Below are 288,358 nucleotides of genomic sequence, written 5' to 3'. Positions count from 1 at the left end.
GATTTTACAAGGTGCATATGCATCATACTCTCCTCAGAAAAGCTGTGTGGCACATTAGTGGTGTGACATGGAAAACTTTTAATTCCAGGAAGGCTAAACTCAAAGGCCTATGGGGGCCACATTGGTAATGTAAATAATAGAGACAGATATATATATAAATCTTGGGACAAGCCTTTGATTCCACAGGTTAATTCTCTCTCTCCAGTTTTCTTAAAATGAACAATGCTCTTGGTCTTTTTGTCCCCCATTTTTGACTGACTAAGTGGATGCAAGAAATGTTTCAATTTTTCTTTTCAGAAAAGCAATAGCAATAACAGTAAAATAGAAACTAATATTCTGTGTCAGTGGAGGGGGGAGGTTATACAATAGAGAGCGGTAAGAACTGTGGTGAACGGGTTGAGGAAACTATCAGGTCCAGCCACTTGTTTCCTTGAGGGAGTGTAAAAATGTAGGCCCCAGGAGGTCAAACTTCATTTTTCAAGATAAGCCCAGGAACTGCATTTATATATGAAATCTTCCAATTTTTAGATGTTGGAAACTATTTTAAAAATTAAACATTATATGGAAAAAATTGTATTCCTTGAACCACCAATTTTTATTCTCTGTTGTAAACTAATATTAATTGAAGGAATATGATATCTAAAACCAGATAAGCTAAAATCAAGACTAAAGATGTATTTGATTAGTATTTCACAATTATCTTTAGATTAAAAAGTTAATTAAGCAATCAGAAGTAGAAAAAGAAGGAATGAAATTAAGAAAAGAAAGACAAAGAAGCTGACATTACATACTTCTTCCAGACAATAGATGAGAAGAGTTTATTGCTTGAGTTATCATGGAGGTTAATGAAAACATTTACCAAAAATTCAGAACTATGAAGGGTAAATATATTATTCAATGAGAAAAATGGGGACACTATGGTTGACCTCCAAGAGCCTTCCTAAAATAAGAATGGCTCTCAGTTTTTACATGCCATGAGTGGTGTAAATATTACTTTCTTTTGTTGTACAAGGATTCCTTTTATAAGCTCTTGTATAATGACCACAGTCTCCTTTTTGTCAAGGAGTGATGATCCACATTTCATAGATCAGGAAATCAAGAACATAAACGATGTTACAGAAAAAGGACTAGAAATAAGTAACCTTTTATTCATGCAAATCTCAGTTATAAGTTCACATAGTGAAGCCAGAAATGTCAACCGGATGTCTAGATTACAGAAAGTCAGCACTAGTCTTTGCTGAGATTTGAATACTATTTTTTAAAATCCTATTAATACAAAAGACTCAGGACACCTTTTACCTTAATTTATAAAGTTTTATCTGCTAATACATGAACAGTGTTTACAAGAGAAAAGAAACCTATTTTTCATTCGACTCTGAAAAAAAATTCACTAGTTCGAAAATCTCATTGTCAAAATTACACAGCAAGCATAGAAAAACATAATTTCCTACTGCAGGATTTTTCTTGGAATTAAATATTTTAATTTTAATGCAATCACCAATATGAGATTGAATGACAATATATTTGCTTGTGGGTAATATAAATTCAGACCACACCAACTGAGAACAAAATTAGATTGCCTTCATTCTTATTTAAGGGCTGTCTGACAAAAACATAGTCTCACTCTGAATACTCTCTATTAAATTCTCAAAATAAATATGACTGAATACAAAGCATCTTTGTTCTCCCATTGAGACAGTACATTTTCATGCACTGGAAACAGAAATGATTTGGCAGAAGGCAAGAGGGCAGGGTGTTACCTTATTTTTTTTTCACTTTTAACATCTTTATTGGAGTATAATTGCTTTACAATGGTGTGTTAGTTTCTGCTTTATAACAAAGTGAATCAGCTATATGTATACATATATCCCCATATCCCCTCCTGCTTGAGCCTCCCTCCCGCCCTCCCTATCCCAACCCTCTAGGTCTTCAAAAACCATCGAGCTGATTTCCCTGTGTTATGAAGCTGCTTTCCACTGGCTATCCATTTTACATTTGGTAGTGTATATATGTCCATGCCACTCTCTCACTTCGTCCCAGATTACCCTTCCCCCTCCCCATGTCCTCAAGTCCATTCGCTATGTCTGCGTCTCTATTCTTGTCCTGCCCCTAGGTTCCTCAGACCATTTATTTTAGATTCCATACACACGTGTTAGCATACAGTATTTGTTTCTGTCTTACTTCACTCTATATGACAGACTCTAGGTCCATCCATCTCAGAAGAAATAACTCAATTTGACTTCTTCTTATGGCAGAGTAATATTCCAATGTATATATGTGCCAAAACTTCTTTATCCATTCATCTGTCGATGGACACTTAGGTTACTTCCACGTTCTGGATATTGTAAATAGTGCTGCGAGGAACATTGTGGTACATGACTCTTTTTGAATTATGGTTTACTCAGGGTATATGCCCAATACTGGGATTGATGGGTCATATGGTAATTCTATTTTTAGTTTTTTTTGTTTGTTTGTTTGGTTTTTTTTGCGGTACACAGGCCTCTCACTGTTGTGGCCTCTCCCATTGCAGAGTACAGGCTCCGGACGCGCAGGCTCAGCGGCCGTGGCTCACGGGCCCAGCCGCTCTGTGGCATGTGGGATCTTCCCGGACTGGGGCACGAACCCGCATCCCCTGCATCGGCAGGCGGACTCTCAACCACTGCGCCGCCAGGGAAGCCCTATTTTTAGTTTTTTAAGGAACCTCCATACTGTTATCCATAGGGGCTGAATCATTTCCCACCAACAGTGTGGGAGGGTTCCCTTTTCTCCACACCCTCTCCAGCATTTGTTGTTTCTAGAGTTTTTGATAATGGCCATTATGACCAGTGCGAGGTGATACCTCATTGTGGTTTTGATTTGCATTTCTCTAATGATTAGTGATGTTCAGCATCCTTTCATGTGTTTGTTGGTAATCTGTATATCTTCTTTGGAGAAATGTCGATTTAGGTCTTCTGCCCATTTTTGGATAGGGTTGTTTGCTTTTCTTATATTGAGCTGCATGAGCTGCTTGTATATTGTGGAGATTAATCCTTTGTCAGTTGCTTCGTTTTGCAAATATTTTCTCCCATTCTGAGGTTTGTTTTTTCATCTTGTTTATGATTTTCTTTGCTGTGAAAAAGCTTTTAAGTTTCATTAGGTCCTATTTGTTTATTTTTGGTTTTATTTCCATTTCTCTAGGAGATGGGTCAAAAATGATCTTGCTGTGAGGTATGTCATAGAGTGTTCTTCCTATGTTTTCCTCTAAGAGTTTTATAGTGTTTGGCCTTACATTTAGGTATTTAATCCATTTTGAGTTTATTGGTGTGTATGGTGTTAGGGAGTATTCCAATTTCATTCTTTTACAGGTAGCTGTCCAGTTTTCCTAGCACCACTTATTGAAGAGACTGCTTTTTCTCCATTGTATACTCTTGCCTCCTTTACCAAAGATAAGGTGACCATATGTGCATCGGTTTATCTCTGGGCTTTCTATCCTGTTCCATTAATCTATATTTCTGTTTTTGTGCCAGTACCATACTGCCTTGATTACTGTAGCTTTGTAGTATAGTCTGAAGTCAGGGAGCTTGATCCTCCAGCTCCATTTTGCTTCTCAAGAATGCTTTGGCTCTTTGGGGTCTTTTGTGTTTCCATACAAATTGTGAAAATTTTTCTTCTAGTTCTGTGAAAATGCCGTTGGTAGTTTGATAGGGATCGCTTTAAATCTATAGATTGTTTTGTGTAGTATAGTCATTTTCACAATGTTGATTCTTCCAATCCAAGAACATGGTATATCTCTCCATCTGTATGTATCATCTTTAATTTCTTTCGTCAGTGTCTTATACTTTTCTGCATACAGATCTTTTTTCTCCCTAGGTAGGTTTATTCCTAGGTATTTTATTCTTTTTGTTGCAATGGTAAATGGGAGTGTTTCCTTAACTTCTGTTTCTGAACTTTCGTTGTTAGTGTATAGGAATGCAAGAGATTTCTGTGCATTAATTTTGTATCCTGCTACTTTACCAAATTCATTGATTAGTTCTAGTAGTTTTCTGGTAGCATCTTTAGGACTCTCTATGTATAGTATCATGTCATCTGCAAACAGTGACAGTTTTACTCCTTCTTTTATGATTTGGATTCCTTTTATTTCTTTTTCTTCTCTGATTGCTGTGGCTAAAACTTCCAAAACTATGTTGAATAATAGTGGTGAGAGTGCGCAACCTGGTCTTGTTCTGGATCTTAGTGGAAATGGTTTCAATTTTTCACCATTGAGAACGATGTTGGCTGTGGGTTTGTCATATATGGACTTTATTATGTTGAGGTAAGTTCCCTCTATGCCAACTTTCTGGAGAGTTTTTATCATAAATGAGCATTGAATTTTGTCAAGAACTTTTTCTGCATCTATTGAGATGATCATATGGTTTTTATCCTTCAATTTGCTAATATAGTGTATTATGTTGATTGATTTGTGTATATTGAAGAATCCTTGCATTCCTGGGATAAAACCCACTTGATCATGGTGTATGATCCTTTTAATGTGCTATTGGATTCTGTTTGCCAGTATTTTGTTGAGGATTTTTGCATCTATATTCATCAGTGATATTGGCCTGTAGTTTACTTTTTGGGGGACATCTTTGGTTTTGGTATCATGGAGATGGTGGCTTCATAGAATGTATTTGGGAATGTTCCTCCCTCTGTTGTATTTTGGAAGAGTTTGAGAATGATAGCTGTTAGGTCTTCTCAAAATGTTTGATGGAATTCACCTGTGAAGCCATGTGGTCCTGGGCTTTTGTTTGTTGGAAGATTTTTAATCACAGTTTCCATTTCAGTGTTTGTGATTGGTCTGTTCATATTTTCTATTTCTTCCTGGTTCAGTCTTGGAAGATTGTACTGTTCTAAGAATTTTTCCATTTCTTCCAGGTTGTCTGTTTTATTGGCATATAGTTGCTTATAGTTATCTCTCATGATCCTTTGTATTTCTGCAGTGTCAGTTGTTACTTCTCCTTTTCATTTTGAATTCTGTTCGTTTGAGTCATCTCTCTTTTTTTCTTGATGAGTCTGCTAATGGTTTATCAATTTTATCTTCTCAAAGAACCAGGTTTTAGTTTTATTGATCTTTGCTATTGTTTCCTTCTTTTTTTCATTTATTTCTAATCTGATCTTTATGATTTCTTTCCTTCTGTGAACTTTGGGGGTTATTTTTGTTGTTGTTCTTTTGTCTCTGATTGCTTTAGGTGTAACGTTAAGTTTTTTATTTAAGATGTTTCTTGAGGTAGGATTGTATTGCTATAATCTTCCCTCTTAGAACTGCTTTTTCTGCATCCCATCGGTTGTGGGTCATAGCGTTTTCATTGCCATTTGTCTCTAGGTATTTTTTGATTTTCTCTTTGATATCTTCAGTGATGTCTTGGTTATTTAGTAATGTATTGGTTAGGCTTCATGTGTTTGTATTTTTACAGTGTTTTTACTGTAATTGATATCTAGTCTAATAACATTGTGTTCAGAAAAGATACGTGATAGGATTTCAATTTTCTTAAATTTACTGAGGCTTGATTTGTGACCCAAGATATGATCTATCCTGGAGAATGTTCCATGTGCACTTGAGAAGAAAGTGTGTTCTGTTGTTTTTGGATGAAATGTCCTATAAATATCAATTAAGTACATCTGGTCTAATGTGTCATTTAAAGCTTGTGTTTCCTTATATATTTCCATTTTGGATGATCTGTCCATTGGTGAAAGTGAGGTCTTAAAGTCCCCTACTATGATTGTGTTACTGTCAATTTCCCCTTTTATGGCTGTTAGCATTTGCCTTATGTATTTAGGTGCTCCTATGTTGGTTGCATAAATATTTACAGTTGTTATATCTTCTTCTTGGATGACCTGTTGATCATTATTTAGTATTCTTCTTTGTCTCTTGTCTTTATTTTAAAGTCTATTTTGTCTGATATGAGAATTGTTACTCCAGCTTTCTTTTGATTTCCATTTGCCTGGAATATCTTTTTCCATCCCCTCACTTTCTGTGTGTATGTGTCCCTATGTCTTAAGTGAGTCTCTTGTAGACAGCATACATATGGTTTTGTTTTTGTATCCATTCAGTGAGCCTGTGTCTTTTGGCTGGAGCATTTAATCCATTTACATTTAAGGTAGTTATCGATATGTATGTTCCTATTACCACTTTTTAATTGTTTTGGGTTTGTTATCGTAGGTCTTTTCCTTCCCTTGTGTTTCCTGCCTAAAGAAGTTCCTTTAGCATTTGCTGTAAAGTTGGTTTGGTGGTACTGAATTCTCTTAACTTTTGCTTGTCTGTAAAGTTTTTAATTTTTCTTTCGAATCTGAATGAGATCCTTGCTGGGTAGGGTAACCTTGGTTGTAGGCTTTTCCCTTTCATCACTTTAAATATGTCCTGCCACTCTCTTCTGGCTTGCAGAATTTCTGCTGAAACATCAGCTGTTAACCTTATGGGGGTTTCCTTGTATTTTATTTGTTTCTTTTCCCTGCTGCTTTTAATATTTTTTCTTTGTATTTAATTTTTGATAGTTTGATTAATATGTGTCTTGGTGTGTTTCTCTTTGGATTTATCCTGTATCAGGCTCTCTGTGCTTCCTGGACTTGATTGACTATTTCCTTTCCCATATTAAAGAAGTTTTCAACTATAATCTCTTCAAATATTTTCTCAGTCCCTTTCTTTTCATCTTCTTCTTCTGGGACCCCTATGATTCGAATGTTGGTGCATTTAATGTTGTCCCAGAAGTCTCTGACACTGTCCTCGATTATTTTCATTCTTTTTTCTTTATTCTGCTCTGCTGCAGTTATTTCCACTATTCTCTCTTCCAGGTCACTTATCTGTTCTTCTGCCTCAGTTATTCTGCTATTGATTCCTTCTAGAATATTTTTTAATTCATTTATTGTGTTGTTCATCTTTGTTTGTTTGCTCTTTAGTTCTTCTAGGTCCTTGTTAAACGTTTCTTGTGTTTTCTCCATTCTATTTCCGAGATTTTGGATCATCTTTACTATCATTACTCTGAATTCTTTTTCAGGTAGACTGCCTATTTCCTCTTCATTTGTTTGGTCTGGTGGGTTTTTACCTTGCTACTTCATCTGCTGTGCTTTTCTCTGTCTTCTCATTTTGTTTAACTTACTGTGTTGGGGGTCTCCTTTCGCAGGCTGCATGTTCATAGTTCCCGTTATTCTTGGTGTATGCCCCCAGTGGGTGAGGTTGGTTCAGTGGCTTGTGTGGGCTTCCTGATGGAGGGGACTGGTGCCTATGTTCTGGTGGTTAAGGATTGTTCTCTTCCTTCTGCTGGGCAGGACCATGTCCAGGGTTTTTTTGGGGGGTGTCCATGAACTTAGTTTGACTTTAGGCAGCCTGTCTGTTAATGGGTGTGGTTGTGTTCCTGTCTTGCTAGTTGCTTGGCATGGGCATCCAGCACTGGAGCTTACTGGCCATTGGGTGGTGCTGGGTCTTAGTGTTGAGATGGATATATATGGGAGAGCTGTCACTGATTGATATTACATGGGGCCGGCTGTTTTCTTGTGGCCCAGTATCCTAGACTCAGCCCTCCCACCTTGGAGGCTCAGGCCCAACACCAGCCAGAGCACCAAAACCCTGCCAGCTGCACGTCTTGGAAGAAAAGGAAGAAAAGAAAAAGAAAACTGAACAGATAGAACCCCAAACCAAATGGTAAAAGCAAAACTAAACAGACAAAATCACACAAAGAAACATACACACAAACACTCACAAAAAGAGAAAAAGGTAAAGAAATTAAAAATTTGAAAAATTAAAAATTTGAAAAATTAAAACAAAATTTTAAAAGTTAAAAAAATATTAATAAAAGAAGAGGACGATAGCAATGAGACCAATAAACAAATCCACCAGTGATAGCAAGCACTAAAAACTAAACTAAGATAAACTTAAAACTAAAAACAATTCAGACACAGAAAGCAAACCCCAAGTCTACATTTGCTCCCAAAGTCTGCTGCCTCAATTTTGGGAACATTCTTTGTCTATTCAGGTATTCCACAGATGCAGGGTTTATCAAGTTGACTGTGAGTATTTAATCCACTGCTCCTGAGGTTGCATGGAAAAATTTCCCTTTCTTTTCTTTGTTCGCACATCTCCTGGGGTTCAGCTTGGATTTTGGTTCCACCTCTGAGTGTAGGCCACGCTCAGGCATCTGTTCCCTGCCCAGACAGGAGGGGGTTAAAGCAGTGGCTCATTAGGTCTTTCTTGCTCACTCAGGCCGGGGAGAGGGAGGGGTATGGTAGTCATAATTGGAATACAGGGTGAGCCTGCAGCAGCAGAGGCCAACATGACATTGCAACAGCCTGAAGTGTGCCATGTTGTTTCCCGGGGAAGTTGTCCCTAGATCACAGGACCCTGGCAGTGGCGTGCTGTACAGGCTCCCAGGGGGGTGTGGGTAGTGACCTGCACTTGCACACAGGATTCTTGCTGGCAATGGTGGCAGCATTAGCAGTCCATGCCCATCTGGGATCCAAGCTGATAGCTGTGGCTCAGGCCCGTCTCTGGACCTCACTTAGTCAGTGCTTTGCCATCTGTGGGCACACAGAGCAGGAATCCCCTCTCCTTGTGTACCCGGAAACAATGGTCTCTTGCCTCTCTGGCAGGTCCAGACTTTTTCCTGGGCTCCCTCTGGGCTAGGTGTGGTGCACTAGCCCCTTTCAGGCAGTCTTCTCACAGCCAGCTGTAGTCCTCTCCCTGAGGTCTGACCTCCGAAGCCCGAGCCTCAGCTCCCAGCCCTCACCCGCCCCACTGGGTGAGCAGATCAGCATCTCAGGTTCATGAGTGCTGGTTGGCACCGATCCTCTGTGCGGGAATCTCTCCACTTTTCCCTCTGCAGCCCTGTTGCTGCGCTCTCCCCCATGGCTCTGAAGCTTCACTCCCGCACTCCCCATCCTCACCAGTGAAGGTGGTTCTAGTGTGTGGAAAACTTTCCTCCTTCACAGCTCCCTCCCAGAGGTGCAGGTCCCGTCCCTATTCTTTTGTCTCTGTTTTTTTTTTTTCCCCTACCCAGGTATATGGGGATTTTCTTGCCTTTTTGGACGTCTGAGTTCTTCTGCCAGCGTTCAGTAGGTGTTCTGTAGGAGTTCTTCCACATGTAGATGTATTTTTGATGTATTTGTGGGAAGGAAGGTGATCTCCACATCTTACTCCTCTTCCATCTTGAAGGTCTCCCCCCAGGGTGTTACTTCATAGTGAAGAGGTAAATGTCCACAATGAAAAGGCAATAGACTTTTTACTTGAAATATGAACTTATACATTGAGCACTAAACAGAGAATTCCAATTTGATTACCTTCTAGCACAGTAGTGCCCAAAGTTGCTCACTCTGCACTCAGAGGAGCAAAACTACATAGGGCTTTTATCTCTGTATAACTTGTGTGGCTGTCCTCATTGGCTCCCACTGCACCTGGCTTTGCTTAGTCCAGCACCCTCCATCTGTCCCCTTGAGACTATACAGTATCTCAGGGTGGCATTTCCCTCAATCCAACTATTCTCCCTCATGAGGTTTTGGTTATATGGGTGTTTGTAGGGTGGTGTTTGTAGGCCAGGGTCAGTGGTGGCTTACTTGAGCCTGTGGCACCAGGTTGCTGTCTGCACTGGTGACTGCTGAAGTGTGATAGATGTTGGCTGTGACCTTTTTCTTTGTCTCCACCCTTTGCATCAATGCAGTGTTTTCATAGATAGTTAATTACATCTTTATTACTACATGCACATATGTAATATTTTATCATATGTACATATGAATGGAAAGTAATAACAAAAGAAATAGATATTGCTTAGCAGCAAAAATCCTGCTGACAGAATTTTTATGAAGATCAGATGAACTATAGAAAGTATCTGGCACATACTAGGCCTTTAAGAAATGTTAGTCCCAGAGTCCTCCCTTCCATAAATGAGGAGATTCTGATGTAAAATAAATAGCATAACTATAATAAAGGGCATATGTATATTTATCCACAAGACATGAAATGTACACACATTTAAGGGCTGTGGTGCTATTTTGTTGTTTTTGTTGTTGTATATGTTTCCTGATGGAGTTTGGAAGAGGATAGAATATTTGTGCCATGTCTTTTTATTATTTAATGAGTTATCCTATCTGATTCTTTACTCTTCAGTTTAACACCAGAAACACACACACACTGACTCCACTCACGTAGAAAGGAATTGTAGTCATCTTTCTCCAAGTGAACCCGTCCTGTAGGTAGTTGGAAATGAGAATCCGGGGATCAGAGAGAAGAGTGGGATGGACAAAAGGACTCAAGCTAACAGTGCCCTACGTAGGTGTGCTGAATAAGTTAATTGTTGTGAAAGACTCAGTTTTGTGAATCATTACCAACAAGTGAAACTGTACATACACTTTCAGTTTCATATATATATGAAAAATTCATATATGTATGAAATTTTCAAGTATATTTAGGACTATTAATTGCACATCGTCTTTGTTTCTCTTTGCAAAAATTGATACATTTTCTTTGTAGTAAAGGTAACCTATTGAGATGATCTCCACCTGCTGGTCAGAACCAGAACGACATCTCTCAATATCTCTGGGAGGCGGCTAGGTAAAGATTCTGGGAGGGAGGGGTCTCTGGTCTGACCCACCAACCAGGGCTTGCTGGAAGCTTGAATGGCACAGACAGGCCTTACAGTATCAGATGCTGCCTGGTTCTCTTGAGCTCTGCACAGGATGTTCCACCCCTACCTCATGTAGAGAAAGCAGCCAGAGTGAGGGTCTCTGGGGGAATGTATATCTGTGTGTCCGTGGCTATTTTTGGTTATATCCTTTTAGTCACAATGCTTTATATATGTATTTACACATACACATAGGTGTATTATCAACAACAATTGGGATTATATTGTTCATACATCATGTAATCCTTTTTTTTTAATTCAACAATTAACTGTGAATTCCTTTTCAGACCAGGAGATTTATATGAAATGTTTCTGAGATTGGATTATAACAAGTCTTTTTCCTGTTTTCAAAAGTGTATCTCATTCATTTTACTCAATTATAAAACTAATGTATGTTTGTAATTGGTAGAAATCAAAAGATAAAGATATGTATATGTAGAAAATGAAATGATCCTGTATCTACCTCATTTCCCTCTGCTGAGATACCCTTTGTCAGTAGTGTGGAACACATTCTGCAGATGCTTTTCTCAAATATATATGTATACAATACATGCAGATGTACAAGATGTATGAGCAGATGTACACATATTTTTTGTGTGTGGGAATGGGATTACAGCAAACATTATCATGCAATTTACCTTTTTTTTAGCTAAGGATAAAATTACCAAAACTTTAATTTGTATATTTATTGTTGGTATCTTTCCATAAGCTTAATCACAATCCTATAGTTTTCATTTACTTATCTGTATCCTAGTTCAAGAGGGTTCCTGGCATATAAAGTGTTTTCTGAGGTGTATGTGGATAATTTCCTTTCCAATTTTTCATACATTTTTTTTTCTTTTTGCGGTACGCGGGCCTCTCACTGTTGTGGCTTCTCCTGCTGCGGAGCACAGGCTCCAGACGCGCAGGCTCAGCGGCCATGGCTCACGGGCCCAGCGGCTCCGCGGCATGTGGGATCTTCCCAGACCGGGGCACGAACCCGTATCCCCTGCATCGGCAGGCGGACTCTCAACCACTGCGCCACCAGGGAAGCCCTTTCATACATCTTTTAATCTTTCAATATCATTGATTTTTATAATGAAGAAATCAGTACAGTTCATTGTTAATGTTTTGAAGGAGTGTTTTGAAATGTTTTTATTGCTGAATTAAGGAATTAATCATGATTTTGTTTTACATAGTTTCATAACCTCCATTCAAAGTAGAATTTGCTCATTTTGCCAGATGATTATTTTTCCCATTGGAAAATAAAAGTAAAATTGGAGGTCAGTGCCATCTGGTGACCAAATCCAAAATTGCAGCTTGGCATCATTTTTTAGCAATAGGCCTACAAGAGAGACAGGGAAAGAGGACTTTTTCTTTCTTTCTTCTTTTTCTTTTAAATAAATTTATTTATTTTTGGCTGTGTTGGGTCTTCATTGCGCACGGGCTTTCTCTAGTTGCAGTAAGCAGGGGCTACTTTTAGTTGCGGTGCACGGGCTTCTCATTGCGGTGGTTTCTCTTCTTGTGGAGCACAGGCTCTAGACGTGTGGCCTTCAGTAGTTTTGGCACACAAGCTCAGTAGTTGTGCCACACGGGCTTAGTTGCTCCACGGCATGTAGAATCTTCCAGGACCAGCGCTCGAACTCGTGTCCCCTGCATTGGCAGGCGGGTTCCTAACCACTGCGCCACCAGGCAAGTCCCAGGTCTTTCTCTGTGAAAGCACACTGGAGGAAACTTTCTGGGATTTATATGGCAAAGGAAATGTTAAATGGTGATGCAGACAGAACCCATGGATATTAACTTCTTTGACAGGAAGTTTTCTTTGGCCCTTCTCTCAAATTAAAAAAGTGCATGTATGTGTGTAGTTATAAATCTGTGTAACTTTTTAACTTTACAATATATTTAACATATTTTAATGTCCTAAATATATATTTTTCAGCATCACTTTTTAAATTTTTTATTGGAGTATAATTGATTTACAATGTTGTGTTCGTTTCAGGTATACAGCAAAGTGAATCGGTTATACATATACATATATCCACTCTTTTTAAGATTCTTTTCCCATATAGGTCATTACAGAGTACTGAGTTCTCTGTGCTATAGAGTAGGTCATTATTAGCTATCTATTTTATATATAATAGTGTGTATATGCCAATCCCAATCTCCCAGTTTATCCCTCCACCACCCCCTTCCGCCTGGTAACCATAAGTTTGTTTTCTACAACTGTGCCTCTATTTCTGTTTTGTAAATAATTTCATTTGTACCATGTTTTTTATATTCCACATATAAGAAATATCATACGATATTTGTCTTTCCCTGTCTGACTTCACTTAGTATGACAATCTCTAGGTCTATCCACGTTGCTGCAAATGGCATTATTCCGTTCTTTTTTATGGCTGGGCAATATTCCACTGTATATATGTACATCTTCTTTATCCACTCCTCTGAGCATTACTTTTTTTTAATCTTTATTGAAGTATAATTGCTTTACAATGGTGTGTCAGTTACTGCTTTATAACAAAGTGAATCAGTAATACATATACATATGTTCCCATATCTCTTCCCTCTTGCATCTCCCTTCCTCCCACACGCTCTATCCCACCCTTCTAGGTGGTCACAAAGCACCGAGCTGATCTCCCTGTGCTATGCGGCTGTTTCCCACTAGCATTCTATTTTACGTTTTGTACTGTATATATGTCCATGCCACTCTCTCACTTTGTCCCAGCTTACCCTTCCCCCTTCCCATATCCTCAAGTCCATTCTCTAGTAGGTCTGTGTCTTTATTCCTGTCTTACCCCTAGATTCTTCATGACATTTTTTTCTTAGATTCCATATACATGTGTTAGCATATGGTATTTTTCTTTCTCTTTCTGACTTACTTCACTCTGTATGACAGACTCTAGGTCCATCCACCTCACTACAAACAACTCAATTTCATTTCTTTTTATGGCTAACATTCCATTGTATATATGTGCCACATCTTCTTTATCCATTCGCCTGATGATGGACACTTAGGTAGTTTCCATCTCCTGGCTATTGTAAATACAGCTGCAATGAACATTTTGGTACATGACACTTTTTGTATTATGGTTTTCTCAGGGCGTATGCCCAGTACTGGGATTGCTGGGTCATATGGTAGTTCTATTTGTAGTTTTTTAAGGAACCTCCAGACTGTTCTCCATAGTGGCTGTAACAATTCACATTCCCACCAGCAGTGCAAGAGTGTTCCCTTTTCTCCACACCCTCTCCAGCATTTATTATTTCTAGATTTTTTGATGATGGCGATTCTGACCGGTGTGAGATAATATCTCATTGTAGCTTTGATTTGCATTTCTCTAATGATTAATGATGTTGAGCATTCTTTCATGTGTTTGTTGGCAGTCTGTATATCTTCTTTGGAGAAATCTCTATTTACGTCTTCTGCCCATTTTTGGATTGGGTTGTTTGATTTTTTTTTGTAATTGAGCTGCATGAGCTGCTTGTAAATTTTGGAGATTAATCCTTTGTCAGTTGCTTCATTTGCAAATATTTTCTCCCTTTCTGCAGGTTGTCTTTTGGTCTTGTTTATGGTTTCCTTTGTTGTGCAAAAGCTTTGAAGTTTCATTAGGTCCCATTTGTTTATTTTTGTTTTTATTTCCATTTCTCTAGGAGGTGGGTCAAAAAGGATCTTGCTGTGATTTATGTCATAGAGTGTTCTGCCTATGTTTTCCTCTAAGAGTTTGATAGTGTTTGGCCTTATATTTAGGTCTTTAATCCATTTTGAGCTTATTTTTGTGTATGGTGTTAGGGAGTGTTCTAATCTCATACTTTTACATGTACCTGTCCAGTTTTCCCAGCACCACTTATTGAAGACGCTGTCCTTTCTGCACTGTATATTCCTGCCTCCTTTATCAAAGATAAGGTCACCATATGTGCATGGGTTTATCTCTGGGCTTTCTATCCTGTTCCATTGATCTATATTTCTGTTTTTGTGCCAGTACCATACTGTATTGATTACTGTAGCTTTGTAGTATAGTATGAAGACAGGGAGCCTGATTCCTCCAGCTCCGCTTTTCGTTCTCAAGATTGCTTTGGCTATTCGGGATCTTTTGGGTTTCCATACAAATTGTAAATTTTTTTGTTCTAGTTTTGTGAAAAATGCCAGTGGTTGTTTGATAGGGCTTGCATTGAATCTGTAGATTGCTTTGAGTAGTAGAGTCATTTTCACAATGTTGATTCTTCCAATCCAAGAACATGGTATATCTCTCCATCTATTTGTATCATCTTTAATTTCTTTCATCAGTGCCTTATCATTTTCTGCATACAGGTCTTTTGTCTCCTTAGGTAGGTTTATTCCTAGATATTTTATTCTTTTTGTTGCAGTGGTAAATGGGAGTGTTTTCTTGATTTCACTTTCAGATTTTTCATCATTGGTGTATAGGAATGCCAGAGATTTCTGTGCATTAATTTTGTATCCTGCTACTTTACCAAATTCATTGATTAGCTCTAGTAGATTTCTGGTAGCATCTTTAGGATTCTCTATGTATAGTATTATGACATCTGCAAACAGTGACAGCTTTACTTCTTCTTTTCCGATTTGGATTCATTTTATTTCCTTTTCTTCTCTGATTGCTGTGGCTAAAGCTTCCAAAACTAAGTTGAATAAGAGTGGTGAGAGTGGGCAACCTTGTCTTGTTCCTGATCTTAGTGGAAATGCTCTCAGTTTTTCACCATTGAGGACGATGTTGGCTGTGGGTTTGTCATATGGCCTTTATTATGTTGAGGAAAGTTCCCTCTATGCCTACTTTCTGGAGGGTTTTTATTATAAACGGGTGTTGAAGTTTGTCGAAAGATTTCTCTGCATCTATTGAGATGACCATATAGTTTTTCTCCATCAGTTTGTTAATATGGTGTATCACATTGAGTGATTTTCATATATTGAAGAATCCTTGCATTCCTGGAATAAACCCTACTTGATCATGGTGTTTGATTCTTTTAATATGGTCTTGGATTCTGTTTGCTAGTATTTTGTTGAGGATTTTTGCATCTATGTGTATCAGTGATATTGGCCTGAAGTTTTCTTTCTTTGTGACATCCTTGTCTGGTTGTGGTATCAGGGTGATGGTGGCCTCGTAGAATGAGTTTGGGAGTGTTCCTCCCTCTGCTATATTATGGAAGAGTTTGAGAAGGATAGGTGTTACGCTTCTCTAAATATTTGATAGAATTCGCCTGTGAAGCCATCTGGTCCTGCATTTTTATTTGTTGGAAGATTTTTAATCACAGTTTCAATTTCAGTGCTTGTGATTGGTCTGTTCATATTTTTTATTTCTTCCTGATTCAGTCTTGGCAGGTTATGCATTTCGAAGAATTTGTCTATTTCCTCCAGGTTGTCTATTTCATTGGCATAGAGTTGCTTGTAGTAATCTCTCATGATCTTTTGTATTTCTGCAGTGTCAGTTGTTACTTCTCCTTTTTCATTTCTAATTCTATTGATTTGAGTCTTCTCCCTTTTTTCTTCATGAGTCTGGCTAATGGTTTATGAATTTTGTTTATCTTCTCAAAGAACCAGCTTTTAGCTTTATTGATCTTTGCTATCATTTCCTTTATTTCTTTTTCATTTATTTCTGATCTGATCTTTATGATTTCTTTCCTTCTGCTAACTTCGGGTTTTTTTTGTTCTTCTTTCTCTAATTGCTTTAGGTGCAAGGTTAGGTTGTTTATTCGAGATGTTTCCTGTTTCTTAAGGTAGGATTATATTGCTGTAAACTTCCCTCTTAGAACTGATTTTGCTGCATCCAATAGGTTTTGGGTCGTCGTGTCTCCATTGTCATTTGTTTCCAGGTATTTTTTTATTTCCTCTTTGATTTCTTCAGTGATCACTTCGTTATTAAGTAGTGTATTGTTTAGCCTCCACGTGTTTGTATTTTTTACAGATCTTTTCCTGTAATTGATATCTCGTCTCATAGTGTTGTGGTCAGAAAAGATACTTGATACGATTTCAATTTTCTTAAATTTACCAAGGTTAGGTTTATGACCCAAGATATGATCTATCCTGGAGTATGTTCCATGAGCACTTGAGAAAAATGTGTATTCTGTTGTTTTTGGATGGCATGTCCTATAAATATCAATTAAGTCCATCTTGTTTAATGTATCATTTAAAGCTTGTGTTTCCTTATTTATTTCCATTTTGGATGATCTGTCCATTGGTGAAAGTGGGGTGTTAAAGTCCCCTACTATGAATGTGTTACTGTCAATTTCTCCTGTTATAGCTGTTAGTATTTGCCTTATGTATTGAGTTGCTCTTATGTTGGGTGCATAAATATTTACAATTGTTATATCTTCTTCTTGGATCAATTCCTTGATCATTATGTAGTGTCCTTCTTTGTCTCTTGTAATAGTCTTTATTTAAAGCCTATTTTGTCTGATATGAGAATTGCTACTCCAGCTTTCTTTTGGTTTCCATTTGCATGGAATATCTTTTTCCATCCCCTTACTTTCAGTCTTTATGTTTCTCTAGGTCTGAAGTGGGTCTCTTGTAGACAGCATATATATGGGTCTTGTTTTTGTATCCATTCAGCCAGTCTGTGTCTTTTGGTGGGAGCATTTAATCCATTTACATTGAAGGTTATTATCGACATGTATGTTCCTATTCCCATTTTCTTAAGTGTTTTGGGTTCGTTATTGTAGGTCTTTTCTTTCTGTTGTGTTTCTTGCCTAGAGAAGTTCCTTTAGCATTTGTTGTAAAGCTGGTTTTGTGGTGCTGAATTCTCTCAGCTTTTGCTTTCTGTAAACGTTTTAATTTCTCCATCAAATCTGAATGAGATCCTTGCTGGGTAGAATAATCTTGGTTGTATTATTTTCTCCTTCATCAGTTTAAATATGTCCTGCCAGTCCCTTCTGGCTTGCACAGTTTCTGCTGAAAGGTCAGCTGTTAACCTTATGGGGATTCCCTTGTGTGTTATTTTTCCCTTGCTGCTTTTAATGTTTTCTTTGTATTTAATTTTTGACAGTTTGATTAATATGTGTCTTGGTGTATTTCTCCTTGGATTTATCCTGTATGGGACTCTCTTTGCTTCCTGGACTTAATTAACTATTTCCTTGCCCATATTAGGGAATTTTTAAACTATAATCTCTTCAAATATTTTCTCAGTCCCTTTCTTTTTCTCTTCTTCTTCTGGAACCCCTATAATTCGAATGTTGGTGCATTTAATGGTGTCCCAGAAGTCTTGAGAGTGTCCTCAGTTCTTTTCATTATTTTTTCTTTATTCTGCTCTGCAGTAGCTATTTCCACTATTTTATCTTCCAGGTCACTTATCCGTTCTTCTGCCTCAGTTATTCTGCTATTGATCCCTTACAGAGTATTTTTAATTTCATTTATTGTGCTGTTCATCATTGTTTGTTTCATCTTTAGTTCTCCTAGGTCCTTGTTAAATGTTTATTGCATTTTGTTTATTGTATTTCCAAGATTTTGCATCATCTTTACTATCATTATTCTGAATTGTTTTTCAGGTAGACTGCCTATTTCCTCTTCATTTGTTAGGTCTGGTAGGTTTTTATCTTGCTCCTTCATCTTCTGTGTGTTCTTCTGTCTTCTCATTTTGCTTATCTTACTGTGTTTGGGGTCTCCTTTTTGCAGGCTGCAGGTTCGTAGTTCCCGTTGTTTTTGGTGTCTGTCCCAAGTGGCTAAAGTTGGTTCAGTGGGTTGTGTAGGCTTCCTGGTGGAGGGGACTAGTGCCTGTGTTCTGGTGGATGAGGCTGGATCTTGTCTTTCTGGTAGGCAGGTCCACGTCTGGTCGTGTGTTTTGGAGTGTTGCGGACTTATTATGATTTTAGGCAGCCTCTCTCCTAATGGGTGTTTTTGTGTTCCTGTCTTGCTTTTTGTTTGGCATAGGATGTCCAGCACTTTAGCTTGCTGGTCATGGAGTAAAGCTGGGTGCTGGTGTTGAGATGGAGATCTCTGGGAGATTTTCGCCATTTGATATTACGTGGAGCTGGGAGGTCTCTTGTGGACCAGGGTCCTGAAGTTGGCTCTCCCACCTCAGAGGCACAGCACTGACTCCTGGCTGCAGCACCAAGAGCCTTTCATCCACATGGCTCAGAATAAAAGGGAGAAAAAGTAGAAGGAAGGAAAGAAAGAAAGAAAGAAAGAAAGAAAGAAAGAAAGAAAGAAAGAAAGAAAGAAAGAAAGAAAGAAAGAAAGAAAGAAAGAGGATAAAAGAAAATAAAGTAAGATAAAATAAAATAAAGTTATTAAAATAAGAAATAATTATTAAGAAAAAAAAATTTTAAGTACAAAGAAAAAAACAACAAAAACGGACAATTAGAACCCTAGGACAAATGGTGAAAGCTAAGGTATACAGACAAAATCTCACACAGAAGCATACACATACACACTCACAAAAAGAGACAAAGGGGAAAAAATAATAAATCTTGCTCTCAAAGTCCACCTCCTCAATTTGGGATGATCTGTTGTCTATTCAGGTATTCCACAGATGCAGGGTACATCAAGTTGATTGTGGAGATTTAATCTGCTGCTCCTGAGGCTGCTGGGAGAGATTTCCCTTTCTCTTCTTTGTTCGCAGAGCTCCCGGGGCTCAGCTTTGGATTTGGCCCCATCTCTGCGTGTAGGTCGCCGGAGGGCGTCTGTTCTTCGCTGACAGGACGGAGTTAGAGGTGCAGCTGATTCAGGGGCTCTGGCTCACTCAGGCCCAGGGGAGGGAGGGGCATGATGCGGGGCAAGCCTGCGGCGGCAGAGGCCGGTGTGATGTTGCACCAGCCTGAGGCACGCCGTGCATTCTCCCGGGGAAGTTGTCCCTGGATCACCCTAGCTGTGGTGCACTGCACAGGCTCCCAGGAGGGGAGGTGGGGATAGTGACCTGTGCTCATACACAGGCTTCCTGGTGGCAGCAGCAGTAGCCTTAATGTCTCATGCCCGTCTCTGTGGTCTGCTGAGCATTACTTTTGTAAATAAAAACACAACCAGGTTTATCTCATGCTGTCATAGTTTTATCTTAGTTATTTTGCTTACTAAAAATTAGTGTACATGTTCCCCCCAGTCCCTGGAAAGACTGCCGAAATATACATCTATAAAAGGAATTATCTTGTATCTCCCCTCTTCAACCTCTATGTCCCACCTCAAGATAACCATTTGATATATTTCTTAATATTCTCCAGATATGTTTGTGTGAGATTGTTTATTTGAAAATAACATATGTACGTTCTTATGAAAATGTATGTTCTTCAAAATTTAGATCATGTTTTACATTATGTTCTGTATCTCATTGTTACATTTCTTTCATTTTTGGTGTGGTTGAGCAATTTTACTTATGTTTGATTGCCATTCATTTTTCTTCTTTGAATTACCTGTTGGTACGTGTGAACAAGACTCTTTCAACTAGTCATATTTCCTCATACACCAGGCATATTAATTATGTTTGTAAATGTGTTGTGTCCGGTATAGACACTCCCCCATAATACTGATCCTATATATGCCTACTTCCTCCTTGCACAGACACTTTATTGATATTCTCCTGAGAAGGATATTCTCTGCCATCCACTCTGGACTACTATTGAGCTGTAACTGGTCCCTTCTGCCTTCAGGGAGGTGACATATACTGGCACCCATCACTTACTTCTGGTATCCTGGCCACTGCTCTAGGGGCATTACATCTGTGCACATTGTAGCTTCTTTGCTGTGACCCTAGGCAGTTCTGTCCGGCTCTCTCAGCACAGGGTTGTAGCCATTTAAATATGGTAGCTCTTAAATTGAATTATGTATTTTAAAATAAGAAAGAGGAAGGAAAAATAGTCACTTCAGAATAGGGATAATTGGGCTTCCCTGGTGGCGCAGTGGTTCAGAATCTGCCTACCAATGCAGGGGACACGGGTTCGAGCCCTGGTCTGGGAGGATCCCGCATGCCGCGGAGCAACTAGCCCCGTGAGCCACAATTACTGAGCCTGCGCGTCTGGAGCCTGTGCTCCGCAATAAGAGAGGCCGCGATAGTGAGAGACCCGCGCACTGTGATGAGGAGTGGCCCCCACTTGCAGCAACTGGAGAGAGCCCTCGCAGAGAAATGAAGAGCCAACACAGCCATAAATAAATATATTAATTAATTAAATGTTAAAAAAGGCAAAATTTCTTTAAAAAAAAAAGAATAGGGATAATCATTATTTTATTGAAAAGATTGTTCCATCACCAGTATTTGAAAATAGCATTTTGGGTATTTTATTCATTTTGCCAAATTAATACATCAGGATATTAATACTCTAGTCCAAACTCCCACCCTAACCAGAAGATAGTCATTATTAATCATTTGATACATATTCTGTTGATTTTTCCAGTATATATCTTAATAAAATGTATAGATATTTATCCAAGTATAAAAGCATATTCTTTTACAAACTTGTGATCACTCTCTGCATATTATGTTGTTATTTACCTGTTTTACTTAGAATGAGAGCTCTTTTGGCATTTCATCAGTATAGGTTCGGGCATGTTTTCAAGTGTTTCATTGGGTATTTATATTGCTTTTAATGCACATTCTCTGTTGTAATCTTTGGCTCATTTCTCTGTTGGTTAAGAGATCAAAGATATTAACTCCATATCTGCAATACAGGTTGCAAATATTTTCTTCCACCCTTTTATATACATTGTACTTTTATGTGTTTTTATGTATATACAGTGTGTATATATAGCATATATACAGATATATACCACACAACACCACACACACACACACATATATATATATAATATATATCTTCAGACATAAAAGCAGTAAAGCTCATGTTAAAGAGAAACCCTTAACTATACACTTAGGCTTCCTCTGGACTGCCTGCCCACATAACAGAACAGTAAAACATTGGCACTTTGTGTAATTCCAGATTTTGAGTTTCTGAGCATTAATTTACAAAGTTCTTTCCCCTGGGGAAAGTTGCCTAACTTCAATAAGTCCTGTACCCTGATCTGAATTATGTCAACAATGAACAGCAACTTGAATAGCTGTAAGGATTAAATTAGATAAAGTATAAAGTACCTATTGATTAAAGTCCTTGTGTAAATGTCAGTAACCCTTTCTCAGGTCACCGTCCAGAGAGAGCAATGGCTCTGCTTTCACGTCAGCCTTGCTTAACTCTTCAGGGACCAGCTCAACCATCCTGGTAAAAGGTTTCATCCCATAATCAGTATCATGTTGAGTAAGTATCCATGGACACAATTCCAGGAGAGTTTGAAACAGTCAGTCCTTAAGCTTTGGAAGCCCATCCTTGAAAAGGGAAGCTAATGGATATATTGGGGGGAAGAGAGAGTACCCCGTTTCTACTCCTGACTCGATGCGTGACCCTGGAAGAGTACCATTCTCTGTGGACCTATCCTTGAACATTCATAAAATGGGAATAATGAATCCTTCCTCACAGAGCCCTGGTGTGACGAAAGGAGAAAACCTACAGAAATGTTTGGCACATTGTATGACTAGGACAAACAGTACTGCCCAACCTGCTCCTCCCTCCCATGAAAGAGACTACTTTTAAATAAACCAAAGAGCATATCTGTCATAGAGAGCACCTGGAAATGTAGCCAAGGAAGAGAAACTAGAGATATTTACCTGATGCATGAGCTTTTGGTGTCATTTCTGTGTTGTGGGATGAATTACGTGAGAAGTTTGAGAAAGAAAAGAAAATAATTTGCTTTTACTCCAGGTGATTTTCTGTCCTCTTCTTTTACCTTCTGGTTTGGTATTGGAGCAGCAGTTTCCAACTGAGCCTCAGATGAAGAGAGCGTATATGGGCACAAATCAATAAAAGGTCTGCTGGACAGAAGACTGGGTTCAGCAGGCCTGTGCCTATGCCAAAACACAGGACCTTGGGTGAGTCCCTTACCTTGTGTTGACCTCAGTTTTAACACAGAAGAATGATCACTACAGAAACTGTGGTTCAAGGCGTGGGTTTGACCCTAGGTGCCTTTAGTTGCAGAATGCATGATCTTTTGTAAGCAGTTTCCTTTCTCTGAGTCTCACTTTTTCTCTTAGGTGGGAATTGAGGTGGTATCTGCTCCTTAAGGTTATGGTGAAGATTAAATGAAGCACTACATTGAAAGCACTCAGAGCAATGAGCAGCACCTGCAGTGCTGAATACATGTTTGCAGTATTCATTGTAATTACCATTACTCCTACAGCCATCGAAAAGGAGAGTCCTGCAGGGGGAGAGTTGCATGGCCAGGAAAAGTAATTGTTCTGTGGTGCTGTTAATTTCATCACTGTTGGGAGAAAAACTGTAAAGGGACTTCCCTGGTGGTCCAGTGGTAAAGAATCTGCCTTAAAATGCAGGGGACATGGGTTCAATCCTTTGTCAGGGAACTAAGATCCCACATTCCCTGGGGCAACTAAGCCTGCGCGCCACAACTACTGAGCTTATGCACCTCAATGAGAGCGCCTGCGTGTTGCAAACTACAGAGCTCATGCCCCGTGAAACCCACGTACTAGAGAAGAGAAAACCCACACAGCACAACTAGAGAGAAGCCCACGCATCGCAAGGAAAAGATCCCACATGCCTCAACGAAGATCCCGCGTGCCGCATCTAAAACCCAACGCAGCCAAAAATAATAAATAAATAAGTAATAAATAAAATCTTAATAAAAAAAACTGTACAAAGCTTATGGCTCGAAAGCTCATGGCTCATGAGCAGGACCAGATATATACGTTATTTAATATGAAATGAGTGTGTCATTTCCAAGGGTGTGGATTAAGATGCGTGGCTCAAGAAATTGGATATGTACAACTATAAATGTTCAATAAAAATCAAAGTTAAAATGATGGATGCATGCCATTATACATTTTTGCAAACTCATAGAATGTACAACACCAAGAGTGAACCCTAAAGTAAACTATGGACTTCGGGTGATTATGATGTGTCAGTGTAGTTTCATTAACGGTAACAAATGTACAACTCTGGTGCGGGATGTTGATAATAGGGGAGGCTATGCATGTGTGGGAGCAGGGAAATCTCTGCATCTTCCCCTCAATTTTGCCATGAACCTGAAACTGCTCTAAAATAATAAAGTCTTTTTAAAAAATCAAAGTTAAATCGTTTCCCCATACCAAGTGATTTAATAGTAATTACAAAATCAACAAGACAGTAATAACATAAAAACTGTATATATAGCATCACAGTTCTATGAAATGTCAATGTAATGTATATACAATATATTTGCGTATATGCAAGCAAATTAAAAATAAGGGAACAGAACTCAGTAAAATGTTTCTTTTTTCCAGTGATGGTGGGTTTGCTGATTATTGATGTTTTCATCTCTGTAGTGAACTGTATTTCAGTCATTTGGTAAAATGAATGTCCATTACATTTACGATGAAAAAAACTTTCAGCCCCTAAAGATTTGTTACTTATCAAATATATCAAATTACAAAACTGTATAAAGAGCTATAAAAAGGACACACGTACCATACTATGAAGGTTATAAGCAATAAACCTGACAAATGCTTTGAGTCCCTCTCCTTATTGCACCATCCTTCCTTCCCCCTCAGATGTACATATATATATATGTATGTACATATATATATATATGTATTTCATACTGTAAGTGTCCTTATCTTCCATTTGATAACTTGATTTTTTTTTCCTTAGGCACCTGTTTATGTATGCTATTCTGCTCTTTACAATAAATAATTAAATTTAAAAGACTTAATTCCTCACTTTTAAGACCTTATTAGTTTACAAATTACATATTGACCTATGCTAAATTTTATACCGACCCATGCTAATGAATTCAGTACAGAAAACAAAAAACACTGCACTCAAGCAAACTACATATATATATATATATATATATATAACTTATATGAGAATTGCTACTCCAGCTTTCTTTTGGTTTCCATTTGCATGAAATACCGTTTTCCATCCCCTTACTTTCAGTCTGTATGTGTCTCTAGGTCTGAAGTGGGTCTCTTGTAGACAGCAAATATATGGGTCTTGTTTTTGTATCCATTCAGCCAATCTGTGTCTTTTGGTGGGAGCATTTAGTCCATTTACATTTAAGGTAATTATCAATATGTGTGTTCCCATTCCCATTTTCTTAATTGTTTTGGGTTTGTTATTGTAGGTCTTTTCCTTCTTTTGTGTTTCTTGCCTAGAGAAGTTCCTTTAGCAGTTGTTGTAGAGCTGGTTTGGTGGTGCTGAACTCTCTCAGCTTTTGCTTGTCTCTAAAGGTTTTAATTTCTCCATCAAATCTGAATGAGATCCTTGCTGGGTAGAGTAATCTTGGTTGCAGGTTTTTCTCCTTCAACACTTTCAATATGTCCTGCCAGTCCCTTCTGGCTTGCAGAGTTTCTGCTGAAAGATCAGCTGTTAACCTTATGGGGATTCCCTTGTGTGTTATTTGTTGTTTTTCCCTTGCTGCTTTTAATATGCTTTCTTTGTATTTAATTTTGGACAGTTTGATTAATATGTGTCTCTGGCATATTTCTCCTTGGATTTATCCTGTATGGGGCTCTCTGTGCTTCCTGGACTTGATTAACTATTTCCTTTCCCATATTAGGGAAGTTTTCAACTATAATCTCTTCAAATATTTTCTCAGTCCCTTTCTTTTTCTCTTCTTCTTCTGGAACCCCTATAATTCGAATGTTGGTGCGTTTAATGTTGTCCCAGAGGTCTCTGAGACTGTCCTCAGTTCTTTTCATTCTTTTCTCTTTATTCTGCTCTGCAGTAGTTATTTCCACTATTTTATCTTCCAGGTCACTTATCCGTTCTTCTGCCTCAGTTATTCTGCTATTGATCCCATCTAGAGTACTTTTAATTTCATTTATTGTGTTGTTCATCGTTGCTTGTTTCATCTTTAGTTCTTCTAGGTCCTTGTTAACTGATTCTTGCATTTTGTCCATTCTATTGTCCATTCTATCTCCAAGATTTCGGATCAACCTTACTATCATTATTCTGAATTCTTTTTCCGGTAGACTGCCTATTTCCTCTTCATTTGTTAGGTCTGGTGGGTTTTTATCTTGCTCCTTCATCTGCTGTGTGTTTTTCTGTCTTTTCATTTTGCTTATCTTACTGTGTTTGTGGTCTCCTTTTTTGCAGGCTGAAGGTTCGTAGTTCCTGTTGTTTTTTGTGTCTGTCCCCAGTGGCTAAGGTTGGTTCAGTGGGTTGTGTCAGCTTCCTGGTGGAGGGTACTAGTGCCTGTGTTCTGGTGGATGAGGCTGGATCTTGTCTTTCTGGTGGGCAGGTCCACGTCTGGTGGTGTGTTTTGGGGTGTCTGTAGACTTATTATGATTTTGGGCAGCCTCTCTGCTAATGGGTGGGGTTGTGTTCCTGTCTTGCTAGTTGTTTGGCATAGGATGTCCAGCACTGTAGCTTGCTGGTCGTTGAGTGAAGCTGGGTGCTGGCGTTGAGATGGAGATCTCTCGGAGATTTTTGCTGTTTGATATTATGTGCAGCTGGGAGGCCTCTTGTGGACCAGTGTCCTGAAGTTGGCTCTCCCACCTCAGAGGCACAGCACTGACTCCTGGCTGCAGCACCAAGAGCCTTTCATCCACAGGGCTCCTTAATTTGGGATGATTCGTTGACTATTCAGGTATTCCACAGATGCAGGGTATATCAAGTTGATTGTGGAGCTTTAATCCGCTGCTTCTGAGGCTGCTGGGAGAGATTTCCCTTTCTCTTCTTTGTTCTCACAGTTCCCAGGGGCTCAGCTTTGGATTTGGCCCCGCCTGTGCGTGTAGGTCGCCGGAGGGCGTCTGTTCTTTGCTCAGACAGGACGGGGTTAAAGGAGCCGCTGATTCGGAGGCTCTGGCTCACTCAGGCCGGGGGGTAGGGAGGGTCACGGAGTGTGGGGCGGGCCTGCAGCGGCAGAGGCCGGGGTGACGTTGCAGCCTGAGGCGCGCCGTGCGTTCTCCCGGGGGAGTTGTCCCTGGATCCCGGGACCCTGGCAGTGGCGGGCTGCACAGGCTCCCCGGAAGGGCGTGTGGCTAGTGACCTGTGTTCGCACACAGGCCTCCTGGTGGCGGCAGCAGCGGCCTTAGCGTCTCATGTCTGTCTCTGGGCTCCGCACTTTTAGCCGCGGCTCGCGCCCGTCCCTGGAGCTCTCTCAAGCAGCGTTCTTAATCCCCTCTCCTCGTGCACCAGGAAACAAAGAGGGACGTAAAAGTCTCTTGCCTCTTCGGCAGGTCCAGACTTTTCCCCGGACTCTCTCCCGGCTAGCCGCGGTGCACTAACGCCCTGCAGGCTGTGTTCACGCCGCCAACCTCAGTCGTCTCCCGGCGCTCCGACAAAAGCCGGAGCCTCAGCTCCCAGTCCCGCCCGCCCCGGCGGGCGAGCAGACAAGCCTCTCGGCTGGTGAGTTCCGGTCGGCCTGATCCTCTGCGCTGGAATCTGTCCGCTTTGCCCGCCGCACCCCTGTTGCTGTGCTCTCCTCCGCGGCTCCCAAGCTCCCCCACTCCGCCTCCCGAAGTCTCCACCCGCGAAGGGGCTTCCTAGTGTGTGGACACTTTTCCTCCTTCACAGCTCTCTCCCGCTGGTGCAGGACACGTCCCTATCCTTTTGTCTCTGTTTAGTTTTTTCTTTTGCCCTAACCAGGTACGTGGGGGGTTCCTTGCCTTTTGGGAGGTCTGAGGTCTTCTGCCAGCGTTCAGTAGGTGCTCCGTAGGAGTTGTTCCACGCGTAGATGTATTTCTGGTGTATCTGTGGGGAGGAAGGTGATCTCTGCGTCTTACTCTTCCGCCATCTTCCCGGAAGTCCTCGATAACTTGATTTTAACATACAGGTTTCAGATGTATACATGGCCTAAATCCTATATGTCCAGGGCATTCATTTTTACTATTATATAATATTTCACTGTAAGAATGAATCACAATGTATTTTTTTGGACCACTGTTGATGGACATTTTGTTCTTTCCTACAGTTTTACTCTCACAATCAGTGCTGAAATTAGCATTATTATAGATGAGGCTGTCTGCCCACATGCCAGATATTCTCTAGTTCCTTGCTACTCAAAGTATGACCCATGGAATAGCAGCTTCAGCACTCTGTGTTGTATTAGTCAGGGTTCTCCAGAGAAACAGAGCCAATAGCATGTGTGTGTGTGTCTGTGTGTGTATTTCCTTATCTTTCAGTTTTATTGAGACATGTGACATACAGCACTGTATAAATTTAAGGTGTACAGCATAATGATTCCACTTACATATATTGTGAAATGATCACCACAGTAAGTTTCTTTAGAATCCATCCTCTCCTACAGATATTAAAAACAGAAAAAAGGGTTGTTTTCCTTTTGATGAGAACTTTTAGAATCTACTCTCTTCGCAACTTCCCAATATACTATACAGCAGTTTTAAATATAGTCATCATGTTTTACGTGATATCCCCAGTATTTATTAATCTTATAACTGGAAGTTTGTACCTTTTGACCACCTTCATCCAATCTCCCCACCCTCAAACCTCATGCCTGGTAACCACAAATCTGGTCTCTTTTTCTATGAGTTTTCTTAGATTACACATGTAAATGAGATCATACTTATTTTTCTTTCTCTGTCTGACTTATTTCACTTAGTATAATGCCCTCAATGTCTATCCATGTTATAGCAAATGGCAGGGTTTCCTTCTTTTTTTTAAGGCTGAATAGTATTCGACTGTATATGTATATATACACATTTTCTTTTCTCATTCATCTGTTGATGGACACTTAGGTTGTTTCTACTACTTGCTATTGTAAATAATGCTGCAGTGAATATGGAGATGCAGATATCTCTTTGACATAGTGATTTTTGTTCCTATGGATATATTCCCAGAATTGGAATTACTAGGTCACATGGTAGTTTTATTTTTAATTTCTTGAGGAACCGCCATACTATTTTCCACAGTAGCTGTGTCAATTTACACCCCACTAACAGTGCACAAGTGTTCCCTTTTTTCCACATCCTCACCAGCATTTATTATCTCGTCTTTTTGATGATAGCCATTCTAACAGGCATGAGGTGATATCTCATTGAGGTTTTGATTTGCATTTCCCCAATGATTAGTGATGTTGAATACATTTTCACATACCTCTTGGCCATCTGTATGACCTCTTTGGAAAAATGTTTAATCAGGTCCTTTGCCCATTTTTTAATTGGATTGTTTCTGTTGTTGAGTTGTATGAGTTCTTTATATATTTTGGATATTAACCCCTTATTACATATATGATTTGCAAAAATTTCTCTCATTCCATAGGTTGCCTTTTCATTTTGTTGATAATTTCTTTTGCTGTGCAGAAGCTTTTTAGTTTGGTGTAGTCTGACTTGTTTATTTTTTATATTGTTGCTTGTTCTTTAGTTGTCATATCCAAAATATCATTCCCAAGACTCATGTCAAGGAGATTTTTTCCTAAGTTTTCTTCTAGGAATTTTGTGGTTTAGGTCTTACATTTAAGCCTTTAATGCATTTCAAGCTAATTTTTGTTAGTGGTGTAAGATAAGGACCTAGTTTTATTCTTTTACATGTGTATATCCAATCCAGCACCATTTATTGAAGAGACTATTTTTCATTGAGTATTCCTGGTTCCCCTGTCAAATATTAGTTAACCATACATGCTTGGTTTTATTTCTGGCCTCTGCATTTTTTTCCATTAGTCTTGTGTTTGTTTTTATGCCAGTACCATACAGTTTTGATTATTATAGCTTTATAGTATAGCTTAAAATCAGGAAGTGTGATACCCCTGCTTAATTCTTCTCTCTCAGGATTGTTTTGGTTATTCTGGTTCTTTTGTGGTTCCATATAAGTTTTAGGATTATTTTTTGTACTTCTGTAAAAAATGCCATTAGAAGTTTGATAGGTGCATTGAATCTACAGAAAGTTTCATGTAGTGTGGACATTTTAACAATATTAATTCTTCCACTCCATGAACATGAGAGACTTTTCCAATTATTTGTGTCTTCTTCGATTTCTTTCATCAATGTTTTGTAGTTTTCAGTGTAGGGATATATTTCACCTCCTTGATTAAATTTATTCCTAAGCACTTTATTGTTTTTGGTGTTAATGTAAATGGATTATTTTCTTTTTCAGATAATTTGTTGTTGTGTATAGAAATGCTAAAGATTTTTTTCACATCTTTATTGGAGTATAATTGCTTTACAATGTTGTGTTAGTTCCTGCTGTAAAACAAAGTGAATCAGCTATATGTATACATATATCCCCATATCCCCTCCCTCTTGAGCCTCCCTCCCACCCTCCCTATTCCACCCCTCTAGGTAGTCACAAAGCACCAAGTTGATCTCCCTGAGCTATGCAGCAACTTCCCACTAGCCATCCATTTCATATTTGGTAGTGTATATATGTCAATGCTACTCTCTCACTTTGTCCCAGCTTCCCCTTCCCTCCCTGTGTCCTCAAGTTCATTCTCTATGTCTGTGTCTTTATTCCTGCCCTGCCACTAAGTTCATCAGTACCATTATTTTAGATTCCATATATATGCATTAGCATATGGTATTCGTTTTTCTCTTTCTGACTTACTTCACTCTGTATGACAGACTCTAGGTCCATCCACCTCACTACAAATAACTCAGTTTCGCTCCTTTATATGGCTGAGTAATATTCCATTGTACATATGTGCCACATCTTCTTTATCCATTCATTTGTCGATGGACATTTAGGTGGCTTGCATGCCCTGGCTATTGTAATTACTGCTGCAATGAACACTGTGGTACATGACCCTTTTTGCATTATGGTTTTCTCAGGGTATATGACCAGTAGTGGGATTCCTGGGTCATATTGTGGTTCTATATTTCGTTTTTTAAGGAACCTCCATACTGTTCTCCATAGTGGCTGTATCATTTTACCTTCCCACCTACAGTGCAGGAGGGTTCCCTTTTCTCCACAACTTCTCCAGCATTTATTGTTTCTAGATTTTTTGATGATGGCCATTCTGACCGGTGTGAGGTGATACCTCATTGTTGGTTTGATTTGCATTAGAAATGCTAATGATTTTTGTATGTTAATTTTGTACCCTGTTACTTTACTAAATTCATTGATTAGATCGAACAGTTTTTTTGGCAGTCTTTAGGATTTTCTCTGTATAAAATCCTGTCATCTGCAAATAGAGACAATTTTACTTTTTCCATTCTAATTCTGATGCATTTTATTTCTTTTTAACACCTAATTTATCTGGCTAGGACTTCCAGTACTATGCTGAATAGGAGTGGTGAGAGTGGGCACCCTTGTATTATTCCTGACTTTTGAGAAAAAGCTCTCAGCCTTTCATCATTGAGTATGATGTTACCTGTGGTCTTGTCATATATGGCCTTTATTATGTTGAGGTAATTCCTTCTATACCTAATTTGTTAAGAATTTTTAATAATGAATGGATGTTGAATTTTGTCAAATGATTTTTCTGTGTCCATTGAGATTATCGTATGATTTTTTCTTTCATTCTATTAACGTGATGAATCACATTTATTGATTTGTATATATTGAATCATGCTTGTATCTCAGGGATAAATCACACTTGATCATGATGACTGATCCTTTATTTTTTTATTTTATTTATTTATTTTTTAAATAAATTTATTTATTTTGGGCTGCGTTGTGTCTTTGTTGTGGTGCGCGGGCTTCTCATTGTTGTGGCTTCTCTTGTTGTGGAGCACAGGCTCTAGGCACGCGGGCTTCCGTAGTTGTGGCTCATGGGCTTAGTTGCTCTGCGGCATGTGGGATCTTCCCAGACCAAGGCTCGAACATGTCCCCTGCATTGGCAGGCAGATTCTTAACCACTGTGCCACCAGGGAAGCCCCTGATCCTTTATTTTTATTTGAATGTTTCATTGACGTATAGTTGACTTACAATATTATATTACTTTCAGGTGTAAAACATATTCAATATTTTTATAGATTACACACCATACAAAATTATTATAAAATATTGACTATATTCTCTGTGCTGTACATTACATCCCTGTAACTTATTTATTTTATAATTGGTAGCTTGTACCTTTTAAACCCCTTCACCCACTTTGCCCTCCCCCCACCCCTCTCCCCTCTGGCAACCATCTGTTTGTTCTTCATATCTGTGAGTCTGCTTCTGTTTTATATTTATTCATTTCTTCTATTTTTTAAATTCCACATATAAGTGAAAACATACAGTATTTGTCTTTCTCCTTCTGACTTATTTCACTAGGCATAATACCCTCTACATTCATCCATGTTGTCACAGATGGCAATATTTCATTCTTTTTTATTGCTGAGTAATATTCTATAGTGTATACACACCCACACCCACCCACCCACCCACACACACACACACACACACACACACCACATTGTTTTTATCCATTCGTCTGTCGATGGGCACTTAGGTTGCTCTCATATCTTGGCTATTGTAAAATAATGCTGCTATGAACATTGAGGTGCATATATCTTTTTGAATTAGTGTGTTTTCATTTTCTTTGGATAAATGCCCAGTAGTGGAATTGCTGGATCATGTGGAAGTTCTATTTTTAATATTTTTAGGTACCTCCATACTTTTTCCCATAGTGGCTGCACTAATTTGCATCCCCACTAACAGTGAATGAGGGCTCTCTTTTCTCCACATCTTCACCAACAGGCACGTGAAAAGATGCTCAACATCACTAGTCATCAGGGAAATGCAAATCCAAACCACAATGAGATATGTCACAGAATAGTCAGAATGACTATTGTCAAAAAGACAAGAATGATCCTTTAAGTATGTTGCTGAATTCAGTTTGTTAGTGTTTTGTTGAGAGTTTTTGCATCTATATTCATCAGAGATATTGGCCTGTAGTTTTCTTTTTTTGTAGTGTCCTTTTCTGGTTTGGGTATCGGGTAATAATGCTGGCTTCATAAAATGGTTTCGGAATGTTCCCTCCTCTTCAATTGTTTGGAAGAGTTTGAGAAGGATTGGCATTAATTCTTTAAATGTTTGGTGAAATGTACCAGTGAAGCCATCTAGTCCTGGGCTTTTCTTCATTGGGAGATTTTTTTTTTTTTTTTTGCCGTATGCGGGCCTCACTGTTGTGGCCTCTCCCGTTGCGGAGCACAGGCTCCGGACCTGCAGGCTCAGCGGCCATGGCTCACGGGCCCAGCAGCTCCGCGGCACGTGGGATCCTCCCGGACCGGGGCACGAATCCACGTCCCCTGCATCGGCAGGCGGACTCTCAACCACTGCGCCACCAGGGAAGCCCTGGGAGATTTTTTTATTACTAATTCAATCTCCTTACTAGTAATTAGTCTGTTCAGATTTTCTATTTCTTCTTGATTCAATCTTGGTAGGTTGTTTCTAAGAATTTTCCCATTTCTTGTAGGTTGTTCAATTTGTTGGCATCTAGTTGTTCATTTTTTAAAAAGGAATTGGCTCATGCAACTGTGGAACCTGGCCAGTCCAAAATCTGCAGGGTAGGCTGGCAGGCTGGAGACGTAGGGAAGAGCTGCAGTTAGGAGTCTGAAGGCAGTTTGCTGGCAAAATTCCCTCTCCCTCTGGGGAGGTCAGTCATTTTTCTATTCAAGCCTTCAACCAATTGGATGAGACCCACCTATATTATAGAGAGTCATTTACTTTACTCAGAGTCTACTGATTTAAATATTAATCTCATCCCCAAAATGCCTTCACAGAAATATCCATAATAGTGTTTGACCAAATATCTGGGTACCACAGTCTAGACAATTTGACACATAAAATTAACCATCACACCTGGGATCCTGTTACAGCTGCAGAATTTCAGGCCCTGCCACAGACACTCACCATCCTCAACCCCTAGGAAGTGCGCCCTCCTACCAGTACTTCACCACCTTTCTTTGATGCATGTTAGGGTGCTAAGAACAGCTGAACACCAATTCTTCCTTCTTTATATTATTTTGGTGTGGGTGAGGTACAATGTCTAATCTTGCATGATATGGGTCTGAGGTTTCTTCCCTTCGATATGGCCACTGAGGGAATGAAGTGTTCACATCCAAACACTGGCTTTCTCCAGCACAGGGGTTACAGGGTGGTAGGATCATAAGGAGTAGTGCCTGGAGGGAAATCCTGTGATCATTCAGGGAATGATACCATTAAAACTTTATGATCAGGTAAATAGGATAAATGGAATACATATTTTGGAATATAAGCAGTAGTATGGCTGGGGGTGGGGGGTACAAGCAGGGATCCCAGGGGTAAGGGCATCAGTTCAGACAAAAGTTCTGGGACAAAGTGTTGGGGGTAGAAAGTACCACACAGGAGCCAGAGCAATTCTGAGGGAAGGCACACAAGTTAGTTGGAGATTAAAAAGAGAGACAGAGACAGAGAGAGAGTCAGGCTGCAGGGTTAGCATTTGCCTAGGATCATGAGAGCAAGGGAATTGAAAGCAAGGAATTGGCAGGAGAACAAGTGAATGGAAGACAAAGGCAGCATCTGAGCTGGCTAGGGAAGGAGGTGAAGGATGTGGAAGCCTGATGATGTAGAGAGAGGAAGTAGAGGGGCCATGTGATGAGTTCCATTTTCCCTGCCCACGAGGGAACTCAAACAGCTTGGAGAGCCTGAATTGAGCCAGACAATGCAATTGTTGGTTTACATCTGAGTCTACCTCTATTCTTCACAGTGCAGCTGAGAAGTATACACTGTGATCTCTGTTCAGTTCTTTAGGTGAGAATGCCAAGACTGTCTCTGATCGTTGAGGCACTACTGGAATAACATGGAATTATTCCTTATGTAATGGCAATCATCTCCTTAGTTCATATTTTTAAAGACATTCACAAGCCAATATATGGATCCTTCATGTAAATGACATAAAGAACTGAAAAGTGGCAAGTGATAGGAAATAACTTATTCAAGACCCAAAAATGGAGGCATCATTTGTAAACTGGTGGTACCTCACCTGTGTGTTCAATTATACGATTGTAACTTGAAATTTGGTACTGCTATTATTTTAATTTCAAAAATTATGCCCGCTTGTTGTCTAAAGTGCAAAAATTACAGAAGTACAGAAAATAAGTTGTGCAAGTGTCCCTTTCAACGCTTGCCTGCAATTCTCTACTGCTAATTGCATTTATGAGAAAGGTCACACAGACCTGACCATAATGTGAGATTCCATGTTATTGTTGTTTGTTTGGAAGTGAAATTAAATGGCTCAAGCACATGAGAAATGCATGGGCAGACAGGCTGACTCTCCCCTACTCTAAGGTACTGAAGTGAGATCCCTCCCACAGTGCACCTTCAGAAAGGGAGAGGGGGCAGTACAGTGGATGGATGAGAATCCTTATGGAAGCATGGTGAGAGGTGTGAAAAGGCCTGTTTCTCATTCACCTGTATGCAAATCTTGAAATTGTTCACGGTATGGTCTTTGGAAATGATTATGGACAAGAAGTAAAACATGTTCATCCTCATCTTCCTCCTTCCTTACAAAGCCCTCCACTAGCCAGTCGGCATCCCTTGCAAAGTCTCTGTTGTTCCGGGTCATATGCCTGTTTCTGAGAGTGTCTAGGTAGAGCATTTGACTGAGTCACTCTGCCTCCAAAAACCAATCCCTGGACGCATATCACGTCCCCTCTCATCAGAATTTATTGACAAACTACCTATGGAGTCAAGCCTGATATATCTGCTAGGGATTGCCAGGGTCAATGGGGGTCGGGCAGGAAGGCAACCAAGGCCTTTCAGGCCTGGACTCACTGGCTCATGATTGGGGCAGGGAATAGCAATGCAGAACACACAACATACAACATGCAACATCACTCTTTATTATGAAAACAAACAGCAATTGTGAGTGTGGAAAATACAGAAACAACTGACCCTTCAGTTGGCTATGTTACCTGGCCTACAAGGTAACTCTGCATTCTTTGTCGGCCAGGCCTCCAACCCTGTTCATGGGCATGGCCTGAGGCTGGAGAAAAGAGAAACAATGATGATATGGATGAAGACAAAGACGGCATCCAAGCACTCCTTTTAGGGGATTTCTTTGAAGGCCTCTTCTGGGATCTTGCACTTGGTCTGGAGAGAAGGAGTCGCGATGTCAGAAGAGCCAGTTCCCCAAGTTCCATTCTTAGGCCACCGGCCTCCACCTTCTTGGCCTCCCTGAAGGCCCAGAAACATTCATCTTTAACCCACTTGATTCCCAGACCTCACCTTGAGCATACTTAAGACCTGACCAGCTCTGGTGTAGTTCCATTCGTTGTCCTGAAGGTACCTGCAGTGGGAGAACAACAGGTGATCTCCATTAGTACCACAGTAGAGTCACGCTGACCATGCAATGACACCGCTAAATCTATGCCACTTTCTTGCTGGGACACATGTACCAGTATGAACACTATGTGTAATGACGAAGAAAGACCCAGTGAAAAGCAAACCATCTATCACTAGCATTCATGCCCACTAGAATTCAAAACACAAAAGTAGAGCTGTGCAAAAGAACAAGGGAACTTAATATACACTGATCAAGGAAGATGTTCAAGAAAATAACAAGTGAAAAATTTTTTTGCTTTTGTTTTTGTTTTGTTTTCCCTTCCCCCTCCCCGTGTCCTCAAGTCCATTCTATGTCTGCATCTTTATTCCTGTCCTACCCTTAGGTTCGTCAGAATCTTTCTTTTTCTTTTAGATTCCATACTAGTCTTTTTTTTTAACATCTTTATTGGAATATAATTGTTTACAATGGTGTGTTAGTTTCTGCTTTCTAACAAAGTGAATCAGTTATACCTATACATATATCCCCATATCTCTTCCCTCTTGCGTCTCCCTCCCTCCCACCCTCCCTATCCCACCCCTCTGGGTGGTCACAAAGCACCGAGCTGATTTCCCTGTGCTATGCGGCTGCTTCCCACTAGCTATCGATTTTACATTTGGTAGTGTATATATGTACATGCCACTCTCTCACTTTGTCACAGCTCACTCTTCCCCTTCCCCATATCCTCAAGTCCGTCCTCCAGTAAGTCTGTGTCTTTATTCCTGTCTTACCCCTAGGTTCTTCATGACCTTTTTTTTTTTTAGATTCCATATATATGTGTTAGCATACGGTATTTATTTTTCTCCTTCTGACTTACTTCACTCTGTATGACAGACTCTAGGTCCATCCACCTCACTACGAATAACTCAATTTTGTTTCTTTTTATGGCTGAGTAATATTACATTGTATATAAGTGCCACATCTTCTTTATCCATTCATCCGATGATGGGCACTTAGGTTGTTTCCATCTCTGGGCTATTGTAAATAGAGCTGCAATGAACATTGTGGTACATGACTCTTTTTGAATTATGGTTTTCTCAGGGTATATGCCCAGTACTGGGATTGCTGGGTCATATGGTAGTTCTATTTGTAGTTTTTTAAGGAACCTCCATACTGTTCTCCATAGTGACTGTATCAATTTACATTCCCACCAACAGTGCAAGAGGGTTCCCTTTTCTCCACACCCTCTCCAGCATTTATTGTCTGTAGATTTTTTGATGATAGCCGTTAAGTGAAACATTTTTAAGTACAAATTTCCAGCCATCTTTTTTTGAGATATAATGTACACACTATTTTAAAGAATACAAGTCAGTGCTTTTTAGGATATCCACAAGATTGCACAACTATCTAATTCCAAAATAGTTTTATCACCTTGAAAAGAAACTCCTTAACCATTAGTGATCACTCCCTATTCCTCCCCTTCCCCCAGAACCTGGCAACCACTAATCTGCTTTTGGTCCCTGTGGATTTGCCGATTCTGGACATTTCACACTATATTCAACTTTTGTGACTGGCTTTTCACTTAGCATAATGTTTTCAAGGTTGATCATGTTATGACATATATCAGAACTGTACATTTTTATGAGTGAATAATATTCTACTATATGGATGTACCAGATTTATTCATCCATGCGTCAGCTAAAGGACATTTGGGTTGTTTCCACTTTTCGGCTATTATCAATAATGCTGCTATGAACGTTCCTGAACAAGTTTTAGAGTGAACGTATGTTCTCATTTCTCCTGGTAGATACTTGGGAGTAGGATTACTGGGTCATTTGGTAAATCCGTGTTTAACATTTTGAGGAACTGCCAAATTTTTTTCCCAAAGTGAGTGCTCCACTGAACCTTGATACCTGTAATATATGAGAGTTCTAATTTCTCCACATCCTCACCTACGCTTATCTTTTGTTTCATTGATTAAAGCCATCTTAGCGTATGTGAAGTTGTTGTTCTGATTTGTATTTTCCTAATGATTAATGATGTTGAGCACGTTTTCATGTGCTTGTTGGTCACTTGTATACAATCTTTAGAGAAATATCTATTCAAATCCTTTCTCCATTTTTAAATGGGATATTTATCTTTTGATTGTTGAGTTGTGAAATCCTTCAATATTCTAGATAGTAGATCTTATCAGATACGAGATTTGCAAATATTTTCTCCCATTTTGTGGGTTGTATTTTCACTTTCTTGATAGTGTCCTTTAATGTACAGAAGTTTTTACTTTTTTTTTTTTTTGCGGTACGCGGGCCTCTCACTGTTGTGGCCTCTCCCGTTGCGGAGCACAGGCTCCGGACGTGCAGGCCCAGCAGCCATGGCTCATGGGCTCAGCCGTTCTGCAGCATGTGGGATCTTCCCAGACCGGGGCACAAACCTGTGTCCCCTGCATCGGCAGGTGGACTCTTAACCGCTGCGCCACCAGGGAAGCCCAGAAGTTTTTACTTTTGATGAAGAGCAATTTACTTGTTTCTTTGGTTGCTTGTGCTTTTGGTGTTATATACAAGAAACCGTTGCCTAATTCAAGGTCATGAAGATATACACCTCTGTTTTCATCTAAGTGTTTTTTTATATTTTATTGGAGTTAATTTACTTACAATGTTGTGTTAGTTTCAGTTATACAACAAAGTGAATCAGTTATATATAACTCCATTCTTTTTCAGATTCTTTTCCCATATAGGTTATTACAGAATATTGAGTAGAGTTCTTTGTGCTATACAGTAGGTCCTTATTAGTTATCTATTTTATATATAGTAGTGTGTATATGTTAATCCCAATCTCCTAATTTATCACTTCCCCCCCACATTTCCCCTTTGGTAACCATAAGGTTTCATTTCGAGAACTGTGAGTCTGTTTCTGATTTGTAAATAAGTTCATTGGTATTGTTTTTATTATATTCCACATATAAGTGATATATGATATTTGTCTTTCTCTGTCTTACTTCACTTACCCAATCAAAAAATGGGCAGAAGATCTAAACAGACATTTCTCCAAAGAAGACATACAGATGGCCAAAAAGCACATGAAAAGATGCTCAACATAACTAATTATTAGAGAAATGCAAATCAAAACTACAATGAGGTGTCACCACACACGGGTCAGAATGGCCATCATCAAAAAATCTACAAATAATAAATGCTGGAGAGGGTGTGGAGAAAAGGGAACCCTCCTACACTGTTGGTGGGAATGTAAATTGATACAGCCACTATGGAGAACAGTACGGAGGTTCCTTAAAAAAACTAAAAATGGAGGTACTGTATGATCCAGCAATCCCACTCCTGAGCATATATCCAGAGAAAACCATAATTCGAAAAGATACATGCAGCCCAATGTTCATTTTAGCACTATGTACAATAGCCAAGACATGGAAGCAACCTAAATGTCCATCAACAGAGGAATGGATAAAGAAAGTGTGGTACATATACACAATGGAATATTACTCAGCCATTAAAAAGAATGAAATAATGCCAGCTGCAGCAACATGGATGGACCTAGAGGTTATCATACTAAGTGAAAAAAGTCAGTAAGGGTTTTTACAGTTGTAGACTCTACATTAGGCCTTTGATCCATTTTGAGTCAATATTTGTATACGGTGTGTGATAGGGGTCAAAATTATTATTTTTTTGCATGTTAATACCCATGTGTCCCAGAACCACCTGTTTAAAAGACTATTTTTTTCTCCATTAATTATTTTGGCACCTATTGAAAATTAATTGGCTACAAGTGTCAGGGTTTCATTCTCGACTCTCAGTTCTATTGCATTCACCAATCAAAAGTCAGTGTCATACAGTCTTGATTATAGTACCTTTGTAGTAAGTTTTGAAATTGTGAAGATCAGGACTTGTGAGTTCTCAACTTTATTCCCTTTCAATATTGCTTTGACTACTCTGAGTCTATTGCATTTCCATGTGAATTGTAGAATCACCTTATCAATTTCTGGAAAGGAGCCAACAGTGACTTTGATAGATATGGTGTAGACTCTGTAGACCACTTTGAATAGTATTATCATCTTAACAATATTAAGTCTTCCAGTCTACAAACACAGAATGTCCTTCCATTTTTTTGAGGTTTTGTTTAAGTTATTCCAACAATGTTTTGAAGATTTTAAAGTATAAGTTTCTCACTTCTTTAGTTACATTTCTTTCTAAGTATTTATTCTTTTTGGTTCTACGATAAACCAAATTGTTTTCTTAATTTCAATTTAGGATTTTTCATTGTAAGTGCATAGAAATACAAATGATTTTTGTGTATTGATCTTATATCCTGAGATTCTGCTGAACTTGTTTATGTATTCTTACAGTATCTTAGCAAATTTCTTAGGATTTTCCATATAAAAGATCATGTCATCTGAGCATAATATTATTTTTAAAATGCTTCACATATATCATCATAAAATTAGGATACGTTTTTCATGAGCTTCCTTTTTTTCTGGAAGCAAAATACCCAAATACTTATTTTTCCAAATTGTCTGTGTGTTCCCTTTTTAATTCCCTCATTCTCCCAGCTCTCTCTTATCCTCATGCACACAAAATACTCACTTCTGAGACCACTGGAGGTTCATCCCAGACTGAGTGGAGAAAGCTTGTACCATTTGCTGCTGCTCCCAGTAGAAACTGGGCATGGAGCTTGTGGAGGGTGTGGGTACTGGGATGGAGAATGTGCTCTTGCTCTTTTTAGGGCTGACATCCCATACAAACAGCTCGTCATTCATGATGAAAAGACTGAAGGAAAAATGGTCACTCAGATAACTGGACAGGTGAACACCACCACACCCCTAACAACAATCTTGCTCCCACTGGCACTCAGCAACCAGATTCCTTCCACGTCCCTCCTGTGTCTGTCTCCCCGGTTCCTTGACTGGTACCTCTGCCCCTCCCCACAAAGCCCACCTTTGGAGAGACTGTCTTCCACCTTCACTCGATTTATAGGTTTATCCCCAACCCACGGGCAATTTTGTATTTACACTTTACCACACCCCAAGGGGTGGACAGTCTGATCCCCATTCTTGGAAGGAGACACTGAGTCACAGAGAGGTCATGCGACTTGACCAAGGTCACAGAGCGAGTGAGTGTTAGGTCAAGGAGATAACGCATAGGCCGATTCCAGAGCCCATGCTCTTCTTAACCACTAGGTTACACTGCTCTTGGGATCCCCCTGCTGGCTTTCCACAATACCGAGTAAACCTAAGATCTGCACCACCACATTCCCACGCCCCCGAGCCCAGGCTGGGATGGACATTCCCACCCACAACAGGGCTCTCACCTGGAATAGCTGGCAGGGGTAGTGGTGAAGGTCCGGGTGAAGGCACGCAAACAGCCCTGAGAACTTCCTTCCACTTCAACAGCAAACAAACAACAGTACCCCTTACAGCTGCACGTGCTGTACACGCTCACACAGCGGTCCCCAGTCAGGGTGTGACTGGACACTCATGCTGAGAGGGCAGTTGTTCACGGGGGCCAGGGTGTCGGGTATGGGGAGGGCAAGTATAGGAGCAGTCTGCACCCAGTGACAGGGCCCCTGACGACCACTGCCCAAGTTCACGGGGTGCATTTTTCACAGCCGCCCAAGAGGTGGATACTACTACCCCATTGTGCAAATGCGGAAACTGCGAGTTTAATTAATGGCCCAAGTTCTCAGAGTAAGTATTTGGGTTGAGAGCCACCAAACTCCACAGCCTGTGTCCCCAACACCCAGGGTGTGGAGGGCAGACAGGCACAGACAGAGCTCAGACTTGGGTGTTCTGTGGGAAGACTGAGGGTTGGAGAACACAGAGAGGAAGGGGAGGGAGGGGAGGGGAGGGGAGGGAATAGACAGGAGGGGAGGGGAGTGAGGGGGAGGGAAATGAAGGGATGGGAAGGGAAGGGAAGGGAGGGGAAGGGAAAAGAAGGGAAGGGAAGGGAAGGGAAGAGAAAGGGAGGGGAGGGGAAAGGAGGGGAAAGGCAGGTAAGGTAAGGGAAGGGCAAGGAAGGGAAGGGAAGGGGTCAGGGAAGAGAAGGGAAGGGAAGGGAAGGTGACAGAGGGGTCAGAGAAGCTGGGTGGTTAAGGGAATGAGCCTGGCCATGGGAAGGGAGCAGTGGGGAATCTGGGGAGGGGGTCTACACACACTCACCTTCCTTGAACAGCCCGTTGACAGAGAAGCAGAGCATCGTTCCCTGAAAGGGAAGAGTTGAGGTGCCCAGACACCACATCCACCTCCCATCCACCTGCGGCTTCCTGGGCCTGCCCGAGGGAGGAAGCAGGCACTCACCATCTGGAACCACGTGTCCACCAGAAGGAGCTGAAGTCATGTTGAGTCTTGGGCAACACACAGAGAGTGTGCAAAATGACACGTTTTGTGGGCTTCAGCAGCTGGACCCGCAGGTCTGTGAGGGGAGGGGAAGCGAGCGAAGGTCAGGGGCTGCCACGCCCTGGGCCCTATGATTGACCCCTTCACCGCCCTTTCCCACCCAGTCTTCCCATCACACACTCACAGGGGTCCTTCATATTCCTGCTTCTTCATATTCCTGCTGTCCTTGAAATACTCGCACAAGCTGCTTCTAGGAGACAAAGAGCAACAGTGGGTGGTGGGTGTTTGCAGGAGCTGGCCTGTGTCTGCTGGGGGGCCACACGGCCCAGGAGCACAGCCTGTGCTGTGATACTCACGGGGCTGGGTCCTCGGGGTGGAAGGGAATCGTCAGGGAGAAGCAGGCCTCCTCGTGATAAGCACCCGCGAGACCCTGTCTGTCTCCATAGTCATGGATCAAGTAGTACCTAAGGAGGAGCAATGAAGACAGCCTATCTCTGTGGTCTGGACCTCAAATGGACTTGAAAACTCCCCTGAGCAGACCTGTGCTTAGGTGGCCTCACCTGTCCTAGACCTGCCCCCCTTGCTCACCTTCCCAGAGATACTTACTGCTTCGGGAATTGCAGGACTAGGCTCTTCAGCTCATCAGATCCAAAGTAGCTTCCTTGGAATCAAATGGCACTTGAGACTATGCAGTAGATAAAGCCTCCCTGCAACACCCCAAATGTTGTTTGATCCTTTTCCTCACCTTGCAGGGCTTTACTATGTAGGGAGTGTCAACGTCAACGGTCACTGGTGACGGTAACTCCTGGCCATCCTGGAGAAGGGAAGAGGAAGTCAGGAGTGGAGACCAGGGGAGTGGCCCTGGATGATCTGGGAAAAGGATGGGCCCTGGAGGGTGAGGGTCAGAGGTCAGGTGTGAAAGGGACCTGGAAATTCCATGGGAAAGCTTACAGTGGATGTCTTCATCATGAGGTCCTGGAAGTCTCTAGTGTTATATTCAACTTGTGTGTGTGCGTGTGTGTATTTATGGGTATTTTTCCAGCAAGTATATCCATGTCATTTTCAGGAGTCCCTGTCCCCCAAAATGGTTAAGGTTCTAATGCCAATATGTGATCTAGGCAAGACCCAAAGGGCTTGAGGGCAGGTGCAGAGGCCACCGACATTCGTAAGAGACAATGATTTACGTAGGCACTTACCAGGCTTAACAACTTTGGGAAACATTCTCTGATGGCCCTGTCCAAAACCAAAAATAGAGAAGAGGTGGTTGATAGTTCAAGGTTGCAATGCTTCCTTTGAGTTAAAACAGTAATACCATAAACAGAGATCAGTGTGTTCTGGCCAATCCAGCAGCACCCTTTGCCCACCTCTGCTCCTGATTTTAAGGGTTTTCGGTCCACTTGCCTGTTGAGCACTGAGCATCTGTCATCTTACTGTCTGAAAGGCACTGTCTCCTCATCTCTCTCAGTACCTTCACTTTAATATTCCTCCCCTCCCTCCCTTCCTCTCCTTCGCCTTGGTAGCTCCCACCCAGACTACTCGGACTCCCTTCTCCAGTGCCACAGGGACCAGCATTTCAAACTCGTGCTGCAGGGCTTCCTTCTCCTCCCTCCCTTCCTCCAGGGCCCCACTGAATGCTGTGGGGAGAAGAGGGGATGGATTGGGAGCCCGGGGCTCTGCTACCTCACTGGGGGTCCAGCACTCTGGCAAGACCCCGACACCCCCCGGGATGGCCCAGGATGCTGGGACAGTGAGGTGAGTGAGGTGGGGCTCGGGGAGGGAGATGGAGGGGATGAAGACAGAAAGGGAGTGAAGGTAGGAAAGGAGAGATGAGAGAGACATAGGGGCACAGAGACAAGGGAGAGAGAGAAAACAAAGGGAAGGAAAAGAAGCTCTCCAGTGGTCGGGGTCAGGGAAGAAGAGAGAAGAAAGGGGAAAAGGCACACCTGTTGCAGCTCTTCACCTGCCCCAGAATCGCCCAGACACACCAGGTAGGAATGGAAAATATGCACATGTTGGGCTGGGGGCCCACTGGATGCTGGCTGAAACTATGTCACCTGTGTGAGCTCAGCCAGACTTGGGCACGGGAAACCGAGCAGCCATGGGGGCAGATCTTCCTCAGAAGGAGGAAAGGGTCAGGTCCCAGCTCAGTATGGGGTTGAGGATCCGTGGCCCCCTCTGATGATCACTGTCTTCTCTCCCGATGACCCCTGCAACTGTCTGAGTTGGTTCTTTATCTGAGGAATCATACCTGTCTCAGGCTGCCCAGGGCTCCTGTGAAGGACCAGGCGGGATGATGTGACGTGTGCAGGGAGGGATGGGAAGTGCCCCTCAGAGGCCTGTCCTTCTCTCTCATCTACCACCTCTGCCCTCTGCCTTCCACTCCTGCCTCAGGAAGCCCTCTGATCACTGGCAGGGGCCCACGTCTGGCCCCTTGACTCAAGGAGCCCTGCTTTCTCCCAAGGAGGGTCCAGCTCCTGGCATTGGGCCAGCAGAATGGATGTCATGACAGCAGCCACCCATGGCCTCAGCCCTCAGCATGGCGCAGGAAAGCCCCCATGTCAACCTGGGAGAGGAGGGGGGATCCCTTTGGAGGAAGGGGAAGAGGGCCCCTCTCAGAACGGGGGAGGCAAACCCCATCTCAGCACGAAGAAGGAAGGCTTCTCTCAGCAAGAGGCCCTGGACAGGAGGACCCGTCTCAGTCCAGGGCGCCAGCATCTGGATCAAGGCTGGTCGCTCCTGGTCCTGGTGAGGAGGAGAAGTCCTGCTTCCTGGGGCACACTCTTGGGAGGCCTTGCTGGAATATAGCTGGGCGCAGAGAGCTGGAAACAGACCCCAGAGCGCCTGCAGAGGTGAGCAGGTCAGGGGAAGGAAACTCCTCACCGGTGATAGGCACAGAGAGAGCAGAAGTTGGGGCCTGTGATCCTCCCAGAAGACCAGGGCTGCCACCTTTGGCAAAGGGGCACTGTCACAGATAGTCTAGGCACCCATGGGTGAAGGTCACCAAGAAGGGTGACAGGGTGTTCACACTGACCTTACATAGGTGGACTGGTCTGGGAAGGTGTCACACAATGGGCTCCCTTGCAGCCACAGCTCTTCAAGCTTCAGCCCTTGCATATTGCTCAACTCCCACATCGACGTCAGCTGAGAAATATGGCGCGGAAGTGGGAAAAGGAATCCCAGGGAAAGAGGGACATCTGGATCCCTGCACCCCCAGACCCCTCCCTCCCACACAGGTACCTTCATCTGCCTCCTGTCATCACTCTGATGGCCAATAACATGCCCGCCCCTACTCTCAACCCAACTTTGACCTGGCTCCCTCTTCTCACCTCATTTTTGGAGAGGTTCAGGATCTTGACCGTGGGGGCCATCTGTATAATGTCAGACAGGCCATTCAGCTGGTACAGTTTGTTGTTGCTCAAGTTCAAGGACAACAGCTTTGGGGCAAGAAGAGGTAGAGTGAAGGTTACTATCTAGGACCTTGGAGACAAATCTGCTCTCCTCCCCATCTCTTCCACCCCCTACCCTAATACCAGCACTGGGCCTACAGCCTCACCTTAGGGAAATTCTTTTCGATGACCTGCAGGGTGGCAGTCATGCAGCTTCTTCGATTCAGAAATATATCAATATCATAGCCCACCAAGTCTTCAGGAAGGAGAGGGGAGGGAATCAGATGGCTGAGTGGGGTGTGGGGCCAGCACCAGCCCCTCCCCACGTTACCATCCCTAAGTCTCCCTCCAGGAAGACCCCTGTGCCCTCGCACGCCCTAGAATTACTGCTGTCAGCCGTACCTGGGTCAAGGCGGAGACTCTGGAGGTCAAGAGCTTGCTGGGAGACATCAAATCGTTTGCTCAAGGTCAGCTGCAGAGAGAGAGATGGAGAGAGTCGCTCTGAGGCTGTGGTGGTGGCAGGGAAATCGGGGGCGAGCGGGATGGGGGACTGGAAGAAGGAGAGGTGGGTCTGAGCATTGGCACACAACATGCCTTGCATCTGCATTACCTTTAGCTGCTCCATTTCTTCTGGCTTCAACTTATACCGCACAGAGTAGGGAACAGCGGAGGGCCTGACAAAGACAGGTATCTACAGCAAGAAGAGGTGGGGTAAGCACCAGGAACTCTAGTTCCAAAGAAGAAAACCAGGGGCTTCCCTGGTGGCGCAGTGGTTGAGCGTCCGCCTGCCGATGCAGGGGACACGGGTTCGTGCCCCGATTCGGGAGGATCCCACGTGCCGCAGAGTGGCTGGGACCGTGAGCCGCGGCCGCTGCGCCTGGGCGTCTGGATCCTGTGCTCCGCGACGGGAGAGGCCACAATGGTGAGAGGCCCGCGTACCGCAAAACAAACAAACAAACAAACAAAAAAAACCCAGCCCCTGGCCTGTACTCCAACCTCAGGGTGAGGTACACGTAACGCCCTCAACACACACCTTTCCTCTCTCCTCGTCATGTATCTTGTAGCTGACATCCATCAATGCACAGGCAGTGCTAGCTTCCTGGACAAAGAATCGAGCCCCATTTTTCACAAAGTGGAACTACAGGGATTGAATACAACAGCAATAGAATCAGAAGCCAACAGACCCTGCTGAACCAGGTCTCTCTCTCCCCCTTCCCTGTGCCCACGCGTCTGGCTTCGGCATCCTCTCTTACGTCCACTGGAGTGAAGGGGACACTGCAATGGCTCTGGATTGACTTCATTAGCCATGTCTTGTCATACTTTATCCCACAAGGAATCTAAGGATGAAAAGAAGGCATGGGAGAGAGGACAGACAACAGGGAATTTAGGCTGGAGGATGAACCTTTTCCTGTTCTTTCCCGGCCTTCTACTGAGCTTGAAAGGGCTTGTAAAGAAGGGACCACTGGCATGATTTCTTATGGGTGTGCGTAATATGGATTTCCTAAGTACTCTTTCTCTCCAGTCAAACTCTCTTCCACATAATCAAGGTGTCAGAGATGATGTTCCTTTTATAAATTTGCAGGAGATCCTACCCAGCGCACACACTGCTTGCCCCTCAGACAAGGTCTCCAGAGGCTCGACCCTCTGTCTCCCACACTCAGCTTGCCAAACTGAGACCTCCAATGTGGAGTCGCTCCATATCCTTGGCAGTAGTTTCCATCTTTGCTTTGAGACAGGCTCCTCCATTCTCCTCACGGTCAGCCTGTTCCCTTTACATTGCTTCTCTGAACCTGCCCTTAGATGAACAAGACTGTTAACTCCTGGTAATAAAAAGGACAGATTACAAACTGTCCCCAGTGAAAGAACCAGCATCTCTACATGAGACCAACACAGCTCCCCCTACCTTTTCTCTCCTGCACATTCCATACATTTTTCAGGATACTCACTGTGACCCTGAACCAGCTCTCTGGGGTTCCATCTTGTGTGTTCTCCCCCATTTCTCTCTCCAGAGGTTTTCTGTTTCTCCACATAGTAGTATGCATGTGGCCTTCACTGTGCCATCTCACTCCTCTCTTGTTGCCTGGGATGGTACAGGGAGAGCTGCAGGGGGGATATGGAGAGAAGGCGGGTGAGTGGCCTTAAGTGCTAAGAAAGTCTTCTGTACACCCTCGTGCCTTTGACACCAGCACTACAATTAGGATTGCTCAACCATTATTTCACTTCTAGCATGCCTCAGATTTGCAGTGAGAGAAGAAAAACAAGTCCATGGAACGTGAGAGAGGTGCATAGTCCCAGGGGCTGCTGTGCACAAACCCTGCTGCCTGGCCACTTACTGTCTTACTTCGGGGTCCTCCTGGACATCCCTCTTCACCACGTTTCCATCATCCTCCTGGAGCTGTGAGGGCTGAGGCTCACATCTATCGTGTTCATAATGAGGGCTCCTCTCGCCAGAATTACCTGGGAAAGAACTCCAGCCTTTCTTTCTTCCTTGAGGTGGTCTACCACCATCACTGTATTCTGAAAAGAGGAACAAAAATACAAGTTTGCAGACACATCTGTGGTCCACTTACCACATTCCATGTCTTAGGCTAACAGCATGGTAGGGCAGGCAAAGTGCCAACCTGGCCTAAGGGACCAGTCCCACAAGCCTCAGAAAGGACACTCTTCTGCCTGTGCAGAGAGGACAGCCTTATCCAACAGATGGCACTATCAGGGGAAGAATCGAGGAGGAGCAGGATGAGGAAGAGGACGACAAAGAGGGAGGAGAAAGAGGAGGCAGGAGAGGACAACTGCACTGAAACTTTTAAAACAGTGGAGCAGGACTGATAAAGAACCGAGGTGTATGCATCCATGGGTTAGACTGGACACCAGTCATAGAGATACCAGGAAGGCCCCCGAATCTTGCCTTCTCTCAGGACTTTCCAGCAACCACACCAATACCTCTCTCATGCTTCCCAAGTCCAAGGAGCCGCCAAACCGATTCCACTAACAACCAGCAAGCTAGCTGGACTTCCTTTGCCAGTGCACTTGGAGCTTTAATGTCAGGCGGCACTGATGTAAAGGCCTCCTGAACTGCCTCCCTCCCTCCAGCCTTGCCCTGAACAATACTCTGTTTGAAAGAGCCAGAGTGAGCTCTCTATTGGACCAACCTGAAATGCCTTTCAGCTCAGCAGGCAACTCTTCCTAATTTCAGCACTTTTTTAACAAGGGTGTGAATGATAACCTGGAATGATGTGTCAACCAGCATTTGCAAGTGTTTAGGGATTCTTCTTTTTGCTTTCTATTACTGTTTTCTAATTTGATTCCATCATGGCCAGGAAACACACTCTGGGAGATTTCAAGTCTTCCTTTTTTATTTTTTTAAATAATTTTATTTCTTTATTTATGGCAGTGTTGGGTCTTCTTTGCTGCACACGGGCTTTCTCTACTTGAGGCGAGCGGGGGCTACTCTTCGTTGTGGTGCACGGGCTTCCCGTTTCGGCGGCTTCTCGTCGCGGAGCTTGGGCTCTAGGCACGCGGGCTCAGTAGTTGTGGCTCGAGGGCTCTAGAGCGCAGCTCAGTAGTTCAAGCGCACGGGCTTAACTGCTCTGCGGCATGTCGGATCTTCCTGACCGGGACTCAAACCTGCGTCCCCTGCACTGGAAGGCGGATTCTTAACCACTGCGCCACCAGGGAAGTCCCTCAATTCTTTTTGAATTTACTGACGCTTGTCTGATGGTCGAGGAGATGGTCTAACTTGGTGAATGTTACAGAGACCCTCGGGGAAAAAAACTGTATTCTGCTGTTGTTGCGCAGACTGTTCTATTTATGTCATGCAGATCTCATTAGTTTACTGTGTTAATCAGGTCTCCTATATCCTTGCTGATTTTCTCTCTAGCAATTCTGTCACTTGCTAAGGGGGAGGTGGGTGTGGAAAGCCCCCACTATAATTTTAGATCTGGCACTTTCTCCTTTCAGCTCCACCAGTTTTTCCTTCATGTACTTTGAGGCTCTGTTGTTTGGTGTGTACACATTTAGGATCTTTATGTCTCCCTGGTGTACTGATCCTTTCACCATTCTGTAAGGCCTCTCTTTGGCTCTTGTTCATTTTCTTTACTCTGACATCTACTGTACTGGATACTGAAGCTACAGGCATGCTTAGAAAGTGTCCTGGGTATACCTCACCTTGTATTCACTCCTAGCAGTTGTGTTGCTGTTCACCCCTCCACCCACAAATTCTCCCCTCCAGCATATCTAATTCACCATGTCAAAAGATTTGGAAGTTTTTCCGCACCTGCAGAAATAAGATCGTGTCAATTCTCTCTCCCATGGGTGGATTCACTAAGGGTATTTTATTTTTAACGCATTCCACTGAAACAGTGAACCAGCAGATAATCATACTAGTGGCTTGTGGGGAGGGAGGATTATGGTAATTACACTGTTAGAAACAAGCTTCCGTTGGGTTGTAATACTTAAGGTTCTCTAGGTTTGTGTGCTGTGCCTTTTGTACATTAACTATTCCATGTTGTCTCAGGGCACGCTTATGAGTAAAGATCCGCCCACTGCTGATCACTCCACGATGGAGTGATTATGACCAGGCCTCAGATGAACTCCTCTGGGGAGCCCTTGCTTTCCCTGTGTGGCCCGCTGTCAGGGCAGTCCTGCTACTCACAACCTTGGGACTTTCCCTGTGTGGCACTGGAAGTGAAAGGAAACACAGATAGGGCATTTGACCCACAAATGCTACTTGCTCAGTCCCCAAACCTCGGAGGGGGCCTGGCGTGCTCTCTTTCTCCCACACTCCACATCCAACTGGTCAGGAGATTCTCTCGGCCCCTCTCTCAAAGTATGTCCAGAAGCCAGCCACTTCTCACCACCTTCATTACCACCACCCTGGCCAAGATACCAACAGCTACCTCCTGGACTGTACTGCTGTCCAGCTGGCCCCTCTGCTTTCATCCTGGCTCCCTTACCTGTCTCTTTTCAACCCAGCAGCAGACAGCAAGTCAAATCATTTCACTCCTCTGTTCAACACCACATAACGATGGTTTGAAGCCCACCAACATGTTCAAAAGCCAGGAGTTCATAATGACACTCATCAACAATAACAACAACAAAGAGGAACCTTACTGGTGACCTTTGGAGAATGCCGGGCAACCAACTCGTTTTCAGGAAAATCCAGCAATGAAAGGGAAAAATTCACATTTTAAAGGGAGCAGTAAGGGCATGTGGTCTACGTACGGTGTATAGGAAGAGTCAGAGTCATTTGTAAGAACCCACTTTCCTTCCGAAGTAACGTTGCCGAGGGGAAAGCGTAAAAGGGAGCTATATAACAGCTACCGCAGTCTCCTGGCTGACCAACTACATCGGGTGCCTGAACAGGGCTAGAGACCTCCCTCATCAAGGTGATTCAGACACAAGCAATCTCAGACATCGACTTGTCAAGTATTTGATAGAATAATCCAGTGAAGCTCTGTCACTTACTGCGTATGTGATTTTAGGCGAGTATTTTACCTCTCTGAGCCTCAGTTCCATCGTGCGGTAGTGGTGTTTGCCATGTGTTTCCATTTGTCCCTGTTCCGGCGACCTGGAAGAGCTGTACTTCTTGACCTCCTTTGTTTGGGCAGGGCTGTGTATGTGACTGGTTCTGGCTAATGGGCTGTGAGTGACATGTGCTATTTCTGGGCCAGAACATATGCTTGTTGGATTGAGACCTTGCAGGGTCCTCTTCCCCTCAGGCACAGAGACTGACAACTTTCTAGATGATGGCTGCTCTGTCAGTTTGGGTCTCCAAGTCATTCCAGTAAGAATGGCTCAGACCCCCAAAGTCCACCATCCTGTGAGGGGTATGCACCCGCCATGGACATGTAGTCGAAGTGAGGAATAATCCCCTGAGATGCAGGGACTGTCTATTACCACAGCATAATCTAGCCTATCTTGATTCTTGTATCTTATCTGTAAATTAAAATAACATCCTCTCAGGATTTTTCTGAGGATTAAATGAGAAAACTGGTATGACAAGGTTGCCACAGTGCTTGACATATAACAGGAACGCAAAAAATGGCAGCTATAATGATTAAATAATTATAACAAACTAGTTTTGAAAAAGTGTGGAAAATTGGTATAAAATGAGAGCTATTTCATCCACTCATCCTTACGGGTAAGTTGTATCATATTTTCAAGAGTGGGGCATTTTCAACATCATCCTCAATGGTGAAAAACTGAAAGCATTTCCACTAAGATCAGGAACAAAACAAGGTTGCCCACTCTCACCACTCTTATTCAACATAGTTTTGGAAGTTTTAGCGACAGCAATCAGAGAAGAAAAGGAAATAAAAGGAATCCAAATCGGAAAAGAAGAAGTAAAGCTGTCACTGTTTGCAGATGACATGATCCTATACATAGAGAACCCTAAAGATGCTACCAGAAAACTACTAGAGCTAATCAATGAATTTGGTAAAGTGGCAGGATACAAAATTAATGCACAGAAATCTCTGGCATTCCTATATACTTATGATGAAAAATCTGAAAGTGAAATCAAGAAAACACTCCCATTTACCATTGCAACAAGAAGAATGAAATATCTAGGAATAAACCTACCTAAGGAGACAAAAGACCTGTATGCAGAAAATTATAAGACACTGATGAAAGAAATTAAAGATGATACAAATAGATGGAGAGATATACCATGTTCTTGGATTGGAAGAATCAACATTGTGAAAATGACTTTACTACCCAAAGCAATCTACAGATTCAATGCAATCCCTATCAAACTACCACTGGCATTTTTCACAGAACTAGAACAAAAAAGCAGAGCTGGAGGAATCAGGCTCCCTGACTTCAGACTATACTACAAAGCTAGAATAATCAAGACAGTATGGTACTGGCACAAAAACAGAAATATAGATCAATGGAACAGGATAGAAAGCCCAGAGATAAAGCCACGCACATATGGACACCTTATCTTTGATAAAGGTGGCAGGAATATACAGTGGAGAAAGGACAGCCTCTTCAATAAGTGGTTCTGGGAAAACTGGAGAGGTACATGTAAAAGTATGAGATTAGATCACTCCCTAACACCATACACAAAAATAAGCTAAAAATGGATTAAAGACTAAATGTAAGGCCAGAAACTATCAAACTCTTAGAGGAAAACATAGGCAGAATACTCTATGACATAAATCACAGCAAGATCCTTTCTGACCCACCTCTTAGAGAAATGGAAGTAAAAACAGAAATAAACAAATGGGACCTAATGAAACTTCAAAGCTTTTCCACAGCGAAGGAAACCATAAACAAGACCAAAAGACAACCCTCAGAAGGAAACAACCTAAGTACCCATCATAGGATGAATGGATAAAGAAGATGTGGCACATATATACAGTGGAATATTACTCAGCCGTAAAAAGAAACAAAACTGAGCTTTTTGTAATGAGGTGGATAGACCTAGAGTCTGTCATACATAGTGAAGTAAGTCAGAAATAAAAAGACAAACACCGTATGCTAACACATATATATGGAATTAAAAAAAATGTCATGAAGAACCTAGGGGTAAGACAGGAATAAAGACACAGACCTACTGGAGAACAGACTTGAGGATATGGGGACAGGGAAAGGTGAGCTGTGACGGGGCGAGAGAGAGTCATGGACATATATACACTAATAAACGTAAGGTAGATAGGTAGTGGGAAGCAGCCGCATGGCACAGGGATATCGGCTCAGTGCTTTGTGACTGCCTGGAGGGGTAGGATAGGGAGGGTGGGAGGGAGGGAGACGCAAGAGGGAAGAGATATGGGAACATATGTATATGTATAATTGATTCACTTTGTTATAAAGCAGAAACTAACACACCGTTGTAAAGCAATTATACCCCAATAAAGATGTTAAAAAAAAAAGAAAAAAGAAGAGTGGGACATTTTATTTTATTTTTAAGACTTCCTAATGACTAGCACTTATGCACTTATTTCTTGCCGTCATGATATCAGAAACATAAATTGAGGTTATATGTAAAGAATGAAAAAGTGGAAAGATTAAGCAAAAGAGAGAATGACTAATGACATAAGATAAAATGAGTTAGCAATAAGTAGTTTCTTAATGAGAAGAACAGATTTTAATTATTAGTAAGCATACATTCTTCTTAGTAAACAAAGGTACAAGGTATTAATGCGGCAGAAGAGACTTACTTTGAACAGGCTTTCCCAAAAGGTTTTCTGAGGAACACTAGTACTTCCAGTGGTCTGTGGAAAAATGTTCCTTTCCCATATAGCTTGAGGAAACTACCTGCTACAGACTGAATGTTTATGTACCAACCTAGTCTCCAAGGTAACAGTATTTGCAGGTAGAGTCTTTGGTAGGTGATTAGGTCACGAGGAAGATGCCGTCATGAATGGGATTAGTGCCTTTATAAAAGAGGACCCAGAGAGCTCCCTTGCCCTTTCTGCCATGTGAGGATACAGCGTGAAGACAGCCCTTTATGAACCAGGAAGCAGGCTCTCACCAGACACTGAACCTACTGGTGCCTTGATTTTGGATTTCACAGACTCCACAACCGTGAAGAATAAATTTTTGTAATTTGTAATCCACCTGGTCCATGGTGTTCTACTACAGCAGCCTGAACAAGCTAAGACACTACCCTATTCTTTGAGATTCAAGTGGCATATTATCTTAAAAATATGACAATATAGAAATCCTTTTTACCTTCATTTTTGTATGTCCCATATTTCTTCAATGGATAAAAACATTTTTGTTGTTGCTGTCTCCCAGACATAGTGTCTTGTAGAGCAAACCTGAAAGTGCTGAAATGAGAGGAAAGAAATGGCTATTATATAAGAAAAAATATATATATCACCCCTTTAACCATCTCTCAAGCAATATTTAAATCCCTCACAAATGTAAACACCATCTTTTACTTGCTGCCTTTTACTCATTAAGTACCATCTACGTGATTTTTATGAAATGTATCATCTATAATTTTACTTAATATGGTTTTCTTAAATAAATTCACTGTTTTTTTTCCCACACGAAGGAAAGGGGAGAGCTTTCAAGGAATGTAACAAGGAATGGTTAGAAAGTCAGGAGGAAAATCAGAAGCCAATAGTGTCTGGCTGGACTAATTTAAGCCGTTTAGAGAGTCCAAGCAGAAAAAGATTATGGCATCCCACCCCCCACACACTGAAAAGCTACTGATCGGCAAAGCAAATACAGAAAACAAATTCTGAACCTTAAGGTGCTGGCTACTTTCATACTTTTACTGAAAAAATATCAAATTAGAAAAAGTCTCTCTCCTTGCCTCTCTCTACAGAACAAATTAAGAGACAGAAATTCAGATCAGATTTGAAATCATCGATACGAACTGGCATCTAGGAGTTCTCTGGTGTTCCTAATAACATTATATAAGAAACATATGAAACATTATATTATCCTTTATATAGGATAATATAAAGCATGTGTAATATGCATAATCATATGCATAATGTGCACAGTCATATGCATAATAGGGGTACCAGAAGAAGAGGAGAGAGAAAAGGAGATAGAAAATGTATTTGAAGAAATTATGGCTGAAAACTTCCCAACCCTAAAGAAGAAAACTGATATCCAGGTACAGGAAGCACAGAGGGACCCACACAAGAAAAACCCAAATAGAGTGACACCAAGACGTAGCATAATTAAAATGGCCAAAGTGAAAGATATAGAGAACTACAAAGTCAACTGGGAAACAAGGTTTAAAATGGCAGTAAGTACATACTTATCAATAATTACTTTAAATATCAGTGGACTAAATGCTCCCATCAAAAGACAGAGTGGCTGAATGGATAAAAAAAAAAACAAACCAAGAACCTACAATATGCTGCCTATAAGAGACTCACTTCAGGGCACAAGACACAGACAGATTGAAAGTGAGCAGATGGAAGGCTCTTTCATGCAACTGGAAACAACAAGAAAGCGGGGTTAGCAATACACATATCTGACAAAATAGACTTAAAACAAAGTCCATAAAGACAAAGAAGGACATTATATAATGATAAAGGGATCAATAAAGAAGAGGATATTACACTAGTTGGCATATATACAGCCAATATAGGAGCGCCTAAATATATAAAACAAATAGTTACAAACATAAAGGGAGAAATTAACAGGAATACTATGATACTAGGAGACTTTAGCACCTCACCCACATCAATGGACACATCTTCCAGACAGAAAATCAACACAGCAACAGAGGCCCTAAATGACACAGTAGACCACTTGGACTTAATTTATATCTACAGGACACTACCTCACCCGCATAAACAGAATACACATTCTTTTCAAGCGTTCAAGGAATGATCTCTAGGAGAGGCCACATACTAGGTCAAAAAACAAACCTCAACACATTTAAGAGGATAGAAATGACTTCAAGCATCATTTATCACCAAAATGACATGAAACTAGAAATCAACCACAGAAAGAAAAATGGGAAAAGAATGAATACATGGAGACTGAACAACATGCTACCAGAAAACCAGTGGGTCAATGATGAAATCAAAAAAGAAATCAGGAAATACCTCAAGACAAGTGACAGTGAAAACACAACCTTCCAAAATCTGTGATGCAGCAAAAGCAGTTCTCAGAGGGAAGTACATAGCGATTCAGGCCTTCCTCAAGGAACAAGAAAAATCTCAAATAAACAGAAAGAGAAAAAGAATTAGAAAAAGAAGAATCAAAAAATTCCCAAAGTCAGTTCTTTGGGAAAGATCAGAGGGAAAGAAATAAAACAGAGATAAAAATAGAAAAGATCAATAAAACCAAGGGCTAGATTTTTGAAAAGACAAACAAAATCGACAAACTTCTAGCCAGACTCACCAAGAGAAAAAAGAGATCATACACCGTGATCCAGTTGGATTCATTCCAGTTGCTCTGATAGCCTTATGGAAGTTCCCTTGTATGTTATTTGTTGCTTTTCCCTTGCTGCTTTTAATATTCTCTCTTTATCTTTAATTTTTGCCATTTTAACTACAGTGTGTCTTGGTGTGGTCTCCTTTGGCTTGACCCTGTTTGGGACTCTCTGTGCTTACTAAACCTGGATATCTCTGTCCTTTCCCAGGTTAGGGATGTTTTCAGCTATCATGTCTTCAAATATGTTCTCTGCCCCTTTCTCTTTCTCTTCTCCTTCTTAGACCCCTGTAATACAAATGTTAGTACACTTGCTGTTGTCCCAGAGGTCTCTTAAACTGTCCTATTTCTTTTTCTCTTTTTTTCTTTTTTCTATTCTGCTTCCGTTATATCTACTACTCAGTCTTCCAGCTTGCTCGTCCATTCCTCTGCATCATTTCATTTACTGTTGATTCCGTATAGTGTATTTTTCATTTCCATTATTGTATTCTTCTCTGTGTGGTTCTTCTTCATATTTTCTAAATCTTTGTTAAAAATTTCTCACTCTGTTCATCCAGTCTTCTCCTGAGTTCTTTGAACATCTTTATGATCATTACCCTGAACTCTTTATCAGGTAGATCGCCTATCTCCACTTCACTTTGTTCTTCTTCTGGGGTTTTATCATGTTCCTTTGTTTGGAATAGATTCCTCTGTTGCCTCATTTTGTCCAATTTGCTGTTTTATTTCTCTGTATCTGGTAGGTTGGCTCCATTTCCCAACCGTAGAGCAGTGGCTTTTTGTAGGAGACGTCCTGTGTGACCCAGCCGAGCTCTCCCCTCTGGTCACCAGAGCTATATGCTCTAAGGGTGCCCCCTGTTAGGGCTGCATGTGTCCTTCTGCTGTGACCAGCACACTACTGTGGGTGGTGTGGTAGGTGTGGCTGGCCCCTGGTCCAGCGGGTTGCCAGGCCCTGCCTTGTACAGAGGCTGGTGGCCACTGGCGAGTGAGGCTGGGTCATGAGGCTGCTGGCTGCAGTGCCCCAGGAAGTCCCGGGATTAGCGCTGGCCCACTGGTGGGTGGTGCTAAGCTCTGCAGTGGGTGGTGGTGGGGCTAGAGGTCCTGTATCTAGTGTCAGCCTGCTGGTGGGCAGGGCCAGTTCCACATGGCTGGCTGCCGGGTTTGGGGGTGTCCAAAAGCTGGTGTTGGCCCACTGTTGAGTGGGGCTGGATCCCAGGGCAGCTGGCTGAGGGGTCCAAGGTGTCTTGGAACTGGTGTTGGCCTGCTGGTGGGTGGGGCTGTGGCCCAGCGAGTCCTGGAGCTAGTGCTGGCTCGCTGGTGGGCAGAGCCAGGTTCCTGGGTCTCTGGCTGCAGGGCCTTGGAGTCCTGAAGCTAGTGTCGATTTGCTGGTGTGTGGGTCCAGTTCCTGACATGGCTGGGTATGGGGTCTGGGGTGTCCCAAAGCTGGCGTCATCCCACTGGTGAGTGGGGCCAGATCCAGGAGCAGCTGGTTGAGGGGCCCAATGTGTCCCAGAGCTGATGCCAGCCTGTTGGTGTATGGGCTGAGTCCTGGTATGCCAGGCGGCAGGGCTGTGGTGGTTCTTGGGCTAGTGTTCCCAGAGGAATATTCCTTTTTGCATATTTACAAATATGTACATTAACAGAAGATGTTCTTTAATTTTATTACATTTTCATGAGACTGAATTTCTTCTAAAAGCTTGAAGCTTTTAAAGATATTCCATATTGAATTTTAATGGTGCTCTTTAAAGAAAATTGTTGCTGATCATAAATGTTGACAATTTTCTTGCTTCTCATCTTTCATGTCTTTATGAACTCTGTGTTGTATGTGTACAGAATGGTAATACTTGATGAAATTGTAACTGTAAAGAATCCATTGTGTCAAACTATCCTGACACAATAATATCAAAGTACGATAGTAAAGAAAAAGCTTTGCCAAAAATTTGAGAAAGAAAAAGAGATTTAAGTACGCTACCATGGATGCCTTTGTGGTCCTTCCTAAACTTACTGCAGGGGTGAGAGCTCTAGTGCTTTGTAACTACCCATTCACTGATTCAATGTAGGTATTTCCTGAATAGAAGTATTTGTTACCTGGAAAGGCATAGTAGTTGAAAACCATTTGAGCTTGAGTACTGTGGGTATTATGCTCATATTGATAATTGTGCTTTCAAATGGTGCCGGAAGGTGGTATTTTTGTTTACCTATGCAATATACATTCCTCATCTTCCTAAGTGGTCTCAAATTTTCATTAGTGCATTTCCTCCCTCGTACAGTCACATGTTGGGGGGAATTTGCCTGCTAGTTCCAAGGGTGAGACCAGAGTTACTCTAGATCTCACGCAATAATCCTGTGTCCCTAGCCACAGTCATTGGTTCAAGATTGGGCCTGAGTCTTTATATCTTTGAGCCACTGGATCAACGAACCTAAAGTCTCCTCTACCTCTGGGCTCTCAGTTATATAAGCAAGTATCTTTCCTTATCGTATACACAAAAGTGGATTTTACTTTCTGTTACTTGTAGCTTTGTTACTTACTGCTATATATGTTTTTGAAGATATGTTATCGGGTGAATGTAAGTTCAGAATTTGTAATCTTCTCAATACATTTTCTTTTATGGTTTGATAGTAGCCTTCTTGGTTGCAATTGCTTGATGTCTATTTTGCCTGATAGTGATACAAATTAACCACATTTCTTTCAGTTTTACTGATCATTGGTATTTTTTACCATCACTTTATTTTCATCCTTTCTGACAGTCTACTCTACCTGCTTCATGACCTACTGAAACACGTTCATAATGCCTGTATTAGACTGTTCAGACTGCCACAACAAAAATACCACAGACTAAGTGGCTTAACAACAGAAATTTGTTTCTCACAGTGCTGGAGGCTGGAAGTACAAGATCAAGGTGTGAGCAGGGGTGATTTCTTCTAAGGCCACTCTCCTTGGCTTGAAGATGGCCATCTTCTTGCTGCTTTTTCACATGGTTGTCCCTCTTTGTATACACACTTCTGCTGTCTCTCTGTGTGTCCTAAACTCCTCTTCTTATAAGCACACCAGTCAGATGGGATTAACGTATCCCCTAACAGCCTTAAATTCACTTAATCACCTTTTAAAGGCCCTATCTCCAAATCCAGTCACATTCTGAGGCACTGGTAGTTAGGGCTTCAGGATATGAATTTTGGGAGAACACAGTTCAGTCAATAACAAAACCTAATGTTAAGATGACGTTATCATAGAAAACAAGAGAGCAGAGGCAGGAGCAATGATGCGGAGCAGGCAGGAGGATGGTATGTTAGGCTTTCATTTTCCTATAGCTTCTCCAGTTCCTAAAATTCTCGAATGGCCAATGAATCCCAGGCATTTGACTGAGAAATTTCCATTGCTACTACCTCAGCCTGGACCTAAAGGATGGGAACTAGTATTCCACACTAGTTAACAGCTCACAGCTTAAAATCTAACCCTTTCCTATTATCAATAGATCTGCTATTTTCTTCCAAGACACTTGACCCTTCTTAACCTCAGCTTCTTAATTAGATACAGAGACAAAATAATTAGTCATACAACTCCAACTGTGAGAATTAAATGAAATTAAGATCTACTTCGCATAATCAGGGCTGATTGCTGGGTGGAAGGTTTGGAAAGCTGTTTCCTCAGCCATTTATGCACAGAATGTTCAGGCTCATTCTATTCTAACAGCTCTATGTTCTAGGTCATGCCACAGCATTGTCTATGAGACATGCAGAAGGGGAAGAGTTGCGTCTGTGCACTGGGGTTAGACCTTTTGGGGGCCCAATTATCTCATCAAATACCTCCCTTACTATTTAGCAACCAGAGCCACTTGCAGTTCTCTATTTCGACTCCTAATCTTCAGGAAGACAGAGACATTGTCTGAATTTTTTCATGGCCCTATCTTCCCTTCTTAGCACTAAGCTTGACATGCACTAGGTGCATGAATGAATGAGTAAGTGGATGAATGATAGTTATATGCCACACATATATCTTTCTTCTCTGACAGTTCGTAGCCCCTGGCAGGCCAGAGCCTTAGCCTTATAGCTAAGTCCAGTGGTTAAGCCTCGGTGCTCTCACTGCAAGGGGCCCAGGTTCGATCCCCGGTTGGGCAACTAAGATCCGGCAAGCCATGCAGCACAGCCAAAAAAAAAAAAAAAAAAAAAAAAAGATGGATGCATTATGTTGAACATAAATTATAGCTCAGTGAAGTTGGCTTTTAATATGTCTTTGTATCCCTTCCAGAATCTGGAGTCTTTGTATCCCCTCCAGAATCTGGAGTCATGCTCATATGTGGAATCAACCTGTATTTTCAGATTGAACTGTACAGTTGGGTTTTTCGTGTGTTTGCTTGCATGCTTGATTTTTGTTTTGTTTTGGGGTTTTTTTTTTTTGCCACAGCCAAGAATGTTCTTAGGATCTCCTGACTTATACATCCAACCACATGCTCCCCACCCAGATTATTCGTAGGCTCCACAAACGACATGGTCAAAACAGAACTGTCAGTTTCCTGGCATTGCACCGAAGCTGGTCCTCCATTCATTTCCCCATCGAAGAAAACCGCCCTAACCCAGCTGCAAAAACCCACATTCCAAGAGACACACTTAATTCCTCTCTATCCCTTACCACAAACGTGGACTTCATCAACAAGTTCAGTACTTCCAAGATACATCTCATCTCAAACCCCATCTCACCCCTTCCATTGCTACGACTGTAGTCTACGAGACTGTAACCTCTCACTGTCATGTGTGTAGTAGCCTCCTAATCTTGTCTCTTGATCTTACAGTTGCTCTATTTCAGTCTGTCCTCCAAGGAACATTTAGAATGAGCTTTAATAAAGCAGATTTTGATAATAATTTCCCTTCCTTTCAGAAAGCACCCAATGGCTCCATCATAATAAGAACAAAACCCAGAGTCCTTCCCATGGCCCACAGGACCTTCTGTTATTGGGCCCCTCCTACCATTCTCACCTCATTTTCTAACACTGTCCTCCCAATACACACTGGCATACAAGCTGTTCCCTAAAACTGCCAAGCTTGCCCATATCTTAGGGCCTTTCGTCTTGCTCTTCCCTCTGCCTCGAGGGCTCAGCTCCTATATCTTCCCACTGCTGACTGTGTACTTCTTGTTATTTGAATATTAAATCTAAGTTACGTCTTCAGAAAATCCTTCCTTGCCTTCCCCACCCTAGTCATTCTCTGTCACATTTTCCCATATTATTTTCTTAATGGCTCTCAAATCTTGAGTGTATCAACCCCTGTAGAATGTGAGCTCCATGAGAACCATGACCCTGTCTGTCAGGTGCTCTGATTTATCTCCAGTGCCTATCACAGTGCCTCACATATCACTGGTAACCAATAAATATTTGTTGAATGAATGACTGAGTGAGTGAATGACGTAGATTTAGCATGCTAAGTTGTGAGGACTCAGGCATAGTCTGGGACATGGGATTTGGGAGGATGGGAGAGTGAGCTCAGGTGTCTCTGAAGCAGCAGTTTTGTTTGAATCCATGAAAACTGTGGTTGGAAAACTGGGTAGAAAGGACATGATAATTGAGGTGGTGCTTCTAGCTGCCTTGGGTGTGAAAGTGTACCATATGTTCTATACCTATTCTCCTTCTTTCATAATAAAAGAATCCCAAATTTATTTGGGACAGTAATGTTTCCAGTAAAAGACCACATTTATAGCCTCCTTTGCAGCCAAGAATGGTCACATGACCGACTTCCACCTAATGAGGTGATGGCAGAAGTGTTGTATAGTAGTTCCAGGAAGGTGGCTAAAAGGGAGATGAATTTCTCAGACCATGGTGTTTCTCATACCATCTGTTGTGGACCGAACTGTGTCCTACCCAAATTCATCCGTTGAAACTTTAACCCCCAGTACCTCAGAATGTGACTGTGTTTGAAGATAGGGCCTTTAAAGAGGTGATTAAATTAAAATGAGGCCGTTAGGGTAGACACTAATCCAATATGATTGGTTTCCTTATAAGAGGAGTTTAGGACACGTAAAGAGATACCAGGGTGTGTGTGCACAGAGGGACAACCATGTGAAGAAGGAGTAAGAAGGAGGCCATTTGCAAGCCAAGGCGAGAGGCCTCAGAAGAAACCAAACCTGTGGACACCTGGATCTTGGACTTCCAACCTTTAAAACTGTGAGAAATAAATTTCTTTTGCTTAAGCTACTCAGCCTGTGGTGTCTTGTTATGGCAGCCATAGCAACCTAGTACACCATCAGATAAGGTTTTCAATTTTGACAGCTCATTAGAATCAACTGGGGTGAACCTTAAAGATACTGATGACTGGGCTTATCCCTAGAGGCTCTGATTCAGTTGGTTGAATCTGAGCATTCGAGGGGATCCTAATGGATATCCAGAGTTGAAAACCACACGTCTAGGAGAATAGTTTTTTGCACTCCATTGAGCAGGCTGAGAGTGATGAATCTAGCATCATTTAGAAGGCATCCCCCCGTATCTCCCTCCTTCCACTGTTTTTCCTCTACCCCATATCCCCCGTCTTTTTCTGCCCTATCCAGATCTCCACAGATGGACCCAGAGATGCCCCCACCTCTTAATCCTGTTCCATATCCAAGTTCAGTCCTAATTTGAGGAACATTTAATAGCTTCAGCCCCACTTCTGCCCTCCCTGTCAAGAAAAGTGAGTCTCGAGGGGCCTCACATTCTCTTACTCTGCCTGTTAGCCAGAGCCAGGGCAGCTCTCTAGAGGTAACTTCTTGCCTCTTAATCCAATTATAAAATGGATGAAAGACATGAACAGAGGGCAAACAGGCTTAGGAAAAGCTATTCAACATCTTTAGCCATCATGCAAATGCAAATTAAAAGCACAATGAAATGTTAAACCCACCTATCAGAATGGCTGAAAAAAACAGTGACAAAACCAAATGCAGGCAACACTGGATAAACTGAGTCACTCACACATTGCCAAAGGCAATGCAAAATGGTACAGGCCGTCTGGAAAACAATATGGCAGGTTTTTCAAAACGAAACATGCGATTACCAAATGATACAGCAGTTGCACTCTGGGCAATTTACCCAGAGAAATGAAAATTCATGTTTACACAAAAACCTTTACATGAAGTTCATCACAGTTTTACTCACAATAGTTAAAAAGTGGAAATAGCCCAGATGTCTTTCAGCGGGGGAATGGGTAAGCAAACTGTGGTACATTCACACCGTGGAATCCTATTCAGCAATAAAAAGGAACAGACGATAGACACACTTTACAACTTGGATGGATCTCAGGAGAATTATGCTGAGTGAAAGGAATCCATTCCTAAAGGTAGTGTACTATATGATTCCATTTCTATGACATTTAGGAAATTATAATAGTGTTTGACAGAGTTTAGGGATGTGCGATCAGGAAGAAGGTGGGTGTGGCTATAAAGGCTAACATGAGGGAAACGTGTGGTGATGAAACAGTTTTTGATCTTGTTTGTGGTGATAGTTAGAACACCTACACTGCTGGTAAAAGTGCATGGAATTATATATATAAGTATTATGCACAAGTGTTCTAACACACAAAAGAGTGCATGTAAAATGGCGAAATTGTGGTAAGCTCAGTGGATTGTACCAATGTCCATTTCTTAGTTTCGATACTGTACTAAAGTAATACAAGGTGTTATCACTAGGAGAAGGTGAGTGATGGGTATACATGACCTCTGTACACATTTTTTTGCAACTTCTGGTAAATCGATAATTATTTCAAAATAAAAAAGTTAAAAAAACAACACAGGAGTTGTGGGGAAAATCGTCTTAGGTACAGAACCTAAGAACCTAATAAAAATGTTAACACAGTTTTAGACCTGTTAAATGATTAAGAAATCCATAATTATTGGAGTAAATATGGTACTTTACTTGCTAAATACCTTATGTTTGCTTATAGAAGTGAACATCAGAACGGTCACAACTTGTGAGTACTGAAGTGGTGGAGAGAAGGTTATCAGGAGGCAAAGCTTGGATTTTAGGGTTGTCCAGGAATGGAGTCCTTACTCTATAATTTTCAAGCACTGTGTAGGTCGGATATAAATGCTAGAGACTGCCAGGGATGATGTGGGAGAGGGGACTTTTTGGTCCTGGCCCCACTAACTCATGGTTGGGTCAGGGGAAGAGCAATCCAAGACACACAACATACAATGTGCAATGTTACTCTTTAATATAAAGATAAACAAGGATCATGTGTGGGAAAAATATAAAACAACGGGCAGGCCTACACGGTAAACTTTGGCTTCCTGATTAGCTGGACTGCAAGCTTAGTCATGGATATGGCTTCAGTTAAGAGAAGAGAGGTGACAAATATGATGAGGATGAAAATGACATCTAAAGGCTCATTTGCAGAGTTTTGTTCTCAAGATCCCAGGTCAGTGGATGAGGGTCACATGTGGAATTTTGCCCTTGGACTGAAGAAAGTAAAGAGAAAGAATTGGGATGTCAGCAGAGCCAGCAGCCGTGAGTGTCAACCCCCGGGCACCTGACTTCTGTCCACCTTCACCTTCCTGAAACCCTAGACGTCTATTTCTTCTTATCTCTGAATTCTCAGAATTCACTTTTTGATGAGTAAAGAAATTTTTAGTTCTGGTATAGTCTAGTCATTGTACTGAAAGCACCTCTAGTGGGGGAGGATAGATGACCTCCCTTAGGACCAAACTGGAGACACTTGACCACACAACTTCACTGCTACATCTATGCTACAAGAGCAAGCCTTCAAGTTTACCAACATGTATGTACCAGAATGAGCAGATGCCACTGCATGTAATGCTGAAAAAGAGGCGAAAAGCTAAATGCCTATCAATAATAGCTTATGGCTTCCTGGAATTCAATTGTTTAATATATTGATCTTAGAAAGAATAATGTAGCTTCACATATACTGAGAAGAAACTATGCTGGCACTAATAATAAAAGAAGTTTCAAGACAGTATATAAGATAGGATACCTGTATTTTATAATACATGGAAATGTATTAATATGAAATTAGGGTATTTCTCACAAGTAAACGTTTGTAAGGAAAAATAGATTTAAAATAATTACCTGAAAATTCCCATTAATCACTCCTCTACTCCTCCCAGCTCCCTCCTATCCCCATGCAACCCCAGCACTCACTTCTGAGACCACTAGCGGTTCATCTCAGATGGGGTGGAGGATGCCTGCATGATGTCCTGCTGCTGCTGGGAGAGGGGTGCATGGAGCTGGAGGTGGGTGTAGGCAGTGGGATGGAGAACACACTCTGGGTCTCGCTGGGGTCGGCATCCCTCACATACAGCTCGTCATTCACGATGCACAGACTGAAGGAAAAATGGGGCCTCAGACAAGTGGTGGATGGACACCCACACCCCCAATACTGACTCTGCTCCCACTGGCACTCAGCAACCAGATTCCTTCCACGTCCCTCCTGTGTCTGTCTTCCAGGTTCCTTAACTGGTACCTCTGCCCCTCCCCACAGAGCCCACCTTTGGAGAGACTGTCTACCACCTTCACTTGATTTATAGGTTCATCCCCAAACCAGGGGCAATTTCGCATTTACCCTTTACCATAGTGCAAGGGGTGGACAGTCTGATCCCCATTCTCAGAAGAAGACACTGAGTCACACAGAGGTCATGGGAATTGACCAAGGTCACACAGCGAGTGAGTGTTGGGTCAAGGAGTGAACGCATAGGCCGATTCCAGGCCCATACTCTTCCTAACCACTAGGCTACACTGCTCCTGGGATCCCCCTGCTGGCTTTCCACAATACTGAGTAAACCTAAGGTCTTTGCCACCACATTCCCTCGCCCCTGAGCCCAGGTGGGGATGGGCATTCCCTCCCACAACAGGGCTTTCACCTGCAGTCGCGGGCAGGGGTAGCGATGAAGGTCTGGGTGAAGGAACGCACACAGCGCTGAGAACTTCCTTCCACTTCAACAGCAAACAAACCACAGTACCCCTTACAGCTGCACTTGCTGTACACGCTCACACGGCGGTCCCCAGTCAGGGTGTGACTGGACACTCATGCTGAGAGGGCAGTTGTTCACAGGGGCCAGGGTGTCGGGAATGGGGAGGGCAACTATAGGAGCAGTCTGCACCCAGTGACAGGGTCCCTGACGACCACTGCCCAAGTTCACGGGATGCATTTTTCACAGCCGCCCAAGAGGTGGATACTACTACCCCATTGTGCAAATGAGGAAACTGAGAGGTTCAGTAACGGCCCAAGTTCTCAGAGTAAGGATCTGGGATGAGAGCCACCAAAATCCACAGCCTGTGTCCCCAACGCCCAGGGTGTGCAGGGCAGACAGGCATGGACACAGCTCAGACCTGGATTGTCTGTGGGAAGCCTGAGGGCAGGAGAACACATTGGGGAAGGGGAGGGGAGAGGAGGGGAGGGGAGGTGGGGGAGGGCAGGTGGGGAGGGGAGGGGTGGAATGCAGGGAAGGGAAGGGAAGGGAAGGGAAAGGAAGGGAAGGGGTCAGGGAAGCTAGGTGGTTCTGGGAGTGAGCCTGGCCAGGGGGAGGCAGCAGTGGGCCATCTGCGCTGGGGGTCTACACACACTCACCTGCCTTGAACACTCCGCAGACGGAGAAGCAGAGCATCGATTCCTGAAAGGGAAGAGCCCAGGCGCCCAGTCACCACCTCCACCTCCCACCCACCTGCGGCTTCCTGGGCCCACGCGAGGGAGGAAGCAGGCGCTCACCGTCTGGAACCACGTGTCCACCACGAAGGAGCTGAAGGCATGCTGAGTCTTGGGCAACACACAGAGGGTGTGCACAATGACACGTTTTGTGTGCTTCAGCAGCTGGACTCGCAGGTCTGTGAGGGGAGGGGAAGCGAGCGAAGGTCAGGGGCTGCCACGCCCTGGGCCCTATGATTGACCCCTTCACCGCCCTTTCCCACCCAGTCTTCCCATCACACACTCACAGGGGTCCTTGAGCTTCTTCATATTCCTGCTGTCCTTGAAATACTTGCACAAGCTGCTTCTAGGAGACAAAGAGCAACAGTGGGTGGTGGGTGTTTGCAGGAGCTGGCCTGTGCCTGCTGGGGGGCCACACGGCCCGGGAGCAGAGGCTGTACTGTCATACTCACGGGGCTGGGTCCTTGGGGTGGAAGGGAATCATCAGGGAGAAGCAGGACTCCTCGTGATAAGCACCCGCGAGACCCTGTCTGTCTCCATAGTCATGGATCAAGTAGTACCTAAGGAGGAGCAATGAAGACAGTCTATCTCTGTGGTCTGGACCTCAAATGAGACTTGAAAACTCCCCTGAGCAGACCTGTGCTCAGGTGGCCTCACCTGTCCTAGACCTGCCCCCCTTGCTCAGCTTCCCAGAGATACTTACTGCTTTCAGGAATTGCAGGACTAGGCTCTTCAGCTCATCAGATCCAAAGTAGCTTCCCTGGAATCAAATGGCACTTGAGACTATGCAGTAGATAAAGCCTCCCTGCAACACCCCAAATGTTGTTTGATCCTCTTCCTGACCTTGCAGAGCTTTACTATGTAGGGAGTGTCAATATCAACGGTCACTGGTGACGGTAACTCCTGGCCATCCTGGAGAAGGGAAGAGAAAGTCAGGAGTGGAGACCAGGGGAGTGGCTCTGGATGATCCGGGAAAAGGATGGGCCCTGGAGGGTGAGGGTCAGAGGTCAGGTGTGAAAGGGACCTGGAAATTCCATGCGAAAGCTTACAGTGGATGTCTTCATCATGAGGTCCTGGAAGTCTCTAGTGTTATATTCAACTTGTGTGTGTGCGTGTGTGTATTTATGGGTATTTTTCCAGCAAGTATATCCATGTCATTTTCAGGAGTCCATGTCCCCCAAAATGGTTAAGGTTCTGATGCTAATATTTGATCTAGGCAAGACCCAAAGGGCTTGAGGGCAGGTGCAGAGGCCACCAACATTCATAAGAGACAATGATTTACGTAGGCACTTACCAGGCGTAACAACTTGGGGAAACATTCTCTGATGGCCTGTCCAAAACCAAAAATAGAGAAGAGGTGGTTGATAGTTCAAGGTTGCAATGCTTCCTTTGAGTTAAAACAGTAATACCATAAACAGAGATCAGTGTGTTCTGGCCAATCCAGCAGCACCCTTTGCCCACCTCTGCTCCTGATTTTAGGGGTTTTCACTCCACTTGCCTGTTGAGCACTGAGCATCTGTCATCTTACTGTCTGAAAGGCACTGTCTCCTCATCTCTCTCAGTACCTTCACTTTAATATTCCTCCCCTCCCTCCCTTCCTCTCCTTCGCCTGGGTAGCTCCCACCCAGACTACTCGGACTCCCTTCTCCAGTGCCACAGGGACCAGCATTTCAAACCCATGCTGCAGGGCTTCCTTCTCCTCCCTCCCTTCCTCCAGGGCCCCACTGAAGGCTGTGGGGAGAAGAGGGAATGGAGTGGGAGCCCGGGGCTCTGCTACCTCACTGGGGGTCCAGCACTCTGGCAAGACCCCGACACCCCCCAGGGATGGCCCAGGATGCTGGGCCAGCGAGGTGAGTGAGGTGGGGCTCAGGGAGGGAGATGGAGGGGATGAAGACAGAAAGGGAGTGAAGGTAGGAAGGGAGAGATGAGAGAGACATAGGGGCACAGAGACAGGGGAGAGAGAGAGACAACAAAGGGAAGGGAAAGAAGCTCTCCCATGGTCGGGGTCAGGGAAGAAGAGAGAAGAAAGGGGAAACGGCACACTTGTTGCGGCTCTTCACCTGCCCCAGAATCGCCCAGACACACCAGGTAGGAATGGAAAATATGCACATGTTGGGCTGGGGGCCCACTGGATGCTGGCTGAAACTATGTCACCTGTGTGAGCTCAGCCAGACTTGGGCATGGGAAACCGAGCAGCCATGGGGGCAGATCTTCCTCAGAAGGAGGAAAGGGTCAGGTCCCAGCTCAGTATGGGGTTGAGGATCCGTGGCCCCCTCTGATGATCACCGTCTTCTCTCCCGATGACCCCTGCAACTGTCTGAGTTGGTTCTTTATCTGAGGAATCATACCTGTCTCAGGCTGCCCAGGGCTCCTGTGAAGGACCAGGCGGGATGATGTGACGTGTGCAGGGAGGGATGGGAAGTGCCCCTCAGAGGCCTGTCCTTCTCTCTCCTCTACCACCTCTGCCCTCTGCCTTCCACCCCTGCCTCAGGAAGCCCTCTGATCACTGGCGTGAGCCCACGTCTGGCCCCTTGACTCAGGGAGCCCTGCTTTTTCCCAAGGAGGGTCCAGCTCCTGGCACTGGGCCAGCAGAATGGATGTCATGACAGCAGCCACCCATGGCCTCAGCCCTCAGCATGGCGCAGGAAAGCCCCCATGTCAACCTGGGAGAGGAGGGGGGATCCATTTGGAGGAAGGGGAAGAGGGCCCCTCTCAGAACGGAGGAGGCAAACCCCATCTCAGCACGAAGAAGGAAGGCTTCTCTCAGCAAGAAGCCCTGGACAGGAGGACCCTTCTCAGTCCAGGGCGCCAGCATCTGGATCAAGGCTGGTCGCTCCTGGTCCTGGTGAGGAGGAGAAGCCCTGCTTCTTGGGGCACACTCTTGGGAGGTCTTGCTGGAATATAGCTGGGCGCAGAGAGCTGGAAACAGACCCCAGAGCGCCTGCAGAGGTGAGCAGGTCAGGGGAAGGAAACTCCTCACCGGTGATAGGCACAGAGAGAGCAGAAGGTGGGGCCTGTGATCCTCCCAGAAGACCAGGGCTGCCACCTTTGGCAAAGGGGCACTGTCACAGATAGTCTAGGCACCCATGGGTGAAGGTCACCAAGAAGGGTGACAGGGTGTTCACACTGACCTTACATAGGTGGACTGGTCTGGGAAGGTGTCACACAATGGGTTCCCTTGCAGCCACAGCTCTTCAAGCTTCAGCCCTTGCATCTTGCTCAACTCCCACATCGACGTCAGCTGAGAAATATGGCGCGGAAGTGGGAAAAGGAATCCCAGGGAAAGAGGGACATCTGGATCCCTGCACCCCCAGACCCCTCCCTCCCACACAGGTACCTTCACCTGCCTCCTGTCATCACTCTGATGGCCACTAATATGCACCCCCCCCACTCTCAACCCAACTTTGACCTGGCTCCCTCTTCTCACCTCATTTTTGGAGAGGTTCAGGATCTTGACCGTGGGGGCCTTCTGTATAATGTCAGGCCATTCAGCTGGTACAGTTTGTTGTTGCTCAAGTTCAAGGACAACAGCTTTGGGGCAAGAAGAGGTAGAGTGAAGGTTACTATCTAGGACCTTGGAGACAAATCTGCCCTCCTCCCCATCTCTTCCACCCCCTACCCTAATACCAGCACTGGGCCTACAGCCTCACCTTAGGGAAATTCTTTTCGATGACCTGCAGGGTGGCAGTCATGCAGCTTCTTCGATTCAGAAATATATCAATATCATAGCCCAACAAGTCTTCAGGAAGGAGAGGGGAGGGAATCAGATGGCTGAGTGGGGTGTGGGGCCAGCACCTGCCCCTCCCCACGTTACCATCCCTAAGTTTCCCTCCAGGAAGACCCCTCTGCCCTCACCCGCCCTTGAATTACTGCTGTCAGCCATACCTCGGTCAAGGCGGAGCCTCTGGAGGTCAAGAGTTTGCTGGGAGACATCAAATCGTTTGCTCAAGGTCAGCTGCGGAGAGAGAGATGGAGAGAGCCGCTCTGAGGCTGTGGTGGTGGCAGGGAAATTGGGGGCGAGGGGGACGGGGGTCTGGAGGAAGGAGAGGTGGGTCTGAGCATTGGCACACAACATGCCTTGCATCTGCATTACCTTTAGCTGCTCCATTTCTTCTGGCTTCAACTTATACCACACAGTGTAGGGAATAGCAGAGTGGCTGACAAAGACAGGTATCTGCAGGAAGAGGTGGGGTAAGCACCAGGAACTCTAGTTCCAAAGAAGAAAACCAGCCCCTGGCCTGTACTCCTTCCTCAGGAAGAGGTACACGTAACGCCCTCGACACACAGCTTTCGGCTCTCCTCGTCACGAATCTTGTAGCTGACATCCATCAATGCAGAGGCAGTGCTAGCTTCCTGGACAAAGAATCGAGCCCCATTTTTCACAAAGTGGAACTACAGGGATTGAATGCAACAGCAATAGTTTCAGAAGCCAGCAGACCCTGCTGAACCAGGTCTCTCTCTCCCCCTTCCCTGTGCCCAAGCGTCTGGCTTCGGCATCCTGTCTTACGTTCACTGGAGTGAAGGGGACACTGCAATGTCTCTGGATTGAGTTCATTAGCCATGTCCTGTCATACTTTATCCCATAAGGAATCTAAGGATGAAAAGAAGCGATGGGAGAGAGGACAGACAACAGGAAATTTAAGCTGGAGGACGAACCTTTTCCTGTTCTTTTCTGGCCTTCTACTGAGCTTGCAAGGGCTTGTAAAGAAGGGAACATATGTATATGTATAACCGATTCAGTTTGTTATAAAGCAGAAACTAACACACCATTGTCAAGCAATTGTACCCCAATAAAGATGTTTAAAAAAATGAGAAAAAGAAAATTTTTTTTTAAAAAAAGAAGGGACTACTGACATGATTTCTTATGGGTGTACGTCATATGGATTTCCTAAGTACTCTTTCTGTCCAGTCAAACTCTCTTCCACATAATCAAGGTGTCAGTGATGATCTTCCTTTTATAAATTTCCAACGCCCAGGGTGTGCAGAGCAGAGAGGCATGGATACAGCTAAGACCTGGATTGTCTGTGGGAAGCCTGAGGGCAGGAGAACACAGTGCGGAAGGGGAGAGGAGGGGAGGGGAGGGGAGTGGGAAGGGGAGGGGAGTGGGGGGATGGGAGGGAAGGGCAGGGAAGGAAGGGGAGGGGAAGGGAAATGAAGAGAAGGGGAAGGAATGGAAAGGAAATGCAAGGGAAGGGAAGGGGTCAGGGAAGCTGGGTGGTTCTAGGAGTGAGCCTGGCCAGGGGGATACAGCAGTGGGGCATCTGGGGTGTGGGTCTATACACACTCACCTGCCTTGAACACCCCGCTGACAGAGAAGCAGAACATCGTTTCCTGAAAGGGAAGAGCCCAGGCGCCCAGTCACCACCTCCACCTCCTACCCACCTGTGGTTCCTGGGCCCACCCGAGGGAGGAAGCAGGCGCTCACCGTCTGGAACCACATATCCACCACGAAGGACCTGAAGTCATGCTGAGTCTTGGGCAACACACAGAGAATGTGCACAATGACACATTTTGTGTGCTTCAGCAGCTGGACCCGCAGGTCTGAGGGGAGGGGAAGCGAGCGAAGGTCAGGGGCTGCCACGCCCTGGGCCCTATGATTGACTCCTTCACTGCCCTTTCCAACCCAGTCTTCTCATCACCCACTCACAAGTGTCCTTGAGCTTCTTCATATTCCTGCTATCCTTGAAGTACTCACACAAGCTGCTTGTAGGAGACAAAGAGCAACAGTGGGTGGTGGGTGTTTGCAAGAGCTGACCTGTGTCTGCTGGGGAGCCACATGGCCTGGGAGCAGAGCCTGTGTTGTGATACTCATGGGGCTGTGTCCTTGGGGTGGAAGGGAATCGTCAGGGAGAAGTAGGCCCTGTGGTGATAAGCACCGAGGAGACCATATCGGTCTCCAGAGTCACAGATCAAGTAATACCTGTGGGAGAGCAATGAGGACAGGCTGTCTGTATGATCTGAGCCCCAAATATGACATGAAAGTCTCTGTGAGCAGACCTGTGCTTGGGTGGCCTGGCCCAGTCTCAGCCCTCTCTATTCCTCATGGTGGCAAGGGTACTTACTGCTGCAGGAAGTAAAGGATCATACTCTTCAGTGTCTCAGATCCTTTATAGCTTTCCTGGAATCAAAAGGCATTTGAGAGTAAGCAGTGGATAAAGCCTCCCCACAACACCCCAAATGTTGTTTGATCCTCTCCCTCACATTTCAGGGCTTTATTACGTAGGGGGTGTCAACATCATTGATAACTGGTGACAGTAACTCTTGGCCATCCTGGAGAAAGGAAGAAGAAGTCAAGAGTAGAGACCAAGGGAGTGGCCCTGGATGATCCGGGAAAAGGATGGGCCCAGGCGGGTGAGGGTCAGAGGTCAGGTGTGAAAGGGCCCTGGAAATTCCGTGGGAAAGCTTACAGTGGATGTCTTCATCATGAGGTCCTGAAAGTCTCTAGTGTTATATTCAACTTGTGTGTGTGCGTGTGTGTATTTATGGGTATTTTTCCAGCAAGTATATCCACGTCATTTTCAGGAGTCCATGTCCCCCAAAATGGTTAAGGTTCTGATGCTAATATGTGATCTAGGCAAGACCCAAAGGGCTTGAAGGCAGGTGCAGAGGCCACCGACATTCATAAGAGACAATGATTTACGTAGGCACTTACCAGGCGTAACAACTTCGGGAAACATTCTCTGATGGCCTGTCCAAAACCAAAAATAGAGAAGAGGTGGTTGATAGTTCAAGGTTGCAATGCTTCCTTTGAGTTAAAACAGTAATACCATAAACAGAGATCAGTGTGTTCTGGCCAATCCAGCAGCACCCTTTGCCCACCTCTGCTCCTGATTTTAGGGGTTTTCACTCCACTTGCCTGTTGAGCACTGAGCATCTGTCATCTTACTGTCTGAAAGGCACTGTCTCCTCATCTCTCTCAGTACCTTCACTTTAATATTCCTTCCCTCCCTCCCTTCCTCTCCTTCGCCTGGGTAGCTCCCACCCAGGCTACTCGGACTCCCTTCTCCAGTGCCACAGGGACCAGCATTTCAAACCCATGCTGCAGGGCTTCCTTCCCCTCCCTTCCTTCCTCCAGGGCCCCACTGAAGGCTGTGGAGAGAAGAGGGAATGGAGTGGGAGCCCAGGGCTCTGCTACCTCACTGGGGGTCCAGCACTCTGCCAAGACCTGGACCAAGACCTGGACTCCCCCCATGGATGGCCCAGGATGCTGGGGCAGGGAGGTGAGTGAGGCGGGGCTCAGGGAGGGTGATGGAGGGGGATGAAAACAGAAAGGGAGTGAAGGTAGGAGGGGAGAGATGAGAGAGACATAAGAGCCTAGAGACAAGGGAGAGAGAGAAAACAAAGGGAAGGGAAAGAAGTTCTACTGTGGTGGGGGTCTGGAAAAAGAGAAAAGAAAGGGGAAATGGCACCCCTGCTGCAACCCTTTCCATCACCTGCCCTGGAATGGCCCAGGCATCCCAGGCAGGAATGGAAAATATGCACATGTTGGGTTGGGGGCCCATTGGATGCTGGTTGAAACTTTTTCAACTTTATGACACAGAGAGGAGAGCATAGGGACTGTGGTCCTCCCATAGGACCAGGTCAGCTGCTCCCTGCAAACAGGCACTGTCATGTGTAGCTCAGGATCCTGCGGGCAACTGAGAATACATCTGACCTTATGTTGGTTGACTTATCAGGGAAGGTGGTGCATGGGGGGCTTCTGTCTACACACATCCTTTCTGGCTCCAGCCGGTGGCCCTTGTCCATCTCCCCTGCAGACTTCACCTGTAATTATTGGGAGGAAGCACATGGACCAGAGAAACAAAGCCAGGATGGCCGTGCACCCCTAGTCCCTTCCTTTCCTTACAAATCCATTTCCCTTCCTCTGTCACCACCCTATTAGCTTTCCCACCTTCCCTTCAAAGATGGAACTGGGTACCACACCTCACCTCAGTGTTGGAGAGGTTCAAGTTCTTGGTGTTGGAAGCATTCGGCATAGTGTTGGATAGGCCGTGCAGCTGGTAGGGTTTCTTGCTGCTCAGGTCCAAGGACAAAAGCTATGATGAGGAAAGAGAGTGAGGATGCCAGCAGGGGATACTTGAGACCAATCTGCCTCTTCTACCTAAACTCTCCCACCATCTCCACCAGCCCCAGCATTGGGCCTAAGTCCTCATCTTGGGCGTATTCCCTGGATGGATCTGCAGGGAGGTGGCCATGCCATTTCTAGGGTTTCCCGCCATTCCAATATCACAGGTCATCAAGTCTCCAGGAAGCCAGGAGGAGGGAAACAGAAGCTGAGAGCCTCCTGGCTGGTTCCGCTCTAGCACCAGCACCTCCTCAAGTTACTATCCCTGAGCATCCTTCCCAGACAGACCCCTCTGCCCTCACCTGCCCTACAATTACTGCTGTAGCCATACCAGGGTCAAAGTGGAGCCTCTGGATATCAAGAGATTGCTGGGGAGGATCATATTGTCTGTTCACAGTCAGCTGCAGAGTTAGGGATGGGGCTCAGTGGCTCTGAGTCTGAGGTGGTGATTGGGGGCAATAGGTGGCAATCCCAAAAGAAAGGGGGAAAGATTTAACAGGATATGTTTAATTGGAGCCCTGGAGGCAAAGAACATGAACAGTGGAGAAGCAATATTTGAAGAAATCATGATTGAGAAATTTCCAAAAGGGTCAAAACACATCAAGTTTGTAAAACTTTATTAATTAGAGAAAAAGTATACTTTAAGGAAAACCATTACTAGAGAAAAAAGGATCAATTCATCAAGAATATATTAATTAAATCCTAAATTTCTATATACCTCTTGATAGAGCCAAAATATGCAATCTGAAAATTGAGGGACTTCCCTGGTGGCACAGTGGTTAAGAATCCACCTGCCGGGGCTTCCCTGGTGGCGCAGTGGTTGAGAGTCCGCCTGCTGGTGCAGGGGACACGGGTTCGTGCCCCGGTCCGGGAGGATCCCATGTGCTGCGGAGCAGCTGGGCCCGTGAGCCATGGCCGCTGAGCCTGCGCGTCTGGAGCCTGTGCTCCGCAACGGGAGAGGCCACAACAGTGAGAGGCCCACATACCGAAAAAAAAAAAAAAAGAATCCGCCTGCCAATGCAGGGGACACAAGTTCAAGCCCTGGTCCAGGAAAATCCCACATGCCACAGAGCAACTAAGCCCGTGCACCACAACTACTGAGCCTGCGCTCTAAAGCCCATGAGCCACAACTACTGAGCCCACACGCCACAACTACTAAAGCCTGTGTGCCCTAGAGCCTATGTGCCACAACTACTGAAGCCCACGTGCTCTAGGGCCTGTGTGCTGCAACTACTGAAGCCTGCGTGCCTAGAACCCATGCTCTGCAACAAGAGAAGCCACCACAATGAGAAGCCCGCATACTACAACAAAGAGTAGCCCCCGCTCACCGCAAGTAGAGAAAGCCAATGCACAGCAACAAAGACCCAACGCAGCCTAAATAAATAATAAAAGAAAATTGATAAAAGCAATGGAGAAATAGACAAATCCACAGTCATGTGAGACATTTTAACATAACTCACTGAGTGACAGATAAAACAGGCAGACGAAAATTTGGTTAGATGTAGAAAATTAAACATGAGTAACAAAATTTACTTAATTGAAATAGAACACTGTACATAACAATTAACTACACAAAACTTTCCAGAATAGATTATATGCTGGGCCATAAAGCAAGCCTGGAGACACCTCTATGGGGATAATATATTATACCCTGAACGGTTGGTGTGAAAATTCAAGGGTAACCATGGGTTCCCTGACCCTCTCCCACCTTTAGTATAAATCCAAAGAATATTAGCTTATACTAACCCCACCCCCAATTAGGGGACCGTCTCCACTCTCCAAGCCCTAGGTCACATGACTCAGGCCTTTTCCCTAACCAGGGGGAAAATTTCACCTCAGCCATGGCCATTTCCATAGGAGGGGAGGTTTTCCATGTGCAGTCAGGATGGGTGTGTCAGAGCCTACTTGGCCCATTTCCTCAAGAGAGTGGAAACTAGTCAGCCTGGGCCCTCTCCACCCCTTCTCTAAAGGGGGGTCAGATTGTTGGGGGTCCTGTGGGTTTGGGTTACGGAGGGAACTCAGAACCCCTCCAGCCCTATGGAGATCTGAGGACAAGGTCTCATGTTGACCAACTCACCCATCCGGTGGCCTGAAGGCAGTGATCTGTCACCACCGTCCTCACAGGCTGCTCGTGAAGAGAATCTGTGGGTCTGGTGCTGGAGGTTTGGAGAATATCAAAGAGGGCTGCCAAGGAAGGAGACAGCAGGCCCCAAACTCTGTCTCAGGGCCACAGAAGATGGAGTCCTAACCGGAAGTCCCTTCCCCAAGGGCATAGAGGAGGAGAGCCCTGGGAGTCAGAGGAGACTTAACTTCCTGTAATTACTGCCGCTTAAGTTTGCTACCAGCCTAACACCCAGGAAATCATTTCCAACTGAGGCACACTTGCAGAGGACACCAACTGCAGTTAAGAAGCCAAGGTCCCAAGTACTTGTAGCTATAAATCCAGGGAACTCCAAAGGCATGTAAGCCTGCTGCATTACATTTTCTTCCTTCATGTATTCCTCATGAGAGGACCCTGAATCACCAGGCCCTTGTCCTCTCTGTGGTTGCTGATGCTTACTGAGTTTCAGGAGCTTGTATGAGGTCATTCAGATGCTACAGGGGACAAAAGAGACTGGAACTGAGTTCCATGGATGGGGATGACCCTGCCCTGCATAGCTTTAATAAATTCTTGTTGCAATATATGGAGTTTTCTTAAGGTAGGGTAAAGTAATAGAAAGAACAGAAAATAGCCACATGTCAGGAAATAACTCCAGCACATCCCAGAGAGGTCAAACAAAACAGACCTAAGGGCTTCCCTGGTGGCGCAGTGGTTGAGAGTCCGCTTGCCGATGCAGGGGACACGGGATTCGTGCCCCGGTCCGGGGGGATCCCATGTGCCGGGGGGTGGCTGGGCCCGTGAGCCATGGCCGCTGGGCCTGCGCGTCCGGAGCCTGTGCTCTGAGGCGGGAGAGGCCACAACAGAAAGAGGCCCGCGTACCGCAAAAACCCCAAAAAAACAGACCTAAAATATATAAAGGAAATTGCAAACAGAGTTTGGTGGACCACCGGAATGAGAGTAGGAAGGAAAACGTCATGCCCTTTCCTTAAAAAAAAAAAAAAAAAGTATTCAGTGTAGATAGATGCCCCCTGGTGGTCAGAGCTATAATTGTAGCTCTGAAAGTCTCAGAACAGGAGGCTTTGAAAGGTGAGGGAATGAAGTGGAGACTTGGGCTTCAGTGCAATTTTCAATTCAGTGGAATTTTCAACCCCCCCTGGCAGTAATCTCTTTCTGAGCTCCACGCCTTCAGAAAGGAAGCCTAGCCCCCGAATGAGCTAAGGAGAAATCTTCATATGAGACTGTGTGAAACTTTGGGGTGAAGGAAGTGTAAGACAGAAACACACACACATACACAGATAAACTGTCATGTCAAGAGTTGTGATCTTTTTTTTTAATGAAACAGTACAGTGTGAAAAATTTTCTAAAACAATAAATATATGTAAAATTATTGTCAGTGGTTATTAGTTATTACATTTCTCTTAATAAAATTTCCTAATTACAAAATATTAAGCAGCTAAAAGTATATTTAGATATCAAATTATATATATTCCATCTATATATAGATGGAATATATATAATTATATATATTCCATCTATAAGAAGATAGACCTACAGATACCCATTGTAAATACATTAGTAAATATTTTCCAGATGTATTTTTCTGTGTATACAGATGTGTTTATCTACCTTTAAGTATTTATAAATATTTTATATATTTGTATTTTTTTCAGTTTTGCAACTACTTGAATACATTTCTGTACAGTCTATTTTTTAATTATAACTCTCCGTATCTGTATTTCATCAGTTAATGTGATTTGGTGTCTCTCCAGATGTTTATTGGAAATGCATTTTACTTTTCAGGTGATTTTTTTGTTGTTGTTGGTCTATTATGTCCTTCTCTCTACTGATTAGCAAATTCCTTTATAGTCACGTATTAGCACAATATCTATCATATTGATAGCAAATATATTTAATCAATGAATATAATTTATAAAATTCATGAGGATAGCTTATTGCATGTACCCATATTTCTGCTCTATCTCTTCTTCTTTATTCCTTCCTGATTCTCCAAGAGTCCTTCTTTCATTATTTCTTTTCTGGTTGAAGAACGTTCCTGTCAACTCACAATCCTACACCCAGGGAAAATATCCTTTAGGAATGAAGGAGATAAATCAAGACATTCTCCAATAAAGGGAAATAATTTGTCACCATCAGATATACTCTAAAAGAATGGCTAAAGAAGTTCCTTAAACAGAAAACAAATGATAAAAGGAGCATTTGAACATCAGGAAGGAAGACAGAGAACAGCAAGCAAATGTGTAAGTAAACACAGTAGGCATTTTTTCTTCTCTTGAGTTTTCTGAATTATGTTTGATGATTGAAGCAAGAATTATAATACTGTATCATATAATTCTAAATGTATGTAGATGAAGTAACTAAGGCAATTATACTATAAATGGGTTAGGATAAAGGGACATACAGGGAGATGGAATTTCTGTACTTCATTTGAACTAGTAAAATGGTGACTCCAGTAGACCGTGGTAAGTTATATATATATAATGTGCTACAAAAAGCAACCATACACAAAAAAGCTATACAAAGACATACACTCAAAAACTCTAAATAGGAGAGACGGGGAAGATGGCGGAAGAGTAAGACGCGGAGATAACCTTCCTCCCCACAGATACACCAGAAATACATCTACATGTGGAACAACTACAGAACACCTACTGAACACTGGCAGAAGACCTCAGACCTCCCAAAAGGCAAGAAACTTCCCACGTACCTGGGTAGGGCAAAAGAAAAAAAGAATAAACAGAGACAAAAGAATAGGGATGGGACCTGCACCAGTGGGAGGGAGCTGTGAAGGAGGAAAGGTTTCCACACACTAGGAAACCCCTTCGCGGGCGGAGACTGCAGGTGGCGGAGGTGGGCAGCTTCGGAGCCACGGAGCAGAGCGCAGCAACAAGGGTGCGGAGGGCAAAGCAGAGAGATTCCCGCACAGAGGATCGGGGCCGACTGGCACTCACCAGCCCGAGAGGCTTGTCTGCTCACCCGCTGAGGCGGGTGGGGCTGGGAGCTGAGGCTCGCAGGGAGAGGACTGGGGTTGGCAGTGTGAACACAGCCTGCAGGGGGTTAGTGCACCATGGCTAGCCGGGAGGGAGTCCGGGGAAAAGTCTGGACCTGCCGAAGAGGCAAGAGACTTTTTCTTCCCTCTTTGTTTCCTGGTGCGCGAGGAGACGGGATTAAGAGCACTGCTTAAAGGAGCTCCAGAGACGGGCACGAGCTGCGGCTAACAGCGCGGACCCCAGAGACGGGAATGAGACGCTAAGGCTGCTGCTGCCGCCACCAAGAAGCCTGTGTGAGAGCACAGGTCACTCTCCACACCTCCCTTCCATAAGCCTGTGCAGCCTGCCACTGCCAGGGTCCTGGGATCCAGGGACAATTTCACCGGGAGAACGCACGGCACGCCTCAGGCTGGTGCATCATCGCCCTGGCCTCTACCGCCGCAGGCTCATCTCGCATTCACACCCCTCCCTCCGCCCGGCCTGAGTGAGCCAGAACCCCCGAAGCAGCAGCGCCTTTAACCCCGGCCTGTCTGAGCGAAGAACAGACGCCCTCCAGCGACCTACACGCAGAGGCGGGGCCAAATCCAAAGCTGAGACCCGGGAGCTGAGTGAACAAAGAAGAGAAAGGGACATCTCTCCCAGCAGCCTCAGAAGCAGCGGATTCAAGCTCCACAATCAACTTGATATACCCTGCATCTGTGGAATACATGAATAGACAACGAATCATCCCAAATACAGGAGGTGGACTTTGGGAGCAAGATTATTTTTTCCCCTTTTCCTCTTTTTGTGAGTGTGTAAGTGTATGCTTCTGTGTGAAATTTTGTCTGTATAGCTTTGCTTTCACCATTTGTCCTAGGATTCTGTCCGTCCTTTATTTTTCTTTTTCTTTTTTAAAAAAAATTTTTCTTAATAATTAATTTAATAACTTTATTTTATTTTAACTTACTATATTTTATTTTATTTGATCCTCTTTCTTTCCTTCTTTCTTTCTTTCTTTCTTTCTTTCTTTCTTTCTTTCTTTCTTTCTTTCTTTCTTTCTTTCTTTCTTTCTTTCTTTCTTTCTTTCTTTCTTTCTTCTTTTTCTCCCTTTAATTCTGAGCCGTGTGGATGAAAGGCTCTTGGTGCTGCAGCCAGGAGTCAGTGCTGTGCCTCTGAGGTGGGAAAGCCAACTTTAGGAAACTGGTCCACAAGGAACCTCCCAGCTCCACATATCAAATGGCGAAAATCTCCCAGAGATCTCCATCTTAACAACAGCACCCAGCTTCACTCAACGTCCAGCAAGCTACACTGCTGGACACCATATGCCAAACAACTAGCAAGACAGGAACACAACATCACCCATTAGCAGAGAGGCTGCCTAAAATCATAATAAGTCCACAGACACCCCAAAACACACCACCAGACGTGGAACTGCCCACCAGAAATACAAGACCCAGCCTCATCCACCAGAACACAGGCAGTAGTCCCCTCCATTAGGAACCCTACACAACCCACTGAACCAACTTTAGCAACTGGGGACAGACACCAAAAACAACGGGAACTAAGAACCTGCAGCCTGCAAAAAGGAGACCCCAAACACAGCAAGATAAGCAAATGAGAAGAGAGAAAAACATACAGCAGATGAAGGAGCAAGATAAAAACCCACCAGACCTAACAAATAAAGAGGAAATAGGCAGTCTACCTGAAAAAGAATTCAGAATAATGATAGTAAAGATGATCCAAAATCTTGGAAATAGAATAGAGAAAATACAAGAAATATTTAACAAAGACATAGGAGAACTAAAGATGAAACAAGCAATGATGAACACAGTAAATGAAATGAAAAATACTCTAGATGGGATCAATAGCAGAAAAACTGAGGCAGAAGCACAGATAAGTGACCTGGAGGATAAAATAGTGGAAATAACTACTGCAGAACAGAATAAAGAAAAAAGAATGAAAAGAGCTGAGGGCAGTCTCAGAGACCTCTTGGACAATATAAAATGCACAAACATTCAAATTATAGGGATTCCAGAAGAAGAGAAAAAGAAAGGGAATGAGAAAATATTTGAAGAGATTATAGTTGAAAACTTCCCTAATATGGGAAAGGAAATAGTTAATCAAGTCCAGGAAGCACAGAGAGTCCAATACAGGATAAATCCAAGGAGAAATACGCCAAGACACATATTAATCAAACTGTCAAAAATTAAATATAAAGAAAACATATTAAAAGCAGCAAGGGAAAAACAACAAATAACACACAAGGGAATCCCCATAAGGTTAACAGATGAACTTTCAGCAGAAACGCTGCAAGCCAGAAGGGACTGGCAGGACATATTTAAAGTGATGAAGGAGAGAAAACTACAACCAAGATTACTCTACCCAGCAAGGATCTCATTCAGATTTGATGGAGAAATTAAAACCTTTACAGAAAGCAAAAGCTGAGAGAATTCAGCACCACCAAACCAGCTTTACAACAAATGCTAAAGGAACTTCTCTAGGCAAGAAACACAACAGAAGGAAAAGACCTACAATAACGAACCCAAAACAATTAAGAAAATGGGAATAGGAACGTACATATAGATAATTACCTTAAATGTAAATGGACAAAATGCTCCCACCAAAGGACACAGACTGGCTGAATGGATAAAAAACAAGACTCAATATATGCTGTCGAGAAGAGACACACTTCAGACCCAGAGACACATACAGACTGAGAGTAAGGGGATGGAAACAGATATTCCATGCAAATGGAAACCAAAAGAAAGCTGGAGTAGCAATTCTCATATCAGACAAAATAGACTTTAAAACAAAGACTATTACAAGAGACAAAGAAGGACACTACATTATGATCAAGGGATCAATCCAAGAAGAAGATATAACAATTGTAAATATTTATGCACCCAACATAGGAGCACCTCAATACATAAGGCAAATACTAACAGCCATAACAGGAGAAATCGACAGTAATACATTCATAGTAGGGGACTTTAACACCCCACTTTCACCAATGGACAGATCATCCAAAATGAAAATAAATAAGGAAACACAAGCTTTTAATGATACATTAAACAAGATGGACTTAATTGATACTTATAGGATACTCCATCCAAAAACAATAGAATACACATTTTTCTCAAGTGCTCATGGAACATTCTCCATGATAGATCATATCTTGGGTCACAAATCAAGCCTTGGTAAATTTAAGAAAATTGATATCATATCAAGTATCTTTTCCGACCACAACGCTATGAGACTAGATATCAATTACAGGAAAAGATCTTTAAAAATACAAACACATGGAGGCTAAACAATACATTACTTAATAACGAAGTGATCACTGAAGAAATCAAAGAGGAAATAAAAAAATACCTAGAAACAAATGACAATGGAGACACGATGACCCAAAACCTATGGGATGCAGCAAAAGCAGTTCTAAGAGGGAAGTCTATAGCAATACATTCCTACCTTAAGAAACAGGAAACATCTCAAATAAACAACCTAACCTTGCACCTAAAGCAATTAGAGAAAGAAAAACAGAAAAAGCCCAAAGTTAGGAGAAAGGAAGAAATCATAAAGATCAGATCAGAAATAAATGAAAAAGTAATGAAGGAAATGATAGCAAAGATCAATAAAACTAGAAGCTGGTTCTTTGAGAAGATAAACAAAATTGATGAACCATTAGCCACACTCATCAAGAAAAAAAGGGACAAGACTCAAATCAATAGAATTAGAAATGAAAAAGGAGAAGTAACAACTGACACTGCAGAAATACAAAAGATCATGAGCGATTACTAAAAGCAACTCTATGCCAATAAAATGGACAACCCGGAAGAAATGGACAAATTCTTAGAAATGCACAACCTGCCAAGACTGAATCAGGAAGAAATAAAAAATATGAACAGACCAATCACAAGCACTGAAATTGAAACTGTGATTAAAAATCTTCCAACAAACAAAAGCCCAGGACCAGATGGCTTCACAGGCGAATTCTATCAAACATTTAGAGAAGAGCTAACACCTATCCTTCTCAAACTCTTCCAAAATATAGCAGAGGGAGGAACACTCCCAAACCTCATTCTACGAGGCCACCATCAGCCTGATACCAAAACCAGACAAGAATGTCACAAAGAAAGAAAACTTCAGGCCAATATCAGTTATGAACATAGATGCAAAAATCCTCAACAAAATACTACCAAACAGAATCCAACAGCATGTTAAAAGGATCATACACCATGATCAAGTGGGGTTTATTCCAGGAATGCAAGGATGCTTCAATATACGCAAATCAATCAATGTGATACTCCATATTAACCAACTGAAGGAGAAAAACCATATGGCCATCTCAATAGATGCAGAGAAAGCTTTCGACAAAATTCAACACCCATTTATGATAACCCTCCAGAAAGTAGGCATAGACGGAACTTTCCTCAGCATAATAAAGACCATATATGACAAACCCACAGCCAGCATCGTCTTCAATGGTGAAAAAGAAAGCATTTCCACTAAGATCAGGAACAAGACAAGGTTGCCCACTCTCACCACTCTTATTCAACATAGTTTTGGAAGTTTTAGCCACAGCAATCAGAGAAGTAAAGGAAATAAAAGGAATCCAAATCAGAAAAGAAGAAGTAAAGCTGTCACTGTTTTCAGATGACATGATACTCTACATAGAGAATCCTAAAGATGCTACCAGAAAACTGCGAGAGCTAATCAATGAATTTGGTGAGGTAGCAGGATACAAAATTAATGCACAGAAATCTCTGGCATTCCTATACACTAATGATGAAAAATCTGAAAGTGAAATCAAGAAAACACTCCCATTTACCATTGCAGCAAGAAGAATAAAATATCTAGGAATAAACCTACCTAAGGAGACAAAAGACCTGTATGCAGAAAATTATAAGACACTGATGAAAGAAATTAAAGATGATACAAAGAGATGGAGAGATATACCATGTTCTTGGATTGGAAGAATCAACATTGTGAAAATGACTCTACTACCCAAAGCAATCTACAGATTCAATGCAATCCGTATCAAACTACCACTGGCATTTTTCACAGAGCTAGAACCAAAATTTTCACAATTTGTATGGAATCACAAAAGACCCTGAAAAGCCAAAGCAATCTTGAGAACGAAAAACGGGGCTGGAGGAATCAGGCTCCCTGATTTCACACTATACTACAGAGCTACAGTAATCAAGACAGTATGGTACTGGCACAAAAACAGAAATAGAGATCAATGAAGCAGGATAGAGAGCCCGGAGATAAACCCACGCACATATGGTCACCTTATCTTAGATAAAGGAGGCAGGAATATACAGTGGAGAAAGGACAGCCTCTTCAATAAGTGGTGCTGGGAAAACTGGACAGGTACATGTAAAAGTATGAGATTAGAATCGTCCCTAACACCATACACAAAAATAAGCTCAAATGGATTAAAGACCTAAATGTAAGGCCAGAAAGTATCAAACTCTTAGAGGAAAACATAGGCAGAATACTCTATGACATAAATCACAGTAAGATCCTTTTTGACCCACCTCCTCAAGAAATGGAAATAAAAACAAAAATAAACAAATGGGACCTAATGAAACTGCAAAGCTTGTGCTCAGCAAAGGAAACCATAAACAAGACCAAAAGACAACCCTCAGAATGGGAGAAAATAATTTGTAAATGAAGCAACTGACAAAGGATTAATCTCCAAAATTTATAAGCACCTCATGCAGCTCAATAACAAAAAAACAAACAACCCAATCCAAAAATGGGCAGGGGACCTAAATAGACATTTCTCCAAAGAAGATATACAGACTGCCAACAAACACATGAAAGAATGCTCAACATCATTAATCATTAGAGAAATGCAAATCAAAAGTAGAATGAGATATCATCTCACACTGGTCAGAATGGCCATCATCAAAACATCTAGAAACAATAAATGCTGGAGAGGGTGTGGAGAAAAGGGAACACTCTTGCACTGCTGGTGGGAATGTGAATTGGTACAGCCACTATGGAGAACAGTATGGAGGTTCCTTAGAAAACTACAAATAGAACTACCATATGACCCAGCAATCCCACTACTGGGCATATACCCTGAGAAAACCATGTTCATTGCAGCTCTATTTACAATAGCCCGGAGATGGAAACAACCTAAGTGCCCGTCATCGGATGAATGGATAAAGAAGATGTGGCACATATATACAATGGAATATTACTCAGCCATAAAAAGAAACGAAATTGAGCTATTTGTAATGAGGTGGATAGACCTAGAGTCTGTCATACAGAGTGAAGTAAGTCAGAAAGAAAAAGACAAATACCGTATGCTAACACATATATATGGAATTTAAGAAAAAAAATGTCATGAAGAACCTAGGTGTAAAGCAGGAATAAAGACGCAGACCTCCTAGAGAACGGACTTGAGGTTATGGGGAGGGGGAAGGGTGAGCTGTGACAGGGCGAGAGAGAGTCATGGACATATACACACTAACAAACGTAGTAAGGTAGATAGCTAGTGGGAAGCAGCCGCATGGCACAGGGATATTGGCTCAGTGCTTTGTGACAGCCTGGAGGGGTGGGATAGGGAGGGTGGGAGGGAGGGAGACGCAAGAGGGAAGACATATGGGAACATATGTTTATGTATGACTGATTCACTTTATTATAAAGCAGAAACTAACACACCATTGTAAAGCAATTATACCCCAATAAAGATGTTAAAAAAAAAAAGAGTCATGTACCAAAATGTTAATTGCAGCTCTATCTACAATAGCCCGGAGATGGAAACAACCTAAGTGTCCATCATCAGATGAATGGATAAAGAAGATGTGGCACATATATACAGTGGAATATTACACAGCCATAAAAGGAAACGAAATTGGGTTATTTGTAGTGAGGTGGATGGACCTAGAGTCTGTCATACAGAGTGAAGTAAGTCAGAAAGAGAGAGACAAATACCGTATGCTAACACATATATATGGAATATAGGGAAAAAAATGCCATGAAGAACCTAGGGGTAAGACGGGAATAAGACACAGACCTACTAGAGAATGGAGTTGAGGATATGGGGAGGGGGAACGGTAAGCTGTGACAAAGTGAGAGACTGTCGTAGACATATATATACTACCGAACGTAAAATAGATAGCTAGTGGGAAGCAGCCACATAGCACAGGGAAATCAGCTCGGTTTTTTGTGACCGCCTGGATGGGTGCGATAGGGAGGGTGGGAGGGAGGGAGACGCAAGAGGGAGGAGATATGGGAACATATGCATATGTATAACTGATTCACTTTGTTATAGAGCAGAAACTAAAACACTGTTTTAAAGCAATTATACTCCAATAGAGATGTAAAAAAAAAAAGCTCTAAATAAAAATTAAAGTTTTAAAAATTGTTCAAGCAACCTATATAAATTTAGGAAAAATAAAACTAATAATCAAAAACCAGAGAGAGCAAACAGAAAACAAATAATAAAGTGGCTGACTTAAAATGTAACATATCGATAATTACATTAAATGTAATCTGAAGTAAATGTGAATGGTCTAAATACACCAATTGAAACACCAAGATTGGCATAGTGGATTGAAAAACATGATCCAACTATATGCTTCTTTTAAGAAGTTAACTTCAAATATAATAACAAATGCAGGTTGAAAGTAAGTGATGGAAAAAGATACATCATATGAACACTAATCAAAGGAAAGCAGAAGTGGCTAAATTAACATCAGATAAAGTTGACTTCAGAGGGGAGAAAATTCTGAGACATAAAGGGATATTGCATTATTATAAGAGGCTAAATCTACCAAAAGACATAGCCATCCTAAATGTGTGCACACCAAACAACAGATAGACAAAATATTTGAAGTGAAAGCTGATAGAACTGAAAGGAGAAATAGACAATTAAAGTTGGAGACCTCAACAACCCTCTCTTGAGAATTGATAGAATAATGAGACAGAAAATTGGGGAGGATATAGAAGAACTCAACAACACTAACAACCAACAGGGTCTAATTGAAGTTTATAGAACACTTCACCTAACAATAGCAGAATACACATTCTTTTCAGGTGCCTATGGAATATTTAACAAGATATATCATAAATCAAACCTCAACAAATTTCAAGAAATTCAAATTATACAGAATGTGTTCGCTGGCCATAATGGAATCAAACTATAAATAAATGATAGAAAAAAATAACAGTATAGTCTCCAAACACTTGAAAACTACAAAACACACTTCTAAATAACCAGTGGGTCAAAGTTGAAGTCTCAGGGGCAATTTTAAAATTTTTAGCTGAATGAAAATGAAAACTCAACATATCAAAATTTGTGGGCCTCAGCTAAAGCAGCACCAAGAAGGAATTTATAGTACTAAATGCATAAGTTAGAAAAAACAAAAATGTCTCAAATTAATAGTCCAAGCTCTTACTTCAAGAATCTAGAAAAAAGAATAGCAAAATAAACCAAAATCAGAATAAGGAAGAAAATAATAAAGAGCAGAAATTAAAGAAATTGAAGTGAGAATAATAAAGTGAATGAAACAAACACCTGATTCTTTGAAAAGATGAAATTGACAAACCTCCAGCAAGACTGTTAAAGAAAAAAAAAGAAAAGACACAAGTTACCAGAATCATGGATAAAAGAAGATGTTACCATAGACCGTACAGCCTTTAAAAAAAAAAAGAGAGATAATCAGAGAATAACTACAAGCAACTCTACACACATCAGTTGACTACTTAGACAACATTGACCAATTTTTGGAGAAATACAATCTACAACTCAACCAATGTGAAATAGATAATTTAAATAGCCATCTAACTATTGAGGCAATTTAACTTGTAATTTAACAACTCTCCCAAAAGATCCAGGCCCACATGATACCACTGAAAAATTCAAAGTTTAAAGAAAAATTAACATCAATTCTACAAATCTCTATCCAGAAAATAAAAGAGGAGGGAATACTTCCCAATTCATTGTGTGAAGCAAGTGACAATATTAACCTAATACCAAAACCAGACAAAGGAAAGAGAGAAAGAGAGAAAGGAAGGAAGGAAGGAAGGAAGGAGGGAAGGAAGGAAAGGAAGGGAGGGAGGTCCATATGTAAAACATCTCACACCATAGATCTTCAGAAATGAGCAAGGAGCAGTATATTTGTGGGAGTGGGCTAACGGAAGGGTTGAGAAAATGGTGATGAGGCTACTTTTTCCTTTAATTGATTCATTTATCAGGCAATTATGAAAGTATCACTGTATATTCTGTAAAAGTTTAAATAACAGACAAGCATAAATCATGAAATGTGAAAATGTCTGTAGGTGAATCTTTAATATAGATACTAAATAAATCTCTTAAACTTTTAATAGGTTGTGGAAAGCTATAACCCAAAGTAGTGTTTAGACTATATTAATTGGCTCTCTTTCAACTGAAATTTTAAAAATACAGTAGCTGATGCCAGTGGCATTAGGAGAACATCTGGATTGCCTGATATACACAGGAGCTTTTAAAAGCTCTTATTTCCTCACATATCTGTTTGTCCCAACTTCATCCTTCCCGGGCTTTTCAGTCTGTCTATTCCTTGTCCTGACTGTTGTTCTTTTTTCCAGGCTGCTGCAGTCAGTACTTTTACCTTTGAATGTTATATTATTTTGCTAGGACTTTCATAACAAAATACCACAGACTGGGTGGCTTAAAAAACAGGAATTATTTTTTTCACAGTTCTGGAAGCTAGAAGTCTAAGATCAAGGTGTTGGCAGGCTTGATTTCTCCTGAGGCCTCTCTTCTTGGCTTGCAGATGGCTGTCTCCTCATTCTGTCCTCACATGATCTTTACTCTGTGTGCACATATCTTTGGTGTCTCTTTGTGTGTCCAAATTTTGTCTTCTCATAATGACGCCAGTCAGATTGGTTTAGGGCCCATCCTAAATGCCACATTTTAACTTACTCACCTCTTTAAAGACCCTATTTCCAAATACAGTCACATTCCGAAGTAGGGGTTGTTAAGACTTTGAACATATGAATTTTGAGGTGACACAATTCAGTTCATAGCACTCCACCCTCTAGATACCCAAATTTCATGTCCTTCTCACATGCAAATTACATTTACCCCTATCTCAACAGACTAAAAGTCTTAATCCATCTCAGTTTCAACTCTAAGTCCCACATCTCATCTAAATATCATCTAAATCAAGTGTAGGGGAGACTCGAGAGATGATTGATCTTGAAGCAAAATTCCTTTCCAGCTGTGAAACTGTGAAACCAGATTAAGTAATCTGCTTCCAAAATATAATAGTGAGATAGGCATAGGATAGACAGTCCCATTCCAAAAAGAAGAAATTTGAAAGAGGAAAGGGGTCATGGGTCATAAGCGAGTCTGAAACCTAGGCAGAAAATTCCATTAGATTTTAAGGGTCAAGAATAATCCTCTTTGGCTCAATGCTCTGTCCTCCAGGCTCATAGGGTTGGAAGCTCTACTTTCTGGGCCCACTGGGGTAACAGCGCCACTCCTGAGGCTCCAGGTCTGGCTTGCTGAAACCAAGGAGACAGCCCCATCTTTGGGGTCATTTCTACCTTTTCTTGAAGGATAACACATGTTCACAGTTGAATGTATCTGTTGGCCTGTCCTGTAGAATCCCAGAGGTCCAACAGTCTTCCTTCACTTTGTCCCATCTCTGTCTTCTTCAGTCGAAGCTGGCAGTGTTTCTGCTGGTATAATCCCATCTCTGTTCCAGGCTTCTGCTGAGATGGCTGATTAGACCATGAGTCATACCCATAATCTCTTTATGGAGTGACTGTCTAATCACATACTTGGTGTTCTCTCCAGAGCATGCTTTCTCATTTTTTGCAATATGGATAGACTGAGAATTCCTCAAATATTTAAGTTCTGATGCCTTTTTGCTTAATTTCTTCTTCAATTTTTCTCTCTCTCACACATTTTGCTATAAGCAGCAAAGAGAAACTGGGCAATGCCATCAATGTTTTGCTTAAAACCTCCTCTGCTAAATATCTAAATTTGTCACTTACAATTTCTACTTTCCACAAAACACTAGAACACAATTTGGCCAAGTTCTTTGCCACTTTGTAACAAGAATCACCTTTCCTTCAGTTTCCTATAACATGTTCCTTTTTTCTTTCTAAGTTCTCATCAGAATCTCCTTTAATGTCCACTTTTCTACCAACAGTCTCTTCATGGCAAACTAGACTTTTTCTGACATACACTTCAAAACTCTTCCAGCCTCTATCCATTCTCAGATACAAAGCCACTTCCACATTTTCAGGCATTTGTTAAAGCAGTACCTCTCTTCTCAGTACCAAAATCCATATTAGTGTTCTCCAGAGAAACAGAACCAACAGGATGTTTATTTATTTTAAGGAACTGAGTCACACAATTGTGGAGGTTTGGCAAGTAAAAATATGGAAGGAATTCCCTGGCAGTCCAATGGTTAGGACTCTGAGCTTCCACTACAGGGGCCACGGGTTTGATCCCTGGTCAGGGAACTAAGATCCCACAAGCCAAGCAGCACGGCCAAAAAAAAAAAAAAAAAAATCAAAGGAAGAGGTCAGTCAGTTCTTCAACTGATTGGATGAGGCCCACCCACATTATGGAGGGTTATGTGCCTTACTCAAAGTTCACTGATTTCAATGTCAAATTCATCCAAATGATGGAAGAAATTTTCACATATTGAGGTATGGGGAAGTCATTCTAGCTTATACATGGTGTAACTTAAACTTTATGCTAACCAGAACAGCCTGTTTTGTGGCCTATTAAACATACATTGTAGGGACTTCCCTGATGGTCCAGTGGTTAAGAGTTCACCTTCCCATGCAGGGGGTACAGCTTCGATCTCTGGTCAGGGAGCTAAGATCCCACATGCCTCATGGTCAAAAAAACAAAAACATAAAACAGAAGCAATATTGTAACAAATTCAATATAGTCTTTTAAATAAAATGGTCCATGGACTTCCCTGGTGGTGCAGTGGTTAAGAATCCTCCTGCCAATGCAGAGGACACGGGTTCGATCCCTGGTCCAGGAAGATCCCACATGCCACGGAGCAACTAAGCCCATGCACCACAACTACTGAGCCTGCGCTCTAGCGGCCGCGAGCCACAACTACTGAGCCTGAGTGCCTGAACTACTGAAGCCCGTGCACCTAGAGCCTGTGCTCCGCAACAAGAGAAGCCACCGCAATGAGAAGCCCGTGCACCACAACAAAGACCCTGCTCACTACAACTAGAGAAAGCCCATGAGCAGCAACAAAGACCCAATGCAGCCAAAAAAAAAAAAAAGTTCACATCAAAAAATCTTTAAAAAAATACATTGTACATCTGCTTTAACCATTAAAGAACAGGGTGTTTTGTCCAGAAGTAAAGAATGCCCATTTGGAAGATAGAGATAAATGCTTCCTTTTCTGGGACATCAATGTTAGTATTCCTTCAGTGATAAGGCTCCTTTCCCAGACACCAATGCCATACTGACTTACTGTGTATGTGCTCATCCGTCTTTTTTGTAATCTTGAAGAAATGTAACTCTGTCATGTTTGATGTTCTTTGTTCTGACAAGACATAAAACTGTGCTGAAAACCATGCTTCGCTGAAGCAGTTCCTCAGAGCTATCTGAGAGGCTGTCTCCTGGGCAATAGTCCTCAGTTTGGCTCGAATAAAACTCCCCTCTATTATTATAGTTTAGTTTATAGATTATTTCCATCAACACAAAAAGCACCTTCATAGAAACATCCAGAGTAATGTTTGACCAAATGTCTTAGAACCATGGCCCAGCCAAGTTGACCCATAAAATAAACCGTCACGAATGCTGTCAGCAAATGCTGCCTGGGAAGTCACTTCAGCCCTGGGAATTCTCCAAGTCAAGAAAACAAAGGGAAGCCCCTGAGGTGGTCTGTCACAGAGCTGCCATACTAGTCAAAGCATACAACCACTATTCTTTGAGAATAAGGTCTGTACTATTTTCTCTGGCACTTAGCAACCTACACCAGGAATCTTCATGGCTGCTGCTGATCTGGGGAATAGGGATGGTAAGAGAATTATTTTAAATGCCATAGGTCTCTCTTACTAAAATGTCACAGCTTCTTTCTTCATTAAACTTTCTCCTGGTTGTAAGATTTTGACTAGATTCTAGAGTTCCGTGAAAGTTGAGTCTGACAGTCTTTGCCAGCTTAGTTGCTTTTGTAGATGAACAGGGCCCTGGAGTTTGCTACTGTACCATTTTGAGTGACATCACTCCCCTAAATTAAACCACTTTCATGGACCCCTGAAAGTATCATGGGACCTAGGCATTGTGACTACTGTGCTTAATTGATAAGATGGCCCTGGGCCTGCCCAGAATTTTGGTACCTAGAAGCCATTCTGAGACAGCCCTTCCCCAGGGATAGTGACCTTCCTAGCTCAGGTCAGCTTCAGTGGTCAGAAAAATGGGGATTCAGTTCCCAGCCCTGCCACTAACTCTATGATCTTGGGTAATGGACTTAACTACTCTGAGATTCACTTTTCCTCTTTTTTCCATTTGGTTCTCAGAATTAAAGTAACTCAAAGAGATAGCAAATCTGAAATTGTCTAGCCCAATACTGATACTCAAATCTAGTTCCAGTTCCCTCTCCTCACATTCAAATCTTCCATGAGCCATCTATTTTCTCTCTTGCCATTTTTCCACAGGTGAAATTAGTGACTGAGAATGGCTAAATAAATTTTGAAGAGTGTTTGCATTCTCATAAAGGACAATCTTCAGCCCATAGGATCTTTTTTTTTTTTTCACGGGCCTCTCCCGTTGCGGAGCACAGGCTCCGGACGCACAGGCTCAGCGGCCATGGCTCACGGGCCCAGCCACTCCGCGGCACGTGGGATCTTCCCGGACCGGGGCACGAACCCACGTCCCCTGCATCGGCAGGCGGATTCTCAACGATTGCACCACCAGGGAAGTCCACAGCCCATAGGATTTAAACTTTTCTGATGGAATTAAAAGTCTCATTTCTTTTGGGGGAAGTACAGTTTAGGAAGAGGAACGAGTCCCCTTATCTTGGCATATACTTTGGGCGTTGGCATGTGTTTTTGATAAGGGAAGATCTTTGGTAGATGATGACACTCCACTCTTGCAGAGGACATGATGCTTGATAAATTAGACACACTATGATGGATATGCAGATATTAACTACCTGCAGGTAGGGAGTTGTGCGATTTGGGGCACATCACGTGAATCCTTACTTTGCTCATCTGTGAACTGAGGATAATGAAGGTGACATGTGAAAATACTTTACAAACTCAAACTTAACCAATGTAAGGCAGTATAATTATTCAGTTATACATCCACTGTTATAAAATCTTAGCTGATAGTAAAAAAATGCCTACCCACAAAGCAATAGCCTGAAAACGGTATCAATGCAAGGAGTTAGTGACACGTTTATTCCTTCAGCTTTCTTGAAGGAAGACTTTCCCGATCAAATCTCTCCTAGTACAAAAAATGAAACCACAGAATTTTTCATTACCAGGTCTAATTCCACATATAATTTTTGTGAAATTTATTTGTTTGTTTATATCAGGCTTCATTTCAAAAAAATGTCAAGGCAGCTCACAAAGACAGAGGCTTGATGGTAAAAAAAAATGTAAGTGATGAAATTGTAGATAAAGAAAAGTAGAAAAATATAAGAGTGAAGTTATGAGTGAAAAATGAGGGTTAGGTTGGTATTGAACCCCATATTCAATGCTTCAGAGCACCCTGTAAAACCTAGCCTAATAATCATCCAACCGTTGAACACTGCCAGTATTCAGTACTTCTTGAGATAACCTAGTTTACTTTTGAACAACTATGACCACTAGAAAGGGCTTTTTCTTAGGATCACCACCATGTAATTTAGCACTTAGTCATGGTCTCCCTAATACTCTCTACTTGATATTCTAATTTAATTAACATTTACTGCAAGTTCAATATGCATCAGAAATTGTATTGATACGTTATCTCATTTAATCTTTAAATAACCTTGTGAGGTGAGTTTTTTAAATCTTCATTTTACAGATGAGGAAAAGTAAGGTTTCAGAGGTTGAATGACCTGCTTCTAGTTACCTTAAAGCAAATGAGTGTTAGAATGGTCTTCCAAACATAGGTCTTCTGAATCTGAATCCAATGCCTGCACTACTCCATGTCATTTCCCCATAATGCATATGTTTTTTTATCCCCCTGTTGCACTGTAAACTACCTGGGCACTTGGTAGGTTGCTACCAATTATTGAGTAACAAATATTACACTGAAGTGAATTCAGGGAAAGCCTCAGGAATCACCTCCTGACTGCACTGGATATAGGATATAAGATACAGATATAAGATATAAGATACAGAAATATGTAAGGATAGGATTTTCTTCTTTTTTAGGATGGGAATGAGCCCTGCTCCACCCAACCTATTAAGGGCTCTGTCAGCTTTGGAAAAGAAAAACATGATGTGGAGTATATACAAGCCAAATTAATGATTACTTTCTTGGTTACTTTATGCCGTATTTCAGGATAAATGAGAGCTCGATACGCCATGACTCTCTCTCTTGCTCTCCCCATAGCTGCCCTGGTATTTATAGATTCATCCATTTTATGGTGGCTGAAAATTTGAGGAACCAAATAAAGCTCTTGCTTGCTTAGATTATTTCTTAAATGAAGGCAAAAGAGTACTGCACACTTCTTGTTTGTCCACCTCTTGCTGGGGGTGGGGTGGGTACCAGCTACACTTCCTCTTTCTAACAAATCTCCCTCCTTGTATATGTATCAGGTGAGGTAAAACTGCCATACATCTCATCTTTTGAAAAGAAATACAACACAGTTAGATTTTCCTGACACATTGTTCTACCCTCAGTGAGACAATTAAAGATTTTATGAATTCTCCCTCCTGTGTCTTGCCACAATATACCTAAAAAGTATATAAAAACAAATGGAAGAAAACATAAATGGAGCAAACCTCTAGTGAGGTTATGCTAATAATTTTATTTTGTTTATAGATCTGTGGGGAATCCTTTTCTATCTTTCCAGAGTATGATTTGTCATTGCTACTCCCAAACATCTGTTTTCCAAGTTCCTGTCTTAAATTGAGGTGCAGAGTGAAACTTTACTGACTCCAAGTCTCATGGGTCAATTGTTATGTACTTAAAGTTTTTAATTCTCTTTGGACTTGATTAAAAGGTCCCAAGAAACTTGGGTCTGTAATTAAATTAAGCTTCTTTTAATCTGAAGGCTACCTCTTTCCTTTAATGACATCATGATGCCTATTTGACTTTCTTGATATCAGTCACTGTGAAATTAGCCTGTCTGCAGCTGGGCTTTGCTTTCCCACTTTCCTGCATCTGAACTCGTATATTTCTCAGACACCTATGACCTAGCCCTGGCATTTCAGAGTCTTGTCAAGAGAACTTCACAGTCTCTCTTCATCTGTCTCTTACTCCCAGTTTTCTCTGATACCACCCTGCCCCTGATATCACACAGATCCTGTATCTGGTCTCCTCCCCTGTTTACCTTTCCAGCTTCACATTAACACTCTTTTTTTATGACCACATTAGATTCATTTAAGACCATCCAGTCCAAGTCCCTCTCATTTTCTTTTTCTGGTTAGAAACCTCAATGACCCCTTTTACCTAACAGTTAATGAATAAAACCCTCTCTGTCAGTCTTCCAGGTCTGACCCTACTCTTCCTGTGCATATTCTCTTATACATTCTCTGATGGGTTGCTCCCTCTATCTTTACTCTCTATCTGTAACCACCCCTGCACTATGGGGCTCTTCCTGGAAATCCCTAGCCCTCTTACAGTATGGCCACAAATTATGTGGCCTTTGAGCTCAAGCCCACCAAGCCTTCTCCTAGTTCTTTCCTTCCCTTAGAGTGTACCTAGGCCCTTTTTTACCTTATCAGACCAACACTTTTTAGGCCAGGTTAAGTTGTGATTTGATCATAGTTATCAGTCTGGTAGCCAGCAGGAGTGATGGGGATAGATACTAGGGTAGGGGGCTTGTTGTTTTGCAAGGCAGAGGGCTAAATATCATCTGGAAGCAAGGTGGGAATGCTAGCTACTAATTGGGAGAAATGGATAGGGTTGCTGGATTTAACCAAAAATAAATACAAGAACATCCAGTTAAATTTGAATTTCAGATAAACAATGACATTTTGTTTTAGTGTGTGTTCCAAATATTTCACTGGACATATTTATACTGAAAATTAGCTTTTTTGAAATTCAAATTTAACTGAGCATTCTGTTTTATCTGGCAATCCTAGAATTGGTCTACCTTTTCAAGTTCAGAGGGTTCAGGGGGAGGTGGGATTTCAAGATGAAGAGATGGAAGTCCCTTTCTCTGCTACCCAGGATGCCTTCTGACTTTCACATTTTGCCTTAATTTGGTAATTAATTCTCTCAGTCTTTTGTTTTCTTTCTGCAATGCATCAATGTCACTCAACAAGTCAGCAGATTCCATATAATTCAATATAATGGCTATTTCTCTGAATCCTCTTAACTGCTTGAGATATTACACTTGCACGTGCATTCCTTTCTATTACCACCTGTGAAAATTTTAAAAATTGTACTGCTACAGCATGCCAGGAACAACTTACTACCAGTATTTTGCCAACTACCAATAACAGAATCTCATAGCCTGTTCCAAAATGGAGTCTATTCCCTAGGACTACTCCCAGTACCTCCTGTCTCAGGTAAGTTTCTAGGGGAAAATGACAATGAGACGGAGATTTGTTTGTAGGTTATTTACAGGGGTATGTTCAAAAGAACAACACTTGTGAGGGAAGCAGGAGATTAGTAGAGAAACTGAACTGTGATACAGTTCCAACAAAGGACTCAGCTGATCCCATGGTCTTTCAGAGTTGCCCAAAATTGAAACAGGTGGCCTGGTTTTTGTATACCTACATCATCTCATCAATGTGGGCTGCCCCCAGAAGGCATTACCTTAGGAGAGTCAGTTCCCTTCAGACAAGGCCAATTCCCCAGAAGGGGAAATGAGTGCCTCTGTCCTGGTAAGGCCATACTGTAAGAGGGCAGTTCTGGGGAGCACAACACAGCACCCATTACAACAAATTTATTTGTATCTCCATTGCTGTCTATTACCTATTCTATCAATCTGTATAATTTTCAAAAATTTATCTTCATTTTTTCTATTATTTTCCTTACTACCTTTACTGTAGTCTCTTCTCTCTTGTATTCCTTCCAATTTAAGTTTACTTTGTTGTCATAATACTTCCTGGGATCTGCTTTCTCTAGACTCTTCCTTCATCCACTGCTATCTGAACTTTTCCTTCCCCTTACCCACAATGTTTCTGCCCTGTTGAATTTGATTTCTGACACTAGTGGTTTTCATTTTATATGTGGGTTTGTTCTTCTGGAGTAAACTATATGCTGGATAGTTCTGAAGTCCTCAAGGGCTTAGTTCACCTGAGCACTTTTTGATCTCTTGCTGATTCTATGCATTTTTTCCCACTCACCTGTAATTCAGAGCCTGTAATGACTTCTTTCAATGTTTCAGTTGCTCACAAACCTATTTTCTCAGTTTGATCAAGAAATAATGATGTCCCAGATGAGACTGGTAACAGTGAAGATGAGAATTGGACATTACAAGAGATATTTTGGTGATATGATCAAGGGGAATTGCTTATGGTCTAATGCAGGAGTGAAGAGGTGCTCAAAAATGGTTTTTGGCTTGAGCAACTGAATGAAGGTTTTATAGAAATGGGGGAAACTGGGAGATGAATGATTGGTAATGGCAGAAGCAGGCACTCTATTTGGATAAATTAAGTTTGAAGTACCTGTTAGATAGCTAAGTGGGTATATCAAAGAAGTAAGTCTTTGAGAGGAAAAGGTCTGCTTAGATGTCATTTCCTTTGGGAAGCCTTTCCTGAATACCCACTTACCATCCCATTAAGCTTATTACCCTTGCTACCCACAGCATCCTTCATCACTCCTATTGTAGCTTTTATCAAATTTATATTGCAGTTTCCTATTTATTGGTCCATTTTCTCTGTTAGAATGTGAGCTGTTTGTGGAACAGAACTTATGTTCTTCATTTTTTTCTCAGATTCCTTCCGGGCTCAGTGCTAACAGTCACCTCTTATTATTTGTTCAATGCATGCATATAAACCAAGCAGCCAATTCCATTTTTCTCCATAGCTCCAATTATTGAAAATTATTTTCTAAATTCAGCCAAAATTTGCTTCCCTCTACCTTCTATTCAAATGAGGATATACCTATGAAGCTAAGTGCTATTAATTTACTTGTCTGAATACTGACTTCGATAACTTGCCTTAGATCTATGTGATTATATATATATATATATGCCTATTAGTCTTTCAAAACAAGCATGTAATAAAAATCCCAACATTGTTTTCACATGTAGTATCTTTTTTTGCCCCCACTACCACGTAATATCTTAAAAACTATGTCTCCTCAAACATGTTTTTGTATTGTCTTCCATAGCTAAATGTGGATTTGATATTTACGCTCTTAAGTTCATCTTGCTAGATTCAGTACTCAACTCCAGAAGTGGAGATCATTTTGGATCCCTGTATATATATATATATATATATATATATATATATATATTTTTTTTTTTTTTTTTTTTTTTTTTGCGGTATGCGGGCCTCTCACTGTTGTGGCCTCTCCCGTTGTGGAGCACAGGCTCCAGACGCGCAGGCTCAGCGGCCATGGCTCACGGGCCCAGCCGCTCCGCGGCATGTGGGATCTTCCCGGACCGGGGCACGAACCCATGTCTGCTGCATCGGCAGGCGGACTCTCAACCACTGCGCCACCAGGGAAGCCCCTTGCATATATATTTAAATATCTTGACATACTCTGACCTTCAAGTGCTCAGAGGCAGAAGTTGGAAGCAAAGCAAATGTGCTAAAGTTGGATCCAAGTCCTTGTCCCCAGATTCAAGCAGAAAATAATACTTCCTGGTTAACAGAAAATTTATTTTATGGTGGGGTTAAGATAAAGCCCATTTTTGGCAAAAAAAAGGGTTTTGTCCTAAAAATTTTTTAAACCATTTACTAGAGGTCACTGATAACTTCTCCAAGAAAGCAGTTCAACACCACACCCTTATCCCTCCCCCAACTTGCCACACCACCAATTTAAATGATTTACCCAGTATTGACTAAAATTTTAATTTTTGATGTGTGCAGCTAATTTTAATAAATAATTCATCTATTTATTTTGGAAAGATCATCGTAATTTGGTATCTTAGTGAATATTCTTACGATATATAGTTTGAATTCCTACCCTCCAGCTTTAAACGCAAAATGGACTTCTGCAAAAGAATTTACCAATTCTAAAAATGCTTACAATTCAATTGAACTCATCTTGTACTTCCTGTGGAAAAAAATGCTACTTTTTTTTTACATGTTCAGAAAAGAGAATTTGCCATTTTTGTGGCCAATTAACACTCTATTTGCTCTACTCTGGTTCTTCTTTCCCCTCTCCTTTCACCAGTACACCAGATGGGCTTTTTAAAAAGAGGGGAAGTGATATTGTAACACCAATAATGTTATACCAACAGTATTCTGGAAGAAAAGTTAATTTGAGGACCATCGAACTCCCCTTTGGACTATTCATTCAACCAGGTATGAGCCCAACAATCATATCATGCTTCAGTTAATATTTACCATTTTATTCAAATCTCAATAAAAAACAACCATTAAATGCCTTGCCTAAGTGCAGATAAATCACCATCTAAATTTATTTGCTTTTTGATAGGATTAACACATCAAGGGAATACTATAGCCTATTTTTCCTATTCCTAATGACTCCATGTTTGGATTTTGATGGTATTTCTACAAGGTCACACAGCAACTTGATGGTACAACTGAGACCAGAATCCTGGGATTTAGATTCCCAGGCTACGACTCTTTATACTATACCATGATGATGCTCAAATGCTTACAGGAGGTGTTTATCATAAAACATAAAAAAAAGGAGCACCAGAGTAAAAAGCATAATCAAGATGAAACAAGTTAAAGGTAATGCCTGGGCTTCCCTAGCAGTACAGTGGTTAAGAATCTGCCTGCCAATGCAGGGGACACGGGTTCGAGCCCTGGTCCAGGAAGATCCCACATGCCGTGGAGCAACTAAGCCCATGAGCCACAACTACTGAGCCCACGTGCCACAACTACTGAAGCCCACAGGCTTAGAGCCTGTGCTCTGCAACAAGAGAAGCCGCCGCAAGGAGAAGCCTGCACACTGCAACAAAGAGTAGCCCCCACTCGCCACAACTAGAGAAAGCCGCACGCAGCAACGAAGACCCAATGCAGTCAAAAATAAATAATAAATAAATAAATTTTAAATAAATAAATAAATAAAGGTAATGCCCCCTCCTCACAGTCCTCTCCCACTTATAAATTCTTCCTTTTTCAGTTTCAAGTATTTAGCTGGTCATATTTTTCTAACTTAAAACTGAGCTCAACTCTGAATATCAGCTTTTCCTAAGCTAGATGTAGGATAAATGAAACTATTAAAACTTTATAGTGTGATCTCCCCAGAGGTGCAAACTGTTTAATTATTTCCCCTCTCACTCCCAAAGTAAGATAATATCCAGCTGGGAAATGATCATTTACATAAAACAATACGTAGAAATTAAAACACTTTAATATAATATAAACATTTCCAGAATATAGACTGATTTTTATCAGTACTTTTTTAGAGCTCTTTAAAACCATATATCATCTTAGTTTACTATAGACTGTTTCATTTTCCACTTTCAGAAATAGAAAATACAAAAATACACTGCAAATTAGATTTAACAAACAAACAAAAAATCAGTCTAAATCGCTTCACATGTTTTCCTTGGAGAAAACCAAGAAACATAAACAAACACACAATAACAACAATAAAATACCACCAACACTAACACAAACCCAAAGAAGGGATGGATTCTGTAATGCCTGGTGATTCATTTAAAATAAATTATCTCCCACAGGTAAGTAATTCACTATCACAGCAATTTGTAGAAGCAGAGACAGCCTCATTAAGGGAAATTACTTTATACATAGAAAACATGTAATTTTTCTTTCAATTTAATAAATGAGGAAAAATAACTTGAGGAAAAGGCATATTGAATACTCTTATTTCACTTGGCTTTTGTTAGCAGTTAAAGTAACTGTCCACTTAGGAAAATTCAATAACATGAATTTAACAAAACCAAACTCTTCAACTTATTTCTTCAATTCAACCTAAGTGAACAAAACTGAAAAGTTCAAAATCCAAGAGAAGACTCATCCTAAAGCACTGACACCTTTGTCTTTTCTTCAACAGGCTTCCTTTTCTCTTATGTTCTTAGGTTCTTCTTAGGTTCTTCTTTCTCAGAGACTAGGTTTAGGCTTGTCTTTTCTTTCAATTCAATTTCAATTTTTACACACCAAAAACTAAGCTTTCCTGAACTGACACTGACTGTATTCACCTCTCCTTTTCTTCATTGGATGTTCCTGTCTTTGTCTAAATTCCCCTATTCTTAACCGATTTCTCATTGGGTAAACAAAGCTAAAAGTTCAAAATCCAAGAATAGACTCATCCCAAAGCATTTCCTCTTCTGTCTTTTCTTCAACAGATTTCTTTTTCTCTTTCTTGTGCTTATGTTCTTCCTTCTCAGAGGGAACACCATGTCTTTTTTTCTTTTTTCGATGCTTAAGCTTTCCTGAACTGACTTTATCTCCCTCTCTTTTCCTTTTCTGGATGCTCTTGTCCTTGTCTAGATCTGTATCCCCATAACTCTTTTTCCTTTTATGCTTCGACTGCTCCTTCTCTGGCTTTTCTTCACCTTCCTCCAGGTGCCTTCTCTTCTGATGTTTCCGTGTATGACTTGCTTCATGGTCACTGGTATTGTTTTCTGAGGAGAGGTGCTTGTAAACTTCAGATTCTACACTGTATGGGCCAGAATTATTTTCCTGTTGACTAAGGCTCAGGGGTACTGGTTTTTCTGGGAAATAGTCTCTGGTGGGTTGACAGTAGGTCATAGAGTCTAATCTCTGTTTGCTGTCATGAGTTGGTAAGCAATGAGGTAACTGCTTTTCCGCTGCCTGTGAAATACTATATGATACTGGGTAATTCTGGAAAGTCTCAAATGGGAGCCTCTGCTCAAACATTCTATGTCTGGGTCTGGAATCAACCATTTCTCTGTATTTATGGGTTTCCACAGAGCTCTTGCTTATATTTCTGAAACAAGTCTTTGGCTCTAGTCCTCTGGCTTTCTGCACTTTGATATAATCCTCAAGTTCATCTTGGAAAGAGTCATATGACCTCTTTGAATGAGCTGGTAACGAGTGACGTAATTGGCTTCCCACTGGTGAAGTACCGTATGGTTGCTGGGAGTTCTGAGAAGTCTCAAATGAAAATCTTTGCTCACAAATTCTTGGTCTGGGTCCAGAATCAACTTCTCTGTACCCATGGGTTTCCACAGAGCTCTTGCTTATCTTTCTGAAACAAGTCTTTGGATCTAGTCCTCTGGCTTTCTGCACTTTGATATAATCTTCCAGTTCATCTTGGAAAGAGTCATATGTGTTCTTTGAGTGAGCTGGTAAGCAATGAGGTAACTGGTTTTCCACTGTTTGTGAAATATTGTATGGTCCTGGGTATGTCCAGAAAGTCTCACATGGGAGTATTTGTTCAAACATTCTATGTCTGGATCTGGAATCAACTGCTTCTCTGTACCTGCAGGCTTCCAAAGAAGTCTCTTCCATCTTTCTGAAATAAGTCTTTGGTTCTGGTCCTCTGGTTTTCTGTACTTTGATGTAATCTGTACTTTCATCTTGGTAAGAGTCTGGTGGCTTCTTCGGATTCTTCACTAGATTGGTAACAATGGATTCTCTGCAAACAAGACAGTAGAAAGTTCTTGTTACTAGATTATTTTATTTGGAATGTTTGCTTTGCTTTCAAAAATATTAGTTTGAAAAAACAAATACAACAGAGGCCCAAACAAAATTTTAAAACCTACCTCAATATAAAAGCTAAAAATTGTGACTTTTTGTATGTCAAAGAGAAGCAGCAGGGATAATCAGATATCTCCTAAGCACCTCACAATGTTTTACACATAAAAAAATTTTCAGGCCTGGGATGAATGGAAATATGGGTACAAAGAAGCAGACATATTTGACACTGCTATAGTACTTAAAAATATAAGGCATGTTGGGATGTGTGGGAAAGGACCAATAATATTTAATGCCCTAAAGATGGTCTGATCTGAATGTCACATTGCTTTAAAAAATTTTTGATTATTAGTTCCCTGTACAGATCTATAAATGTGACAGCTATTTATTCTGGAACCCTGAGAACGGACTTGAGGTTATGGGGAGGGGGAAGGGTGAGCTGTGACAGGGCGAGAGAGAGTCATGGACATATACACACTAACAAACGTAGTAAGGTAGATAGCTAGTGGGAAGCAGCCGCATGGCACAGGGATATTGGCTTGGTGCTTTGTGACAGCCTGGAGGGGTGGGATAGGGAGGGTGGGAGGGAGGGAGACGCAAGAGGGAAGACATATGGGAACATATGTTTATGTATGACTGATTCACTTTGTTATAAAGCAGAAACTAACACACCATTGTAAAGCAATTATACCCCAATAAAGATGTTAAAAAAAAAAAGAGTCTAAATGAAGGTTAATTTGGTCAGTGAGACAACTTAGCTACTTAGTATTCAGACTCAATAATATAAATATTTTCCACTAAAATAATGTAACCGAAATAGTATGCTTTGATTTTAAAAGCAACAACAAAAAATATACAATAGTTAAGTGCCCCACTGTCCCACTACCTGACTTATCCGATCCCCAATTGTCCACTCAATCCTCTCCTCCTTAAAATAACAAAACAGATTGGAATAAATGTGTATTGAGCTCCTACTATGTGCCAGTCAGGCACCTTGCACATATTTTTATATTTCATTATAACCACTTTATGTCAGAGCTGTCCAAAGTTACATATGTGGCAGAAAGATAGATCTGGTATTCCAATTCAGTTCTGTCTAACAACAAGACCTTCTTTCTTAACCACTATACCTCATTGGAAGGATGATGACTGGATCACTGAATCTCTGGAACTAGCCAACCTTCCAGGGATTACAGGGATTATTTGAATTTATATGGTTAGCCTGAGAATGATCCTTTAGCATCTTTCCAAAGAAGGACAATGCTGTCTGGTCAGGAGGAGTGCCAGTTAGCCAGCTCTGTCAGTTACTATCATGGCTAGAGAACTCCCTGGGAGATGGAACTAACATACAATATGTTACAAATATCACCAACCATACCCAGGATCAACTCTTAGGGAAATAAATGCCTAGAAAGTTTGTAAAGTACATGCAAAGGTACTTGACAGAAGCCCTGGTCTTTGGTATCACAGGAGCATTTTGGCAAGAAATACTTACTTAATTTGATGTTCACTTCCTTGCATATGGGACCGGAACATTTCTAAAGATGTAAAGGTGATATTACAAATATGACAAACATAGGTTTTCATACTAAATGCTGAAAAAACAGAGAGTTCAAGTTAATAAGGTCAATAGGAATACACTTCGAATCACATAGCTGGACAGGAATTTACTAGAGATCATCTACTTGAGCCTTCCCAATTTAAAGCTAAGGCCCAGAGAGGTCAAATGACTTGGTCAAAGTCACACAGCATTAGTAACAAAGATAGCCTCTCAGAGCCCATGTCTCTTAATTTAAAGTCCAAAATTTTTCACACTACACCACACTGCCTCTCTAGCCTTGGCCTCTTTCCTAAGAAACTGCTATCTGCCTGTTTATTGTTGCTACATGAAAGTACAACAGACACTTCAAATCTAGCATGCCCAATCAATCTTTGCCTCTTAATCCCTCAACCAACCTCTTTTTTGTTTGCCCCTAATTCTCTTTCTACCCAACTAAAACTTGAAACATCCCAAAATATTAAAAACAAATAAAAGAAAATTCTTACTCTCTTACCTGAAATCACTGTAGTGCATTACTTTACCAAAAGTTCTTTCTACAGACAGATTTTAGAAATGAGAGAGGTTCAGTGAGCCCCACTCTCAGGATAAATTCTGAAAGCAAAATTCTAAAACAAAACTGCTAGTTACCACTTCATAAGAGTCAAGAACTATAGAATAGATATACTAGCTACCTCTCTATTCTGATTCATAGGTAGAACAGGAAGCAGGTGACAGATTAAGTTTTATTTTCTTAATCTTATCACCTTCCACTTTCTCTTTGGTCTGAAGAAGCAAATTAATAAATTTCATAAGCTAAATATAAAAACAATCCCACCCTAAGGAAGAGGCAATAAACTGATGGCTGCAGAGATTTTTAGGGTCAGGGAAGACCATCTTCTTTTAAATCAAACAGCAACTTAATCATTTAAAGGCCACTAAATTAATTATTACTAAGTGTATTGGCCTTGTCTAAGCAAAGATTATTCACAGAAACAGGAGATTATTGTCAAGTAGAAAGAAAGAAATTGACTTTAAAGAACATGAGGACTACGTTCACTATTGACATATACTCTGTGGTGGGCCCAGGAGAGCTCATCCAGTTATGTCAAAGTCTAAATAAATAATTCTTCAAAACTATCCTCTCTTCCTGTGCTCTGATTTTGTGCTTGCCAAGTCACTTCTGATTATAATTTGGTTTCCCATATTACTGATACAAAAAAGAGGATACCCTAGATGATAGATATTTTTTTTAAAAAACCTCAGAACTGGAAATATATATTTCTCCTCCTACCATAAATCAATACCAGAATGACAGTGTATTAAACTACAATGTTTCCCAGCCTTCTCTGGCAAGAATCACCTGGAGGTCTCGAGAGGAAGGCCTCCCACTAGCAGCCGTGAGGCTGTTCTTGAGGAAGGCTGATTCCAGCACAGTCATGGCTGCAGCTAGAAGGATTCCTGGACCAAGCGACCATGGTGTAGCAGCATTCTTTGAAAAACAACGACTGAGCCAGTGACCGTGTGGATGAAAGGCTCTTGGTGCTGCAGCAAGGAGTCAGTGCTGTGCCTCTGAGGCGGGAGAGCCAACTTCAGGAAACTGGTCAACAAGAGACCTCCCAACTCCATATAATATCAAACGGCAAAAATCTCCCAGAGATCTCCATCTCAATGCCAGCACCCAGCTTCACTCAACGACCAGCAAGCCACAGTGCTGGACACCCTATGCCAAACAACTAGCAAAACAGGAACACAACCCCACCCATTAGCAGAGAGGCTGCCTAAAATCATAATAAGTCCACAGACACCCCAAAACACACCACCAGACGTGGACCTGCCCACCAGAGAGACAAGATCCAGCCTCATCCACCAGAACACAGGCACTAGTCCCCTCCACCAGGAAGCCAACACAACCCACTGAACCAATCTTAGCCACTGGGGACAGACACCAAAAACAATGGTAATTACGAACCTGCAGCCTGCAAAAAGGAGACCCCAAACACAGTAAGATAAGCAAAATGAGAAGACAGATACAATAATATATATTAATATATATAATATTTGTATTATATTTGAGAACAGTATGGAGGTTCCTTAAAATACTACAAATAGAACTACCATATGACCCAGCAATCCCAGTACTGGGCATATACCCTGAGAAAACCATAATTCAAAAAGAGTCATGTACCAAAATGTTCATTGTAGCTCTATTTACAATAGCCCGGAGATGGAAACAACCTAAGTGCCCATCATCGGATGAATGGATAAAGAAGATGTGACACTTATATACAATGGAATATTATTCAGCCATAAAAAGAAATGAAATTGAGCTATTTGTAATGAGGTGGATAGACCTAGAGTCTGTCATACAGAGTGAAGTAAGTCAGAAAGAGAAAGACAAATACCATATGCTAACACATATATATGGAATTTAAGAAAAAAATGTCATGAAGAACCTAGGGGTAAGACAGGAATAAAGACACAGACCTACTAGAGTACGGACTTGAGGATATGGGGAGGTGGAAGGGTGATCTGTGACAAAGCGAGAGAGAGGCATGGACATATATACACTACCAAACGTAAGGTAGATAGCTAGTGGGAAGCAGTCGCATAGCACAGGGAGATCAGCTTGGTGCTTTGTGACCGCCTGGAGGGGTGGGATAGGGAGGGTGGGAGGGAGGGAGACGCAAGAGGGAAGAGATATGGGAACATAAGTATATGTATAACTGATTCACTTTGTTATAAAGCAGAAACTAAGACACCATTGCAAAGCAATTACACTCCAATAAAGATGTTAAAAAAAAAAAAGAATCACCTGGAGTGTGAGTTTAAAATACAGATCCCTAGACCCCCTCCTCTGGAGAATATGATTCACTGGGACAGGGATTGTGTATTTTAACAGTACCCCAGCTAGTTATTGTCAGAGGATGTGTGGAGAAAACCACTAAGGGAATACCTTTCCAGTTCCTTGGTTATTTTTCTGCATCTTCCAATTTTGTTTTTGGTTTGCGGAGTCCCTGATTTGAGGCTGATCACCTCTGAAGACTCTGGACTTCCTGCAAAGCTGAGGACTAAATCCAGGACTCTGCATGCTCATAACAACCCTTTTCAGGAAATTATTACTAACCTTATTTCACAGGTGGGAAAATTAAGGCTCATATTCACTTGGCCAATACCATGTATTTTGAGGGCACCCAAGTTATGCAAGATAAGCAGGAATCCTGGTTTCCTCTAGACTAGTGGTTCTTAAGGTTAGTTACACATTGGAACCTTGTGGAGAACTCTAAAAATATTCATGTTACAGCTCCACATAAGACTAATTTAATCAGAATCTCTAGGGGTAGAACCAGGCTTTCTTACTTTTTGAAAGCACTCTAGATGATTTTTCTGTGCAGACACTGTTGAGCACCACTGCCTAGATTATCAAGTCAATGATCTTCAGTATGATTATAAACTCAGATTATATTTCAGAGGTTTTACATATTTGTTTAGTGCTTATAGAGTATATTGTATATAATGTTCTCCTCAGTTCCTCCTTGGTTTCTTCACAAGTTATACCAGAAGATTATAATATAGGCAATATAGTAGTTTAGAGCAGCTGCAGGTCACATATGAAAGATCCAGAGGCAGTTCTGGAACTATGGTCTGCTTTCTATTACCTTAGCCTTTGTCTTTTTCACACACTGATATTCTTTATCTTTTTCTAGGATATAGACATCTCAGAAAATAATATATAAAAATGGTGTAAACCCTTTCTGTGAAGACATGAAGTCTATTTATTGGCCCCAAGATCAAAATTCCTGGTCTGATCCTACTGAAACCTGCCTCTACTATGCTCCTTACACTGTCCATTCTCCTATCTGAGTCTGCTCCTTGGGCCTGTCAAACTTTGCTCCCCTCAGCCCTGCTAGGATTCCGTTTCTGACTTCACCCAGAAACTCAAGCTTCTTTGCAACCTGTAACTTTCAGAATCATCCATAAGCTAACACTTGTGGAGCCCACTTTTCTCCTAATCACAGCCGTATCTCATAACTCCCTGGACTAAGGTCTTTGTTTTCATAGGATAGATTGAGGAACTGCATATCTTTATAGTCTAACATTTTGGTTCTCAATCTTGGCTCTATATCATAACCTCTTGGGGAGTTAAAAAAGAGAAAACAAAACACTAATGTGTGGGTCCCAGGGATTCTAATTTAATTGATTTTAGCGATGGCCTGTGCATTGGGATTTCTAAAAGCTGCCTGCATGATTCTAGTATGTAGTCAAGAATGAGAACCATTGATCTAGTATCTTAAATGGGGAAAATCAACTGAGAGCTACATGCAAGCAAAAATGCAACTTAATGTGGCATTTAGCTTATGAAGAAAAACAGAAAATGTCCAGTTTACATGTTTTTAAATTACAGCAGGAAAACAAAATATTTCAAGAAAACTAACATTTGTTGATGACCTATTCTGTGATGGGTACTGTATATACTGCTTCATTTCATCCTCTTTCAATCCTGTGAAGTAGTCTTATTTTCATTTTATACCTGAGGAATCTGAGGTGCAACTGGGCAACTGACTTCAAACATTTCTCCAAATCTATGTTTATCCCACTACACAACACTGCCTTTCAATAAACAATTATCAAATATTGAGAAAAACCATATACTCATTCCCATATAAAGCACTGAGAAGGATATTGCAGAATAAAATACAATCCCTTGTCTCAAGGGGGCCAATTCAGTTAAGGGACTATAATTAATGCAACTGTCAATGAACAGTAATATCTATGAAAAATCAGAGGAAGGGGAGAATATCAAGAGCTAGAGAAGCGAGGGAAGTTGTGATGGACTTTGGAGGAAAAGAAGGATTTGAATTGTAAGGAAAGCAGTTAGGGAATTCCAGGGGATGAAAACAATATCAGGTATGGAAGAGACAGAAATGAGCATGATGTGCTGAATTCAAATAATCTGTTCAACCAACACTAAACACCTCTGTGGCACCAAGCATCATGCTAGATTCTAGAGGTACAAGATTAATAAATTGGGCAGGTTGCTCACAAATCCAAGTGAGAAACAGACACATGAACAGAGGATTTCAATCTCATTTGGTAAAAGGTAAGACAAGTATGCTTAAGAGGTATGGGAATTCAATGAAGCAGAGGCATTTAGTACAATATGGGAGCCTGAAGAGGGCTACTGGAAGAGATGATGCCTTAGTTAAACTTGGAAAAATGAAAAATAGTTAACGGTTAAAAGAGTTGAGAAGAGTACTGTAGGCAGAGGAAATAGCATGAAAAGAACACAGAAGTGTTTACAGTAACTAGTTAAAATTTGGAATTGTTGCAGAATAAAATATAAGGGGATGAGATGGGAGAGGCAAAAGTATATCACATCAAAGAGACTTTTATATTATGCTAAGGAGCCTAGATTTTTATTCTGTGGGCTGGGAAACCTTGAAGTGGTTTAAGTAGTAAGTAACATGGTCAGCTGTGTGTTTTAGAGAAATCTCTCCTCTAACTGCAATATGGAGGGTAATTTTAAGAGGAGCAAGCCTGGAAGTAAGGAGACCACAGTTACATAAGGCAAGAGATGAGGAGGGCATGGGCTAGAAAGGTCACAGTAGGGGTAGAGAGAAGCAGGGATATTGGTGAAATACTTACCATTAAAACAGACAAAATTTAATGACTGAGTGAATGTGGGAGATAAGGGAGAAGGAGGAATCTAGAGAAGTCTAAAATACCTCTCAGCATAGTTTGGTGACTGAGTGGGTGGTGATCCTAACTGAAATTGGAACTTCATAAGGAAGCACTATTTTAGGAGGTGGGAGAATAAGCATTGGTGAGTTTGAATTTGGACACACAGAGTCTGATATATCTGTGAGATTTTCATGTAAAGGTGTCCAATAGGCAGTTAGATATGGGAATTTGAAAGGCAGAAGATAGGTTAATTTTGGAGAAGTCAGGGGATGGGGGTTAGTTAAGACAATCAGAGTGGGTGAGATGTCCTGAGGATAATGTATGGGTGGGCATAGCAACACCAACATAATGATAAAAACCCTGGAGAGCACCACTCTTTAAACTAGATGGTAGAGGAGGAGGGGGACCATGAAAGATCAAGAAGTAAAGGACAAAGTTGTAAGGATGAACAGGAGAGACTGATGTCAAAGGAGGAAAGTTTAGTGAATGGAGTAAAGATGGCCATTGGATTTAGAAATTTAGAAGTCACAATAACCCCGTGAGGGACAGTTTCAGTGGAACGGTACAGTGGTGGTGTGGAGGGCTGGGGGAATGTGTGTCAACAAATGGTAATGAGTTGAGGAGTGAATATCAGTAAAGACAGTTAAGAGTATATTTGAAAAACAAAAACAACAACACAACCAAAAAAAACCTGGCAAAGAAGAGAAGGGGAAAGTGTAGTAGTTAAAGGGAAACTCAAGGTTAAGGGATTATTTGGTTAAGGCAAGATACTTGGTATGCACATTTGATGGCCACATTTTTCTTGATGAAATAAGGAATAAGCTTGCCTGAATGTTGTGAGGAGGGGGAGTGTTGAACAGTAGAAGAGAGTCCTGGAGAGTGGTGTAGGCTTAAAAATCACTGCTGAAAGGAAAGTGAAGGAAAAGGAAAAGTATTAAGTAGGACTAAAAGGCCACAGAGATTGGATACTAAGACTCTGTAGAGGCACCCAATCTCTAGCCTTATATAATTCTCCATAGCATCACTCAGTGTTCTGAATGTAAAAGTAGAACAAGTGGACTGTGGAATTGATCCTGGGTTGAAATCTTGCTACTAGGTAGTGAGAGAATAACAATGAGGTATAAGTAAAGCCTTCCAGAAGGTGTTTACAGCATTAAACTGTGAGATGATGGTAGTGGAAATGCAATGGAACGATAAAGGAAGAAGAAACAGTTCTAAAAAGACCTGATAAGACTGTGGACGGATAGGAGATAGGGAAATTTAGTCAAAGATGCCCTCAAAGATTCAAGTGTGGGTGACTAATAAATAGTGGTACTACTGGCAAAGAAAGAAAACTTGGTAAATTTAAGGTGGTTTTAGGGAAGATTATTAATTCAGTTTTAGATATGCTGAGTTACAGGTGAAGGTGAGACATCTAAGTGCAATAATGGGGCTAGAAATTAGTAAAATAAACAAAACAAATACAGTAAATTAAAAATACATACATATTTTATTTCCATATTGTTATGGTAGCCATTCCTGTGCTAATAAGATCTGGACTGAATGAGGGACATGAAGAGAGCAGTAAGAATGATGAAGAAAAAGGGAAAGAGATTAGATATAGTAGAAACATATATAAACCATAGCAGACAGAAAAGACGGCAGAGACAGAAAGAAGGGAGAAAATGGGTGAAGAGTGAATATAGTTAAAGTGGCACAGGTTAAGCTGTTTTTGTCTTACCGCTTGCTCACTTATAATATGGGCTTCTGCTGTAGCTGTTCTTTGCAATTCTCATTTGCTACTTTAAATTCTTCAGCTATTTTTTTAATCCTCAAATGTTTACTGTTATCAAAATGAAATAGTCAAGGCAGGGTTGAAAATCTGTTCTTTGAGCTTCATCTTCAGAGGCTAGTATAAAATGACTTCAAAGACTGGATTAAATTATGCTGATGATCAGCACTCGCCTCCCCAGCCAGATAAAAATTTCACCAAAATCCTTCTCTCAATCTAATAACCTTGAAACTTCAGAGTGCTAAAATGACCCTCCTTTCAGAAGTGACCAAAGTGCACACATTTCTCATGGCTGAAACACTTCTCAGTTCCAATTTACCTAATGCCACAAACTAGAAGTCACTTATTTCAGATCACCCTCAGCGTAGCGATGGGAAAAATACCCTAACAAGTGGAAGTCTGTCATTTCTCCAAACATCTACGACTTTCAGAAGCCCTACCACTTCTATTTCTACACTTGCCTAAATCAACGTTCTTTAAAATCCTAGATAAAAATACAGATCTCTATGTAACTTTTGGGGACATGTTGAATCACATTAAGCAGAAAACTTAATAGTACAAACACAGGGTTAGCACTCAATAAATAAAGGTTAATAGTTCACTGATTCATATATTAAACTAATCTCTATTGAGGTAGGCCTACTCTGTGCCAGTTTCTATCTCTAGTACTGGAAATACAGATGAGTTATATGAAGTCCCTTCCCTCAAAGACCTTACATTCTAGTGGGAGATAAAGACACAGGGAGAGATAATTAGATATTCAGGTTAAGGAAGCACAGAATATAAGCCTTGAAGGAAGTGAAAAGGCTTGAAAGAAGTTAAATGAGTAGGAGTTGGTCAAGAGAAGAGGGACATGAAGATGTTCTAGGCAAAATGGCAGCATGAAGGGCACAGAGACAAGAAATGGGGTAATGGTTTCTGGAAACCATAAGCAGTTTGTAGATTCTGACCCACATAAATCATAGCAGGAAGTAGCAGGGAATAAGCCTGGAGAAGGAGATAGGGACAAGAGGGTAGAGAGCTATGAAGCTTAGATTTTTATCCTTAGAAAATAGAGAAATAAGGACTTTTAAGCAGGGGAATGACATGAAAAGACGTACACTTTAGATGAAACACTCTAGTGGTTAAACTGAGGGTAGATCTGGGGAGACAAAACTGATGGCAAGGAGAGTAGTTAGAGGTTGTGGCAATATTCTAGAACAATGCTTCTCAAAATTTATTGTGAGTACAAATCACCTAAGCATCTTGTTAAAATGCAGATTCTGATTCAGTAGGTCTGCAGTGAGGCCTGAGATTATTTTTTCTAACAAGCTCCCAAGTGATGTTTATAATGCTGGCCACAAACCACACTTTGAGTAGCAAAACTCTAGAAAAGATGTTGAGGGCCTGAACTAGTATGGGAAAAGCATGGCTGGAGAAAAGGCAACAGTAAGATTCAGGAGGTAAAACAGTCATGGCTTGGTGCCTCATTAGATATAGGAAGTGAAGTAGATGGTGCTGCGGGATTTACAATTAACTACAGGTTTCTACTTTGAATGACTGAGTGGATTTGAAATGGCTATGAGGTATACAGGTGAAGAGGTAGCTGCTCTTTGAATATATGAATCTAAAGCTTTGCAGAAAGGTCATAAGCATACAGATGACAGATGAAATCAGAGGAACGGATTAGATCATGTTATAGATTAAGGTCAAGAATGGAACCATGGGAACGTCTACATTTAGACAATGAATTTAAAAAAGAGCCCCCAAAGAAAACAGAAAATAAATAGAAACACGGGAAAAGAACAATAGCATAAGGAGTTACTAATGACAAAGAATAGAGCTTCAAGGAGGGAGTAATGAACATTTTCACATTAAGCAAAAAGGTCTAGTAAGGAAAGAATTGAAAAATAATGGTGAGTAGAGGAAAAGTGGGTGGAGAAGAGAATATGAAAAGGGAATAAAAATACTAGTAGTGAGATGGTGCCTGTGGGGGAAAAATGAAAAAACATATGGTTAGAAGAGCAAGTGGATCACTCCAGTCAGGATCAGAATCTTTATTGCACCTGAATTCTTGCCACTCTTTCTCAGCTCTTTTGTTCATCCTCTCTCCTTCCCACTGCTATCAATCTAAATCATATACTTCCTCTATAAAGATTTTCTGAACCATGATGTTTGGCTTCTCTGGTTACCAAAAATATGTACACAAAAATCCATGTCTGCAGCCTCTTGCAATGAAGTATTATTAACCCAATTAGTTATACACTTGCCCCTTCAGGGAAAATAGTATATCTTCATTTGTATTCCCAAGAATAACTAGCCTAGCAACTAAGAGACACTTAAGTCATACTTAGTGACCGAATGATATAACTACATGATACTAATTTAAAATACTTCCTTATGTACCTATGATATAACATGAAACCGTGGTAATACCTATATTTTATTAGTAAGTGTCATCTAAACCTTTCTGGGTCTCATTTTCTAGAAAACCAACAGACAGACCTATATGGACTCAAAAGTCCTTATCGAAAATTCTATGATCCCATGAGTATTATAAACCTTGTATTCAGTAAAAGCAAAATAGTATATACATAAGCCAGATATGTTTAATAAAATATAAACTTTCTAAGAAAGAGATTTGAGATAATTTTACTATTTACCATTTGCATCTGATTTTGCTGGAAGAGGTTTCTCTCTTATCTTGTCTACAAACTTCTTCTTAGCTTCATTTCTTTTGTGTTTTTTCCCAACATAATGTTGTTGGGCCATTAATGGACCATTAAAGGAAGCAGGACAGAGCTTACAATACTTGTTTGGATTATTCAAATCCAAAGCACTGCTGGAAGAGGAAGGCGTAGTCTCGTCTTTAATCCCACCTGGAGGAGGCTTGACAACAAGGGGCTTCAGAAAAGTTGACTCAGCAGAAGTAGTAATAGGCACACCTGCTGAAATAGTCATAATGAAAAGTGATCAACATGTGTCCAGCTATTAGAGCTGCATTCATTATAAAGTATTAGGGAAAGTTAGAGTTTTTTTAAAACCTACTATCTCTGGACTTTTTCCATATAGGGCTGTTGGATAAAGGTACTCAGGCTAAAACGAATTTCCTTCTGTGAGAATAGAAATTTGAATACAAGTCTGTCACCAAGTTTCTCCAACAAAGATACAGGAAAGAATATTCAGCATTAGGCATGTATTTCAAATGAATTTTATTCATCTGAAAAATCAATAAAGGCATAAGAGATGTCTTAGGATGGTTCTTGAAATTAGTGAGGGTAAAAGAGATGGTACCAACTTCTAAGTTGGTGTCTTTCTTGAGTAGCAAAGTAAATCACCTATTCAGTCCAGATTTGTGGTGTCTGTATCAAAATAAAATTTATGCAGTTGTTTAAGGCTATAAAAGTATGTTTCCACATTTACAGTTATTTCAGATCTCTTTCATTTAGTCTCCTCTCTGAGCCCAAATTTATGAATTTTGGGGACTAAAGATAAGGCTTTACAAGATGCTTTCTCTTGTAGGGCACACTGATTCTGTCCCTCTTGACTGACAGACAGAAAAACAAATATACAAAAATTAGAGAGACTAGAATAAATTTAAAAATAATTCTGGTTTCATTTATTAAGAAAACTATATGTTTTAATGCTGATGAGGCCTACACTATGAGTTGGAAATTAATGTTGGTAAAATTTCCATGCTAGACATGCTTTATTCCTAAAGTGTTGAAGCTAGTGAGAATGTGGTAAATTATTTATTCCAGAGAATTGATCATCTTATTTTTTGTTCTGGCACACATTTTCAAAATACAGGCACATTTTCAAAATACAGGCTGGGTTTTCCGGGTGTACTCTGCCACTTCAGGTCAGAAGTGAGATCTGTGGGTCAGTTCTCTCATGCGCTGGCGGCCCAACATCACTGGAAGGAGGAAACAGCAATGTTTTACAGTTCTCTGTATCTTTGGCATCTAACATAAAATAAGTACTCAATAACTGCTGATTGATAATGCTAGTAGTACCTTTTCTTTATATTCATAGGAAGAAAGAAATGAGCAATCCGGTAGAAGAAGATTCCATACCTTTTTTTTTTTGGCTATAGTTATAGTCAGAAAATGCTGCAACATAACTATATTATGGTGAAGACATTGGTCTGAACACACACTATGAGGTAATGTTTTGGAAAGTACTAAAGCAAAAAAAGAAGAATGAGATAGATGCCAAGGGGAAGAAGTAAGAAGGAGCTAAGACTTTATAATTTGATTAGAAACTGGAGAGTTCAGGTTGCTTATTGTTCTTTCTGTATAGCAACATAGCAAATAACTTGCTTTTATTTGGATTTAATAAACTGAAAAGGAGAGGTCACAACATTTCTTAAAATTCAGCTAGCAATTATGATCTCTATATTAAATTACAAGGATACAGAAAGAGATTAACCAGGCAGAAGAAGAACCAAGTTACTGTGGCAGAGTAAAAGTCTCTCCAATAAAAAATGGATGGCAGAGATGGGAAAAAATTATAGAGAGACCCTGTATTGAAGTTAAAGAGTGAATGTCATCTTACCCATCTCTGGCTGAAATCCTGATGGAGATACCTGATCATGCTCCTCCATTAATTGCTTCAGTTTTTTAGCATGGAATTTCCCCACATAGTGAGACTGAGCAACAACTGGGGAGCTAAAAATCATGTTGCAGAGATCACAAAATTTGTTTCTGTCCACTACTTCACTCCTATGCATCTGAAATAAGCACAATCTTGTTAGAAAGATTCAATAACTCAAACTTTCGAATTACAACATCAACAAAGGACACTCACCTGAAAATTCCTAACATCCATCTTCATTTTCTTACCAGGCACTTCATTTTGTTCCCCATGCATTTGAAAATAAAACCTAACATTTTGATCATGTTTTTCACTCTAAAAAATATATATATAATATGACTTTGTTTATTCAATAACAGAGGTACCCCAAATTTACACCTCTTCAAATTTGAGGACAGTACCCGTGAATTGAAATATATTTAATGTGTACCAAGTTTACGAAAAGGCTTCACATGCTTTCAAATCTCTAAATCTCAATTAAAATGAAAATAATGCTGTAATTTAGAGTCCAATAACTTCTACGTTTTTGTTTTTGACAGAGACTCCTAGATTTTTTTGCCTAATATCAAACTTATTCTTCTTCCTTAGTTACACATCTTAGGCAATATACCCAGCTAAAAGACTGCATGTTCCAGCCTCTCTTTCAGCAAGACGTAATCTTGTGACTCTATTCTGGCCAATAAGATGTAATCTGAAATGCTGGGTAGAACTTCTGGGAAGCCTCCTAAAAGGATGGAGGATGAACCCTTCTTCTAACCTTCTTCCCTCCTGCTTCTGGAATTAAGATTTAAAGGTCATCTGGGACTATGGGGGATCTTGAGGACAGAGGCTAGTTCATCAGAGTAGAAAGAGAGAAAATGCCTAGATCTCTGATAACGTTATGGAGCTGTCACATCAGCCCTGTACTGCTTACCTCTAAAATTCTTTTATGTGAGGAAATTAACTCTTCTAGGTTAGGCACATTAGAAAAATCTCTGAACAAATGTAGAACAAAATACATAATAATGAAAATGTTGGTGTAAATAGAAGGGAAACTAACATTCCTGAACATATACTGTGAGGCAACTACTTACCCTCTCTCTACAGCATTTTAAATTGTGAAATATATATATATAGAAAAGCACAGGAAATAATATAGCTGAAGTACATACCCACTGTCCAGTTTTAACAGATATTATTAACATTTTTCTATATTTGTTTCAGATCTCCTTTTCAAAAGAGGTGAAATTTTACACATACAGTCCTATCTCCTCATGCCAACAATCCCTCCCCTCCTCCCGATAGGTAACCACTATCTTAAAGTTGGTCTATATCATTTCCTCTATGCCTCTCTTCTTTTACTAGATATGCATGTACCCATAAACAGTATTATGTACTACTGTCATTTTTTTAATTTTATGAAAATGAAATCAGTCTATTCATATCCTTTTCAACTTTTTATAACTCAATATTATGTAAGATTTGCCCATATTGATACATATAGCTCTAGTTCATTCATATTACATGCTGCATAATATTCCACTCCATATGCTACCCATCAAGTTACCTACTGAAGGCAGTTATGTTTCTGTTTATTTTGCTATCACAAGCATTTCTGCACTGAACATATGTAAATATATCTCCTAATATAATGTCCAAGAGTTTCTTTAAAGTAGACACCTAGATATGGACTATTTGGCTTATAAGGTATGAGGGTTTTCAGCTTTAATAGGTATTATAAAATTTCTCTCCAAAGATGTTGAAGCAAGCAACTATATTCCAATAAAAAATAATTTAAAAAAAGATGTTGAAGCAGTTTACAACTCCAAATGTAGCATATATGAGTGATTTGTCTTCCTATATTCTCCTGAAGTGTTAAGTGCTATTAGATTTCAATTTTTGCGAACATGATGGTTTTGATAAGATAGTTCATTATCACTTTAACTTGCATTTCCCATATGATCACTTCTGAAGTTAAGTATCTCTTCTATAGCCTGTTTATAACACTTTCCCATTTTTCTATTGGGTTGTTTCTTGTTCTAATTGATATATAGTTCTTTATATATTCTAGATACTAATCGTTTGTTAGTTATATCGGTTATAAATAGCACTCAATCTGTGGCTTGTCTTTTAACTTTATAATGAGTTTTTTGTCATATAAATTTTCCCTACCAGGTATCATGGCATATTTTAAAGCTATACTAATAAGGTGAAATTATTATAGAGACAGGCAAACAAAGCAATACAATAGAACATAATAACATTATAAATATATATATAAATTAACTTATGATAGAGATGCCACTACAAATCAGTGAGGCAAGGATGGACTGTTTAAATAAATATTGCTGGGATACCTGGTTATCTGTATGGAAAATAATGTTACCACCCTCCATATGTGAAAATCAATACCAGATGGATCAAACATTTTAACCTAAAAAATAAAGCTTTTAAAAGTATTAGAAGAAAATAGAAATATCTATATGACAAAAGAACAAAGAATGGTTTCTTAAACATGTAAGTATAAATACAAAAGGAAATATTAATAAGTGCAACCTCATTAAAATTCAAATCTTCTGCAGTACTGTCCTATTTTACATGAACAATAAATACTATGCTGAGATAGTCTGACGCTATTAACCAAGCTGTATACTAAAGAGAAAAAAAATCCCCTTTTCAAGTAGGATATTTGCACAGAAGTGCTTTCAAATATATGGAAAGTCATGTATAGTTTTGATTTGATTATTTAACAAGCTTAAGTACCAAACTTACAGATGGCACTGAAATTTAAATTTAAAAATATGCTACAACATTACATAACATAATGCCTTATAGCCATTAAACTATTACAGAAAAGTAAAACGATGTAATGATAAGACAAAGTGTTCAGAATATGTTCTTATATGAAAAAGCAAGTGCAAAACAACATACAATTCTCTTTTGTAAAAATATGTCTGTGTGTTTAGAAAGCATACTGGAATCATATAAACAGAAGTTAATTAAATGATGCTTACTTACAAGCAACAGAATTATGATTGATTCATATTTTCTTATATTTTTGTATATTTTCTACACTGAATAGTACTTCATAAGCCCATAAAAGTGATTTTTCAAATTTAAATTCAAATGGCTCCAACCACAGTTATCACAGAGCCCCTTTATTACATGTCTCTCTTTATTAACTCTAAATCTTTCAGCTTTGGGGTCCCAGGATATGCTAGGCACAATCACATATCTGATTTCACTTAATTCTCACAAGTATAGTAAGAGAGATCTTACGCCCCCATTTTGCAGGCTCAAGAAACATGCTCAGAGAGGTAAAGTGATTTGCCCAGGGTTTCACAACAATGGTGGAGTTAAGACTTGAATCTACGTCCTCTCAATCCACAGCCAACACAATTTCGCTATCTGTAATTACAGTAATTGAATCCCAATCAACATAAGGACTGAAATATAGTTGCCAATAAGATTAGCAATGGGCAAAACAAGATGAGGTGTTTAAAAAAGTAGAACTGGCATTATATTTCTTTTAAGTAAATGTATCTAGTACTTTTGTTAACAAGGATACCAGATATGAAAATAAATCCAATAGTTCATAATATGATGTAGAAATGGGAGACAACACTAAAAGAAAGGAAAGAACACTGGATATGAAATTAGAAGAAATCATTTTTAAGCTTAGTCATGCCAAGATTAGCTATGCAGAATCACTATCCCTCTGGGTTTCAGTTTTCTAATCAATAAACTAAAGAAGTAAGAACATTATACATTCCTCTTTTAACTCTAGAATTCTATGGTACTGTGCTTAAAAACATGTAGCTAAATTAAGTGCAAGACGAGTTCATTTTGTTTTTATCCTTCATTTACTGTAAAGGAAAACTCTGGAGTTCAATAATATCCCTTGATTCACATTAACTGTTTCCTACACAAGCTTTATAAAACTTCCCTTATATTTACTACAAGGACATGAAGGATATAGTGGCTTCATAGATACAAATGGAGGCAGAATGATGTGAAGAAAAGAAAACATGCTTTGGAGTCAAAAAGGCTAAGTTTAAACCCAAATTCTCCAAACTTAAGCTAGTAAGTTACTGTCCCTCTCTGAGCCAGGCTCCTCATCCATCAAAGGGAAATAATACACAGGATTCTCATAAGAATCAAAAACAGATAATATATGAAGTTTATCTGTTATATTTAAAAACCTATTTTAGATTCTATTCCCAGTATTTTTAACCTACCTCATAATGTGAAATCCTCTGTGATTCAAACTGCAGCACCACTCCACATATATTACAAAAATTATCTGTAAAAAGTTCAGTCTTTTCCTGTTCTTTCCAAGTCATATCTATGAATAAAATAAAGGGTAATGAGACTATATATCACATAAATGAATATTTAGAAGTATCATTTTCATTCTTCAACTACATATTGTTTCATATACCACCTCAAACCTGAGTGCTTGTGAGGCTACAGTAAAAGCTTTTTGCTTATTGAGTATGCAATTTAATATGAGCATAATAAATATGCCTCTAATGTAGGATATAGCAAGTGTTATTTATTTAACATGATAAGCCTAGGCAATACCATTCCAAATTAAAAGTTATGGGGGTACCAGTAACTTCATGAGCTTCGTAGACTGATTTGGGGCACCAATAATGAGCAGCAGGATTAAAAAACCAAGCCTTGGAATTTGTGTTTTACAGTAGACAATCCTTAAAAAGGCATTGTTATAAGACTGTCACTTATCTGGAGCTATGGTTCCAATGTTATCTAAAAATCACACGGAACCACAAAAAAATTTTGCCCATAGTAGGCAAACATTTTCCATTGTTGTACGAACATTAGCACATTCATCTGGCCAAACAAGTCTCACAGAAGCCGCCAAAGATATAAAGTAATGTTCATATAATAACATCTAGAAGTGTTATTTCTAAATGTTTCTCACTGTAATAAATAACACATGCCAAAATTTTCTGAATTTACACTTGAGGTCCACACTTCTATCTAAACTTCTTAACAGCTCAATGTATTCCCCCCAAATTTATTAGTGCATCTATAAGGTATAAATCACAAAACATCAAAATTTTGTTTGCTATTTGGCTATTTAAATGAATAAGCTGATACCACACATACTTTCACAGAGAAAGGCCAATGATATATTAAATGGATAAAAAGTTGTAGAACAATAAATACAATACATCCATTTCCAACACTAACAAAAATTAAATATACATCACATATAAAAAATATGGAAAGATATAAATTAAATTTAAAAGTGATTAACTTTGGGAAGCGGGGCTAGAAAAGGAAGAAAGGGAGAAAATTTAACATTTTATTTTCTGTACAACTGTTTTCTTTCAATTTTTGCAAGAATTATGTAGGACTTTCTATTTAAAAACCTTTAGAGGTATTTATTTTAAAAGTTATGTTGGATATCTACAACTAAGCTTTGTTTTCAGTACCACTGTATGGATTAAAATGCTTACTTAAATTGCATGCTCAAGATAATAATAACTGTAACCAGGAACATGTCAAAAACAAGTTGATGAACACTTAAAAATTTATCCCTATAATATATAGTATCCTCTCTGAATTATTTTTAGGTTGTTTTAAAATATATGATTTCTCTAACTTTGACTCTTAAAGTCAGCAAGGTAGAGAGTTTAACTAAAATGTATTTCAGGACTTGCCTTGTTTCAGAATTAACTACTATATGCAATCTGAACATAGTGATAAGATATTGAGCTTCCTATTGAATTCTTTAATAATAAGTAAATATTATCATTTGGTGGCAATATAACTTGTTACAGAGGAAAAGTTTCCATTAAGAAGACAAAAGGAAACTACTAATTTAGAGGTTCAACAGTTCCTAAAATTTAACACTCATTTCTTTCCTAGATCAACCTTTAATTCCAGATTTCCCCACTTCTAATAGTCAAAGTTTGACACTGACACTCAAGTTGGGAAATATGATGGCTAAATATTTTAACCTAGCCTTTCATTACTGGTGACCCAGATAAATTTCCATGAAGTCCATGAAGTTACTGGTACCCCTACAACTTTTCCTTTAGAATGGTATTGCCTAGACTTATTGCCTTTGACTCATTTTCTCAAACAAGATCTTGGTCTGTTTTTCTTTATTAAATGGCATAATATTCCAGACTCAAAATCTCAGCCATTCTGCTCCCCAGAAAATCACTGTTTCATGTCAATTCTAGCTTATAACATTATCTGATATCCATCTCTTCCTTTTAATTCCCCATAACACTACCCAAGTTCAGGCCCTCAATGTCTTGCACATCATTTAGCTTTATTGGTATTTACTGAGGTTAGTTTCAAAGTACTATGGTACACATTTTGGAAAGAGATAAGAAAAAATAAAGAGCACTTATTGAAGGCCCTCTATGTGTAAACAAGATAATAGCTTACCCCTTTAGTTCTTTAAATAAGTCTGCAAGGTAAGTGATATTTGCCACATTCTGAAGGTTAGGAAATTAGGATTCACTGAAATCGAAATAACTTGTCACATGTGTTATTTGGTGGAGCGGAACTTTGTTTTACCTTGACTTTTTTCCATTATAAATACATGACTGTTCCACATGTTGGAAATGACACAGCAAGTGAATAACTCCTAATCTCAAGGAATTTATAATTTAGTAAGGAAGATGTGTGTAGAAAGAACCATGGGGACTTCACTGGTGGTCCAGTGGTGAGGACTCTACACTCCCAATGCAGGGGCCTGGGTTCAATCCCTGGTGGGGGAACTGGATCCCACATTCCGCAACTAAGAGTTCGCATACCACAACTGAAAAATCCTGCATGCCGCAAAGAAGATCCTGCAGGCCGCAACTAAAGATTCTGCGTGCAGCAACGAAGATCCCGCAGGCCACAACTAAAGATCCCCGTGCCGCAACTAAGACCCGGTGCAGTTAAATTAATTAATTAATTATTTTTAAAAAGAACTATGATTCCAAGATCAAAATGTCATAAGTGATATAAGACATAAGGTACAGTGGGTTCCTGCTGAGGAGTTTGGGAAAAGCTTTCTAGAGGTAAACAGGTATTGAACTAAGCTTTAAAAGATGAATAAAATTCAGATAAAAAGAGTGGAGAAAAGGTACCTGGGGATACACAAGAATATGAAACACAATAATTGAAAGCTTGGAATGAGGCCAAATCATAATTGGCTTCATCAGGGCATTTGGACTTAATTCTGCATTCAACAAAGGAAAAGAAGTGATTAAAAAGGGATATGAGAGGAGCTTCAAGATGACGGAAGATTAAGATGCGGAGATCACCTTCCTCCCCACAAATACATCAGAAATACATCTACATGTGGAACAACTCCTACAGAACACCTACTGAACGCTGGCAGAACACCTCAGACCTCCCAAAAGGCAAGAAACTGCCCACGTACCTGGGTAGGGCAAGAGAAAAGAGAAAAAACAGAGATAAAAGAATAGGCACGGGACCTGCACCACTGGGAGGGAGCTGTGAAGGAGGAAAGTTTTCCAAACACTAGGAAGGTCCTTCCCGGACAGAGACTGCAGGTGGTGGAGGGGGGCAGCTTCGGAGCCACGGAGGAGAGTGCATCAACAGGGGTGCGGAGATGAGCATGAGACGCTAAGGCTGCTACTGCAGCAACCAAGAAGCCTGTATGCAAGCACAGGTCACTATCACCTCCCCTACCTGGAGCCTGTGCAGCCCGCCACTGCCAGGGTCCCGTGATCCACGGACAACTTCCCCAGGAGAACGCACGGCACGCCTCAGGCTGGTGCAAGGTCACGGGGGTCTCTGCCGCCACAGGCTCACCCCACATCTGTACCCCTACCTCCCCCCCGGCCTGAGTGAGCCAGAGCCCCCGAATCAGCTGCTCCTTTAACCCTGTCCTGTCTGAGTGAAGAACAGAAGCCTTCAGGAGACCTACACACAGATGCGGGGCCAAATCCAAACCTGAACCCCGGGAGCTGTGCAAACAAAGAAGAGAAAGGGAAATCTCTCCCAGCAGCCTCAGGAGCAGTGCATTAAATCTCCACAATCAACTTGATGTACCCTGCATCTGTGGAATACCTGAATAGACAACGAATCATCCCAAATTGAGGAGGTGGACTTTGGGAGCAATGATATGTATATTTTTCTCCCTTTTTCTCTTTTTGTGAGTGTTTATGTGTATGCTTCTGTGTGTGATTATTGTCTGTACAGCTTTGCTTTTTCCATTTACCCTAGGGTTCTGTCTGTCCGTCTTTTTTTTTTATTACTTAAATTTTTTTTTCTTAATAATTATTTTTTTAATTTATTTTATTTCAGGTTTTAATTTTTTATTTATTTTACTTTATTTTATTTTATCTTCTTCTTTCTCTCTTTCTTTTCTCCCTTTTATTCTGAGCTGCGTGGAGGACAGGCTCTTGGTGCTCCAGCCAGGCGTCAGCGCTGGGCCACTGAGGTGGGAGAGCCAAGTTCAAGACACTGGTCCAAAAGAGACCTCCCAGCTTCACATAATATCAAATGGCAAAAATCTCCCAGAGATCTCCATCTCAACGAAAAAAACCCAGCTCCATTCAATGACTAGCAAGCTACAGTGCTGGACAACCTGTGCCAAACAACTAGCAAGACACGAACACAACCCCATCCATTAGCACAGAAGCTGCCTAAAATCATAATAAGGCCACAGAAACCCCAAAACACACCACCAGATGTGGAACTGCCCACCAGACAGAGAAGATCCAGCCTCATCCACCAGAACACAGGCACGAGTCCCCTCCACCAGGAAGCCTACACAACCCACTGAGTCAACATTAGCCACTGGGGACAGATACCAAAAACAATGGAAACTACGACCTGCAGCCTACGAAAAGGACACCCCAAACACAGTAAGTTAAGCAAAATGAAAAGACAGAGAAACACACAGCAGATGAAGGAGCAAGGTAAAAACCCACCAGACCTAACAAATGAAGAGGAAATAGGCAGTCTACCTGAAAAGGAATTCAGAAAAATGATAGCAAAGATGATCCAAAATATCGGAAATAGAATGGAGAATATACAAGAAACATTTAACAAGGACCTAGAAGAACTAAAGAGCAAACAAACAGTGATGAACAACAAAATAAATGAAATTAAAAATTCTCTAGAAGGGATCAATAGCAGAATAACTGAGGCAGAAGCACGGATAAGTGACCTGGAAGATAAAATAGTGGAAATAACTACTGCAGAGCACAATAAAGAATAAAGAATGAAAAGAACTGAGGACAGTCTCAGAGACCTCTGGGACAACATTAAGGGCACCAACATTCGAATTATATGGGTCCCAGAAGAAGAAGAGGAAAACAAAGGTACTGAGAAAATATTTGAAGAGATTATAGTTGAAAACTTCCCTATTATGGGAAAGGAAATAGATAATTAAGTCCAGGAAGCACAGAGAGTAACATACAGGATAAACCCAAGGAGTAGTAACACACCAAGACACATATTAATCAAACTATCAAAAACTGAATACAAAGAACAAATATAAAAAGCAGCAAGGGAAAAACAACAAATAACACATAAGGGAATCCCCAAAAAGTTAAAAGCTGATCTTTCAGCAGAAGCTCTGCAAGCCAGAAGGGAGAGTCAGGACATATACAAAGTGATGAAGGAGAAAAACCTACAACCAAGATTACTCTACCCAGCAAGGATCTCATCAGAATGACTGAGAAATTAAAACCTTTACAGACAAGCAAAAGCTAACAGAATTCAGCACCACCAAACCAGCTTTACAACAAATGCTAAAGGAACTCCTCTAGGCAGGAAACAAAACAGAAGGAAAAGACCTACAATAATAAACACAAAACAATTAAGAAAGTGGTAATAGGAACTTACATATCACTAATTACCTTAAATGTAAATAGATTAAATGCTGCCACCAAAAGACATAGATTGGCTGAATGGATACAAAAACAAGACCCATATATATGCTGTCTAAAAGTGACCCACTTCAGACCTAGGGACACATACAGACTGAAAGTGAGGGGATGGAAAAGGATATTCCATGCAAATGGAAATCAAAAGAAATCTGGAGTAGCAATTCTCAAATTAGACAAAATAGACTTTAAAACAAAGACTATTACAAGAGACAAAGAAGTACACTACATTATGATCAAGGGATCAATCTAAGAAGAAGATATAACAATTGTAAATATTTATGCACCCTACATAGGAGCACCTCAATACATAAGGCAAATACTAACAGCTGTAAAAGGGGAAATCGACAGTAACACAATCATAATAGGGGACTTTAACACCCCTCTTTCACCAATGGACAGATCATCCAAAATGAAAATAAATAAGGAAACACAAGCTTTAAATGATACATTAAACAAGATGGACTTAATTGATATTTATAGGACATTCCATCCCAAAACAACAGAATACACATTCTTCTCAAGTGCTCATGGAACATTCTACAGGACAGGTCATATCTTGGGTCACAAAGCAAGCCTTGATAAATTTAGGAAAATTGAAATTGTATCAAGTACCTTTTCCAACCACAACGGTATGAAACTAGATATCAATTTCAGGAAAAAATCTGTAAGAAAAACAAACACATGGAGGCTAAACAACACACTACTTAATAAACAAGAGATCACTGAAGATATCAAAGAGGAAATCAAACAATACCTAGAAACAAATGACAATGAAAACACGACGACCCAAAACCTATGGGATGCAGCAAAAGCAGTTCTAAGAGGGAAGTTTATAGCAATACAATCCTACTTTAAGAAACAAGAAACATCTCAAATAAAAAACCTAACCTTACACCTAAAGCAATTAGAGAAAGTAGAACAAAAAAACCCCAAAGTTACCAGAAGGAAAGAAATCATAAAGATCAGATCAGAAATAAATTAAAAAAGAAATGAAGGAAACGATAGCAAAGATCAATAAAACTAAAAGCCAGTTCTTGAGGAGATAAAAAAGTGGATAAACCATTAGCCACACTTATCAAGAGAAAAAGGGAGAAGACTCAAATCAATAGAATTAGAAATGAAAAAGGAGAAGTAACAACTGACACTGCAGAAATACAAAGGATCATGCGAGATTACTACAAGCAACTATATGCCAATAAAATGGACATCCTGGAAGAAATGGATAAATTCTTTGAAATGCACAACCTTCCGAGACTGAACAAGGAAGAAATAGAAAATATGAACAGACCAATCACAAGCACTGAAATTGAAACTGTGATTAAAAATCTTCCAACAGGGGCTTCCCTGGTGGCGCAGTGGTTGAGAGTCCGCCTGCCGATGCAGGGGACATGGGTTCGTGCCCCAGTCCAGGAAAATCCCACATGCCGCGAAGTGGCTAGGCCCATGAGCCATGGCCACTAAGCCTGCGCGTCCGGAGCCTGTGCTCCGCAACGGGAGAGGCCACAAGAGTGAGAGGCCCACATACTGCAAAAAAAAAAAAAAAATCTTCCAACAAAAAAAGCCCAAGACCAGATGGCTTCACAGGCAAATTCTATCAAACATTTAGAAAAGAGCTAACACCTATCCTTCTCAAACTCTTCCAAAATATAGCAGAGGGAGGAACACTCCCAAACTCATTCTATGAGGCCACCATCACTGTGATACCAAAACCAGACAAAGATGTCAAAAAGAAAGAAAACCATAGGCCAATATCACTGATGAACATAGATGCAAAAATCCTCAACAGAATACTAGCAAACAGAATCCAACAGCACATTAAAAGGATCATACACCATGATCAACTGGGGTTTATCTCAAGAATGCAAGGATTCTTCAATATACGCAAATCAATCAACGTGATACACCATATTAACAAATTGAAGGAGAAAAACCATATGATCCTCTCAATCGATGCAGAGAAAACTTTTGACATAATTCAACACCCATTTATGATAAAAACCCTCCAGAAAGTTGGCATAGTGGGAACATTTCTCAACATAATAAAGGCCATATATGACAAACCCACAGCCAACATCGTCCTCAATGCTGAAAAACTGAAAGCATTTCCACTAAGATCAGGAACAAGACAAGGTTGCCCACTCTCACCACTCTTACTCAACATAGTTTTGGAAGTTTTAGCCACAGCAATCAGAGAAGAAAAGGAAATAAAAGGAATCCAAATTGCAAAAGAAGTAAAGCTGTCACTGTTTGCAGATGACATGATACTATAAATAGAGAATCCTAAAGATGCTACCAGAAAACTCTGAGAGCTAATCAATTAATTTGGTTAAGTACTAGGATAGAAAATTAATGCACAGAAATCTCTGCATTCCTATACACTAATGATGAAAATCTTAAAGAGAAATTAAGAAAACACTCCCATTTACCACTGCAACAAAAAGAATAAAATATCTAGGAATAAAGCTACCTAAGGAGACAAAAGACCTGTATGCAGAAAATTGTAAGACACTGATGAAAAAAATTAAAGTTGATATAAATAGATGGAGAGATATACCATGTTCTTGGATTGGAAAAATCAACATTATGAAAATGACTCTACTACCCAAAGAAATCTACAGATTCAATGCAATCCCTATCAAACTATCACTGGCATTTTTCACAGAACTAGAACAAAAAATTTCACAATTTGTATGGAAACATAAAAGACCCAGAATAGCCAAAGCAATCTTGAGAAAGAAAAACCAGGCTGGAGGAATCAGGCTCTCTGACTTCAGACTATTCTACAAAGCTACAGTAATCAAGACAGTATGGTACTGGCACAGAAACAGAAATATAGATCAAAGGAACAGGATAGAAAGCCCAGAGGTAAACCCACGCACATATGGTCACCTTATCTTTGATAAAGGAGGCAAGAATATAGAGTGGAGAAAAGACAGCCTCTTCTACAAGTGGGGCTGGGAAAACTGGGCAGCTACATGTAAAAGAATGAAATTAGAACACTCCCTAACACCATACACAAAAATAAACTCAAAATGGATTAAAGATCTAAATGTAAGGCCAGAGACTATCAAACTCTTAGAGGAAAACACAGGCAGAACACTCTATGACATAAATCACAGCAAGATCCTTTTTGACCCACGTCCTAGAGAAATGAAAATAAAAACAAAAATAAACAAATTGGAGCTAATGAAACTTAAAAGCTTTTGCACAGCAAAGGAAACCATTAAGAAGATGAAAAGACAACCGTCAGAATGAGAGAAAATATTTGCAAATGAAGCAACTGACAAAGGATTAATCTCCAAAATTTACAAGCAGCTCATGCAGCTCAATATCAAAAAATCAAACAACCCAGTCCAAAAATGGGCAGAAGACCTAAATAGACATTTCTTCAAAGAAGATATACAGATTGCCAACAAACACATGAAAGAATGCTCATCATCATTAATCATTAGAGAAATGCAAATCAAAACTACAATGAGATATCATCTCAGACTGGTCAGAATGTCCATCATTAAAAAATGTACAAACAATAAATGCTGGAGAGGGTGTGGAGAAAAGGGAACCCTCTTGCACTTTGGTGGGAGTGTAAATTCATACAGCCACTATGGAGAACAGTATGGAGGTTCCTTAAAAAACTAAAAATATAACTACCATACGACCCAGGAATCCTACTACTGAGCATATACCCTGAGAAAACCATAATTCAAAAAGAGTCATGTACCAAAATGTTCACTGCAGCACTATTTACAATAGCCAGGTCATGGAAGCAACCTAAATGCCCATCGACAGATGAACAGATAAAGAAGTTGTGGTACATATATACAATGGAATATTTCTCAGCCATAAAAAAGAACGAAACTGAGTCATTTGTTGAGATGTGGATGGACCTAGCGACTGTCATACAGAGTGAAGTAAGTCAGAAAAACAAATATTGTATATTAACGCATGTATGTGAAAATGGTACAGATGAACCAGTTTGCAGGGCAGAAGTTCAGACACAGATGTAGAGAACAGACGTGTGGACACCAAGGGGGGAAAACCAAGGTGGGGTGGGGATGGTTGTGTGAATTGGGTGATTGTGATTGACATGTATACACTGATGTGTATAAAATTGATGACTAATAAGAACCTGCAGTATAAAAAAAACAAAGAAAAACAACTAATACTAAACTTCCTTTGGGTTATTTGTATGGAAATACATTAATATAAATGTTTCAGACTACATGAAATTTCTAAAAATCTTATATGTTCTGGTATAATGTTATATGTCATAATTCTAGTTATTACTTTAAAATGTATATTTCAGAAATAACTAAATATCCTTGTCAATTGCATTAATATGAACTTTCATCAAATCTTTAACCGTGGTCATTTTTACGTCTTTTGTCATTTACAGACAGTTCTGGGTGTACTCTGATGCTTTCACAAAAATGTTCCTATAAAAGGGTTTCATCTTCAAGGTGTTCATGGAAAAGACTCTGACAAGTACAGGTTTCTGGTAACTGAGTATACTGCTGAACTGAATGAATAAGCATTTTCAAAACTCTAATGGAAAACTGGTGAATTCATAAAGTGCTAACAAAAGATCAAGATAAAAAAAATTAATTACATGGGACTCAGTGAACTGATGAGGATGATTATAATTTTTGTGACCTTTTGTTTGAATAAAAGAAAAATCCCACAGGGACTCAGAGGCAAAAAATATAGAAATCAATTTTCACTGCAAAGTAAGGAGCTGTTACAGTGGAGGATTACTGGACTGAATGGCAATATTATGAAATAGTATGAGTATGTTTCGTGTTTGGTAATTGCAATCATTGTTGCTTTTGTTGTGGTTATCCATTTACAATGCTTGGTGTCAGTTTATTTATCTCTTGTAAAAATAAAATACAATGAAAAATAAAACCTATGATTTTGATTTTAAAATTTTAATTATTTTGCCCTTTTTATAAAATCTTCAGTTTATGAGCGAATGAATGTATGTTTCATAGTAGTTTAAAATACTTTATGTGACACTGGAAGATTGTCTCAATTTGGAAAGCAAAGCAATTATGCCAGTAGGTACTCAATCAATGACAAATGTTGTTTATTAGATAACTGCTAAGAATATATTTTATAAATTAACCCATATAATGCTTTATCAGTATTACACTCTGATGATTGTTAAATATGCCAACAACTTCAAGTGTTAAATAAATTGCTTCAGTCTGGAAAAAAATTAATTCTAACAGTTGGTTAATTATTCTTCCTTAGTACTAACATTAGATATATAATATAATGTGTTTTAGTGTGCCTATAGTATTTGAAACACCATGGGCAAAGTACAGATTTACAATAAACGATGGTGGAGCCTTGATAGTTTAGGAGTCTGGCTAGTTACCCTTAAAACTGCTTTTTCCCCAATTATTTTTTTATTTTATAATTTTACTATCAAGCACTACTATTGGGCTCTATAATATAGCTGTGTCTAGTGCGCCTGTATATTCTGGGCACTGAACCAAGTGCCTGGCACAGGTGCATGTGAGCCTGTGCACGCGCGCACACACACAGGTGTTCAATAAATGATTCCTGAACAAATGAAGGAAAGGCTATTAACTAGGTTTTCTTATGCTGCACTTGAACTTACTGAATAACATCAAGACAAAGGAAAGTCTTGTTAGGTAATGGCTGTGCAAACAGATCATTAACTAAATTAAATGCCAGCATGTCCTCCAATCTAAAAGAGAATCCATTTAATAATTTCTTTTTCTTAAAAGGAAGAGGAAAATAAACAAGAGGGTTTTTGTTTATTTTTGTTTTGATTTTTACTATGATCACATGGCAACATCAATACTGGATGAAAATTCAGTTTTGAGCCATTAAACATTTTTGAAAAACTTCACTGAATGAAATATGAAGGGTCCCTCAAACTCTCATGACTCCACTTGCCATGAATTTGGGGTAGGTATGTGCTTTTTTCATGTGTGTTCACTTGGCATTTCTTTTATTTGTTGATTGTTTTTATGTTGATTGCCCAATTTCCCACTTGTAACCTTTCAGAGTTTCTAATCTTCCCTGCTTGGCAATCTCTAATCTCCACTGATATTTGCTCATTACCAACCCCAAGACAGATGAAATCCTCCGGAATGCTGACTACAGTTGAAAATGGATCAGCAAATGCTTTATCAAACAACTTTTAATGGTCCTATCTGGAGTGGATTTGTAATAATCTGAATCTTGACAATTCTTTGCCACCTGTTAGAGCCATCTCCTAACTAGGACTTAAAAAAATAAACAAGCAAAAGACATTGGCACACCACCAAGAAACATTTTTCTCTCTTCTCTTTTAGCCACTATCATAATTGGTAACCATTTATGGCATTTATAAATATCTAAACAAAAATATTTTGAGACCTAATAGTGTTTTGGACAGTATACTATATCAAATATGCATAATTTGTTAGATGAAAATTTAAGAGTTTTGGTTTGGACTGAACAGTTAATGAAGGATATTTACCCAAAATGAAATGGTAAGAGATAATTTTTAGGTAGCAATTATATTTGGTTTCTCATATCCTAGTAAATTGTCTCAACACTTACAACACAGATTTCATTACTCACTGAATGTCAGGTCATAACTCTCGATGAAGGTTTCTATGGCTTATGAATCACTGTTCCAGTGTACAGCCATGGAAATGCCATCGAAAGATTATCAATGCAGCACTGCAAAATCATGGTTCATGCTTTCAGATCTGAAATCAACCTCAAGTTTGGCTACTCCATTACCTCTATTTCAAAAATGTCAAGACCCAAATCCAGGAAGCTTGGAATCTGTTCAGGGTCAGAAAAATCTAGCGGATAAACTAACAACAGAAGCTAGATTCACTACACCAGACCCCTATTCAAGGGCTCTCCTCATTTTTACCAGCTAGCAGTAGTATACACAGGGTATTGCTGCTACTTTCTGAATTTATATCTCTTAAAGCCATTAATACTTGCATATCAAAGATAATGCAACTAAGCCAGTCACAGAGCCAGGCAAAAAGGCATTTTTCCATAAGATGCTGGTCCTAAACCTTACTGTGAAAAGGCCATGAGAGCCAAACTGAATTGTGATCTTCACCCCTGAAAAACTGTTCTCTCCTTCCTGTTGGTTACAGACAGAAACTTTGGTATAAAAACAAAAAATCCAGGAGATTTCATACTTTCATCCCAGAACAACTGTACAAATGCAGCCTGACTGAATGCACTAAATAGTCTTTCAAAAGTTGCTTTCAGTAAGAGAGTTAATAAATTTAAAAAAATCATGTTACAGTGTATTTCTAACTTCCATATTTAGTAAGTGCCATTTATGTAATGTGCATATGACAAATATTGTAAGGGATTTTTTTTACTGCTTTGCCATTCCTCCAAAGTGAAAGGAGTCAAAGGTTATGGGATATATAATTTAAGAATGTGAAGAGAAAATTATTTTTATGGGATAATTTTAATGCAGTGTCCTCCTAAGAAAAAGTAACTTACATTATTTTACTCTATTTTGGCGTCCACGGTCTTTCACTTTGGAGGCAAATTAGCAGCATACAGTGACACAGAATATACTGGAAATTAATTATGAACTTTACTATGGCAAAATGCTTTACTGAGATCTTCTGCGGTGGACTTGGTCTCAACCACCTAAGAAGCATTTCCAATACTGCTTTAAAACACATTTCAATGGCAAATTTTACAGTTTGCTGTTAGTAGGCTGTTTACAAGTATATAATATACTTTGTGTGAACTAAATACCACTTCTACTGAAATAGTCAAGAAATATCTTTTTATGTTAGGAGTAATACCTGTTGGTAGGTACAAAAGCACTTATTAAAACCAAAACCACCTAAAAGATGGGCATGAAAACCTTGCTTTATAAGGTCACACCCTCAAATAGCCAGAGAAAATTCTGAAATCTGTGCTTCTCCCTCTCTTCTTTCCTCAGTACAACCCCCTCCACCAGACCCTACGATCCTAAAATCCAACCGATCCTACCTTAAAGCTCAATATACACTCTAACCTCCCCAAATGTCTAATGTTGTCTCTCCTCACGTATACTACTGCAAGTTTCTACACTGCGAGATGCTGAATTTCCCTAAAGGGAGATTTCCTCCCTCTCGTTTCTTTGGCCTTTGCTCTCTCATCTCTGCCCCTTCTCTCCGTCAGTCCCCCTTCCCTTACCCTGACCTTCTAGTTCCACTGCACTTTTCTACCTTGCCTCCTCTGCTTTCACCAAATCACACCTCAGCTTCCTACAGAGAATACTAAAGCGCCCTGACTGGGAGAGAAATTATGTGGTATTTTTTTCCCTTCGAACTCCTGCCTTGTGAATACCTGCAGTTCCTTTTCCTGGGGGCCATCCCTCTCGGGGCAGGGGGAGGTAGGGAAGCCCTTCTCTGCTACGTCCGTCTGGCACATTCGGGGCTACAACGGCGGGGCGGGGCGGGGCGGGACGGGGTGAGGTTGGCCTTTACTGCGCCACAGCAGGTGGGGGGTGGGGCGCTAACGAACCGCGCCCAGTCCGATCTCGGACTGACTGAACTGAGGCAGCGAAGGAGACGGGGCCGCCCCCACACCCCGGGACGGGAACTCACCTTCTCTGAGGCAAGGGCGGGTGTCTACTTTAAAACTACTGTCCCCCCTCCCCGCCGCCGCCATAGTGGAGCCGCCAAAGCCGCCGCCGCCGTCGCCGCAGCCACCGGCAGGCGAGCAGGCAGGGGTGGAGGTGGCGGAGGAGACAGTCACAACCGCTGCCGCCGCCGCCGCCGCCGCCGCCGCCGCGCAGGCGGTGTAGGAGGAGGAGGAGGCGGCAGAGACGGTAGCTTCCTGAGGGGAAGACTCCGCCGCCAGCGGTGTGGCTGTGCTTCGCGCCGCCGCCATCGCAGCGAGGCGCGGACAACTGCACTTCGTCTCTTTCCAGTTAAGTTCCTTTGTCTCCGCCTCCTTCTTAGCCCCGCCCCTTGCCCCTCTTCTCTCTCTGGCTCAAGCCTCGTTCTCACTCCTTCTCTCCACCAATAGGAACGCTTCAGATCCGCGGGCCACCCCTCCCCTCCCCCCACGGCTCGGCGTCACCCGCCTCCCTTTGGAGGGGAAGCAACGGTGACCAAGGGCAAAGGGCAAAAAGCGCGGGATGTAAAGGCACGTGGGCCTCACACAATGAAGCTTCTTCCGTTGGAGGAGGTAATCTAAATCCAATTTAAGGTAAAAAAATGTCTGGAAACCAATTTATTTCACCCCCAAAATATCTCTAAAATATATGTTCTCCTGCCTTTCTTACAGCCCTCAGTGAACAGAAATAAGCAGAAGCCTTGGTCATGAAGCATTTCATCATGGGCCCTAAGGTCCTGCTTAACTATGGATCTACCCATCTAAATTACAATAAAAACCTGGGAATCCAGTACCCAACCAAAAAACTAGAATATTACTTATAATTTGAATCTCCTCACCATCTTTTTCCTCAACTTCCAAAGAAACCAATATCTTGATTTATGTTATTATTTCCATACCCCTTTTACATACATTCTAGCCATAGATGTGTGCCTAAACCATGTTGTCTTGTTTTCAAATTTAACAAAAATTTATATATTTTTCTAGGTAGCATTTTGGGGCTTGTTTCTTTCACTAAAATTTTGTTTCTGAGATTCATCCATATAGCTGTAGTTCACTCACTGTCAATGCTGTACAATATCCAACCATTTCTCTGTTGATGGGTGTGTGTCATGGTGCATCTGTGCAAAAGTTTCTCTTGGGTATGCTCTCCTTTCCAGTCTCACTTCCATTGCCCTATTTCAAGTACTCATCATCTCTTGCCAGAACTATGACATCTGTCCCACTGGTCTCCTTTTCTCTGATCTCAAACCCTCCAATCTATTTCCATTTTGCTGCCATTTATCAATAGCTCACCTTTGCTTGTTAGACAGTCAAAGGACACACCTTTGCACTATTAGTCTCCCCTCTTACTTCCTTATCTCATCCCCTTCCACTGCCTCCACCTCCCCACACTTCTTTTACTTTATTATTTAGCTGTATTAAATCTTCTTACAGATTCCTATAAAAACTGTTATTTCATGATGTAATGGTATTGTATATATTGCTCCTTCTTCCTGAAATGCCCCTTTCCCCACATTAGGCACCTTCCTACTGAATCCTTATACACCCCTGGAAACACAAATAATACATCACTTCTTCCAGGTAACATGTCCTGTCCCTGCTTAGACTTAATTCCACCCTCCTCTGTGCTACACCTATATCTTGTGCACATTTTTATTGTGTGCCTCTCTTGTCCATAGCCTGGGACCATTTTGAGACAAAAGACAGTTTGTTTTATTTCTGACTTCTCATGGTCCAGCACAGTAAAGTCCTAGGGCAAAGGTCAAAAACCAGTGGTCCCCAAGCCTAGGTCCCTAAGTCCTTAGGTCTGGCCCACAGATATGTTTTAACTGCACAATTATTTATTTACTTGCCTGTCAACATTTGAAAGGGGCATTTCATACAAAAGAAAAAAGTCTCTTAAAAGCATTTGAAGATTTGGCAGTATTGGTTGTGTATTCCTGACTGGCAACAACTGGCTGGAGCTGAATAGCAACTTCAGAGACTTGGGGTGCTAGGCTCTTAAGGACATTTTCTATGTAGTTTTTGTGGTTCAGTAATTTACCCAAGATTACCTGAGTCATTAGGTGGTTTCTCTAATGTTCTTTCCTGTCCTTCTCTAAGTTAGTGCAGCATTCACTCATCAAAGAAACTACTGGAAAGATCATGCACAAGAAATATTCCACTGAAATAGCCAGTAGGACAAGGTAAGCATAAAAAGGAGTGTTACTCCAATATGCGAGGGGGAATCCCTCAAAACCATTGTTTCTGAAAATACGAATCACAGTCTGCTGTATAAGAACTATTCAGTCAGAATCTCCTGGGAGTGTGCATCACTCAGGATTCAGTCAGCAAAAGAAAAACTGCACTAGGTATTTCGAACAGAAATGATTTAATATAGGGAATCAGGTATTTTTTTAAAATTAGAAAGGTTAGAGGACTAAAACTCAGAGGACTTTTTCGAATACTGTCAGCTAGTATTGGATAGCCTTTCCATCCCCTTCTATGCTCTCCCCTGTGTTGCAGAAGCTGGAAGCCTATGAATTACATTTCCCAGACTTTTTGGCCAGCAGGATTCTGAATATGGTTTAGGTCTCACCAATGGTAAACATTTTAGAATAGAATGGAGATAAAAGCCATTCTTTAAATGCACTCCAACAGATACAAAACATGAGTTTTTGTGGTGGCCTTAACATTCTTCTGCAAGGTTTGCACCCAAAGGCTTTGGAGGACCTGTAAGATTAGCAATGGTTTTCTGGAGCCCGCTGACCTCTGTGTGACAGTTACAATTTCCTGTCTTTGGACTATAGCAGTCAACAAATATTTATTAAATTATAGAGTTACTTCTTCCTTCTTAGGCACTATGGAAAATTCTGTGTCTGCTGTTCAATCAAACAGTAAAAAGAGGGGAGAGGATAATGCATGAAGTAAAAGAAAGTAGTTAATTTTCTGCACGTTCCCCAACTCCATTTGGTGACATGCCATAAAACAAAAATGCCACCAAATCTGAGTTATACACTGTGACAATGTGCACCTACTTTCCTGTCTTCCTCTTATACTTCTCATTGCTCTCTATGACAGTAATGCTATTAAGTGAATGCCAAAGTAATTTCTTTCACAAGAGAGAGGAGGTGGAATGGGGCAGAGAGTAACAATTGATGAAAGCCTGCTATGGGCTAGTCTTTTCCTATAATTTCCCAGTCATCTCACAACAGTGATATTACACTGGGCTCATTAACCCCGTTTAAAGAATGCACTCAGCCTCATGGATGTAACTAACTTTTCCATGATTTTCAATTTAGTGATTGAAATGGTTTGTTTATATCACTGGACCAGAGGGAGGAGGACAGTATTGGTTGAAATGAGTTTTAACTACCAACTCCCCAAATCATAGAGAGAAGACAGGGGTGGGGGGTTGTGGAAGTGGGTCTAAGGTGGAGGTCAAAAATAAATAAAGGAGTATATCTTTGAATATTTGAGAAATCAATAAGAAAAAGCATACCAATTGCTATTTTGCTATTTCTACAGTGAAACATAATATGCATTGTTTGGAATAATGTGGGGAAATTAAAAATTCATTATTACCAAATACGATACACTTAAAGATATCAGAAAATGGAAAAAATAATTAGAACATAATTTAGTGGCATATAGCTAGTGTGATTGACATAATAGGGAGGGTGGGAGGGAGGGAGATGCAAGAGGGAAGAGATATGGGGATATATGTATATGTAGAGCTGATTCACTTTGTTAAAAAGCAGAAACTAACACACCATTGTAAAGCAATTATACTCCAATAAAGATGTTAAAAAAAAGAATCTAAGTAGAACAGTGATGTTCAAATTTTATCAACAAATAAATCAAAGCTGAAAAACAATGGCAATCAAATATCCGGTTGTTCAACAACAGTAAAATTAAAGAAAAGCAAATAGACACATTGATATGTACAAATAAGAAAGACATAAAATAGCATGTATAATGTGACAAAGTTTTAAACAAAAAATATATACATATGAACATACAGATATAACAACTGAATTGTGTACAAACACATAAAATGTATCTGCAGAATACTAAGAGTATTTCATATTTCTCCATTGTTGAAGCAGTAATATATAGATAAAATTATGACCACATAAGATGTATCTCATTAGGAATTGATGTTGTAGAAGTATATTTTTATTAATATGAAAGTTGTCAAATATCTATACAGTTAAATGAAAAGGAAGTTATACAGAGACTTCACAGAAAATATATCTGTGTATGCCTAATGTCTTGGCCTCATGGTATACACTTAAGTATATTCTCATTCTTGTTCTCTGCTCCCCACCCCCATCACACAGACACACAGACACATAGACAGGCAGACAGACACACCACACACACACACACACACACACACACACACACACACACACACACACACACACAGAGAACTCTCTTGTCAGTCTAGAGAGGGTCTGAGGGGAATATCCTACCATGTGATTTAGCATCCAGATCTCTACCAGAATCACTCTTAATGCTCCATATGCTCCATAAACATACAGAAAATTCTCACTGGTTGGGAACTATAGGGAAGTGTTTTCCTAAACCTAAGTTTATCGTCTATGATGGGTTAAGGGAAGAACAGTTTAGGTATTGTTCACTTTATCACCCAATGGAGTTTGGAGTCGGGGACAAATTTCAGCACCCCACCTTCACTTGTTTCATGTGCTTTCCTGACTTCTGACTTTTACATTTTATGTTATCCATCCTCTTTACATCGCCATGCAGCTCTTGCTTTAAGAGACATCAACTACCCTCTTAGGTCCTATTTAGAGTTGTTCTTTCAGCTAGAGACTACTCAGCATTAAAGTGACAATGAAGTTAAATAAAAGTAATTGCCTAAGTAATAGTATGAGCTAGAATTTTTTTTTAATTTAGAACTAATCTTACTACCCAGCCAATAATTATTTTCTGTATGTAAATAATGTCAGAATAAATGTCACTGTAGCCATTTTTTGTTGTTGCAAAAGGTTGTATTTCACGTGAGCATTTAAAAAATATTTAGCTCTATTATAGAGAGATTTTATGATACAGGAAGTGTCTGAGAATTTAGTTTGCTGATATCTGGTGTGCGTGCGTGTGTGTGTGTGTGTGTGTGTGTGTGTGTGTGTGTACTGAACAGACCAGATCCACGTCTTTGAAATTCTCTTCAACAGAGCCACTCACAAGTCTTTTCTTCAAGAAAGATTTTCTTTTAAAATAGCTCCATTCTAGAAGTGTTTGGGTGAGGGTCTGAATATTTTTACAGGGTCTTTTAAAACTACTCAAAAGCACCACAGGACATTTACTTCACTATAATAATGAGTTGGCATTTATTGGGTGCTGAACATGATGACAGAGAATGTGACCTACTTCAGGTCCTACAAAGACTGATGGGTCTGACTATGGGATACACACCGGCTGACTCTCACTTTAGCACTCAATCTAACAGACCTACTCCCTTCAGTATTTTGTCTTATCAGCCTCCAGGGACAGCATAGATGTGAGGTCCGCGGAAGTAAGGATCTTGCAACTCTATAGCAAGTTTATATGGTGATAGTTCACAGAGTCCTTCCCCAAAGACACCTATAGCCTTTTACTTAACTAATTGTACATTGGGGAACAATTACCCAGGCATATTTAGGCTCTTGGACATGGAGTTCTAGTTGACATTGATGCCTGAAGACCTAAAGCATATTCATGGCTCTCTGTTTGAGAGGGAGCATATGAATTATCCCATGTCTGACTCACTGTGGTTCTAATAAGTCTATGAAACAATCTGCTTGGCATCTCCCTGATCCACAAATATATAATTAGAGTAAATGTACATGGCAGGTGGCAGAACCTCCACATCGTTTCCTTAGCCTGTGAGGAAAAAGCTATTATTCTGGGGAAATCCAAGTGGAAGCCTCTGAAATTGCTACTACTCTGGCCAAGACAGTAAATTTTTAAAAAATCTTGTGGGGAGTGGCAGAAATTTGTCCCACTCTTAAAGACTTAGAGGATGCAGTGGTAATAATGCCCATCATTTTCCCACTTAATTTATCAGTCTGGACCATAAAAAGTCCAGAGGGACCATGGAGGAGGAGAGTAAGCCACCACAAACTGAAACAAGTATTAGCCTCAATTGCAGCTGCCATATTGGTTGTGGTATCTTTGCTAGAGCAGATTAACATGGCTTTAAGTACACAGGACATGGCCACTAATCTAACAAATGAGTTCTTTCCCATCTTTACCATGAAGAACGTCCAGGCACAGTTCACATTCACATGATTTGGACAACCTAATTAATGTAAGCCTTTGTCCCAGAGATATGTTAACATTCCAATTCTATTATAACATAGTTTGAAGAGATATGGAACATGTAGATATTCTGCAGAATATTGCTTTGGTCCACTATATAGATGATATCATGTTAATTGGATCAGATAAGAAAGAACTGGTAGGTACATTTGAGTCCTTAGTAAAACAGATAATGTTCCAGAGGGTGGGAGATAAAACCATCACAGCTTCACATCAGTGAAGTTTTTAGGGGTCTAGTGGTGTTGGGCACACAGGGACAATCTTATGAACGTACAGGATGTATTATAGCATTTTTAGCCATCCACCATCAAGTAGGATAGATAAGACACCTGATAGACCTCTTCAGATTTTGGAGGCAGCATATTCCAACTTGGAAGTACTGTTCTGACACATTTACTTAGTGGTATGCAAGAATACCAACTTTGAGTTGGGCTTAATTGAGAAAAGGCTCTGTAGTAGGTCCAAGTTGGGGTGTATGCAGCCTTGCTGCTTGGGCCATATGACCCAACAGATCCTATGATATTAAAGGTAGGTACATGTAGAGGGAATAGATGATGTGTACTTTATGGAAAGCCTCAGCAGGATATTTACAACATAATCTCTGATGTCCTGGAGAAAGGGCATGCCATGTGCAATGAAGAATTAGATACCATTCAAAAAAGACCCCCCAGCACATTATTCGGCCTTGGTAGAGACAAAGCACCTGATCCTTTGACACTAAGTGAATATACAGCTAGAATTTCCCATCATGAACTGAATACTGTCAGACCCACAAAGTCATAAACTTGAGTGGGTCCAGCAATGATTCATTGTAAATTGGAAGTGATATGGCTGGGATTGGGCATGGGCAGGTCCCCAAAGCACAATTAAACTACTGATGTGGGTGGCCCAGCCTCCCAAGTTAGCAAAACTGTTGCATCAGAGACTCAAGTCTCAAGTCACACTTGTGGCCACGGGAGATTCCTTATGACTCGCTTGGAGAAAGAAACATTCATGTATAGGTTGGCCCAGTATGCAGGTACAAGCTGAACATGGAATGCTGCTGCACTAAGCTTCGCTCAGAGGTAGCCTTGAAAGACATACCTTTTAAGGGTAAAGTTTCCCAATGTGCAGCGCTATAGGGAGAGCATCTGGTCATTCACCTTGGTTCAAAGAGAACTGGCCCAAGGTAAGAATATATATGAATTCACAGGCAGTGGAGAATGACTTGTCAAGTTGGTCAGGGTCCTGGAAGGAGAAAGATAGAATATCCAGTACAAGAAAATCTGGAGAGGAGTTATGTGGATGGACTAATGGGAGTAGGCAAAAAGTGAACATCTTTGTATTGCATATTAATACCCACTAAAGAGCACCTACCACAGAAGAGGTACTAAACAATCAAGCAGACAGAATAAGCTAGCCAGTTGACCTTAGACAGTTCCTGTTAGAAGCCTACTATAGTGCTAGCAAAATGATTACTTGAAGGGAGTATTAATATAATTAATGAATTATATTAATCAATTAATATAATTAATGTTCATTAATGAAAATGATGTAGGTTATGTATGGGCCCAACAGTATGTATCTCCTGAATCCATTTCTCTGTTTAGCAGTCCCACTATTATGCTCTGTCACTCTGTCCATCTTTTCCTTTTGGAGATCAGTGGAAAATTTTCTCCTATATCATACTATACAATAATTTCAGGAGTTAGGAAAACACATGAAAGAAAAGAAAATGATAAAAAATATTCTTTTCTTTACCAATTCCATTAGGTAATTTATCCTATAACCACTGAATGTTGAAAACAATGTGAACTGGGACTCGAATGCATAACTGTCTGACTCCAAATAAATATTTAATACCACTAAATTCTATGACAGTTTGTTACACAGCAATAGATAACTGGAACAGTAGGTATTAAAGTGACTTCTTTATGTGAGGGAGAAAGCAGAGTGAGGCCAGTTTCTGAATGTGCCCAATGTGACAAACCTTCTTAGGTTTTCTCATTTTCTCCTCCCAGTGATCATGCAAGGAAGGTTCCATTGCTCCCATTTTGAAGATGGGCAATGCCTGAGTTACAGGAGGTAAATTACATTTTCTGGGATAGGTGCGCGCGCGCGCGCGCACACACACACACACACACACACACACACACATCTGGAGACTATACATCCAAATATTGCTATTGGTTTATTTTGTGATGTGGCAAGATGAGAGGCAACAACATAAAAATTTCCTCTTATATTGATATATTTTCCAATGCTTGCCTCAAATATATTAATTTGGTCATCAGGAAAAGAACTTGATATACATTTTTAAAATGTAAGAAATGGAGTTTTAAATTGAATCAAAAAATTATTTTGTGTAAATGTATTTCTCTTACATTCAAAGGTGTTAAATATGTATCATTGACAGAAAAAAATGAGGTTATAAACACCTTTTACCTGCATCTTTTGTTCAGTCATATATCACAGTATATTTATAGTGTTAATATATAGTATATTTTTTTTCAATAATATAATATATAATACTATATATTCTCTTAGTATGTCATTAGCTTCTGAACACTCCTTACACCTTTCTCTTCCTCTCCCTCTCTCTCTCTGTCTCTCTCTCTTTCCCCAGGGTCTCACACAAACACACACATACACAAACACACACACCTTTCTTGTTAGCTGAGAAAAGACCTAAAGAATACTTTTTGTCATGTGATTTAGTGTTTGAGTGCTCTGCCTGATTTCCTGTACCACATATAACCCCTTCATGCCCCTTCAACTCCTTGTTACCTGTTACATGATGTCCAAGCTATAATATTGGGCGTCTTCACCAGATGGCACTGACCTGTGACTAAAAACAATATATATAGCAATCTATTTTAAATATAGATTGTGAAAAAGTATAGAAAAAACCCTAATAGCCATATTCAGTGTTAACCTTTTTCTTCACTCTTAAATTATTATTATGAATGCAAATAATACAATTTTGCATTTATATTATCACATGGTGCTTTTAGGGTCGGTGGATGTAAAAGGCCTTCAGACAGAGTCCCCAGTGTGCAGGGACTTAGGGACCTTAGCAAAGTGGCCTGGATACAGACTGAAGCAGCAGATGCCAGGATGTCAACTACCCATAACCAGAGCTAACCAGTTTCACTTTAGCCACCGAGAAACTTCTCAGACCATCCATTTCCCAGCAGAGGGTCTATGTGGGTCTGTTCATATAACAGTGCCAGAAGGAGGGTACTGGATTGGACAAAATGCAATAAACTTCCCCAGTCTCCAACCACTAACCTTTATTCTTTTTCTGGTTGGCTGGGAGGAATACAAGTAATGATATATTCAGCAAACATATATTGAGAATATGTTAAATGCCAGGATCAATACTGCTTAAGTTATGTGCATTCTCTCTTTTACTCTTCACTACACTTTTATATGGTATGTACTTCCACTTCTAGTTCACAGATGGGGAAATAAATATTTAGGGAAAATACATAACTCTGGTCAATTATCATGCAACCAGCAAGAAGTTTGAAGTCAGGTTTTTATTAAATATGTCTGTATATTGGATCTCTTTTTGAACAGGCCATTTTATTCCTGAACAATTTGTCATCCCCCTTCTAGCCATAAATGGGCACTTCTCACTTATAGGTCTAGGTATACAATATCCAAATGTAACAGCACCTTCAAATTAATGACATATCCCCATTCTATTACCCCATTTCTATCCTGGCACAAATCATGCTGAATTGGTGCCTGGATGAAGGGCAAATAATAGAATGAGACTCACCAAAAATATAGTCTGCCTCCACCCCAAAAGGTTATTCTGTATGCCACAAGGAAGCTTTCCACAAAAGTCTGCTGTCCTATCCCAATATGATGGTTTTAAAGTTTGGTCAACTAGAAGTTCCTCTTTCCAAGGAATAGAAGTCTCCACACCTGATACTACTTACAACTGTGTGGCTCTTCCAGTGAAGAAAGATCTTAACTTAGTTCTCTGGGCCAGTATTGCTACATAGCATACCAGCTGTGGATCCACCTCATTACAGTGATACCAAATGAGGAGCCACTACAGGATCTGGGATGACAATGCCTATGACTCTCAACATAATAAACAGGCAGCCCCAGCACACCAGGGACTATATGCCAAAGGCCCAAAGTTGTGGAACATTCTAGTTCTGCTTGTTCTTGCTGTGCCTTATTTGGCTCATGGTTTGGATGTGGGATTCCACCACTTCAGCTCAATGCCAAACTGCTTGGGCTCCTTTTTCTCCTACTTGTTTGAAGTGTTCAGTCAGTTCACCGTTTCTCCATAAGAAGTTACTCCGTAACACCTGGAGGGCAAAAGGCAACTATTCAGCCACTTTTGTAATATTTTTCCAAATGTAAAACTTTGCTTTAAAGTCTTAAAGGTAGCTCAGGATTCATGTCAGGAGCTCCTGGTCCCCCTGCCCCACTAGGCTCCTTACAGGTATCACCCACAAGCCAGTAATGGACAAGGACACAGACAACAAACCATCACCTCAGAAATGATGCCCTCAGCCCAGCAGCCCAGCACTTTCAAGATGATGACCTCTGCCCAGTAGATGAACACATCTCAAATGATGATCTCAGCACAACTTGGCAGTCCTAGCCTTGACACTGACACTGCAAGATGTCCTGCCAACACAGTCCAATGCCAAAACCCACCAAATAAAGTTTCTGACCAGGCTCACCTTCTCTGTCTCCAGACTCAACCCTTGGCTCTTCCACCCCACCTATATACCCACCTGGATCCCCTATAATTTCCCTAACTGCCCTCTCTTCTCTCTCCTCCTACCTTATCCCTCAATTTCAATCTATTCAGGCCTCTGTTCCCTACCTAGATGATGCCAGTGCCACCATGGTTATTGTCAAATGCTTAAATGAAGATCCTACCCATCCTGCTTACCTACATCTCTATGATTTCATATCCTCTCTTATAACATGTAAGAATACCTTGCAAGGAACTAAAGCCTATTGGCAGGCCCCATTATCTATCCTGCTGCATCAAAGAACTCCTTGCAGATTATTTAGATTTGTTCTTGGCCCACTCTTTTCCATCTCCATGCACTGCCTTCTTGGTGTAAACTAGCACCCTCTAAGTTAGCTGATTTATTCCTACTGGTGCCACACCATTCTCCTCTTGGGTACCTAAAACCTGAATTGGGATCCTCACCTCCACTATCTCTTCACAAAGGCCTAAAACTCTACCTACTACTATGCATAGCAGTTGGGACCTGGCCGTGATTACTGTACCTATAATTGTTCCCACATCATTTTCCATTGTGACCCCCACAACTGCAGTAGCTATGATTTTCCCTTGTCCAACAACCCACACTTCACTCTCCACTATCTCGCAGTCATCATTCCCACTTCCTCCTTTCTTTGACTTGCTGGAAAATATTTATGCAACATGTTACCTAAGAGCTAAACCTCTAATAATGCTGGACCTGCTACCTGGTGCTCCAGCCTGGACAACCACTTATACAACTAACCCCTGTCCCCTTGGAGGTGTTTGATGTCCATATTGACTACTCATCATTTTCTCCTCATCTGGCACCCCTGCATTTCTTCCCAGCATTCCCTTGCCCTCATTAAATTTCCCTTCATTGGGCTTCCCTGGTGGCTCAGTGGTTGGGGGTCCGCCTGCTGGTGCATGGGATGCAGGTTCGTGCCCCGGTCCGGGAGGATCCCGCATGCCGTGGAGTGGCTGGGCCCGTGAGCCATGGCGGCTTAGCCTGTGCGTCCGGAGCCTGTGCTCTGCAGCGCGAGGGGCCACAACAGTGAGAGGCCCGCGTACCGAAAAAAAAAAAATTCCTTCATGGACCGTATATCCTTCCTGTCTCCCACCATCAATCAATATTATACACAGCCATGTCCCTCCATTAAGACCATTTGATCCTCACATGTCTGCACTGATCTAAATTTTCCCATCAGAAATCCCACTCTCCAAGCCCCCTTGGGCTACTGGTTCTCCTGTGGTACCACTCCTGTTCAGTAGGGTAGCATATTCTACTCCTCCATTCCTCCCCCTTCTGCCTTATGCACCTTGACCTTTGTTTTATGCATATTTAGTCTCTGGTCTCATTATATCTAATTAGAAAATCAACTTCTCTTATCTAGCCTTCCCACAAAAAGTAGCAGCAAATTATCTTTTTACCTATTATATTGGGCCTCTTCAAAACCTTTGGTATAACAGGCACAAATTTAGGTATTTTCAATTTATTAACACAAACTCAATCCATATAGGCCACCCAGACAATGGCATCACTCCTAGAAGACCATGTATATCAAGCAGCTCAAGCCTTAGAAGCCCTTAATGTGGCATAAATCTCTCTGGCTCCTATGGTAACTGATTAAAAGTTAGCATTGGACTACTTACTGCCATATCAAGGTGAAGTTTGTGCCTTAAATATGGACCAATAGTACAGGAAAGATCTTTGGAATATTCCAACAGATAGAGAAAACCAAGTAATAAATATTACAAAAGTACTCTAAGATTTTTCAGCACAGGGAGATCAGCTCGGTGCTTTGTGACCGCCTGGAGGGGTGGGATAGGGAGGGTGGGAGGGAGGGAGACGCAAGCGGGAAGAGATATGGGAATATATGTATATATATAACTGATTCATTTTGTTGTGAAGCTGAAACTAACATACCATTGTAAAGCAATTATACTCCAATAAAGATGTTAAAAAATATATAATCCATCACATCAACAGAATATAGAAAAAATTGTATGATCATATCAATAGATACAGAAAAAGCATTTGACAAAATCCAACACCAATTCATGATAAAAGTACTCAGCAAACCAGGAATTAGGGAAACTTCCTGAAAAAAAAAAAAGTACTCTAAGAGATTCCCTGGGCCCTGGTTGATTTCTTCTCCTGAATTTCTCCTTCTGCCTGCAGTGAAGGTGCTGGCTGTACTATCTTTCAGGGAGTTATAATAATTGCTGATCTGATTATTTTGAGTTGGTTTTGCAAATTTGATCTCTCTCAAGCATACGTTTATCTACAGGAAATGTAGTAGGTTGCTGTGCTAACTCAGACCTCAGGAAAAAATTTGTATCCTAACTGATGTTTGATTTAGTACCAGCGACCTCTAGGCCACATTTCCTATTTGTGTCTGTTGCCTCCTTCAGCATCCTAATAAGGCTCACCCTGCCCACACACATACTCCACAAGCTCTTGCACCCTCTTGATGCCTCTTTTAAACTTTATGCTAATAGCTGTCTCTTAAATTTCATGCCAGTTGGGATTCCATATTTTTTAATTGAAGTATAGTTGATTTACAATATTATATTAGTTTTTAGCTGTACAACATAGTGAGTGATTTGGTATTTTTACAGATTATACACCATTTAAAGTTATTATGAAATATTGCTATATTCCCTGTGCTGTACATTATATCCCTGTATCTTATTTATTTTATACCTAGTAGTTTGTACTTCTTAATCTCCTTCCCCTATCTTGCCCTTCCCTCCATCCTTCTCCCCTCTGGTAATGACTAGTTATAAAATGCCCATGCACTTGCCTCTCTCTCTATCTCTCTCTCCCTCTCTCCCCCCAGACTTTTTCCCAAAACAACCATCTTCCTAGCATCTTGCCTCAGAATTTCCCCACTTGTGTGAGTAACACATCTTTCTTTGATAGTACCAAAGAATTACTGTCTTGATTTTCAGTATCTGAACCTAATATTTGCAGGCAAGGAGGTTTTATTTTTTAAATATTTATCTATTTATTTACTGAGGTAACATTGGTTTATAACATTACATAGTTTCATGTGTACAACATTATATTTCTACCTCTGTATACACTACAGTGTGCTCACCACCAAAAATTTAGTTTCCATCCATCAGCATATAGTTGATCCCCTATACTCATTTTGCCCTCCCCACCCCTTCCCCTCTGGTAACCACTACTCTGTTCTCTGTATCTATGTTTTTTTTTTTTTTTTGGTTTGTTCATTTATTTTTTTTTTTGTTTTTTATAGATGTCACAGTCGAGATGGTATAACAAGATGGTTTATTTACCCTCCACAATAGCCAAAACAATCAGGATAGGCTGTTCTTCCTCCAACTTGTTTGAGTCTGCCTAGGCAAGCAGGTACACATGCCCAGCTGAATCCTACACGAGGCCTCTGCTCCCACCCACTGTCCCCAGGCTTCATTCTATATCATTCAATGCAACATATCTGAAAAGGGAGACCACCACCATTTCACATGCACATCTATTTAAGCAATAGGGCAGAGGATGAAGAAATGGAGATGGGAACTCTGAGAAACAATGAATACATTATAATCTGAAAAATCTGTCTTTCTTGGAGAGGAAAACCAAATTGGGGGGGAATTCTGTCCTTTTGGAGAGAAAAGACAAAAACAGGGGAAAGACTTTTGCTGTGATATAAGCAAATTCATCCATTTAATTCAACACACACTTACTAAATATCCTCTATGTTCCAGGAATTGTACTAGATGTTTGAGAAAGAAAGGTGAATAAGAGAGCATACTCCTTGACCTTAGGGAGTTTATAGTCTGATGGAGTAGGCAGACAAGTAATCAGGCTTAAGATACATGTAAAGAGTGCTACGAGGATATTCCAGGATGAAAGGAGAGAGATCCCTGTTGGGTAATTAACTGAATATAGGGGATTCAGTGAGGCTTCACAGAGAAGTGACTTCTAAACTGGGGTTTAAGGATGAAAAAGAGTGGAACAGTTTGAGGGTATTTTAGACATAATATTTCAGAATTCAAAACAGATGAGCATGCATGATGTCAGGGAGACATGGGAAATTATAGTCCATTCAAAGGTCAGTGGGTGATTGGATTCAGCTGAAGTATAGGGTGTACATAGAGAAGAAGCTAAAGAAGGAAATGTCAGGAGACAAATCATTAAGAGTCTTGGGTGGTATGCCAAGGGGTCTGGATTTTATTCTTTGGTTGGTGTGAGTTACTGAAGAGTTTAAAGCAGGGAAGTGATAGAATCAGGTTTGTTTTTGAGATATAGCATTTTGATAGCACTGTGGAGGACAATTTAATTAGGAGACGGGAAAGGCTGGTTAAAAGAATTTACCAGTGATCTGTATCCAGTGATACAGTTTTATTGATGCAAAAATAGCTAAAATTAAGGCACTGACAATAGGAATAAGGAAGAGTGAACAAATCCAAGTGATAATTAGGAGGTAGGAATTGGCAGCCAAGTGGATGAAGGAGAATGATAAGAAGTGATCAAAAATGACTTCCAACTTTCTGACTTGGACCACGTGGCTGTTTGTTAAGGTAGAAAATACCAGAGGGAAAGAAAGAGAGAGAAAGAGAAAGAAACAGTTTTGGTGGAAGAAGAGGAAAGAAAAAAAGGGGAAGACTTTACTTTTGTATGTCCAGTTTGATGAGCTCTGAAGAATGTCTTAGAAGCAACTGAGTGTGTGGGTCTACAATTTAGGAACAAGATCAGGAGGCTGAGATTTGTGAATCATCAGCCTATAGGTGGCCATTAAGGCTAAGGGCCCGACTGGGCTCATGTAACAAGCTTGCATAAAGTGAAATGAGAATGAGCTAACAATAAAGCCCACCACAGGAAAGGCTAATATATCAGGGGCAGTTAGAGAAATAAAGCCAACAAGGGCAATTGAGACGCACTAGGCACATTTCATGAGAATCACAAGAAAGTGGTGTCACAGAATCAAGGGTAGGAAGTATCAATTGATGAAGAGTTCAAATAAGGTAAAGACTGAAAAGTATCTGCTGGAATTAGCCTTGGTAAAGCCATTTTACTGGAGGGATGGGAGGCCTGCAGTCCACAGTAGGTTCAAGAAGGAATGGGAAGTAAAAACGTGGAGATAACTATAAGAGACAATTCTTCTTTAAAAAAATACTTGATTGTGAAAACAATGACCAAAGAATCTCCATCTTCTTTATTGACTGCAATGAAAAAGCCAGTGGATAGTGAAATGTCAAGGGAAGGAGAAAGGACAATTTAAGGAGGAAGGTCCTAATGTCACAGGAGGGCAGGGGAGTTTCAGAACACAGATGTATGATTTAGTTTTGAAAAAGGAGGTCTCTCATTCCACTAAACTTCTAGGGAAGATTGTAAGGATGAGTGGAGATACAGATATTGTCATGAGGGTAGGAGGATGAACTGTAGGGAATCACATGTTCTGGACTCTGTTTTCTCTGACAAGTAGATGATGTCATTTGATGAAAACAGAGGACTCAAGGACAGTAGTGAATGTCTGAAATAACTACTGAGTTAAAGGGGAGAGAGAGCCAATGAGGGACACATAGAAGCATTTCTTTTCTTTTTTTAAAATCAATCCATTGAAGCATTTCTGGTTAGCACTGAAGGCCAAGTTGAGACTGTAGAACTGGAGCTTGTAGAGGCACATGTGCTTGGAGATGTGCTATTAAGGAAAATAACTAAGGAAAGCTATGATTACCACCCTCAAGTGAAGTAGGGAAAAATGGACAGTTAAATAAAATTGGTTCAAATGCTGCCAAACAAGCGGGTAGAATGGTCAAGAATGATAGAGGGTTTAGTGCATTGACAAGAAAGTGGTTAAAGTTATGAACTGGCAAGATAAGGAAAGATATGCAGACGGGAGATTGCTGATAGAGAAAATAGAATGTCAAATACTTGAGGTCTCTATGAGATCATACACTAACTTTAGTGGAAAGAAAGGAAAGATAGGTGAAAAGGTAGGAAGTGGTAATCAGAAAGTAGCACTAGAGTTTAAAATGTCAGAAGTATAGAAGTTATGAATTATGACTGTGTCCAGGATGTGGCCATGAGAGGGTATGCCTGGTATGGAAGAAAGGGGAAGACAACTGGAATTGAGTAAACCAAGAATCCGTGAAGTTAGGGAGTTAGTTGACTTGTATAAGCAGATATTGAAGGCAGTGAAGATGAGATGGATAGGATAGATAGTAAGGACATGAACATAAGGAAAATGACCAAGGGCTAGCAGACAGTAATGATCAAGAAGGGTAGCTGATTATATAAAATCAGATGGCATGAGTGGAAGTTTTTATATGCGGGTATAAAAATAATGCGTTCGAAGTGGCAACTGGGTCTCAGAGACATCTCTAGGAATGTAGTATCGGGGCTTGAAAGAACTATCAACTTTCCCATAGAAGCTGCAAGAAAGGAAATGTCCTCAAATGAGAGCCGAGTTTCAATTGCAAGAATTCTTCCAAGAGATGGAGATTACATGCAATAGACAGGGTTCAGAGGACGGGAAGTATTCTGGGTATAAAAGTATGAGAAACTGGAAAAGCTAACATTACAGGCAGAGGTAACAGATATGGGGTATGCTGGGACCACCTGACTTCAAAATCAGGAACAAGTGTGGTCTCAGGGGTGTAGAATAAAAAAGCAGATAGAAGAGGGCTTTGCTGAAATTTTTGGAGATCTCAGAAGAATTTCTAGTTTAGAGTATCATACTAACTGAGTCAACTGATCCCAAGACCCTCGCTACTAGCAGAGACACAAAAGCAGTCTGCCAGAAAATGGGGAGATGTTGTCTACAATTTTAAAAATATACTTACTCAGTTGTACAGTGGACCTGAGTAGATGATTCCTTCTGGAAAAAAGACCAGCAGCTCCTTAAGGAGTGAAAAGAATTGGGGAGGGGTGCAGTGGAAGAAATTATGTAGAAGTAATATATTTTTTAAACATTTTTATTGGAGTATAATTGCTTTACAATGGTGTGTTAGTCTCTGCAGTATAACAAAGTGAATCAGCTATACATACACATATATCCCCATATCTCTTCCCTCTTGCATATCCCTCCCTCCCACCCTCCCTATCCCACGCCTCTAGGTGGTCACAAAGCACCGAGCTGATCTCCCTGTGCTATGCGGCTGCTTCCCACTAGCTATCGATTTCACATTTGGTAGTGTATATATGTCCACGCCACTCTCTCACTTTGTCCCAGCTTACCTTTCTCCCTCCCCGTTTCCTCAAGTTCATTCCCTAGTAGGTCTGGGTCTTTATTCCCGTCCTGCCCCTAGGTTCTTCATAACCATTTTTTTTTTTTAGATCCCATATATATGTGTTACGAAATTTGTTTTTCTCTTTCTAAATTAATTCACTCGTATGACAGACTGTAGGTCCATCCACCTCACTACAAATAACTCAGTTTCATTCCTTTTATGGCTGAGTAATATTCCACTGTATATATGTGCCTCATCTTCTTTATCCATTCATCTGTCGATGGACACTTTGGTTGCTTCCATGTCCTGGGTATTGTAAATAGAGCTGCAATGAACATTTTGGTACATAACACTTTTTGAATTGTGGTTTGCTCAGGGTATATGCCCAGTAGTGGGATTGCTGGGTCGTATGGTAGTTCTATTTTTAGTTTTTTAAGGAACCTCAATACTGTTCTCCATAGTGGCTGTATCAATTTACTTTCCAACCAACAGTGCAAGAGGATTCACTTTTCTCCACAGCCCCTCTAGCATTTATTGTTTGCAGATTTTTTCATGATGGCCATTCTGACTGGTGTGAGGTGATACCTCATTGTAGTTTTTATTTGCATTTCTCAAATGATTAGTGATGTTGAACATCCTTTCATGTGTTTGTTTGCAATATGTGTAGCTTCTTTGGAGAAATGTCTGTTTAGGTCTTCTGTTCATTTTTGGATTGGGTTCTTCGGGTTTTTTGATATTGAGCTGCATGAGCAGCTTGTAAATTTTGGAGATTAATCCTTTGTCAGTTTGCTTCATTTGCAAATATTTTCTCCCATTCTGAGGGTTGTCTTTTCGTTTTGTTTGTGTTTTCCTTTGCTGTGCAAAAGCTTTTAAGTTTCGTTAGGTCCCATTTGTTTATTTTTGTTTTTAATTCCATTTCTGTAGGAGGTAGGTGAAAAAGGATCTTGCTGTGATTTATAAAATAGAGTGTTCTGCCTATGTTTTCCTCTAAGAGTTTTATAGTGTCTAGCCTTACATTTAGGTCTTTAATCTATTTTGAGTTTCTTTCTTTTTTTTTTTTTGAGTTTATTTCTGTGTATGGTGTTGGCGAGTGTTCTAATTTCATTCTTTTACATGTAGCTGTCCAGTTTTCCCAGCACCACTTATTGAAGAGGCTGTTTTCTCCATTGTATATTCTTGCCTCCTTTATCAAATTAAAGTGACCATACGTGCATGGATTTATCTCTGGGCTTTCTCTCCTGTTCCGCTGATCTGCATTTCTGTTTTTGTGCCAATACCATACTGTCTTGTAGCTTTGTAGTATAGTCTGCACTCAGGGAGCCTGATTCCTCCAGCTCCATTTTTCTTTCTCAAGATTGCTTTGGCTATTCGGGGTCTTTTGTGTTTCCATACAAATTGTGAAATTTTTTCTTCTACTTCTGTGAAAAATGCCAGTGGTAGTTTGATAGGGATTGCATTGAATCTGTAGATTGCTTTAGGTAGTATAGTCATTTTCACAGTGTTGGTTCTTCCAATCCAAGAACGTGGTATATCTCTCCATCTGTTTGTACCATCTTTAATTGCTTTCATCAGTGTCTTATAGTTTTCTGCTACATGTCTTTTGTCTCCTTAGGAACATGTATTCCTAGGTATTTTATTCTTTTTGTTGCAATGGTAAATGGGAATGTTTTCTTAATTCCTCTTTCAGATTTTTCATGGTTAGTGTAAGTGAATGCAAGAGATTTCTGTTCATTAATTTTGTATCCTGCTACTTTACCAAATTCATTGATTAGCTCTAGTAGTTTTCTGGTAGCAACTTTAAGATTCTCTATGTATAGTATCATGTCATCTGCAAACAGTGACAGTTTTACTTCTTTTCCTATTTGTATTCCTTTCATTTATTTTCTTCTCTGATTGCCGTGGCTAGGACTTCCAAAACTATGTTGAGTAACAGTGGTGAGAGTGGACATCTTGTCTTGTTCCTGATCTTAGAGGAAATGCTTTCAGTGTTTCACCATTGAGAATGATGTTTGCTGTGTTTTTGTCATATATGGCCTTTATTATGTTGAAATAGGTTCCCTCTATGCCGACTTTCTGGAGAGTTTTTATCATAAATGGGTGTTGAATTTTGTCAAAAGCTTTTCCTGCATCTATTGAGATGATCATATGTTTTTTATTCTTCAGTTTGTTAATATGGTGTATCACATTGATTGACTTATGTGTATTGAAGAATCCTTGCATTTCTGGAATAAACCCAACTTGATCATGCTGTATGATCCTTTTAATGTGCTGTTGGATTCTGTTTGCTAGTATTTTGTTAAGGATTTTTGCATCTATTTTCATCAGTGCTATTGGCCTGTAGTTTTCTTTCGTTGTGAAATCTGTCTGGTTTTGGTATCAGGGTGATGGTGGCCTTGTAGAATGAGTTTGGGAGTGTTCCTCCTTCTGCTATATTTTGGAGGAGTTTGAGAAGAATAGGTGTTAGCTCTTTTCTAAATGTTTGATAGAATTCACCTGTGAAGCCATCTGGCCCTGCATTTTTGTTTGTTGGAAGATTTTAAATCACAGTCTCAATTTCAGTGCTTGTGATTGGACTGTTTATATTTTATATTTCTTCCTGGTTCTCTCTTGGAAGGTTGTGCTTTTCTAAGAATTTGTCCATCTCTTCAAGGTTGTCCATTTAATTGGCATAGAGCTGCTTGTAGTAATCTCCCATGATCCTTTGTATTTCTGCTGTGTCAGTTGTTATTTCTCCTTTTCATTTCTAATCCTACTGATTTGAGTCTTCTCCCTTTTTTCCTTGATGAATTGGCTAATGGTTTATCAATTTTGTTTATCTTCTCAAAGAGCTAGCTTTTAGTTTTATTGATCTTTGCTATCATTTCCTTCATTTCTTTTTCATTTATTTCTGATCTGATCTTTATGATTTCTTTCCTTTTGCTAACTTTGGAGGGTTTTTGTTCTTCTTTCTGTAATTGCTTTAGGTGTAAGGTTAGGTTGTTTATTTTAGATGTTTCTTGTTTCTTAAGGTATGATTGTATTGCTATAAACTTCCCTCTTAGAACTGTTTTGCTGCATCCCATAGGTTTTGGTCATTGTGTTTTCATTGTCATTTGTTTCTAGGTATTTTTTGACTTCCTCTTTGATTTCTTTAGTGGTCTCTTGGTTATTAAGTAGTGTATTGTTTAGCCTCCACGTGTTTGTAGTTTTTACAGATTTTTTTCATGTAATTGATACCTAGTCTCATAGCATTGTGGTCAGAAAAGATGCCTGATACGATTTCAATTTTCTTAAATTAACCAAGGCTTGATTTGTGACCCAAGATATGATCTATCCTGGAGAATGTTCCATGAGCACTTGAGAAGAAAGTATACTCTGTTGTTTTGGATAGAATGTCCTATAAATATCAGTTAAGTCCATCTTGCTTAATGTATCATTTAAACCTTGTGTTTCCTTATATATTTTCATTTTGAATGATCTGTACTTTGGTGAAAATGTGGTGTTAAAGTCCCCTACTATGAATGTGTTACCGTCGATTTCCCCTTTTATGGCTGTTAGCATTTACCTTAAGTATTGAGGTGTTCCTATGTTGGGTGCATAAATATTTACAATTGTTATATCTTTTTCTTGGATTGTTCCCTTGATCATTATGTAGTGTCCTTCTTTGTCCTTGTAATAGTGTTAATTTTAAAGTCTACTTTTTCTGATATAAGAATTGCTACTCCCGCTTTCTGTTGATTTCCATTTGCATGGAATGTCTTTTCCATCCCCTCACTTTCAGTCTGTATGTGTCCCTAGGTCTGAAGTGGGTTTCTTGTAGACAGTATATATACGGGTATTGTTTTTTTTATCCATTCAGCCAGTCTATATCTTTTGGTTGGAGCATTTAATCCATTTGTATTTAAGGTAGTTATCAATATGTATGTTCCTATTACCATTTTCTTAATTATTTTGGGTTTGTTATTGTAGGTCTTTTCCTTCTTTTGTGTTTCCTGCCTAGCGAAGTTCCTTTACCATTTGTTGTAAAGCTGGTTTGGTGGTGCTGAGTTCACTTAGCTTTTGCTTGTCTCTAAAGCTTTTAATTTCTCCTTCGAATCTGAATGAGATCCTTGCTGGGTAGAGTAATCTTGATTGTAGTTTCTTCCTTTTCTTCACTTTAAATATGTCCTGCCACTCCCTTCTGGCTTGCAGAGTTTCTGCTGAAAGATCAGCTGTTAACCTTATGGGGATTCCCTTGTATGTTATTTGTTGTTTTTCCCTTGCTGTTTTTTATATTTGTATTTAATTTTTGATAGTTTGAATAATATGTGTCTTGTCACGTTTCTCCTTGGATGTATCGTGTATGGGACTCTCTGCACTTCCTGGATTGATTTGCTATTTTCTCTCCCATATTAGGGAAGTTTTCAACTATAATCTCTTCAAATTTTTTCTCATTCCCTTTCTTTTTCTCTTCTTCTTCTGGGACCCCTATAATTCGAATGTTGGTGCATTTAATATTGTCCCACAGGTCTCTGAGACTGTCCTTAATTCTTTTCACTCTTTTTTCTTTATTCTTCTCTGAAGTAGTTATTGCCACTGTTTTATCTTCCAGGTCACTTATCCATTCTTCTGCCTCAGTTATTCTGCTATTGATTCTTTCTGGAGAATTTTTAATGTCATTTATTTTGTTGTTCATCATTGTTTGTTTACTTTTTAGTCCTTCTAGGTCCTTGTTAAACATTTCTTGTATTTTCTCCATTCTATTTCCAAGATTTTGGATCATCTTTACTATCATTACTCTGAATACTTTTTCAGGTAGACTGCCTATTTCCTCTTCATTTGTTTGGTCTGGTGGGCTTTTAACTTGCTCTTTCATCTGCTCTGTGTTTCTCTGTCTTTTCATGTTGCTTAACTTACTCTGTTTGGGGTCTTCTTTTTGCAGGCTGCAGGTTCATAATTCCCCTTGTTTTTGGTGTCTTCCCCCAGTGGCTTATGTTGGTTCAGTGGGTTGTGTAGGCTTCCTGGTGGAGGGGACTAGTGCCTGTGTCCTGGTACATGGGGCTGGATCTCATCTTTCTGGTGGGCAGGTCTAAATTCGGTGGTGTGTTTTGGGGTGTGTGTCACCTTAGTATGATTTTAGGCAGCCTCTCTGCTAATGGGTGGGGTTGTGTTCCTGTCTTGCCAGTTGTTTAGCATAGCGTGTCCAGCACTGTAAATTGCTGGTCGTTGAGTGGAGTTGGGTCTTGGTGTTGAGATGGAGATCTCTGGGAGATTTTTGCCGTTTGATATTATGTGGAGCTGGGAGATCTCTGGTGGACTAATATCCTGAATTCGGCTCTCCCACCTCAGAGGCACAGGCCTGACATCCGGCCAAAGCATCAAGATCCTGTCATCCACATGGCTCAGAATAAAAGGGAGAAAAAAGATAGAAAGAAAGAAAAATAAATAAAATTAAATTAAAAGTTATTAAAATAAAAAATAATTATTAAAAATAAAAAAATTAAAAAGTAATAAAAAGAAAGAAAGAAGAGAGCAACTAAACCAAAAAACTAATCCACCAATGATATGAAGTGCTAAAAACTATACTAAAAACAAAAGAGAACAAAAAAAACCGGGCAGACAGAACGCTAGGACAAATTGTAAAAGCAAAGCTATAGAGACATAATTTCACGCAGAAGCATACACATACACACTCACAAAAAAAGAAAAAGAAAACAATATATATATCGTTGCTCCCAAATCCACCACCTCAAATTGGGGTGATTTGTTGCCTATTCAGGTATTCCACAGATGCAGGGTACATCAGGTTGATTGTGGAGATTTAGTCCGCTGCCCCTGAGGCTGCTGGGAGAGATTTCCCTTTCTCTTCTTTGTTTGTACAGCTCCTGGGGTTCAGCTTTGGATTTGGACCCGCCTCTGCATGTAGGTCGCCTGAGGGCGTCTGTTCTTCGCTCAGACAGCACGAGGTTAAAGTAGCAGCTGATTCCGGGGCTCTGGCTCACTCAGGCTGGGGGGAGGGAGGGGTATAGAATGCGGGGCAAGCCTGTGACAGGGGCCGGTGTGACACTGCAACAGCCTGAGGCGTGCCGTGTGTTCCCCTGGGGAAATTGTCCCTGGATCAGGGGAGCCTGGCAGTGGCGGGCTGCACAGGCTCCCGGGAAGCGAGGTGTGGAGAGTGACCTGTGCTTGCACACAGGTTTCTTGGTGGCGGCAGCAGCAGCCTCATCATTTCATGCCCCCGTCTCTGGGGTCCCTGCTAATAGCCGCGGCTCCGGCCCGTCTCTGGAGCTCTTAATCCCCTCTCCTCACGCATCCCGAAACAAAGAGGCAAGAAAAAGCCTCTTGCCTCTTCGGCAGGTACAGACTTTTTCTCGGACTCCCTCCTGGCTAGCTGTGGCGCACTAGTCCCCTTCAGGCTGTGTTCACGCAGCCAACCCCAGTCTTCTCCCTGGGGTCCGACCAAAGCCCGAGCCTCAGCTCCCAGCCCCCACCCACCCGGGCGGATGAGCTGACAAGCCTCTCGGGCTTGCGCGTGCTGGTCGGCACTGATCCTCTGTGCGGGGGAATCTCTCCACTTTGCCCACTGCACCCCTGTTGCTGCGCTCTCCTGTGTGGCTCCAAAGCTTCCCCCTAGAAGTAATATTTGTTCAATGGAAACACTGAACTTTGTTGGCGACCTATGATATGGGCTAAAATGATAAAGCCCACCTTGGGATATATAATCTTATAAAACCCCGGAAAGTCAACTCTGCTGCCTCAACTGGTACCCTTAATCATCATACATGTGTACTTCTAAGGTTTTCCTTCAGCTTCACCCCTGATCAGACCCATAATCATCCAAGGCAGTCTGCAGAAGAGTCTTAGATATGAAAAGTGTCCAAATAGCTCTCATATAATTTTTCAAAACCCACAAAGCTTGATGGAAAAGGTGGGTGTGGGGAGACAATATCTTGCTTCAAGTGATATTTCTGGAATTATTTTTGAGATCTAGACTTTAAAATGAATCTTCTGGAAGATTAGGATGAGCACCCACTCACTTCTGCCAAAGCCTCACTTAGAAAAGGTTTCAGTACTCTTAGCAAAACCTAAATGGCACAAAACAACCCCCTCATAATAACTCCATGTTAATCTAAGGAAATTAGACATCATCCATCCTGTTGGGCAAGGCTCTGTGACTTGCAAATCAAAACAGAGACTGGCAAAGGAAAACGAGTAAAAGACAGGAAAGACCAGCAGTCCATTAAATACACACAAGATATGGATGAGAATCTGGACTTATCGTTACCCTGTCACTTTCAGCTCATGGATTACTACTACTTAATATCTGCCCCTCCACCCAACACAAACATTAATACACCTTCTTTTCCACACTACCTCTCTCTGATGGTTGTTTCTACTTTTCTCAAGAATTCTTGTAACAGATTAAGATACTGGGACTTATACAGAGCTTTATAACAGTAATAGCTAGTGTTTGTTAGGGGCTTCCCATACATTAATTATATCACACAACAATTTAATTCAAAAATACTAATGTTATCCCCATTTTTTCAGATGTGGAAGCTGAGAGATCAATTTTCCCAAAGCCACACAGCTAAGTGGCACTATTAAGTGATGGAGCCAAGATTATCATGCAGATATCCAGGTTGTAGCTCCTAAATCACTGTACAACTGTGACTTTTAAACCTGCTTTTAATGGGAATTGCAAAAAGACAGCATAATATACTGTTTATAATGCTCTTTCTCCTTATAACTTTTTGTTAAGAAGATGCATTACTAATAAAATCACACAATTCTAGTGCTAAAATAGATGGTAACAATCCTTTTTTGTCACTCCTTTTACAGACAGAGAAAATGAGATTGCCAGAGGAAAAGTGACTAGCCCAATAACATAGAGCTCATTAGTGACAGAACTGAGAATCTAACCCATGTCTTTCTTACTGCAAAATCTCACTACCATCCACAAGGTGTTTCCTCCAGTGGCCTACTGCAGTGAGTGCAAGTCCATCAATAGTAACTTCCTTTGCTATAGGTTTTGTGTTAAGCCGTCTTTTTTTCTTTTATTGAAGTATAGTTGATTTACAATGTTGTGTTAGTTCCAGGTATTTAAACCATCTGTCTCCATCACTCATTTGTACCAAGAGAAATCCTGCTATAAAATGTATTAGCTAAGCAATTAGTTGATGAGACATAGGAAAGTCATTTTTAATGAGGAGGAGGAAGAAAGGAAAGATCTACAACTAGAGAAAGGCAGGCCAGTGCAGACACAAGAGTTTCCGCCTCAGAAGTAAGGGAACAGAAGAAGGACACTGAATAACTGGAGAAATGAAATCTAAAGAAGTACTAAAGGGAGTACTGGGGTGTTGATAAAGGAAAGTACTCGCAGGTGGTAAAAACAAATCTCACTTACCCTTTACTATAATGAATAAAATTTCAAAAATGCTTTGCTATTTACAAAGTGCTTTATGTAAAGTAGTTCCTACAGAGCCTGCCTAGTAGGCATTTAATAAATGTTAGCTTTATTTATTTATTTATTTTGTGGTACGCGGGCCTCTCACTGTTGTGGCCTCTCCCGTTGCGGAGCACAGGCTCCGGACACGCAGGCTCAGCAGCCATGGCTCACGGGCCCAGCCACTCTGCGGCATGTGGGATCTTCCCAGACTGGGACACGAACCCGTGTCCCCTTCATCGGCAAGCGGACTCTCAACCACTGCGCCACCAGGGAAGCCCTGTTAGCTTTATTTTTATTTTCCTCCTGTATTTACATTCTTGAAAATATTTTGAGATATATCAGGGCAGGCAGTGTTGTGTCTAACAGCAGGCTGTGTCTTACACTGGAAAGAGAATGGACGTCAGAGCCTCCAGACAGGACTTGAATCCTGTTTCAATCACTTAGTTGGTGCTAAGCAGGTGAAAACACAATTCCATCCTGAGAAAGATATTCAGGTTATTTTTCCCCTGAATTTCAATTGTTTTTCCTGAAAATATTCTAGGGAGAGGGCTAAGATGCTTCTGAGAGCTCCCAACATACTGTTTCCAAATTCAGATGAAATCTTTATGGAAAAGAGGTGCCAGATTTGTGTTTTTACCTTCTCAGTGCTATCTTGGTAGTGCTTTCTTTTAGCTCTTTATCTAATAAACTCTCAAAGAAATGAACCTTCTCATATTAACTAACACCTTTGGCCAGAATGCAAGCTCACATGCCAATGTGAATACATAATGCAACAGAGGAAAATGGAAGAGAGAAGACATGAGTGCTGCATTTTACAATGTATAACTGTTGCTGGCTGACAGCTCATGTTTTTTAACCAAAAGCAAGTACTATTGCTTTATGTTGTCTCTAGAAAATGAAAGGGCTTTCTATGTGATTGTTAAGGGGAGAAGAAACTTTTCCAACCCCTTAAAATTAAGCTGGATCTCACTTTAAAGTAATCAAAGCAGAAGATGCTACCAAAATGATAGATGAGCTTCAGATTTTGAAAAGTCAAAGGATGGTTTGCCATAATTTCTGGCACCATATCTGATTCACTTGGTCTAGCTGTTCAGAGCACTGTGGTAAAAAGACTCAGTGGTAAAGAAAACCACGTTCAATTATTGATGCTACTATGGGTGTAGGAAGAAGTGGTTATACGGATGCCATATAGTTGCTGTATCTGGGATAGACACACTTATAAGTGACTGTCCAGGACCTATGATCATAACGTATATGTAACCATCTGATAAAAGAAATTTTTACATACTGAGATATAGTGAAGTCTTTCTGGCTTATGCATGATTTAACTTGAATTTTATGCCTGTTTGTGGCCTATCAAACATACGCTGTACATCTGCTTTAATTATTAAAGAAAAGGGCACACTGACAAGAAGTAAAGAATGTCCACGTTAAAAATAAAGATTAAATGCCCTTCTTTCTGGGATGCTAATTCTGGTACTGCTTTGATGATAAGACTTCCTTCCTAGCTGCCAAGGCCATACTGTACGTGCTGTGCTGTATGTGTATGTGCTGGTCTGTTTTTTTAAACAGTGAAGAAATGTATCTCTGACTTGTTTAATGTTCTTTGTTCTGACAAGATATAAAACTGTGCTAAAAACCCTGCTTCTCTGGATCAGTTTCTCAGAGTAATCTAAGAAGCAGGATTCCAGGTTAGCTCTCAGTTTGGCTCAAATAAAACTCTTTTCTATTCTTATTATTGATTGTTTATTGATTATTTTCACAAACACATCCATCATCCTCTTGTCATAGACTGAGACCTTCTCAATGCCTGGAGGTAGGAAAAGACCTCAGGAACAATGCTCAGAATAGGTAGCATGTAGATGTTTGTGTGGGAAAATGCTGGCTCCTCTGTCTACAGGCACTTCTAACATAATTTCACAACCCAGATGAGTCATCAGTCTTGTCTCCTATTGCTTGAGGGCAGATGATTATTTGAGCATATTTGAGCATCATGATGACATGGAGCACTCATTTTGTTTTACATGTGGGAATGTTCTGAAAGGGTTTGGAAATCCCTACTCATATTTAACTAAGATATAGTGTAGGTGAAGTAAAAGGAGAGATAAAGCTGACATACCAGGGTGAGGAGTTTTCATGTAGTCCCGTATGCAAATATGGAATGACTTCTGAGAGATATGATAAATGCAATGTTTTAAAAAATAAATTGGCATTATAATAATAACAAACTCTATTAAGCATACTTGTACTACTTTATAAAAGTGTTGTGTGTGTGTGGTAATCCCACAACAACCCTAAGAATTAGATGTTACTAAAATTCTCATTTTTTTACAGGTGCGAAAACTAAAGCACAAAGAAATTAATTATTTTGCTCACTATCACAGGAAGAATAAGTGACACAGCCAGGATTTAAACCCAGGCAGTCCAGCTCCCCAGCCTGTGTTCCTAACCTTGACTGATTCCCAATCCTGAGTACAAATTAAACTCACCCAGAGAGCCATTAAAATATATTCATATCCCTACCCAAGACCAAGTAAAACAAATCTCTGGGAATGGGACTGTAGCATTTGTAGGTTTTAAAAGTGTCTAGTGGTTCTGATACACTGTGAGGTTTGAGATTAACTTTACTACACTCTGCTGCAAGTGGGCAAAATGAATTAGCATGTTTCTTTGTCTAAAGGAGAATAAAGTAGAATCTCTCAAACCTGCCCCTGCCCAGAGATGACCACAGTTAGACTTTTGGTGAACATTCTATGCATATACAGAAAAACGATACTTAAAATATGAAACAAACAGTATAGGGCAGTCACCAAACAGAACAGACACTGGTCATAAACAATAACTATTTTGTTGCCTTACCAGTGTATACTGGTTGAATTTTTAAAATTATATATATTATATACACACATTAATATATATTGTAGATATTTTCCATGTCAATAAAAGAGATCTACATTATACTTTTTAATAGCTATATCATTTCTCACTTATGGAGTTGGCATACTTTATTTAACCAGCTCCCTATGTTCTTTTTTTTTTCTTATTAGAATTGGACTCAACAGCTCTTTAGATTTGCTGCACACATTGTTTTATAAATTCAGTCTCCCCAGACTACCAAAAAGTAACAAAAGAGCAGGCATTAGTTCCAATAGAATAGAAACAATCTTACTTTGTAGAGGAAATCAAAATCTTCCCTCATATTTTTGCTAGCTGCTGTAGGCCAGCCCTACAATTGGCATTCATCTTGCAGAAAATATATGAATCCTCTGGTCAGGACAGCTTGCTTTGGGGCCAGGTCTCTGAATGTAGGGGACAATATATTTGCTTTTCAGCTCATGCCACCCATTTTGGCTTCTATAAAGTTCCTGACTGTGCTTGAACTTTTGACTACCCTCTTTACCTTGTCTTTCTGTATTTTGGTCCTCCTTGAATTTCTTCAGCATGCCTACCTGTGCCTGACCTCAGGATTTCCCCATCACATGCGTCTATCAATCCCATGTCTTTTGCTTGCAGGCTTGGTTTCTGATTTGATCTTTGCCTTGACCTTTGGTTTGGGTTTGATTTCAGGTTTCCAGCTATTTCCCTGCCTGGATCACCATTGCCTGTACCCTTGATTTCTAGCCCATTCTTTACCATGTCTCAAACCTGTGGATGTCTGTAGTATTGTGTAAATAAAAATCCTGCTAACAATGCAGAGTATTCACCACAAAGTGTAGAAAGATTGATGTTTCATTTTTAATAAGCATCCAAGTTATGTGTGCATAGGCAGTTTGTAATATAAAACTATAAAGTCAGGGCATTTTCACATACATTTATATAGATAGATTGCAGCCATACATAACACATACTCTTCAGGTTTTATGGTATCCTTGTGTCTCCTATAAGAGGACTTAACAGGACAATTTGTATATATATATTTTTTTTCATATAGTTCATCCTAAGTTCAGTTGAGAATTGAGATAGGTATTTGTTCTAGTTAATTACCTTCCCATAAGAATAGAAAATCCTCTCTTACCTCCTCTATAAGCAAATGGTTACAGCCTAAGACAAAGCTGGTTAAGCTATCAAGTGCCAGGAAGACTTTGCTAGGTGTTTACATTTCAAAGGGGATGAAATCCAGACCCTTGAAGAGAGTTATTTACATTCCAAAAGGTTAGATTACAGACTCTGGTTGAATTGGGTTTCCCAAAGAGTCTTAGAAGGAGAGGGCAAATGATCTATTTGCCCATTAAAAACAGAAACAATTATTTTTATTTACTCGTACAGTTAGCTCTGTCTTTGACAACACTGGGAATTCAGACCCAAAGAGCAGTTATGGGAGCTTCCTAAAAGGCAGTATAGAGCTGAAAAGACTCAGGAAACCTTATCTTCCAGATCTCATATTAACTCACTGAGCACTAGTAAACTAAGATTGCTCCTAAATTCTCCAACAGCATCCCGGAGCACACAAGTCTAGGAGCTGCCTACTTTCTACCAGTATTAGAGAATTAATTCATGCTCCTAAGACAACCAACTACTAGAAACTGGCTAATGTCTACAGAGAAAAACTAAATTCACTCAATAGAGTAATGATTTAGCCTTCTGTTAACTTGGATCATTTCTTTGTTTCAGACAAGTCTTTTCAATGAGTGTTTTTGCTTTCTTAAGTTCATTTGTACCAAGGCTATTTGTCAGAAGAGGTCATGCAGAGTGTTATGGTTGGTATTCCAGACATGCTCTTCACATCTGACAGTCTGCATGTTTACTTTAATACAACATCTCCTTGTAACCCAAGTACTAGATCTCAGAAATCACTCTTATTTATGATTACTGGTTGCTAGTCTCATCATCTTCAGATCTCAAAATTCTTAATGAACCTCTTGGCCATGCACTCAGGTCATTAATACAGATCTTGCTCAAATTTGTTGCAAGAGAACATATCACTTCGAGCTCTGGAAGTGAATCACAGTTTTAAGTCAATGGTCAACATTTTCAAACAACCTAACTGAGTGGTTGCAATTAACAGATTAATAAGCATACTTTACATAGATTATACAAAACAGGCTCCTCCTCTGAGAAGAGAGGGTTCCTATAGTTTGCTCCAGGTTTGAACAAGAGTGAAGGCTTACATTTCTTCTGATGCACGGACATGATTTAAAGGGCTCAGGCAGTGATAACTGGACTCTGATCAGATGCCTCAAAACTAATAGAAGGAAAACAGGGAGATGGGAACTGGGATCAAGGGGGAGAGGGGGAGGAGCCAAAGAAGGAGGAAGAAGGTTGTTTTCTCAAATTTGAGGAGTTGGCAAATATCTCCAATGTGGAATGCATGGGTGGAAGCTAGAAACAAATAGAAAAAAACCCATAAATGCCCTTAACACACAGAGGACAAACTAAAATTATTTACCATATCTGTATTTACATGTACATATATAAAGGAGTTCAGGGAAAAATTGATGCCAATTTAAAATTTCGAATGAGTCAGAGAGGTTTGCATTCTTTTTTTCTTTTTATTTATTTTTTTATTTACTTATTAGTCATCCATCTTATACACATGAGTGTATACATGTCAATCCCAATCTCCCAACTCATCACACCATAAACCCCACCCCCCGGCGCTTTACCTGCTTGGTGTCCAAATGTTTGTTCTCTACTTCTGTGTCTCAATTTCTGCTCTGCAAACAGGTTCATCTGTACCATTTTCTAGGTTCCACATATATGTGTTAATATACGATATTTGTTTTTCTCTTTCTGACTTACTTCACTCTGTATGACAGTCTCTAGATCCATCCATGTCTCAACAAATGACCCAGTTTTGTTCCGTTTTATGGCTGAGTAATATTCCATAGTATATATGTGCCAGATCTTTATCCATCCGTCTATTGATGGGCATTTAGGCTGCTTCCATGACCTAGCTATTGTAAATAGTGCTGCAATGAACACTGGGGTGCATGTGTCTTTTTCAATTATGGTTTTCTCTGGGTATATGCCCAGTAGTGGGATTGCTGGGTCATATGGTAATTCTATTTTTAGTTCTTTAAGGAACCTCTATACTGTTCTCCATAGTGGCTGTATTAAGTTACATTCCCACCAACAGTGCAAGAGGGTTCCCATTTCTCCACACCCTCTCCGGCATTTGTTGTTTGCAGATTTTATAATGATGCCCATTCTAATTGATGTGAGGTGATACCTCATTGTAGTTTTGATTTACATTTCTCTAATAATTAGTGACGTTGAGCAGCTTTTCATGTGCTTCTTATTCATCTGTATGTCTTTAAGGAGAAATGTCTATTTAGGTCTTCTGCCCATTTTTGGATTGGGTTTTTGTCTTTTAAATATTGAGCTGCATGAGCTGTTTATATATTTCAGAAATTAATCCTTTGTCTGATGATTCATTTGCAAGTATTTTCTCCCATTCTGAGGGTTGTCTTTTCATCTTGTTTATGGTTTCCTTTGCTGTGAAAAAGCTTTTAAGTTTCATTAGGTCCAATTTGTTTATTTTTGTTTTTATTTCCATTACTCTAGGAGATGGATCAAAAAAAATCTTGTGATGATTTATGTCAAAGAGTGTTCTACCTATGTTTTCCTCTAAGAGTTTTATGGTGTCCAGTCTTATATTTAGGTCTCTAATCCATTTTGAGTTTATTTTTGTGTATGGTGTTAGGGAGTGTTCTAATTTCATTCTTTTACATGTAGCTGTCCAGTTTTCTCAGCACCACTTATTGAAGAGACTGTCTTTTCTCCATTGTATATCCTTGCCTCATTTGTCATAGATTAGTTGACCATAGGTGTGTGGTTTTATCTGTGGGCTTTCTCTCCTGTTCCATTGATCTATATTTCTGTTTTTGTGCCAGTACCATACTGTCTTGATGACTGTAGCTTTGTAGTATAGTCTGAAGTCCATGAGCCTGATTCCTCCAGCTCTGTTTTTTTCCCTCAAGACTGCTTTGGCTATTCGGAGTCTTTTGTGTCTCCATACAAATTTTAAGAATTTTAATTCTAGTTCTGTGAAAAATGCCATTGGTAAATTGATAGGGATTGCATTGAATCTGTAGATTGCTTTGGGTAGTACAGTCATTTTCACAATGTTGATTCTTCCAATCCAAGAACATGGTATATCTCTCCATCTGTTGGTATCATCTTTAATTTCTTTCATAAGTGTCTTATAGTTTTCTGCATACAGGACTTTTGTCTCCCTAGGTTTATCCCTAGGTATTTTATTCTTTTTCTTGCAATGGTAAATGGGAGTGTTTCCTTAATTTCACTTTCAGATTTTTCATCATTAGTGTATAGGAATGCAAGAGATTTCTGTGCATTAATTTTGTATCCTGCAACTTTACCAAATTCATTGATTAGCTCTAGTAGTTTTCTGGTGGCATCTTTAGGATTCTCTATGTATAGTATCATGGCATCTGCAAACACTGAGAGTTTTATATCTTCTTTTCTAATTTGTATTCCTTTTATTTCTTTTTCTTCTCTGATTGCCATGGCTAGGACTTCCAAAACTATGTTGAATAAGAGTGGTGAGAGTGGACATCCTTGTCTTGTTCTTGATGTTAGAGCAAATGCTTTCAGTGTTTCACCATTGAGAATGATGTTTGCTGTGGGTGTGTCATATATGGCCTTTATTATGTTGAAGTAGGTTCCCTATATGCCCACTTTCTGGAGAGGTTTTATCATAAATGGGTGTTGAATTTTGTTAAAAGCTTTTTCTGCATCTATTGACATGATCATATGGTTTTTATTCTTCAATTTGTTTATATGGTGTATCACATTGATTGATTTGCATATATTGAAGAGCCCTTGCACCTCTGAGATAAATCCCACTTGATCATGCTGTATGATCCTTTTAATGTGTTGTTGGAATCCGTTTGCTAGTATTTTCTTGAGGATTTTTTGCATCTATATTCATCAGTGATATTGGTCTGTAATTTTCTTTTTTGTTGTTGTATCTTTGTCTGGTTTTGGTATCAGAGTGATGGTGGCCTCATAAAATGAGTTTGGGAGTGTTCCTTCCTCTGCCATTTTTTAGAAGAGTTTGAGAAGGATGGATGTTAGCTCTGCTCTAAATGTTTGATGGAATTCACTTGTGAAGCCATCTGGTCCTGGGCTTTTGTTTGTTTGAAAATTTTTAATCACAGACTCAATTTCAGTGCTTGTGATTGGTCTGTTCATATTTTCTATTTCTTCCTGGTTCAGTCTTGGAAGGTTATACCTTTCTAAGAATTTATCCATTTCTTCCAGGTTGTCCACTTTATTGGCATAAAGTTGCTTGTAGTAGTCTCTTAGGATGCTTTGTATTTCTGCGGTGTCTGTTGTACCTTCTCCTTTTTCATTTCTAATTTTATTGATTTGAGTCCTCTCCCTCTTCTTCTTGATGAGTCTGGCTAATGGTTTATCAATTTTGTTTATCTTCTCAAAGAACGAGCTTTTAGTTTTATTGATCTTTGCTATTGTTTTCTTTGTTTCTCTTTCAGTTATTTCTGCTGTGATCTTTATGATTTCTTTCCTTCTGTTAACTTTGGGTTTTGTTTTTTCTTCTTTCTCTAGTTGCTTTAGCTGTAACATTAGATTGTTTATTTGAAATTTTTCTTGTTTCTTGAGGTAGGCTTGTATCACTATAAACTTCCTGCTTAGAACTGCTTTTGTTGCATCCCATAGATTTTGGATCATCCTGTTTTCATTGTCATTTGTCTCTAGGTATTTTTTGATTTCCTCTTTGATGTCTTTAGTGATCTTTTGGTTATTTAGTAACATATTGTTTAGCCTCCATGTGTTTGTGTTTTGTACATTTTTTCCCTGTAATTCATTTCTAATCTCATAGCGTTGTGGCCAGGAAAGATGCTTGGTATGATTTCAATTTTCTTAAATTTACTGAGGCTTGATTTGTGACCCAAGATGTGATTTATCCTGGAGAATGTTCCATGCACACTTAAGAAGAAAGTGTAATCTGCTGTTTTATGATGGAATGTCCTATAAATATCAATTAAATCTAACTGGTCTATTGTGTAATTTAAAGCTTGTGTTTCCTTATTAATTTTCTGTTTGGATGATCTGTCCATTGGTGTAAGTGAGGTGTTAAGGTCCCCCACTATTATTGTGTTACTGTCGATTTCCTCTTTTATAGCTGTTAGCAGTTGCCTTATGTATTGTGGTGCTCCTATGTTGGGTGCATATATATTTATAATTGTTATATCTTCTTCTTGGATTGATCCCTTGATCATTACGTAGTGTCCTTCTTTGTCTCTTGTAACATTCGTTATTTTAAAGTCTATTTTATCTGATATGAGTATAGCTACTCCAGCTTTCTTTTGATTTCCATTTGCATGGAATACCTTTTTCCATCCCCTCACTTTCAGTCTGTATGTGTCCCTAGGTCTGAAGTGGGTCTCTTGTAGACAGCATATATATGGGTTTTGTTTTTGTGTCCATTCAGCAAGCCTGTGTCTTTTGGTTGGAGCTTTTAATCCATTCACATTTAAGGTAATTATCGATATGTATGTTAGTATTACTATTTTCTTAATTTTGGGGGGTTTGTTTTTGTAGGTTCTTTTCTTCTCTTGTGTTTCCCACTTAGAGAAGTTCCTTTAGCATTTGTTGTACAGCTGGTTTGGTGGTGCTGAGTTCTCTTTGCTTTTGTTTGTCTCTAAAGATTTTGATTTCTCCTTCGAATCTGAATGAGATCCTTGCTGGGTAGAGTAATCTTGGTTGTAGGTTCTTCCCTTTCATCATTTTAAGTATATCATGCCACTCCCTTCTGGCTTGTAGAGTTTCTGCTGAGAAATCAGCTGTTAACCTTATGGGAGTTCCCTTGTATGTTATTTGTCATTTTTCCCTTGCTACTTTCAATAATTTTACTTTGTCTGTAAATTTTGTCAATTTGATTACTATGTGTCTCAGCATGTTTCTCCTGGGGTTTACCCTGTATGGGACTCTCTGTGCTTCCTGGACTTGGGTGGCTATTTCCTTTCCCATGTTAGGGAAGTTTTCGACTATAATCTCTTCAACTATTTTCTCGAGCCCTTTCTCTCTCTCTTCTCCTTCTGGGACCCCTATAATGCGAATGTTGTTGCATTTAAGGTTGTCCCAGAGGTCTCTTAGGCTCTCTTCATTTTTCTTCATTCTTTTTTTCTTTATTCTGTTCTGCAGCAGTGAATTCCACCATTCTGTCTTCCAGGTCACTTATCCATTCTTCTGCCTCAGTTATTCTGCTATTGATTCCTTGTAGTGTAGTTTTCATTTCACTTATTGTATTGTCCATCTCTGTTTGTTTATTCTTTAATTTTTCTAGATCTTTGTTAAACATTTCTTGCATCTTCTTGATCTTTGCCTCCATTTTTTTCCTGAGGTCCTGGATCATCTTCCCTATCATTAATCTGAATTCTTTTTCTGGATGATTGCCTATCTCAATTTCATTTAATTGTTTTTCTGGGGTTTTATATTTTTCCTTCATCTGGTACATAGCCTTCTGCCTTTTCATCTTGTCTATCTTTCTGTGAATGTGGTTTTTGTTCCACAGGCTGCAGGATTGTAGTTCTTCTTGCTTCTGCTCTCTGCCCTCTGGTGGATGAGGCTATCTAAGAGGCTTGTGGAAGTTTCCTGATAGGAGGGACTGGTGGATGGTAGAGCTGGTTGTTTCTGTGGTGGGCAGAGCTCAGTATAACTTTAATGTGCCTGTCTGCTGATGGGTCGGGCTGGGATCCCTCCCTGTTGGTAGTTTGGCCTGAGACGACCCAACACTGAAGCCTCCTGGGGCTCTTTGTTGGGGCTAATGGTGGACTCTGGGAGGGCTCACCCCAAGGAGCACTTCCCAGAACTTCTGCTGCCAGTGTCCTTGTCCCTTGGTGAGTCACAGCTGCCCCCCACCTCTGCAGGAGAACCTCCAACACTAGCAGGTAGGTCTGGTTCAGTCTCCTGTGTTGTCACTGCTCCTTCCCCTGGGTCCCGATGTATACACTAATTTGTGTGTGCCCTCCAAGTGTGGAGTCTCTGTTTCCCCCAGTCCTGTTGAAATCCTACAATCAAATCCTGCTAGTCTTCAAAGTCTGATTCTCTAGGAATTCCTCCTCCTGTTGCCAGGCCCCCAGGTTGGGAAGCCTGACGTGTGGCTCAGAACCTTCACTCCAGTGGGTGGACTTCTGTGGAATAAGTGTTCTCCAGTTTTTGAGTCACCCACCCAGCAGTTATGGGATTTGATTTTATTGTGATAGCACCCCCTCCTATCGTCTCATTTTGGCTTCTCCTTTGTCTTTGCATGTGGAGGTATCTTTTTTGGTGAGTTCCAGTGTCTTCCTGTCAATGATTGTTCAGCAGTTAGTTGTGATTCCGTTGTTCTTGAAAGAGGGAGTGAGAGCATGTCCTTCTATTCCACCATCTTGAACCAATCTCCAAGGTTTGCATTCTAATGGCATTATCAGGGTGGGATAAATCATAAGAATAAGAAAGGCAACTGATGACATAATAGATTGTCATTGTCTGAAGGAACCAATAATAAGTTAGTCCAACTTTCTCCTTTTATGAATGAGAACTGAGGTCCAAAATGAAGAGATATGCAGACAAAAAATGTTGCCTTCCATTTCTGTAAGCAACTAATGTTGCCTGCCATCAAGCCATCAGCCACTACACTACAGTATAGTGTAAGTATAACTTTAATATGCACTGAGAAACCAAAAACTTTCTGTGACTTGCTTTATTGTGATATTCATTTTATTGTAGTGGTCTGGAACAGAACCTGCAGTATCTCCAAGTATGCCTGGGATTCATGAAGGGTGTACAGTAACATAGATTTACCCTCTCCCCTAATTCTTTGCTTATTCTCTGCAGTTTGAAGCTCAAACATTCTTGTCTCCACCTTAGTCTTATGTTTTCCTAGAGTACAAGTCAGAGTACTGAGATAACTTAGTCATAATATACTTTAGGTCAGGAAACTCGGCTTTAGATGCAGTCTAAGATTCCTTCCACATCTGGGATTCTACCATCTTCCCCAGGACTCCTTGCTTTGTGATTTTATTATATCGAAAAAGATAGGCTGAGAGCAGGAGTGAAGGAGTGAAAGACTAAATATGATATAAATTGCTTCCTTGTGAAGGAGGGACAAGCAATTTGAAATAAGGAGGTAGCTATGGAAATTAGAAGTTCCCCTTTGGTTATTATCTATGGCCCACTATAGTGTCCAATCTATGACCCTTCCCTTTATCTGATATCTGACCCTCACCTCTCAGTGTAATGGGCCCCTGAGAAGTGCTATGCACACTAAATAGCTCTGCCTACCTAGTCAGGGCTGACTTGACCCGACCTAAGCTGGGCAATCAAGTATCAGTAGAGGAACCTTCTTTCCCTCAAAAAAGAGGGAGATGTGGTTATTAATGATTTGTAGTGTTAAAGCATCCAGGATCTTTCTTTTGTGTGTCTGGGTAATGGAAATCAGAGAAAATGAGAAAAAGGGAAGAAGATGGAGCCGCTTAAGGTAGGGGTACCTGGGCCAGCAAAGCTTGGGCAGTGCTTAGGAGATGCCAGATAAGATGAGAAGGAACATGGATGTTACATTTCAGCTGAGCATACCTACCTGGGCTGAGAATAATACTATGGTTACCAAGTATGACCACTCCCTCTAGGAGATTCTAGACACTAGTACAGGATGTGCAGATGGTAATATTGATTCCCCAGCATTTTTAGCTAATCATGCACCTCAAGGATGTGAGAAAATGGAGATAAAAAGGCTTGCAATGTGCGCTGGTAGGGAGAGTTTTCAGTGTTCTGGACATCCATGCCTCACCACAGGGCAGATTTCATAAAAAACACCTGAAAATCTTAACCCATATCTCTGGAGTTTGAGGGCTAAAAGAGATCAGTACTTGAGTCCTGCCTGTGGAAGATGGAAGGGAAGAAGCTGTGACTAAAGTGGCCTCAGCCTGGTGCCAAAATGATACTATGGCTATGTTGGGAACAAACTGCACTTTCCATGAAAGCAGGACACAGTCTCATTCCAACAGAAGGGGACTCTTCTGTGGCCATCTTACAATGGACCCCATCCAAGAAGACTATCCAGAAAGCACCAAGATTCCGTCAGCAAAGAAGACCATCAGAAGCTCAGTGTCTGAGGGAGGACTCAGAAATAACAGCTGAAGGGGCATGGCCCATAGTCAGATGTTTCCAGTGAGGGATCACCAAAGAACCTGTCAAAACATCCTGTGAGAAGGGTCACCAACTTTTTATCCACTATGTTGAAGGTCCTGATGTCAGATGGCAACCATACCAGCCAGCAAGCCCTGTTCTGCTTTTAATTCTCCTTCCTCTTTCCTCTCCATTACTGTAGGTGCTCAAAGGAGTACTTAGTGAGTAGGGCAGAAAGTGGAGAAAGGAAAGAGTAAAGAGGCCAATGTTACTTCTCGCATCAGTCATGGGTTTCTCAGCCTGAAGCAGGCCAGAGCTAAGAGAGTGTAGTTTCAAAGTAAAAGTTTGAGTTTTCATATTACACTTGATGTAAATTTTTGTGACAGAAATCAAACTGTTGTTACATGTGAAAGGAGCACCCAAAGCTGTGAGATTTCTCCAAGATTTCTTAAAGAGGAGGAAATAATTCCCTTAAGCAGATTTAAAGGTTCAATGAGAGAAAGAATAAAGTTGCTTTCTGTTTGCTCCCTACTGAATCAAATTCATGCAATAAGCTTAAGTACCAGCAACAGTGTCAGATGGATCAGAATCCCTGCCACCTACTTTCTAGTTTTCACATGACTGGAGACCTCACGTGGTCTGTAACATAGGTCTTGCCTGTCTTCACAGGAATGTACCATATATGCATCCAGTACCCTGTCCAGCCAATGCCTTTGCCTATGTCCATCTGGTTTTCACAAAAAGGGGTTTTCTCAAGGTCTTCAGGACAAGTCTCAGATCAAAGGGGATATTTAGACACCTGGCGAAGTAGTAAGACTGAGCTCTGAACCTTGGATGTTGGATTACAGAGAGCTGAGCCCCTCAAACTGGGTCAATGGAGAGAATATATCCTGACTACACCCATCTCAAGTTGGTTTCCATCTCCTGAAACCAACTCTCTTAATTAACACATCAAACTAGCTAATTTGTTAGACCTTGATAGGGATACCAAGGAAGATTCATTTGTTCAGTGGCTTCGTTCAAGATAAAGAGTATACATCACTTATTAATTGTTACAAGCAAGATTTGTGTTAACATACTTGCTGTAAAATACAGATATAAATTTTATTAAATCTATCATTCTCTTATACAAAATTATAACAGCTTGCTTTGTGTCAGGGACTCCTCTAGACATAGGGATATAGCAGTGAATAAAACAGATAAAGTCATTGTCTTCATGGAATCCATGTTACTGTAGATGGAGGTAAAGAATAGACAACAGAAAATTAAACTAATAATTTGGTAATTTTTATAGATAAAAGAGATAAGTGAATAATAGATAACAGAAATAAGCTAATAAGTATAAAGAAATTATAAAATGTGAAATAGTGAAACATGTTGTGTTGAAACAACAGAAAAATAAGGTCATGGGATGAGGTCATGGGGTACTTGGTAGAGGAAGCTCCTGCTTGGCAGCAGTGGTAGGACACATCCAGAGCTCAACAAGAGTGGTAACAGCTTCCTTATCTCTGGGTAACACCCCTTTCTCCTTTTGCTACAATAGCCCTTTGTAACATCTCTGCAAACAGTTCTCTGCATTAAATCCCTCTCTACCTAAAATACCTTTGAGTGATTTGTTTCTTAACCAGACACTTGAGATAATACTTTGGAAGGGCAAAGATCCTGCTAGCTCTTAGAAAGAGGTACAGTCAGGTTTCACTTTATTTGTCTCTTACACCTGCCACCATTGTGGGTTGGTCTCACTTTTTTATCTCTAAAGAAACATGCCTACCATGAAAAGCTCCTGACGCTTGGTAATAGGCAGTAGTGTGTAGTAGTTTAAGAGCATGTACTCTAGAGTCAAAATGCTTGGATTCAAGCCCTGGCTCTCGGGCTTCCCTGGTGGTGCAGTGGTTGAGAGTCTGCCTGCTGATGCAAACAACACGGGTTCGTACCCTGGTCTGGGAAGGTCTCACATGCCGCGGAGCAGCTGAGCCCGTGAGCCATGGCCGCGGAGCCTGAGCTTCCGGAGCCTGCGCTCCGCAACAGGAGAGACCGCAACAGTGAGAGGCCTGCGTACCGCAAAAAAAAAAAAAAAAAAAAAAAAAAAAAAAAAAAACCCGGCTCTACGATGTTTTGGCTGTGTGACTTCAGGCAAATTGCTTGATTTCCTTTGCCACAGATTCTTCATCTGCAAAATAGGGATAATAATAATTCTACTTCATAGGAGTTCACGAGGACACATTTGATTAATACATATAAATTTCTTAGAATAATCTTTGGTACATAGTAAGTATTTACTTACTATGGTACTTACTATAGTACATAGTAAGTTATTATTATCTTACAATTTCCCACCAGACAGGTGGCTGAGAAAAAGAATTTGCTTTCTCTTTCAATAAAAATTGAAAAAAAAACCATGTTCATGGATTGAAAGGCTTAATATTGTTAAGATGGCACTATTACCCAAAGCAATCTATAGATTCATCACGATCCCTACCAAGATCCCAACGGATGTTTATGTAGAAATTGACAAGGTAACCTTAAAATTCACATGCAAATACAGGGGACCCAGAATAACCAAAACAATATTGAAAAAGAACAAAGATGGAGAGTTCACATTTCCTATATTTCAAAACTTACTACAAAGCTACATTAATAAAGATTTTGTGGTATTGGCATAAATACAGACATACAGATCAATGGAATAGATTAAGAGTCCAGAAATAAATCCTTACATTTATGATCAATTGATTTTCCAACAAGGCTGTCAAGACTATTAAATGGGAAAGAATAGTCTTTTCAACAAATGATATTGTAACAGGGAAGAGCCAAATCTGACTACATGTTGGATCTGTTTCTTTTACTTTAAACTTTGCTTCCCATGGCTTTTGTTCATTAAAAGGATACTGTCTATGTCTATACATAATGGCCTAACCCAGGGAACCCTGCCCTTCTGCCTGAATGTTAAACCAAAGTGCCTTTGTTCAGGGAAACATCTGGACCCTGTCCACCTGTGGATGGCTGCAAGAAAGAAGAAATTAACACATCCCCTCTTGTAGGCTGGCCATTCCAGGGGATATTTGCAAAACTTATGGCCTTTTTACTTTACTTCCTCATCTCCTCACCCTCTCTATGCTATAAAAGAAACTGGCATCCAAACCCCGATAAGATGGTTATTTTGAGACATTAGTTTGCCATCTTCTCAGTCTGCCAGCTTTCCGAATAAAGTCGTATTCCCTGCCTCAACACCGTGTCTCCGATTTATTGGCCTGTCGTGCAGCGAGCAGAACAAGCTTGGACTCGATAACAATATTGCAATAACTGAATATCCTCGTGTTAAAGAATTAAGTTGGAACCTACCTCATATCATATACAAAAATGAACTCAAAATAGTTTATAAACCCATCAACCTAAATTTAAGATCAACAACTATAAAACTCTCAGAAAGGTATCTTAGTCATGACACTAAGCAAAAAACCAAAAAGAAATAGTTAAATTGGACATCAAAATCAAAATATTTTGTGTTGCATAGGACACCACAGGTAAATGAAAAGACAACACACAGATTAAGAGCAGATTTTGGAAATCATATATCTGATAAGGAACAAGCAATCACAATGTATAAAAACCACAATATATAAAACCACAATGTATAAAAACCTCTTATACCTCAACAGTAAAAAAAAAAAAATAACCCATTTACAAATGGGCAAAGGGTTTGAAGAGACATCACTCCAAATAAATACAAATGGCCAGTGAACACATGAAAAGATGCTCAACATCTTTAGTCATCAGAGAAGTGCAAATCAAAACCACAATGAGATACCACTTTACACCCACTAGAATGGCTGTAATAAAAAAGTTAGACTATTGTTTGTATAGGTGAGGATGTAGAGGAAATGAAACCCTTACATATTGCTAGTGGGAATGTAAAATGATAGCCACTTTGGAAAATATTTTGGCAGTTCCACTAAATACTAAACCTAGAGTTAAACTTTGCCTGGGAGGAAGAATCAATAGCCCTCTTGGGTTGTCTCTTTCAGCAAGTTCTTCCCAATGCATCTCTTAAATTTAGCAGTGGTTTTGGTGTCTCTTCTCTGGTTAGGGAGATACAAGGTAAATACATAAAATTTTATACACAAAAGTTTATAATGGCTTTATTTATAATTTTCCAAATTTGGAAACAATCCAAATGTCCATCAACTGATGAATGGATAAACAAACTGCTATGTCCATACAATGAAATATTATTCTTCAATAATAACTTGTCTTTCATGAACATGTACTCTGTCCAGCCCCTTCTTTGGCTCCACTGAAGTCTCCAAAAGCCCTAGCATATGAAGACCATGGCTTAGATGAATGGTTCTCAAATACTGAAAGTCTTGCCACATCAGAATCATCTGGGATCCTTAGCAGAATCTTCAGATAATCTGAACGGGTCTGTGATGGGGCCCAGGAATATGATTTTAATGGGCTCTACAGGGTTGAGAGCCCCTTCAATTCTGACATGCAGATTCTGTTAGGAACAATGCAGTAGACAGGCTTTCATCATGAGTATAAGTGCTTCCCAAGTATGCCTCACAGAGACCAAGGACAGAGGGTCTTCTGATTTAAGTCAACAGAACAGAATGGTTCTTAGGCGTGCCTGCAGCTCACGTTTGTAGTTTTTTTTAAAAAACAGCTTTTTTTTTCAGAGCAGTTTTAAGCTTACAACAAAATTGAGAGGGAAGTATACCCCTGCCCCCACATATGCATAGTGTCCCTCATTATTAACATCACTCGCTAATTTTGTTTTTTAAAAGGATGCGTCTACATTGACAAATTATAATCACCCAAAGTCCATGGTTTACCTTAGGGTTCACTCTTGGTGTTGTACATTCTATGGCTTTGGACAAAAGTATAGTGACATGTATCCATCATTATAATATCATATGGAGTATTTTCACTGCCCTAAAAATCCTGTGCTCTGGCTTTTCATCACTTCCCCTGACACATACCCCTGGAAGCCACTGATCTTTGTGGCAAATCTCCATAGTTTTGCCTTTTTCATAATGTCATATAGTTGGAATCATACAGTATATAGTCTTTCAGATGGGCTTCTTTCACTTAGTAATATGCATTTAAGGTTTCTCCATAGCTTTTCATGGCTTGATAGCTCGTTTCTAGTTAGCACTGAACAATATTCCATCGTCTGGATGTACCACAGTTTATTTATTAACCTACTGAAGGACATCTTGTTTGCTTCCAAGTTTTGGCAATTATGAATAAAGCTGCTATAAAAATCCTTGTGCAGGTTGGTTTTTTTGTTTGCTTTTTTGGGTTTTTATGGTAGACAAAAGTTTTCAACTCCTTTGGGTAAACATCAAGGAGTGTGATTGCTGGATTATATGGTAAGAGTATGTTTAGTTTTGTAAGAAACTGCCAAACTGTCTTGCAAAATAGCTGTTCCATTTTGTATTGCCACCAGCTATGCATGAAAGTTCCTGTTGCCATCAATACTTTTCTATACCCATTCCAAAGCCATTTTAGACCTACGCTTTTCACAGATGAGAAAAGTGATGCAAGTATTACATAGCAAATCAGGGACCTAAGAAAGACTTGAACCCATCACTTGATTCCTTAACCAGGGACAAGCCACCACACCCACTGCTTAATTTAAATGATGCATTAGGAAGAACTTGAGGCAACCAAGAGTTATTGATTCTTCCTTTCAGGAAAAATATGAGTCCTAGACAGAGTACCTGTCTGCCTGGATGGTGTCTCTATAGCCAAAATCTCCACTATCAGTGTCATGCCTTGAGAAGCCTGAATTCTGTATTCTCTGGGCCTTTGAAATGAAAGCTAGGTACTGTGGAAGCGGGAACTATTATTATGTATTGTTTTCCTTTCAGTATTGAAAGCATCATCTCTTAGAGCATTTAAAAAACATTATTATAGTAGTAAAAATGGAAGAGGCTCATAATTCCACCACACTAACCCCTGAAAATATAAATAAATAAAAGAAAATCATGGCACTATGGACATAAACATGAATACATTCTTTGTGTTTATTTCCAGCTTTTCCTGAAGATAAATTAATAAAAGTTGAATTTTGCAGGCAAAGTATATGCATTTATTTACATTCCAAGATTTTTGCCAATAAATAACATTAAAATATTTATATCTATTTAAATTCCCACTAACAGCATGGGAAAGACTATACTTCCCCTACATCATTCCTAACATTTAAATACAGTTCAATACAACTAACATCATAATAAATGGTGAAAGACTGAAAGTTTTCCCCCTAAGATCAGGACAAGATAAATACACCCACTTTTTCGACTGCTATTGGATATTGTAGTAGAAGTTCTAGCCAGAGCAATTAAGCAAGAAAAATAAATAAAAGTGGTCCAAATTGGGAAGAAGAAAAGTAAAATTACCTATACTCACAGATGACATGAACCTATATGTAGAAAATTGCAAAGCATCCACAAAAAGTCTACTAGAGCTAATAAATTCAGCAAATTTGCAAGGTACAAGATCAACACTCAACAATCCACTGTGTTTCTATACACCAGAAATGAACAATCCAAAAAGGAAATTAAGAAAAGTTTCATTTATAATAGCATCCAAAAGAATAAAACATAGGAATAAATTTAACCAAGGAGGTGAAAGACTTGTACACTGAAAACTATAAAACATTTGTGAATGAAATTAAAGAAGACCGAAATAAATGGAAAGACATTCCATGTTCGTGGATTAGAAACTTAATACTGCTATGGTGGAAACACTACCAAAGCGATCTACAGATTCAATGAAATCTTTATCAAATTCCAACAATTGTTTTTTCAGAAATGGAAGAGCCAATCCTCAAATTCATATGATATTGCAAGGAGCCCCAAACAGTGAAGACAGTCTTGAAAAAGTATAAAGTTGGAGGATGCATACTTCCCAATTTCAAAACTTAACTACACAGCTACTGTAATCAAAGCAGTGTGGTATTGGCATGAGAGACATATAGACCAATGGAATACAATTGAGATTTCAGAAATAAATCTATACATCTATGTCCAATTGATTTTTGATAAGGGTGCAAGTTCATTCAATGAGGAAAGAGCATTCTCTTTAACAAATGGCACTGGAACGACTGGATATCCACATGTGAAATAATGAAGTTGGACCCTTACCTTGTACCATATATAAAAATTAACTCAAAATGGATCAACAACCTAAATATAAGAGCTAAAATTATAAAACTATTAGAAAAAAACTGTAGGGGTAAATTATAATTTTGGATTTGGCAAACTGAAAAGAATGACTATGAATTGATACTGATAGTATTGTTTAAATGTTTTGATCAATTAAAAATTAACTTAAACTTGACCTAAACATTATAGTCAATGTTATTATCATAACTAATTTTATAAAAGTCCATTGATACAAGCCTCCAAAACAGGGGCTGTTTATCAGGTATCTGCTTTGTCAGGAACCTGGGAATTCTAAGTGTGTGCCTGATGTAGGTTTCTACAGATACTTCACCACAGTCTTCTGGGATATGGAAATAGCATCTCCATTCTGTAAGAGTCAAAGCTATAAAGCTCTTTTCTAAGATCCTACAGGCTTTTCTAAGATCCTTCAGTGGGAAACCTGAGATTGGTACAAAGGCTCTCATCCTAAACACCTGTCCCGGTCTCCACCCCTTAGTCCCTTAGCTGTCCATTACAGGTCTAGGAGAGGGAGATGTTCTCCTATTGTTCTATGGCATGGTATCACCAGAATACTCATTTTAAGTTCTAGAGACCTGGGTCTATGTTCCTTTCCTCCCACTAATGAGCTTGGTTTTCCTCATATGTAAAGATTAGGGAGATGGCCTGTGTCATCAGGTTGTTTTTACCCATTCAGCATTTTATGATCTAGGATCTGATACTCATTCCTTGTTAAGCATTGATTTTGTCCCCCACCAAAATATGCTGGAGTCATAACCCCCAGTACCTTAGAATGTGACCTTATTTGGAGATAAGGACTTTATAGAGGTAATCAAGTTAAAATGAGGACATAGCCATGGCTCATTGAAAGGCTTTCTCCTTTTATTGGGACATAATTGGAATAATTGTTTACGCAACCAAGGCCTTGCCTTGGTATATTTTGGTGTACTCAAGAAAAGAAGAAATCATCCAATTTAAACGTACTGCAGATAAAATCTGGTAAGGAGATGTTCTTGGATATGATTCCTAGCCTCAGGATAAGGAAATAATAAAAGGCTTTTAAAAGTGCATTTTGACAATCCTTATGAAAATTTTGGCAAAGCAAACTAAAGGAGGCCTGTCTGGTAAATTAAATTTCTTCCTGCACCTATAAAAAATAATCAGACCAAGTCTAATGAGACCAGCCTTATTCTGTGATCAAGAATAATCTTTCTTTGAGATTAATTTTATCAGCAAGAGGAGACTATACAGAAAAAATTATGCTTCAAAGGAAAACTATGCATTGTCTATAGTACAATTTCTACATTGTCTCATTCTGCTTCTACGGGAGTTATTTTACAACCTGAAAACATACAGTAATAAAAAATAAGTTTTGTTTATAGATATGAAAGTGAGTTTTATCCTGGAGAGAATAATCCTCCTTTCCAGTGGAAAAAGCTGGTTTTGTTTTCATCTAAAGGTTTATTTCAATATTCTTGATTTATAAATATGTCTGTGTTTTGGATTCTCTTTTAAACAAGTTATAACACCTACCCAACTTCCTCATTATGAGTACAATAAAGTCATTAAGATGCGTTCATTTTATAATTCTATGAGAATCACGATTTTACTTTTTTTGAAAATTATCCTTTATTTATCCTTTAATAAACACTAGAGATGAGCTCAGTGAAAAATGTGTATGAACTATAATGAAGAAAAATATAAATCTGTTTGGAGTTTCAAATGGAAGTATGAATAGAGTCAGCAACAAGCCTTCTTGGGTAGGAACACTCAAATGTGAATTTGCCCCTAAATAAATCTGTAAAATCAAAGCAATCCCCCAAAGATTTTCCTATTAGAAAATTTCTAGACTGGTATTTCTTTTCTAATTTGAAAAAAACAGAAAACAATCTGAAACTTACTTGGAACACTATCAAAGGGAAGCAGAAAAATTCTGAAAATGTATAAAAAAGAAATGAACTAACAGATTTGGTAAATAAATTATAAAGTAAGGTATATGTAGTATATGATGAAAATGGAAAATAAGGTGAGAAAATATCTAAAGACAAGCAACCTTTTGAAATCATGTTGAGTCTAATTTGAATAAATACAAATCTTATCAGGTAATATTTGGGCAAAAAAATAATTTTAGAGCATGTGTGTAACAAAATGGAAAAAGAAAGAGAGAGAACCATGTGGGCTCACTCTGCGATTTAACATTTGTAGAGTGCCAGTAAAAACAGGCACTTCAATTTATCACAACCATTATTTCATAAACTCATAGGACTCAAAAAAATCTTTGGATCTATTGACTGGGTTCTCCCTAATAGTGGAGAATGTCACTGACAGTGGTACACATGATGGTCATAGTTTCAGAAGGGAGGCTGTTACTGAGCTGAATCTTCTTAGTAACATGTCAGCAAAGCAAAAAATCTCAGTGAATGGGCTCAAGAGCAGAATGGAGAAGGCAGAGGATCCTTCTACAGGTAGGTAGAACAACTGTCCTAGCAGGCCCCAAGCAACACATTGACATACTTTGTCTTGGTAAGGCATTTTAGGCCCTTCTCGGGAGAAGCAAAATCATATCTCAAGACATTATGACAAACTCATTTTGAAAAAGAGGTGTGAGTTGGAGAACGAGGGAGGATGATTATATACAGATTGTATTCAAATGAGCCTCAGAAATAGATGTGAACACTGACTGCCTTAAAAGCAATGGCAGGTTAGGTTGTTTATTTAAAATGTTTCTTGCTTTTTGAGGTTGGATTGTATTGCTAGAAACCTCCCTGTTAGAAATGTTGTGCTGCATCCCATAGGTTTTGGGTCGTGGTGATTTTTTGGTTCTTTTTTTGCTCTATGCGAGCCTCTCAATGTTGTGGCCTCTCCCATTGCAGAGTACAGGCTCCAGACGTGCAGGCTCAGTGGCCATGGCTCACGGGCCCAGCCACTCCGCAGCATGTGGGATCTTCCCGGACTGGGGCACGAACCCGTGTCCCCTGCATCAGTAGGTGGACTCTCAACCACTGCACCACCAGGGAAGCCTGGGTCATGGTGTTTTCATTGTCACTTGTCTCTAGGTATTTTTTGATTTCCTCTTTGATTTCCTCAGTGATCTCTTGGTTATTTAGTAGTGTATTGTTTAGCCTCCATGTGTTTGTATTTTTTACAGGTCTTTTCCTGTAATTGATATCTAGTCTCATAGCGTTGTGGTAGGAAAAGACACTTGATACAATTTCAATTTTCTTAAATTTACCAAGGCTTGATTTGTGACCCAAGATATGATCTATCCTGGAGAATGTTCCATGAACACTTGAGAAAAATGTGTATTCTCTTGTTTTGGGGTGGAATTTCCTATAAATATCAATTAAGTCCATCTTGTTTAATGTATCATTTAAAGCTTGTGTTTCCTTATTTATTTTCATTTTGGATGATCTGTCCATTGGAGAAAGTGGGGTGTTAAAGTACCCTACTATGATTGTGTTACTGTCAATTTCCCCTTTTATGGCTGTTAGCATTTCCCTTATGCTTTGAGGTGCTCCTATCTTGGGTGCATAAATATTTATAATTGTTATATCTTCTTCTTGGATTGATACCTTGATCATTATGTAGTGTCCTTCTATGTCTCTTGTAATATTCTTTGTTTTAAAGTCTATTTTGTCTAATATGAGAATTGCTACCCCAGCTTTCTTTTGGTTTCCATGTGCATGGAATATATTTTTCTATCCCCTCACTTTCAGCCTGTATGTGTCCCTAGGTCTGAAGTGGATTTCTTATAGACAGCATATTTATGGGTCTTCTTTTTGTATCCATTAAGCCAGTCTATGTCTTTTGGTCGGAGCATATATTCCATTTGCATTTAAGGCAGTTATCGATATGTATGTTCCTATTACTAATTTCTTAATTGTTTTGGGTTTGTTATTGTAGGTCTTTTCCTTCTATTGTGTTTCCTGCCTAAAGAATATCCTTTAGCATTTGTTGTAAAGCTGGTTTTGTGGTGCTGAATTCTCTTAGCTTCTGCTTGTCTGTAAAGGTTTTAATTTCTCCATCAAATCTGAGTGAGATTTTGCAAGAAACAAGAAACGTCTTAAATAAAAAAACCTAAACTTACAACTAAAGCCATTAGAGAAAGAAGAACAAGAAAGCCCCAGTTAGCAGAAGGAAAGAAATCATAAATTTCAGATCAGAAATTAATGAAAAAGAAATGAAGGAAACAACAGCAAAGATCAATAAAACTAAAAGCTGGTTCTTAAGAAGATAAACAAAATTGATAAACCATTAGCCAGACTCATCAAAAAAAAAAAAGGGAGAAGACTCAAATCAATAGAATTAGAAATGAAAAAGGACAAGTAACAACTGACACTGCAGAAATACAAAGGATCATGAGAGATTACTACAAGCAACTATATGCCAATAAAATGGACAACCTGGAAGAAATGGGCAAATTCTTAGAAAAGCACAACCTTCCGAGACTGAACCAGAAAGAAATAGAAAACATAAACAGACCAGTCACAAGCACAGAAATTGAGACTGTGATTAAAAATTTTGCAACAAACAGAAGCCCAGGACCAGATGGCTTCACAGGCGAATTCTATCAAACATTTAGAGAAGAGCTAACACCTGTCCTTCTCAAACTCTTCCAAAATATAGCAGAGGGAGGAACACTCCCAAACCTCATTCTACGAGGCCACCATCACCCTGATACCAAAACCAGATAAAGATGTCACAAAGAAAGAAGGCTACAGGCCAATATCACTGATGAACATAGATGCAAAATTCCTCAACAAAATACTAGCAAACAGAATCCAACCGTACATTAAAAGGATCATACACCATGATCAAGTGGGGTTTAGCCCAGGAATGCAAGGATTCTTCAATATACGCAAGTCAATCAATATGATACACCATATTAATAAATTGAAGGAGGAAAACCATATGATCATCTCAATAGATGCAGGAGAAGCTTTCGAAAAAATTCAACACCCATTTATGATAAAAACCCTCCAGAAATTAGGCATAGAGGGAACTTACCTCAACATAATAAAGGCCATATATGACAAAACCACAGCCAACCTCATTGTCAATGGTGAAAAATTGAACCATTTCCTCTAAGATCAGGAACAAGACAAGGTTGCCCACTCTCACCACTATTATTCAACATAGTTTTGGAAGTTTTAGCCACAGTAATCAGAGAAGAAAAAGAAATAAAAGGAATCCAAGTTGGAAAGAAGAAGTAAAGCTGTCACTGTTTGCAGATGACATGATACTATACATAGAGAATCCTAAAGATGCTACCAGAAAACTACTAGAGCTAATCAATGAATTTGGTAGAGTAACAGGATAGAATATTAATGCACAGAAATCTCTTGCATTCTTACACACTAATGATGAAAAATCTGAAAGTGAAATTAAGGAAACACTCCCATTTACCATTGCAACATAAAAGAATAAAATACCTAGGAATAAATGTACCTAAGGAGACAAAAGACCTGTATGCAGAAAACTATAAGACACTGATGAATGAAATTAAAGATGATACAAAGAGATGGAGAGATATACCATGTCCTTGGATTGGAAGAATCAACATTGCGAAAATGAGTATAGTACACAAAACAATCTACAGATTCAATGCAATCCCCATGAAACTACCACTTGCATTTTTCACAGAACTAGAACAAAAAATCTCAGTTTGTATGGAAACACAAAAGACCCTGAATAGCCGAAGCAATCCTGAGAAAGAAAAACGGAGCTGGAGGAATCAGGCTCCCAGACTTCAGACTATACTACAAAGCTACAGTACTACAGTAATCAAGACAGTATGGTACTGGCACAAAAACAGAAATATAGATTAATGGAACAGGATAGAAAGCCCAGAGATAAACCCATGCCCCTATGGTTAACTAATCTATGACAAAGGAGGTAAGGATATACAATGGAGAAAAAGACAGTCCCTTCGACAAGTGGTGCTGGGAAAACTGAACAGCTACATGTAAAAGAATGAAATTAGAACACTCCCTAACACCATACACAAAAATAAACTCAAAATGGATTAAAGACCTAAATATAAGGCCAGACACTATAAAACTCTTAGAGGAAAACATAGGAAGAATGCTCTGTGACATAAATCTCAGCAAGATCCTTTTTGACTGACCTCCTACAGAAATGGAAATAAAAACAAAAATAAACAAATGGGACCTAATGAAACTTAAAAGCTTTTGCACAGAAAAGGAAATGATAAACAAGTCGAAAATACAGCCCATAGAATGGGAGAATATATTTGCAAATGAAGCAACTGACAAAGGATTAATCTCCAAAATTTACAAGCAGCTCATGCAGCTTAATATCAAAAAAACAAACAACCCAATCCAAAAATGGGCAGAACACCTAAATAGACATTTCTCCAAAGAAGATATACAGATTGCCAACAAACACATGAAAGGAGGCTCAATAGCACTAATCATTAGAAAATTGCAAATCAAAACTGCCATGAGGCATCACCTCACACCAGTCAAAATGGCCATCCTCAAAAATCAAGAAACAATAAATGCTGGAAAGGGTGTCGGGAAAAGGGAACCCTTTTGCACTTTTGGTGGGAAAGTAAATTGATACAGCCACTATGGAGAACAGTATGGAGGTTTCTTAAAAACACTAAATATAGAACTAGCATACAGCCCAGCAATCTCACTACAGGGCATATACCCTGAGAAAACCATAATTCAAAAAGAGTCATGTACCGCAATGTTCATTGCAGCACTATTTACATGGCCAGGACATGGAAGCAACCTAAGTGTCCATCGACAGAAGAATGGATAAAGAAGATGTGGCACATATATACAATGGAATGTTACTAAGCCATGAAAAGAAGCGAAACTGAGTTATTTGTAGTGAGGTGGATGGACCTAGAGTCTGTCATACAGAGTGAAGTAATTCAGATAGAGAAAAAGAAATACCGTATGCTAACACATATATATGGAATCTAAAAATATATATATGGTTCTGAAGAACCTAGGGGCAGGACAGGAATACAGACGCAGACGTAGGGAATGAACTTGAGAACACGGGGAGGGGGAAGGGTAAGCTGGGACGAAGTGAGAAAGTGGCAGGGACATATATACACTACCAAATATAAAATGGATAGCTAGTGGGAAGCAGCGGCATAGCACAGAGAGATCAGCTGGGTGCTTTGTAACCACCTAGAGGGATAGGATAGGGTGGGTGGGAGGGAGATGCAAGAGGGAAGAGATATGGGGATATATGTATCCTCTTGTATGTGTGATTCACTTTGTTATAAAGCAGAAACTAACACACCATTGTAGAGCAGTTATACTCCAATAAAGACATTTAAAAAATTTTTTAAATTAGAAAAAAAAAAAGCAATGGCAGATGTCAGACAAACTTGCAACTTCCAAGACACCTCTGATTGTATGGCAGGCTTAAATGACGTCATCCATTTAGCATGCAAATCACAATATACCTCCATTTCTTCAAGTGCCTCCTAATAAGGGATTTCATTCCAAGAATGCTAGGATGATTTTATATTGGAATACCATAAGTGTAATTTATTTGAATAAAGTAAAAGATAAAAAAATTTCATCTTAAACATTACTAAAAGGGCATGTGTTAATGTTTGATGTTTTTTTATAGTACCTAAGATGCTTAGAAATATAAAAATGTTATTTTGAACTGTTAGACCTCAAAAAAGCCCAATATCATGTTTGCTGAAGTAATGCTAATGTCATCACTCTTAGAGTCAATGTGACAAGAAAATTTTACACTAGCATTACTATTTGAGAGTATACAAAACATTAGGAAAGTGAAGTTTAAAAAGGTTTGACCGCTGAAGGACAGAAAAAAAAAAATTCCAGCTATTTACTTAGTTGCAGTGCAAGTGGATCAACTGAAAATGTAACCGAGCGTGACCCTATGGGGCCTTCGCAAGACAGACCCCGCCTTCAATATCCTCTGCTTTTCTCTTGTTTGTAGAAAAGCTGTAGTCTCTCACACTTACCCTGAGTAACAAAAACCTGGCTCAAGAATGAATGACTGAGAGGATGTGACCATATAAAAACAAAAGTAGCAGTTGGTCCAGGAGGACTGGTAGGAATTTTAACAGTAAATCAGTCATATGGCAGTCACAGAATCTTTAGCTCCTAGATAACAGTATCTGCTGCACATTTCCCGAGTTGTTTTACAGATGCTAAAACCCCACCAAATGGAAGACATTAACTACTTGATGATTGTGAGCACATTGCCCCCAGACCTACTGGAGCCTGAGGATTGATAATGTTAACCCCTGTGACACCTTCCTTTTACCTCACCATCAACAAATCAGATCATTGTGCATGAGCTGATCACATACCTTGCAACTCCCCTCCCTCACCTGGCCTTTAAAAATGCTTCCCTGAAACCCATCAAGGAGTTCAGGTTTTTTTGAACATTAGCTGCCCTGGACTCCTGCCTTGCAATAAATGCTGCACTTTGTTTCACCACAACCCAGTGTCAGCAGATTGGCTTTATTGCCCGTGGGTGAGCAGATCCAATTTTGTTCAGTAACAATATTTAGCCCAAATATTGCATGCAACGTACTAATGCTAAAAAAATATTCATCGTTTATCTGAAGTTCAAATTTCACTGGGCATTCTGTATTTTTATTTGCTAAGTCTGGCAAACTAATTACATGATAACCTAAAATGCAAGTTCATATAAAAAATGTGTGGACAAAAATTGCTGCCTACCATTCCAGTAAACAACAAAAGTTATCAGCCATCAAGCCATCAGCCACTTGCAACCGCCCCCTACAGGTGTGCCCGGAGGGGAATTCAGGATGGAGAAAATGAAACATTCTGTGCTCTGGATACTGGCCCTAGATAGTTAAGATGCATATCTAAGGAATAATTTCAATGGGCCCAGATTCTTGCATCTTCCCATACATAGAAAAGCAGTAAAATCATTAACTTGAGATGTCTGTTTTTCTGTTTGATTTTGACTTATTTGACATCACACACATAATACACTTCTGGAAATTCCACTGTATACCCATGGAAGGATGGGTGTGGAAAAACAATAACATCATTATGAAAAATAGTTTTGACCTTACAGAACCCCTTAAAGGCTTACCTAGAAAAATAACTGCCAGAACTGCCCTTTTAGTAAAGCAGTAAAATGGAATATTATTGGACACAATCCACTATTTTCTTCTGAACAAATTTCACTACAGATACATTAAACTTGAGATCAGATAATATTTAGCTCATTATAAGAATGACATCTTAAAATCAGCATAATGCCACAAGACCAAAAATTAAAATAGATCCAAATTTACTGGGCTATAGTTATTACTATTTTTTAAAAAAATATGTGGAGCTGAAAAAAGCCTTTGGTGTTTGTTACTCAAATCCTCCTGAGGGCAGTAAGTCTGTGGCTGATGTACTTGGTGATGGCCTTGGTATCTTCAGACCCAGTGTAATCAACCACCTTTATGGGTAGCAGGCACAAGGCTGTTTATATCTCCCTGGAGTTGACATTTGTGCAACTTGTGCTACAGGCAAGGTAGGAGGCCTTGTCTGAGACGCACTTGAGTATGTAGTAAAGGAAAGAATTCATGATGTTCATGGCCTTTGATGAAATGCCAATGTCAAAGCAAACATGCTTCGGAATCTTGTAGACATAGGTGGAGTAACTCAGCATCTCATTCACTTTTTTCTCTTTTACTGGGTTTTAGAGGTAGCTTTCTTGGAACATTTATTGCTAAACAGAAAAGTTAGTAGAAAGCTCAGGCATGTTGGTAATATCTTTCCAGTGCCTTGGAAAAAAGAGAATGACTCTTAGTGATAGGATGGGTCTCATATATAGGCCCCACATTCAAATGAGGTCTTGGGTGAACATAATAATTCAATTGGATAAAATGCTATGCAGGAAAGCCCATCAATAAACCACACCACGTTAGATGTGACAAGATAGTCCCCCTAATTGTGGTGAGCCAATTAAAAGGCAAGAAGCCTAGGAGATTCCTGTGGACTCCACCAAAAGAACTTTGAAATGATGCCCCTATAGCACCAACACTATAGAGATGTCAGCTTCAGCCCTTGAAAAAGTATGACCTCTATAACGCATAATGCCAGAGGATTGACACTGGCTACATTTGGGACACTTGTCCTCTGATCCAGAATCCCACTGTTGTCTCAGTATGGGGCCACCTTGGCTTAAAAATGAACTCTCTGACTTGGGGAAACATAGTGGTTCTGGAAAACCAGGGACCTTGCTGACCAGTCACTGCCTCTGATCTTATCAAAGTACCTATAGGTAATAATACTATATTATATACTTCAAAAAAGGAAAGGGAGTACAGGAATGCAATCCCCCCCATTACTAGAGAGGTGGCCTAAAATAATAAGAAGGTCACAGACACCCCAAAACACACCGCCAGACAGGGACATGCCGACCAGAAAGAAAAGATCCATCTTCATCCATCAGAACACTGGCACTAGTCCCCTCCACCAGGAAACCTACACAACCCACTGAACCAACCTTAGCCACTGGGGGCAGACACCAAAAACAATGGGAACTACGAACCTGCAGCCTGTGAAAGCAGACCCCAAATACAGTAAGTTAAGCAAAATGACAAGACAAAGAAACACACAGCAGATAAAGGAGCAAGGTAAAAACCCACCAGAACTAACAAATGAAGAGGAAACAGGCAGTCTACCTGAAAGAGAATTCAGAATAATGATAGTAAAGAAGATCCAAAATCGTGGAAATAGAATGGAGAAAATACAAGAAACATTTAACAAGGACCTAGAAGAACTAAAGAGCAAACAAACAATCATGAACAACACAATAAATGAAATTAAAAATTCTCTGGAAGGGAACAATAGCAGAATAACTGAGGCAAAAGAACGGATAAGTGACCTGGAAGATAAAATAGTGGAAAAAACTACTGCAGAGCAGAATAAAGAAAAAAGAATGAAAAGAATTGAGGACAGTAGCCCAGGGGAAGATGGCAGAAGAGTAAGATGCGATCACCTTCCTCCCCACAAATGCACCAGAAATACATCTACACGTGGAACAACTCCTACAGAACACCTACTGAATGCTGGCAGAAGACCTCAGACCTCCCAAAAGGCAAGAAACCCTCCACGTACCTGGGTAGGGCAAAAGAGAAAAGAATAAACAGAGACAAAAGGATAGAGACGGGACCTGCACCGGTGGGACGGAGCTGTGAAGGAGGAAAGGTTTCCCACAGTAGGAAGTCCCTTCGCGGGCAGAGACTGTGGGTGGTGGTGAGGGAAAGCTTCGGAGCCGGGGAGGAGAGCACAGCAACAGCAGTGTGGGGGGCAAAGCGGAGAGATTCCCGCACAGAGGATCAGTGCTGACTGGCACTCACCAGACCGAGAGTCTTGTCTGCTCCCCATCTGGGGCGGGCAGGGCTGGTAGCTGAGGCTTGGGCTTCGGTCGGAGCACAGGGAGAGAACTGGGGTTGGCAGTGTGAACACAGCCTGCAGGGGACTAGTGCGCCACGGCTGGTGGGGAGGGAGTCCGGGGGAAAGTCTGGACCTGCTGAAGAGACAAGAGACTTTTTCTTCCCTCTTTGTTTCCTGGTGCGCGAGGAGAGGGGATTAAGAACGCTGCTTAAAGAAGCTCCAGAGACGGGCGCGAGGCACGGCTAAAAGTGCAGATCCCAGAGACAGGCATGAGATGCTAAGGCTGCTGCTGCCACCACCAAGAAGCCTCTGTGCGAGCACAGGTCACTATCCACACACCCCTTGCAGGGAGCCTGTGCAGCCCGCCACTGCCACGGTCCCGGGATCCAGGGACAACTCCCCCGGGAGAACGCACGGCGTGCCTCAGGCTGGTGCAACATCACACCGGCCTCTGCCACTGCAGGCTCACCCCGCACTCCGTGCCCCTGCCTCTGCCCGGCCTGAGTGAGGCAGAGCCCCGGAATCAGTGGCTCCTTTAACCCCGTCCTGTCTGAGCGAAGAACATACGCCCTCCAGCGACCTACACGCAGAGGTGGGGCCAAATCCAAAGCTGAGCCCCTGGGAGCTGTGAGAACAAAGAAGAGAAAAGGAAATCTCTCCCAGCAGCCTCAGAAGCAGCGAATTAAAGCTCCACAATCAATGTGATGTACCCAGCATCTGTGGAATACATGAATAGACAACGAATCATCCCAAATTAAGGAGGTGGACATTGAGAGCAAGATTTATGATTTTTTCCCCTTTTCCTCTTTTTCTGAGTGTGTATGTGTATGCTTCTGTGTGAGATTTTGTCTGTATAGCTTTGCTTCCACTCTTTGTCCGAGGGCTCTATCCGTCCGTTTTTTTTTAAATTTTTTTCTTAATAATTACTTTTTAATTTAATAGCTTTATTTTATTTTCCTTTATCTTCTTTCTTTCTTTCCTCCTTTCCCTCCTTTAGACAACGAATCATACCAAATTGAGGAGGTGGACTTTGAGAGCAAGATTTATGGTTTTTTCCCCTTTTCCTCTTTGTGTGAGTGTGTATGTGTATGTTTCTGTGTGAGATTTTGTCTGTATAGATTTGCTTCCACCATTTGTCCGAGGGTTCTCTCCATCTGTTTTGTTTTTTAATTTTTTTCTTAATAATTACTTTTTATTTTAATGACTTCATTTTATTGTACTTTATCTTCATTCTTTCTTTCCTTCCTTCCCTCCTTTAGACAACGAATCATCCCAAATTGTGGAGGTGGACTTTGAGAGCAAGACTTATGATGTTTTCCCCTTTTCCTCTTTTTGTGAGTGTGTATGTGTATGCTTCTGTGTGAGATTTTGTCTGTAGAGCTTTGCTTCCAACATTTGTCCTAGAGTTCTATCCATCCGTTTTCTTTTTCTCTTAATAATTATTATATTTTAATAACTTTATTATATTTTATCTTACTTTATTATATTTTAATTATCTTCTTTCTTTCTTTTTTCCTTCCTTCCCTCCTTCTTTCCTTCCTCCCTCCCTCCCTCCTTCCCTCCCTCCCTCCCTTCTTTCTTCCTTCCTTTCTTCCTTCCTTCCTTTCTTTCTTTCTTTCTTTCTTTCTTTCTTTCTTTCTTTCTTTCTTTCTTTCTTTCTTTCTTTCTTTCTAATTTTTCTCCCTTTTATTCTGAGTGGTGTGGATGAAAGGATCTTGGTGCTGCAGGCAGGAGTCAGTCCTGTGCCTCTGAGGTAGGAGAGTCAACTTCAGGACACTGGTCCAAAAGAGACCTCCCAGCTCCACATAATATCAAATGGCAAAAATCTCCCAGAGATCTCCATCTCAACACCAGCACCCAGCTTCACTCAATGACCAGCAAGCTACAGTGCTGGACACCCTATGCCAAACAAAAAGCAAGACAGGAACACAAACCCACCCATTAGCAGAGAGGCTCCCTAAAATCATAATAAGTCCACAGACACCCCAAAACACACCACCAGATGTGGACATGCCCACCAGAAAGACAAGATCCAGCCTCATCCACCAGAACACAGGCACTAGTTTCCTCCACCAGGAAGCCTACACAACCCACTGAAGCAACCTTAGCCACTGGGGACAGACACCAAAATCAACGGGAAATACGAACCTGCAGCCTGCAAAAAGGAGACCCCAAACACAGTAAGATAAGCAAAATGAGAAGATAGAAAAACATACAGCAGATGAAGGAGCAAGATTAAAACCCACCAGACCTAACAAATGAAGAGGAAATAGGCAGTCTACCTGAAAAACAATTCAGAATAATGATAGTAAAGGTGATACAAAATTTTGGAAATAGAATAGACAAAATGCAAGTAACATTTAACAAGGACCTAGAAGAACTAAACATGAAACAAACAACGATGAGCAACACAATAAATGAAATGAAAAATACTCTAGATGGGATCAATAGCAGAATAACTGAGGCATAATAACGGATAAGTGACCTGGAAGATAAAATAGTGGAAATAACTACTGCAGAGCAGAATAAAGAAAAAAGAATGAAAAGAACTGAGGACAGTCTCAGAGACCTCTGGGACAATATTAAACACACCAACATTCGAATTATAGGGTTTCCAGAAGAAGAAGAGAAAAAGAAAGGGACTGAGAAGATGTATCAAGAGGTTATAGTTGAAAACTTCCCTAATAAGGGAAAAGAAAGAGTTAATCAAGTCCAGGAAGCACAGAGAGTCCCATACAGGATAAATCCAAGGAGAAACACACCAAGACACATATTAATCAAACTATCAAAAATTAAATACAAAGGAAAAATATTAAAAGCAGCAAGGGAAAAAACAACAAATAACATACAAGGAAATCCCCATAAGGTTAACAGCTGATCTTTCAGCAGAAACTCTTTATTCTGCTCTGCAGTAGTTATTTCCAATATTTTATCTTCCAGGTCACTTATCCATTCTTCTGCCTCAGTTATTCTGCTATTGATCCCATCTAGAGTATTTTTAATTTCATTTATTTTGTTGTTCATCATGCTTGTTTCATCTTTAGTTCTTCTAGGTCCTTGTTAAATGTTTATTGCATTTTGTCTATTCTATTTCCAAGATTTTGGATCATCTTTACTATCATTATTCTGAATTCTTTTTCAGGTAGACTGCGTATTTCTGCTTCATTTGTTAGGTCTGGTGGGTTTTTATCTTGCTCCTTCATCTGCTGTGTGTCTTTCTGTCTTCTCATTTTGCTTATCTTACTGTGTTTGGGGTCTCCTTTTTGCAGTCTGCAGGTTTGTATCTCCCGTTGTTTTTGGTGTCTGCCCCCAGTGGCTAAGGATAGTTCAGTAGGTTGTGTAGGCTTCCTGGTGGAGGGGACTAGTGCCTGTGTTCTGGTGGATGAGGCTGGGTCTTGTATTTCTGTTGGGCAGGTCCACATCTGGTGGTGTGTTTTGGGGTTTCTGTGGACTTATTATGACTTTAGGCAGCCTTGCTGCTAATGGGTGTGGTTGTGTTCCTGTTTTGCTAGTTGTTTGGCATAGGGTGTCCAGCACTGTAGCTTGCTGGTCATTGAGTGAAGCTCGGTGCTGGTGTTGAGATGGAGATATCTGGGAGATTTTTGCCATTTGATATTATATGGACCTGGGAGGTCTCTTGTGGACCAGTGTCCTGAAGTTGGCTCTCCCACCTCAGAATCACAGCACTGACTCCTGGCTGCAGCACCAAGTGCCTTTCATCCACATGGCTCAGAATAAAAGGGAGAAAATGTAGAACGAAAGAAAGAAAGAAAGAAAGAAAGAAAGCAAGGAAGAAAGAAAGAAATAAAGAAAGGAGTGAGGAGGAAGGAAGGAAGGAAGGAGGGAAAAAGGAAAGAAAGAAAGAAGAAGATAAAATAAAGTAAGATAAAATAAAATAAAGTTATTCAAATAAATAATTATTAAGAAAAAATATATATTTTTAAAACAAAAAACAAAACAAAAAAACCCCCAAAAAACAAAAACAATAAAAAAAAACCGGACAGATAGAACCTTAGGACAAATGGTGAAAGCAAAGCTATACAGACAAATCTCCCACATAAGCATACACACACACACACTCACAAAAAGCGGAAAAGGGGAAAAAATCATAAATCTTGCTCTCAAAGTCCACCTCCTCAATTTGGGATGATTCGTTGTCTATTCATGTATTCCACAGATGCAGGGTACATCAAGTTGATTGTGGAGCTTTAATGCGCTGCTTCTGAGGCTGCTGGGAGAGATTTCCCTTTCTCTTCTTTGTTCTCACAGCTCCCAGGGCTCAGTTTTAGATTTGGCTCCGCCTCTGCATGTAGGTCGCAGGACAGCGTCTGTTCTTCGCTCAGACAGGACTGGGTCAAAGGAGCAGCTGCTTTGGGGACTCTGGCTCACTCAGGCCGGGGCGAGGGAGAGGTACGGAGTGCAGGGTGAGCCTGTGGCAGCAGAGGCCGACGTGACATTGCAGCAGCCTGAGGCGCGCCATGCGTTCTCTTGGGGAAGTTGTCCCTGGATTCCGGGACTCTGGCAGTGGCGAGCTGCACAGGTTCCCCGGAAGGGGGGTGTGGATAGTGATCTGTGCTTGCACACAGGCTTCTTGGCGGCGGCAGCAGCAGCCTTAGCGTCTCATGCCCGTCTCTGGGATCTGCGCTGTTAGCCGCGGCTCATGCTCGTCTCTGGAGCTCCTTTATGCAGCGCTCTTAATCCCCTCTCCTCGTGCACCAGGAAACAAAGAGGGAAGAAAATGTCTCTTGCCTCTTTGGCAGGTTCAGACTTTTCCCTGGACTCCCTCCAGGCTAGCCGTGGTGCACTAACCCCCCTACAGGCTGTTTTCACGCCGCCAGACCTCTCCCTGCGCTCCCGACAGAATCCCGAGCCTCAGCTCCCAGCCCCACCCACCCCGGCGGGTGAGCAAACAAGCCTCTTGGGCTGGTGAGTGCCGGCACCAATCGTCTGTGTGGGAATCTCTCCACTTTGCCCTCCCCACCCCTGTTGCTGTGCTCTCCTCTGCGGCTCCGAAGTTTCCCCCCTCCGCCACCCGCAGTCTCCGCCCGGGAAGGGGCTTCCTAGTGTGTGGAAACCTTTCCTCCATCACAGCTCCCTCCCACTGGTGCAGGTCCCGTCCCTATTCTTTTGTCTCTGTTTTTTCTTTTGCCCTACCCAGGTACGTGGGGAATTTCTTGCCTTTTGGGAGGTCTGAGGTCTTCTGCCAGCGTTCAGTAGGTTTTCTGTAGGTGTTGTTCCACATGTACATGTATTTCTGGTGTATCTGTGGGGGGGAAGGTGATCTCCGCGTCTTACTCTTCCGCCATCTTCCCCTCGTCTGTATCATTTGTTTTTGAAATGTTTGGAAGAATTCACCAGTGAAGCTATATGGTCCTGGAGATTTCTTTTTGGATAGGTTCTTATTTAAAGATTCAATTTCTTTAATACGTATGAGACTATTCAGATTTTCTGTTTCCTCTTGGATCCATGTAGATAGTTTTGTTTTTCAAGGAATTTTTCCCATTTTATATAAACTGCCAAATTTATTGGCAACCTGATTTCCAGTTTTACCAACCATTCTTTTGCATCATCAATGCAAATATCCAAACAGTGGAAAAGACACCTGAGCAAGAATCAAAGCTGTGTCATCACACTGTATTAGCATTCATTAATTCTTCAACTGCACATATTCATAGTAAAAGGAAGAAAAAGAAAACAAAAATACTTCACTGAAGAATATCCTACATGAAGCAGTTAAAATTAATTTTATCAGAGCTGAACCATTGAGCATATGTATGTTTAATATTCTGCGTGATGAGGTAAGTATATACAAAGTGCTTTTGCACTTTAATACTGTTACTGTAAAAATGCCCTTAACCTCTCTGTACCTATTTACTTATTTGTAAAATGTGAGCAATGATTCTTATATAAGTGAATTATTGTGAGTAGCTAAAGAAACAATCAATATAAGGTGCCCAATACAGCATTTGTATTCAACTGTTGTCATTTTCCCCTTCACTTCATACTCTACTTCTAATTGATGAAATAAAATTTATATTTTAAGGCAAGATAAGAAAAAATAAACATAAAATACTTTCTCTGCGTGATTGTTTGTTTTTCTTTCTTCTGACGCTAGTAATGTAGCTTCTTAAAAGAATAGCATTCTTTCCCAACTCTGTAGGGGGTCATAGTGACTTGCTCCTTGCTTTGTATATGCTTACCTGGACTGTGTATTCTTGGTGAACTTTACATAAAATATCAGTATGTCATTTTGATGTACAATCCTTTGTATTGAAAACGTATATGACCGTGCCTTCAACTTCTAATGGGAGGAACAGTTCTCAGAGCTTTCTGAGATTCTGCTTCCTGGGTTATAATCTTCAGTTTGGCTCAAATAAAATTCCCTTATTTTTCTTCTTAATTTGATAGTTAATTGAATTTTCATCGACATAACACTAGGACTAGATGGGTGATTAGTACACAACTATGTTTATAGTATCTAGATGATTAAATGCCTGTGGCTAATGCTGAAGCCATATGTGACAGTTTACAGGGTCAGTCTCAAACCTCCTCCAACGTGTAGTGAGGAAAGTTCCATCTGTGTTAGCACCAGGAAATTTTTGCTCATCTTATAGATGACAAAAACTTCTTAATAGCCAAGTTTTTCATCTGCTTATGATTGTAAGAAATGTAATGGTCTTAGAGGTTATCTGATCCACCAACTTCAGTTTAAGATAATCTGAAGCTCTGAGAGGCTAGATTAGTTATTAGCCAAAAGAGTGGCAGGACCCAAAGCAGAAAACACTTTTGTGATTTTTCCTGATACTCTGCTTAATAATCCTGCCATTTAATCATTGTGCTTTCTTGTCTGATTCGTTTCGTGCTTTAGGTTATCAGAAAGTTTATGAACTGCATATCTATAAATAATTTTGAGCCCCTGGAAGACAAATGTACCCTTGATAAGAAGTTCCTGTGAAAAGAATCTAAGCATAATAATTGAGCTTCTGGTCAAAGCATTGAAAGGGAATCAAGAGATCTGGGTGCTGGTGCCTGTTCATCACTAGCTCTGGGAATTTGGGTAAGTCTCTCCCCTGTTGCTGTCCTCATCTATAAAACAGGGAAACATCATGTCTTTCTCTCAATCATCAGAATACGTTGTGCCAAATCCCTCTCTGACACCTTGCATTCTATAGGAATAAAACAGAGCTGAATGACAAATTTTATGTGTATTACCATCAGTGTATTGATAAAATAAGAATTTTCATATATAAGAATATAAATGTTTATTAATATAAATTTACCAAAATCTTATCTGTATAAATATTTTCAACCTGATTGTCTTGGTTTATATTTCCACTTAAACCCTCAAAGGATATAGTCTAAAACATTTATTCATTCAGGTCTCTCTCTCTCTCTCTCTCTCTCTCTCTCTCTCTCTCTCTCTCGCACGCGCACACACACACACACACACACACACACACACACACTGGACTCAAGCACACTCTGGTGCACATACATAGTCATAAGCCATGGGAATGGGTCCTTAGCCACACAGTAGGAAATATGCACTATCCTCTGTAGCAACAAGTGAAATCATGTGGAAAAACAAAGGGAAATACAATTGATTCCAAATTGTATGGGTCAAAGTGATCAGAGAAGGCTTTCAAATGAACTGAAAATAATCTGAAACTCATTCCTGCCAAGCTGATAGGCTATCTGATCTGAGTCAATACTGTTGGGTTTATCTAGCACTGAATCCTGTACCTTTCCCTGCTGTTATCAACTCTCTTGCCAAATAGTTTAGAGATAAACCTTAACTTGGCTGGCATGTGTTTGGGTCATGTGACCTTATTCTTTCAGTTCCACACTCCAGGTTGGTGAATCATTGGCAAGACTGGCTGCCCAGTCTCCCTAGACACACCTAGAGCCACCACTGGTCTTGAGGTGGAAGAGTATCCTCCAAGGTTCTCCCTTGCAATCGAGGGACACAAAATGTATTCAATGAGTTACAGATAATAGGATGACTCACTGACTGTAAGCACTTCTGCTTCCATCCCTGCCACAATGCCACGCTGAAGCTTCCTACTGAAAAAGGGGTAGGAAATGAGAAAAACAAAAGGAAAGGAAGTAAACAATACCTCACAAGAATGTACTTCTACGTATGGTTTTCCTTCTTAGATATTTCTAAAATTCACAAATATCCATTCTCTTAGCTCATATGCTGTGAGTATCACAGGAACTTATATTAAGTATTAGGAAACTAAATTAAGAATTTTACTCAATATTTTAGCTATTTGAGCTCAAGTTTCTGAAGTTTTCCAGTGTAAAATGATGCCTCAACAATGTATCCCAAATGTGGTATAGATTTCCATTCATTCAGACCTTCTTTTATAAATTTTTATTGATATGTCACATGCATATAGAAAAGTACACAAATCATAGGAGTACAGTTCAATGAATTTTCATAAAGTGAACACACCTGTGTAATCAGCAACCAGATCACAAAACAGAACACTATATTCAAATCCAGAAGTCACTTATGAGCTCTCCCTCCCCCATCACTACTGGCCCATCCTAAGCAGGTAACCACTGTCATGCCATCTAACACCATACATTAGTTTTGCCTGAATTTGAACTTTATATAATTGGCATCTTATAATGTATGCATCTTTTGTGCCTTGCTTCTTTTGACCAACATTATTCTTGTGAGAGTCATCCATGTTGTTTTGCATCAGGGTTTAAAAAAAATATCTTTTATTCACATTGTTACTATGTAACACTTGTGCACCTGGGACCTGAGCTCAACCATCTTGAGGTAGGAGAGACTGAGAGAGGGCAGTGAGTTGTCCTTTGTACAAACAATTACCTGAATTCTTTTGTTTGTTCTGAAACTGCAATGATGACTGCTGTGAGCTGAATTGTGTCCCTGCTCCCCCACCCCCAATTCATATGTTGAAGCCCTAACTTTCAATATGATGGTATTTGGAAACGGGGCCTTTGTGCAGTTGAGATGAAGTCATAAGAGTGGGATCTGTATAATGGGATTAGTGCCCTTTTAAGAAGAGATACCAGAGAATTTGCTTTCTCTCTCTCTCTCTCTCTCTCTCTCTCTCTCTCTCTCCACCATGTGAGGACACAGCAATAAGATGACATCTGAAAAAGAAGTGAGAGCTCACTGGGAAACTGAATCACTGGCATCTTGATCTTGGACTTCTCAGCCTCCAAAACTGTGGGAAACAAATTCGTATTGTTTAAGCCACCTAGTCCGTGGTATTTTGTTTTGGCAGCCTTAACTAATACAATGACAGCTTGAATAACAAAATGGATCATTAGATATAAGTGTGATTTCCTTTCAAGGGCATCAATTTGCATCTGTTTGGAGACTCATTATTAAACACCTCTCATGATACTCTTCAAACATCCAGGAAGCAGGAAAGTACTTATTTGCCTATAGAATAAAAGACCTATTTGAGTCACATACTTTTCCTTCTCCCAGGCACCTGCAAAATCCTTTTTTTAAAGATTAAACTTTTAAAATTAAACTTTCTTTTGAGATGATTACAAATTCACAAGCAGTTGTACGAAATAATACAAAGAAATCCATGTACCACTTACCAAGTTTCCCCCAATGGTAACCTCTTACAAACAGGAAACAGATATAGCCAAGATACTGAACAATTCCACTACACAAGGATCTTACTTGTTGCTTTTTTTGTTGTTTAGGGTGTTTTTTGTTTTTGGCTACAACTTCTTAACCTTGTACTCCTATTCCCACTTCGTTCACCTCTGGCTACCACTAAATTGTCTCCATTTCTAAAGTTTTGTCATTTCAAGAATGTTACATAAATGGAATCATACAGTGTGGAAAGTTTTGAGATCAGCTTTTTTCACTCAGGATAATTCCCTGGAAAACCATCATAGTTGTTACATGTATCAGTAGTTCATTCCTTGCATTTACCCTTAGACCCAGCAATTCCATTTATTGGATTTTTACCCTAAAGATAAAATTTTAGCAATATGAAAACACATATACAAAAGGTTATTCATTGTAGCATTATTTACAGTTACAAAACACCAGAATACAATCTAAATGCCCAAATAAAGGATATTAGTTGAATAAACTATAGTACACACACTATGCAGCTATTAAAAAACGATAGGGCTTCCCTGGTGGTGCAGTGGTTGAGAGTCCGCCTGCCGATGCAGGGGACACAGGTTCGTGCCCCGGTCCAGGAAGATCCCACATGCCGCGGAGCAGCTAGGCCCGTGAGCCATGGCTGCTGAGCCTGCGCGTCCGGAGCCTGTGCTCCGCAACAGGAGAGGCCACAACAGTGAGAGGCCCGCGTACCGCAAAAAAAAAAAAAAAAGTCACAGTACTTCTTTAAGCAAGATATATTTTACATTTTATCTGCCTTAATCTTAGCAGCTATTCACACTGCCAGTGATTATTCCCGTTTTTCAGATCAGATTATAGCAGTTAGGAGATGGTTAAATAAATCAGGGAAACAGCCTTGTAAATGCTTGTGCAGTAGTTAAAACTGGAATTACTCTAACGCTTTTCCGTTGTGTTCTGAAGGCTCCAGAGCTTTGAATGCTCTAATGTGGGTAATCGATGATGGCTAGGGTATTGCTCAGTTTCTATTACAATGATCTGTATTGCTTTAAAATCAACAAATTAATGAAAATTTTTGAACATTTTCTGTTTGGAAAAATAAGTAACAGTTGACTGAAAATCCAAGAGAAAACGTCTGCAAACAATGTAGGGTTTATATCAATAGTTTATAAAGCATGCTTACTATTAAACAGGAAGAGATCGGCAGATGATAAGAACAGGATATCCATTTAAAGAATAATCAATATTCATGCCCAATAAATATCTGAAGGTATTCCGAAACACATTAGGTAATGAAATGCAAATTAAAATCCTGAGAATAAAAATCCTGGATGAGATTGCAATATAGAAAAAGAATATGTGAATGTGAATACATTTTTGTGTACTTCCCCTGTTAGTTCTAAACATTTAAAATTTTATATTCCTTGGGATTTTCTATGTAAAAACTATGTCTTGTGCAATTAGGGGCAATTTCAATAGTACATTGAATAAGAATGTACATTGAATAAGACAAGAGCAGACATCCTTGTCTTATTCCTGATCTTAGGAGAAAGGCATTTTGTTTTGCATTAAGCATAATATTATCTGTAGATGCCTTTTGCCAAGTTGAGGAAGTTCCATCTTTTCCTAGTTTTCTGAGAGCTTTTGTCATGAGTGGGTGTTGAACTTTATGAAATACTATTTCTACACTGATTGATCACATTATTTTTCTTCTGTAGACTACTAATGATTGATTTTCAAATGTTGTATTAGTCTTGCATCCTTGGAATAAACTCCACTTTGTCATGATGTATAATTCGTTTTATATATTGCTGAATTCCATTTTCTAATATTTTGTTAAGCATTTCTGAATCTATATTCATGAGAGGTATTGCTCTATATATTTTTTCTGTTTTTAAATTAATTTTTATTTGAGTATAGTTGCTTTACAATGTTGTGTTATTTTCTTGCTGTACAGCAAAGTGAATCAGTCATATGTATACATATATCCACTCTGTTTTTGATTTCCTTCCCATTTAGGTCACCACAGAGCATTGAGTAGAGTTCCCTGTGCTATACAGTAGGTTCTCATTAGTTATCTATTTTACACATAGTATATATATATATATATATATATATATATATATATATATATATATGTCAATCCCAATCTCCCCATCTGTCCCATCCCCGCTTCTCCCCTTGGTATCCATAAGTTTGTTCTCTACATCTGTGTCTCTATTTCTGCTTTGAAAATAAGTTCATCTGTACTACTTTTCTAGATTCCACATATATGTGTTAATATATGATATTTGTTTTCCTCTTTCTGATTTACTTCACTCTGTATGACAGTCTCTAGGTCCATCCACATCTCTGCAAATGGTATTTACTATTTCATTCCTTTTTATGGCTAATATTCCATTGTATGTATATGTACCATATATTCTTTATTCATTCCTCTGTTGATGGACATTTAGGTTGCTTCCATGTCCTGTCTATTGTAAATAGTGCTGCAGTGAACATCGGGGTGCATGCATCCTTTTGAATTATGGTTTTCTCCAGATATATGCCTAGGAGTGGGATTGCCGGGTCGTAAGGTAGCTCCATTTTAAGTTTTTTAAGGAACCTCCATACTGTTCTCCATAGTGGCTGTACCAATTTATATTCCCACTAACAGTGTACAAGGATTCCCTTTTCTCCACACCCTCTCCGGCATTTATTGTTTGTAGAATTTTTGATGATGGCCATTCTGACTGGTGTGAGGGGATATCTCATTGTAGTTTTGATTTACATTTCTCTAATAATTAGTGATGTTGAGCATCTTTTCATGTGCTTGTTGGCCATCTGTATGCCTTCTTTGGAGAAATGTTTATTTAGGTCTTCCACCTATTTTTTGATTGGGTTGTTTGTTTTTTTGATATTGAGCTTCATGAGCTGTTTGTATATTTTGGAGATTAATCCCTTGTCAGTTGCTACATTTGCAAATATTTTCTCCCATTCTGAGGGTTGTCTTTTCATTTTGTTTATGTTATCCTTTGCTGTGCAGAAGCATTTACGTTTAATTAGGTCCCATTTGTTTATTTTTGGTTTTATTTTCATTACTCTAGGCAGTGGATTAGAAAAGATCTTGCTGTGATTTATGTCAAAGAGTGTTCTGCCTATATTTTCCTCTAAGAGGTTTATAATATCCAGCCTTACATTTAGGTCTTTAATCCACTTTGAGTTTATTTTTGTGTATGGTGTTAGGGAGTGTTCTGATTTAATTCTTTTACATGTAGTTGTCCAGTTTTCCCAGCACCACTTATTGAATAGACTGTCTTTTCTCCATTGTATATTCTTGCCTCCTTTGTCATAGATTAGGTGGCCATAGGTGTGTGGGTTTATCTCTGGACTTCCTATCACTCTGTATTTTCTTTTTTTGTGTGTGTGCTCTTTGCCTGGTTTTGGCATCAGAGTAATTCTAGCTTCATAAAGTGAATTGAAAGTCTTCCACCCTTTTCTTTCTGGAAGAGATTGTGTAGAATTGGTGTTAATTATTCTTTAAATATTTGTGAGAATCTTCCAGAGAAATCATCTTTGCCTGCAGATTTTGTTTTTGGAGAGTTGTTAAATTAAAAATTCCATTTTCTTAGCAGTTATATGGCTGTTCAAATTATTTATTTCATATTGGGTGACTTGTGGTAGTTGGTGCTTTTGGAGGAATTTGTCACTTTCATCTAAGTAGTAAAATTTCTGTGTGTACAGTTTCAATATTTCTCTTATTATTTTGATGTCTGCAGGTTTTGAAACTCTGTCTCCTGTTTCACTCTTGATAAATGTCTTCTTTTTGTTTTGTCATTCTTGCTAGAGGTTTGTCAATATTATCAAACTTTTCAAAGAACCAGCTATTTGTTTGATTTTCTCTATTGTTTTTGTTTTCAACTTAAATAATTACTTGTCTTATTTTTATATTTCCTTCATGAGATAAAAAGAGAACCCAAGGAACTCACCATGATGTCATTCCTTGGGTCCTGAGGTCTTAGTCAGTCTCTCTTCTCCTTTCCACCTTTCAGACTCTTCTTAAGTTTGTATTGTATATAATGTCCTTAATTTTTAGTTGAATTTAGGGAGAGGAATAAAGAACAGTACTTGTACTCCATCTCTCCAGAGGCAGAAGTTTGTATGATATTTTAATTTGCACACTTGGGACATTTTGTTGGTAGAAGTCAATGAGATGAGTAAACCAGCACTTCTCTGTCAATATACTGTTCCTCAATTTGTCTGTGGACTTAGAGGTCTTCTTCTTTATGGATTGAGTTACTTTTCTATCACAGTGAATGGGTATTTTTATTTCCATCAAGTTATCATTATTTCTAACTGCACAAATGATGTGAATTATTTTGTAGGAAAACTATGAAATACAGGAAAGGAAAACAAAATCTACCTGAATCCTACCAACATTGCTATCATGTTTGTATATATGTGAATTCAAAGCAGAAAATAGGAAGGGCCAAGCTAGTCACACACTCCTGTCCGATACTGAGATTGTGTGAAGGGACAGAGGAGGTGTGAAAAGGCCCATCAAAAAGTAAAGCCAGAATGCTTATTCTTAACTCATGTGTTTTTAAGCAATTTACTCTAGTAATTTTTTGTCTACTTATAAGCTGCATAGACATTTTATTTAAAAATTTTATTGAAATACAGTTGATTTACAATATTATATTAGTTTCAGGTATAAAACATAGTGATTCCATATTTTTATAGATTATACTCCATTTAACGCTATTATAAAATATTGTCTATATTCCCTGTACTGTACGTTACAAACTTGTATCTTATTTATTATATACCTAGTAGTTTTTACCTCTTAATTCCCTTCACTTATCTTTCCACTTCCCTCACTCTTCTCCCCACTGGTAACCACTAGTTTGTTCTCAGTATCTGTGAGTCTGTTACTGTTGTGTTATATTCACTCATTGGTTTTGTTTTTTAGATTCCATATGTAAATGACAGCAGAGTATCTGTCTTTCTCTGTCTGACTTATTTCACTAAGCATAATACCTTCATGGTACATCTATGTCGTTGCAAGTGGCAGAATTTCATTCCTTGTGTGACTGAGTAATATTCCATTGTGTATATATATATATATATATATATATATATATATATATATATATATATGCATACCACATCTTCTTTATCTATTCCTCTGTCGATGGACATTCCTTGTCTTGGCTATTGTAAACAGTGCTGCTATGAACATTGGGGTGCATGTATCTTTTCAAATTCGAGTTTTCTCTGAATATATGCCCAGGAGTGGGATTGCTGGATCATATGGCAGCTCTATTTTTAGTTTTTTAAGGAACATCCATACTGTTTTCCGTAGTGGCTGCACCAATTTACATTCCCACCAACAGTGTAGGAGGGTTCCCTTTTCTCCACACCTTCTCCAGCATTTGTTATTTGTAGAGTTTTTAATTATGGCCATTCTGACTGATGTGAGGTGATATCTCATTGTAATTTTGATTTACATTTCTCTAATAATTTTAACTTTTTATAATAGATATTTGTATATGTATGGTAGTTAATATAAAATAGTATCTACATATATTTTATGCATTCATGACATACCAAACTTTTTCTTAATTTATTTATTGATATTTCTAGGATACACAATTCATCTTCTAGTGCTTTCAAATTGTCACAAATCTCCTAAATATTTTCCAATGTATTTATTGAAAAACAACTGCATATAGGTGGGCCTGTGTTGTTCAAGAGTCAACTGTACTTTGGGCCATAAAAATTAGAAGGTACTTTTGTGGAATCTGCTTTTATGTGCTGTTATGCTTGGGCTATGCAGGTGGATCCTGGCAAGCCCCTTCCATCTAGAAGTAAAGGCCATGCTCCTGAGACTTTGATATTGCTGAGGAGAGGAACAGTTGGGGTTCAGAGAAGCCAGCTGTAATCAGGGCAGGTGGGATTGAGATCACAGACATGGTGTGTAGAAGACATGGAGTGTTGAGCTCTAGTTTTGGACAGAAGCTGTCACCCTCTTCTCTTCTGTGCTCTCTTCTGGGCATAGCAAGTCTTCTGGGTGTGCCCCTGGCAAAGGTGGGATCCATATCTTGGCACCTTCCAGATTAAGACAAGGATGGAGGTTTAGGTCTAAAATGTCAAGTAAATGTCATTCAATTGCCAGCTTCAATTGTTGGCAGCAACTGCCTTTGACACTGTATTTCAAATAATTCAAGATTTTATCTGGAAACGATGGGCAACAGTGCTGGGATCAATTAGCAATGCCTGCCTTGGGTATAGAAGATGAGAGAATAGTGCATATTCCTAATATTTGCTGAGACTGGGTCTGTCTTTCCCAAGTCTTATTCCAAAGAGAGGGGAAGTCAAGTGGCCACCCCAACAAGTGCAAATAGATTTATTTCCATCTGAGGCTAAATGAAATATTAGCTAAGCAAATAGTACTCTTTATGAAGGGTCTGTTCTCCTAAGCCTCTTCTATTAGTCTGAATTATCAACAATGGGTATTTACTGCTTATTTAATTCCATCCATCAAAAACAGGCATGACACTATTGATGGTATAAGGCAGATTCCCAGGTATCAGTTATTCTTGAACACCTTCACATAATCATACACCAGTACCACATAATCATACACCATCAGTTGTATTGCTTTGCTAATATTTTCCATAAATTGCTTCACTTTATAGAACTTTTTCCTGAGTATATTATATACACAGAAAGGTACATACATCTTAAGTGTGCAGCTTAAATAATTTTCATAAAATGAACACACTGTGTAACCAGCATCCACTTAAAGAAACAACATTCCCAGCCGCCTCTCACCTGCCACCCCCAGGTGTCTGGAGGTGATGCTGGAACTTCTCCTCTTTCTTGTTTCCAGACTGCAGGTGGAGTCAACACTTAAGACAGCAGATCAAAGAAGTGGACAAAATCTGGGCCTTTGATTATATCACTGACCTAATGACTCAACCAACCCAGAAGCCCACTGTACTTCTGGCCTTCCTTGTATAGGAAGGAGGTATATGGGAGGCATTTGGGAGTTTTTACCCTGGGGTATAATGAATAATACTCTGTAGACATTCTTTAAAGAAAAAGTAAAGCCGGAAAATATAGACTTGAAAATGGCCAGAACTTTGAATGTGTTCCTCTACTCACACATAGATACAATGATGGGGGTCAGAAACCTTACTGGCTTGAGATATTTGAGCACAAACTGTATCCAATCTTGTTTGACCATTAAGCTACAGAGACCAGGGGCCTACTCCTACATAGCTCACCTTATAAATAGAAACAAATGTGTGTATACACACACACAAACACACACACGTACAAATACACAATTGAATAAAGACATCAGTTGCCAAATATCACAGCTGAGACAGTTTTAGCCTGGGCTTGTTACTAAACAATGAAAATAACAACTACTAGAGTTGAAAATATATTATCGAAAATTTCCAGTTTTCAACAAAATATTACAAGACATGCAAAGAAACAAGAATTTGTGACACATTTTCATGGAAAAAAAAGCCAAAAGAAACTGTCTTTGAGGGTCCCCAGATATTGGATTTAGCAGATAAACACTTCAAAGCAGTGATTAAAAATATGTTCAAAGAGCTAAAGAAAGCACTTAAAAATAATTATACAAAAGTGTGGCAACAATCAATCAACAAATAGAGATCCCCAATAAAGAGAAAGAAATAAAATAACCAAATTTCCATTTGGTTCTTTGAAGTTGTAAAGTATAATAAATGAAATGAAATTTCACTAGAAGCTCAATAGCATATTTGAAATGGCAAAAACAATAATCATAACACCAAAAAGGGGTGACATCATGAGAAATTATCCACTCCAAAGAACAGAGAGAAAAAGAATGATAAAAAATTAATAGTTTCAGAGAACTGAAGAACATCATGAAGTTTAACAAGCAATAGGAGTTGCAATAGGGGAGAGCGGGGGGGAGAAATATATTTGAAGTAATAATGCCTGAAAACTTCCCAAATTTTGATGACAAACATTACAGTAACAAGAGGCTCAACCAACCCCAAGTAGAATAATTACTAGAAGATCTACAATGAGACACATCATAGTTAAACTATTGAAAACCAATGACAGAGAAAACTTTGAAAACAGCAAAAGAAAAATAACTCAGCACATACAGAGGATCAACAATATGATTAGTACTCAACTTCTTATTGGAAGTAATGTGGTCAGAGGCAATGGTGGTAGAAAAAAATCCTGTCAACCAAGATTTCTATATCCAGCAAAATTATCCTTTAAAAGCTAAGGTTAAATAAAGACATTTTCAGAAAAAGATGAGAGAATTTGCTGTGCATACCTATATTACAAGAAATGCTACAGGAAGTCCTATAGGCTGAAAGGAAATGACACAAGACTGTAGCTTGAATCCTCAGGAAGAAATGAATAGCAACAGAAATGGTAACTATATGGGCTAATTTAAGAGAACTTATCAATGTATTGTCTCATTTATTCTCTTAAATTCTTTAAAAGGCATAAGATGCTACAAAGCAATAATTATAACTCTGTATTGTTGAATTTATAACATATATAGATGTAACATATATGACAATAATAGTATAACAGGGAAAGACTCTGACACCATAATGTATCTATCTCTTCTGCTGCTTTAACCTCTGAGTCATAATCCTCTGCTTAGCCCTGCACATAGACATATTAGTCACTAAAGGAATTTTGCCCAAAGCTTCGGGTGTACATGATAGCCTCATTTCAAAGAAACTCTACCTCCCGCGTGGTGATAAGGAAACATGAGCAAGAAAAACTAACATTTGTCTATCTAGTTCTGCAGGAACATCAGACCAGGTTAATGTCAATCAGAGTCAACTGACCAAGAAAAAAAAAGTTTCGTAACCTCCCTCAGACCACCACCAGTGCCCAGCTGTTTGAGGCTATTCCTCACCACCTGACCTTACCTCCTCCTGCTTCTCCCTTCACTAGCATAAAAGAAGCATGAATTATACCCCAAATTAATATGGTTCTTTAGGCCATTAGTCCGCCACCTTCTTGGTCTGCTGGCTTTCCAAATAAAGTCAAGATTCCTTGTCTCAACACCTTGTCTCACAATTTTTGGCCTGTTGTGCAGTAAGTAGTATGAACTTGGACTTGGTAACAATAGCACAGAGGAGGGAGGGATGGAATGCACTTTCATTTGAGCAAATTATTTTTATTAGTTTGGAATTGAATTAGTATTACTCTGCAATAGATTATGATAAATTAAGATGCATGTTGTAATCCCTAGAGCAACCTCTAACAAAAAAAAATCTCAAAAACTATTGTAAAAACATAAAACCAACAAAAGAATTTAAATGGATACCAAAAATAATTTTAACCTAAAGAAAGGAATCCAGTAAGAATAGATGAACAGAAATGGTAAGAGACATATAGAAAACAAATACAAAAATGAGAAATGAAAATCTAAGCACATCAATAATTACATTAATCAAAAGGAAACAAATGACAAACTCAATAACAAAGCAAGACTCAACTATATGCTGCCTTAAAGAGACACACCTTAGATTCAAAGACACAAATGGTTTGAAAGTAAAAGATTCTTAAAAGATATGTCTTGCAAACAGTGACTACAAGAGTATTGGAATGAATTCATTAATATTAGAAAAAATAGACTTTAAAATAAGAAATATCATTAGGATATTAGGAAATATTTCATAATGATAAAAGGGCCGATATCTCAGGAACATAAAACAATTATAAATGTATGTGTACTAAAAGCTGAACCCCAAAATAAGTGAAACAAAAACTGACAATTGAAAGAAGGAATAGTTGGAAACTTCAAAACTCTATCGTAATTGGTAGAGCAACTAGATAGAAAATTAACAAGGATATAGAAGACTTGAACAGAATTATCAACAAGTATTACAGGTGTGCATGTGCCTGTATATATAAAATGCTTCACTCCACATAGGCAGAATACACAATCTTTTCAAATGGAGATGGAACATTCTCTAAGGTCGACAATACACTAAGCAGTAAAACAAGTCTCAATAACTTTAAAATGATGAAAATCATGCCATATATTTTCTCTAACCACAAGAGAATTAATTTAAGTATCAAGAGAGAAACAAATTTTTGAAATCCCAAAACATTCAGAAATTAACACACTTCTTAGTAACACATGGGTGAAAGCAAAAAAGGAAGTTAGAAAATATTTTGAAATGAATGCTCAATCATAGCATATCAAAGTTTTGGAATACAACTAAGCCAATGCTCCGAGATAAATTTATACCTTCAAACACCTATATCAGAAAAGAAGAGTCTCAAACCAATAACCTAAACTTCCATCTTAAAAAACTATATACAAGAAGAGCAAACTAAGCCCAATGCAGCACAAAAAAGAATAGAGCAGAAATCAATGAAATGGACATTAGAAAAAGAATAGAAAAAAATCAATAAAATCAAAAGTTGGTATTTTGAAAATGTATGCCAAAGTGCCAAACTATTAGCTAGACTGACCATGGAAAAAATGGCAAAAGTAAGTAATGAAAGGGGCACATCACTACCAACTCCACAGAAAGTAAAACGATTTTAAAGGAATACTATGAACAACTTTATGCCAACAAATTTGATAACCTAGGTGAAATGGACAAATTCCTAGAAAAGACATAAATTATTAAAACTAGCTCAATAAGAAATAGATCTGTATAGACCAACAACAGGTAGTGAAAATTAATTAGTAATTACAAATACTCCAACAAAAGAAAGTCCAGGCCTAGATGGCTTCACCAGAGAACTCCACCAATATTTAAAGAAAAAAAAATCCTTAACAAACTGTTTTGGAAAATGATAGCAGTATTATCTTGATATAAAAGCTGAACCAAGGTGGCGAAAGAAAATTAATCTACAAACTAATATCCCACATGAACAAAGACATTAAATTTCTTAATAAAATATTAGCAAATTGAATCCAGCAACATATCCCAGGAAGGCAAGATTTGCTTAACATCTAAAAATTAATTGATATAATACATTTTATTAATACAATAAAAGAAGAAACACATGATCATCTCAACAGATGCAGAAAAAGCATTTGACAACAACCAACAACCTTACATGGTAAAAAAAATTCTCAGAAAACTAGGAATAGAGGTGAACTTCCCAAACATGATTTAAAAAAAGGCATTTGTTGTAGGTGCAACCTGGTGGAGAGTTTCTTAACATTGCTTCCTTACCTTAGGGCCTACCATACTCCAGCATGGCTCCATCTTGATTTAACTAATTACATCTGCAATGACCCTATTTCCAAACAAGTTCACATTCTGAGGTATGTTGTCATTAGGGTTTCAACATATCATTTTGGGGTACACAATTCAACCCTTAACAATCCCCTTGGACACTCAGGTACTTTGGCCTCAATACTCTAGTTTTCCCTTTAAAAATCTTTATTATAACGCAAGCTTTCCAAATGTTTCAAACTGTGCTAACACCTCCAGTTACATTTTGTCAGATCCACTCCCTACGCATTAAAATGCTTCTGTTCCAAGGTCAAAGGACTCAGGGAAGCCCAGGACTCATCCCCTGCATTTTCACTAATCCCTACCTTCAATAAGTTGGCAATGAGATTAATTAAGAGGCAAAAGAAAGGGGCATTATGGGCCCACCTGATAAGCCACTGAAGCTCTGCAAAAATAATCCAAAGTGATAGAGCTAACTATCTATGAGGGAACATGTGCAGATAACATAATTGAAATCCAGAAACAGTCCATCACATCCCAGGGGAAATCCTGTGTAGAGATTCTACTGAACACAGTTAAATAAATCAGGTAGTGTGGAGAGCAGTAAAATGTACATTTAAATGTGTCAAGCCCATGTGTCTACAACAGCACAGTTGCCCAAGCATAAGGGAGGGATGTTTTGTCAACAAATGCAGCTCTGTTTAGGGAGGTGGTTGGTCAGAGCTTAATTCTGCAGAAATGATCAAATGGGAAGCAAAGCCATGAAGGGGCAGAGGGAGCAGAGGGAAATGTAGTTGTCAGCACACTCTCATAGACACACACACACACACGTACACACACACACACACACACACTCACACTCACATACTCATCAGGCTTTCTTATAACAATGCTAGAATTTGCCCAAGATAGTTTGCTGAGGTTAAAGAGGACAAGTTCAGCCCTCCAGTGCAAATAGTTACCTGAAAGTGGCTTGAATTTTAGCCTTTACCAGTGTACAGACAGTGAAAACATGCCATCCACATAAAGCTGATAACAGGTAATATCAGAAACATTCTGAATTCCAAATAACATGAAGTTGTGAGAATTGATTATGCCACATCAAGGTAAGGATTAAAAGTGAGTTATAATGGAAACAAATGATGAGAGATGATTAACTGTCTATTAGATTAGCAATGATTCAAAGTATCACCAACATGCGAAAAATAAGCACTGTAATACCTAATTGTAAAGGATATAAATTAGTAATAGAATTTTGAATGTAACGTGTTTTTTTCATTTTTTATTAGTTATCTATTTTATACATATTAGTGTATATATGTCAATCCCAATCTCCCAATTCATCCCACCAATGCCCCCCTGTAACGTGTTAATATAAAAGTTTTCAAATTGTATAGTTTTGGAAGAAAAACTTCAGGAACTTACAAAGAAATGCGTACAAAGATATCTGCATATGTATGAGCAAGAGTGTAAAGTATACTATTGTCAGAATAGAAAATATGCTAAGGGAAATAAACTTTCATCACTAGGATACAGATGAAATAAATTTTGGAGCATCCATATGATGAAATGCCTGGTCAGTGTAAAAAAAACCTGAAATTATGTTGTAAAATAACTTAAAATATTATGATATAAAAATATTTGCATGGAAAGATGGTCATAATAAGTGCAAACATGGCTCACAAAGATCATTAATGGAATCGTAAACTTCAACCATCTGGGGAAGGCAAAAATCCCATCCACCGCAACTATCAGTTCGAAAGTAAAGTTGTACCGCATAATATCAGGATGTTATTTAAGAGTGCTCTTAAAAGAACACATGGTGTGTGGCTAACAGGGTCTTGGTGCCCTGGCTGGGTGTCAGGCCTATGCCTCTGAGGTGGGAGAGCCTAGTTCAGGACACTGGTCCACCAGAGACCTCCCAGCTTCACATAATATCAAACGGCAAAAGGTCTCCCAGAGATCTCCATCTCAACACTAAGACCCAGCTCCACTCAATGACCAGCAAGCTACAGTGCTGGGCACGCTATGCCAAACAAATAGTAAGACAGGAACACAACCACATCCATTAGCAGAGAGGCTGCCTAAAATCATAATAAGGTCACAGACACCCCAAAACACACCACCGGGCATGGGCCCACCCACCAGAAAGGCAAGATCCAGACTCATCCACCAGAACACTGGCACTAGTCCCCTCCACCAGGAAGCCTACACAACCCACTGAACCAACATAAGTCACTGGGGGCAGACACCAAGAACAATGCAAACTATGAACCTGGAGCCTGTAAAAAGGAGACCCCAAACACAGTAAGTTAAGCACAATGAAAGAACAGAGAAACACACAGCAGATGAAGGAGCAAGGCAAAAACCCACCAGACCTGAAAAATAAAGAGGAAATAGGCAGTCTACCTGAAAAGGCACTCAGAATAATGATAGTAAAGAAGATCTAAAATCCTGGAAATAGAATGAAGAAAATACAAGAAATGTTGAACAAGGACCTAAAGAACTAAAGAGCAAAGAAACAGAGATGAACAATACAATAAATGAAATTTTAAAATTTCTAGAAGGGACCAATACCAGAAAAACTGAGGCAGAAGAACAGATAAGTGACCTGGAGGATAAAATAGTGGAAATAACTACTGCAGAGCACAATAAAGAATAAAGAATGAAAAGAACTGAGGACAGTCTCAGAGACCTCTGGGACAACATTAAACCCACCAACATTCGAATTATAGGAGTCCCAGAAGAAGAAGAGAAGAAGAAAGGGACTGAGAAAATATTTGAAGAGATTATAGTTGAAAACTTCCCTAATATGGGAAAGGAAATAGTTAATCAAGTCCAGGAGCACAGAGAGTCCCATACAGTATAAATCCAAGGAGAAACACACCAAGACACATCTTAATCAAACTGTCATAAATTAAACACAAAGAACAAAAATTAAAAGCAGCAAGGGAAAAAACAAGTAACATATAAGGGAATCCCCATAAGGTTAACAGCTGATCTTTCAGCAGAAACTCTGCAAGCCAGAAGCGGGTGGCAGGACATATTTAAAGTGATGAAAGAGAAAAACCTACAAACAAGATTACTCTACCCAGCAAGGATCTCATTCAGATTTGACGGAGAAATTAAAAGCTTTACAGAGAAGCAAATGCTACGAGAATTCAGCACCACCAAACCACAAATGCTAAAGGAACTTCTCTAGGCAGGAAACACAAGAGAAGGAAACGACCTACAATAATAAACCCAAAACAATTAAGAAAATGGTAATAGGAACATACATATTGATAATTACCTTAAATGTAAATAGATTAAATGCTCCAACCAAAAGACATAGACTGGCTGAATGGATACAAAAACAAGACCCGTATATATGCTGTCTACAAGAGACCCACTTCAGACCTAGGGACACATACAGACTGAAAGTGAGGGGATGGAAAAAGATATTCCATGCAAATGGAAATCAAAAGAAAGCTGGAGTAGCAATTCTCATATCAGAAAAAAATAGACTATAAAACAAAGACAATTACAAGAGACAAAGAAGGACAGTACATAATGATCAAGGGATCAATCCCAGAAGAAGATATAACAATTGTAAATATTTATGCATCCAATATAGGAGCACCTCAATACATAAGGCAAATACTAACAGCCATAAAAGGGGAAATTAACAGTAACACAATCATAGTAGGGGACTTTAACACCCTACTTTCAACAATGGACAGATCATCCTAAATGAAAATAAATAATGAAACACAAGCTTTAAATGATATATTAAACAAGATGGACTTAATTGATATTTATAGGACATGCCATCCAAAAACAACAGAATACACATTCTTGTCAAGTGCTCATGGAACATTCTTCAGGATAGATCATATCCTGGATCACAAATCAAGCCTTGGTAAATTTAAGAAAATTGAAATCATATCAAGTATCTTTTCCGACCAGAATGCTATGAGACTAGATATCAATTACACGAAAAAATCTGTAAGAAATACAAACACATGGAGGCTAAACAACACACTACTTAATAACCAAGAGATCACTGAAGAAATCAAAGAGGAAATCAAAAAATACCTAGAAACAAATGACAATAAAAACACAACGACCCAAAACCTATGGGATGCAGCAAAAGCACTTCTAAGAGGGTAGTTTATAGCTATACAAGCCTACCTTAAGAAACAAGAACCATCTCAAATAAACACCCTAACCTTACACATAAAGCAATTAGAGAAAGAAGAACATAAAAAGCCCAAAGTTAGCAGAAGGAAAGAAACCATAAGGTTAGTTCAGAAATAAATGAAAAAGAAATGCTAGCAAAGATCAATAAAACTAAAAGCTGGTTCTTTGATAAGATAAAGAAAATTGATAAACCATTAGCCAGACTTATCAAGAAAAAAAGAGAGAAGACTCAAATCAATAGAAGTAGAAATGAAAAAGGAGAAGTAACAACTGACATTGCAGAAATACAAAGGATCATGAGAGATTACTACAAGCAACTATATGCCAATAAAATGGACAACCTGGGAGAAATGGAAAAATTCTTAGAAATGCACAGCCTTCTGAGTCTGAACCAGGAAGAAATAGAAAATATGAACAGACCAATCACAAGCACTGAAAATGAAACTGTGATTAAATATCTTCCAACAAACAAAAGCCCAGGAACAGACGGCTTCACAGGCGAATTCTGTCATTTAGAGAAGAGCTAACACCTATCCTTCTCAAACTCTTCCAAAATACAGCATAGGGAGGAACACTTCCAAACTCATTCTACGAGGCCACCATCACTCTGATACCAAAACCAGACAAAGATGTCACAGGAAAGAACACAACAGGCCAATATCACTGATGAACATAGATGCAAAAATCTTCAAAAAATACTAGCAAACAGAATTCAACAGCACATTAAAAGGATCATACACTATGATCAAGTTCCTGGTTCAACCCAGGAATGCAAGGATTCTTCAATATACGCAAATCAATCAACATGATACACCGTATTAACAAATTGAAGGAGGAAAACCATATGATCATCTCAAGAGATGCTGAGAAAGCTTTTGAGAAAATTCAGCACACAGTTATGATAAATACCCTACAGAAAGTAGGAATAGAGGGAACTTTCCTCAACATAATAAAGGCCATATATGACAAACACACAGTCAACATCGTCTTCAATGGTGAAAAACTGAAACCATTTCCACTAAGATCAGGAATAAGACAAGGTTGCCCACTCTCACAGCTATTACTCAACATAGCTTTGGAAGTTTTAGCCACAGCAATCAGAGAAGAAAAAGAAATAAAAGGAATCCAAGTTGGAAAAGAAGAAGTAAAGCTATTACTGTTTGCATATGACATGATACTATACATAGAGAATTCTAAAGATGCTACCAGAAAACGATGAGAGCTAATCAATGAATTTGGTAACATACTAGGATAGAAAATTAATGCACAGAAATCTCTTGCATTCCTATACACTAATGATGAAAAATCTGAAAATGAAATTAAGAAAACACTCCCAGTTACCATTGCAACAAAAAGAATAAAATATCTAGGAATAAACCAACCTAAGGAGACAAAAGACCTGTATGCAGAAAATTATAACACACTGATGAAAGAAATTAAAGATGACACAAATAGATGGAGAGATATACCATGTTCTTGGATTGGAAGAATCAACATTGTGAAAATGAGGCTACTACCTAAAGCAATCGACAGATTCAATGCAATCCCTATTTGTATGGAAACCCAAAAGACCCCAAATAGCCAAAGCAATCTTGAGACAGAAAAATGGAGCTGGAGGAATCAGGCTCCCTGAGTGCAGACTATATTACAAAGCTACAGTAATCAAGACAGTATGGTACTGGCACAAAAACAGAAATATAGATCAAAGGAACAGGATAGAAAGCCCAGAGATAAACCCACGCACATATGGTCACCTTATCTTTGATAAAGGTGTCCAGAATATACAGTGGAGAAAAGACAGCCTCTTCAATAAGTGGTGCTGGGAAAACTGGATAGCTACGTGTCAAAGAATGAAATTAGAATGCTCCCTAACACCATACACAAAAATAAACTCAAAATGGATTAAAGACCTAAATGTAAGGCCAGACACCATTAAACTCTTAGAGGAAAACATAGGCAGAACACTGTATGACATAAATCACGGCAAGATCCTTTTTGACCCACCTCCTAGAGAAATGGGAATAAAAACAAAAATAAACAAATGGGACCTAATGAAACTTAAAAGCTTTTGCACAGCAAAGGAAACCATAAACACGATGAAAAGACAACTCTCAGAATGGGAGAAAATATTTGCAAATGAATCATCAGACAAAGGATTAATCTCCAAAATATATAAACAGCTCATGCAGCTCAATATTTAAAAGACAAACAACCCAATCCAAAAATGGGCAGAAGACCTAAATAGACATTTCTCCATAGAAGACATACAGATGACCAAGAAGCACATGAAAAGCTGCTCAACATCACTAATCATTAGAGAAATGCAAATCAAAACTACAATGAGGTATCACCTCACACCAGTTAGAATGGGCATCATCATAAAATCTACAAACAACCAATGCTGGAGAGAGTGTCGAGAAAAGGGACCCCCCCTTGCACTGTTGGTGGGAATGTAAATTGATACAGCCACTATGGAGAACAGTATGGAGTTTCCTTAAAGAACTAAAAATAGAATTACCATATGACCCAGCAATCACACTACTGGGCATATACCCAGAGAAAACCATAATTCAAAAATAGTCATGTCCCACAATGTTCACTACAGCTCTATTTACTATAGCCAGGACATGGAAGCAACTTAAGTTTCCATCGACAGATGAATGGATAAAGAAGATGTGGCACATGTATACAATGGAATATTACTCAGCCATAAAAAGAAACGAAATTGAATTATTTGTTGTGAGTTGGATGGACCTAGAGTCTGTCTTACTCTGACTCTAGTAAGTCAGAAAGAGAACAACAAATGCCGTATGGTAACACATATATATGGAACGTGAAAATAAAAATGGAATAAAGATGCAGACGTAGAGAATGGACTTGAGGACACGGGGAGGGGGAAGGGTAAGCTGGGATGAATTGCGAGAGTGATATGGAGATATATACACTATCAAATGTAAAATAGATAGCTAGTGGGAAGCAGCCACATAACACAGGGAGATGAGCTCGGTGCTTTATGTCCACCTAGAGGGGTGGGATAGGGGGAGTGTGGGAGGGAGATGCAAGAGGGAGGGGCTATGGGGATATATGTATACGTATACCTGATTCACTGTGTTATACAGCAGAAACTAACACAACATTGTAAAGCAATTATACTCCAATAAAGATGTTGAAAGAAAAAGATCATTAATGACATGGATGCTTCGTTGCTTATATACAGGTCTCTAGCTATTTGGCCTTAGGTCTCAAAGGATAAAAATAAAAATCTTTTTGTTCTCACATAGAGCTTTCTCTTCAGCATGGTAAGAGGCTGAATTTTCTGTCTGGTGCCTGTCAGTATCCTTGTACACTAGCAATGCCTCCCTTTCCCCCCAGACTTTCAGAAATTTGTCCGGTGAGTTTTGGCCACCCTTCCCTCCCACCTTCCAGTTCCGGAAAGCTCAAGCTGCAGTTCAGGTTTGTGTCACGAGGTGGCACCAACGTACCGCTACCGTCAAACTTCTCTACAAAGACATTTATTCAAGGAGCAAAAGAATACAGTACTCTCCCTTAAACGCCAGCCTTTGAACCTATGCACTGAATAATTCTAATATTGTCTGAAAAAAAACTCATCGTAAAAGAAGACTGTAAAGATGTATATTCCAGGGACTGCACACGATGAACCACCAGGTGGCAATAGCTCCTTGGCAGTGGGCGGCAGGCGCGTGGAAGGCACCGCAGGCAGAGGTGACTGAGAGAGGATGGGGCATAGGAGCGATGTCTGGGTAGCTGTGTCCAGGGTCATGGACAAGAGATGCCCGATAGGGGGTGGGGGAAGGTCTGGGAAGCCTGTACAGGGGTGGGGTAATGGAGAGTGAAATGCCGTGTTCTCTGGGAGGGACCTTCTGCAGCCTATACACTTCAGCCTACACTGACGGAAGAGATACATCAATGAACGCGATGTAGATTTGTGGTCAAAAGCAGGTGGAACTGTTTTAATATAGATATGAATTTTCCAAAAAGAATTGGTATCATAGTAAACAAATCATATATCGTTTGTTACTTTTGGAAAAGGTACTTCTTTCCCTTAAAACAGAAAAAAAAGGGGGGAGGGGATAGATGCCATCTGGTGGCCAGACCCAGGATTGCAATCTCTGAGAGTATCAGACCAGGGGACTGGTCAGCAAAAGGAACGAAGGGATAGAGGTTGTGATTTTGTCTTAGTGATTGCAGCCAGTATTTTCTGGAAACTTGCGCTTACTGTGAGCAATCCCTCTGTGTCCATCATTTTCTGAGATCTCTAAACCTGAGATAGGGTGTCCAGCCCTGCCCCGAACTAAAGAGAAAGCTGCACTTGTAAGCATGTGTTTGGGGTGATAGAGCTGGAGGAGACCTAGAAACACACACACACACAGTCAATTCCATTTTAAAATCTACTTCATTTCCCCAGGAAACTGAATACAATGAATGCTTTTCCAAAGTAATAAATACATGTTCACATTACCTTTGTCAGTCTGTTCACAGTACTTTGTTTTCAATTTTTTATGAAAATGCTTTTTTCCTGAATACATTCCAAACAATACATGAAAGTACATTTTCTCACCTCTCTTACAGGCCTGACTCCCGCCCCTTGACCCAAAAGGATCTGTTGTCATAGAACAGTGCCTCCCCTCCAGACGTGTCCCTGTAGGTGAGGGTACATGATCATAGACAACTGCACACACACAGGTGTCTCTTCCTAAAGAGGAATCACATTATTCATCTTTTGCATCTTGTCTTTTCCACTTAATATTCTTCTTAGGATTTATATTTTCATCTCATTAATTGTAGTTGTGATGGTTAATTTTATGTGTTAACTCAGCTGGCTATGGGATGCCCAGATTAACCATGATTCTGGTTGTGTTTGAGGGTGTTTCTGGATGAGATTAGTATTTGAACTGGTGGACTCAGTAGACTGTCCTCCCCGCTGTGGGTGGGACTCATCCAATCTGTTCAAAGCCTGAATTGAACAAAAGGCAGAGGGAGGAGGAACTCCCCCACTTCTGCTTCCTGCTGCACTGCCTGACATCTCATCTCACCTTCTCTGGCCCTCACTCCGGGATTTAAGCCATCAGCTTCCGGGGTTCTCAGGCCTTTGGACTCAGACTGAACTACGCCACCAGCTTTCCTGGGTCTCCAGCTTGCAAGGGACAGACTGTGGGACCTCTCAGCCTCCATAACTGCACAAGCCAATTCCTTTTGATGAATCTCCTTTTATATATAAATACATATCCTGCTGTTTCCATTTCTCTGTAGAACCCTGAATAACACACTAGTGGTTTAGGCATATTTTAACATGTTTACTATTCATATATATATATTTATTTGAGTTCTTTGTTGAAATTAGTTGCCAATCATTTGTTAATGAGTGTGCTTCACAAATCATGGATATTAACCCACTATGAGGCGTAGTTTACAGATGTTTTCTCCCCTCTTTTAACATAACTTTTTTTTAATTTAGAAAGTTTTCAATTTCAATAATTAGACTTAAAAACAATGCAAGTATTATTAAAAAAGGAAAGAAAACGTGAGGAGCATGTACCGCCAGCCTCCAGGCAGGTTAGAGCATTCAGAGTCCTGGAGGCATCAAGAGAAAATGCAAAAAAAACTTTAAAGTATTTCCACAGTTGGCTGTTGACCTGGAGAAAACAAAGGTGTCTTCCTGATTTACATAAACTCCCCTAAAGTCAGTACCCTGGTATGATGTTGGCCAAAATGATGGGTAACTTGAATAGCTGTTAGGATTAAAGAAGACAAAATATAAAGCACAATTTCTTAAAGCACTTCCTTACATATCACTTTCCTTCCCTCCAGATCACCTGTCTCAAGGGCAACACCTGAGCCTCTGTCTGAGCCCTACTCCCCACTTCAGGAATCAGCCAATGGATGTGGCCCAGACACCCAGGTCTCTTGGAATAAGGGGCAGAATTTCATCTCCTCTGTAATCTTCCTCACTCTGAGGGGCTGGTGAGTGAATACCCGCGGGGCCACAATAGCAGGGAGTGTGACTGACCATTTTTCCAGCCCTGGAAGCCCATTGTCTAAAAGGGAGGCCGCTCTGTGTCCTCTATGGAGGGCGAGGGGTAGAACCTCATCCCATCCTGCCACTTACTGGAGAGCTGACCTAGGCTCTGTCAGCCTGAGCTTGGGCATCTGTGATGTGGGACTCACGATACCTATGTCACAGAGCTGTCCTGAGGGGTGAATGACAAATACTGCCCAGAGTATATGGCACGTGGTGGGACTTCAAAGGCTTTTTAAAAGTCGAGACTCAGTAGCAGGGGCTGGCTGAGACTTAGGGCTAAGGCAGGCATTATGGAAAGGTGTTTTTCATTGTTTCTCCTAATGAGAATACACATATCTTTATGATGGAAGCAAATCTCTCTCTGGTGTGCGTTGAGTTCAAAGTTTAAAAGACAGAAGGATCTCTAGTTTCCTGGGAGACTCAGAAGCTCCTAAGAGCTGCCCAACATCGTGCCTCTGCGCCGACCCTAATCCAGTTCCCCACACTGGGAAGGCAGGCTTGCCTTTGACTCACCTGGTGAGCTCAGTGAGAGATGGCACCAGGGCAGCAAGCCGTAGTGTTTGCCTAACTGCTGCTCCTGGACTGCTACGCATGTTAATACGTTTATAGGAAAATTCTAGACCTGTCTCCCATTCAACAGTGTAGGGGTCCTCAGATCACGCGTCATCCAGTGACGTCACACCACAATTTCAACCATCCACTGCCTCACTGAGAGGCAAAATTCCACAAATTACTTCCATTTCTTTGACACACAAGTATCCATCTTACCATTCACTAATAACTGAATATATATTGTTAAATCCCATACTGTTCCATTGGAGGCATCTCATTAACTCTATATTGGAAATAGGAGGGTAAGAGGGGAAATGAATTATGGGCAAATTCAAAGGTTAAATCTGAGATGACATGGCTCCTTCACATTAACTTTTTTCTTTAAATTAAGACTACATTTTTTAGACAGTTGTACAATCACAGCAAAATTGACTGGGAGGTACAGAGATTTCCCATATACCCCCCGTCCCCATACATGAATAGCCTCCCTCATTAACATCCCCCATCAGAGTGGTACATTTGTTACAATTGATGAAACTACGTGGACACATCATAATCACGCAAAGTCCACAGTTTACCTTAGGGTTCATTCTTGGTGTTGTACATTCTATAGGTTTGGACAAATGTATAATGACATGTACCTATCATTATGATACCACACAGAGTAGTTTCATTGCCCTAAAAATGCTCTGTGCTCTGCTTATTCATCCTCTTCCTTTCTCCTTGAAAATCCTAGCAATCACTGATAATTTTACTGTTTCATAGTTTGCTGTTTCCAGAATGTCATATAGTTGGAATCATACAATATGTAGCTTTTACTTTTTTTTTTTTTTTTGGCGGTACGCAGGCCTCTTACTGTTGTGGCCTCACCCGTTGTGGAGCACAGGCTCCGGACACGCAGGCTCAGCGGCCACGGCTCACGGGCCTAGCCGCTCCGCGGCATGTGGGATCTTCCCGGACCGGGGCACGAACCCGTGTCCCTTGCATCGGCAGGCGGACTCTCAACCACTGCACCACCCAGGAAGCCCTTAAGTTATTTTTAAAATAAATTTATTTATTTATTTGTATTTATTTTTGCCTGTGTTGGGTCTTCGTTGCTGTGCGTGGGCTTTCTCTAGTTGTGACGAGTGGGGGCTACTCTATGTTGCAGTGGGCAGGCTTCTCATTGCAGTGGCTTCTCTTGTGGCAGAGTATGTGCTCTAGGCATGTGGACTTCAGTAATTGTGGCACATGGGCTCAGTAGTTGTGGCTCACGGGCTCCAGAGCACAGGCTCAGTAGTTGTGGTGCACGGGCCTATTTGCTCCGCAGCATGTGGGTTCTTCCCAGACCAAAGCTCGAAACTGTGTCCCCTGCATTGGCAGGCAGATTCTTAACCACTGTGCCACCAGGGAAGTCCCTTCTTATTTTTTATTGCGGTAACATTGGTTTATAACATTATATGTTTCATGTGTACAACATTATATTTCTAATGCTGTGTACACTACAGGGTACTCACTGCCAAAAGCTGTTTCCAGCTGTCACCATATAGTTTATCCCCTTTACACATTTTACCTTCTCCCTCTCTGCCTTTGTTTGGCTTGTTCATTTATTTTGTTTGTTTTATTCCACATATGGATGAAATCATATGGTATTTGTCTCATTTCATATGACTTATTTCACTTAGCATAATATCCTCAAGGTCCATCCATATTGTTGTAAATGGCAAGATTTCATCTTTTTATGGCTGTGTAGTATTCCAGTGAGTGTGTGTGTGTGTGTGTGTGTGTGTGTGTGGTGTGTATGTGTATAACATCTTCTTTATCCATTCATCCATTGATGGGTACTTGGCTATTGTAAATAATTCTGCAATGAACACTATTAGAATGGCTATTATCAAAAAGGCAAGAAATAAGTGTTGGCAAAGATGTGGAGAAAAGGGAACCTATATATAGGTTGTATGTTGGAATGTAAATTGGTAAAATCAGTATGGAAAACGGTATGGAGATGCCTCAATAAATTACAAATAGAACTACCATATGATCCAGCTATCCCACCTCTAGGTATTTATCCAAATATGAAAACACTACTTCAAAAAAGATACGTAGTCTTCTTCTGATTGGCTTCTTTCACTTAGTAATATGCACTTAAAGTTTGTTCATGTCTTTTCGAGGCTTAATAGATCATTTCTTTTTAATGCTGAATAATAATATCCCACTGTATAAATGTACCACAGTTTATTTATCCATTCACCTAATTAAGGACATCTTAGTTGCTTCCAAGTTTTGGCAATTACAAATAAAGCTGCTATAAACATCTGTGTGCAGGTTTCTGTGTGGACATAAGTTTTGAACTCCTTTGGGTAAACACCTAGGAGTGTGATTACTGGATTGTGTGGTAAGAGTATGTTTAGTTTGGTAAGAAACTACCAAACTGTCTTCCAAAGTGCTGTAACCATTTTGCATTCCCATCAGCAATAGATGAGAGATCCTGTTGTTCCAATTCCTCTCCAACTCCAGTTGCCAGTGTTCTGAATTTTGGCCATTCTAATAAATGTGTAGTGGTATCTCATTGTTGTTTTAATTTGCACTTCTCTGATGATATATGATGTGGAGTATCTTTACTTACGTTTATTTGCCATCTGTATACCTTCTTTGATGAGTTGTCTGTTAAGGTCTTTGTCCCACATGAAAATTAGGTTGTTCATTTTCTTATTGCTGAGTTTTAAGAATTCTTTGTATATTTGGGATGACTGTCATTTATCAGATATGTCTTTTGCAAATATTTTCTTCCATTCTTTGACTTGTCTTCTCTTTCTCTTGACACTGTCCTTTGCAGAGCGAAAGTTTCTAATTTTCATGAATTCCAGCTTATCAATTATTTATTTCACAGATTGTGCCTTTGGTATTATATCTAAAATGACATTGCCATAAAAAAGGGTAACTAGGTTTTTTCCTAAATCTTCTAGCCATTTTATAGTTTTATGTTTTAAATTTAGGGCTGTGATCTATTTTGAGTTATTTTTGTGAATGGTGTAAGGTCTGTGTCTAGATTCATTTTTTCCCATGTGCATGTCTGGTTCTTTCAGCACCATTAGTAAAAACTATCTTTACTCCATTCTTTTGCCTTTGCTCCTTCGTTGAAGATCAGTTGACTATATTTATGTGGGTCTATTTACAGGCTCTTTATTGTTCCATTGATCTATTTGCTCTTTTGCCAATACCACAGTGTTGTGAACTTTATAAAAAGCCTTGAAGTTGGGTAGCATCAGCCCTCCAACTTTGTTCTTCTCCTTCAGTATCATGTTGGCTATTCTGGGTCTTTTATCTCTCCATATAAACATTAGAATCAGTTTTTCAATATCCACAAAATAACTGGCTGGGATTTGGGGGGGGGGGTTATTGCATTGAACCTACAGATCCAGTCGGGAAGAACTGACACCTTAACAATACTGAGTCTTCTTGTTCATGAACATGGAACATCTCTATTTATTTAGTTCTTTGATTTCATTCATCAGAGTTTTGTAGTTTTCCTCATATAGATCTTGTACATATTTTGTTAGATTTATACATAAGTACTTCATTTTGGAAGGTTATAATGTAAATGGATTGTATTTTCAATTTCAAATCCTACTTGTTCTTTGCTGGTATATAGGAAAATGGCTGACTTTTGTATTTTAACCTTGTATACCACAACCTTGCCATAATTGCTTATTTGTTCTAGAGGGGTATTTTTGTTGTTGATTCTTTTGGATTTTCTACATAGATGATAATGTCATTTGTGAACAAAGACAATTATATTTCTTCCTTCCCAAACTGTATACCTTCTATTTCCTTTACTTACCTTTTTGCATTAGCTAGAACTTCCAGTATTGATACTGAAAAGGAGTTGTGAAAGTGAACATCCTTGCTTTGTACCTGATTTTATTGGGAAAACTTTAAGTTTCTCACCATTAATATGATGTTAGCTGTAGGTTTTTTGTAGATATTCATTATCAATATGAGGAATTTCTCCTCTATTCCTAGTTTATTGAGAAGGTTTTTTTTTTCAATCATGAATGAGTGTCGCATTTTCTCAAATGCTTCTGTCAAATGCACTGATGTGATCATGCGATCAATCTATTATACTTCCCTTTGCAATTCTATTAGTTTTTGCCTCACATATTTTTATACTTTGTTGTCAAGCACATAAATGTTAAAGACTGTTATGTCTTGGAGAACTGACTTCTTTAATCATTATAGAATGCCTTTCTTTATCCCTGATAACTCCCCTTGATTTGAAGTCTGCTCTGTCTGAAATGAATATAGCTACTTCTGCTTTCTTTTGGTTAGTGTTAGCATATTCCCCACGCATTTACTTTTAATCTATATGAATCTTTGTATTTAAAGTGAGTTTCTTGTAGACAACATATGGGTAGGTCTTGTTTTCTGAAAAATATTATATTCAACTATTTAATGTGCCTACTCACAAGTAGTAGACTTCTAAAGGGTTTCTAATTTTTCTTTTTTACCTTTCCTGCATTTCCCATTTTTATCTACAACAAAAGCACTTGCGTTCTGAAGCAAAAAGAATAAAGAGAAAAAATAAGTATCCCCAGCCATTCCACAGTGGGTCAGTGTCAGATAAAGAACATTCCTAAACCAAGGGAATTAGGTAATGAGGTGGCCACAAAACTAATTTATGAATCTATCCACATGACAGTCCCATTTTGGTAGCTTCAGGAAAAATATAATTGCCTAGGGGAAGGGCAAGCATATCTCTCAGATAAACCTTACATTTGACAGTCAGATGACATCTCCACTTCCCTGGATTTTAGATAAAAGTAGTTTCACAACACTCTTTATGTACTCTCCCAAATAAAGCTCCTTGAATTAAAAGAAGGCTCATCCGCTTAACCTCCCAATAATCTAAACAATGAATGCCACAAGGGAGTAAAAGGGTGACAGTCTGCATGGGATCACTCAGAGTTCAGCTCCACAGCATCCAGAGGGGGAAAAACCTTAAACAGTGGGATTCAGGGTTAAAGTTTAGTCACAGGCTTATTCAGGAGCAATCAACACATACATATTAAAACACCACTGAATCACCTTCCTTGTGCAACTAAGAATAATAAAAGGAAAGGAAAATATACACATGCCCAGCACTTGTAATACAAAATCAGATCAAGTTCAAAATGGGATGCATCCTCAAGCCAATCAAGGGATATGGGTAGTAGTCTGGAAACAGAAAAACTAAATTTCACCAGGATACTACAGATTAGATTCTAGGTACACAGGCCTACATGAGTAACTGAATGAAAGCCAGTAAATTAGGCCTGCACTTTGAGCTAGATGGCACTTGGGAAACTAAGCCTTTGAAGACCTCAGGGAAAAAAGGGTTGAAAATAGTATCTGCAGAATGTGCTAGTGCTCCCTACTGCACATAAGCTAAAAATAATGGTTGTGTCCATTTTAGTAGCTCTGCAAGAGAATATACATGGCAAGGAGGGCATATATGGCAGTTCACAATGTTGAGATGTGCATGTGTATTTGCTCTCCTTATGTTTCTTCCTTCCTCCTTTCCATCAGGTAGCCAGCACCTATAGATACAACCATGCAAGAAAACAATACCATATTTCACTTAGGGATATATACATACGTAATAAAATTTATATATATATATATATATATACACACACACACACATAGGTAATAAACTATAAAGAAAAGTATTAAGTATGAAAAACCCAAAATCTTGATAAAAATTACCTCTGGGGAAGAAGGAGACTAATATAATCAGAGAAGATTCAAAGTGAGTTTCAACTGCATATGTGATATTTTATTTCTCAATTTGAATATACAGAAGTCTGTTATATTATTTTCTATAAATCTATGACTGAAAATTTCAAAACAATCGTTCTTTCTATAAGCTTTAATTCTGCTCTGAAAAATGATCCATTACTAACTTAGAAATTGTGGAAAATATTGTCAAGTCCAGAGATAAATAAATAAATAACCAGAAACCTACCATTCAGTGATTTAAAAATAATGTATGATGTTTGTGCATTTACTCTAATCATATTCTCCAGGTATGTACATATAATGCTTATATATTACATATGGGTCTCATATCTCTGGAGGCTCAATATTAGCTATAAAGATCATGAAATCAGTAATTAAATTTGCCCAGCTCACATCTAATTTTATCTAACACCAAAGCCCATGTTGCTAACCATTGGGATATACAAACTTTTTCTGTTATGGATGAGGCCAACACAAGGGAAATGACTACGCTTGGTCCTATAAAAAATAAATCTGTATTTAGGACATAGGTATCCTGATTTCAGTGTGTTATAAGGCAGACCCTTCTTAATACTCTGTTATTTTGTACTTTCTTCTTTCTGGCGCTCAATGGGTTAATGCTATTCCAATGTGAAAATGGAAGATAAAAGGGGAAGAGAAGAAAATACATTAAAAACTAATAAGAGAAGTGATGTCAGCAAAATGGCAGGCTAAGAAGCTCCAGGCCCTCATTCACCCACAAAAACATTATAAAAAAATAACTAGAGACTTGATAAAATAACTTTATAAGAGATCTGAGAATAGTCAAAGGTCTACAGCAACTAAGGAACACCCAGTCAGGAAAAGACCTAATTAAAAATGGTAGGGAAAGTTTTGAGTCATTACTTACCCTTTCCTTACCACCTGCCCAGTGTGGCAGCAGTTTTGATTTGGAGGAGGTGGCAACCCAGTTCCCAGTCCATCCTTCAAACCAGAGGAAGTAGAGTAGACCTTATTTCCAATATTCTAACTTGTCTGAGTGCTGCCTGAAGGACTCCTCTTTGTTTTTCCTAACTTTGCAGACAGGTGGGAAAGGCAACAGTGCCTGTGAAAGGGGCAAGGAGACTATAGGTCTACAGAAAGCTGAGACAAGAGATTATAGGTGGAGGCATACAATAGACTATCTAAGGTGCCAAGAAGAATCTGGGGTGAGACTCTTTGGGAAATTAATACATTTAAAAGTAGCCACCTATAAAGGGGAACTGAGATATTCAGACACAGGCCCACACAACATGCATGTTCAGAAAAGGCCTGAGAAGATCTTAAGCTTTCACTTCAGGCTAATTCCTATGATCAGAGCAAGTCCAGCTCATTGGTAAAGGATCACCCTTGTAGAGAGCAAGTCTGCAAAGACTGGTAGAGGTAGTTGTTATTTGAGATGTTCACACTGCAACCAAAAATGACAAAGCATACAAAGAAACAGGAAAATATAGCCCATTCAAAGGCACAGAAAAATTGATAGAACCATCTCCACCCAAAGAAGCCCTGACATAGGACTTACTAGACAAAGATTTTAAAGCAACTGTCTTATATATGCTCAAGAGACAAAGGAAAACAGACAAAGAACTAAAGGCAATCAGGAAAAAGAAGTATGAATAAAATGAGAATATCAGCAGAGACAGAAATTTTTAAAAGGAACAAAACAAATTCTGGAGCTGAATAATATTATAATGTAATTGAAAAATTCATTAGAATGGTTCAATTGTAGATTTGATCAGGCAGAAGAAAGAATCAGCGAACTCAAAGATAGGACATTTGTAAGTATTGAGTCTGAGGAGCAGAAAGAAAAAATAATGAAGAAAAGTGAACAGAGCCTAAGGGTCTTATGGGATACCATCAAGAGGACCAAAATACACATCATGTGAGTCCCAGAAGGATAAGAGAGCCAGAAAGTGGCAGAAAGATTACATGAAAAAAATAATGGCCAAAAACTTCCCAGCTTTGACATAATATGTAAATGTACAAGTAAAAGAGGCTCAACAAACTGCAGCTGTGACAAACACAAACAGTCCCACACCAACAAATATTAAAATTGAACTGTCAATAGGAAAAGACAGAGAGAATCTTGCAAGTAGCAAGAGAAAATCACCTTATCACATACAAGGGATCCTCAATAATATTATCAGCTGATTTGTCAGCTGAAACTTTAGAGGCCAGATGTGGTAGGATAATATATTTAAAGTACTTAAAGAAAGAATCTATCAAATGAGAATTCTATATCTGTCAAAACTATCCTTCAAAAATGAGGGTGAAATCAAGGCATTCCCAGATAAACAGAAGCTGAGGAAGTTCATTAGCACTAGACCTGCCCTACAAGAAAGACTAATGGGAGTCCTTCAAGTTGAAAGGAAAGGACACTAAACAATAACTTGTGGCTATATAAAACTATAAAGATCTCTGGTAAGGTAAATATATGGACAAATATAAAAATCAGTATTTAAAAATTTTTGGTTTCTAAATCCACTTTTAATTTTGTACAGGATTTAAAAGACAAATACATCAAAAAATAATAAATCTATTTTAATAGTTACACAACGTATAAAAACGTAATTGGTGATATCAATAACAAAAAGTGGGTGGGAGGAGGACAACACTATAAACAAACTGGCCTTAACAGACATATACAGAACACTCCAACAAACAACAGCAACATATACATTGTTCTCAACTGCACATGGAATATTGTCCAGAATAGGCCATGTTAGTTACAAAACTAGTCTTAATAAATTTTGAAAGATTGAAATCATACAAATTATCTTTTTAAATCACAATAGAATGAAACTAGAAATCAGTAACAGAAGGAAAACTGAAAAATTCACAACTGTGTGGAAATTAAACAACATACTCTTAAACAACCAATGGGGCAAAGAAAAAAACACAAGGGAACTTAGAAAATACCATGAGACAAATATAAGTGAAAATGCAACAACCAAAACTTATGGTACAGCGAAGCAGTGCTGAGATGGAAATTTATAACTGTCAATGCTTACATGAAAGAGATGATCTCAAATTAACAATCTAACTTTACAGCTTAAGGAACTAGGAAAAGAAGAACAAACTAAACCCAAACCTAACAAAAGGAAGGAAATAATATGTGTGGTTTAAAGTGGAGATAAATAAAAACAGAAAGCAGAAAAACAAAAGAAAAAAATCAATGAAACCAAAATGGTTCTTAGAAAATATCAACAAAATTGACAAATCTTTAGCTACACTGACTAAATAAAAAGAGATTACACAAATACTAACATCAGAAATGAAAGTGGGGACATTACTACTGATTTTACAGAAATGAAAAGGATTATAAGAGAATACAATGGACAATTATACACCAACAAACTGAATAACCTGGATGAAATGAACAAATTCCTAGAAACACACAGCCTACCAATTGAATCATGAATAAACAGAAAATCTTTCATTCATTGCTGGTGGAAGTGCAAGATGGTATGGCCACCTTGGAAGACAGTTTGGCAGTCTCTTAGAAAGCTAAACATACTCTTACCTCATGATCTAGCAATTGCACTCCTTAGGATTTACCCAAATATGTTGAAAACTTATGTCCAAACAGAAACCTGCACAAGGATGTTTATAGCAGTTTTATCCATAATTGCCTAAACCTGTTAGCAATCAAGATGTCCTTCAGTAGGTGAATGGATAAATAAACTGTGGTACATTTATACAATGGAATATTATTCATTGCTAAAAAGAAATGACCCATCAAGCCTTGAAAAGACGTGGATGAACTTTAAATGCATATTACTAAATTAAAGAAGTCAATCAGAAAAGGCTACACATTGTATGGTTCCAACTATATGGCATTCTGGCAACGGCATGAATATGGAGACAGTAAAAAGATCAGTGATCGCCAGTGGCTGGGGGAAGAGAGGGATTAATAGGTTGGGCATAGAACAATTTTAGGGCAGTGAAATTTTTCTGTATGATATTACAATTGTGGACATATCTCAGCATATATTTGCCTAAACCCACAGACTGTACAACACCAAGAGTGAACCGTAATGTAAGCTATGGACTTTGGGTGATAATGATGTGTCAATGTGGGTTCATCGATGTGCCACAATGGTGTGGAATTTTGATAGTGAGGGAGGCTGTGTGCTGAAGGGGTCATATGGGAACTCTTTAATTTTCTGTCCATTTTTCTGGGAACCTAAAACTGCTATAAGAAAATGGTCTATTTTCAAATATTCTCAAAGTATTGAAGAAGAGGGAACACTTCTTAACTCATTTTGTAAAACCGATATTATTCTGATACCAAAACCAGACATAGACACTACAAGAAAAGAATACTTGGCCAATATCCCTTATATTGATACAGATATCCTAAAAAATGTTAGCAAACCAAATTCAGAAGCATATAGAAGGATTATACACAATGACAAAGTGGGATTTATTCATGGAATACAAGTGTGGTGCACCATTCAAAAACTAAACAATGTAATATACCACATTAACAGAATGAAGGTAAAAACACACAATAAATTCATGTTTAAAAAGCATTTGATAAAATTCAGTACCCTTTCATGATAAAAACAGTCAACAAACTAGGAATAGAAGGAAACCACCTTAACATAATAAATGCCATATATGAAAACCCACAACTAACATCATACTCAATGGTGAAAACAAAAGTTTTTTCCACTAAGATCAGGAATAGGAGAAGGATGCCCATTTTCACCACTACTGTGCAACATAGTTTTGGAAGCTCTAGCCAGAGCAATTAGGCAAGCAAAAGAAATAATAAGTATCCAAATTGGAAAGGAAGAAGTTCAACTATCTCTGTTCAGAGATGATATGATCTGACGTGTAGAAAACCCTAAGGATTCCACACACAAAAAAATTATTAGAACTAATAAGTTAATTCAGAAAAATTGGATACCATATCAACCTGCAAAAATAAATTATATTTCCATATATTAAAAATAAGTAATCCAAAAAGGAATTTATGAAAAATTACACTTACACTAAGAAGAATAAAATACTCTAGGAATAATCTTAACCAAGGAAGCAAAAGACTTGCAAACTGAAAACTACAAAACATTGTTGAAGGAAATTAAAGAGAACATAAATAAATTGAAAGATATCCTGTGTTCATGGATTAGAAGATTTAGTATTGTTAAATTGTCAAAACTACCCAAAGTGATCTACAGATTCAGTGTAATCTCTATCAAAATCTCAATTGTGTTGTTGGAGAAATTTTAAAAACGTATCCTAAAATTAATATAGAATCTCAAGGGATGCAGAATAGCCAAAACAATCTTGAAAAAGAAGAACAAATTTGGAGGACACAAATTCCTCATATCAAATTTATTTCAAAAATATAATAATCAAAACAGTGTGCTATTATCATACAGACAGACACATAGATCAATGGAATATAAGAGACAACCCAGAAATATACACTCACCCCTATGGTCAAATGATTTTCAACAAGGGTGCAAGACCATTCAATGGGGAAAGGCCAGTGTTTTCAATAAACGGTACTGAGAAAACTGATATCCACATGCAAAAGAATGAAGTTGGGCATTTATCTTACACCATATACAAAATTAACTCAAAATAAATCAAAGACCTAAATGTAAGAACTAAAACTATAAAACTCAGAAGAAAACATAGGGGAGAAGCTTCATAATGTTGGATTTGGCAACAACTTCTCAGAAATGATACCAAAAGCACAGGAAACAAAAGATAAAATAAATAACTTGAACTTCATCAATAACTTTCATGCCTCAAAGGACACCATCAACAGAGTGAAAAGGCAACACAAAGAATGGGAGAAAATATTTGCAAATAATATATCTGATAAGGGATTAACATCCAGAACATAAAAGGAATTTCTATAACTACAACAAAATGAACAATTTGATTAAAAACTGGGCAAAGAACTTGAATAGACATTTCTCCAAAGAATATGTACAAATAGCCAATGAGTACTTGAAAAGATGCTCAACATTACTAATCATTAGGAAAATGCAAATCCAAACCACAATGAGAACAACTTTACACCCATTAGGATGGCTATTAATAAAAAAAATAAACAGAATAGACATTTTTGCAAAGAAGACATACAGATGGCTAACAGGAGCATGAAAAGATGCTCAATGTCACTAATCATGAGAGAAATGCAACTCAAAACCACAATTAGGTATCACCTCACACCTATCAGAATGGCTATCATCAAAAAGTCTACAAATAACAAATGTTAGCATAGATTTGGAGAAAAGGGAACCCTTGTACACTGTTGGTGTGAATGTAAATTGGTGCGTCCACCTTGGAAAACAGTATGGAGGTTCCTAAAAAACTAAAAATAGAACTACTGTATGATCCAGCAATTCTTTTTTTTTTATATATCTGAAGAAAATGAAAACACTAATCTGAAAAGATACATGCACCCCAATGTTCATAGCAGCATTATATACAATAGCCAAGATATGAAAACAACCTAAGTGGCCATCAACAGATAAATGGACAAAGAATATTTGGGGGAAATATATATATATATATATATATATATATATATTACACAGCCATAAAAAAGAATGAAATTCTGCCATTTGCAACAACGTGATGGACCTAGAGAGTATTATACTTGGTGAAATAAGTCAGACCGAGAAAGACAACCTATGTTATCACTTATATGTGGAATCTAAAAAGTAAAACAAATGTATATAACAAAAAAGACTCACAGAGAACAAACTGGTGGTTACCAGTATGGGGAGAGGGCAGAGAGGAGGAGCAAGAGAGAGATATGGGATTAAGTGATACAAACTGCTATGTTATAAAAGAGATAAGCAACAAGGATATAAATATTCTACAGCACAGGGAATATAGCCATTGTTTTGTAGTAAATTTAAATGGAGTATAATCTATAAAAATATTGAATCACTATGTTGTACACCTGAAACTAAAATATCCTAAATCAACTACACTTCAATTAAAAATTAATAACAAAAAACAGAAATTAGCAAGTGTTGGTGAGTATGTCGAGAAATCATTACTTTGTGCCTTGCTGGTGGGAATATAAAATGGTGCAGCTGCTGTAGAAAACAGGATGATGGCTCCCCCCAAAAATTAAACAAAGAATTTTCATATGATCCAGCAATTACACTTCTGTGTATATACCCCAAAGAATTAAAAGCAACACTCAAACAGATATTTGCACAACAAAGCTCTCAGCAGACTATTCACAATAGTCAGAAGGCAGAAACAACTCAAATGTTCATTGACAGATGAATGGAGAAACAACTTGTGGTATATGCATACGATGGAATATTATTCAGCCTTAAAATGGAATGAAATTCTGATACATGCTACAACATGAGTGAACTTTGAAGACGTTATGCTAAGTGAAATATTCCATACACTAAAGGACAGATATTGTTATTATTTCATTTATATGAAATATATATAATAGTCAAAGTCATAGAGACAGAAAGTAGAATAGTGGTTACCAGGGCTTGGGGGAGCAGATAACAGGGAGTTATTTTTTAATGGGTACAGAGTTTCAGTTTGGGATGATAAAAAAGTTCTGGAAATGGGAAGTGGCAATGGTTGTACAACAATGTGAATGCACTAAATGCCACTGAACTGTACATTTAAGTATGGTTAAAATGATAAATTTGTTATGTATATTTTGCCACAAATAACAAAAGAGGGGGGTGGGAAAGAGAAGCATGCTGACACTCTTTTTCTGTCTCTGAATGTTGTTAATTGGGTGTGAAGCTTGGAACTATGGCAGCCATCTTGAGATCACGAGAGCCAGACAAACCAACACACACTGAAGATGGAAAGAACCTGAGTCCTTGATGACACTGTTGGAACAGCGAAATTAAACCAATCATGGAATTGGCTTTCTGCCAGATTTCTTGTTAAATGAGAAAACTCCCCTTATTGTTTAAAAATAAGGATTGAAAGGATGATTACTTCCTCTTCCTCAACATCCTCAAGTATCTCATCCTATAAGAATGTCAGCAAAGCTTACCCATCATATAAATATGCATATACTTCATTTCCTTCTGCTTCAAATTCAACTGATCTCTATGAGATATTCATGTTAAAGTCTCTTATATGGGAAGAAGAACTTTCCTAACTACGACTCAAAATTCAAGCACATTAAGGAAAAATGATTAGTAAATTTGACTACATAAAAAAAACAATAACAATTTGGCATGGCATAAAACATGCTAGACAATTAAAAAGACACAAGAAAAATATGTGTAACTAATATCTAACAAACTGTTGATATTCCTTCTATATAGAAGCTTATCAGAGTCATTAAAATATAGTCATTAATAAACAACAACCCTATCAGAGACATGGAAGAAATAAACAATTAATGGAAAAAATGCAAATTGTCTTTAAACATATGTAAAAGATGCTCAAACTTGCTTTTAGTAAGGGAGATGCAATTAAAACTACAGTAAGATATACCATTTCTAAACTATTAGATTGGCAAATCCAAAAGATTATCAACACACTCATTTGATGAGGATGTAAAAAAAAAACATGTCCTTTCACATACTGCTCATGGCGATGCAAAAGGTTATGATTACTGTAGTAGGTTTAATATTTGTTTCCAAAGATATCAGATCCTAATCTCTGGAACCTATAAATCTTACTGTATTTGGAAAAGGCATCTTTGCAAATGTGATGAAGTTAAGGATTTTGAAATGGAGAGATTATCCAGGCTCTAGAGGCAATCGTAAGTGTCCTTACAACAGAGAGGCAGAGGGAGAATTGACACAGACACAAAAGGAGAAGGCAATGTGACCAGGGATGCAAAGGCTGGAGTGACGCAGGCACAAGCCAAGGAATGTCAGCCAAGAGAAGCCAAGAGAAGCTTGAAGAGGCAAGGAACAGATTCTCCTCTAGAGCCTCCAGAAGGAGCGTCATGCTGCTGACACCTTGAGTTTGTCCCAGTGAAACTAATTTTGGACTTCTGACCTCTAAACCAGTGAGTGAATTAATTTCTGTTTTTTATAGATACCAGGTTTGTAGTTATTTATTATGGTAGCTATAGGAAAGTAATGCAACCACTATAAAAGGGAATTTGATTATACCTAGCAAAATTATATGTTCTTATGCTTTGACTAAGAAATTCCATTTCCAGAAACATTATATCTATATACTAAAGATATATGGGTAATGACACAAAAAGATGACAGATATAAATACAGACATTCATTGAGGCACTATTTGTATAAGAAAAAATGGAAGCAACTTAAATATCCATCAATTCTGTGCTGGATGAACTATCACACAACCCACAGTATATACTAAGTAAGCTCAAAGAAGAATTATGAATAGCTCCACATAAAGCTACGGTGGGACCTCCAGGATATACTGCTAAGAGAAAAAGTCCATGTACACAAAGGTATATAGCATGGTATTTTTTTAATCTAAGAATTGGGGGAATTCAAATACAGTTGACCTTTGAACAACACAGGGACTAGGGGCACTGACCCTCCACACAGTTGAAAACCTGCACATAACGCATAGTTGGCCCTCCATATACTCAGTTCCTCCATATCCATGGGTCCTCTGTATCTGTGGTTCCGTATCTGTGGTTCAACCAACTTTGGATCAAATAGTATTGCAGTATTTACTACTGAAAAAAAAATCCATGTATAAGTGGACAAATCTGTATTGTTCAAGGGTCAACTGTATATACACTTTTACTTATATTAAAAAATAAAAGGAAAGGACTTTTGTTTGGGGGACAAGATTTAATAGACATACTTCTCCCTATTACTTTGGCTAGGTACGCTAAAAATCCTGGATATTACAGGTAAAACAAATATAAGACGCCTCTGAAAAGTGGAAAGAAAAAAGGCAGACTGGCTGGGGACTTTGAGATCCAAGTAATAAGGCAGTGAATTCCCTTGGCTTTATTTTTACCTCATACACACCAGATGGGGTGCTGGAGAAGCAGGAGACCCTAAAACGCCAAAAGGAAAAGACAAAAAGAGCTCTAAGAAAAGCCTGCTGTATTTAGACACAGGACCAGAAAAAGGGGGAACGTAGCAAGAAACAAAGCTTTTAGACAACAACTGCCCTAACATCACAGAGTGAAACACAGCTGCACCCTCACCATGGCAGCAAAGACTGAGTGGGAAATGTGGATTCCATGCTCACTTGATTATAAACAAATACCCCTCCCCACTCTTTGGGGTGGTATCAGAGAAGACCTCATGGGGAAAAAGGGCTTTCATCCCCACCTGGTGGAAATGAGCTCACACCCCACCCATGGTGTCAGTGGAGACCATGCAAGGAGTCTGACTTCCACCCACATCCAGTGAAAATTAGGCTCCGCTTCCCTCCTCTCTCATAGAAGGGAAGGCACCCTTCCCCTCTCTGGGCTGGTGCCACCCGAAGCCAAGTGAAACAGTGGAACTTTCACGACCATCCAGTGATGAGGAGCCCTCCTCCCTTCCACAGTGTCAGGGCATGCCACAAGGAAGGCAGGCAAGAAGTGCCTTCCCACTCCTACCTGGGTGGTGTCGGTGGAGACCTGGTGGGGAGTGAAATCCTTCTTCCACCAAGCAGTAGTAACAGGGCTCCACTTCCCTTCCATCCCCATGCCTGGCCCATCCCCCATGTTAGTAGAGCCTGAGTGGGGAACCTGGACTTTTATCCCCACCTGGCAGTAATGAACACCCCCTCCCCCTGGGATGGTGTCAGTGGAGGCCACATAGGGAACAGTAAGGAGGTGTGCTCCCTCTCCCAGCCAGGGTAGTGTAGGTGGAGGCCTGGTGGGGAGCCTGAAATTCCACCTCTACCAAGCACTAATGAGGCAGGCACCACTTCCTCTCCCTCTCTACCCTCCAACTCCTGAGTCAGAGAAGACTGAGTGGTGAACCTAGACTTTCATCCTCACCTGGTTGCTATGAGACTGTGATCCCTTTCCCCCACTGGCATGGTGTCACTGAAGCCTTGCTAAAACAGATGACTTAAATAAGACACAGTCTCATAACATAATACCCAAAATGTCCTGGATATAATCAAAACTCTTCTATCCAAAAAATCTTAATTGAGTGAAAAAATATAATCAACAAACACCACCACCACGACAAACAACACCACCAAGATAATAATAGATATTGGAATTTTCTAACGTAAATTTTAAAGTAGTCATCATAAAAATGTTTCAAAAAATATTGCAATGAGAAAATACAAACATGCTTGAAATAAATGAAAAAAGTAGAGTCTCAGCAAAGAAATGGAAGATACACAGAAGAACCAAATGGAAATTTTATTTTATTTAATTAATTAATTTATTTTTTACCATCTTTATTGGAGTATAATTGTTCTACAATGGTGTGTTAGTTTCTGCTTTATAACAAAGTGAATCAGTTATACATATACATATACATATATCCCCATATCTCTTCCCTCTTGCATCTCCCTCCCTCCCACCCTCCCTATCCCACCCCTCTAGGTGGTCACAAAGCATGGAAATTTTAGAACTGAAACATACTGAAACAGAAATTCAATGGATGGATGTAACTGAAGAATGGAGAGGAAAGAGGAAAGTTAACGTGAAGGCAGAACAACAGCAACAACCCAACTTTAACGACCGAGAAAAATGGACTAAAAAAATATAGAACAATGCCTCGGGGACCTACCTATGGGACCATAAACAAAAGATGTGATATTCATGTCATTTTTTCTTGGAAGGAGAGGAGAAAAAGTGTTTGAAGAAATTATGGCTAACAAATTTCAAGTTGAGCAAAAGACATAAACCTAGAGGTTCAAGAAGCTGAGCAAACCCCAAGAAGAATTGTTCCAAAGAAATCCATGAAACACACATCATGATCAAACTTAGGAAAATATTAAAGACAAACTCCCAAAAAAAATCGGAAAAAAATTTGAAAGCAGGGAGAGAGAAATGATGTGTTATCTATAGGAAAAAAACAATTCAAATAACAGCATTTTTCTCATCAGAAACCATGGAGTATAGAAGGAAGTGGCACAACCTTTTTCAAGTGCTGAAAGAAAACTGTTAACCTAAAATTCTATATCTGGTGGTTATGTTATCCTTCGGGAAAGGTGGGGTATGCAAAGACATTGTCGGATGAAGGAAAATGAAGAGAATTTATCACCAGCAGAATGTAAAGTAAAAGAATCACTAAAGGAAGTTCTTAAGACAGAAAGGAATTGATAATAGAGGTGCTCTTAGAATGTCAGTTAGGAAGAAAGAAAATTGGAAAGAGCAAAAATATAAACATAGTAGCTTTTCCTTTTCCTCTTGAAATTTCTAAAATTCTGTTGAATGGTTGAATCAAAAAGTATTACACTATGTTACGTGGTTCTCAATGAATGTACAGAAAATACTGAAGACTATTCTACTACAAAATGTGGATAATAATGGAACTTTACTGATCACACAATGGAGAGTTGGGCATGCAGATACTCACCACTGTTTGAGCTACCTATTTGATAATTAAAATCTCTACATCATCTCCATGAACACTCACTTACTTTGGTATCATTCTCTTTCCTCTGCCCTTAGAAAATATCTCTATCAGAATGCAGTGTTTTTCAGATGTTTCAAATCTGTTCTAACACCACCAACTGCATTCTGTAATATCCACTCCCTGGTTATTAAATGCTTCTATTCCAACGTCAAGGGACTCAGGGCAGCCCAAGAATTGTACCCTGCATCTTCATTAATCCCTACCTTCAGTAAGTTGGCAGAGAGATGAATTTAGAGACAAGGAAAGAGGCATTGTGGGCCCACATGGTAAACTACTGAAGCCCTTCAAAAAAGATCCAGTGATAGGGCCAACTGTCTATGAAAGAACGTGTGCAGATGACATAGGTGAAATCCAGAAACAAACCATTATATCCCAGGAGAAATCCTGTGCAAAGACTCTACTGAACAGAGTTGAAAAAGGTCAGGAAGTATGGATAATAACACATTTAAGTTAAGTATACTGAGCCCATGCATCTACAACAGCACAGAGTTACCCAAGCAGAAGGGAGGAGGGGTTTTGTCAAAAAAGATCTGTTTGGGGCAAGGGTCAGATCTTAACTCTGCAAAAATGATAAGTGCACAAGAAAAATATGTTTTTTTAAAAAAGCCTAAACTTGTCAGAGCAGTGCTGTGTTGTGATGCACCTCACTGAGAGGATGAAAGGAGAAAAGCAACAAAGGAGGAGAAAAGCCTGAGTGACCTCAGGGATGACGCAGAGATGAAACAAAGGAGGGTGTGGGGAGAGACAACAGGTGGACCGAGTGTTCTGGTTAAGAATGTGACTCCAGGAGGCAGGTAGAACCTCGCTGGCAGATGGAGTCCATGGGACCTGGGATCAGAGAGAAACTAAAGAGGGTGTATGGTTTCCAGATAGTGTGGGGGATCCATTAGTCGTGAATCCTTCCCCTTGATGTCTGCTTCCTACTTTAATGGAGGTTTAGGGAACTGAGCATCAACTCAGCTTCCCTACTGTCTGTGCTCCCAGTTCTTCTCTGCCCCCATGGACCAGCGACACACCAGCAGGGCACTTTCCTCCTTACCATCGTTGTCCCATTTCAGTGTAAAGGGGCTATGTAGTGTCCCATGGAAGCGAATGTGTTCCTTCCCCAATCAGTCCTACACCCGGACAGCCTCAGACCCCTGGAGTGTCCCATCAGTTACCTCCGAGCTCTGTCTGCTCACCCGGGAGCCCCCACTCTTCACTCCAGTCAGGGTGGACTTCCCCCCTACTTTCTCCCATACAGCCCCCACAAGTCCAGCCCACTGTCCCAGGCCCAGCTCCTCTTTGAGGAGTCTCTGAAAACTTCCTCCTCTTTATAAATTAAGAGAGTTCTACAGAGGTGACCATAACACCACAAGGAACAAGAATGTGTGAAATCATAAACATGACCTCTGTAGCCCCTGAGTCAGTAAAGGTATGAATAGTGACACATGCTTCATAACACACAGCAGGGAAAGGAACTCACCCTGGGTGGCTCAGGCTCTGGGACCCAGAAAGAGATCCTGATTCTTGTTCCAGTGTCCCTCCCTGCCAACCCCCAGTCACCTCTTCCTAGAACTCCAAGTAGGTCCCGAACCCTCAGGTCACCAACAGAGGATGGGAAAAGCACTATTATTCACTGGAAAGAATGAGGATTTTTCCCCAGCCCAACTCCATTACACTGCATACCACAGAGATGGCACTGAAATTCCTACGTAATATAGTTAGGTGTGTGGTTCCCTTCCTTTTCTTACATCCCCAAATGCTCACTCAAATATAGTAATGTTATTGAGGTTAATAAACAACAACCCTGTTAAAGATTGGAAATTAGGATAGGAAGGAAGCAAACATTGGTGTTGTGGACGATGTGCCAAATACTGTGCTGGGATCTTGATGAAATTTTACCCTTGAACTCCTCATGTCACTCCTTTGAGTGTAAGGACCAGGAGATAGACATATAAACACATATACACACATATAAATATATATATACACATATACATATGTGTGTATATGTGAGTGTGTGTGTGCACACGTTATATATTAAATAAATCAGCAAGCTAGAGGATAAGAACACTTACTCTGTGTGTGTGTGTATAGTGCCAACATGCAGAAAAATATTATAATTTGTTTAGGAAAGTTCTCATATGGAATAAAAGGATATAGTGATGCATGGGAATAATCATCCCTTTCTGGAGAGTAATTATCTCTAGGGGAGAGGAAGGGGATACAATCAGGGAGGAGTAAAGTTTTCTCTTAAGCTGGATTGATTTTATAGCTCTATGCTCTTCATCTGAAATCCTTCATAAGTAGTAGCACTTTTAGGGGATTCAGGTTTTTTTAATATCATAAATGTAATACATACTCCATTTAGCAAATGTTTAATATTTTGAGTAAAATGCGGTGTTAAAAAATATCAATACCCAGCAATCCCATCATCATTGAAATTTACACTATGCTATTTCGTTCCATTATTTTCCTCTGCATGTAAATATGTAAATGTAATATACATGTATTACATACACATTTCCTATAACTATTATCTTACTCTATATACAATTCAGTATCCTTTTTTCTTGTTGTTATTTTGGTTTTGCTTTTATCTTAATTCTTGCCTTGAGTACTAGCGTGTAGAGAAAGTTTTCTGATTAAATGACAAGGTATAAGATGAGATGTAACTATGATTTGTAATGAAGCCTTTACCAGTTAACCCAGCCCCAACTCTTGAACAAGATATATGATTGGAAATGCCATACCTGTAACATATTAAATAATGTTACATGTCTGGGTCTGCTCATGAGCTGTCTATAGACCTCCTTTTATCTGTGTGTCAATCACTCTATCCAACAGTTATAAAATCATAGTTCGGTGGAACACTGTAATGCCAGGCAGTATAATCTTCACTCCTATCATTCACCCTTTGGATGGGTGGTAGGAATAATAATAATAATAACAACAATAATAAGCAATAATAATAATAATAAGCAATAATAAAAGATACCAATGATCATAGAGCACATAATAGATAAACTGCTTGCTGAAGATCATGCAACCAGCAAGTAATGAGTCCCAATGTCAAATCCCAGTCCATCTGACTCCAAAGCCCATGCCCCTAACCACTGTTTCTATATTTAGTGCCCTTCTATATTAGGCCCGAGGCTAGCACGAGGGAAGAGACTCACCCAAGGTCCTGTGCTCTGTTGATAGGTCTGGCTACTGGGACACATGTTTGATGATTCTCATCTTCTGTCTAGCTGACCCATTATTATTCCTTCTCTTCTGCACTATTTCTTCTTCCTGGGGCTCAATAAGAAATTGCTTCACTCATATCAAACTAGAAGGAAAATAAGGAGACAGGAAAGCATGTGGAAAAAAAAGAAATGATGAGATGGGACCAAAGTTCACTTCTTGCTGATACAATTCCAGATGCTGGTTCAAATCTTCTATCTTATGGGACAGAGGAGGCAGGATGGGCCAGGAGTAATATGTCTCAAAATCCCGCTACATGCCAGACATTCTTTGAGGTTTTTTTTCCTTTTCTTCTTACAAGTCTGGAAATATGCACCCTTAGTCCCATTTTACAGATGGCCAACCTCAGATTCAGAGGTATGTAAATTTTCCAGGGTCAAATGTCTACACTTTGCCCACTACACAGATCAAGCAGCAGCCTCCTGTTTTAGATGACAGAATTCCAGGGCTTAAAAGACTTATAGTGGAAACCTCGCCTGATGTAGAATCTGGGCTGTGTCATGCTCCCCATTGGACATGAAGATGATGGTAGGGATGAAATCCTACTCTGTGGGCCAAGAGGACTGGGTGTGGGGGCCACAATGACTAGCTGATTCTTGAGGTGCTGAACTGGACCCAGAAAGCAGCACAAGCTGTTGCCCTTTGGAAAGAGAACCTGAATGGTAGGATATTAACATGTACACAACTACTATATGAAAGGGGTTTTACATTTTATCTCATTTAATGCTAACTCTATTTAAGACAAATAATTATCCCTATTACTCAGATAAGGGAACAGAAGTAAAAAGTTAAGCAACTTGACCTAGGGAAACAACCGTATAAATTACTGCTCCAGGACTCAAAACCCAAAATGACAAAAAGACTAAGTTTTTTCCCCCCCGTCCTGTGAGCTAACATTCGGATTACCTCAAAGCATTACTATTCAGTTATACTTTTTCAAACAATGGAGTGAAGCACTCTTTAAATAATGAAAATCACTATAAAATATAAACTACCATGTGAATAACAAAAATTAAAAATCAAAATGTGTGTGAAAAGTTGGGAAAATTATTTACCACTTATATTCAGACATAAGGTTTATAACCTTGACGTGCAAAATACTAAAACAATAAAGATAGGTCAATGATATCAAGTGATAATGTGCATAAAAAGCAATAAATTCCCAATAAATACTTGGAAACATTCCATGTCAAATAAACAAATGAAATGAAAATGAATTTTATTAAATGAAATAAGGAAGTCATAAAGTATGCAGAATATGATCCTATTTCTGCAAAAGAATACACATCAATGTGTGTATGTGTGTGTCATTAAATATAAGTTAGTGCATTACATACAGAGAAAAATCTGGAGAGTAGGCACCAATATATTAAAAGATACCTGTATTATGATGAGCAGAAGATGGAGGCAGAGGGAGAGATAGAATGATTTCAGTTTCTTAATATACATTTCAATATTGTTTAAAGCTTGTTCAAAAACAAAAAGTATTAACTGGTAATTTGAAAAAGTTATTGAGATAACGTTTTGTAAAATAGGAAAACCTTCAAGGCAAGCCACAAAACGACAATGCAAAGATCCATTTATTGATTTAGAAACATGTTCATATACTGTTGTGTGAAAATAACACATTAAAAAGATTTCTTTGATAATAATTCAATGTGTGTGGGTTGATGGGAGAGAGAGGATATTTTCGTTTTATAAATTTGCATTTCTGTAGTGTTTTAAATATGGAGCATTTATTGTATAAAATGTTAAAAACTTATAATAATTATGATCTGGTTATAAATATCATGCTCATGTATTCATTGCTTTGGAAACATGTTCATAGCATACTGTTTTATGAGTAAAAGAAGCAGATCATAATGATTTATTTGACACTGTTTCTCTGTATGTGTGTATTTCTATGTCTCAAACTTCATACCAATTACTCATATACCAACTCATGCAGCTTTCCATTTAGCTCACATGGGATGGGACTTCTAGCTTTAGGGCTTGAAAATCCCAGGATGGGCACAAATATAGAGGGATCACCACCAGTATGTGGAAAGTTCCAGAAAGCTTTGGCCTATACGATGGAATTCATTCACCCCCCCCAATCCCCCTTCCATTACCTAACCCTTTGCCAAGCCCCTTAGGGGGCTGGTGATTCTGATGCATATCGCCAGGTGGCATCTTTCTCCATTTTCTATGGATTATTTTTTCCCCCAAAAAGGCATAATTTTTAGAAATAGAAACAAAATAGTTTCTGAAAAGTAGATAACTAAATAAGTACAGGAACTTTCCTGGTAGTCCAGTGGTTAAGAATCTGCCTTCCAATGCGAGGGACGCGGGTTCAATCCCTGGTCGGGGGAACTAAGATCCCACATGCCACAGAGCAACTAAACCCACGCGCTGCTGCTAGAGAGAAGCCTGCAACAAAGAGCCCATGCACCACAATGAAGACCCAGCGCAGCCAAAATTAAAAAAAAAAAAGTACAGCGTAGTTCCAACCCTCTTTGTAAAATTCATATGTATTTAAAAGACTGAGAGGATGTATACTTAGTTTTGTTTCCTATATCTACAACTGCATTTACATCTCTTTTATTTATTAATGTGTATAGTCTACTGTGTACTAGGCACTGTCAGTCCAATTCCACATTTGCATCCCACGCCTTCCCTCTCTTGATCTCTAGACCTGCATAACTGGAAATGCTCACAGGGAGCAAAATGGATGTTAGTGCCTACCCAAAACAGACTCCATTCCAAGCAAGTGTAGTTCAAGCTTCACTCCGAGTCCTGGAAAACCAACATCTAAACAGGAAATGATGCCGTTGAGTGGGGAAAGTTTGCCACCTTGGGAAACTGAGGCATTTTATAATCCTCATGTCTGTTCTTTTGCATACTACTAAGGGGCTACTACCTTCTGACAGGATCTCACTCTCAGATACAGAGTAAAGGATGCAGTGACCCTTATGTGATTTCAGTGTTGATTCTCCTCATGGGTTTTACTTTCTCTTTACTCCTTGTCTAGGTCTGGTGGTAGATTTCAGAACTGGTTTTGTGTCTGTCTTATCCCTAGGGGATGGTCCCTTCCATTTAGTCATCTGAGAGGTTCATGTGAGGTGACATGGAGTTTCTGCTTCAAGTAAGATCTCTACCAGTAAGCAGGCCTGGCCCAAGTTCCACAGGAGACAGAAAAGAGTAGAGACCAAGCTCTCAAATACAAGCACTGGACTGGGACGCTGGTCTAAGCATCTAATTCTCCTGATTTAGTGGAACAGTTTTTGTAGACTTCTCACATGATGGACACCTCCCCTCAGCATTCCTCTTATACCCAACACCCCAATATGATCCAAATTCTCTTCTCTATCTCCTGCCTATTAAACTACACTGTCAGAGAAATTCTCCTATGACCTGGTAGTGGAGAAAACTTGTTTAACTATGACATACATTCCAGAAGTAATAAGGGGAAAGAGTGATATGTATAATTTGTTTTTTCATTAAAAATTGAATGGTTAAAGAAAAACATAAGTAAAGTAAAACAAAAAATTAAAAATTGGGAAAAATACTTACAATTTAGGTAACAGTTATATCCCTAATATGTAGAAGTCTTATGAAAAAGTGGATGCAAAAAACAACATAAGACAAAAAAAGGGGCAGGTATTTCACCAAAAAATGTAGATGCAAGAGTAAAAAAAAAAGTCTTTAAACACAAGAAAAATGCTCAACCTAACTCATGATAAGCAATGCAAAGAAAAATAACTATAATGATATACCTCTTCTTACCAATTAGTCTGTGAAGAAATAGACATTCTCATATATTGCTGGTGGTAATGTAAAATAATACTGCCCTATAGAGGGGATTTGATACTATCTAGTAAAATTACATAGGTATTCAGTCTTGGAACCAGTAATCTCTCTTTAGAGAATTTATCCCCCCAAAACAATGCAAAAATACAAAAAGTCATAATAAGCACAAGGCCATTCCTCGCAGAACAGTCCTTAACAACAGAAGATTATCAACCAGACAAATGTCCACCAACAGGGGGCTGGTTGAGTAATCTAAAGTACATCTATATCAGAGAGTACTCTGCAGCCATAAAAAGCAATGAGGATTCCCTCTCTAGACTGCTAAGGAGTGATCACCAGGATATAATGTTACATGAAGAAAGCAAGGTGCAGAAAAAAATGTATAGAGCTGCTGCTGTCTAATATGGTAGCCACTAGCCACAAACAGCTATATAAATTTAATTTTAAAAAAATAAATGAAACTAAGAATTCAGTCATTGTACTGGCCACATTTTAGGTGCTCAGCCACCACTTGTTGCTAGTGGCTATAGTGTTAGTGCAGATAAAGGACATTTTCACTTCTGCAGAAATTTCTATTGGACAGTGCTGGTGAAGAATGTGCCACCTTTTAAATCTGGATGGGGAAGGAAACTAATATACATATTTCATTTGCTTGCATATTTAAAATATGGAAAGTTAAAACAAAAACGGACAAAATTACCTACAAGCAGATGGAGGAGCAGCCCATGATGCAAGGCAATGATGTGTTTTCTCTTGCTTTATGCATTGAAAAGTTCAAGAAACAATGACCAACCCAGAAGCAATGCTCAATTCTAGTCCCCAGGTAGAGTCGTCTGAAAACATGTCCCACTAAAAGGAATCAGGCTTCCTTTTAGGTCTGGGCAGGGACTGTACCAGGTGAGTCTAGACCAAACTCTCATACCAGAAAGCATATCAAAAGGACTCAAGCCAACATGAAGGGCACCCCCCCAGACAAAGAGAACAATTTGAACATCAGAAAGATTAATGACTACAATGGGTTAAACCACATCAAATATGTAAGCATCTGTGAGCTCACTACGGCACTTAAAACAAACAAACAAACAAACTCACTGCTCACCTTTGGTGGATCCCAGAGAAAGAACTCATCATTCTGAAAAGTGGAAATAATGCAAAAGAATTACACATACGTTCCTCCTACCTTCCTGTGTGTATCACACCTCAGTGTAACCTCATAGTTACTTTATAGAAGAATTCCAGCTAATAAATGCAGAAGAAAGTATAGAATTAAAACATCACCTTTCTGCAACCTTTAAAAGCATATCTAGGCAATTATCTTCAGAGGCTGCAAAAAATGTGTGATGAAAAGCAGATGCAAAATCTGAAAATGGATGGATCAGGCTGACAACACCTAAGACCCAGTGATCAATCTCAACAACACGGAAGGAGAGAAAACCACACAAGATGAGCCCCCAGGTATAACACCACCGCATCTGAGGTACTCTTGCCAAAAACCTGAATCTGATCAAGCCTCTAGATCTACTTACCAATTTAAAGGAAATAGGAGGGGGCCAGTAGAACGTAATAAATACATAAAAAACACAACAGGGATACAATCATCAAAATCCAGAAAGCAAACTCCACAGGACAAAAGTTATAGTTTCTTAAGCAAATCAACTGGAAGGTTAGAAAAAAAAGAGGGTAGACATTCTTTAGATAAAAAGAGATTTCAGAGAAATTAAAATTAAAGTCACATGAGCTACTATCACATGAGCTACTACCGCACACACAGTAGAAGAACAAGAATGAAAAAGGTGGAAAATACCAAGTGTTGGCAAGGATGTGGAGCAAATGGAACTCTTATATCCTGCTGTGCGGGAATATAGATTGGAACAACTACTTTGAAAAACTCATTGGAAGTATTGACTGAACCGAACATACACATACCCTTTGACTCAGAAATGCTACTCTTAGGTACATACCCAAGAAATGAAAAAAAAAAAGCCTATTCAAGAAAGTGTATAGCCTCATTATTCAATAAGACAAAAAAGTGGAAAATATCCAAATCTCCATAACAAAGATATTGTGAAATATCCACACAATGCATTTGTTTTCATAATTATTCCCTTTCTGTTTTTCTTAAAACTCTAGTATATGACAAAATGACTCCTGAAGCATAATTTCCACACAAAGAGATACGACCCCACCTAACCTTAACCACTGTGGGCTGAGATAGTTCAAAAAAGGTCTTTTTTCTTCTTCCTAAGTGCACTGGTTCAGTGTGGGTTCTAGAAACAGAGTCCTGCCCCTAGTTCTGCCACTTACAAACTGTGTGAGTTTGAATAATTTTATTTCACCCTACAGTCACTCAATTGTCTCATCTGCAAAACCAGGATTATACGGTACAGTAAGTCCCCTACATACAAACCTTCAAGTTGCGAACTTTCAAAAATGCAAATGTGCATTCGCATGTCCAGTCACGTAAGTTAGTTCTCGTGTCTGGCGTACATTGTCACGTGTGTGCATCCTCTACAAGTGGTTGTGCTTTTGTGTACTTTACTGTACAGTACTGTTGCTGTGCAAAATGAGGAGCTTACTAATGATGACCTGATGGAATTGGAGGCCCAGAGAAAGGACAAGGAGAGACAAGAGGAGGAAGAAGTAACTGAAGAACTAAAGAGATTCACGACACAAGAAATGGCAAGAGGATTTTTTTTATTTGAGGAGGCACTGCTAGTTTTTGAGGAACAGGACCCAAATGTAGAATAGTACACGAAGGTTGCAACAGCCATTCAGAATGCAATACTGTACTACAATGTCATCTATGACGAGAAAAAAGAGCTACTACCCAGCTATCACTGGATCATTTTTTCAAGAGGGTAGATAGAATTGAATCCAGCAAGGAACCAAAACCTGTGCCATCAACGTCAGGCATGAGTAAAATTGCAGCTTGCCCTCCATCTCCCAGTGAGGACAATCCTTCAGGTCTACCATTTCCCACCCCTTCTCCCTCCTCCAGTCAGTAACTCTTCTTGCCTGTTCACTCGATGCCAGCCCCTGTATGCCAGCTGTTGTACTGTACTACTGTACTTTTCAAGGTACTGTACGATTAAAATTTTTTTTTAAATCTTGTGCTTGTTTTTTATGTATTATTTGTGTGAAAAGTATTATAAACCTATTACAGTACAGTACTATATAGTCAATTGTGTTAGCTGGGTACCTAGGCTAACTCTGTTGGACTTAACAAACAAATTGGACTTATGAACATGCTCTAGGAATGGAACTCATTCGTATGTAGGGGACTTACTGTACTGATCATAGAAGAAAAAAGTTTTTAAAAATATTGCCTTGTGTTTTGGTTTTTACAAGGATAAATGATCAAGAATCACATTATTTTAAAAAATCAACTGCAGAGACATTGGAATACTGTACTCTCTGTGATCTTGGGAGAGTGAAAGTATCTCAGTGTCTCTGTTTCCTTTTCTGTAAAATGGCAAAAACAATCATCTGTACCTCAGGGGTTGTTGTTTTGAGACTTAATACATGAAAACTCTTAGAACAGTACTAGACATACAATAACAACTCAATAAATGCTAGATGATTTTTAGAAATACAAGTTTTTTATCATTTTGATAGTCTGAGTTTCCATGTGTCTTTAATAAAGCTTAATGATCTAACAACTGAATCCTATTCATCAATTGATGCATATTTAAATCACTAAATTTCACTATAACCACTGTTGAATGACTTAGTTCTTTGGAGAACGTCTCAAAAGCACTTGGAACAACTAATCTCAGGAAGCACACCACCATTTCTGCACATGGCCAAACATAAAGCTGAGGTCCCATGCAGGATCCTGCCTTATCCTCACATACCCCCCATGCACCCACACTGCAGGTCCCTCCTGCCCTACCTCCAACAGGCCCTGTCCAGGCCACCCATCCTCTGCACACCACTGCAGCTCAGGGCCGATCCACCCTCGTCTCTCCCCTGGACCCTGCAAATTCTCCTAATGGTTATCCCCATAGCTATCCTGTCCCTGTCCAGTCCATTCCCCACACAGCAGCAAGAGTCACCTTGTGAGCACGTGAATCAGAGCATGTCACTCCCACCCTCTAACCCTCAGAATAAACTCCAAACTCCTTACACAGCCCACACCATGTGGCTCCTGTCTGCCCTTGACCTCATCTCCTACCATCTGCACTTTGTCTGCCAAGCAACTGCCACTTGAGCTTGTCCTTTGCTCCTGGAACAACTGGTGTGACTCACACCACAGGGTGAATGACCCAAAGGCCTGCCTTGGTTTCCTCTTGTCATTCAGGATTCAACTCAAATGTCACTTCCTGATAAAGAGATTCACTGACAACTATTGGATAATAATCTATTGTATAATAATCCCTGTCCCAGTCATTTTCTATTCTATTTATGTGTTTATTTTCTTCAAAGTGCAAATCCCCATATGAAATTGCCCCGTTTATTGATTTACCTCCTTATTGCCAGTTTTCCCAAACTAGAATGAAAGTTCCAGGGATCCTGCCTGTCTTGTTCTCTGTGCTGTGTCCCCAGTGCCTCTCATACACATTTTTGAATAAATATTCCTTAAATCAAGGAATTGTTAACCTATTTAACACAAAGGAGCAGGCACAGATTTAAAGCTGAGTGTCAGGAACAAATGACAACAAAATTAGACATCAAAGGATTCAAAATTTTAAGAAGATATTGTTGCAAATCTATAGCAGTATTTTTCAAACTTGGGTGAGTACCATAATGAACTGAAGAAATTATTCAAAAGTAGATACCTACCACCCCACCTCCCTGGTTTGGGCTCAGCAACCTAGGGTGAGCCCAGGTATCTGCAATTTTAACAAGCACCACCTGACAATTTTGATGAGGTGGTCCATGGACCACACTTGGAAAAATCCTGAGCTAAACAGCTGACACTTGTGTAGCATTAATCTGATGCCTACCATGCATCTGGAACCATGCACCAGAGTTCTATGATACCTGTGGTGTGTCTGTTAATATTATTACTTGAAAGTTCACTGGTCCTTCCCTCCCACCTACAATCACAGATTTCTTTCCCACATGGGCTCATACCTAAACTCCACAATACTCCTGGGTGGTCGGAAGCATTGGGTACTGTTATCCTGTTGTATACAAGACAATGGAGGGAAGGGTGGTGACTTACCTAAAATGTCCCAGTGATGGGGCCTGATCTCTTCACTCTTGCTCCAGGAACCTGTCTAGCAGATTCAACATCACACTTAGTTCTTCTCTACTGGATCCTGTTTCTGTGGCTCAGAGTCCATACCTTCTCTGATGTTCCACCGTAGGAAGAGTAAGAGGATAAGACAGCACATGGAATAGAGAGGAATGTGAAAGGATGGAAAAACACGTGAAATGCAGGGGAAGGGGTTGAGGATGTGCTTGTCTGTCCCCACTCAGTTCACTGCAAGTTGTGCAATGATACTTTTCCTCTTCCCCAGCTCCATCACACAGCCCCCTCCACACACAGCAGTGACACTGAGGCTCTCACATCATGGACATGTGCGCTTATTCCTGCTTGTTTAACATGTCCAACTATTCTCTCTGGAGGTCATGCTATTATGGTAATGTCAGAGGCATCAAATTGATAGAATGAAGGAGGTAATGTTGGAATGGAGAAATACAATTTGGTGAGGGCCTACTAGATGCCATACATTGTTGGTTGTAATTTTTGGACTTTTGCTCTTCAAAAATGAAGTGGGTATCATTATTTCCTTTCTACAGACAGGGAGATCGTCAGGCTCTGAGAGCAAAGTACATGATCAAAAAGTTCTAGGGAGGTGTCAATGGACATAGAAGCCAACCTGAAGGGGCTAACACTGGCCAATTCTGTGACAATTTGAGCATCAAAATATATAATGATAGTAACAAATGTAAAAAAGGTAACCACTTGAGCAAAGTAGGAATCTGTGAGTTATACAGATATAAATACATGAATAAATACATAAATAAGGGGGAGGGAAAAGCTCTACCATGCACTCAAGTGCCAACTAATAAATCTGGAAGGAATGAGGGAATCAGAAAAGCAACACTTGACAACTATCATAGTAACAGATGACTCAGCCAAGAATCAAAAATGGATGTTCTGTCTGCACTAAATCCCACAGCAGTCACTGAGCCACCATGGTAACCAAGCTGGCCAAGGAAAGCTGCCAAAAAGAAACAATAACCCAATTTGGTTCCTAATATGTGCTAGGAACTGAATAGGACAGACACACGCGCACACACATCCATACACACACGCATGTGCTCTCTCCCTCTCTCTCACTACCCAAGACCTTGCCTTATCCTCCCTCGCCCCTGTTTTTAAAAGGCAAATAGCTCCAGGACACCCCTGGAGCAAGACACCACACTCACTGGGGCCGGGAGGCACCCCAAGGGCACATCTCTCTGCCCCACCAGACAGCCGGGACACCGATTCCCAAAGCAAGAAAGACACGACTTGGATCCCTTTGTCTCCCCACACCCCAGGGCTGCTCAGCCCTCACCGACAGGACCCACACCCTCAGCGGAGTCTCAATCACCTGAAGGCGGGACCTGCTTTTCTCGTCAGGCCACGTCTGTCTCTGTAGAAAAGTCGTCACGGTCGCCATATTGACGTCAGGTTTCTATGGCAACTGAGATACGCTGGCTAGTCCCCCACACCGGAAATGCCACTGCACACTCCTCCACCCCCAGGCTTCTCGCTTGAAAGCAAAACACCTTCGCTCTGCTCTTTAGGCTGCCACGTGAGAAAGCGTAATAATTAGAAGAATTAGATTGGGATACAGACAATTGGCGGAACTCTGCCTAGTTTGGTGGAACAGAGCATGTCCCTGCTGTCAGGAAGTTTGTTTGCTCTAAAGAGACAGTAGGGGAGTATTATCAGTACACAGAGACCCAGGGAGGTATCCTAGGGTTCTTGGAGATGAGCTAGCCCGCAGAGGGTGAACATGTAAAATCACAGGCCATGCTAAGCAGAGAGTTAATGTGGCAGAAAACTAACAGACTGTCTATAATTATGTGACTGGATGATGTAGGAACACCAAAAGATGGTTTGATGATCTTCCCTTACCACAAATACATCCTGCAAAACAGAAGTGGTCCCAAAACTTCATTATACATATTCTACACATTTTACTTCTTGATGCTACATTTCCAGGTGGTCTTTATGGCAGTTATACTGTTTGGTTTAGGTAAAAGTCATTTTTTCTCTGGGAGAGAGGAGAAAGGTGGGCCAAGATTAACATTTGTTGAAGTCCTACTGCATGTTATACACTCTGTACAGGGTTTTTCATTTGCACCTCACAATTCTGTAAGAAAGACATCATGGGTCTCCTTTACAGATGACCAAAGGCAGGCTTACAGAGGCTAAGCAAGTATTCCAGCATCACACATGAAGTTAGGGGCAAAAATGGGGGTTCAACTTTTGCCCACATCACAATATACTTTTCATTCATAACAGAAGCAGCATCACCTCCAAGGAACTGAAAATTGATTCTTAGGGGTGAAGAGATCTTAGATAGTACTATGTTGTGTTGCCCCCAGAAAGATCAAGGTACATAAACAGATATACACCACATCTCTGGTATTAAAAATTTCACATTCTGTGGATGGGGCAATGATTAGGGAAAAAAGTGTCTAAAAAACCTCCATAAAGTGGATGATAATGAAAAAAGGTTGAGAAACACTCATATATTCAATGATATAGCATGTAGATGATGGGCCACCAGGGCTTAAGGACTGGTCATTTTACACTCCCTCATCGATGCTCACTCTTCAACAGCGAATATTGGTGGTGGTGGTGGTGGTGGTGGTGGTGGTGGTGGTGATGATGATGATGATAATGAAGAAAATGAAATCCTGTTCCTGGGGTCAAAAGACCTGGGTATGGAGACTGTGTGAACTGACTGGTTTTTAAGATGGCAGACAGGGGCTCAGTCAGAAGAGTAGGTGTTTCTTCTGGCAAAGATGATCTGGAGAGTAGGATATTAATGTTTTTAAAACTAACGTAAACAAGTGGAACTGTAAGTTGTGTCTTCTTTAATTTTAACATTTATTCAAGTTACAGGTTATTAAATCCATAATTCGGATCAGACCATAGTAAGTTTGGAGATGGTTAAGTAAATCAGGGAAATTTCATTGCAAATGCCTGCTCAGTAGTTAAAGCTGGAATTATTCTAAAGCTTTTCTCATTGTATCTGGGCAATTGATGCTATCCAATATACTGCTATTTTTTTTATAGTGAATTGTATTATATTTTAAATTAAAATAGTATTGCAATTAAAAACATTTTGTATGGCAAAAAAATCAGCAAAGCTTGTCTGAAACGGCTAGAGTAAATATTTTCAAATTATATGAGGGTAATTCTTTTTTAAATTTATTTTTATTGAAGTATAGTTGAATTACAATGTTGTGATAATAGGCTAATTCTTGTGATATATAACAGATGGGCAAATGAAGTGGTAGGCAGCCTCCAAGAAGACACTCAATGATCCACACCTCTGTATTCATGCTCTTTTGTAATCACTTTTCCTTGAATGTGGGCTGAGGTTAGTTGCTTCTAAGGAATAGAATATTTGTGAAGTGATGGGATGTTACTTCTGAGATTAGTTACAAAGAGGCTGTGGCTTCATTTGAAGTACGCTCTTATGCTCACCCTGAGGAATGCCAACCACCATGCTGTGTGTTGCCCACATGTCAAGGAACCGATGTCTCTGGCCAGCAACCAGTGAGGCCCTGAGGCCTGCCAAAAGACAAAAGTGTGAGCTTAGAAGTGGGTCCTCACCCAATTGACCCTTAAGTGACTGTAACCCCAGCCTATACTTTAATTGAATCCTTGTGAGAGACTCTGGGCCAGAAGCATCCAGCTAAGCCACATCCAGATTCCTGACCCCCCAAAATGGTGAATTAATACATGTTTGTTACTTCAAACTGCTTTTATTTTGGAGTATGTTATTATGCATTAATAGATAACTAATACATATATAATCACAGAATACATGTAAAGAGCAATATACATGTTCAACAAACATTTGAAAACAGTTTATCTAATGAAGTACAAATGAAAACTAGAGATATACTATTTTAGATGAAAAAAGGCATGTTGCAGAACAATAGGGATAATGTGATTCTAATATTGTAGAAAAGGTATGTGTATTCTGTGTGTCTGTGACTATATGGTAATAATTCACCTACAAAGAAACACAGCTGGTGAACACGCAACAACCTATTGATATTGAACACCTTTGGCTCAGAGCGGAGAGTTAGGCAAGAGTGAGATTCAGAGTGATTTCATTTTATGAATATAAAAAATATATTTATGCATATAAATATGCAAATTTATACATAATATGTAAACAAATATATACATTTAATATTTAGAATATAATTCTATATTGCTTGAAATACTATAAACAGGACATAGTATGAAGATAAAAATTTAAAAACAGAAGCGACATTTAAAGAGATTAAGAGATAATTTACAAATGATTTTATTGTTTTGGAAATATATGGTATGTTTGAGTGTACATCAGCGTGTTTCTATTCCTGAAACTTGATACTATCTGTGTGAGTATATGTCTCAAACTCTATCACCCTAAATATTCATGGGCTGTAGCCATTATGATTTGGGTCAAATTCACAATGTGTCACTTTCTAAGTGTGCAAGCTTAGGAAAAGTACTTAACCTCCCTGTCTCTCAATTTCTTCATCTGTAAAATGAGGTTGAACAACCTCACAGTATAGATGTGAGAATTAAATGTCGTTACTTGATCCAAAGCAAATGTTAGCTAATTTTAATACTTTCATTTTTTTTGAGCACCAATCTTTTTGAAAGCACTAAAACCTATAATGTAAATGGCAGATTACTGACATTGAACGACATTCAGTATATATTAGTAGTGAATAAAGGCAGGTTACAATATTACAGGAAGGAAAACATCTTAGATTTTAAAAATATCATGACTGTATTTGCAGAGGCAAAACAACAGAAATGGTAAATATCTGGGTAAATGTAATAGACTATTCATCTCCTCTTGAGTTCATTAAAATTTTTAATCGTTGAAAGCAAAAAATATAATAACATTTTCTGATGACATGTCAGTGAATGTAAGTAAAATACATTAGAGAACCATAACCTTAAGAGCGGAGGGCAAAGGGATCTACAACATGGTAAGGTTACTACATGTCATTTGAAGTGGTAAATTAATGATTTTAAACAGACTTTGAAAAGTTGAATAGGGAGTTTTATAGCAACCACTACAAATGGCTATACAAAACCAAAAATGTTATACAAAGAGACATTGTCAAAATCAAAATAGAAAAATTAAAATGAAGTATCAAGTAATGTTCACATAAGCCAAAAGAAAGCAAATAATGCAAAGAAGAGGAAGCAGAGGAATGAAAACCAGAGGGAACAGACTGAAAAGGAATAATAAAATGGTAGACTGAAATTCAAATATTTTAACAATTACTGTACATGGTCTAAACACACTAATTAAATGACAGAGATTGTCTAGATGTTGTATCAATTTTAGAGGAAGGAGTTTTGAAGTCTGAATAAATTGTGGATTTTTTTTACTTCAGTCCTATCTGAAACATAGTTATATGTTTATATGTCTATAATTTGCAGCTCTGCTGTTCAATGAATACACATTTACGATTGCTATATCTTGTTGGTGGATTGACCCCTTTACCATTATGTAATATCCCTCTCTGTGTCTGGTAATTTTCTTTGCTCTGAAGTCTACCTTATCTGATGCAAATATATCCGCTCTTGCTTTCTATCAATAAAATTTTCCTGTTGTTACCGTTTTACATCCTTTCACTTTCAAACAACCTATATCATTGTATTTGAAGTGAGTTTCTTATAGGCAGCATTGAGTTGGGTCACATTCTTTCCTTTAATCCACTTTGCCAATATCTGTCTTGTAATTGGTATATTTAAATGATTTACATTTAATGTAATTATGGATATGTAATGGATTGTCTGTAATTTTATTTTATTATTTTTGTTCCCTCTCTTTTTTGTTTCTGTTTTCTTTTCCCTGCTTTCCTATAGGTTACTTGAACAAATTTTAGAATTCCAATTTTATTTATTTATTGTTTTTTTGAGTATATCTCTCTGTATAGAATTTTTTGCTGGAGATATATTATCACTGTCTGTTGTTGTTAACACTTCACTACTTCTACTGGGTGTTAATGCTTTCAAATACCTTTTGAAAGCATCTATAGACATGGGCATTTTTCTCCTTGACTCTATTATTACACTAGATTATATTAATGGATTTCCTGAGATTGAAACAGCCTTCTGTTCTTAGAATAAGCTCCACATGTTATGATCTACTTTTTAATGTGCTGTTGGATTGTGTTTGCTAATATTTTACTTAAGAATATTCCTTCATATTCATGTAGGAAACTGTTCTATAATTCTCACTTGTGATGCAATCTTTATTAGGTTTGGAATGAATTATATACTTGCTTCATCATAAGAATTTAGAAGTGTTTCTTCTTTTCCATACCCCCAGAATAGTGTGAGTAGCATTGGGATTATCTCACTTTTAAATGTTTGGTAGAAAACAAACCAAAAAAAGAAATAAACAAACAAAAAGGTTTGGTAGAATTCTCCCACTGAAGCATCTGAGCCTGCTACATTTTCAGGGGAGAAATTTAACCAATTTCTCTATTTCATCAATGTAATTGGTCTGTTTGAACTTTTTGTCTCTACTGGGGTAAATTTTTATGAGTTGCATTTTTCTAGAAACATCTATTTCATCTGTGTTTTCAAATGTATTTAAATAGAGTTGTGTAAATTATTCACTTAAGAATCTTGAAATTTTTCTTTGATTAGATGACTATTTCTGAAGAATTCCCTGACAGTCCAGTGGTTAGGACTTGGTGCTTTCACTGCCGTGGACCCAGGTTCACTCCCTGGTCTGAGAACTAAGATCCTGCAAGCCACTTGGCATGGCCAAAATAATAAATAAATTAAATAAATTAAATAAAAATAGATAAAACTGAATGACTATTTCTCCTTTGACATTTTAGATGTTGTATATGTTCATTTCCCTCTATTTTCTTGATTAATTTACCTAAGGATTTGTTCATTTTGTTGACCTAAGTTCTGCTGTAGTTTTTTCTAACTCATTCATTTCTAGTTTTACCTTTAATGATTCTTCCCTTCTGCATTTTTAAACTTATATTGTGGTTCTTTATCAGGCTTTTGAAATGAATATTAATTTATTTTAATTTTTATTGTTATAGTTATTTAATACTATAAAAATTCCCGCTGACAACTGCTCTAGCTGTATATTCTGATATGTGGTATTTTCATTATAATTTTGGAATCAAATTGTGCAAAATTAATCTATTTCCACTTTGTCCCAAATTCGTCTAGGAGCCTCAGATAGAGTCAATTTGCATAAATATTCCATGTTTATCTGAATTGTAGTTTTGTTCTCTATTAGCAGGCATCAGAGTTCAATACATAAGATCTACCCTTTGGATTATGTTCTTTAGAGCTTCTATATACTTAACTGAAATTTTTTGTCTACTTGAATATTCTTGGATTGAGGCAAGTTAGAGTAGAAGTATATATTTTGGTGTTTTTTTCTATTTCTCCTTACACCTCCTGTGGTGTTTATTTTATGAATATTTTGTTATCTGTCTGTGGACATAAATATTAATAAAACATCTTCCTTGTGAATTTTAGTGTTTACAGTTATCAAGTGTGTTTTTAAAAACCTCTTTTAATCCACTTTGATCTCAATTTTAAGTCCTTAACCACCAAGATTATAACCTTTTCTTTCTTTTTATTTATAACTGCCTGGTATATATTTGCTTATTTTAGAATTTTAACCTCTCTGACTGTCTTTGTTTTAGGTATATGACTTGAAAAAGCATTGTGTTGGATTTTGCTTCCATAGGCAATATGACAAACTTTTTAATAGATGAGTTAAACTCATTTACAGGTATTTGATATGAACAATGTGTTTGGTCATTTGGGCTCAGTTCTGTCAAATGGATTATACATACATAGAAATGACATATATTTGTGTATATATACACAATGAATAGAGAGATTGGCAAATGATATCAGCAGATAATTCACATAAAAAAGCAATATACAGACTGATAAAACTTTCTAAAATATATCAAATTACAACAGCTAAAGAAATTCAAGTTAATATCCTAAAAGGCAAGAAAACCCCCACGTACCTGGTTAGGGAAAAAGCAAAAAGAATAAACAGAGACAAAAGGATAGGGACGGGACTGCACCAGTGGGAGGGAGCTGTGAAGGAGGAAAGGTTTACACACACTAGGAAGCCCCTTCGCGGGCGGAGACTGCGGGTGGCGGAGGGGAATGCTTCGGAGCCGCGGAAAGAGCACAGCAACAGGGGGGCGGGGGGCAAAGCAGAGAGATTCCCGCACAGAGGATCGGTGCCGACCGGCACTCAGCAGCCCGAGAGGCTTGTCCGCTCCCCCGCCGGGGTGGGCGGGGGCTAGGAGTTGAGGCTCGGTCTTCGGTCGGAGCGCAGGGAGAGGACTGGGGTTGGCTGTGTGAACATAGCCTGCAGGGGGTTAGTGCACCACGGCTAGCCAGGAGGGAGTTCGGGGAAAAGTCTGGACCTGCTGAAGAGGCAAGAGACTTTTTCTTCCCTCTTTGTTTCCTGTTGCGCAAGGAGAGGGGATTAAGAGCGCTGCTTAAAGGAGCTCCAGAGACGGGCGCAAGGCGCGGCTAAAAGCGCGGACCCCAGAGACAGGCATGAGACACTAAGGCTGCTGCTGCCGCCACCAAGGGGCCAGTGTGCGAGCACAGGTCACTATCCACACACCCCTTCCGGGGAGCCTGTGCAGCCCGCCACTGCCAGGGTCCCATGAGCCAGGGACAACTCCCCTGGGAGAACGCACGCAAGGTGCGCCTCAGGCTGGTGCAACGTCACGCCGGCCTCTGCCACTGCAGGCTCGCCCCGCACTCCATGCCCCTCCCTGCACCCGGCCTGAAGGAGCCAGAGCCCCCGAATCAGCGGCTCCTTTAACCCCGTCCTGTCTGAGTAGATGCCCTCCAGCGACCTACACACAGAGGCGGGGCCGAATCCAAAGCTGAGCCCCAGAAGCTGTGCGAACAAAGAAGAGAAAGGGAAATCTCTCCCAGCAGCCTCAGAAGCAGCGGATTAAAGTTCCACAATCAACTTGATGTACCCTGCATCTGTGGAATACATGAATAGACAACGAATCATCCCAAATTAAGGAGGTGGACATTGAGAGCAAGATTTATGATTTTTTCCCCTTTTCCTCTTTTTCTGAGTGTGTATGTGTATGCTTCTGTGTGAGATTTTGTCTGTATAGCTTTGCTTCCACTCTTTGTCCGAGGGCTCTATCCGTCCGTTTTTTTTTAAATTTTTTTCTTAATAATTACTTTTTAATTTAATAGCTTTATTTTATTTTCCTTTATCTTCTTTCTTTCTTTCCTCCTTTCCCTCCTTTAGACAACAAATCATACCAAATTGAGGAGGTGGACTTTGAGAGAAAGATTTATGGTTTTTTCCCCTTTTCCTCTTTGTGTGAATGTGTATGTGTATGCTTCTGTGTGAGATTTTGTCTGTATAGCTTTGCTTCCACCATTTCTCCCAGGGTTCTATCCGTCCTTTTTTTGTTTGTTTGTTTTTCGTTTCTTGTTTTCTTTTTTCTCTTAATAATTTTTTTATTTTAATAACTTTATTATATTTTACCTTACTTTATTTTATTTTATTTATCTTCTTTCTTTCTTTTTTTATTCCTTCCCTCCTTCCTTCCTTCTTTCCTTCCTCCCTCCCTACCTCCCTCCTTTCTTTCTTTCTTTCTTTCTTCCTTCCTTTCTTCCTTCCTTCCTTTCTTTCTTTCTTTCTTTCTTTCTTTCTTTCTTTCTTTCTTTCTTTCTTTCTTTCTTTCTTTCTTTCCACTTCTACTAATTCTTTCTCTCTACTTTTTCTCCCTCTTCTTCTGAGCCGTGCGGATGAAAGGCTCTTGGTGCTGCAGCCAGGAGTTAGTGCTGTGCCTCTGAGGTGGGAGAGCCAACATCAAGACACTGGTCAACAAGAGACCTCCCAGCTCCACATAATATCAAACGGCGAAAATCTCCCAGAGATCTCCATCTCAACACCAGCACCCAGCTTCACTCAACGACCAGCAAGCTACAGTGCTGGACATCCTATGCCAAACAGCTAGCAAGACAGGAACACAAACCCACCCATTAGCAGAGAGGCTGCCCAAAATCATAATAAGTCCACAGACACCCCAAAACACACCACCAGACGTGGACCTGCCCACCAGAAATACAAGATCCAGCCTCATCCACCAGAACACAGGCAATAGTCCCCTCCACCAGGAAGCCTACACAACACACTGAACCAACCTTAGCCACTAGGGACTGACACCAAAAACAATGGGAACTACGAACCTGCAGCCTGCAAATAGGAGACCCCAAACACAGGAAGATAAGCAAAATGAGAAGACAGAAAAACACAGAGCAGATGAAGGAGCAAGATAAAAACCCACCAGACCTAACAAATGAAGAGGAAATAGGCAGTCTACCTGAAAAAGAATTCAGAAAATGATAGTAAAGATGATGCAAAATCTTGGAAATAGAATAGACAAAATGCAAGAAACATTTAACAAGGACCTAGAAGAACTAAAAATGAAACAAACAATGATGAACAACACAATAAATAAATTTAAAAATACTCTAGAAGGGATCAATAGCAGAATAACTGAGGCAGAAGAACGGATAATTGACCTGGAAGATAAAATACTGGAAATAACTACTGCAGAGCAGAATAAAGAAAAAAGAATGAAAAGAACTGAGGACTGTCTCAGAGACCTCTGGGACAACATTAAACGCACCAACATTCGAATTATAGAGGTTCCAGAAGAAGAAGAGAAAAAGAAAGGGACTGAGAAAATATTTGAAGAGATTATAGTTGAAAACTTTCCTAATATGGGAAAGGAAATAGTTAATCAAGTCCAGGAAGCACAGAGAGTCCCATACAGGATAAATCCAAGGAGAAATATGCCAAGACACATATTAATCAAACTGTGAAAAATTAAATACAAAGAAAACATATTAAAAGCAGCAAGGGAAAAACAACAAATAACACACAAGGGAATCTCCATAAGGTTAACAGCTGATCTTTCAGAAGAAACTTTGGAAGCCAGAAGGAACTGGCAGGACATATTTAAAGTGATGAAGGAGAAAAACCTGCAACCAAGATTACACTACCCAGCAAGGATCTCATTCAGATTTGATGGAGAAATTAAAACCTTTACAGACAAGCAAAAGCTGAGAGTTCAGCACCACCAAACCAGCTCTACAGGAAATGCTAAAGGAACTTCTCTAGTCAAGAAACAAAAGAAGGCAAAGACCTACAATAACGAACCCAAAACAATTAAGAAAATGGGAAGAGGAACATACATATCGATAATTACCTTAAATGTAAATGAACTAAATGCTCCCAGCAAAAGACACAGATTGGCTAAATGGATACAAAAACAAGACTCATATATTTGCTGTCTACGAGAGACCCACTTCAGACCTAGAGACACATACAGACTGAAAGTAAGGGGATGGAAAAAGATATTTCATGCAAATGGAAACCAAAAGAAAGCTGGAGTAGCAATTCTCATATCAGACAAAATAGACTTTAAAATAAAGACTATTACAAGAGACAAAGAAGGACACTACATAATGATCAAGGGATCGATCCAAGAAGAAGATATAACAATTGGAAATATTTATGCACCCAACATAGGAGCACCACAATACATAAGGCAAATACTAAGAGCCATAAAAGGGGAAATTGACAGTAACACATTCATAGTAGGGGACTTTAACACACCACTTTCACCAACGGACAGATCATCCAAAATGAAAATAAATAAGGAAACACAAGCTTTAAATGATACATTAAACAAGATGGACTTAATTGATATTTATAGGACATTCCATCCAAAAAAACCAGAATACACATTTTTCTATAGTGCTCAAGGAACATTCTCCAGGATACATCATATCTTGGGTCACAAATCAAGCCTTGGTAAATTTAACAAAATTGAAATTGTATCAAGTATCTTTTCCGACAACAATGCCAAGAGACTAGATATCAATTAAAGAAAAAGGTCTGTAAAACATACAAACAAATGGAAGCTAAACAGTACACTACTTAATAACGAAGTGATCACTGAAGAAATCAAAGAGGAAAGAAAAAAATACCTAGAAACAAATGACAATGGAGACACAATGACCCAAAACCTATGGGATGAAGCAAGAGCAGTTCTAAGAGGGAAGTTTATAGCAATACAAGCCCACCTTAAGAAGCAGGAAACATCTCGAATAAAGAACCTAACCTTGCACCTAAAGCAATTAGAGAAAGAAGAACAAAAAACCCCAAAGTTAACAGAAGGAAAGAAATCATAAAAATCAGATCAGAAATAAATGAAAAAGAAATGAAGGAAATAATAGCAAAGATCAATAAAACTAAAAGCTGGTTCTTTGAGAATATAAACAAAATAGATAAATCATTAGCCAGACTCACCAAGAAAAAAAGGCAGAAGACTCAAATCCATAGAATTAGAAATGAAACAGGACAAGTAACAACTGACACTGCAGAAATACAAAAGATCATGAGCGATTACTACAAGCAACTGTATGCCAGTAAAATGGACAACCTGGAAGAAATGGACAAATACTTAGAAATGCACAACCTGCCAAGACTGAATCAGGAAGAAATAGAATATATGAACAGACCAATCACAAGCACTGAAATTGAAACTGTAATTAAAAATCTTCCAAACAAAAGCCCAGGACCAGATGGCTTCACAGGCGAATTCTATCAAACATTTAGAGAATAGCTAACACCTATCCTTCTCAAACTCTTCCAAAATATAGCACAGGGAGGAACACTCCCAAATTCCTTCTATGAGGCCACCATCACCTTGATACCAAAACGAGACAAAGATGTCACAAACAAAGAAAACTACAGGCCAATATCACTGATGAACATAGATGCAAAAATCCTCAACAAAATACTAGCAAACAGAATCCAACAGCACATTAAAAGGATCATACACCATGATCAAGTGGGGTTTATTCCAGGAATGCAAGGATTCTTCAATATATGCAAATCTATTAATGTGATAAAAAATATTAACAAATTGAAGGAGAAGAACCATATGATCCTCTCAATAGATGCAGAGAAACCGTTTGACAAAATTCAACGCCCATTTATGATAAAAACCCTCCAGAAATTAGGCATAGAGGGAACTTTCCTCAACATAATAAAGGTCATATATGACAAGCCGACAGCCAACATCATCCTCAATGGTGAAACACTGAAAGCATTTCCAGTAAGTTCAGGAACAAGACAAAGTTGCCCACTCTCACCACTCTTATTCAACATAGTTTTGGAAGTTTTAGCCACAGCAATCAGAGAAGAAAAGGAAATAAAAGGAATCCAAATCGGAAAAGAAGAAGTAAAGCTGTCACTGTTTGCAGATGACATGATACTATACATAGAGAATCCTAAAGATGCTACCAGAAAGCTAATAGAGCTAGTCAATGAATTTGGTAAAGTAGCATGATACAAAGTTAATGCACAGAAATCTCTGGCATTCCTATACCCTAATGCTGAAAAATCTGAAAGTGAAATCAAGAAAACACTCCCATTTACCAGTGCAACAAAAAGAATAAAATATCTAGGAATAAACCTACCTAAGGAGACAAAAGACCTGTATGCAGAAAATTATAAGACATTGATGAAAGAAATTAAAGATGATACAAATAGATGGAGAGATATATCATGTTCTTGGATTGGAAGAATCAACATTGTGAAAATGACTCTATTACCCAAAGCAATCTATAGAGTCAATGCAATCCCTATCAAAGTACTACTTGCATTTTTCACAGAACTAGAACAAAAAATTTCACAATTTGTATGGAAACGCAACAGACCCAGAATAGCCAAAGGAATCTTGAGAACAAAAAACGGAGCTGGAGGAATCAGGCTCCCTGACTTCAGACTACACTACAGAGGTACAGTAATCAAGACAGTATGGTACTGGCACAAACACAGAAATATAGATCAATGGAACAGTATAGAAAGCCCAGAGATACACCTACACACATATGGTCACCTTTTCTTTGATAAAGGTGGCAGGAATGTACGGTGGAGAAAGGACAGCCTCTTCAATAAGTGGTGCTGGGAAAACTGGACGGGTACATGTAAAAGTAAGAGATTAGAACACTCCCTAACACCATACAAAAATATAAGCTCAAAATGGATTAAAGACCTAAATGTAAGGGCCGAAACTATTAAACTCTTAGAAGAAAACATAGGCAGAACACTCAATGACATAAATCACAGGAAGATCCTTTTTGACCCACCTCCTAGAGAAATGAAAGTAAAAACAAAAATAAACAAATGGGACCTAATGAAACTTCAAAGCTTTTCCACAAAAAAGGAAACCATAAACAAGACCGAAAGAGAAACCTCAGAATGGGATAAAATATTTGCAGATGAAGCAACTGACAAAGGATTAATTTCCAAAATTTACAAGCAGCTCATGCAGCTCAATTACATAAAACAAACAACCCAATCCAAAAATGGGCAGAAGACCTAAATAGACATTTGGCAAAAGAAGATATACAGACAGCCAACAAACACATGAAAGAATGCTCAACATCATTAATCATTAGAGAAATTCAAATCAAAACTACAATGAGATATCACCTAACACCAGTCAGAATGGCCATCATCAAGAAATCTAGAAACAATAAATTGTGGAGAGGGTGTGGAGAAAAGGGAACACTCTTGCACTGCTGGTAAGAATGTGAATTGGTTCAGCCACTGTGGAGAACAGTATGGAGGTTCCTTAAAAAACTACAAATAGAACTACCATATAACCCAGCAATCCCACTACTGGTCATATACCCCGAGAAAACCAAAATTCAAAAAGAGTCATGTACCAAAATGTTCATTGCAGCTTTATTTATAATAACCCGGAGATGGAAACAACCTAAGTGTCCATCATCGGATGAATGGATAAAGAAGATGTGGCACATATATACAATGGAATATTACTCAGCCATAAAAAGAAGCGAAATTGAACTATTTGTAATGGGGTGGATACACCTAGAGTCTGTCATACAGAGTGAAGTAAGTCAGAAAGAGAAAGACAAATACCGTATGCTAACACATATATGGAATTTAAGGGAAAAAAATGTCATGAAGAACCTAGGGATAAAACAGGAATAACGACACAGACCTACTGGAGAACGGACTTGAGGATATGGGGAGGGGGGAGGTGGAAGTGTGAGCTGTGACAGGGCGAGAGAGAGGCATGGACATGTATACGCTAACAAACGTAAGGTAGGTAGCCAGCGGGAATCAGCCGCATGGCAGAGGGATATCGGCTCGGTGCTTTGTGACCGCCTGGAGGGGTGTGATAGGGAGGGTGAGAGGGAGGGAGACGTAAGAGAGAAATGATATGGGAACGTATGTATATGTATAACTGTTTCACTTTGTTATAAAGCAGAAACTAATGCACCATTGTAAAGCAATTATACCCCAATAAAGATGTTAAAAAAAAATCTTCCAACAAACAAAAGCCCAGGACCAGATGGCTTCACAGGCGAATTCTATCAAACATTTAGAGAAGAGCTAACACCTATCCTTCTCAAAATCTTCCAAAAGATAGCAGAGGGAGGAACACTCCCAAACTCATTCTACGAGGCCACCATCACCCTGTTACCAAAACCAGACAAGGATGTCACAAAGAAAAGAAACTACAGGCCAATATCACTGATGAACATAGATGCAAAAATCCTCAACAAAATACTATCAAACAGAATCCAACAGCATATTAAAGGGATCATACACCATGATCAAGTGGGGTTTATTCCAGGAATGCAAGGATTCTTCAATATACACAAATCGATCAACGTGATACACCATATTAACAAATTGAAGGAGAAAAACCATATGATCATCTCAATAGGTGCAGAGAAGGCTTTCGACAAAATTCAACACCCATTTATGATAAAAACCCTGTAGAAAGTAGGCACAGAGAGAACTTTCCTCAACAAAATAAAGGCCATATATGACAAACCCACAGCCAACATCATCCTCAATGGTGAAAAACTGAAAGCATTTCCACTAAGATCAGAAACAAGACAAGGTTTCCCACTCTCACTACTCTTATTCAACTTAGTTTTGGAAGTCTTAGCCACAGCAATCAGAGAAGAAAAGAAAATAAAGGAATCCAAATCAGAAAAGAAGAAGTAAAGCTGTCACTGTTTGCAGATGACATGATACTATACATAGAGAATCCTAAAGATGCTACCAGAAAACTACTAGAGCTAATCAATGAATTTGGAAAAGTAGCAGCATACAAAATTAATGCACAGAAATCTCTGGCATTCCTATACCCTAATGCTGAAAAATCTGAAAGTGAAATCAAGAAAACACTCCCATTTACCAGTGCAACAAAAAGAATAAAATATCTAGGAATAAACCTACCTAAGGAGACAAAAGACCTGTATGCAGAAAATTATAAGACATTGATGAAAGAAGTTAATGATGATACAAATAGATGGAGAGATATACCATGTTCTTGGACTGGAAGTATCAACATTGTGAAAATGACTCTACTACCCAAAGCAATCTACAGATTCATTGCAATCCCTATCAAACTACCACTGGCATTTTTCACAGAACTAGAAGAAAAAAATTCACAATTTGTCTGGAAACACAAAAGACCCCGAATAGCCAAAGGAATCTTGAGAACGAAAAACAGAGCAGGAGGAATCAGGCTCCCTGACTTCAGACTATATTACAAAGCTACAGTAATGAAGACAGTATGTTTCTGGCACAAAAACAGAAAGATAGATCAATGGAACAGGATAGAAAGCCCAGAGATAAACCCACGCACATATGGCCACTTTATCTTTGATAAAGGTGGCAGGAATGTACAGTGGAGAAAGGACAGCCTCTTCAATAAGTGGTGCTGTGAAAACGGGACAGGTACGTGTAAAAGTATGATATTAGATCCCTCCCTAACACCATACACAAAAATAAGCTCAAAATGGATTAAAGACCTAAATGTAAGGCCAGAACCTATCAAACTCTTAGAGGAAAACATAGGCATGACACTCTATGACATAAATCACAGCAAGATCCTTTTTGACCCACCTCCTAGAGAAATGGAAATAAAACAAAAATAAACAAATGGGACCTAATGAAACTTCAAAGCTTTTGCACAGCAAAGGAAACCATAAACAAGACCAAAAGACAACCCTCAGAAAGGGAGAAAATATTTGCAAATGAAGCAAGTGACAAAGATTAACCTCCAAACTTTATAAGCAGCTCATGCAGCTTAATAACAAAACAACAAACAACCCAATCCAAAAATGGGCAGAAGACCTAAATAGACATTTCTCCAAAGAAGATATACAGACAGCCAACAAACACATGAAAGAATGCTCAACATCACTAATCATTAGAGAAATGCAAATCAAAACTACAGTGATATATCATCTCACACCAGTCAGAATGGCCATCATCAAAAAATCTAGAAACAATAAATGCTTGAGAGGGTGTGGAGGAAAGTTAACCCTCTTGCATGGTTGGTGGGAACGTAAATTGATACAGCCACTGTGGAGAACAGTATGGAAGTTCCTTAAAAAACTACAAATAGAACTATCATATGACTGAGCAATCCCACTACTGGGCATATACCCTGAGAAAACCATAATTCAAAAAGAGTCGTGTACAAAAATGTTCATTGCAGCTCTATTTACAATAGCCCAGAGATGGAAACAACCTAAGTGTCCATCATGGGATGAATGGATAAAGAAGATGTGGTACATATATACAATGGAATATTACTCAGCCATAAAAAGAAACGAAATGGAGCTATTTGTAATGAGGTGGATAGACCTAGAGTCTGTCATACAGAGTGAAGTAAGTCAGAGAGAGAAAAATACTGTATGCTAACACATATATATGGAATTTAAGAAAAAATATGTCATGAAGAACCTAGGGGTAAAATAGGAATAAAGACACAGACCTACTGGAGAATGGACTAGAGGATATAGGGAGGGGGAAGGGTAAGCTGTGACAAAGCGAGAGAGAAGCATGAACATGTATACACTACCAAACGTACTGTAGATAGCTAGTGGGAAGCAGCCGAACAGCACAGGGAGATCAGCTCTGTGCTTTGTGACCACCTGGAGGGGTGGGATAGGGAGGGTGGGAGGGAGGGAGACACAAGAAGGAAGAGATATGGGAACATATGTATATATATAGCTGATTCATTTTGTTGTAAAGCAGAAACTAACACACCATTATAAAGCAATTATACTCCAATAAAGATGTTAAAAAAAGAAGAACGCAAAAGGCATGATGCTGAAAATTATGTATGTGATCTTAATCTTGCAAATGATGTATGTATATTCATTGTTATATGCATGCATAAACACAATAATGAGAGAAAATGGCAGACAATATACATTTTTTAAAAATTAATGAGTGGTAGTGTTACTGATTAGTTACATATTTATCTCTGTTCTTTACTGTGTTTTCCACTTTTTCTAAATTTGTATGGATCATTTTAAAAATCAAAATTAAAGCTCATAGAAACATTACTTGTTATTAAATATTTCAGATATTCAAAAAGTTACAGAAAAGAATAAAACAGGCTTCTGTGTACTCAACTTAAGAAATAAAACATTACATATGCAGTTGAAACTCACTTTGAATTTTTTTATGATTACATTAGTCTCCTTCTTCCTCAGAGGTAAGTACTATAAAGAACTTTAGTTTTCATTCTTAGGAACTTATAGTTTTATTACATATGCATATATTCCTAAGTGAAATATGGTACTGTTTTGTTGCGTGTGTTTATCTGTAGATGCCTGGATGAATGATAGAAAGGAGGAAGAACAAAAAAAGGAGAACAAATACACATAACAGCTTGGCAGTATGACCTGTATACGTGCCTTCCTTGCAATGTGTATTCTCTTTCAGAACTTCTAAAGTGGACACACCATTATTTTTTCAGTTTAATATGCTGAAGGAGGCACTAACAGAATCTGCACATACAATTTGCAAACACTATTTTCCTGATGTGTTCAAAGTCTAAGAGTTTCCCTGGTACCAGCTATTCTAAAACAATGTTCAGTGTATTCTGAACATGAAACATCTTCAGATCTGTCTAGGCCTAATTTTCTGTCTTTTATTCATGCTGTTACTCCTTTAGGCCTGTATATCCAGAACTTAATCTGGGCCATCCTGGTGAAAAAAGACAGTGATCACAAAAGGATTAGTTTTCTGGTGTCCTGACTAACACCCATAACCTTAGGTTGGTATAAACATGCATTCCATTTTGAACTTGAGCTTATTTTGTATTACTAGTGCTGGTCATGTGTACATAGTTGCCTCTTTGTTTCCACAGGTTTCACATCTGCAGATTCAACCAACTATGGGTGGAAAATAATTGAAAAAAATATTCCAGAAAGTTCCAAAAAGCAAAGCTTGAATTTGCCACAAACTGACAACTATTTACATAGCATTTACATTGAGTTAGATATTATAAGCAATCTAGATTTGATTTAAAGTATACAAGAGGTGAATAGCCATATCAATCTTGAGAAAGAAAATGGAGCTGGAGGAATCAGGCTCCCTGACTTCAGACTATACTACAAAGCTAGAGTAAACAAGAAAGTATGGTACTGGCACAGAAAAAGAAATATAGACCAATGGAACAGGATCGAAAGCCCAGAGAAAAACTCACACACATATGGTCACCTTATTTTTGGTAAAGTAGGCAAGAATATACAGTGGAGAAAAGAAAGCCTCTTCAATAAGTGATGCTGGGAAAACTGGGCAGCTACATGTAAAAGAATGAAATTAGAGCACTCCCTAACACCATACACAAAAAATAAACTCAAAATGGATTAAAGACCTAAATGTAAGGCCAGACACAATAAAACTCTTAGAGGAAAACATAGGCAGAACAGTCTTTGACATAAATTGCAGCAGGATCTTTTTTGACCCACCTCCTAGAGTGACGAAAATAAAAACAAAAATAAATAAATGGGACCTGATTAAAAGCTTTTGCACAGCAAAGGAAACCATAAACAAGATGAAAAGATAACCCTCGGAATAGGAGAAATTATTTGCAAACGAAGAAACTGACAAAGGATTAATCTCAAAATTATACAAACATCTCATGAAGCTCAATACCAAAAAAAGCAAACAACCTAATCAAAAAATGGGTGGAAGACCTAAATAGACATTTCTCCAAAGAAGATGTACAGATCTCCAACAAACACATGAAAAGATGCTCAGCATCACTAATTATGAGAGAAATGCAAATCAAAACTACAGTGAGATACTGCCTCACATCAGTCAGTATGGCCATCAAAAAGTATACAAACGATAAATGCTGGAGAGGGTGTGGAGGAAAGGGAACCCTCAAGCATTGTTAGTAGGAATGTAAATTGATACAGCCACTATGGAGAACAGTATGGAAATTCGTTAAAAAGCTAAAATAGAACTACCGTATGACCCAGCAATCTCACTACTGGGCATATACCCAGAGAAAACCATAATTCAAAAAGGCACATGCACCCCAATGTTCATTGCAGCACTATTTACAATAGCCAGGACACAGAAGCAACCTAAATGTCCATTAAGAGAGGAATAGATAAAGAAGATGTGGTACATATATACAGCCATAAAAATGAATGAAATTGGGTCATACGTAGAGACATGGATGGGCCTAGAGATTGTCATACAGAGTGAAGTAAGTAAGAAAGAGAAAAACAAATATTGTATATTAACACATATATGTGGAATCTGAAAAAATTGCCATAGACAATCTTATTTACAAAGCAGAACTAGAGACACATAGAACAAATGTATGGATACCAAGAAAAAGGGGGGGTAGGATGAACTGGGAGATTGGGATTGACATATATACACTATTGATACTATGTATAGAATAGATAACTAATGAGAACCTACTGTATAGCACAGGGAACTCTACTCAGTGCTCTATGATGACCTAAGTGAGAAGGAAATCAAAAAAGAGGGGATATATGTATACATACAGATGATTCACTTTGCTGCACAGTATAAACTAACACAATATTGTAAAGCAGCTATACTCCAATAAATTTTTATTTTAAATCTACAAACAATAAATCCTGGAGAGGGTGTGGAGAAAAGGGAACCCTCTTGTACTCTTGGTGGTACTGTAAATTGATACAGCCACTATAGAGAATAGTATAGTGGTTCCCTTAAAAACTAGAAATAGAACTACCATATGAACCAGGAATCCCACTACTGGGCATATGCCCAGAGAAAAACATAATTCAAAAAGACACATGAGCTAATCAATGAATTTGGTAAAGTAGCAGGATACAAAATTAATGCACAGAAATCTCTGGCATTCCTATACCCTAATGCTGAAAAATCTGAAAGTGAAATCAAGAAAACACTCCCATTTACCACTGCAACAAAAAGAATAAAATATCTAGGAATAAACCTACCTAAGGAGACAAAAGACCTATATGCAGAAAATTATAAGACACTGATGAAAGAAATTAAAGATGATACAAATAGATGGAGAGATATACCATGTTCTTGGATTGGAAGAATCAACATTGTGAAAATGACTCTACTACCCAAAGCAATCTACAGATTCAATGCAATCCCTATCAAACTACCACTGACATTTTTCACAGAACTAGAACAAAAAATTTCACAATGTCTATGGAAACTCAAAAGACCCCGAATAGCCAGAGCAATCTTGAGAACGAAAAACGGAGCTGGAGGAATCAGGCTCCCTGACTTCAGACTATACTACAGAGGTACAGTAATCAAGACAGTATGGTACTGGCACAAACACAGAAATATAGATCAATGGAACAGTATAGAAAGCCCAGAGATACACCCACACACATATGGTCACCTTATCTTTGATAAAGGTGGCAGGAATGTACAGTGGAGAAAGGACAGCCTCTTCAATAAGTGGTGCTGGGAAAACTGGACAGGTACATGTAAAAGTATGAGATTAGATCCCTCCCTAACACCATACACAAAAATAAGCTCAAAATGGATTAAAGACCTAAATGTAAGGCCAGAACCTATCAAACTCTTAGAGCAAACCATAGGCAGAACACTCTATTATATAAATCACAGCAAGATCCTTTTTGACCCACCTCCTAGAGAAATGAAAGTAAAAACAAAAATAAACAAATGGGACCTAATGAAACTTCAAAGCTTTTGCACAGCAAAGGAAACCATAAACAAAACCAAAAGACAACCCTCAGAATGGGAGAAAATATTTGCAAATGAAGCAACTGACAAAGGATTAATCTCCAAAATTTAAAAGCAGCTCATGCAGCTCAATTAAAAAAAACAAACAACCCAATCCAAAAATGGGCAGAAGACCTAAATAGACATTTCTCCAAAGAAGATATACAGACTGCCAACAAACACATGACAGAATGCTCAACGTCATTAATCATTAGAGAAATGCAAATCAAAACTACAATGAGATATTACCTCACACCGGTCAGAATGGCCATCATCAAAAAATCTAGAAACCATAAATGCTGGAGAGGGTGTGGAGAAAACGGAATACTCTTGCACTGCTGGTGGGAATGTGAATTAGTACAGCCACTATGGAGAACAGTATGGAGGTTCCTTAAAAAACTACAAATAGAACTACCATATGACCCAGCAATCCCACTACTGGGCATATACCCTGAGAAAACCATAATTCAAAAAGAGTCATGTACCAAAATGTTCATTTCAGCTCTATTTACAATAGCCCAGAGATGGAAACAACCTAAGTGCCCATCATCGGATGAATGGATAAAGAAGATGTGGCACATATATACAATGGAATATTACTCAGCCATAAAAAGAAACGAAATGGAGCTATTTGTAATGAGGTGGATAGACCTAGAGTCTGTCATACAGAGTGTAGTAAGTCAGAAAGAAAAAGACAAATACCGTATGCTAACACATATATATGGAATTTAAGAAGAAAAAAACTGTCATGAAGAACCTAGGGTTAAGATAGGAATAAAGACACAGACCTACTGGAGAACAGGCTTGAGGATATGGGGAGGGGGAAGGGTGATCTGTGACAGGGCGAGAGAGAGTCATGGATATGTACACACTAACAAACGTAAGGTAGATAGCTAGTGGGAAGCAGCCGCATGGCACAGGGATATCAGCTCGGTGCTTTGTGACCGCCTGGAGGGGTGGGATAGGGAGGGTGGGAGGGAGGGAGACACAAGAGGGAAGAGTTATGGGAACACATGTATATGTATAACTGATTCACTTTGTTATAAAGCAGAAACTAACACACCATTGTAAAGCAATTATACTCCAATAAAGATGTAAAAAAAAAGATGTCGCACATATATACAATGGAATATTACTCAGCCATAAAAAGAAATGAAATTGAACTATTTGTAATGAGGTGGATAGACCTAGAGTCTGTCATACATGGTGAAGTAAGTCAGAAAGAGAAAGACAAATACCGTCTGCTAACACATATATATGGAATTTAAGAAAAAAATGTCATGATATGGGGAAGGGGAAGGGTAAGCTGTGACAAAGCGAGAGAGAGGCATGGACATATATACACTACCAAACGTAAGGTAGATAGCTAGTGGGAAGCAGCTGCATAGCACAGGGAGATCAGCTCGGTGCTTTGTGACCGCCTGGAGGGGTGGGATAGGGAGGGTGGATGGGAGGGAGATGCAAGAGGGAAGAGATATGGGAACATATGTATATGTATAACTGATTCACTTTGTTATAAAGCAGAAACTAACACACCATTGTAAAGCAATTATACTCCAATAAAGATGTAAAAAAAAAAAAGAAGAAACAAATAAAATTTTAACAGGGACCATGCCATAAAGAAAATAAAGGCACATGAACCCCAATGTTTATTGCAGCACTATTTACAATAGCCAGGACATGGACGCAACTTAAATGTCCATCAACAGAGAAATGGATAAAGAAAATGTGGTTCAAATACACAATGGAATATTACTGAGCCATAAAAAGGAAGGAAATTGGGTCATTTGTAGAGATGTGGATGGACCTAGAGACAGTCATACAGTGTGAAGTAAGTCAGAAAGAGAAAAACAAAAGTCGTATATTAAAGCATATATGTGGAATCTAAAAAAATGGTATGGATGATCTTATTTGTAAAACAGAAATAGAGATGCGGATATAGAGAACAAACGTATGGACACCAAGGGGGGAATGGGGGTGGTGGTGGGAGGAATTGGGAGATTGGGATTGACATATATACACTATTGGTACTATGAATAAAATAGATAACTAATGAGAACCTACTGTATAGCTCAGGGAACTCTACCCAGTGCTCTGTGGTGACCTAAATTGGGAGGAAATCCAAAGAGAGGGGATATATGTATACATACGGCTGATTCACTTTGCTGTGCAGTACAAACTAACACAACATTGTAAAGCAACTATACTCCAATAAAAATTAATTTAAAAAAATTAAGCATATGGGAGGGAGGATGTGCACTGGTTATATGAAAATACTACACCATTTTATATATTTTTTATAAGAGAGTTGAGCATCCGTGGATTCTGCTCTCTGTGGGGCGTCCTGGAACCAATCCCTTGTGAATAGCGAAGGACAACTGTATTTTTCTCTCCTTTTATTATTTTTAGTTGCACAGGGAAAATATATCAAAGGTGTTTTAATCTGCCTGTGTCGATTGCCCTGGGGTCCTAGGCTGAAAGAGACTGTGATTAAACTTTTACTCTGAAAGCCTCTGTTTAAGAATTCTCCCTTTCTAGAAGCTGTGGGGCCGAGTGATGGGTGATCTCATGCAGACACTTTCCCTCCCCTTAGGCACTCACTACTTGGCTAACTGGGTTGTTAAATATAGTTTCAATTCAAGGAGTTTTATTTGGGAGAGAACAGAATGAAGCATGTTGTGAAACTATTTTCATCTCATGACCTTCACAAATATCCAGAGAAGTGGAGACATTGACTGTGGAATGTAGGTTTATTTGAGAGACATGCTTGTGTTTGCTCTTCCCCTAAGCATCTTTAATTTCTCTGGAGCTGCCAAATGGGGATTGTCAGGTGGTAGCCTTGGCTTAGGGATGTTCCCCACTATGACACTGAGGCACTTTCCTATGGAAAGGTCTAGGAAGTTTATTATTTATCTTTTCACTTCCAAAACCAAGACACTTTCATTGTAGATAAAGATGGAAAATGCAGGAAAGAAAAAAAAATCATTAGAAACACTTAAAACTCTACTAGTCTTGAGTAAGCACTGTTATCATTGGAACGTACATATTTTTTTCAGAATTCTATGCAAATATAGCCTCATATTTAATTATAACCATATTTAAGAGTAACAATGAGATGTTATCTTACAGTTTTGTAAACTGATTTATTTATAGACAAACATCATATTATGAATGTCAATCCATGCCAATCAATATAAATCCACATAATTAAAATGACAATAGAAGCACTAATGGTCAATTCAGGTATGAAAATAATGATGGTAATGGTTATTATTTATTGCTGACTTCCTCAGTGCCTGACACTGTTATAAGTGCTAAACCTATATTACTCATTTAATCCTCACCACAACCTATGAGGAGGAGTTACTGTTGCCCAACTTTAAACATAAGAAACTAAGAGCAGGGGCTTCCCTGGTGGTGCAGTTGTTAAGAATCTGCCTCCCAGTGCAGGAGACACAGGTTCGAGCCCTGGTCTGTGAAGATCCCACATGTCACGGAGCAACTAAGTCCATGCACCACAACTGCTGATCCTGCGCTCTAGAGCCTGCAAGCCACAACTACTGAGCCCGTGAGCCACAACTACTGAGCCCGTGTGCCACAACTACTGAAGCCTGCATGCCTAGAGCCCATGCTTCAAAACAAGAGAAGCCACCACAATGAGAAGCCCACGCACCGCAAAGAAGAGTAGTCCCCACTCACCGCAACTAGAGAAAGCCCATGCGCAGCAACGAAGACGAAACCCAGCAAAAAATAAATAAATAAAATAAATTTAAAAGAAAGAATCTAAGGGCAGGGCTAGCAGTTGGTAAGGGTAAGATAAACTGTATGGCTCCTGAGCCCATACATCTAACCAGGATATGCTATTGCCTCTCCTATGACAAGGCCTTCAACCTTACTGCTATTCAGGGCAAAGTAAGATAAAAGAACCTGAGGTGCCATGTTTTTTTCCCAGTTAACTAGGCAGAAATTTAAAATATTGATGATAATCAGTGTGGTTTGGAGTTTGGGGGAAATGTGTCCTGGTATATTGCAAAAGTTCTCCCCCATCTTGTTTCCCTTCCTGTGCCTCAGGTGCATTCCACATTCTAAAGCTGAGTGAGTTTCCTGTTGGTAGAACTGAAAATATTTGTTTCCATACCATTTAATTATTTTGTATTGCTGCAAGATCAATAAATGTGTACTATAGGTTAAAATATATAACATAGAAATGAAATAAAATAACATTACCCCAAAACATACCATCTAAAGCATACCCACTGTATTTGTTTCTTAGGGCTGCCTTAAAATAGTACCACAAAGTAGGTGGCTTAAAAACAGAAGTTTATTGTCTCATGGTTCTGGAGGCTAAAAGTCAAAATCAAGGTATCAATGGGTCATGCTCTCTCTGAAACCTATAGGACTTCATCCTTGCCTCTTCCTAATTCCCTGCAGTTCGAAGGGAATCTCTGGTGTTTCTTGGTTTGTAGATGCATCACTCCCAATCCTCCATCTTCATGTGACATTCTCCCTCTGTCCCTTCATATTATCTTCTATCTGTGTGTGTCTCTGTGTCTAACTTTCCCCTTTTTATGAAGACACCAGTCATATCAGATTAGAGCCCACCCTAATAACCTCATTTTAACTTGATTACCTCTGTAAAGACCTTATTTCCAAACAAGGTCACATTCTGAGATAGTTGGGATTAGGACTTCAGAAAATGTTTTTCAGGGGATACAATTTAACCCAGAATAACCACTAATGTTTTCATCTGCATTGTATTCTTCTAGTAGTTTTCTTATGCAAGAATTTATATAGTTATGCATGTGTGCAGACATTTATAGATTTACGTATAAATATAAGATCACATTTACATTTAGTTTTGTAACCTGCTTATCTCACTAATAACATTCCTCAAAGTCAGTGACTGTGAATAAACATCAATCTATACCATATGGATAGTAGGTATACTAGTGCCTGATAAAGATAGAGAAAAATAAATTAAAATGGGTAAAATTTTTATGTGTTGAGTGCTTTTCATGTATTGAGTCATTTAACGATCACAGCACCATTATAAGGTAGATATGGTGTTAATCCTCATTTTATAGATGAAAAACTGAGGGACAGGGAAAATAAGGACTTGACCCAGGACTGAACATTTAGGGAGCAGGACAGCTTGGATTTGAACCCAGAACCTCATGCTCAAAGCCTGGGAAACTGTCAAAGATTTGTTAGGTGACAGGAGCAGTCTGCAAAAACATTCATATTTTAGGAGGTCATTAAAAGTAGCACTAAGTATGTTAATATATTATGCAAAATATCTCGACCTAGTGACAAAAAGGTGTTTTGTGACCATTTTGAAAGCATGTGACAGAATCCATAGAGCAGTGGGATAATGAGTCAGTTGGAAGTGAAGAATGTTAACAGGGAATGCAGAAAATGTCTTTGAAGGGGGGGGCGGGGGACATTGGAGGTGGAGTGAGAGAGATATCTTGTGGGTGAATGGGGATGAGGGGTCCAAAGAGAGTTTTGTTTTTTTAAATCTTCAATGCCTTGAAACTTGAGTAAGTTTAAAAGTTAATGTTAAAGAGCCATCTCTTCTCAGATTTAATCCTTGAATTTTCCCATATATTCATTTCCCTCCTTACCCTCCTATTTCCTCTATAGATTGAATGAGATACCTCTAATGCAACACTGTGGGTCTTAAGCTCAATATGCATTTAGTTATTAGTGAATAGAAAAATGAGTACTCGTGTATCAAAGGAGTGCTAGTCCTTTTGGGATTTTTGCCTCTCAGGGAGGCAACAGGTAGCTGGAATCCTGGTGGATGTAGCTGCTGGGTAATGCATGCTCTGAGGATGTCTGCACTGGTGACTGTGGGATGGGTCCAGAGTTTTCCTATAAATGTATTAACATACAGAGCAGTCCAGGAGCAGCAGTTAGGCAAACACCACAGCTTGCTGCCCTGGTGCCATCTCTCACTGAGCTCATCAGGTGAGTCAAAGGCAAGTCTGTCTTCCCAGCGTGGGGAACTGGGTTAGGATCTGCTCAGAGGCACAGTGTGGAACAGTTCTTATGAGTTTGTGAATCACCCTAGAAAGAAGAGAACCTCTGTCCGCAAACCTTTGAACTTAAGACCAACCAGAGAGATATTTGTTCCCATCATCTGGATGCCTGCACTCTCATTATGAGAAAACAATGAGAAATTATTTATAACTTCTAAACTGTTACCAATGGAGAAAAAAAAAGATGGTACCCAATTGTATTTTTCAAGATGGTATAGCATACAGTGCTAATTTTTCTTTGACTTAATATAATAGAAGTTTATTCTTCTCTCATAAAACAGTCCAACTCTGGTATTACTTGTCAGGTTTTTTCATTGATGCCTTTCCTGCAAGGGGGTTACAGGGACCCAGGTTCTTCCATCCTGTAACCTTGCCACTCCCTTGATATTCAGAGTTCTATTACAAATTCTCTGCTGACAGAGAGTGAAGGCATGGAGTATTGCTTGGGAGGTTTTTATAAGCCAGATGTAGGAGTGACAAATATCACTTCTGTCCACATCCATTGGATAGAACTCCATTGTTCCGTGTTTCAGTTTGGGTTCCCCCCAAAGCAGAACTTGGGTGCTGATAGTTTATTTGGGAGGTGATCCCAGGAAGCAACAAAGAGGTAAGAGCCAGAATTGAGTCAAGAAAGAGTTAAAGCCAATATAATGGTGCATTGTCGACATGACTGCTGTAGGTAAGTAATGGGGACTAGGGTTAGCTGTGACCTCTGAGAAACATACAATATGTCTCCCAGAATTGTCTGCTAAAAAGTTGGAGGGCTGGAAGGTTTATTTATCTCTCCATGTCTCCATGTTCTGTTGGTTAAGGATTGCTTCGGGGGTGAGGGAGGGCATTAATTCCCCTGCAATTCAAGAATGAGCTTCTGTGGGGGTTATGAGAGTTGCTTGAGTCAAATGAGAAGAATCTGATACAAGAAAGTGAATGAAAGTGGCCTGCTTGAGTAGGACACTGCTGCTATCAGTGTGAGCTCACAGGCAACTGTCCACGATAGCTGTGGATGCATGTCAAGGAGATATGATAGGAGGCACCAAAACTTCTTGCTACACATGACCTTCACCTAATTACAAGGGAAGTTAAGCAATGTAGTATAGCTGTGTCCTGTAGAGGTAAAGAAAATTGGAAACAATCTAAATTTTCATAAAGAAGTAGAATATTTAAATAAACTATGAAGTGCGTTCATTAATGGCAAGTTCTCTGAAATGCATTTTAAAGGGAAAAGAATGAATTGCAGAGCAAGTCAAATAACATTACCCAGATATCAGGAGTGAGATATGGACTTGGTGAGTCATAATTGTATGGATATCATGAACTAGTTGAAATTATCTATTAAGTAAGGAATAGATAGATAGGTAGATAGATAGATAGATAGACAAACAGACAAAGGTTTTTGGACTGCTTATTTCACCCCTTTTTGTTTTCTGTTTCAGGCAATGCTGAAGCGAATATCCTTTTGTCAGCCTATTCTTGTACATGTGAGAACATTTTCCTATATTACATGCTTACACATATATTCCCTGGGATTTTACTTCAATAATTTAAACTCTCTCAAAAAGTATATGAGAATTCTCATTTCTTCACTTCACTTCTATTCCTGGTGTCACCAGAATATTTAAACTCATGCCTAATTGATAAGGGTGCTTCTATTTCCTTGATTTGTATTGAAATTGAGTCTCTCTCTCTCTCTGTCTCTCTGTCTCTCTCTCTGTCTCTCTCTCCCTCCACACACATACAGAGCCAATTTTAAAATTCTTCTTGTGGGGTTTCCCTGGTGGCGCAGTGGTTGAGAGTCCACCTGCCGATGCAGGGGACACGGGTTCGTGCGCGGGTCCGGGAAGATCCCACATGCTGCGGAGCGGCTGGGCCCGTGAGCCATGGCCACTGAGCCTGCGCGTCTGAGGCCTGTGATCCGCAACGGGAGAGGCCACAACAGTGAGAGGCTCGTGTCCCACAAAAAAAATAAAAAATAAAATTCTTATTGTGTAAATTTTGGTCCATTTTTGGGGCTTCTTTCTATACTTAATTTTTGTCAGATGATAGGTGATAAAAGTTTACTTAGATGCTTTTATTTGCATTCCTTAAATTATTAGTAAGTTTGAACTTTTTCTTGTAGCTATTGACCAGCTACATTTCATCATCTGTGTAAATTTTGTCCATTTTGCTATTTTGTTATAGGGGCTTTTAAGGAATTATGGCTAATATCTTTCACTGATACATATATTTATTATTTCAACAGATATTTATTGGGTGTTTATTATTTGACAGACACTACAGCCAAATTCATGTCCCAGATCTTTCTTCTGAGATCTAGATGCTTATATTTATTGGAAATGACCACTTGAAGAAAGAAAAGTATTAGTATCCATCCATACGTGCATGAATTATCAAGAACATACACATTTCGGGCTTCCCTGCTGGCGCAGTGGATAAGAATCTGCCTGCCAATGCAGGGCACTGGGGTTCAATCCCTGGTCCGGGAAGATTCTACATGCTGTGGAGCAACTAAGCCCGTGCACCACAACTACTGAGCGTGTGCTCTAGAGTCCGTGAGCCACAACTACTGAAGCCTGTGTGCCTAGAGCCTGTGCTCTGCAACGTGAGAAGCTACCGCAGTGAGAAGGCCATGCACTGCAAAGAAGAGTAACTCCCGCTCGCCACAATTAGACAAAGCCCGCATGCAGCAACGAAGACCCAACACAGCCACACACACACACAAATAACATACACATTTCAAAACACTTATCCCAAAGTCCTGCATGACCACAAAATAAAAAGGATTCAGTGTGTTATTTCAGGAGAACTACTGGCTCAGAGTTAGTTTTTCTGTGATCACTATACCTATGGGAAGATGCTTAACAATAACCTGATGTTTCTGAGTTTTCTTCTTCTCATTTGTAAAATGGGAATAATTTTATCTATATCAGACAATTAATGTGAGAAGCAAAAAAGCAAAATATTTCAAGTGTCATACACAGCATATAGTTATTTGGTACTCAACAGAGGTTAGTTCCCTTCCTTTCTCACATCCATCCTTCCTTTAAAGAAGACTCCTTTGACATAATCCAAATAGCATGATTACATGTTAATCATGGGGAAATGTTAATTAAGAAAATGTACCAGTTTCCATTAAGTATTAACGTCAGTGTCATTTCTATGTATGGGTGTGATCTCTCTGATAATTTAGGAAAAAGAAAAACAATCACTGGGCCAGTTCCGTAGGGTTTGAAAAAGAAAACCATCATGCCATCCCATTTTATTTTATATATTTCCCCATCCTACTTTTTAACTGTATGTTATTTTCTCACGAATAATTTGTGCAATGTGACCCATAAAGAAAAGGCTTTGCAGTGGAGCATTGCAATAGAACACTGGGGGCCAGGCACACCATAGGGTCTTGGGTAAGTAATCTCCCCTGTGCTGGTTGTTTTTTGGATAACATCCCAGATAGATGTAGGGGTTTATGAGATCCCATCTGGGAAAGCACATATGATAAAATGTCATATAACTAAATACACACACTCACACAGAAATGAGTGCATGTAAAATGGTGAAATCTGAATAAGGTTGGTGGGCTATATCTGTTGACAAAAAAATTAATCAACAATCAACAGAAATGGAAAATTAATTCAAGCCAACCTGAGGATTACAACCCAGGAGACAATCTTTCAGAAAGCACTGGGTACTGTTCCAAAGAGGTAAAAGGGGAGACCAGTATATATGTGATTTTAGAGAAGAGGTATGTACAATCAAGCACACATCTTGGTAGAAGGTTACTGCTATTTGCAAGGTACAGATATCTTAGTTAACG

General features: G+C 39.6%; 1 protein-coding gene, 2 long non-coding RNA genes and 3 pseudogenes across 19 annotated transcripts; 2 read left to right on the top strand and 4 right to left on the bottom strand.

The window, feature by feature from the left end:
* Positions 1 to 35,477: 35,477 nt before the first annotated feature.
* On the bottom strand, positions 35,478 to 47,517 carry LOC137216619 (nuclear RNA export factor 2-like; annotated as a pseudogene).
* Positions 47,518 to 65,389: 17,872 nt separating this feature from the next.
* On the bottom strand, positions 65,390 to 72,204 carry LOC137217249 (nuclear RNA export factor 2-like; annotated as a pseudogene).
* Positions 72,205 to 72,238: 34 nt separating this feature from the next.
* On the bottom strand, positions 72,239 to 77,439 carry LOC137217248 (nuclear RNA export factor 2-like; annotated as a pseudogene).
* Positions 77,440 to 101,624: 24,185 nt separating this feature from the next.
* Positions 101,625 to 257,863, bottom strand: ZMAT1 (zinc finger matrin-type 1). 17 transcript variants are annotated; one of them, XM_067722628.1, is made up of 7 exons: positions 257,696 to 257,863; positions 256,315 to 256,442; positions 121,680 to 121,786; positions 117,424 to 117,598; positions 115,530 to 115,814; positions 105,393 to 105,492; positions 101,625 to 103,838 (listed from the first exon to the last, which is right to left on the bottom strand). In XM_067722628.1, exons 3-7 carry the CDS (start codon positions 121,782 to 121,784, stop codon positions 102,524 to 102,526), a joined length of 1,980 nt encoding a protein of 659 aa, XP_067578729.1. In that variant the 5' UTR covers positions 121,785 to 121,786; positions 256,315 to 256,442; positions 257,696 to 257,863; the 3' UTR covers positions 101,625 to 102,523. The 17 variants fall into 17 exon arrangements, 6 of the variants coding, with proteins under 6 accessions (XP_067578729.1, XP_067578730.1, XP_067578731.1 ...); XM_067722629.1 differs by lacking the exon at positions 257,696 to 257,863 and adding an exon at positions 257,529 to 257,689; XM_067722630.1 differs by lacking the exons at positions 256,315 to 256,442; positions 257,696 to 257,863 and adding exons at positions 117,676 to 117,777; positions 135,944 to 136,254.
* Positions 135,875 to 138,140, top strand: LOC137216541 (uncharacterized). Its single transcript, XR_010939823.1, has 3 exons — positions 135,875 to 136,268; positions 136,368 to 136,550; positions 138,063 to 138,140. It is a non-coding gene; the product is annotated as an uncharacterized lncRNA (long non-coding RNA).
* On the top strand, positions 199,612 to 212,928 carry LOC137216542 (uncharacterized). The gene is made up of 3 exons (XR_010939824.1): positions 199,612 to 200,056; positions 201,127 to 201,315; positions 212,661 to 212,928. It is a non-coding gene; the product is annotated as an uncharacterized lncRNA (long non-coding RNA).
* Positions 257,864 to 288,358: the final 30,495 nt, after the last annotated feature.

This window comes from Pseudorca crassidens, chromosome X (genome assembly GCF_039906515.1).
Source record: "Pseudorca crassidens isolate mPseCra1 chromosome X, mPseCra1.hap1, whole genome shotgun sequence".
NCBI classification, from domain to species: domain Eukaryota; kingdom Metazoa; phylum Chordata; class Mammalia; order Artiodactyla; family Delphinidae; genus Pseudorca; species Pseudorca crassidens.
Note: the sequence above shows the minus strand (reverse complement) of the source record. Positions and strands in the feature narration are given on the sequence as shown.

Coding starts and splice junctions, on each gene's coding strand:
- ZMAT1 (XM_067722630.1), bottom strand. CDS start 136,229: ATGGCGGCGGCGCGAAGCACAGCCACACCGCTGGCGGCGGAGTCTTCC. Junction 121,787..135,943: donor CCGCCCTTGCCTCAGAGAAG/GTGAGTTCCCGT, acceptor TTTTATTCATAG/ATATGACTTGGAAAGAACAG. Junction 117,599..117,675: donor TGGATGTTAGGAATTTTCAG/GTGAGTGTCCTT, acceptor TGCTTATTTCAG/ATGCATAGGAGTGAAGTAGT.